Consider the following 274,568-nt stretch of genomic DNA (forward strand, 5'->3'; position numbering starts at 1 on the left):
TTGATTTGATTTGAAAACAATATGTCATCATGGGCCCACCAAATCACCACACCACAATTCAAACATTTATGAACAACTGAGCTCACCTGCAAATGGCTGGAGCGTTTGAAGGCCTTGCCACACTGCAGGCAGACATGGGGTTTGCTCTGAGAGTGGGTGATGGAGTGACGCTCCAGGTCAGACAGGTAGTAGAAGATCCTGGGGCAGAGAGGGCAGTAGAGGACCCTTCGTGGCCCAGAAGAGGGAGAGGAGGCTGGGGACAGGGGGTCCAGAGGGTCCAGGGGGTTCAGGTTCCTGGGTCCGCTGGAGGGGAAGATGGGGGCAAGGGGAGGGGAGGGAGGAGCGGTGGCAGAGGAGAAGTAGAGATGGTCGTCCCATGGGAGGGAGGTGTGCTTTGACTCTGGGGCTTTTGATTGGTCAGATGCCTCCAAACTGAAGTCAAAGGACAGAGAAGGGGATTGCGGTTGTGTAAGGGGAGGGACTTTAGTAGGAGATGACCCATTTTGGACAGACTCCATTTGGGTTTCTTCAGTAGATAGTGACTGATGATCGGTGTTGGGGTCATAACAGTTTGGTTCAGTGTGTTTGTGAGGAGGTGAGCTGAGTAGAACTGCTTTAGAACTGCCACCAGCACTGGGCTGCTTGGAGGGAGGGGAGGAGACCACAGAGGGGGAGGTCAGGGGGGCGGGAGGGTTAACGATGGGACTCTCTCTTGATTGGATGGTAGGGGAGTTGTTGGGTGTCGTTCTAATAACTGGGTGGGAGGGATTGGCCGGGAGGGATGACACTGATGTGGCGAGCTGACCAGAAGAGAGAGAGAGAGAAAGAGGGGATGAAGAGGAGGCAGTGATTTGGGAGAGCTGACCGGTGGAGGGGTCAATGAGAGCAATGGGGGTGGAGGTAGAGAAAGACTGCCCGGAGGAAGATGTGGTGGAGGAGGAGAGGAGAAGGAACATAGAGGTAGAGGCATTGGGAGTGTTCTGGGTGAGGGAGAGGGGGAGAGAGAAGGTCAGTCTTGGGTTGGTATCAGTCTTGGTTAAGGGAATGGAGGAGAGCTGGGGGGAGGAGGGGAAGAGGAGGATGGGGGTATTGGAGGAGGGGTTAGTAAGGATCTGGATGGGCTGAGGGGGTTGGAGTTGTACAGCAGAACCAGAGAGTTGGGAAACAGCAGCACTAGCCTCACTAACAGATTTCACATCCGAATCTAGAACCTTAGGGGGTTCCGCATTCTGTGAGAGTTCTGGGTTCTTTGAGTGTTCTGTATTTTTTAGAAGTTCTGACTTCTGTGAGGGTTTCATAGACGTAACAGGAGTGGGACATGTGTTTTCCTTGTGTGTGTGTGGAGTTTTTACTAAACCTCGGCTGAGGTAAGTGACCCCTGCTGTGGTTATATGAGACGACCTGTCATCCTCTACCTCCAATGAGCTGGACTGCACCTTTGGCTGGCTTGAGGGGGGGTTGTCTGGCCTGGAAGGTTCCATTTGGGGCACTTTGTGCCCCTCAGGGGTGAGTGTGTATGGAATACCCTGGTCATCTATCAGGAGAAGACCTTCACTTTCAGAGCCTATGGAAGAGAGGGAGGTGAAAACAGAGGTAGAGAAGAACAAGGGAGACAAGAGAGGTCCCCCCAAAATGTCAGCTCCATCCATTCTCAATATAGAATCCTCTTCGTCATCACCATCATCTTCCTCTACTATGTCCCTATCTCCATCCCCCTCTACCTCATCTACCTCCATAAGCAGTGAGCTCTCATGCCAAAGGCTCCTCTCCTTAATCTCTCTCTTTTTAGGGAAGCTCAGATCCAATACTTCTCCCTCCTCTTCCTCTCTTCTCCCCCAAACTCCTTTCCCTGCCTCTGCTCTCTCTCCTCTATCCTCTCCTGGTCTCTCTTTTCTACCATGGCATCGACTAGGGGGTAGGAAAAGAGGGATCACTCTCTCATCCTCTCTATCTTTCCTTTCTTTCTCTCCCCTTATCCCTTCATCCCTCTCTGCCTTGGCTGTGTCGGAGATGAGAGGCGTTTCATGGACAATGGGACTACCATTCCTGTGTTGTGTAACATCACTCTCTCCATCTCTCCTCTCATCCCTCTCTTCTGTCTCCATCCTATAGAGAGGCTCCTCCGTGTGTTTTATCTCTTCAACACACACATCCTCCATCTGACCCGTACCAGTCACAGTAGTGGAGGTCAGGGCATTTCAACTGGTCCCAGACCAAACAACTCTGGCTTCTAACCTACTCCCTTTAGAATCAGAGGGAGGCACGTAGAGCTGAGAGCTGCAGAGTCTGTGATTGGCCTGTTGCATAATCCAGGAAAGTCTGATTTGACTCTGATTGGTTGATCGCACACACCAGGAAGTCCAGTCTTGACTGTGATTGGTTGTTTGAGCCCGTAGGGCGCTCTCCCAGCCCCTCCTCGTTTGGCCTAAAAATGTTTTGATTGGAAACCTGTACTGGAGTACACCTGTATAAGGGAGAATTATAGGAGGTTATCTGGTGGGCAGGATAAGATCAAGGAGTCCACTGGCTCCTCATGGATCTCTGGCACAGTCCCCGATCTCTTCAAGGATTGGCAGACACTCCTGTTATCTGAGCCACCATTGGTCAGAATCCCTCTCTGTTGAGAATCCATTTTGGAACATGCCTGAATCTGTAAAATGGGGATTCAATATTTTATCATCTTAACAAGAGATGAATTAATACATTAAAATAATAAGAGGACTTGTCAATCAAATGACTATAGGCTTTATAGATAAGGAAGATGTTCTGAGGTGGCTAGGTGTCTTTATGCTGTTTCACAGGATATCAGAGCAGCAAAATGAGGAAGTTGATTAAATTAGTATCATGCTGTTAGAATATCTTACTTGTTCTTTCATTGTGCATAATGAAATATGCCTAGACTCAAACTATTCACATAGACTAAATAGGCTATTATGAATTTCTTAAACTCCTATTCTTGTTTTACTTCAAAAACAGGGCCTTCGGGAAGTATTCACACCCTTTGACTTTTTCCATATTTTGTTGTGTTAAAACCTGAATTGAAAATGGGTTAAATGTAGATATTTTGTCACCGGCCTACCACACAATACCCCATAATGTCCAGGTGGAATTGTGTTTTTCAACATTTTTACAAATTCATTAAAAATGAAAAGCTGAAATGTCTTGAGTCAATAAGTATTCAATCCCTTTGTTATGGCAAGCCTAAATAAGTCCAGGAGTAAAACTTTGCTTAACAGGTCACATAATAAATTGCATGGACTCACTCTCTGTGCAATAATAGTTTTTAACATGAATGGTTACCTCATCTCTGTACCCCAATTATCTCTAAGGTCCCTCAGTCGAGCAGTGCATTTCAAACACAGATTCAACCACAAATACCAGGGAAGTTTTCCAATGCCTCGCAAAGAAAGGCATCTATTGGTAAATAGGTTGAAAAAATCCATTTGAGCGTGAAGTTATTAATTACACTTTGGATGGTAATATCACTACACCCAGTCACTACAAAGATACAGGCGTCCTTCCTAACTCAGTTGCCGGAGATTTCACCATGAGGCCAATAGTGACTTTACAGTTACAGGGTTGAATGGCTGTGATAGGAGAAAACTGAGGATGGATCAACAACATTGTAGCTACTCGACAATCCTAACCTAATTGACAGAGTGAAAAGAAGGAAGCCTGTGCAGAATACAAATATTCCAAAACATGAATCCTGTTTGCAACAAGGCACTCAGGTAATACTGCAAAAAATGTGAAATTCACTTTTTGTCTTGGATACCAAGTGTTTTGTTTGGGGCAAATCCAATACAACACACATTACTGAGTACCACTCTCCATATCTTCAAGCATAGTGGTGGTTGCATAATGTTATGGGTATGCTTGTAATCGTTAAGGACTGCTGAGTTTTTCAGGATAAAAAAGCTACGGAATGGAACTAAGACAAAATACTAGAGGAAAACCTGGTTCAGTCTGCTTTCCACCAGACACTGGGAATTGAATTCACCTTTCAACAGGACAATAACCTAAAACACAAGGCCAAATCTACACTGGAGTTGCTTACCAAGAAGACAGTGAATGTTCCTGAGTGTCCGAGTTACAGTGTTGACTTAAATATGCTTGAAAATCTATGGCAAGACCTGAAAATGGTTCTCTAGCAATGATCAACAACCAATTTGACAGAGTTAAAAGAATTTTGAAAAGAATAATGGGGAAATGTTGCACAATCCAGGTGTGAGAAGCTCTTAGAGACTTACCCAGAAAGACTCACAGCTGTAATCCCTGCCAAAGGTGATTTTGACTCAGGGGGTTGAATACTTTTTAATCAAGATATTTTAGTGTTTTATTTTTCATTCATTTGTTTAAAAATATATTTTAAAACATGTTTGAATTTTTCTTCCACTTTGACATTACAGAGTATTTTGTGTAGATTGTTGGGGGGGAAACTGACAATTAAAACCATCTTAATCCCACTTTGTAACAACAAAATGTGTAAAAAGTCCAGGGATATGAATACTTTCTGAAGGCACTTTAGGTTAAATCATCCCCATCACCTAGATAACATCCCCACCACATCATCATTGTCATCACCATTACATTGTCATCATCATCAATGATCTTCATCATCATCATCAATAACATTATCATCATTCAAACCGGTTCCAATTCCTGCTATTATCTCAATAACTTGAGGCGAGATTTGTTTTAAAGGCTACAGTGTGGTCTCATGTTCTACAATCATTGATTACCTGATATGCTTAATTGCTATGATTGTCAATCTTAAAAATATAACGCAACATGCGTAAATTGCGCACATGTTTGCATTACATTTGCTTTTATTATGGACTTCACTGGTTTTATATCATTTGCTTACCGGGCTCTAAACAAAGTCGCCAATATACCACAAAGCATGAACGCGACAGTCTGCAGTGGAGGGTTCAAGAGAGCATGATGTCAGCGAAATCATACTATCCGGGGGTAAAGCCCATTTTTTCTTTCGATTTCAGAATTTCATTTGTCTGCCATAGTCTAATACAAAATAAGACATTCGTTAAATATTTGGCAACGGGTTTGGGTCGACATCATATTTGTTTTCCTCCATTTGAACCCTTATCCATCCTTGTACTGTATTTATGTTGGAATAATAAAAAGTGTCGCTGTTCATGGGAGACGCCATTGCGCGCAGTCCGAGGTCCGAATAGCCAAACCCTGTTTCATATCTGTGGATGTACTGCGCATCAATGGACACGACACTCGAACCTGGGACAATGTTTGCTAACTGCATTTAATGTAATATATTCTGATCACTTATTTTAAATGACGCCGCGGTATTTGTCTAAATTATGTTGATATTTTTGCCGTAATAACTGCCCTTGCTGTCTATGGACCCACAACCAGCCATTTTACAAGTCGAGGGTTCGAGCCCTGTAGGGAGCGCAGCCCGACAGCTGGCAGAAAAAGCGATGTAGGAAACTTTACCGGCATATTGTAATTTATTTCACGAACTTAATTGTCTGGACATACACTTGTCAATATAACAGGTGTGGGATGCGCCCGGTATACTGTCCATACATTTAAAACTGGATAATAAACTACATACTCCACCCATAAGTCACTCTCTGCATAGACACTGGCTTACCCGAGCTGTGGATACTTCCGGAAGACCAAATATGAATGAGAGGCGGACTAGTTAGGAGTGGAGATTCTGCGCGCTGCCTGCTCCGCGAGCAGAGAGAGATGGGAGCTCATGGCGTCGCAGCATTCGGCTTCGGTTAATGCTATCTGGGATCCTTGGGCCGTCATAACTTTAACTCCTACCCATACCTTAATTAACCCTTAACCAAATGTAAACTTTAATGGGGGTAGCAAAGACTATTCTGGGTCCGACTAGACTCAATCCATGTTGAGTAAACAGTGGGCAGCTACTGTATATGGTATGAGATCAGATCATATCACCATTTAATCCAAGGGCATGTAACCTTAGAAAATGCAAAAGATGGATCTCTGTGTGTGTGTGTGTGTGTGTGTGTGTGTGTGTGTGTGTGTGTGTGTGTGTGTGTGTGTGTGTGTGTGTGTGTGTGTGTGTGTGTGTGTGTGTGTGTGTGTGTGTGCGTGCGTGCATGCTCGTGTGGGAGCGAGAGAGAGAGTTATCAGGGTGTCCTAATTGTTGTGAGAATCAAGTGTTCATCTCTATACAAATAAAGAAGAAAGGTCAATATTCTACCTACACTCTCTCTGTCCCCCCCCCCCACACACTGTGACACACACAGTGGGCCCTGGGTATATCAGTTAGGACTCCCCTCTTCAGTAGGGCACTGCACTCCACACCCCTGGAACAGGAGAGAGAGGGTCACTGTCTATGAATTGGCAAGATATGTTATTCTCTGTTTAGGCCAAAAGGTGGCAGTAAAGCACTATGAAACATAACAACCGACATTACAGTCTCTCTCACACACATAAAAAGACAAACACACACAAAGTAGAACGATTTCAAGTGCAGAGTACAATAACCTCCTCCGCAAAATACACAAACACACACTCACACTCAAAAGGCCCAATCCATCCACCCACACGCCAACCATCAAATTCCATGGCTCTGATGCTCTCCCTCTGCTTGCTTTCTCTCTCTATCAAACACTATATATTATAAAACACACACACATACTTTGACAGATGGGCTGAGGGTACTGCCAGGTCTGATCAATATTACAGAGTTTTTCACTGTTTCCCACCCGCTCCCTGGAGAGAGAATGGGGGGAGGGGGAGCAGGAGAGAGACAGAGTGAGAGGGGGTGGTTATTATTTGCCAGCAGCATACCACCCTGCATACCACTGCTGGCTTGCTTCTGAAGCTAAGCAGGTTTGGTCCTGGTCAGTTCCTGGATGGGAGACTAGATGCTGCTGGAAGTGGTGTTGGAGGGCCAGTAGGAGGCACTCTTTCCTCTGGTCTAAAAAAATATCCCAATACCCCAGGGCAGTGATACTGCCCTGTGTAGGGTGCTGTCTTTTGGATGGGAAGTTAAACTGGTGTCCTGACTCTCTGAGGTCATTAAAGATCCCATGGCACTTATTTTAAGAGTAGGGGTATTAACCCCAGTGTCCTGGCTAAATTCCCAATCTGGCCTTCAAACCATCACGGTCACCTAATAATCCCCAGTTTACAATTTCCTCATTCATCTCCCTCCTCTCCCCTGTAACTATTCCCCAGGTTGTTGCTGCAAATGAGAACGTGGTCTCAGTCAACTTAAATGGTAAAATAACGGATAAAAAAATAAATATGACTAATACACTAAGCGGTGAAGCAGGGGTTAAATGTTTCAGAAAGTGTGTATTTTGCATACAATACATCATTCCAACTGACATATGCATTGGGATGTGATACATTATTAGATGTGAGTCAGTAAAAAGCATATTAATGGCCTAGTTAACAACAGTAATGCAGACAGCCCAGTCTCTACATAATGAAGTTCTTCCACTTCAACCCCTTACCATCCATCTCTCTCTGTCCTTTGTCTGCCATCCTGTCTCTCGCTCTCCCACCCTGCCTCTTCTAACCTCTCTAGCTCCCTAACTTCTCCCTCTCTCACCCTCCCTCCCTCCGTCTCTCTCTCTCCCCCTCCCTCTCTCACCCTCTCTCTCTCCCTCCCTCTCTCTCTCTCTCTCCCTCCCTCTCTCCCCTCCCTCTCTCTCCCTCTCTCTCTCTCTCTATCTACACCCATAATGACAAAATGAAAACAGGTTTTTAGACATTTTAGATATTTTATTAAAAGTAAAAAACAGAAATACCTTATTTACATAAGTATTCAAACCCTTTGCTATGAGACTCAAACTTTAGCTCAGGTGCATCCTGTTTCCATTAATCATCCTTGTGATGTTTCTACAACTTCACTGGAGGCCACTTGTGGTAAATTCAATTGATTGGACATGATTTGGAAAGGCACACACCTGTCTATATAAGGTCCCACAGTTGACAGTGCATGTCAGAGCATAAACCAAACCATGAGGTCAAAGGAATTGTCCATAGAACTCAGAGACAGGAATGTGTCGAGGCACAGATCTGCGGAAGGGTACCAAAACGTTTATTTAGCATTGAAGGTCCTCAAGAACCCAGTGGTGTAAGAAGCTTGGAACCACCAAGACTCTTCCTAGAGCTGGCCGCCTAGCCAAACTGAACAATGGGGGGGCATGGTCAGGGAGGTGACCAAGAACCCAAGCGTCACACTGACAGAGCTCCAGAGTTCCTCTGTGGAGATGGGAGGACCTTCCAGAAGGACAACCATCTCTGCAACACTCCACCAATCATGCATTTATGATAGAGTGGCCAGACAGGAGTCACTCCTCAGTAAAAGGTACATGACAGCCGACTTGGAGTTTGACAAAAGGCATCTAAAGACTCTCAGACCATGAGAAACAAGATTCTCTGGTCTGATGAAACCAAGATTTGGCCTGAATGCCAGGAGTCACATCTGGAGGAAACCTGGCACCAACCCTACGGTGAAGCATGGTGGTGGCAGCATCATGCTATGGAGATGTTTTTCAGAGGCAGGGACTGAGAGACTAGTCAGGATCGAGGCAAAGATGAACGGAGCAAAGTACAGTGAGATCCTTGTTGAAAACCTGCTCTAGAGCACTCAGGACCTCAGACTGAGGCGAAGGTTCACCTTCTAACAGGACAACAACCGTAAGCACACAGCCAAGACAGCGCAGGAGTGGCTTCGGGACAAGTGACGGAATGTCCTTGAGTGGCCCGGCCAGAGCCCGGAATTTAACCCAATCGAACATCTCTGGAGACCTGAAAATAGCTGTGCAGCAACACTCCACATCCAACCTGACAGAGTTTGAGGGTCTGCAGAGAAGAATGGGAGAAGGGGGGGGGGTATAAATTTGCCTAAACGTCTAAAAAAAACTTTGCTTTGTCATTATGGGTTATTGTGTGTAGACTGATGAAGGGAAAAAAACAATGTAATCCATTGTGGAATAAGCCTGTAACCGAACAAAATGTGTAAAACGTCAAGGGGTCTAAATACTTTCTGAATGCACTGTAGGTGTGAGATGACACAGCAGACAGGGAGAAGTGGAATGGGGGGGACTCCTCTTCAGGATACATAGCGGTCAACACCTCACATGTCCCTTTAACTGGCCAGGTGACTCATATAACAATAACCTTTGTAGGTTATAGGTGTTGCAGGTAGTCATAGCTATGAGTCAGGAAAATGAATATCCTCTGTGAAAACAGGAATCTGAAAATAGATTATGGTAACTAGCTGATAAGCATGCATACTGCTGCAGAGAGAGAGAGAGTGACAGAGTGACAGAGAGAGAGAGTGACAGAGAAAGAGAGTGACAGAGTGACAGAGAGAGAGAGACAGTGGCAGAGAGAGAGAGAGATTGACAGAGTGAGAGAGAGACTGAGAAAGAGAGAAAGAGATGCGGCATTAGTTGTGTAACCACATGGATGGCTCATTCCTGGAAGTATGAGAGCCTCTCGTTCGTGGAAATATAAATATCAAGAGAGGCTCTTTGTAGGGGAGTTGAAGTGACCTCAGATTTATAGAGAGGGATGTTCGATGGGTATTGTGATATGCAGAGTAACGACAGCAGGTAGAGAGAGGCTCTCTTCTGTGTAAAACTCTCCCATAGACACACATGAGCAACATCAAAGGGGTCAGTTCACTGAGTGTTTTTGAAATATATGAGTGAGTTGAGTGTGTGGCTGTATGGGGAGTGAGTGTGAGTGCCTGGAGCTAGGTTGGTTCAGTGTTCTAACTGTGGCCCTCCTCTCTCTGTGTGCTCTCCAGCCTCCCTCCCTCCCTGCCTGCCTCCCACACAGCCAGGGCCCAGTGTGAAACTACTGTTGGCTGACAGGTAGCTCTGTCTTAAAGGAGTGATAGTGAAAGCAGAGCGATGTCCATAGATGATCAGGTGGTCAAAGCTGTGCACCTCTTTCCCAGTCAAGTCCAGCCCATGCACACACACACACACACACACACACACACACACACACACACACACACACACACACACACACACACACACACACACACACACACACACACACACACACACACACACACACACACACACACACACACACACACACACACACACACACACACACAGCCCAGTTCTGCTTCAACAAACAAACACACTAAATAGCCCAGAGCTGCTTGCTTGTCCTTGGCTCTCTCTGAGGGGAGAGACCTTATCAGGGGCCTCTCAGATGGAAAGGGAAGAGCGGAGAAGAGGATTAGAGTAAGAGAGGATGATAGAGGAGAGGAGAAGAGGGAACAGCATGGCCCAAAGCTGCATGAGCAAGAGAGCTCTCTGACTGTGATCCGTCGCCCACACACACACACACACACACACACACACACACACACACACACACACACACACACACACACACACACACACACACACACACACACACACACACACACACACACACACACACACACACACACACACACACACAAACACACACAGCTCTTTGACACTTTATCTGTGATCCACCTCCCACACACATTCAATATATACACAAAATCTCTTCCTTTCTCTCACCCCCTCTCTCTTCCCCCTCTCTCGCTCTCTCTCTCTCTCTCTCTCTCTCTCTCTCTCTCTCTCTCTCTCTCTCTCTCTCTCTCTCTCTCTCTCTCTCTCTCCCCCTCTCTATCTCCTCACCCTTTCTTTCTCTCTCTCTCTCTCTCTCTCTCTCTCTCTCTCTCTCTCTCTCTCTCTCTCTCTCTCTCCTCTCTCTCTCTCTCTCTCTCTCTCTCTCTCTCTCTCTCTCTCTCTCTCTCTCTCTCTCTCTCTCTCTCTCTCTCTCCCCCCACTCTCTGTCTCTCTCCCTTTCTTAAACTCACACACATACACACATCTATTTGACACCCTGACAGTGATCTACCGCCCACTGCCTTTCAATGAGCACGATGTAGCACAGCTCGAATACACACAGGAAGACACCCAGCCAACCTACTGCCTGTCTCTGTGAAGGAGCTCTGTGAGACTGGGACATGGACACACACACACACACACACACACACATACACAAACATATCACACTATAAGTACACACACACACACACAAACACAAACATATAACACTATAAGTACACACACACACACGCAAAAGTGCACAGGACACAAATGTTTGCAGACCTTCACACTCTTAAAATACACACTTTACTCACACACTGAAACACACAACAGTTAAATAAAGGTTAAAAGAACCCCGCCAGGAGGAGATGAAGACTAGAACATGCTCGTTCACCCTATCTGGCGCAGACACTGTGAACTAATCAAGCCCTGCCTCTCTCTGGACTGCAGTCCTAGTATCAACAGCTGATAGTCCCGTTGCTAAGGCAATTTAGAGAATGGGCCCTGGTTACACAATGTCTCAGTCTATGCAAACAGACAAACTGCCAACAAAATAACACCATCACAGAGGGCCTCATTCCTGAGGTACACACACACACACACACACACACACACACACACACACACACACACACACACAGAGAGAGAGAGAGAGAGAGACACCTAGAACCTAAAAGGGTTCTCCTATGGGGGCAGCTGAAGAACCCTGGAGAAAATAACAATTTATGAAAAACTACTTCTGGGAAAAAAGATAAACAGAATAGAATATGATGTAACACATAGAAATGGACTGAATAGACCAGAGGGAGTGAATTATGTTTTATTCCATTCACTGTGCAGTATGTGCTTTCCATTCCATTCTTTGGGGGCGGCAGGTAGCCTAGCGGTTAAGAGTGTTGAGCCAGTAACTCCCTTGAGCAAGGCAGATAATCCCCCAACAACACCTGCTCCCCGGGTGCCAATGACATGGACGTCAAGTAAGGGAGTCCCCCGCACCTCTCTGATTCAGAGGGGTTGGGTTAAATGAGGAAGACACATTTCAGTTGAATTAATTCAGTCATGTAACTAACTAGGTACCCCCTTCCCTTCACCTTCCCTATTTCCAGAGTCCTTCTAATGAGCAGAGATAATGTTCTAAATTGTATCCAGAACATTCTGCCTCTCTGCTCTGTTCTTGTACCCACCTGTGCAGTTGGGATCATCACCGCTCCATTGTCGGTCGCCTTGGCAACGACGGATGGCTGCATCCAAGCCATTGGGCAACATGTAGCCTGTGTCACAACGCACCTCGAGGAGGGCAGAGAAGGAGGGAGTGGGAGAGAGGAGGGAAGCAACAAACTGAAAAGTCATTTCCAGATGGGGCATCACTGGTGATGATGTAAGCCATGTCGAGTGCCCTCATTTCCTCATTTGGAACACACATGAATATGTACAATGATTAAAATAATTATCCCTCGCAGCTAAGGTCCAACTGACAAACCAGAACACACACACGTACCTGGAGCCACACAGCTGAGGTCCAACTGACAAACCAGAACACACACACGTACCTGGAGCCACACAGCTGAGGTCCAACTGACAAACCAGAACACACACACGTACCTGGAGCCACGCAGCTGAGGTCCAACTGACAAACCAGAACACACACACGTACCTGGAGCCACACAGCTGAGGTCCAACTGACAAACCAGAACACACACACGTACCTGGAGCCACACAGCTGAGGTCCAACTGACAAACCAGAACACACACACGTACCTGGAGCCACACAGCTGAGGTCCAACTGACAAACCAGAACACACACACGTACCTGGAGCCACACAGCTAAGGACACACTGACAAACCAGAACACACACACGTACCTGGAGCCACACAGCTGAGGACACACTGACAAACCAGAACACACACACGTACCTGGAGCCACACAGCTGAGGTCCAACTGACAAACCAGAACACACACACGTACCTGAAGCCACACAGCTGAGGCCACACTGACAAACCAGAACACACACACGTACCTGGAGCCACACAGCTGAGGACACACTGACAAACCAGAACACACACACGTACCTGGAGCCACACAGCTGAGGACACACTGACAAACCAGAACACACACACGTACCTGGAGCCACACAGCTGAGGACACACTGACAAACCAGAACACACACACGTACCTGGAGCCACACAGCTGAGGACACACTGACAAACCAGAACACACACACGTACCTGGAGCCACACAGCTGAGGACACACTGACAAACCAGAACACACACACGTACCTGGAGCCACACAGCTGAGGTCCAACTGACAAACCAGAACACACACACGTACCTGGAGCCACACAGCTGAGGACACACTGACAAACCAGAACACACACACGTACCTGGAGCCACACAGCTGAGGTCCAACTGACAAACCAGAACACACACACGTACCTGGAGCCACACAGCTGAGGTCCAACTGACAAACCAGAACACACACACGTACCTGGAGCCACACAGCTGAGGACACACTGACAAACCAGAACACACACATGTACCTGGAGCCACACAGCTGAGGACACACTGACAAACCAGAACACACACATGTACCTGGAGCCACACAGCTGAGGACACACTGACAAACCAGAACACACACATGTACCTGGAGCCACAAAGCTGAGGACACACTGACAAATCAGAACACACACATGTACCTGGAGCCACACAGCTGAGGCCACACTGACAAACAAAGAACACACACACACATGTACCTGGAGCCACACAGCTGAGGCCACACTGACAAACCAGAACACACACACGTACCTGGAGCCACACAGCTGAGGCCACACTGACAAACAAAGAACACACACACACATGTACCTGGAGCCACACAGCTGAGGACACACTGACAAATCAGAACACACACATGTACCTGGAGCCACACAGCTGAGGACACACTGACAAACCAGAACACACACATGTACCTGGAGCCACACAGCTGAGGACACACTGGCCATCACACAGACACTGGCGCTTGTTGCCACAGTCCTTGTCCTGTGTACAGGGTTTTGGACACATCCTTCTCCGGTCGTTACCCAGCAGCCTCTCTGAACACGCATCAGATGCATGGACTAGGAGAGAGACAGAGGTGGAGAGATGTGGCCCTCTAGCTCAGTTGGTAAAGCATGGTGATTGCGTGGTGGGTTTGATATCCGGGACCACCCAAATGAGAACTTTTTTTTATGTCTGCATGGCTGTAAGTCACTTTGGATAAAAGTGTCTACTAAATGGCATATATTATTATAATATGTCAGGGGTCTTCAACCTTTACTTGCCCAGGGACCCCTCCCAGGTAAACTGGTCACACAGGACCCCCTCCCAGGTAAACTGGCCACACAGGACCCCCTCCCAGGTAAACTGGCCACACAGGACCCCCTCCCAGGTAAACTGGCCACACAGGACCCCCTCCCAGGTAAACTGGTCACACAGGACCCCCTCCCAGGTAAACTGGCCACACAGGACCCCCTCCCAGGTAAACTGGTCACACAGGACCCCCTCCCAGGTAAACTGGTCACACAGTACCCCCTCCCAGGTAAACTGGTCACACAGTACCCCCTCCCAGGTAAACTGGTCACACAGGACCCCCTCCCAAGTAAACTGGTCACACAGGACCCCCTCCCAGGTAAACTGGTCACACAGGACCCCCTCCCAGGTAAACTGGTCACACAGGACCCCCTCCCAGGTAAACTGGTCACACAGGACCCCCTCCCAGGCAAACTGGTCACACAGGACCCCCTCCCAGGTAAACTGGTCACACAGGACCCCCTCCCAGGTAAACTGGTCACACAGGACCCCCTCCCAGGTAAACTGGTCACACAGGACCCCCTCCCAGGTAAACTGGTCACACAGGACCCCCTCCCAGGTAAACGGGTCACACAGGACCCCCTCCCAGGTAAACTGGTCACACAGGACCCCCTCCCAGGTAAACTGGTCACACAGGACCCCCTCCCAGGTAAACTGGTCACACAGTACCCCCTCCCAGGTAAACTGGTCACAAAGGACCCCCTCCCAGGTAAACTGGTCACACAGGACCCCCTCCCAGGTAAACTGGTCACACAGGAACCCTCCCAGGCAAACTGGCCACACAGGACCCCCTCCCAGGCAAACTGGCCACACAGGGAACCCCTCCCAGGCAAACCGGCCACCGAGGGAACCCCTCCCAGGCAAACCGGCCACCCAGGGACCCCCTCCCAGGCAAACCGGCCAACCTGGGACCCCCTCCCAGGCAAACCGGCCACACAGGACCCCCTCTCAGGCAAACTGGCCACACAGGACCCCCTCCCAGGTAAACCGGCCACACAGGACCCCCTCCCAGGTAAACCGTCCACCCAGGGACCCCCTCCCAGGCAAACCGGCCACCGAGGGAACCCCTCCCAGGCAAACTGGCCACACAGGACCCCCTCCCAGGCAAACCGGCCACCGAGGGAACCCCTCCCAGGCAAACTGGCCACACAGGACCCCCTCCCAGGTAAACCGTCCACCCAGGGACCCCCTCCCAGGTAAACCGTCCACCCAGGGACCATAGCCGCAAGTAGGGGTGCTGCTACCATAGCCGCAAGTAGGGGTGCTGAGGGTGCTGCAGTACACTGCCCAACCATAGCCGCAAGTAGGGGTGCTGAGGGTGCTGCAGTACACTGCCCTACCATAGCCGCAAGTAGGGGTGCTGAGGGTGCTGCAGTACACTGCCCTACCATAGCCGCAAGTAGGGGTGCTGAGGGTGCTGCAGTACACTGCCCTACCATAGCCGCAAGTAGGGGTGCTGAGGGTGCTGCAGTACACTGCCCAACCATAGCCGCAAGTAGGAGTGCTGAGGGTGCTGCAGCACACTGCCCTACCATAGCCGCAAGTAGGGGTGCTGAGGGTGCTGCAGTACACTGCCCAACCATAGCCGCAAGTAGGGGTGCTGAGGGTGCTGCAGTACACTGCCCTACCATAGCCGCAAGTAGGGGTGCTGAGGGTGCTGCAGTACACTGCCCAACCATAGCCGCAAGTAGGGGTGCTGAGGGTGCTGCAGCACACTGCCCTACCATAGCCGCAAGTAGGGGTGCTGAGGGTGCTGCAGTACACTGCCCTACCATAGCCGCAAGTAGGGGTGCTGAGGGTGCTGCAGTACACTGCCCTACCATAGCCGCAAGTAGGGGTGCTGAGGGTGCTGCAGTACACTGCCCAACCATAGCCGCAAGTAGGGGTGCTGAGGGTGCTGCAGCACACTGCCCTACCATAGCCGCAAGTAGGGGTGCTGAGGGTGCTGCAGCACACTGCCCTACCATAGCCGCAAGTAGGGGTGCTGAGGGTGCTGCAGTACACTGCCCTACCATAGCCGCAAGTAGGGGTGCTGAGGGTGCTGCAGTACACTGCCCTACCATAGCCGCAAGTAGGGGTGCTGAGGGTGCTGCAGTACACTGCCGTACCATAGCCGCAAGTAGGGGTGCTGAGGGTGCTGCAGTACACTGCCCTACCATAGCCGCAAGTAGGGGTGCTGAGGGTGCTGCAGCACCCCCTGAAAAATATACATTTTAAAAAGAAATACAAAATTGGTGAACTGGGCCTTTATTACTCCTGTATAAGTGGGGAAATTCACTAACAAATGCATTCAATACATTTGCAGTCAGGAGTGTATCAGCATGCCCCAACCATAACACACAACCAAAACCACAGCCTATGTCAATACAACAAAGACAGGAACAAATATTCAATATACTTGTCTCCAGCAGGTATATCTCTCTGGTCACTCCCAAAACCAATTCTTCCTTTGGCCGCCTCTACTTCCAGTTCTCTGCTGCCACTGACTGGAACGAACTACAAAAATGTCTGAAACTGGAAACACTTATCTCCCTCACTAGCTTTAAGCACCAGCTGTCAGAGCAGCTCACATATTACTGCACCTGTACATAGCCCATCTATAATTTAGCCCAAACAACTGCCTCTTTCCCTACTGTATTTATTTATTTTACTCCTTTGCACCCCATTATTTCTATCTCTACTTTGCACATTATTCCACTGCAAATCTACCATTCCAGTGTTTTACTTGCTATATTGTATTTACTTCACCACCATGGCCTTTTTTGTCTTTACCTCCCTTATCTCACCTCATTTGCTCACATTGTATATAGTCTTATTTTTCTACTGTATTATTGACTGTGTTTGTTTTACTCCATGTGTAACTCTGTGTTGTTGTATGTGTCGAACTGCTTTGCTTTATCTTGGCCAGGTCGCAATTGTAAATGAGAACTTGTTCTAAACTTGCCTACCTGGTTAAATAATGGTGAAATAAAAAAATCGCAGTGCTAGCAGAGGGAACACCCCCCTATCCACATCCACACCCTATCCACATCGATGGAACAGTAGTGGAGAGGGTAGTAAGTTTTAAGTTCCTCGGCGTACACATCGCAGACAAACTGAATTGGTCCACCCACACAGACAGCATCGTGAAGAACCTCAGGAGGCTGAAGAAATTCGGCTTGTCACCAAAAGCACTCACAAACTTCTACAGATGCACAATCGAGAGCATCCTGTCGGGCTGTATCACCGCCTGGTACGAAACAGCTCCGCCCACAACCGTAAGGCTCTCCAGAGGGTAGTGAGGTCTGCACAACGCATCACCGGGGGAAAACTACCTGCCCTCCAGGACACCTACACCACCCGATGTCACAGGAGGGCCATAAAAATCATCAAGGACAACAACCACCCGAGCCACTGCCTGTTCACCCCGCTATCATCCAGAAGGCGAGGTCAGTACAGGTGCATCAAAGCTGGGACCGAGAGACTGAAAAACAGCTTCTATCTCAAGGCCATCAGACTGTTAAACAGCCACCACTAACATTGAGTGGCTGCTGCCAACACACTGACTCAACTCCAGCCACTTTAATAATGGGAATTGATGGGAAATTATGTAAAATATATCACTAGCCACTTTAAACAATGCTACCTAATATAATGTTTACATACCCTACATTATTCATCTCATATGTATACGTATATACTGTACTCTATATCATCTACTGCATCCTTATGTAATACATGTATCACTAGCCACTTTAACTGCCACATTGTTTACATACTCATCTCATATGTATATACTGTACTCAATACCATCTAGTGTATCTTGCCTATGCCGCTCTGTACCATCACTCATTCATATATCTTATGTACATATTCTTTATCCCCTTACACTTGTGTCTATAAGGTAGTAGTTTTGGAATTGTTAGCTAGATTACTTGTTGGTTATTACTGCATTGTCGGAACTAGAAGCACAAGCATTTCGCTACACTCGCACTAACATCTGCTAACCATGTGTATGTGACAAATAAAATTGGATTTGATTTGATTAGCTGTGACACCAGAGATTCTGGGTTCGAGCCCAAGCTCATTCGTAGCCGGCTGCGACCGGAGGTCCATGGGGCGTCACACAAAAAAAAAAGTAAAATGTAAACAGGGCTGAAAGTGACTGGTAACAGGATATACATGTATACAGGGCTGAAAAGTGACTGGTAGCAGGATATACATGTAAACAGGGCTGAAAAGTGACTGGTAGCAGGATATACATGTAAACAGGGCTGAAAGTGACTGGTAAGAAAGTATTTCCCAACAGTGCAGTAATATCTTTAATAATAATATTCTAAAAAAACACAAGAAGTAAGTTGAAACAGAAGAATGCAAATATACATATATACACAGTCAGTGCAGGCACCTTATTCAGTGTGCAGAGGTACTGTTGAGGTGGGTTTAAACTTAAAAAGTGACTGGTAGCAGGATATACATGTAAACAGGCCTGTAAAGTGACTGGTAGCAGGATATACATGTAAACAGGGCTGAAAAGTGACTGGTAGCAGGATATACATGTAAACAGGGCTGAAAAGTGATTGGTAGCAGGATATACATGTAAACAGGCCTGTAAAGTGACTGGTAGCAGGATATACATGTAAACAGGCCTGTAAAGTGACTGGTAGCAGGATATACATGTAAACAGGCCTGTAAAGTGACTGGTAGCAGGATATACATGTAAACAGGCCTGTAAAGTGACTGGTAGCAGGATATACATGTAAACAGGGCTGAAAAGTGACTGGTAGCAGGATATACATGTAAACAGGGCTGAAAAGTGACTGGTAGAAGAATATACATGTAAACAGGCCTGTAAAGTGACTGGTAGCAGGATATACATGTAAACAGGGCTGAAAAGTGACTGGTAGCAGGATATACATGTAAACAGGGCTGAAAAGTGACTGGTAGAAGAATATACATGTAAACAGGCCTGTAAAGTGACTGGTAGCAGGATATACATCTAAACAGGGCTGAAAAGTGACTGGTAGCAGGATATACATGTAAACAGGGCTGAAAAGTGACTGGTACCAGGATATACATGTAAACAGGGCTGTAAAGTGACTGGTAGCAGGATATACATGTAAACAGGGCTGAAAAGTGACTGGTAGCAGGATATACATGTAAACAGGGCTGAAAAGTGACTGGTAGCAGGATATACATGTAAACAGGGCTGAAAAGTGACTGGTAACAGGATATACATGTAAACAGGGCTGTAAAGTGACTGGTAGCAGGATATACATGTTAACAGGGCTGAAAAGTGACTGGTAGCAGGATATACATGTAAACAGGCCTGTAAAGTGACTGGTAGCAGGATATACATGTAAACAGGGCTGAAAAGTGACTGGTAGCAGGATATACATGTAAACAGGGCTGTAAAGTGACTGGTAGAAGAATATACATGTAAACAGGCCTGTAAAGTGACTGGTAGCAGGATATACATGTAAACAGGGCTGAAAAGTGACTGGTAGCAGGATATACATGTAAACAGGGCTGAAAAGTGACTGGTAGCAGGATATACATGTAAACAGGGCTGAAAAGTGACTGGTAGAAGAATATACATGTAAACAGGCCTGTAAAGTGACTGGTAGCAGGATATACATGTAAACAGGGCTGAAAAGTGACTGGTAGCAGGATATACATGTAAACAGGCCTGTAAAGTGACTGGTAGCGGGATATACATGTAAACAGGGCTGAAAAGTGACTGGTAGAAGAATATACATGTAAACAGGCCTGTAAAGTGACTGGTAGCAGGATATACATGTAAACAGGGCTGAAAAGTGACTGGTAGCAGGATATACATGTAAACAGGGCTGAAAAGTGACTGGTAGCAGGATATACATCTAAACAGGGCTGAAAAGTGACTGGTAGCAGGATATACATGTAAACAGGGCTGAAAAGTGACTGGTAGAAGAATATACATGTAAACAGGGCTGAAAAGTGACTGGTAGCAGGATATACATGTAAACAGGCCTGTAAAGTGATTGGTAGCAGGATATACATGTAAACAGGGCTGAAAAGTGACTGGTAGCAGGATATACATGTAAACAGGCCTGTAAAGTGACTGGTAGCAGGATATACATGTAAACAGGGCTGAAAAGTGATTGGTAGCAGGATATACATGTAAACAGGGCTGAAAAGTGACTGGTAGCAGGATATACATGTAAACAGGGCTGAAAAGTGATTGGTAGCAGGATATACATGTAAACAGGGCTGAAAAGTGATTGGTAGCAGGATATACATGTAAACAGGGCTGAAAAGTGACTGGTAGCAGGATATACATGTAAACAGGGCTGAAAAGTGACTGGTAGCAGGATATACATGTAAACAGGGCTGTAAAGTGACTGGTAGCAGGATATACATGTAAACAGGGCTGAAAAGTGACTGGTAGCAGGATATACATGTAAACAGGGCTGAAAAGTGACTGGTAGCAGGATATACATGTAAACAGGGCTGAAAAGTGACTGGTAACAGGATATACATGTAAACAGGCTGTAAAGTGACTGGTAACAGGATATACATGTTAACAGGGCTGAAAAGTGACTGGTAGCAGGATATACATGTAAACAGGGCTGAAAAGTGACTGGTAGCAGGATATACATGTAAACAGGGCTGAAAAGTGACTGGTAGCAGGATATACATGTAAACAGGGCTGTAAAGTGACTGGTAGCAGGATATACATGTAAACAGGGCTGAAAAGTGACTGGTAGCAGGATATACATGTAAACAGGGCTGAAAAGTGACTGGTAGCAGGATATACATGTAAACAGGGCTGAAAAGTGACTGGTAACAGGATATACATGTAAACAGGGCTGTAAAGTGACTGGTAGCAGGATATACATGTTAACAGGGCTGAAAAGTGACTGGTAGCAGGATATACATGTAAACAGGGCTGAAAAGTGACTGGTAGCAGGATATACATGTAAACAGGGCTGAAAAGTGACTGGTAGCGGGATATACATCTAAACAGGGCTGAAAAGTGACTGGTAGCAGGATATACATGTAAACAGGGCTGAAAAGTGACTGGTACCAGGATATACATGTAAACAGGGCTGTAAAGTGACTGGTAGCAGGATATACATGTAAACAGGGCTGAAAAGTGACTGGTAGCAGGATATACATGTAAACAGGGCTGAAAAGTGACTGGTAGCAGGATATACATGTAAACAGGGCTGAAAAGTGACTGGTAGCAGGATATACATGTAAACAGGGCTGAAAAGTGACTGGTAGCAGGATATACATGTAAACAGGCCTGTAAAGTGACTGGTAGCAGGATATACATGTAAACAGGGCTGAAAAGTGACTGGTAGCAGGATATACATGTAAACAGGGCTGAAAAGTGACTGGTAGCAGGATATACATGTAAACAGGGCTGAAAAGTGACTGGTAGCAGGATATACATGTAAACAGGGCTGAAAAGTGACTGGTAGCAGGATATACATGTAAACAGGGCTGAAAGTGACTGGTAACAGGATAGACATGAATACAGGGCTGAAAAGTGACTGGTAGCAGGATATACATGTAAACAGGGCTGAAAAGTGACTGGTAGCAGGATATACATGTAAACAGGGCTGAAAGTGACTGGTAGCAGGATATACATGTAAACAGGGCTGAAAAGTGACTGGTAGCAGGATATACATGTAAACAGGCCTGTAAAGTGACTGGTAGCAGGATATACATGTATACAGGGCTGAAAAGTGACTGGTAACAGGATATACATGTATACAGGGCTGAAAAGTGACTGGTAGCAGGATATACATGTAAACAGGGCTGAAAAGTGACTGGTAGCAGGATATACATGTAAACAGGGCTGAAAAGTGACTGGTAGCGGGATATACATCTAAACAGGGCTGAAAAGTGACTGGTAGCAGGATATACATGTAAACAGGCCTGTAAAGTGACTGGTAGCAGGATATACATGTATACAGGGCTGAAAAGTGACTGGTAACAGGATATACATGTATACAGGGCTGAAAAGTGACTGGTAGCAGGATATACATGTAAACAGGGCTGAAAAGTGACTGGTAGCAGGATATACATGTAAACAGGGCTGAAAAGTGACTGGTAGCGGGATATACATCTAAACAGGGCTGAAAAGTGACTGGTAGCAGGATATACATGTAAACAGGGCTGAAAAGTGACTGGTACCAGGATATACATGTAAACAGGGCTGTAAAGTGACTGGTAGCAGGATATACATGTAAACAGGGCTGAAAAGTGACTGGTAGCAGGATATACATGTAAACAGGGCTGAAAAGTGACTGGTAGCAGGATATACATGTAAACAGGGCTGAAAAGTGACTGGTAGCAGGATATACATGTAAACAGGGCTGAAAAGTGACTGGTAGCAGGATATACATGTAAACAGGCCTGTAAAGTGACTGGTAGCAGGATATACATGTAAACAGGGCTGAAAAGTGACTGGTAGCAGGATATACATGTAAACAGGGCTGAAAAGTGACTGGTAGCAGGATATACATGTAAACAGGGCTGAAAAGTGACTGGTAGCAGGATATACATGTAAACAGGGCTGAAAAGTGACTGGTAGCAGGATATACATGTAAACAGGGCTGAAAGTGACTGGTAACAGGATATACATGTATACAGGGCTGAAAAGTGACTGGTAGCAGGATATACATGTAAACAGGGCTGAAAAGTGACTGGTAACAGGATATACATGTATACAGGGCTGAAAAGTGACTGGTAGCAGGATATACATGTAAACAGGGCTGAAAAGTGACTGGTAGCGGGATATACATCTAAACAGGGCTGAAAAGTGACTGGTAGCAGGATATACATGTAAACAGGGCTGAAAAGTGACTGGTACCAGGATATACATGTAAACAGGGCTGTAAAGTGACTGGTAGCAGGATATACATGTAAACAGGGCTGAAAAGTGACTGGTAGCAGGATATACATGTAAACAGGGCTGAAAAGTGACTGGTAGCAGGATATACATGTAAACAGGGCTGAAAAGTGACTGGTAGCAGGATATACATGTAAACAGGGCTGAAAAGTGACTGGTAGCAGGATATACATGTAAACAGGGCTGAAAGTGACTGGTAACAGGATATACATGTATACAGGGCTGAAAAGTGACTGGTAGCAGGATATACATGTAAACAGGGCTGAAAAGTGACTGGTAACAGGATATACATGTATACAGGGCTGAAAAGTGACTGGTAGCAGGATATACATGTAAACAGGGCTGAAAAGTGACTGGTAGCAGGATATACATGTAAACAGGGCTGAAAAGTGACTGGTAGCGGGATATACATCTAAACAGGGCTGAAAAGTGACTGGTAGCAGGATATACATGTAAACAGGGCTGAAAAGTGACTGGTACCAGGATATACATGTAAACAGGGCTGTAAAGTGACTGGTAGCAGGATATACATGTAAACAGGGCTGAAAAGTGACTGGTAGCAGGATATACATGTAAACAGGGCTGAAAAGTGACTGGTAGCAGGATATACATGTAAACAGGGCTGAAAAGTGACTGGTAGCAGGATATACATGTAAACAGGGCTGAAAAGTGACTGGTAGCAGGATATACATGTAAACAGGCCTGTAAAGTGACTGGTAGCAGGATATACATGTAAACAGGGCTGAAAAGTGACTGGTAGCAGGATATACATGTAAACAGGGCTGAAAAGTGACTGGTAGCAGGATATACATGTAAACAGGGCTGAAAAGTGACTGGTAGCAGGATATACATGTAAACAGGGCTGAAAAGTGACTGGTAGCAGGATATACATGTAAACAGGGCTGAAAGTGACTGGTAACAGGATATACATGTATACAGGGCTGAAAAGTGACTGGTAGCAGGATATACATGTAAACAGGGCTGAAAAGTGACTGGTAGCAGGATATACATGTAAACAGGGCTGAAAGTGACTGGTAGCAGGATATACATGTAAACAGGGCTGAAAAGTGACTGGTAGCAGGATATACATGTAAACAGGGCTGAAAAGTTACTGGTAACAGGATATACATGTAAACAGGGCTGAAAAGTGACTGGTAGCAGGATATACATGTAAACAGGGCTGAAAAGTGACTGGTAGCAGGATATACATGTAAACAGGGCTGAAAAGTGACTGGTAGCAGGATATACATGTAAACAGGGCTGAAAAGTGACTGGTAGCAGGATATACATGTAAACAGGGCTGAAAAGTGACTGGTAGCAGGATATACATGTAAACAGGGCTGAAAAGTGACTGGTAGCAGGATATACATGTAAACAGGGCTGAAAGTGACTGGTAACAGGATATACATGTATACAGGGCTGAAAAGTGACTGGTAGCAGGATATACATGTAAACAGGGCTGAAAAGTGACTGGTAACAGGATATACATGTATACAGGGCTGAAAGTGACTGGTAACAGGATATACATGTAAACAGGCCTGTAAAGTGACTGGTAGCAGGATATACATGTAAACAGGGCTGTAAAGTGACTGGTAGCAGGATATACATGTAAACAGGGCTGTAAAGTGACTGGTAGCAGGATATACATGTAAACAGGGCTGAAAAGTGACTGGTAGAAGAATATACATGTAAACAGGGCTGAAAAGTGACTGGTAGAAGAATATACATGTAAACAGGCCTGTAAAGTGACTGGTAGCAGGATATACATGTAAACAGGGCTGAAAAGTGACTGGTAGCAGGATATACATGTAAACAGGGCTGAAAAGTGACTGGTAGAAGAATATACATGTAAACAGGCCTGTAAAGTCACTGGTAGCAGGATATACATGTAAACAGGGCTGAAAAGTGACTGGTAGCAGGATATACATGTAAACAGGCCTGTAAAGTGACTGGTAGCAGGATATACATGTAAACAGGCCTGTAAAGTGACTGGTAGAAGAATATACATGTAAACAGGCCTGTAAAGTGACTGGTAGCAGGATATACATGTAAACAGGGCTGAAAAGTGACTGGTAGCAGGATATACATGTAAACAGGGCTGTAAAGTGACTGGTAGCAGGATATACATGTAAACAGGGCTGAAACGTGACTGGTAACAGGATATACATGTAAACAGGGCTGAAAAGTGACTGGTAGCAGGATATACATGTAAACAGGGCTGAAAAGTGACTGGTAGCAGGATATACATGTAAACAGGGCTGAAAAGTGACTGGTAGCAGGATATACATGTAAACAGGGCTGAAAAGTGACTGGTAGCAGGATATACATGTAAACAGGGCTGAAAAGTGACTGGTAGCAGGATATACATGTAAACAGGGCTGAAAAGTGACTGGTAGCAGGATATACATGTAAACAGGGCTGAAAGTGACTGGTAACAGGATATACATGTATACAGGGCTGAAAAGTGACTGGTAGCAGGATATACATGTAAACAGGGCTGAAAAGTGACTGGTAACAGGATATACATGTATACAGGGCTGAAAGTGACTGGTAACAGGATATACATGTAAACAGGCCTGTAAAGTGACTGGTAGCAGGATATACATGTAAACAGGGCTGTAAAGTGACTGGTAGCAGGATATACATGTAAACAGGGCTGTAAAGTGACTGGTAGCAGGATATACATGTAAACAGGGCTGAAAAGTGACTGGTAGAAGAATATACATGTAAACAGGGCTGAAAAGTGACTGGTAGAAGAATATACATGTAAACAGGCCTGTAAAGTGACTGGTAGCAGGATATACATGTAAACAGGGCTGAAAAGTGACTGGTAGCAGGATATACATGTAAACAGGGCTGAAAAGTGACTGGTAGAAGAATATACATGTAAACAGGCCTGTAAAGTCACTGGTAGCAGGATATACATGTAAACAGGGCTGAAAAGTGACTGGTAGCAGGATATACATGTAAACAGGCCTGTAAAGTGACTGGTAGCAGGATATACATGTAAACGGGCCTGTAAAGTGACTGGTAGAAGAATATACATGTAAACAGGCCTGTAAAGTGACTGGTAGCAGGATATACATGTAAACAGGGCTGAAAAGTGACTGGTAGCAGGATATACATGTAAACAGGGCTGTAAAGTGACTGGTAGCAGGATATACATGTAAACAGGGCTGAAAAGTGACTGGTAGCAGGATATAAATGTAAACAGGGCTGAAAAGTGACTGGTAGCAGGATATAAATGTAAACAGGGCTGAAAAGTGACTGGTAGAAGAATATACATGTAAACAGGGCTGAAAAGTGACTGGTAGCAGGATATACATGTAAACAGGGCTGAAAAGTGACTGGTAGAAGAATATACATGTAAACAGGGCTGAAAAGTGACTGGTAGCAGGATATACATGTAAACAGGCCTGTAAAGTGACTGGTAGCAGGATATACATGTAAACAGGGCTGAAAAGTGACTGGTAGCAGGATATACATGTAAACAGGCCTGTAAAGTGACTGGTAGCAGGATATACATGTAAACAGGGCTGAAAAGTGACTGGTAGCAGGATATACATCTAAACAGGGCTGAAAAGTGACTGGTAGCAGGATATACATGTAAACAGGGCTGAAAAGTGACTGGTAGCAGGATATACATGTAAACAGGGCTGAAAAGTGACTGGTAGCAGGATATACGTGTAAACAGGGCTGAAAAGTGACTGGTAGCAGGATATACATGTAAACAGGCCTGTAAAGTGATTGGTAGCAGGATATACATGTAAACAGGGCTGAAAAGTGACTGGTAGCAGGATATACATGTAAACAGGCCTGTAAAGTGACTGGTAGCAGGATATACATGTAAACAGGGCTGAAAAGTGACTGGTAGCAGGATATACATGTAAACAGGCCTGTAAAGTGACTGGTAGCAGGATATACATGTAAACAGGGCTGAAAAGTGACTGGTAGCAGGATATACATGTAAACAGGGCTGAAAAGTGATTGGTAGCAGGATATACATGTAAACAGGGCTGAAAAGTGATTGGTAGCAGGATATACATGTAAACAGGGCTGAAAAGTGACTGGTAGCAGGATATACATGTAAACAGGGCTGAAAAGTGACTGGTAGCAGGATATACATGTAAACAGGGCTGTAAAGTGACTGGTAGCAGGATATACATGTAAACAGGGCTGAAAAGTGACTGGTAGCAGGATATACATGTAAACAGGGCTGAAAAGTGACTGGTAGCAGGATATACGTGTAAACAGGGCTGAAAAGTGACTGGTAGCAGGATATACATGTAAACAGGCCTGTAAAGTGACTGGTAGCAGGATATACATGTAAACAGGGCTGAAAAGTGACTGGTAGCAGGATATACATGTAAACAGGCCTGTAAAGTGACTGGTAGCAGGATATACATGTAAACAGGGCTGAAAAGTGACTGGTAGCAGGATATACATCTAAACAGGGCTGAAAAGTGACTGGTAGCAGGATATACATGTAAACAGGGCTGAAAAGTGACTGGTAGCAGGATATACATGTAAACAGGGCTGAAAAGTGACTGGTAGCAGGATATACGTGTAAACAGGGCTGAAAAGTGACTGGTAGCAGGATATACATGTAAACAGGCCTGTAAAGTGATTGGTAGCAGGATATACATGTAAACAGGGCTGAAAAGTGACTGGTAGCAGGATATACATGTAAACAGGCCTGTAAAGTGACTGGTAGCAGGATATACATGTAAACAGGGCTGAAAAGTGACTGGTAGCAGGATATACATGTAAACAGGCCTGTAAAGTGACTGGTAGCAGGATATACATGTAAACAGGGCTGAAAAGTGACTGGTAGCAGGATATACATGTAAACAGGGCTGAAAAGTGATTGGTAGCAGGATATACATGTAAACAGGGCTGAAAAGTGATTGGTAGCAGGATATACATGTAAACAGGGCTGAAAAGTGACTGGTAGCAGGATATACATGTAAACAGGGCTGAAAAGTGACTGGTAGCAGGATATACATGTAAACAGGGCTGTAAAGTGACTGGTAGCAGGATATACATGTAAACAGGGCTGAAAAGTGACTGGTAGCAGGATATACATGTAAACAGGGCTGAAAAGTGACTGGTAGCAGGATATACATGTAAACAGGGCTGAAAAGTGACTGGTAACAGGATATACATGTAAACAGGGCTGTAAAGTGACTGGTAGCAGGATATACATGTTAACAGGGCTGAAAAGTGACTGGTAGCAGGATATACATGTAAACAGGGCTGAAAAGTGACTGGTAGCAGGATATACATGTAAACAGGGCTGTAAAGTGACTGGTAGCAGGATATACATGTAAACAGGGCTGAAAAGTGACTGGTAGAAGAATATACATGTAAACAGGCCTGTAAAGTGACTGGTAGCAGGATATACATGTAAACAGGGCTGAAAAGTGACTGGTAGCAGGATATACATGTAAACAGGGCTGAAAAGTGACTGGTAACAGGATATACATGTAAACAGGGCTGTAAAGTGACTGGTAGCAGGATATACATGTTAACAGGGCTGAAAAGTGACTGGTAGCAGGATATACATGTAAACAGGGCTGAAAAGTGACTGGTAGCAGGATATACATGTAAACAGGGCTGTAAAGTGACTGGTAGCAGGATATACATGTAAACAGGGCTGAAAAGTGACTGGTAGAAGAATATACATGTAAACAGGCCTGTAAAGTGACTGGTAGCAGGATATACATCTAAACAGGGCTGAAAAGTGACTGGTAGCAGGATATACATGTAAACAGGGCTGAAAAGTGACTGGTAGCAGGATATACATGTAAACAGGGCTGTAAAGTGACTGGTAGCAGGATATACATGTAAACAGGGCTGAAACGTGACTGGTAACAGGATATACATGTAAACAGGGCTGAAAAGTGACTGGTAGCAGGATATACATGTAAACAGGGCTGAAAAGTGACTGGTAGCAGGATATACATGTAAACAGGGCTGAAAAGTGACTGGTAGCAGGATATACATGTAAACAGGGCTGAAAAGTGACTGGTAGCAGGATATACATATAAACAGGGCTGAAAAGTGACTGGTAGCAGGATATACATGTAAACAGGGCTGAAAAGTGACTGGTAGCAGGATATACATGTAAACAGGGCTGAAAGTGACTGGTAACAGGATATACATGTATACAGGGCTGAAAAGTGACTGGTAGCAGGATATACATGTAAACAGGGCTGAAAAGTGACTGGTAACAGGATATACATGTATACAGGGCTGAAAGTGACTGGTAACAGGATATACATGTAAACAGGGCTGAAAGTGACTGGTAACAGGATATACATGTAAACAGGGCTGTAAAGTGACTGGTAGCAGGATATACATGTAAACAGGGCTGTAAAGTGACTGGTAGCAGGATATACATGTAAACAGGGCTGAAAAGTGACTGGTAGAAGAATATACATGTAAACAGGGCTGAAAAGTGACTGGTAGAAGAATATACATGTAAACAGGCCTGTAAAGTGACTGGTAGCAGGATATACATGTAAACAGGGCTGAAAAGTGACTGGTAGCAGGATATACATGTAAACAGGGCTGAAAAGTGACTGGTAGAAGAATATACATGTAAACAGGCCTGTAAAGTCACTGGTAGCAGGATATACATGTAAACAGGGCTGAAAAGTGACTGGTAGCAGGATATACATGTAAACAGGCCTGTAAAGTGACTGGTAGCAGGATATACATGTAAACAGGCCTGTAAAGTGACTGGTAGAAGAATATACATGTAAACAGGCCTGTAAAGTGACTGGTAGCAGGATATACATGTAAACAGGGCTGAAAAGTGACTGGTAGCAGGATATACATGTAAACAGGGCTGTAAAGTGACTGGTAGCAGGATATACATGTAAACAGGGCTGAAAAGTGACTGGTAGCAGGATATAAATGTAAACAGGGCTGAAAAGTGACTGGTAGCAGGATATAAATGTAAACAGGGCTGAAAAGTGACTGGTAGAAGAATATACATGTAAACAGGGCTGAAAAGTGACTGGTAGCAGGATATACATGTAAACAGGGCTGAAAAGTGACTGGTAGAAGAATATACATGTAAACAGGGCTGAAAAGTGACTGGTAGCAGGATATACATGTAAACAGGCCTGTAAAGTGACTGGTAGCAGGATATACATGTAAACAGGGCTGAAAAGTGACTGGTAGCAGGATATACATGTAAACAGGCCTGTAAAGTGACTGGTAGCAGGATATACATGTAAACAGGGCTGAAAAGTGACTGGTAGCAGGATATACATCTAAACAGGGCTGAAAAGTGACTGGTAGCAGGATATACATGTAAACAGGGCTGAAAAGTGACTGGTAGCAGGATATACATGTAAACAGGGCTGAAAAGTGACTGGTAGCAGGATATACGTGTAAACAGGGCTGAAAAGTGACTGGTAGCAGGATATACATGTAAACAGGCCTGTAAAGTGATTGGTAGCAGGATATACATGTAAACAGGGCTGAAAAGTGACTGGTAGCAGGATATACATGTAAACAGGCCTGTAAAGTGACTGGTAGCAGGATATACATGTAAACAGGGCTGAAAAGTGACTGGTAGCAGGATATACATGTAAACAGGCCTGTAAAGTGACTGGTAGCAGGATATACATGTAAACAGGGCTGAAAAGTGACTGGTAGCAGGATATACATGTAAACAGGGCTGAAAAGTGATTGGTAGCAGGATATACATGTAAACAGGGCTGAAAAGTGATTGGTAGCAGGATATACATGTAAACAGGGCTGAAAAGTGACTGGTAGCAGGATATACATGTAAACAGGGCTGAAAAGTGACTGGTAGCAGGATATACATGTAAACAGGGCTGTAAAGTGACTGGTAGCAGGATATACATGTAAACAGGGCTGAAAAGTGACTGGTAGCAGGATATACATGTAAACAGGGCTGAAAAGTGACTGGTAGCAGGATATACATGTAAACAGGCCTGTAAAGTGACTGGTAGCAGGATATACATGTAAACAGGGCTGAAAAGTGACTGGTAGCAGGATATACATGTAAACAGGCCTGTAAAGTGACTGGTAGCAGGATATACATGTAAACAGGGCTGAAAAGTGACTGGTAGCAGGATATACATGTAAACAGGCCTGTAAAGTGATTGGTAGCAGGATATACATGTAAACAGGGCTGAAAAGTGACTGGTAGCAGGATATACATGTAAACAGGCCTGTAAAGTGACTGGTAGCAGGATATACATGTAAACAGGGCTGAAAAGTGACTGGTAGCAGGATATACATGTAAACAGGCCTGTAAAGTGACTGGTAGCAGGATATACATGTAAACAGGCCTGTAAAGTGACTGGTAGAAGAATATACATGTAAACAGGCCTGTAAAGTGACTGGTAGCAGGATATACATGTAAACAGGGCTGAAAAGTGACTGGTAGCAGGATATACATGTAAACAGGGCTGTAAAGTGACTGGTAGCAGGATATACATGTAAACAGGGCTGAAAAGTGACTGGTAGCAGGATATAAATGTAAACAGGGCTGAAAAGTGACTGGTAGCAGGATATAAATGTAAACAGGGCTGAAAAGTGACTGGTAGAAGAATATACATGTAAACAGGGCTGAAAAGTGACTGGTAGCAGGATATACATGTAAACAGGGCTGAAAAGTGACTGGTAGAAGAATATACATGTAAACAGGGCTGAAAAGTGACTGGTAGCAGGATATACATGTAAACAGGCCTGTAAAGTGACTGGTAGCAGGATATACATGTAAACAGGGCTGAAAAGTGACTGGTAGCAGGATATACATGTAAACAGGCCTGTAAAGTGACTGGTAGCAGGATATACATGTAAACAGGGCTGAAAAGTGACTGGTAGCAGGATATACATCTAAACAGGGCTGAAAAGTGACTGGTAGCAGGATATACATGTAAACAGGGCTGAAAAGTGACTGGTAGCAGGATATACATGTAAACAGGGCTGAAAAGTGACTGGTAGCAGGATATACGTGTAAACAGGGCTGAAAAGTGACTGGTAGCAGGATATACATGTAAACAGGCCTGTAAAGTGATTGGTAGCAGGATATACATGTAAACAGGGCTGAAAAGTGACTGGTAGCAGGATATACATGTAAACAGGCCTGTAAAGTGACTGGTAGCAGGATATACATGTAAACAGGGCTGAAAAGTGACTGGTAGCAGGATATACATGTAAACAGGCCTGTAAAGTGACTGGTAGCAGGATATACATGTAAACAGGGCTGAAAAGTGACTGGTAGCAGGATATACATGTAAACAGGGCTGAAAAGTGATTGGTAGCAGGATATACATGTAAACAGGGCTGAAAAGTGATTGGTAGCAGGATATACATGTAAACAGGGCTGAAAAGTGACTGGTAGCAGGATATACATGTAAACAGGGCTGAAAAGTGACTGGTAGCAGGATATACATGTAAACAGGGCTGTAAAGTGACTGGTAGCAGGATATACATGTAAACAGGGCTGAAAAGTGACTGGTAGCAGGATATACATGTAAACAGGGCTGAAAAGTGACTGGTAGCAGGATATACATGTAAACAGGGCTGAAAAGTGACTGGTAACAGGATATACATGTAAACAGGGCTGTAAAGTGACTGGTAGCAGGATATACATGTTAACAGGGCTGAAAAGTGACTGGTAGCAGGATATACATGTAAACAGGGCTGAAAAGTGACTGGTAGCAGGATATACATGTAAACAGGGCTGTAAAGTGACTGGTAGCAGGATATACATGTAAACAGGGCTGAAAAGTGACTGGTAGCAGGATATACATGTAAACAGGGCTGAAAAGTGACTGGTAGCAGGATATACATGTAAACAGGGCTGAAAAGTGACTGGTAACAGGATATACATGTAAACAGGGCTGTAAAGTGACTGGTAGCAGGATATACATGTTAACAGGGCTGAAAAGTGACTGGTAGCAGGATATACATGTAAACAGGGCTGAAAAGTGACTGGTAGCAGGATATACATGTAAACAGGGCTGAAAAGTGACTGGTAGCAGGATATACATGTAAACAGGGCTGAAAAGTGACTGGTAGCAGGATATACATGTATACAGGGCTGGAAAGTGACTGGTAGCAGGATATACATGTAAACAGGGCTGAAAAGTGACTGGTAACAGGATATACATGTAAACAGGGCTGAAAAGTGACTGGTAACAGGATATACATGTAAACAGGGCTGTAAAGTGACTGGTAGCAGGATATACATGTAAACAGGGCTGAAAAGTGACTGGTAGCAGGATATACATGTAAACAGGGCTGAAAAGTGACTGGTAGCAGGATATACATGTAAACAGGGCTGAAAAGTGACTGGTAACAGGATATACATGTAAACAGGGCTGAAAAGTGACTGGTAGCAGGATATACATGTAAACAGGGCTGAAAAGTGACTGGTAGCAGTATATACATGTTAACAGGGCTGAAAAGTGACTGGTAGCAGGATATACATGTAAACAGGGCTGAAAAGTGACTGGTAACAGGATATACATGTAAACAGGGCTGTAAAATGACTGGTAGCAGGATATACATGTTAACAGGGCTGAAAAGTGACTGGTAGCAGGATATACATGTAAACAGGGCTGAAAAGTGACTGGTAGCAGGATATACATGTTAACAGGGCTGAAAAGTGACTGGTAGCAGGATATACATGTAAACAGGGCTGAAAAGTGACTGGTAACAGGATATACATGTAAACAGGGCTGTAAAGTGACTGGTAGCAGGATATACATGTTAACAGGGCTGAAAAGTGACTGGTAGCAGGATATACATGTAAACAGGGCTGAAAAGTGACTGGTAGCAGGATATACATGTAAACAGGGCTGAAAAGTGACTGGTAGCAGGATATACATGTATACAGGGCTGGAAAGTGACTGGTAGCAGGATATACATGTAAACAGGGCTGAAAAGTGACTGGTAACAGGATATACATGTAAACAGGGCTGAAAAGTGACTGGTAGCAGGATATACATGTAAACAGGGCTGAAAAGTGACTGGTAGCAGGATATACATGTAAACAGGGCTGAAAAGTGACTGGTAGCAGGATATACATGTAAACAGGGCTGAAAAGTGACTGGTAGCAGGATATACATGTAAACAGGGCTGAAAAGTGACTGGTAGCAGGATATACATGTAAACAGGGCTGTAAAGTGACTGGTAGCAGGATATACATGTAAACAGGGCTGAAAAGTGACTGGTAGCAGGATATACATGTAAACAGGGCTGAAAAGTGACTGGTAGCAGGATATACATGTAAACAGGGCTGAAAAGTGACTGGTAGCAGGATATACATGTAAACAGGGCTGTAAAGTGACTGGTAGCAGGATATACATGTAAACAGGGCTGAAAAGTGACTGGTAGCAGGATATACATGTAAACAGGGCTGAAAAGTGATTGGTAGCAGGATTTACATGTAAACAGGGCTGAAAAGTGACTGGTAACAGGATATACATGTAAACAGGGCTGAAAAGTGACTGGTAGCAGGATATACATGTAAACAGGGCTGAAAAGTGACTGGTAACAGGATATACATGTAAACAGGGCTGAAAAGTGACTGGTAGCAGGATATACATGTAAACAGGGCTGTAAAGTGACTGGTAGCAGGATATACATGTAAACAGGGCTGAAAAGTGACTGGTAGCAGGATATACATGTAAACAGGGCTGAAAAGTGACTGGTAACAGGATATACATGTAAACAGGGCTGTAAAGTGACTGGTAGCAGGATATACATGTTAACAGGGCTGAAAAGTGACTGGTAGCAGGATATACATGTAAACAGGGCTGAAAAGTGACTGGTAGCAGGATATACATGTAAACAGGGCTGAAAAGTGACTGGTAGCAGGATATACATGTATACAGGGCTGGAAAGTGACTGGTAGCAGGATATACATGTAAACAGGGCTGAAAAGTGACTGGTAACAGGATATACATGTAAACAGGGCTGAAAAGTGACTGGTAACAGGATATACATGTAAACAGGGCTGAAAAGTGACTGGTAGCAGGATATACATGTAAACAGGGCTGAAAAGTGACTGGTAGCAGGATATACATGTAAACAGGGCTGAAAAGTGACTGGTAGCAGGATATACATGTAAACAGGGCTGAAAAGTGACTGGTAGCAGGATATACATGTAAACAGGGCTGTAAAGTGACTGGTAGCAGGATATACATGTAAACAGGGCTGAAAAGTGACTGGTAGCAGGATATACATGTAAACAGGGCTGAAAAGTGACTGGTAGCAGGATATACATGTAAACAGGGCTGAAAAGTGACTGGTAGCAGGATATACATGTAAACAGGCCTGTAAAGTGACTGGTAGCAGGATATACATGTAAACAGGGCTGAAAAGTGACTGGTAGCAGGATATACATGTAAACAGGGCTGAAAAGTGACTGGTAGCAGGATATACATGTAAACAGGGCTGAAAAGTGACTGGTAGCAGGATATACATGTAAACAGGGCTGAAAAGTGACTGGTAGCAGGATATACATGTAAACAGGGCTGAAAGTGACTGGTAACAGGATATACATGTATACAGGGCTGAAAAGTGACTGGTAGCAGGATATACATGTAAACAGGGCTGAAAAGTGACTGGTAGCAGGATATACATGTAAACAGGGCTGAAAGTGACTGGTAGCAGGATATACATGTAAACAGGGCTGAAAAGTGACTGGTAGCAGGATATACATGTAAACAGGGCTGAAAAGTGACTGGTAACAGGATATACATGTAAACAGGGCTGAAAAGTGACTGGTAGCAGGATATACATGTAAAAAGGGCTGAAAAGTGACTGGTAGCAGGATATACATGTAAACAGGGCTGAAAAGTGACTGGTAGCAGGATATACATGTAAACAGGGCTGAAAAGTGACTGGTAGCAGGATATACATGTAAACAGGGCTGAAAAGTGACTGGTAGCAGGATATACATGTAAACAGGGCTGAAAAGTGACTGGTAGCAGGATATACATGTAAACAGGGCTGAAAGTGACTGGTAACAGGATATACATGTATACAGGGCTGAAAAGTGACTGGTAGCAGGATATACATGTAAACAGGGCTGAAAAGTGACTGGTAACAGGATATACATGTATACAGGGCTGAAAGTGACTGGTAACAGGATATACATGTAAACAGGCCTGTAAAGTGACTGGTAGCAGGATATACATGTAAACAGGGCTGTAAAGTGACTGGTAGCAGGATATACATGTAAACAGGGCTGTAAAGTGACTGGTAGCAGGATATACATGTAAACAGGGCTGAAAAGTGACTGGTAGAAGAATATACATGTAAACAGGGCTGAAAAGTGACTGGTAGAAGAATATACATGTAAACAGGCCTGTAAAGTGACTGGTAGCAGGATATACATGTAAACAGGGCTGAAAAGTGACTGGTAGCAGGATATACATGTAAACAGGGCTGAAAAGTGACTGGTAGAAGAATATACATGTAAACAGGCCTGTAAAGTCACTGGTAGCAGGATATACATGTAAACAGGGCTGAAAAGTGACTGGTAGCAGGATATACATGTAAACAGGCCTGTAAAGTGACTGGTAGCAGGATATACATGTAAACAGGCCTGTAAAGTGACTGGTAGAAGAATATACATGTAAACAGGCCTGTAAAGTGACTGGTAGCAGGATATACATGTAAACAGGGCTGAAAAGTGACTGGTAGCAGGATATACATGTAAACAGGGCTGTAAAGTGACTGGTAGCAGGATATACATGTAAACAGGGCTGAAAAGTGACTGGTAGCAGGATATACATGTAAACAGGGCTGAAAAGTGACTGGTAGCAGGATATACATGTAAACAGGGCTGAAAAGTGACTGGTAGCAGGATATACATGTAAACAGGGCTGAAAAGTGACTGGTAGCAGGATATACATGTAAACAGGGCTGAAAAGTGACTGGTAGCAGGATATACATGTAAACAGGGCTGAAAAGTGACTGGTAGAAGAATATACATGTAAACAGGCCTGTAAAGTGACTGGTAGCAGGATATACATGTAAACAGGGCTGAAAAGTGACTGGTAGCAGGATATACATGTAAACAGGGCTGAAAAGTGACTGGTAGCAGGATATACATGTAAACAGGGCTGAAAAGTGACTGGTAGCAGGATATACATGTAAACAGGGCTGAAAAGTGACTGGTAGCAGGATATACATGTAAACAGGGCTGAAAAGTGACTGGTAGCAGGATATACATGTAAACAGGGCTGAAAAGTGACTGGTAGCAGGATATACATGTAAACAGGGCTGAAAGTGACTGGTAACAGGATATACATGTATACAGGGCTGAAAAGTGACTGGTAGCAGGATATACATGTAAACAGGGCTGAAAAGTGACTGGTAACAGGATATACATGTATACAGGGCTGAAAGTGACTGGTAACAGGATATACATGTAAACAGGCCTGTAAAGTGACTGGTAGCAGGATATACATGTAAACAGGGCTGTAAAGTGACTGGTAGCAGGATATACATGTAAACAGGGCTGTAAAGTGACTGGTAGCAGGATATACATGTAAACAGGGCTGAAAAGTGACTGGTAGAAGAATATACATGTAAACAGGGCTGAAAAGTGACTGGTAGAAGAATATACATGTAAACAGGCCTGTAAAGTGACTGGTAGCAGGATATACATGTAAACAGGGCTGAAAAGTGACTGGTAGCAGGATATACATGTAAACAGGGCTGAAAAGTGACTGGTAGAAGAATATACATGTAAACAGGCCTGTAAAGTCACTGGTAGCAGGATATACATGTAAACAGGGCTGAAAAGTGACTGGTAGCAGGATATACATGTAAACAGGCCTGTAAAGTGACTGGTAGCAGGATATACATGTAAACAGGCCTGTAAAGTGACTGGTAGAAGAATATACATGTAAACAGGCCTGTAAAGTGACTGGTAGCAGGATATACATGTAAACAGGGCTGAAAAGTGACTGGTAGCAGGATATACATGTAAACAGGGCTGTAAAGTGACTGGTAGCAGGATATACATGTAAACAGGGCTGAAAAGTGACTGGTAGCAGGATATAAATGTAAACAGGGCTGAAAAGTGACTGGTAGCAGGATATAAATGTAAACAGGGCTGAAAAGTGACTGGTAGAAGAATATACATGTAAACAGGGCTGAAAAGTGACTGGTAGCAGGATATACATGTAAACAGGGCTGAAAAGTGACTGGTAGAAGAATATACATGTAAACAGGGCTGAAAAGTGACTGGTAGCAGGATATACATGTAAACAGGCCTGTAAAGTGACTGGTAGCAGGATATACATGTAAACAGGGCTGAAAAGTGACTGGTAGCAGGATATACATGTAAACAGGCCTGTAAAGTGACTGGTAGCAGGATATACATGTAAACAGGGCTGAAAAGTGACTGGTAGCAGGATATACATCTAAACAGGGCTGAAAAGTGACTGGTAGCAGGATATACATGTAAACAGGGCTGAAAAGTGACTGGTAGCAGGATATACATGTAAACAGGGCTGAAAAGTGACTGGTAGCAGGATATACGTGTAAACAGGGCTGAAAAGTGACTGGTAGCAGGATATACATGTAAACAGGCCTGTAAAGTGATTGGTAGCAGGATATACATGTAAACAGGGCTGAAAAGTGACTGGTAGCAGGATATACATGTAAACAGGCCTGTAAAGTGACTGGTAGCAGGATATACATGTAAACAGGGCTGAAAAGTGACTGGTAGCAGGATATACATGTAAACAGGCCTGTAAAGTGACTGGTAGCAGGATATACATGTAAACAGGGCTGAAAAGTGACTGGTAGCAGGATATACATGTAAACAGGGCTGAAAAGTGATTGGTAGCAGGATATACATGTAAACAGGGCTGAAAAGTGATTGGTAGCAGGATATACATGTAAACAGGGCTGAAAAGTGACTGGTAGCAGGATATACATGTAAACAGGGCTGAAAAGTGACTGGTAGCAGGATATACATGTAAACAGGGCTGTAAAGTGACTGGTAGCAGGATATACATGTAAACAGGGCTGAAAAGTGACTGGTAGCAGGATATACATGTAAACAGGGCTGAAAAGTGACTGGTAGCAGGATATACATGTAAACAGGGCTGAAAAGTGACTGGTAACAGGATATACATGTAAACAGGGCTGTAAAGTGACTGGTAGCAGGATATACATGTTAACAGGGCTGAAAAGTGACTGGTAGCAGGATATACATGTAAACAGGGCTGAAAAGTGACTGGTAGCAGGATATACATGTAAACAGGGCTGTAAAGTGACTGGTAGCAGGATATACATGTAAACAGGGCTGAAAAGTGACTGGTAGCAGGATATACATGTAAACAGGGCTGAAAAGTGACTGGTAGCAGGATATACATGTAAACAGGGCTGAAAAGTGACTGGTAGAAGAATATACATGTAAACAGGCCTGTAAAGTGACTGGTAGCAGGATATACATGTAAACAGGGCTGAAAAGTGACTGGTAGCAGGATATACATGTAAACAGGGCTGAAAAGTGACTGGTAACAGGATATACATGTAAACAGGGCTGTAAAGTGACTGGTAGCAGGATATACATGTTAACAGGGCTGAAAAGTGACTGGTAGCAGGATATACATGTAAACAGGGCTGAAAAGTGACTGGTAGCAGGATATACATGTAAACAGGGCTGTAAAGTGACTGGTAGCAGGATATACATGTAAACAGGGCTGAAAAGTGACTGGTAGCAGGATATACATGTAAACAGGGCTGAAAAGTGACTGGTAGCAGGATATACATGTAAACAGGGCTGAAAAGTGACTGGTAGAAGAATATACATGTAAACAGGCCTGTAAAGTGACTGGTAGCAGGATATACATGTTAACAGGGCTGAAAAGTGACTGGTAGCAGGATATACATGTAAACAGGGCTGAAAAGTGACTGGTAGCAGGATATACATGTAAACAGGCCTGTAAAGTGACTGGTAGCAGGATATACATGTAAACAGGGCTGAAAAGTGACTGGTAGCAGGATATACATCTAAACAGGGCTGAAAAGTGACTGGTAGCAGGATATACATGTAAACAGGGCTGAAAAGTGACTGGTAGCAGGATATACATGTAAACAGGGCTGAAAAGTGACTGGTAGCAGGATATACGTGTAAACAGGGCTGAAAAGTGACTGGTAGCAGGATATACATGTAAACAGGCCTGTAAAGTGATTGGTAGCAGGATATACATGTAAACAGGGCTGAAAAGTGACTGGTAGCAGGATATACATGTAAACAGGCCTGTAAAGTGACTGGTAGCAGGATATACATGTAAACAGGGCTGAAAAGTGACTGGTAGCAGGATATACATGTAAACAGGCCTGTAAAGTGACTGGTAGCAGGATATACATGTAAACAGGGCTGAAAAGTGACTGGTAGCAGGATATACATGTAAACAGGGCTGAAAAGTGATTGGTAGCAGGATATACATGTAAACAGGGCTGAAAAGTGATTGGTAGCAGGATATACATGTAAACAGGGCTGAAAAGTGACTGGTAGCAGGATATACATGTAAACAGGGCTGAAAAGTGACTGGTAGCAGGATATACATGTAAACAGGGCTGTAAAGTGACTGGTAGCAGGATATACATGTAAACAGGGCTGAAAAGTGACTGGTAGCAGGATATACATGTAAACAGGGCTGAAAAGTGACTGGTAGCAGGATATACATGTAAACAGGGCTGAAAAGTGACTGGTAACAGGATATACATGTAAACAGGGCTGTAAAGTGACTGGTAGCAGGATATACATGTTAACAGGGCTGAAAAGTGACTGGTAGCAGGATATACATGTAAACAGGGCTGAAAAGTGACTGGTAGCAGGATATACATGTAAACAGGGCTGTAAAGTGACTGGTAGCAGGATATACATGTAAACAGGGCTGAAAAGTGACTGGTAGCAGGATATACATGTAAACAGGGCTGAAAAGTGACTGGTAGCAGGATATACATGTAAACAGGGCTGAAAAGTGACTGGTAACAGGATATACATGTAAACAGGGCTGTAAAGTGACTGGTAGCAGGATATACATGTTAACAGGGCTGAAAAGTGACTGGTAGCAGGATATACATGTAAACAGGGCTGAAAAGTGACTGGTAGCAGGATATACATGTAAACAGGGCTGAAAAGTGACTGGTAGCAGGATATACATGTAAACAGGGCTGAAAAGTGACTGGTAGCAGGATATACATGTATACAGGGCTGGAAAGTGACTGGTAGCAGGATATACATGTAAACAGGGCTGAAAAGTGACTGGTAACAGGATATACATGTAAACAGGGCTGAAAAGTGACTGGTAACAGGATATACATGTAAACAGGGCTGTAAAGTGACTGGTAGCAGGATATACATGTAAACAGGGCTGAAAAGTGACTGGTAGCAGGATATACATGTAAACAGGGCTGAAAAGTGACTGGTAGCAGGATATACATGTAAACAGGGCTGAAAAGTGACTGGTAACAGGATATACATGTAAACAGGGCTGAAAAGTGACTGGTAGCAGGATATACATGTAAACAGGGCTGAAAAGTGACTGGTAGCAGGATATACATGTTAACAGGGCTGAAAAGTGACTGGTAGCAGGATATACATGTAAACAGGGCTGAAAAGTGACTGGTAACAGGATATACATGTAAACAGGGCTGTAAAGTGACTGGTAGCAGGATATACATGTTAACAGGGCTGAAAAGTGACTGGTAGCAGGATATACATGTAAACAGGGCTGAAAAGTGACTGGTAGCAGGATATACATGTTAACAGGGCTGAAAAGTGACTGGTAGCAGGATATACATGTAAACAGGGCTGAAAAGTGACTGGTAACAGGATATACATGTAAACAGGGCTGTAAAGTGACTGGTAGCAGGATATACATGTTAACAGGGCTGAAAAGTGACTGGTAGCAGGATATACATGTAAACAGGGCTGAAAAGTGACTGGTAGCAGGATATACATGTAAACAGGGCTGAAAAGTGACTGGTAGCAGGATATACATGTATACAGGGCTGGAACGTGACTGGTAGCAGGATATACATGTAAACAGGGCTGAAAAGTGACTGGTAACAGGATATACATGTAAACAGGGCTGAAAAGTGACTGGTAGCAGGATATACATGTAAACAGGGCTGAAAAGTGACTGGTTGCAGGATATACATGTAAACAGGGCTGAAAAGTGACTGGTAGCAGGATATACATGTAAACAGGGCTGAAAAGTGACTGGTAGCAGGATATACATGTAAACAGGGCTGTAAAGTGACTGGTAGCAGGATATACATGTAAACAGGGCTGAAAAGTGACTGGTAGCAGGATATACATGTAAACAGGGCTGAAAAGTGACTGGTAGCAGGATATACATGTAAACAGGGCTGAAAAGTGACTGGTAGCAGGATATACATGTAAACAGGGCTGAAAAGTGACTGGTAGCAGGATATACATGTAAACAGGGCTGAAAAGTGACTGGTAGCAGGATATACATGTAAACAGGGCTGAAAAGTGACTGGTAGCAGGATATACATGTAAACAGGGCTGAAAAGTGACTGGTAGCAGGATATACATGTAAACAGGGCTGAAAAGTGACTGGTAGCAGGATATACATCTAAACAGGGCTGAAAAGTGACTGGTAGCAGGATATACATGTAAACAGGGCTGAAAAGTGACTGGTAGCAGGATATACATGTAAACAGGGCTGTAAAGTGACTGGTAGCAGGATATACATGTAAACAGGGCTGAAAAGTGACTGGTAGCAGGATATACATGTAAACAGGGCTGAAAAGTGATTGGTAGCAGGATTTACATGTAAACAGGGCTGAAAAGTGACTGGTAACAGGATATACATGTAAACAGGGCTGAAAAGTGACTGGTAGCAGGATATACATGTAAACAGGGCTGAAAAGTGACTGGTAACAGGATATACATGTAAACAGGGCTGAAAAGTGACTGGTAGCAGGATATACATGTAAACAGGGCTGAAAAGTGACTGGTAGCAGGATATACATGTAAACAGGACTGAAAAGTGACTGGTAGCAGGATATACATGTAAACAGGGCTGAAAAGTGACTGGTAGCAGGATATACATGTAAACAGGGCTGAAAAGTGACTGGTAGCAGGATATACATGTAAACAGGGCTGTAAAGTGACTGGTAGCAGGATATACATGTAAACAGGGCTGAAAAGTGACTGGTAGCAGGATATACATGTAAACAGGGCTGAAAAGTGACTGGTAGCAGGATATACATGTAAACAGGGCTGAAAAGTGACTGGTAGCAGGATATACATGTAAACAGGGCTGAAAAGTGACTGGTAGCAGGATATACATGTAAACAGGGCTGAAAAGTGACTGGTAGCAGGATATACATGTAAACAGGGCTGAAAAGTGACTGGTAGCAGGATATACATGTAAACAGGGCTGAAAAGTGACTGGTAGCAGGATATACATGTAAACAGGGCTGAAAAGTGACTGGTAGCAGGATATACATCTAAACAGGGCTGAAAAGTGACTGGTAGCAGGATATACATGTAAACAGGGCTGAAAAGTGACTGGTAGCAGGATATACATGTAAACAGGGCTGTAAAGTGACTGGTAGCAGGATATACATGTAAACAGGGCTGAAAAGTGACTGGTAGCAGGATATACACGTAAACAGGGCTGAAAAGTGATTGGTAGCAGGATTTACATGTAAACAGGGCTGAAAAGTGACTGGTAGCAGGATATACATGTAAACAGGCCTGTAAAGTGACTGGTAGCAGGATATACATGTAAACAGGCCTGTAAAGTGACTGGTAGCAGGATATACATGTAAACAGGGCTGAAAAGTGACTGGTAGCAGGATATACATGTAAACAGGGCTGAAAAGTGACTGGTACCAGGATATACATGTAAACAGGGCTGTAAAGTGACTGGTAGCAGGATATACATGTAAACAGGGCTGTAAAGTGACTGGTAGCAGGATATACATGTAAACAGGGCTGAAAAGTGACTGGTAGCAGGATATACATGTAAACAGGGCTGAAAAGTGACTGGTAGCAGGATATACATGTAAACAGGGCTGAAAAGTGACTGGTAGCAGGATATACATGTAAACAGGGCTGTAAAGTGACTGGTAGCAGGATATACATGTAAACAGGGCTGAAAAGTGACTGGTAGCAGGATATACATGTAAACAGGGCTGTAAAGTGACTGGTAGCAGGATATACATGTAAACAGGGCTGAAAAGTGACTGGTGGCAGGATAAATAGATAAATACTAATGTTAATGGCAATCAATAACCAATGAACAGCAGTGTAAGGGTAGTAATACATCAATAATCATTTTAGCAGCAGTGTAGGTGTGTAGTTGTTAGCCATTTAACAGTCTTATGACCAGGGGGTAGAAGCTGTTTAGGAGTCTGTTGGTCTGGGCCTTGATGCACTGGTACTGTCTGCCAGACATGAGCATGGAGAACAGCCCATGTCTCGGGGGGCTGGAGTCTTATACCATTTCATTTACCATCTCAGACAGATAGTGTACTTCCTGGATGGCTGGGAGTTCGCCCCCAGTGACGCGTTGGGCCGTCTGCACCACCCTCTGTAGGGCCTTCCGGTTGAGGGCGGTGCAGTTGGCATACCAGACGGTTCTACAACCAGTTAGAATGCTCTCGATGGTGCAGCTGTAAAAGTTCCTTGTGGTCTGAGGGGCCATGCCAAATCCTTCTTCACAACTGTGCTGGTGTGAAGGGAGCATGTTAAGTCCTCAGTGATGTGGACAAAGGAACGTGAAGCTCTTGACCCTGTCCACTACAGCCCTGTTGATGTGGATGGCCCCCCTGTTTCCTATAGTCCACGAACAATTCCTTGGTCTTGCTGATGTTGAGGGAGAGGTTGTGTCTTGCCTAGTGTAATGGCCGTTGTTGGTGGAAGAAGGTGAGGACCAAGGTGCAGCGTGGTATGTGTCCATATTTATTAAAATGAACACGGAAATAACTAAAAATACCAAAGAGAACCGAGCGAAAACAGTTCTGGCTTGTGTAGACACACAACAGAAAACAGTCACCCACGAAACACAATAGAAAACAGGCTCCCTAAATATGGTTCTCAATCAGGGACAACGATCAGCTGCCTCTGATTGAGAACCATACCAGGCCAAACACAGAAATAGCAAATCATAGAAAAACTTACAAAGACAACCCACCCAACTCACGCCCTGACCATAATAAAACAAAGACATAACAAAAGAACTAAGGTCAGAACGTGACGCCTAGTTAAAAAAAAGTTCAATAAATAAATACAAAAATAGTGCACAGGGGCAGTGTCATGCTGAAACAGGAAAGGGCCTTCCCCAAACTGTTGCCACAAAGTTGGAAGTCTAGAATGTCATTGTATGCTGTAGCGTTAAGATTTCCCTTCAATGGAACTAAGGGGTCTAGCCCGAACCATGAAAAACAGCCCTCCAAACCCAGATTTGTCCGTCGGACTGACAGATGGTGAAGCGCGATTCATCACTCCAGAAAACGCGTTTCCACTGGTCCAGAGTCCAAAGGCGGTGAGCTTTACACCACTCCAGCCGATGCTTGGCATTTCAAATTGTTATCTTAGGTTTGTGTGCGGCTGCTTGGCCATGGAAACCCATTTCATGAAGCTCCTGGCGAAGTTGTTGTGCTGAAATAGCTTCCAGAGGCAGTTTGGAAGTCGGTGTTGCAAATGAGGACAGACCATTTTTACGTGTTACATGCTTCAGCAGTTGGCGGTCCCGTTCTGTGAGCTTGTGCAGCCTCGGCCTACCACTTCATGGCTGAGCTGTTGTTGCTCCTAGACGTTTCCACTGCACAGCAACAGCACTTACAGTTGACCTGGGCAGCTCTAGCAGGACAGACATTTGATGAACTGACTTGTTGGACAGTGCCACGTTGAAAGTCACTGAGCTCTTCAGTAACGCCATTCTACTGCCAATGTTTGTCTATGGAGATTTCATGGCTGTGTGCTTAATTTTATACACCTGTCAGCAACGGTGTGGCTGAAATAGCCAAATCCACTCATTTGAATGGATTTCCACATACTTTTGTATATATAGTTTATCTTAAGATGAATAAGAGCGTATGCTAAATAACAAAAATGTAAATGTAAAACGTGAGTAAATATAAAGAAAACAGAGAAGCAGTAAGTAAGAACAATCTTTTATTTGTGTTTTCGGGAAAGTTTGACGACATCCCCATTGCCAGCACTGAGTGGGCTGGAACAGTGGACACCACCGGTGCAGATGGGTCGTTGTAGCTCAATAAAAGTCACTATAAGAGTTATCATCATCCACGTCAGGGAGATCAGGAACAACATCCAGTTGGGAGAGCATACATACAGTCACTGAGGTGAAAATAGGCTGCAGAAAACCAAGAGGAAAACTGTGGCTAGCGTGCATAGTCCATACACAACTAGAGAACTGAACAGACGTGTACAGTCAGAAGTGCATGGGATTCTACCGCTGTCGTTCTCCAGGTATGAGATGAGCCAGCGAGATTGTGGAATCCATGATCAACAGAGAAACCAAGATGGCCGCCATCCTCTGGGAACTGTATTTCAGAGAAGTCCGGATAGAAACTGTCCATAGGGGTTATGAACAAACCAGCGGCCCTCGAGGGACCAAAACAGGATGTATATGGTGCAGGGCAGGAAGTGACATAAAAACCGGGATGCATTTCTGAATAGTCTCTCTGTGAGGATAGTTTGAGATCAAAGATGCTTCAACACGAAACAAATCATGTTCATCCAAAGAAATAAAATCATTCAATTATATATAACAGCAACAATAAAGGGGGGTAACAATCATCATAATAGTAATGGTAGTTATTTATAACATGGTCGTTGAGGAAAAGAAGCACTATCACTGGGTTGACTGGGCCCTTTCTCTCCCCTGGGTTTAGTGAGTCGGTAGTGAAACACGACACTATGTGGATACTAAGACGATGCTCAACAACACAGAAATGCCGGAAAACTGACAGAAAGTATCAACAACCTTAATAAATCAACATTTTAAATTTTGGCTTTTTTATTAGTCCCAGAAATCTGAGAATTTAACACCATTCCGATCAATGGGGAGAGTAATAATAGCATAATCTCGAATGATAACCTATTCCCTGGGTATATGGGAGAATAGGGTCACATTTGATATGACACCCTACCACAAACCCCATCTCCTGGAATATAATTTGCATATACGCAATCATACACGCATCTCATCTCTGCAACATTCACACTTAGCATATACCTATGTAAAATACACAAACTGGTATATTCAATATAGACAATATTTATCTTCTACCAATAATAAGAATGCTATCTAAAATCATTAATATAGTACAATAACACAAGTGTGCTTTTTCCTGGGTAGTTGGTGGACTATTTAGGAGGGTGTGAAGACATTGTGGTATTATGTATACAATCTAGAACCACAGAGACCGGTTGTTAGGATTGGTTAAAGGTAAAAGTAGCCTTTTCGTGATTGGTTGTAAGCGACATTAACCGTGTTGGGATTGGATCAATTCGATATAAAAAACATAGGAAGGAAGAAAACATCACAATGCAGAGAGAAGATCAAAACGGTCCACTGTAACCAGAACAACTAAAAGATCCTACCAACCCAGCTTGGGCAAGATATTCTACATCAGTTAGAACTGACAGCAATCTAAAAGAACAAAAAGTGACAGAAAGAGAGCGAGAGAGAGAGATGGCCAAGGGCTCAGCAATATGAGTTCATAGTATACATAATAAAAACTAACAGTCACCCCATCCATTAGCTGTAGTGTGATTGAATGCCCTGCTAGTCTTGGGGTCACATAATACAATTCTCTATATGACAGAGGAGATAGTGCAGCTATAATCAAATGTAAGAGCTGTTGCACCAAAGCCCAGACATCTAGACAACTACTAAACAGTCCAAACTGTTAAAGGTTGCAAAGGTTGTAACAATATGAAGGACTTGTTATTTACAAACACTGGACAAGTGCTGAAGATTGTGCTGGGTTAATAGTGTTTCTCCCATTTCTCTCTCTCTCTCTTTCACTTTCCTACCATTTCTGCCCAAACCCCATCAGTTAGAAACACAACAAAGAAAACAAATTAAGTGCTTGAGTAAAATCCACAAAGAAATGTTGAACTGTACAATTTTAAAATCATTTTGCTCGCTATTTTACAGTTTAAAATGGCTGCCTTGCCTCCTAGTCCCGGACTCTGAATCCTGTCTAAAAATCCCTGTCTAACACCTCTAAAATAGCATCTCCTTTATCAATCTACTGTAAAAAGATATTTTGTCATAGCCCTCCATCTCTCTATATCTTACATCTTTCCCATTCATATAGAAAATATACAAAAATTATTTCCAAAATTTGCTCCCCCTCTAGTCTTAATATAAAAATATACAATTCTCCGATATCAAAATCCTCAAAGTCACGTTTTATTCTTTCATCTAAAGGGGCAACAGTCCTCCAGGTTATGTAATCTCTCTGTCCCTAACCTTTAACCCTGTCCACTCTTACATCATCAAAACGTGACACCTGAGCTTCTTTATATCACCCTTCTCATCGTCTCATACATTCATCATCATCATCATCGTTATCATCATCATGTCACCCCATTCCACCCATCAGTTCCTTCTCTTTCTCCTCCTCTTCTTCACTGGTCTCCATGGCGATTCTCATATTTGTTGAGAATGTTGCGGCAGCGACCAAGCTCCTTCCTCATGTCAGCCACTTCCTGTCTGAGTGCCTGGTTCTCTCTCTCCAGGAAAGCGGCGCGGACCGAGATCTGGTTTTCCTTCAAGCGCCGCGCGTCACGGGAACGCTTGGCTGCCTCGTTGTTCTTACACCGCCGGGACCAGTACTTATCATCCTGAAAGAGGGAGACACCGTTAGATACAGACCTACTGACATTACCTTGTGGAGAATGATCTGACTCAGGACCAGAGGTAGTGACAACTTCTACCAACTCTTAATACTTCTACCTACTCTCTGACTACCAACCTTGAGGTCTGCTGGCACCAGCATCTTGCGGGCCTTCTTGATCATGGGCTGTGGTTTGAGTTCGTCCTCGCTGAAGCGGTGTCTGCGGGGGTCGAAGGCGTCCTGGCCGGGCACACTGGACAGAGCCACGTCGGCCGCGTCGGGTTCAAAGCTACCCATCACGTCTGGACCGTTGGATGTGGGCGTCATGAGAGGAGTGCAGGATGAAGAGGAGACAGAGGAACCAGGCGAGCCGCAGTCGTCGTTCATGCTCGATTGACTGCCTCCTGAAAGAGAGAGAATCGGTTGTTATTTTCTTATTAAACCTTTATATGAACCAAGAGATTCCATGTAGATACATTATGACTCACTGACCTCTAAGGTCCATCAGAGAGCAATAACACACAGCATGTATCTATCTACAAGTCAAAATCTGTCAAATAAAAGAGCTGTAGAGCTGATAGGCTGCAGTTACAGACCATGTCCACCAGGTGGTGGAAGGGAGCTACTTTCTGCTCTGAGAAACTAATAAACAGGAACGTTTTTCTCCCTGCTTTCAAGTGTGATTTCTACAGACCAACCTCTTTCCAAGTATCGTGAACGTGCATTTCACTTCAATATGAATCAATTATCATGGAGAAATTGAACTCAAATGGGAGCTTTACATGTGCAAGAGCACTTTTCTCACCTTATCTTGTGTATAAAAATTCAATATCACCCTTTTAGTATATATTTCAATCCTGGTTTAATATTATTATCAACATGCCCAGACTCCTATAAGGCTAGTTTTAACAGTTTTCTTGAAATGTTTCTAAAACTGTTATACAACTGTCATCCCACCCCTTGAAATCAGTTCCCTATGTTCTATAAAGCTCACTCACCCCCTTTAGGGCCTAATGCACATAAATAACACCTTGACATTCCTATCGTAAAGACTCCAAACAGCCTTTTCCTCTTCCTATACATCCTTTACGAGAACACAATCAGAACACAGCCTACACTACACCACCTCGAGTTAAGTCAATGGTCAGGTGTCTGAATAAAAACTCAAATCAGATCATTACAAATACGTTCGTTCTCCTGTCTTGCCTCATAATTTGTGTTACACTGTAACGACTATGTAGCAAACACATCATCCAACCCGCAATATCAAATTTGGCTTCATCAATGCTTCTTTTACATGAATATCTGATTTGTCTTGTAAATGTGAAAGTGTCGTATTTAACTCATGTCTAAACTGTCTACAGTGTATTATTGTGACATGTGACATTGGAATACAACTGAAATGCAGCTAAAAAAACAACCAGTTTATGAAGGGTTAAATACAATGGCTACTGACATTCCCCATCTACTGTACAGCACCACATCTTAATCATTACTATCTCTGTAAATCTCTCTCTTCTGCATTCAAACATTCCATTTGAACTTCAGTATCAGCAGGCAATGGGAACCTCTTCCTCCCCCCTCGCTCCCTCGCTCTCCCTCCCACCCTCGTGCCTCTCCGCTCCTCCCAGTCCTCCGGTTGGCCCTGCCTCTCGTTCTCTTGCTCCAGTGCTCACAGCCTCGGCACGTGAAGGGACACTGCACGTGCACATTGCTGTAGCGTGTGAGGTGAGGAGAGATTTAAAGACACGCGATCACAAACACTCACTACACACACCTACTTCCTTTCCCTCCCCTCCTTATCTCTGTCTCGATCTCCCTATGTACAGTAAGACCGTAGTGTTCAGTAAATGGCTGGTTGGACCTGAATTGAACATAAACCAACCAAACCAAACCCCTTTGTCAGTGCTGTGAGATGCATTTGTTAAATGTCTCCTCTGTTTCTTTCTCTCAGGCAGCCTAAATGTTAAACCTAGCTCAGTGTGAAGGGTAGTTTGTAGCCTACAGGAAATTCCTGTCGTTGCTTTCTCAACCGCTCCTTGTTGTTCCCTCTCTGTCAAGTTAACTCAACGTTAAGGGATTCCATTTGGCTTCACAGAAAATGATGCTTGGTCACCATAGGAGAGGAGTTCAATATGAGTACTGAGGACAACTTAAAGAGCTGAATCACATGAAGACTTTGTGCAGACTTTACTACAGCCTTCTCTCTAAGGACATAACCATCCTGTATTGATACAGGGTCACCATGGTAACTGCCATGTCACTGATCCTCCATTTTAGTCCTTCATCTAGTTGCCACTTCACGAGGCCAAAACAACATGGCACCATAATCATTGCTTCATTTGGCCAAACTGGACCACTGAATACATTGTCGATACCATGTAAACTACGATACATTCACCCACCACCCCTACAATCCCTTTCCATAGAATCACCATAAACCATCTCAGTCTCCACCCCTCTCCCCATGTTCCTACTGAAGATGTGTACAATAAACAGATGTACACTGTTCCGTATTGTATCCATGGGATAAAATCATCATAGAAATCCCTGTATGTTGCCCTCCCCTCCTCCGACACCCGGTTCGGGTTACTCACCGTAGTCAAGTCCTCCCTGCATGTTGGACTGGGCCACCTCCAGGCCGATGAGCGACGGGGAAGATGAGGATGACGAGGAGGAGGCTGAAGAGCAGGGTGGGGGCGATGAGGGGGGGCACTGGGAACTCTGATTGGGCACCGCCGACTGGGAACTCTGGGATGGGATCTGGGCTGTACTGGAACTGTTCTGGCCGTGGACTCCGCCCATGCCGTTCTCTGTGAGGAATTCCTCCAGGTCCATGTACTGCAGCTGGAAGAGGCCTCCTTCCACTGGCAGGGTCCTCTCCCACAGGAGGGGTCCCAGGAACGCAGACTGGTTAAATCCTCCAGCTCCTCCTCCGCTGACGTTACTGTTGCTGCTCACCCCGCTGCTGCCGCTACGCATGTTGCAGCCGCCGTTCCCGCCACCCAAGGAGTCCTCATCCATGTCTGTGATGGTTCTGTCTTTGTCTGGGATGGTGGGAGAGAGACAAAATGGAGGTTATTGGTTAGTAAACGATGGACAGGGGTCAGAACTCTCAAGAGTTGTAGTTGTCACATCAAATGTTTGACCCTTGGTGCTGTCAGAGGTGATTTTGGGATTATAAAAAAATAAATAAAAAGTGTCATGGTGTCCCACTATATACACTCCCTCAAGTCTGGTTCCTCACAAGGTTTCTTCCATATACACTCTTTGCTTTTCAGTTTTGGTGGGGGGGAACTACTTAGGGTCATATGACAGGATATAATTATCTTATGTCCAGAGCTGTAGGCATTCTTGTAAACCTATTTAATTTAATTCAATGAGACAAGGGGGTGCTATGGCCCAAGCCTCATAGCTGTTGAGGTCCAGGGGCACAATGATCCTATAGATGTGTCAACTCTACAGATACTGAGAGATAGATGATATCTGTGGAATGGTGTGACCGTTGGATGCATCAGCTGCACTGCTATGTGTACAAACACCACTGAATGCTTCAGTCAGACCGTAACAGATGGTCATACAAGAAACTGCACAAGAATCCAATTCAGAATGCTGGATGAAAAGCAATATGGTTTTTACTACATGAAGGCATGTCTACGTCTATATGTGGTGAGACAAATGAATTTGGTAATATAGGCATCCATCCATACCACAGGCCTCGCTGGTACTGTTTAGCATGTCAGATATTATACCAAAAGATGTCGTCTTAATCTGCATGCTCATCTAAAACTATGCCAGGGGATTGGAGGGGCGGAGATTATAATCCATATGAGAACATCATGCTCAGCTCACAGCAGAGTGCAACATGGGATGGCACCATCATCCTATTGGACATTTGGGGGTCCTAATTGGTCAGTGAGTGACCTTTGTGTTTGGATAAAAGTGTTTGTTATGCTTAATGACCATGTAATAACGTAATGGCATATTGGTTTCCTTACCCTGTAAACTGTCTATGGATAAGGTATGACAGTAGTTTCCCTGGCACTGTTTCCACATGCTAACCTTTTAGCATTTGTGGCACAAATCCTATTCAAGTCATGGGACCGATATTAGCATGTCCGAATCATCCAAAAGTATCTCAAGTTACTATCCCATAATTTGCTTTCTGGTTTACTGCTCTATACTATAGGAGTGGATGGATTCGATTAACATTTTCCAACGAGTATTTGATCCTACGCTCTTAGAAACAAGGGTTACAAAAAGGTTATTTGGCTGTCCCCGTAGGAGAACCCATTTTGGTTCCAGGTAGATCCCTTGTTGGTTGCAGGTAGAACCCTCTACATTGAACCCAAAAGGGTTCTACCTGGAACCAAAAATAGTTATTCAAAGGGTTATCCTATGGGGACAGCCGAAGTACCCTTTTAGGGTCTAGATAGCACCTTTTTTTCAAGAGTGTAAGTTCTATTCTGATACAAAGTTTCCCTATTCTGGTCCTGACCTGTATTATCAGTAGTAAATACAAACTGACCATGAATCAGTTCTAAAGGACAACTTCCACCACCATGTATATCCTATGGTGTGTGTTGGTTGCAGAATGTCAATCATGAATCATCCTTCAGAGCTGAGCTCTGTACTGAAGAACCACACCAGTATACCTTATCTGTTTTGTTTCCAAACAACAAGTCCGACAGTGGTGCATGTGTCATGCCATGTGCGTGTGACAATGGCAGGGCCAGATATTAAGTTATGCTGGTGAGCACAGCTGTCTTCACTGTACTGTACTCAATTGAGTCAGGCAGACAATAGAGACTGGTAGATATGATTTCATTGAATGTCAGTTACAAAATATGCTAAATAACAGAAAAACAACATAGGCATGCAGTGTCTGTTAGCTTAAGTGCAGAAAACTCCATCAGCAACATTGTTGCACTGTAGAGCCTTCAGTGGTAACTGCATGATAACAATGTAACAATCAAATTAAATCAAAGTTATCGTCTCACCTTTAACGTCGCAGCACTCTTTGAGAATTGCACGGTCTCCCTTCATCGGATGCTGCAGGAGGGATTTCAAACTAGCCATGGAGTTGAGATGTCCACCGCTGATGGAGCCACCAGACTGGTTGCAATTCCCGAACTGCGGGCTAGCGCCGGCTGGGAGGTCCGGGGTCAGGAGCTGGGTGAGCTGCCTGGACATAGTTGGCCGGACCTGGTTGTTGATTAGGATCCTGGGGCGCAGGCGGAGTCGAAATGACTGGCAGATTGATCGCCGCTATTCAATTAACGAGAATATTGAATTAACATTTATTATAGTTAGAATTGGGTGCAATGAACCAGGTGCAATGAATAGTCTATTTAAAATGACATTACAAACTTGTTGAAATAATATAAAACGCATATGTGAGTGCATATCTCGACAAGATATGAGAACATTAAAGTTTGACTCCCAGGCTCAGTATACCAGAGTGTAGCCTAATAATAACAAGCAAAAGTTGCAAAACGTGTCTCTTTGATTTGTTTAGAACGTCAATAAACATGTTCTTACCTTTCCCTCTATTTAGGCTATGGAGTGTTCTTATATCCACTGTTGTATCATTATAATAGACAGTATTCCAGTAGATATGGTCAACACTATATTATTTTAAATCCCCGGTGCAGATCAAGATGTTATTCTCCAATAGAGACCAGTTGTAAACGTCAAACTAATGACTGGTGCCCATGGTCAATTCAAAGGTGGACAAAATAAAATCCGAGCTGGAAAACAATAAGTTGTTGTCGAAAAATATCCTGAGTTGATCAACACCCCAAACAAATGACGATTCAAAAATTATCAAAATGAAACTCGAAGCAAGGAAAAATAATGTCCTACTCCACAATGCCAAATGAACAAATAATGAAGAGCGAAAAGCGGAGAAGGCTCTGGGTACGCGCGCTATTTGTCGGGTGACAAGCCGTATTACTTTTTTCTTGAAGCTTTCCTGTCGCTCTATCGTTCTTTCGGGAGGGGGGGTCTTCTTTTCCCCCGCGTACTTTGTGTAGCCAATGTACTGAAGCACGGGCTTGGATTTGGGCTGCGCGACGGCTGTCCTCTCAACTGGAACGAACACGGGCAGTTCACGTGACGTCACAACTCATAGGGCAAGGCGCGAGAGAAGGCATGATTGGCTTATTTGTTCAATATGCATGACAAACACACAACCCCCCTCGTGCCACACCTCGAGGGGGCACGCCAAGCACTTGTTGTTTGTTTGTATGCTCATGGACAGACGGACGAAAACAAATGGACAGTTAGCAATCACCCGCCACCGTTATCATTATGACTTTGAATTAACGTCTTTAAATGACACTAGCAACTGAGGGGACCTTGATACATATCCTCTATAGAACGTCCATCTAGGCATACAGATCATTGCCCAAATAGATTGCCAATATGATTATTTAATTATACTGGCAATGGGCCCTGCACCATTCTATGAGCAAGCAACTGAGTGTAGACTACAGTTTTCCCAGTCCGCTTGTAATCCAGAGAAAACGTGAGTGGCTGCCGGGTTTTCAGGCGAAAAGAACACAGCAGCACGTTGCTTCCTAAAAGCAGAATAGCTGTTATAGCGCACATGGCCCAGTCACGAGGAGGTGCAACCCTTATGCATGTTGCTCTAGTTTCGATTGGTTGGAGAAAATAATGTCTCCTCCCCGAGTGAGCGCTTATTGGAAAGAACTAGGCCACCCGCCCCGCCCTACGGATTCCCCCCATGCTACGGCCGCGTGAGACCGATTCAAAGCAGAACAGCGCGAGGTGTCTGCAGTACTGTATTTTAACCCACAAAGAGCCACAGGAAATGGTTTCCTTTTTTTGACTGCTAGTCGGACATCGTGAAAACAATATTTAGACAGATTCCAGGAACAATATACATCCTTCTGAGGATATTACTGTGTGTACCAGTCACTTGTTTTCTTTACAAACAGGCATATGCCAACAACATGAGTATAATTAATGGGGAAACAATTGATACATTGATTGATGATAAACTATCATACATGTGTGTTTACTGCAGAAGTTTACTGCAAAACGAACCTTGCATGCCTTTATGCCTGACCTATTCATGATCATTCATCTGTTAGAACAATTTGAGAAGGTTTGAGAGAGTATAGAACAGGACTACAGAGGTAGTTAGAATATAGAAAAGACTGACAATGACCTTAAATTACATTCACATTGTCTAAAAATGGTTTTCTATTTTAAATCATAATCAATTTTGCTTTAAGCTATAGTAGGCTATATATTTTGTCTGTATACTCTTGTTATTGTGGCAGCACCATCTCACCAGGTCAAATTCCTGTTACATGTAAATGTACTTAGCGAACAAATGTGACTCTGATTTGATAGGTAGGCTATAATATGCTTCTTCAGCTGTAGTCCTACATGACATGTGGAGAATGCACGAACACATGAACAGACCATGGTATCTAGAAATTAAAATGATAGTTAGCATTTCATGTTTCTTTTTGTATTTAGACATGAATTATTGATGTTTAGTAGTATTTGGTGTTGAAAGAGAGGGAATAAGCATAATGAAGCTAAATGTGCATATCCCTCTATAGCAGTTAGTGTGACAGTGCTGCTGCCACCTAAAAAAATACTTAAGTCAAACCAGAACAACAGACCACAGCTGTCATACTTCATTAAGGTGAACTCTAATACTGTAGTCTACATTACAATAGCCTATATTCACACAAACTAACAGAACTAGGTCAGTAGGGCAGCCATAACTGCCTTGCAATTCTGTATGTAGAATATGTATGTATGCATTTATGTTGATGTTTTATCTGTGTTGTACACAAATAGATTTATCTCACACTCGCATGCAAGCATGAGTCTGCAAACACACACACACATTTGTACACACTCGGTCACTCACATGCACGCACGGCTCAGACGTGCGCACTCACTGACACACACAGCTCAGACATGGACACTGCACGTTCCGACTCTTGAATCCACCCCCTATTGGTATAAAATCCATGTGACTGCCACACTCTAAAACACAGGGGCCAGAGTACAGTGAGCAGAAATGAGTTGCCTAATGCCATCTAGCGGATTTAACATAATACTGTAGGCTGTAGATGTCCATTATTTATTTATTTTGGGTGGTTGTGAGTTGTGGCCATTTCAAATTGGGGTCATAGAAAGAAAGCAAAGCACAAAGAAAAAAGCATTTCTGGTTGAGTATACAACATTAATTGAATTGACCTGCCAATAAGTTGGATAACCATAGTGGTGTTGGATAACCATAGTGGTGCTGGATAACCATAGTGGTGTTGGATAACCATAGTTGTGCTGGATAACCATAGTTGTGCTGGATAACCATAGTTGTGCTGGATAACCATAGTGGTGTTGGATAACCATAGTTGTGTTGGATAACCATAGTTGTGCTGGATAACCATAGTGGTGTTGGATAACCATAGTTGTGTTGGATAACCATAGTGGTGTTGGATAACCATAGTTGTGTTGGATAACCATAGTGGTGTTGGATAACCATAGTTGTGTTGGATAACCATAGTGGTGTTGGATAACCATAGTGGTGTTGGATAACCATAGTTGTGTTGGATAACCATAGTTGTGCTGGATAACCATAGTTGTGTTGGATAACCATAGTGGTGTTGGATAACCATAGTTGTGTTGGATAACCATAGTGGTGTTGGATAACCATAGTTGTGCTGGATAACCATAGTGGTGTTGGATAACCATAGTTGTGTTGGATAACCATAGTGGTGTTGGATAACCATAGTTGTGCTGGACAACCATAGTGGTGTTGGATAACCATAGTGGTGTTGGATAACCATAGTGGTGTTGGATAACCATAGTGGTGTTGAATAACCATAGTGGTGTTGGATAACCATAGTGGTGTTGGATAACCATAGTGGTGCTGGATAACCATAGTGGTGTTGGATAACCATAGTTGTGTTGGATAACCATAGTGGTGTTGGATAACCATAGTGGTGTTGGATAACCATAGTGGTGTTGGATAACCATAGTTGTGCTGGATAACCATAGTGGTGTTGGATAACCATAGTGGTGTTGGATAACCATAGTTGTGCTGGATAACCATAGTTGTGCTGGATAACCATAGTGGTGTTGGATAACCATAGTTGTGTTGGATAACCATAGTGGTGTTGGATAACCATAGTTGTGCTGGACAACCATAGTGGTGTTGGATAACCATAGTGGTGTTGGATAACCATAGTGGTGTTGGATAACCATAGTGGTGTTGAATAACCATAGTGGTGTTGGATAACCATAGTGGTGTTGGATAACCATAGTGGTGCTGGATAACCATAGTGGTGTTGGATAACCATAGTTGTGTTGGATAACCATAGTTGTGCTGGATAACCATAGTTGTGTTGGATAACCATAGTGGTGTTGGATAACCATAGTTGTGTTGGATAACCATAGTGGTGTTGGATAACCATAGTGGTGTTGGATAACCATAGTGGTGTTGGATAACCATAGTGGTGTTGAATAACCATAGTTGTGCTGGATAACCATAGTGGTGTTGGATAACCATAGTGGTGTTGAATAACCATAGTTGTGCTGGATAACCATAGTGGTGTTGGATAACCATAGTGGTGTTGAATAACCATAGTTGTGCTGGATAACCATAGTGGTGTTGGATAACCATCGTTGTGCTAAGTTGAAATGTATTTGTATATCCATGATGACATCCTGAAATCCATCAGACCCACACAGCTATTTAACTATATCTGGGACAAAACTATTATACTGATTTTGGTATTCGTAACATTGTTCTCATTATAGAGTCAATACCCTTGTAAGTCGCTCTGGATAAGAGCGTCTGCTAAATGACTTAAATGTAATGTAAATGTAAATGATTAGTTATCAGTAACTATGCCGTTCTTCATCATTAGCCTTACATGATACATGGAGAAAAAGCACAGCAGAGAACACTTATGTTTTATTCAATGCTGAAGTATAATCAACAACTATCTTTGTTTTAAGTAAATAAAGTGATAGAAATGTACTTAGAACTATTCTTTTTCTTTAGAAGATAAAACAAGGCCCGACAGGGTTATGAACATGATTGCAACTCAGCAAAAAAATAAGAGAAGAGGACAGGATAGAATCCAGGTTTGGCAGGTCGACAGATGGAGTTAAACACACATTAATACATGTAATCATAACTGGTTTTGCTACTATGAAGGAACAGTAAAAGCTAAATAAAGTACTTTGTGAAAACAAACACAGCAGTGATAAGATAAGAGCGTCTGCTAAATGACTTAAATGTAAATGTAAATGATAAGATATTAACACAATATACGTTACAGTGAGCTTTGTTCATCCTGTCTTGATCTCAATATCTTGGTATAAAAGCTACAATTGTTTCCACAGGCATGAAAATGAAATAAAGTCATGATTAGCAAGGCTTTTTGTAAGATACACTTTGTTGTCTGGAAGTGGTATTCACTTCAATCTATTAAGATTCTCAAATGTATTTTTAAAGACGTGATTAAATCACTGGGGACATTTGTCAGGACTTTATTAACTTACGCTTAAAACACGTCCTTTTCGGATGTACTGAATTAATCATCACATAGTGAGTTCACAACCTCCGCAACAAACTGACCAAAAAACACACATGCACCGACAAACAGACTGCCTCTCTACCAACCAGAAGTCTGTGTCCCACCCTCTCCCTACTCCTACTAAATGCACTTTTTACATAAAAAAATCCCCAAAGGGGCTCTAGGTGAACATCAACAAGACATAGTACACAGCAGAGACAGAGTTATCATACAGCTAGGGGTATAGAAGGGATGCTAGTAAGGCTGAGGGGGTAGAGTTAAATTAGCAGGTCAAATCACCTAAACATGTCTAATAACTGCACAGTGTCAGCCAAGCATAGTGTCAATGCACTTAAGGGTTAATGATCATATGAAAACAGTAATGTCTTTCAACATCCTCCCATACAGTTGGATGGAAGAATTCCGGGTGATCCTTGGTTGATCTACAGTAGTTCATGTTGTTAAAACAGTCATTCTAACAGTCAGTGAGTTGAGTTGATGAGGTCCAGACAGACACCAGACCAATTCAATCGCCCCCCCAAAGGCTTTTGTTTTTTTAAAGTCCATCTTCTTCTATGTATAGTCCAAAACTGATAACCTCTCCCTTTCCTATCAATGAAAATCTAAATGCCACTACCTTAGAATTCAGCAAGCTCAGTATCTGTACTCTGTAAGCAGGGAGTGCGACATCTCCCCCTGCTCCTCTCTGCTCTTCCTCTCCCCCGCCCTCTTGGACAACTTCAGGCGGATAGCGCCACCTCGTGGAAGTCCCTTGGCCCGATGTCGGCAGGTCACCTTGTGCCTGCGGAGGAGGGGGGCGTTCCAGAAGCGAGCAGAGCAGCGTCTGCAGGAGAAGGACCCTCGGGCGCGATGAGTCGCCCGGTGGATGAAGGCTTCCAGGAGCCTGTGAGACTGCTTCCCACACACACCGCAGCACAGACGCTCCTGGGGGGACAGGACTCTCTGGGTGTGTTTAGCTGCCCTGTGGGCTAGCAGGCCGGCCTGGCGGGCGAACATGGCGTGGGGACAGATGGAGCAGGCAAAACGTTTCACTGGGACTTTGAGAGATGACAGGATTTGTATCTTCATCCCTCTTGTTGTGACCAGCTCATATCCTCCCCCTCCCCCCCCTCGTCTAATCTTCAACAGAAGCTTTTTCTTCCTCAGCTGTTTTTGCAAAACAGACCTCCTCTTCCTCTGGTCTTTCCTCTCCTCGTCTCTGACGAAGCCTGAGGACTCCCCCCACATGTCCCCCCTTCCCTCCCTCCTGTCGGACTTTCTCTTCTTCTTGTGCCTCCTCATGTCATCGTGTGATTGGATGTTCCTGTGGTGTGGTTGCTGGGACTGTGGCTCTGAACGGTGGTGGTGATGTGAAGAATGGTGGTGGTGGTGGTGGTGATGGTGGTCGGATGGCAGCTCCGTGAGGGGCTGGAATGGAGCTGTAGTGTGAAGGGTGTGACTACTGGACCCAGCTGGGTAAATGTGCTCCCCTTTCACCCTTGCTGGGGAATGCTGGTGCTGAGGGGGCATGATTGTGGAGTTGGGTGGCAGGGGCTGAGAGTAGGGAGGGATGCTGGAGGCTGAGGAGTGGGCCGTACCAGCATCATAGAAAAGGGGGAGTAGCCAGCTGGGGGCTGAGGTGGCTGTTGTTGATGACTGTGGGTGACAACACTGTGACTCTGCTGCCCCCCGTGGCCCTCAGTGGAAGGTGCCATCTGAAGGAGGGCGTTGGTGGCTGCCTCGCTCTCTGACGCAGTCCCACTCACTCCACCACCAGCTGCACTGTTTACCCCTGACCCACTGCCGTCCCCTTGTGCGTTGTCAGGGCCGGTGCGGGCCAGGCCGTGCTGCGACAGTCTGTGTCGAGTGAGGCTGTTGGAGTAGGCAAAGGCCTTCCCACAAACCTCGCAGCTGAACAGCTTCTCACCTCCGTTCTCATGGACCGTCTGGTGATGAGCCGTCAGGTGGAAGTGATGACGGAAAGACTTCCAGCATATGGCACAGGTGTAGAGCCTGGGGGGGGGCTGGCTGTTAGAGCCTTGAGGCTTGACATCTTGGGGGTATGAATAATAGGAGGAGGAGCTGTTTCCTTGGTTCTGTTCCCTGTCTTGGCCCATCCCACATGACGGGTTTGTGTTGAAGTTGTTGAGGTTCTCCCCTCCTGGTGTTGTGGGGACCTCTTCCAGCTCCCCTTTCTGATGGAGCTTCCCGTGCCTCTTGAGGCTCTGGGAGTAGCCAAACTCTTTCCCACACAGGCTGCACTTGTAGTTCTTCTCCCCAGAGTGAACGGTGTGGTGCTTGGTGAGGTGGAAGGCCTCTCTGAAGTACTTCCCACATGTACTGCAGCGGTGGGGCTTCTCCCCAGTATGGACACGGTCGTGCCTACGCAGGGTCTCGCGGCGTGCAAACCCCCTGCCGCAAACACTGCACAGATATGGCCGCGGAATGTTGCTCGACTCCCTGGGAGCTCTGGGGGTGTACTGCCTGCGTTTAGGGGGAGCGTTGGGGTCTTTGGGCTTCCTGGGTTTCCGGGGACGTTTTGGTTTGGCAGCAGGGTTCTGTGGATCATTCCCCTGCTGTTGGTTATGGTTCATATTACCACTCATACCATCCTGGTTCCCTGATCCTCTATAGGTCTTATCCATCCCAGATGTTGATGAAGGGGACCCCAAGGGACCTAAGTCCAGCCCCCCCAACAGCCCTCCGATGATATCCCTCCTATCGTCGCCTCTGTTCCCACTGTTCATATCACAGTTGGCGGCAGCTGCGGCGGCGATGGCTGAGATGGCGTTGTTGACAGAGCTGGTGACGTCGTCTTCAGAGTCATCCAGGAGAGAGGACAGGGGGAGGTGCTGTTGGTGGTGATGTTGGGTTTGACTCTGAGGGTGGGGGTGCAGCGTCGGGGCCAATGGTGCCTTCCTCAGCGCCGGGCCCACCATCCCACTGCCACAGGGGGAGGCTCCAGAGTAACACGGAGACGGGTTACCTTGAGAACGGTGGTCGTCATGGTAGCCTGTGTAACGATTCCGAGAGTAATCAGTGGGGTATTTACCATCTGGCCTGTCCCTGCTGTTAGCATTCCCTCCCCTCTCTGACTGAAACAGACCACCATCACACCCTAGCCTTGACTTCTGACCTCCCTCACCTCCCATGATCACACCCTCTTCATCTTCCTCAGTTTTCCCATAAATCACCCCTCTACTACCCTGGTAATCCCCACCTCCTCTACCTTCTCCTCCGCCCCCTCCTCCCATTCTGCCCTCCCCTACAGCTCCTTCCTTGCTGCTGCCCTGTGGTTTTGATGCCCTACCTGGCTTGCCGCATGTGCCAGAGGCAGCATGGTTGAGTAGAGAGGTACTCTCACGGAAGCATCGACCGCAGGCTGGACAGCGGAAGGGCTTGTCCTGGTGAATCTTCTCGTGTCGCGTCAGCGACTCACGGCGGTTGAAAGCCCGGGAGCAGATGCTGCAGCCATACGGGCGAGCCTCTGAGTGGATGACGCCATGCTGGAGGAGGTGCCCTTTTTTCTTGAAGTGCTTGCCACAATCTGAGCAATTGAAGGTCTTGTCAGGGCTGGGGCAGGAAGATGAGGCCTGGACTGAGTTGGACGATTGTTGGGAGGACAGCGAGTTAGATTGAGAGTTCAGATCCTGGGTGGAGTGTTCCTGGGTGGAGTGTGGGAGAGTGGGGTCAGTTAGTGGTTGGATATGAGTCGGGTTTGGGTTAATGCTGACATTATTGCTAGTACCTGCTGCCGTAGACTCATGCATACGCAGGTGCCTGCGAAGACTGGAGAGGTGAGTGAAGGTTTTGCCACACTCACCACAGTTATAGAGGGGCTCAGTGTCAGCCTGTGTAGATGCAGATGGCATGGAGCCCATGTTATCAGGTTTGGATAGGTGAGAACCATTAGTAACCAGAACTGATGCTGCAGTGGAGGAGGGGCCAGAGGAAGAGGAGGATGAGACAACTGATGATGATGATGATGATGAAGAGGCAAGGAGGGATGGATCTCCTCCCAAACCTGACATGCCAACCCCTCCGCCCCCACCCCCAACCAGCCCTGGGGAGGGGTCGTGGCCCAGCCCCCCTGCACTGCTGCTAGCATTGGGGTTCCCACTGCTGTGGCCGCTGCTGCTGTTACTGCCGCCATCTGACTTCCTCTGTGGCAGGTAGCCAGCCATCGCTTTCTTCCTTCTACTGCTGCTGCTTCCGCCCCCACTGCTGTCCCCCTTGCCGTCATCCTTGGAGAGGGACAGATGAAGAGGCAGGGGGAGCGGCAGGCCTGCTTCCTGCTGCATCAGAGATGCCAGCTGGTTGGAGGAGAGCACTGGGATGCCCTGGAAGTCAAAACCACCCAGGGAAGAGGGCTGGGAGCCTGGGTGTAGGGGGTGGTGAGGGTGGGAGTGTGAGTGGGGGTGGGACAGGGTATGGGGAGGCAGCTGCTGCTGCTGTGGAGGCTGCTGCTGTGGCTGAGCGGAAGAGAGGCCATGCGAATGAGAGGAATGCAGAGCTGGAGGCGGAGCAAGGCCTGAGCTGGATCCCTCACTCTGACCTAAACCTATCCCCAGGTGGTTGTGGGTTCCCTGTTGAACCAGAAACTGCTCTAAGCTCGCGTTAGCAGGCACCCCAGAGAGAAAGTACTGATTAGCAGCTAGCATGCAACTGAACTGCTGATGAAGACTCCGTGCATCAGACTGGGCCCCAACCAGCTGGTGTCCCAGAGAGGTGACTGTACTGCTACTGGGGGATTGTTAGTTACCACTGAACTGGAGGGGGAGGGGGAAGAGGATGAAGGGCCAGGTGATGCTTGGGGGACAGAGAGGCCTGGATGCAGAGGGGGTGGTGGAGGGGGGGCAAGTCCCAACCCCCCAGCACCCCCACTACTGCTACCCCCAGAAAAGTGCTCGAAGCGGCCGACACCAGAATGCAGTTGCTCCTGTGCCAGAGCTGCCTCTGTCGGGTGGAAGGAACGCAGGAACTGTGGGTAGCCTGACACATGGCTTGAGCTGCTGCTACTCATCTTGCTTGACTTGGATCTTGAGCTATGTGAGGACGAAGAAGGTTGTTGTTGTAGAGGGGGAGGAGGAGGGGCGCTCATTTTTGCGAAAATAGAGGCAGAATCGGAAAAGGCGTTGCTTCTGGCCCCTTGGAGGGACCCAAGGCCTAGCCCAGACAGGAGAGCGCCTGAGGTCTCGGCCTGCTGTTGTTGTTGCTGCTGGAGCTGGTGCTGGTGAAGCTGCACCTGCTGCTGATGCTGTAGCTGTCGTTCTAACCCAAGGCCTTTGAACTGATGGGCCTGGTGTCCGCTTAACATCTCTATTATGTCCAAATTGTATTTTCCAAATTGGAACATCTCCCACTCACTGGCACATGGGGGTGCAGGAGCCACACCTCCAGCACCAGGAGCAGCGACAATGATCCCACCACTGCCGCCAATGGACGAGCTTCGGCCGAGGGATCCTGCAGTGACACTATTTGACCTGGAACTGCCTGAGTCGCTTCGGCTCGATCCCGAACTCCGCCCAATAACACTGCCGGTCCCCCCTGTTCGCGCACTTCGGCTGCTGCTACTTCCGCCCGATCGCCCACTGCCCCCACTCTCCATCCAACAAGAGAGGGAGCAAGTGTGTGGGGAATGGGGTTATTTAGTGTAAAGTGACCAGTTCTTACAGTTCTTTTCAACGTGGATACCGTATTCTCTTTTTATCTTGATGGATTGGTGCCATTTTATTTAGTCTTAAACACTTTGTACAGTTTCATGGGGAGAAAAGGCCTTGTCCTTGTGTGGAAATGTTGTTGGTCTGTTTGTTGTTGGTTGTTGGTCTCTTGGTGTTTTATGGCCCAGAACAATCTTTATTAGAGAGCAGTTCAGTCAACAGCTGTTGGTTGGCTGTTTCAGTTAGTGTTTTCATCCATATCATCGTTTCCCTTCATCAACATCAGTTTATTCACTCATTCTCTGGGAAGAGATGATGTTTTCTTCTCCTCACTGAAAAACAGAGACTACATTAGTCAAAATTCATATTTCTGTTTGATAAAAACTGTTAAATTGAACAGCTGACATTTGTAAATACACCGACATTTGTACAATTATGATACACCACAGTATGTATGATAAAATAACATTTTCTTTAGCTTAAAATAAATCACACACAACAACAAAAAGGTATATAATATATACACACGTATATATATTTTTTAAATCATGTAATTTTAAAATTATTGAAAAGGGATAAAGTAGGTGATGAAAATGCAATCACAAACTTCGAACATCACATTCATAGATGCCACAAAACAAATTAGACATGGTTTTGATAACAATGTGTATATTTATGTTGTATTATCCAGGGTGCAATTGAAAAAGAGACCTAGGTCTCAATATGTCGTCCCTGTTAAAATAAAGGTTAGATAAAACAAAACTTAGTAATGATATATTTTTTAAATGTCAGTCTTACTCAAATTAATAGTTTTCCAAATGTAAGTATAGTATGCCGAATGACTATTTTATTACTACTGTTATTAGAATGTATTTATTGTTTATTACTAGGGTATTACTACTGCATATAGTTTCGTATGAACTGAGCACTGTGTCACACTTTTTTAAGTCCCCCTGACTGGAAATAAAACAATAATTATTATGAATTATTATTGCATGTTTATAAGACGTCGGCGAAATATTGATCACGTTATGGAAAATCTTACCTTTGTATTTTGACAGATGTCAATGAGTCAAAATATGAGTTTCCCCGACAGCGGAGGGAGATGGATTTTATTTCACAATCGAATCTTTTTGATTGCCTTTCACATTAGTAGTGTAGATGACCAATCCTGTGTGCAGGACAGAAATTCAGAATCAGCAACTGTTATTCAGCCACTGCAAAAATTGCATAATTGCACAATACTAGCTGCGGGAACTACTAACTTTGGCTTGCACATTGCTTTGACAAACATTGGGGGTTTTGCAAAGAAGCGCTTACATGCAAATCTGACAGCTTTTGGTATAACATTCTGCTATTTAGCTAGCAGATATCGCATGCAACCCATTCAAATACACAACACACACGGATAGCATAACAAAATATGCATTCAAAAGTCAATGAATGCCTCTTGGCAGGATGAAATACGAACTTGCTTATTTACCTACACATCCAAGTACAAGTTCAGGATGCGGCCTGTCACGCCTTCCTACCATCTAGCTATCATTCGCTTAGCTCTCCATTTCTGCGTACTGTTTTCGACTCGTTAGCCATAGCCATGTTCACTGATGCTGAGCTAGGTGAATGCTCGGCTCCCTTTCGCTTTTAAATACTCAGTATTTGAGTCTGCAACCTTTTCCTCGCCATTTGACAGCATCAATCCCCATTGGTAATGATGAGTTGGTGATGTTTTTATCGGCTTAAATGTTTTGGACGGTCGGTTATAAAAAAAAAAAAATTGTGGGGGGAGGGGGGCGGGGGGGTAAAAGGGAATGACGTGTGCTCACTTAACATTGGTCCTTTCCTGGCCCGTGAAATATTTCCGGGTAGCATAACCTGTGGTTCAGTAGTTGTTTTGGATAGCAAGCATGCTATCTATAGCTGATATTTTGCATTGGATTATTCTTATTTCCATTTGATAAAGATTTTTATGGTATATTATGTCAAGTCGTCACCCGTGTAGGTATCCGAATGACAAATAATGTGATAAAGATACGTCAGAAATAGATTCAGACTCTGCGGGAGGTTGAAGCCATTTTAACTGGCTTCATGCTGCAGCTGGGCATAGCATTCACCAACCAGACTTGTTAAAATGGCTGCCGTGTATTTGCTAACTTGCATTTCATTATCATTCATATAAAACTTTTAAAATGCCTAGATGTTTGGACAAAAAAAAGTAAAGCTTGTCATTCTAGCACGTGCGGGGTGACATGCTTTGTCATGCAAATGTGGCGTTTCATTGAAATGGTAATGTAACCTGGATCAGGGGTAACTCCTGAAGGCTATTGGTGCAGGCTTTTGCTCCAAACCCGTGGTAACATACCTGATTCAGTTAATTAAGGTTCTGGAGAACAGTTATAATTTCGTTGAAATTAAAGCTTGCAGGACAGTCGCTCTCCAGGGGGTGGTTGCCCTGTTAGCTAGTGATTTAGTTGTAGCCTACTGTAGATTTAGGAACAACTTCCCACAGAATGTCTAACATTTATTCGATCTTACCTGTCAGTAAAGTCACTTCATATGAGAATAGTTGAGTAGGATGGCTAGTTTATCACTCCTAATATCATACAATTTCATCAGTACTTGAGTAAGACCCTGATGAAAGAAACAAGTCTGACAACCTTTTCCACCAACTTTATTTTACAAATGTAGTGTTTGATCACTGCTGTATCCAAGGGGATCAAAATGCATTGGAGAAATTAAAAGTAGGCCTTTATATATTAAAATGAATAATAGTCATGAAAACATTCATGAAGTTCACTTGTAAATATCATCCCATACAAATCTATATAATCTCATACAAATCTAGATTTAGATTTATCCTTCGTCGTTCTACATGTTTAAATGAATTAATGATGGTGTCGAAACATACACCTATTCATTAATCTCTTTGTGTCTTATTTTATTCACCATCTATTACATGTGTTATCTGTCATTACTCATCAAAAATATCCCTGTTGCCACATAATAGGCTATATAGAAATATGTTAAATGTTAAGCATTTGGGTGGTCACTGTACATTCCACTAAATACTCACATATAATTTGTTGAAGCCTCAAATTAATATGTTATAGAAGAGAGCCACAACCCATTAGAATATTCTGATTGTACTAGCTATACAAAATACAATATACTTACACAAAAAAAGGTTTACCATGTACAAAATAATGGCAGAAATGTATGTAATGACTGTTTCAATGGTTGTGGCGATAGTACAGACATTGCTACAGACTTTCTGTGACTTAAATACAAATCTAAAACTAGGTTAGCTGTCCTAATTCCCTGAAAAAAGACACTGTTACTGAACATTCAGGTTGTTACTGTTATACCCTTTTTACCTACCTGTGTTTAAGACATTAATGTAAACACATACATTGTGACATCATGTGTTAACCCTTTGGGTTTTATTGGGTTAGGCTGTGGTATTAGCAAGTGTTTCAATTTGGTCCCAGACCCAGAACTTTTCCCTCCCTAGTCCCTATCAATATTGTCTGACCTTGTGAACGGTGAGTGTAATGATTCCACCCCAACACGTGGAACCAACACAACTTTTACTAATACCTATGCAATATTTTCAAATAGTCTAGATAGAAGGCTCCATCTAGGGAAAGGGACTAGGGAGAGGTTTGTAATTGGGCCATTGTCTCAAAACATACTGTAATAAAGCCCTGTATTCAGGCATTGTTGTCAATGCATTACCAAGCCATGGAGTTTACATGCATCAAGATTAGACAGTGTTAGTTTGAAAACCCATTTTGTGTTCAGATGTAACAAAAACAAACAAAATGTCATGAGAAAGATAGGTATCTAAAAACATGTAAACACTTACAATCTCACTAAGAAAAATAACACCAACATCATTACTATAAGATAACCATTAATTATAACAACAATTATAATAATCATTAATAATAACACTTGTTGTAATCATGACAATAACTGACATGGACTACCCAGTGAACACCGTCTGACGCCGACGTCCATGGACATCTAAAAGATGCCATTTTGCTCACTGGGTAAGTTACCATTGTGTCTAGGAAGATTGTCAAAAGAAAATCTGTATCAACATGTCAGTCATTTTATCTCCTGAATTATGTCAGATTTTGTAAGATTTGTAAGCTATATGAGAGACTTTGTATACTGTAGATGATATATATATATATATATATATATATATACAGTTATACTTCTCTCTTAGTCGAATACAAGTCTGTTCATTTTCTTAAGTCCCTTAAGTTTATCAAACACAGCCCCGCGCATCACCAGTGACTGAGTGTCCTTTTTTGCTGAATGTAAACCACTAAGACGTGATACAAAATATGTCTGTCTTTATCTGGTGCAAATATCAGGGGATTGTGCAAAAACATTTCTGTCTTAGTGTTTCCCTCTTTGAGCTGCTCATGTTCTTTTTTACAAGTTTGACTCCAGGCATCTATCTACAGGACATTAGTACTCACACGTCAGTGACAATATCAACACCACAAATGAAGTGAAAGCATTAATATGCTGTATTATATGGTCCAAAGCCACACATGTAGGATAGGATAGCCCTTAATATTAAGCATTATTATTGATATTATGACATTTCTACCTAATAGAGAACGGTTGGAGTGTGTTACTACGAACAAGCAAGGTCCTCTTCTGATGAAGGGCATCCTAGCCAACCAAGTCTCTTCTGAGTCTCACCCTCATATCTGACTGCTTCATCATTGGAGTCATCCTACAGTATGCATTATAGTCCACTGCCTTGTTACAGTCAATTCCCTAGACACATACACTTTGGCTTGCTCTGAAGCCAATCATTTGTATTGTCCTGTAGAAATGTTGGCTTGTGTCAGTTCTCCTCTGGTGAGATTAATAAAATGGTGATTGTCAGACGTGCTTTCTCTGTGGTATTTTATTTGTATCCCAATGCATGGCTTTGAAGGTCAGTCGTATTATGATGTGCAACACCTGCATCATAGTGTACTTTTTGTGCTCTATGAAAGAAAATACCCTGTAGTTGCAGTAGCTAATCGTCCTATTGGTAGGCTGATCAACTCAGAAGTTCCTCGTCAAACATAGTGACTCATGGCTCAATCAGATTTGGTTGTCCTGATGAAGACAGGTGGGTCACAGGGGAGCTCCAGGTAGAAGTTGCACTTAGGCACAGATTTAGGATCAGCTCAACCCCCTCAAATGCTGAGCATAACTATTAGGCGGTGGTGGGATGCAAAACTGACTTCAGATCAGTTACTGGGGGCAACTAGAGAATGTATGGAAGCAATTTTCTCAAGGTCACTCATTCTTTCACACAAGAAGCAACTATCGACAGCTCTGTTTTCCTGCGTCACAATGAGGCGGGCTCACTCGTATACCACTCCCTGGATTCAATACCCTACATCATCCGACATTCCACATCATAGGTCACGAAGATCATCAGTTCAATGCTCCATGAGGAAAATAGCATCCTTTGATACAAGTGTAACCTGTTTTTCTATGTAACACTGAAGTACACAGTCTGGCCGTACACCACTCTTCTCTCTCTCATACTTAGATGTATTATCTTGGTCCCTCCTTTCTAATATGGCTCAAAAGTTTCTTTATTCTGTTAAACATTTGATATAAAACACAAGGTTATGCATGAACAAACCAGTTTCTTAACTAAGTCCTAGCTATCTAATTTCTCCCACGTTTTTTTTTTCAGTTATTCATGGAATCAGTGTATGGCAATATGGCACATTAGATATGAAATATGGCTGATGTATCACATATATAAAAATGGCAGGATAATTCCGTTCCTCTACCATTTTGACCTCTAAGCAAGTCCTTCATCTCCCTATATGTACAGATTGATATATTTCCTTCTCTACCCTTCCTATTCTCACATGTCTACTCTCTTCATGAAGACCACACACACAGTAGGTAGAATTTGCCCTAACCACTGATACAGAGTCAGATATTTGTTCATCCCCCTAATGGTTAAGGGTGGGTTTAGGGGTGAGATTATCTGATCCGAGATTTGCAGTTGATGGCAATTTCTACCTGGTGCCCCTCACACTGTCACCTCATTCTTACTGCCTGTCCTGATGCCCTGACTGCCTCCCCCTCCTCCTCCTCCACTTCCTCCTCCTCTACTTCCTCCTCCCGCTCCTGTGTCGCCCCCTCCTGGTATAAAGTGTAACTGCTCAATAGTGTTCTGCCTCTTGGCAGCGAAAGCCATCCTCTTGGCGCTGTGGCCCCCTAGCGTTCCTGTTCCCATGACAACCCCCGTCCCGGGCATCTCGCTACCACCCCAGCCCCCCATGCCTCCCCCCATGCCTCCACTCATATGCCCCGTCATGCCCTGGCTTCTCTCCTGCTCCCTCCCCGAGGTGGGGTGAGAGTTCATCTTGATCATGTGGTGGCGGTCCAGGGAGGGAGTGGCACATACATTCTGCTGGGACTGGGCTTTCTGCTGAGGGGTGAGACCACCCCGGGGGAGAGTGGGGACCATGCCTCCCCCGCCTCCATGGGCATATGGATCCTGCACACCCACTCCCATCCCTCCAACCCCTCTACCCATGCTCTCCTCCAGGTGATCTGGGGACATGAGTAGGCGATCCTGGGGACGCTCCTGCACCCAATCCTTGGGCTTCCTCGTCAGGGTCTGGTTGTTGGACTGAGGCCGCTCCTGGGGTCGATCCTTGGGCTTCCGTGTCAGGGTCTGCGTGTTGGACTGAGGCCGCTCCTGGGGGCGATCCTGGGGCTTCCTTGTCAGGGTCTGGGTGTTGGACTGAGGCCGCTCCTGGGGTCGATCCTGGGGCTTCCTTGTCAGGGTCTGGGTGTTGGACTGAGGCCGCTCCTGGGGTCGATCCTGCGGCTTCCTTGTCAGGGTCTGGGTGTTGGAGTTCTTAGTAGCAGCAGCCATGGCTTTGTAGTACTGGTGCTGCTGGTTCTTGGACATCCTGGAGAGGGTCCCAGTGTTCCCGGGGACGTCCCCCATGTTGAGCAGCTGGTCCTGCGACATGACCTTCCTGGCAGGCTTGGACAGGGTGTCGTAGTTGGGATTGTAGTGCTGCTCGATTGGGTCCAAGGGGTAGGGGTTGACCGTGGGGGAGACGGGGGGTAGGCCAGTGGGTTGAATCCAGGGGCGGGGGGCGTGGCGGGGGAGGGTGCCCCTCCCACCCATGGTGTTGTAGTCTCCGCCACAGGGGATGTGGTGACTGGAGGACTGGAGAGCGGGCTGGGCCGTGTGGGGACGCCTCTTGGTGGTGCAGTAGCCCGATGAATATTCATCAAGACCACTCTTTTCTGGAATCAAAAGAGGAATAGTGAAACACATAAGTCATAGAGCTATTGTTTTCTGTGTAACGGGGTCTATCTCCATGTTGCTACGTGGTACACTACTCACCCAGGCGTTTGAGCGAGGAGTATCTGTTGAGCTCTGGCTTGGTGGCGTTCTCGTAGGATGGGGGAAGCTGTGCCAGGTTGTGGAGGGAGTGGTGGAAGGAGGGCTGCTCTTTAGTATTGTTGTGTTTGCTGGACAGAAGAGTGCCTCCTGCCGCCAGCTGGGTGTTGTTCATACGGGGGGCGTGTTCTGAGGGGTCAAAAGACAGCTATGTTATGGTGTGTTTGTTTCTTAATTGTTGTTTTTTGGACAACCTTTATCTAACCAGGTTGGTATCATTGACATTTAGAAATTATTGTGAAAAACTGTAAAACATGGAAGACATTACAGTATGTCACTGGAACCAACGATTTACACCACCAGTTGACTTACCGATGGTAGCAGTGTGATTGGGACTGGTTCCTGAATGGATAAAATTGTGTTGAATATTCCCCACTGCAAAACAAACAGCAACAGTGTATACATAATGTAGATGTGTGTGTACGTGAGTGAGACAGCAGAGTGCTCAACACTGTGCTCAATTGTGGATGTTATCAGGCGATTTCTAGCTTCATGGTTTATTAAGATCAAGGCATCCATCCTCTTTTACATTACCTGGGCCAATTCCTCTTTACACGCTCACCCACTCACACACAATCATTTATTGAGCCTGTGGGAATCGACCAGGATATTGCATGCACTTTGTTTCACATAACTGTCCAAGTTCCTCGACATACACATCTCTGATAAGATGAAATGGTCAAACCACAGGGTAGACACCAAATGGTCAAACCACCACGTAGACACCAGCGACTCTTCTACCTCAGGAGGTCTCTCTGTCTCCGAGGGCCCTCAGTGTTTTACTGCACCATCGAGACTACATCCTGGTACAGCAACTCCACCGCCGCTGACTGCAAGGCTCTACAGAGGCTCAGCCAAACGAGCCATTAGGTGCTCACTGCCTGCCCTTTTACCTTTATTTAACCAGGCAAGTCAGTTAAGAACATATTCTTATTTTCAATGACGGCCTGGGAACAGTGGGTTAACTGCCTGTTCAGGGGCAGAACGACAGCTCGGGGGTTTGAACTCGCAACCTTCCGGTTACTAGTCCAACGCTCTAACCACTAGGCTACGCTGCCGCCCCTACAACACCAGGCGCCGCAGGAATGCCAAGAAAATCATCAGGGACCTTGTGGCACCCAAGCCTGTTCTCCCTGCTTCCATCGCCCAGACACTGGCAGTATAGGAGTATCATGGCAAAAACTGTCACACCGGCCAATAGGTTCTACCACCAACCATCAGGCTGCTGAATAGCCACTAGGGAGTTACCTACTCCCTCCCCCTTGCGTTTCCCCCTATGGATATTCTACCCCCTCCCAATAACACGTACCCTGCCCCTCCCCCCAATAGACATTATCATTGCTACATTGCTACTGTCTCATTCACTTGTCTTTTTTTGACCTGCGTTGTTGGAGCTCGGATCATAAGTATTTTACTGAGCCCTGCGATTACATCTGCAACACTGTGCATGTGACTAATAACCTCCTCTAATCTAATCCATTTTACTCCTTCCCCTTTCTTACAAGACAGTTTGAAATAAGCCTAAAGCCCAACAACAGCACAAAACAGGAGAAACAACTTTGAAACAGAAGTGTACTATTAGAGCTTGTCCTCATTTCCCTTTTTCATTTCAGAAACATGTTTCCTGTTTGTTCCAACTGAATGCTCCCCTGGCCACTCACGTCTGTTGTCCTTGCTGGGCAGGCCAGGAGCATAGAGGTTTTTGGGAGGTCTGCCCAGCGTACCCTGTCCCTCCCCTGAACCACACAGAGCCACGCTGTTGTTCCTCTCATCCTGCTGCACTGGACTGGACTGGTGACGCAACATGTCCACCAGCGCTCTGAGAGGAGAAACCAAAAAGAGAATGTCAAAAATGTAAACGTACAAGTAATTAGGTGATGTAAAATGTGTTTTATTGCCTGGAGTAATAACAGTCCCCCCCCGGCATTAACGATATCATATCTTGTCTGATCTTATGAATGAAACATGCTATAAACATTTTATAACAACATTATGAAATGATTAAAGAATCTGTGTTTGTCTGTCTGACTGTCCATCCGTCTATCTGTCTGTGTGACTGTCTGTCTGTCTTGCGCTCTGTCTGTTCATCTGTCTGGTCTGTGACTGATTGACCCTTCCCCTCACCTTGGCATGTTGATCTCTCCGTTGTTGGCCTGCTGCGACACCTTGTTGAACATTATCTTAATCCCCACGGCAACCGCTACCATAAACACAATGACACCTCCAATCACAAAGCCTGTGTTGTGGCTCAGAGGCTGCAGAGGGTCCAGTTCCGGCTCATCATCATCCAGGAGTATGGCATTTGGTGGCGGGGTCTTGGCCCAATCCGGGGAGTCGTAGTTGGTACAGCTGCTCTGCTCCAAACGACGGGTGGGGTCGGGGCAGCAGAAGCGGTAGTGGCAGCTGCCACAGCAGTAGATGAAGCTGTCCTTGGAGCAGTTGAAGGTGTTGTCCAACTGGCCCATGACGTCATAGTAACCATGGCACACGTCCACGTCCACCAGTCTGTGGGGAGGAGGAGCTACCTGGGCCGCGCGCAACGGCGGAGCCAGGGCTCCCGCTGCCGCAGACGTCACGTTCTTGGGGAACATGATCTGGGCCAGGGGTCGGGGAGGGGTCTCCAGAACCCCAGGGGATTCTGGAAGTTTCTCTGGAGCTTTGGGCCTGCCCCGGAGGGCAGAGGGGCGGTTGGCATGGATGGTCAGGAGGAGGAGAGGGGGGCTGGGGGCGGACTGAGGGGGGTCGGTGGAGCCCCCCTGGCGAGGCCGGGGGTCGGTACGTAGGGGAGAGGGAGTGGGAGAGGGGGAGCTGTCCTCAGCTGTGGTAAGTGGGGCAGCAAGGAGAGAGAGGAGGGAGACGGCGAAGACTTGGAGATTGGTGGTGGGCGTCATCTTTACATGACTAAGAGCTCTATTTTCTGTTGTCGACTCAACGCTGTTACAATGCTGTCCTTTTTTCAGAATTAAACCACTAAAACACTATTTGAAACATTTAGGTAGCAGGTATGAGTTGTTTGGTACTCATAGTTTCAAAATATCTTAATTTAATAATGAATATGTCTGATGAACTTTGTGAATTAATTCTAGATATGCTTTAAGAGATGGAAGTCATGAGTGTCAACCAGTTGTAAGTGTCAACCATTGGTGACAGAGGTATTTACATGGCTTTCATTCTGTTACTCTTATCTTCAACATCTTCTGCGATAATATTCTGCATCCCATTACAGTAAAATCAGACCTGTATAAGCCTCACAGAGTAAACGAGGGTAAATTGATCAAACCCAGATCGTCTATTTCTTCTCCTAGTTCTAGAATCTATCTACCATACAAAACCTTGCTATGAATCATGTGAAGTTAGTTTGAGGTTATAACATTCACATGAAAAAATACAAAAATAGATGCAATCTCCTTGGATGAAAGGTCAAACAGAGGGTTTTTACCTTCACCATGACGTATTCCTGAACACGTTGTGCTTTGTTTAGCTGAAGACAAGAAGTAAGCTTCCTCAATGAGTTATGGCAATTTTATACATTTCCTTTCGGTTATGGCACTTGTAAAATAATATGTCACAAAATGACACATAGGCCTGTGTTTTAAGGGCAACAGTCCTCTGTAAACATTGTTCCTAAAATGTAAACAGTTAATGATTCAATCATGTCGTTTTGGCGCTGGATACATTCCCAGTTTGCACTTAGACTCAACCTGTAAACTAATATTCTCTGAAAAAGTAGAAAAATCTCTACATATAAATGTCTAAATGTTTCAATATTATACTAAATAAAAGATGTGTACTAAATAAATCTCATGCTAAATAAATCTAAATAATTTGTGTTCCTGTGCTTTTAGATGTTGCAGACCATTTGAATGGCAGTTGGAGAGGTTGTGGTTCTTGACGGGTCAGGGCACTGAATGGCTGTGGCTGAGTGTAAACATACTGTGTGACTGTAAAGCAGGACATTGCGCTTCCAGGCATATAAACATCACAGGTCACTAACTACATAATGCATTGGCCACTTATTTACTTAAATGTTTTATGGTCTTATCTAAAATGCATAGGCACTTACTGTTCCTCTGATTGGGCTGAAGGCTACAGAGCCAGCGCCCTACATTAAGGACAGAGGATAGTGAATACCACAAATGAGGAGAAAGTATAAAACGGTACGACAAATCGTATTATATCAAATAGACAGCTGGAAAAGCAGTTTTCATTTTAGCTAGTGGCTGGATGTGTACCTCTGTTTTTAGATGTACAAACTTAGTATGTATGGTCTAGTATAGAATATACAAGGAAAAGAGCTTGAGCTTTAGATGTAACTCTACAGATTGAATTCAGTTGTGTCTCATTATGATGGTTGAGGACTGAATAGCACATTGTAGTTCACATGTGCCATTCCTTCAATAACTCTGATTATTCCTGATTTGGTCCTAAAACTGAAAGAAAAGCATTTTTGGAGAGAAATATGTAAATGTGTGGAGTTATTGTGTCTGAGGTTACAGGTGATAATAGACAGAGACAGCTACGTCTCCCACACAAATTATAATTACATACAATTATCAAAACAGTTCTTATCTGTTGCTGAGCATGTAGGCATGGATAGGGGAGGCAGGGGGGCTGCTGAAATCACTGATGGCTCTACTTGTTTCAATACATGTGAATTAAAACAATGGAGAATACAACCAGCAGTTCTCACTGTTGTTCCAAGTTTTTATAAAGAACTCTTCTATTCCCTGAAAGTTCTGCTTGATTTCCTGTATCGTCTTCAGATTTGGATAATGGGGATCAGGCCTGGAATGTCTTCACAGATTTGTGGATCCTGTATGGAACACAGAAATAATCGATTAGGAGAGGGGACATCAAGCCCCCCCACACACACACACACACAAACTCCCTCCCTCGTATTCTAACACACACACCACAGCAACACACAGACAACACACTCTGTAAGACACTCATGAAGTGCTATGAATTTCTAGCTATAAATTGGAATAGAACTTGTCAAGAAGTGTGCACCATGCATACTGTATGCACCTGAATTTGATTTGTGTGCTGTTGTGTGTGTGTGTGTGTGTGTGTGTGTGTGTGTGTGTGTGTGTGTGTGTGTGTGTGTGTGTGTGTGTGTGTGTGTGTGTGTGTGTGTGTGTGTGTGTGTGTGTGTGTGTGTGTGTGTAGGGCAGCCAGCCATATGCACCTGAATTTGTGTGCTGTTATGTGTGTGTGAGACAGCTGGCCCTCACATTGATGAGACAGAGATAGTGATATCGTAATAAATAGCGTAGTTTTATTAAAAAACTTGCAGACATCCCAGCAGTCCCACTCACACACAGAACACCATCCTCCATTTAAACAAACTGAAGTGCTTCAGGCAGCAGGCCACAGGTGTGTGCAAGTGCAATCAGCTAATTAACAAAGCTTGAACGCAGTCAGCTCACACAATTAAAGGGGCATGTCACTCATTCTAACGTTCAAACAACAGGTAAAGGTTGAGCTGATGAATAAAGATCAATTAACTGGAAGGATGTGATAATTCATTGACAGTTTAGGATACTATATAAATAAATACACAATAAATCCATGCATACAAAGCTACTCCTTCACGGTGTGAGTGCATGTAGGTATGCTAGGTGTGTCTGTGTGTTAGTGTGTCTGCCTTTTGCAGGAGCATCAGCTCCTGAAAAGCAGATGAGAGAGGGAGAGAAAGTGAAACAGAGAGAGAGAGCAGGGGGATAAATGTAGGGTCGGGATTTAAATGAGCAGAGAGAGTTGGTGGGGAGCGGGAAGAGCCAGAGGTATAGACGCAGAGACGGTCGTGAGTGGGAGGGCGGTGTGTGGGTGGCACAGAATCAAGTACATTTCTCCCAACACTTACCAATATAACACCGCACAGCACAGCACATCACAGTTAGACAGACCGACAAATGCACAAACCAAACAACATTACAAGATAGGGTGACACAACAAGCATGAAATATGACGGAGGAGAGTGGTTTGGATGTCCTTTCACTTGCATCTGCAAGATCTGATATCTGCACAATGAACACTGTTAATGCTGTTGTTGAAGTGGCAGCATGTATGTCAGTAAGATAGTGTGTGTGTGTGTGTGTGTGTGTGTGTGTGTGTGTGTGTGTGTGTGTGTGTGTGTGTGTGTGTGTGTGTGTGTGTGTGTGTGTGTGTGTGTGTGTGTGTGTGTGTGTGTGTGTGACTGCAGTATACTCTACAGGCATTCTGAACCTTTCTGTAGTCTCTCCCTCTCTCCTTTCATTCCTCTCGCTCTCTCCTGTCTCCCATCTCCCTCGTTCTCCCTTTCTCCCTCTTTCTCAGATTTGGTGCGTGGGTTGAGGCAGCTAACTCTCTTAGAATAGCACTGCAGCTCTGTCTGTGTGTAAGAGAGAGAGATGGAGAGAGAGAGAGAAATAGGTATTGTCCAATCTACACCTATTAGCCAATTCTGAAACTTCTACCTCCATCATCACTGGTTGTCCATGATACCATAATATCTTCCATTTCATCCTCTATCTATACATTGTTCTCCATCACCACATTCCTTATCACTTCCACTAACAACATCTATTCTCATGAAAAGGCATCCCAACCTGCAATTTCCAGCAGGAAAAACGAATCCAAAAGACTTGTCACGACTAAAGACGCAAATTAGAGTGAAACATCATGCAGTTATAATTCCTGTAATGTATCACCAGTATCCTAACACACATATATGTAAAAATGACATATGCTGTAACATAAGAAATTAGATATCTCTATAGTTCTATCTCTATAGTTACCACTATATACTGTAAGTTAGTCTCTATAGTTATATCTCTATAGTTACCACTATATGCTGTAACATAGTAAATTAGACATCTCTATATTCATATCTCTATAGTTATATCTCTATAGTTAAATCTCTATAGTTCCCACTATATAATGTAACATCGTAAGTTAGACGTCTGCATAGGTTTATCTCTATAGATAACACTATATACTGTAAGTTAGTCTCTATAGTTTTATCTCTATAGTTACAACGATATACTGAAAGTTAGTCTCTATAGTTATATCTCTATAGATACCACTATATGCTGTAACATAGTAAATTAGACATCTCTATATTCATATCTCTATAGTCATATCTCTTTAGTTACCACTATATACTGTAAGTTAGTCTCTATGGGCATATCTCTATAGTTATATCTCTATAGTTACCACTATATACTGTAAGATAGTCTCTATAGTATTTGATACGCTGCCGATTTTGCAGGTTTTCCTACTTACAAAGCATGTAGAATTCTGTAATTTTTTTATCATAGGTACACTTCAACTGTGAGAGACTGAATCTAAAACAAAAAATCCAGAAAATCACATTGTATGATTTTTAAGTAATTAATTAGCATTTTATTGCATGACATAAGTATTTGATCACCTACCAACCAGTAAGAATTCCGGCTCTCAGACTGTTCATTTTTCTTTAAGAAGCCCTCCTGTTCTCCACTCATTATGTATTAACTGCACCTGTTTGAACTCGTTGCCTGTATAAAAGACACCTGTCCACACACTCAATCAAACAGACTCCAACCTCTCCACAATGACCAAGGCCAGAGAGCTGTGTAAGGACATCAGGGATACAATTGTAGACCTGCACAAGGCTGGGATGGGCTACAGGACAATAGGCAAGCAGCTTGGTGAGAAGGCAACAACTGTTGGCGCAATTATTAGAAAATGGAAGAAGTTGGTGGTCCTTCTGTAGCTCAGTTGGTAGAGCATGGCGCTTGTAACGCCAGGGTAGTGGGTTCGATTCCCGGGACCACCCATACGTAGAATGTATGCACACATGACTGTAAGTCGCTTTGGATAAAAGCGTCTGCTAAATGGCATATATTATTATTATTATATTAAGTTCAAGATGACGGTCAAACACCCTCGGTCTGGGGCTCCATGCAAGATCTCACCTCGTGGGGCATCAATGATCATGAGGAAGGTGAGGGATCAGCCCAGAACTACACGGCAGGACCTGGTAAATGACCTGAAGAGAGCTGGGACCACAGTCTCAAAGAAAACCAATAATAACACACTACGCCGTCATGGACTAAAATCCTGCAGCGCACGCAAGGTCCCCCTGCTCAAGCCAGCGCATGTCCAGGCCCATCTGAAGTTTGCCAACGATCATCTGGATGATCCAGAGGAGGAATGAGAGAAGGTTATGTGGTCTGATGAGACAAAAATAGAGCTTTCTGGTCTAAACTCCACTCGCCGTGTTTGGAGGAAGAAGAAGGATGAATACAACCTCAAGAACACCATCCCGACCATGAAGCATGGAGGTGGAAGCATCATTCTTCGGGGATGCTTTTCTGCAAAGGGGACAGGACGACTGCACTATATTGAGGGGAGGATGGATGGGGCCATGTATTGCGAGATCTTGGCCAACAACCTACTTCCCTCAGTAAGAGCATTGAAGATGGGTCGTGGCTGGGTCTTCCAGCATGACAACGACCCGAAACACACAGCCAGGGCAACTAAGGAGTGGCTCCATAAGAAGCATCTCAAGGTCCTGGAGTGACCTAGCCAGTCTCCAGTCCGGAACCCAATAGAAAATCTTTGGAGGGAGCTGAAAGTCCATATTGCCCAGCGACAGCCCCGAAACCTGAAGGATGTGGAGAAGGTCTGTATGGAGGAGTGGGCCAAAATCCCTGCTGCAGTGTGTTCAAACCTGGTCAAGAACTACAGGAAACGTATGATCTCTGCAATTGCAAAAAAAGGTTTCTGTACCAAATATTAAGTTATGCTTTTCTGATGTATCAAATACGTATGTCATGCAATAAAACGCAAGTTCATCACTTACAAATCATACAATGTGATTTTCTAGATTTTTGTTTTAGATTCCATCTCTCACAGTTGAAGTGTACCTATGATAAAAATGACAGACCTCTACATGCTTTGTAAGTAGGAACATTTGCAAAATCGGCGGTGTATCAAATACTTGTTCTCCACATCAGAAGTTAGATATCTCTATAGGTATATCTCTATAGTTACCACTATATACTGTAACATCAGAAGTTAGATATCTCTATAGGTATATCTCTATAGTTACCACTATATACTGTAACATCAGAAGTTAGATGTCTCTATAGGTATATCTCTATAGTTACCACTATATACTGTAACATCAGAAGTTAGATGTCTCTATAGGTATATCTCTATAGTTACCACTATATACTGTAACATCAGAAGTTAGATGTCTCTATAGGTATATCTCTATAGTTACCACTATATACTGTAACATCAGAAGTTAGATATCTCTATAGGTATATCTCTATAGTTACCACTATATACTGTAACATCAGAAGTTAGATATCTCTATAGGTATATCTCTATAGTTACCACTATATACTGTAACATCAGAAGTTAGATATCTCTATAGGTATATCTCTATAGTTACCACTATATACTGTAACATCAGAAGTTAGATATCTCTATAGGTATATCTCTATAGTTACCACTATATACTGTAACATCAGAAGTTAGATATCTCTATAGGTATATCTCTATAGTTACCACTATATACTGTAACATCAGAAGTTAGATATCTCTATAGGTATATCTCTATAGTTACCACTATATACTGTAACATCAGAAGTTAGATATCTCTATAGGTATATCTCTATAGTTACCACTATATACTGTAACATCAGAAGTTAGATATCTCTATAGGTATATCTCTATAGTTACCACTATATACTGTAACATCAGAAGTTAGATATCTCTATAGGTATATCTCTATAGTTACCACTATATACTGTAACATCAGAAGTTAGATATCTCTATAGGTATATCTCTATAGTTACCACTATATACTGTAACATCAGAAGTTAGATATCTCTATAGGTATATCTCTATAGTTACCACTATATACTGTAACATCAGAAGTTAGATATCTCTATAGGTATATCTCTATAGTTACCACTATATACTGTAACATCAGAAGTTAGATATCTCTATAGGTATATCTCTATAGTTACCACTATATACTGTAACATCAGAAGTTAGATATCTCTATAGGTATATCTCTATAGTTACCACTATATACTGTAACATCAGAAGTTAGATGTCTCTATAGGTATATCTCTATAGTTACCACTATATACTGTAACATCAGAAGTTAGATGTCTCTATAGGTATATCTCTATAGTTACCACTATATACTGTAACATCAGAAGTTAGATATCTCTATAGGTATATCTCTATAGTTACCACTATATACTGTAACATCAGAAGTTAGATATCTCTATAGGTATATCTCTATAGTTACCACTATATACTGTAACATCAGAAGTTAGATATCTCTATAGGTATATCTCTATAGTTACCACTATATACTGTAACATCAGAAGTTAGATATCTCTATAGGTATATCTCTATAGTTACCACTATATACTGTAACATCAGAAGTTAGATATCTCTATAGGTATATCTCTATAGTTACCACTATATACTGTAACATCAGAAGTTAGATATCTCTATAGGTATATCTCTATAGTTACCACTATATACTGTAACATCAGAAGTTAGATATCTCTATAGGTATATCTCTATAGTTACCACTATATACTGTAACATCAGAAGTTAGATATCTCTATAGGTATATCTCTATAGTTACCACTATATACTGTAACATCAGAAGTTAGATATCTCTATAGGTATATCTCTATAGTTACCACTATATACTGTAACATCAGAAGTTAGATATCTCTATAGGTATATCTCTATAGTTACCACTATATACTGTAACATCAGAAGTTAGATATCTCTATAGGTATATCTCTATAGTTACCACTATATACTGTAACATCAGAAGTTAGATATATCTATAGGTATATCTCTATAGTTACCACTATATACTGTAACATCAGAAGTTAGATATCTCTATAGGTATATCTCTATAGTTACCACTATATACTGTAACATCAGAAGTTAGATATCTCTATAGGTATATCTCTATAGTTACCACTATATACTGTAACATCAGAAGTTAGATATCTCTATAGGTATATCTCTATAGTTACCACTATATACTGTAACATCAGAAGTTAGATATCTCTATAGGTATATCTCTATAGTTACCACTATATACTGTAACATCAGAAGTTAGATATCTCTATAGGTATATCTCTATAGTTACCACTATATACTGTAACATCAGAAGTTAGATATCTCTATAGGTATATCTCTATAGTTACCACTATATACTGTAACATCAGAAGTTAGATATCTCTATAGGTATATCTCTATAGTTACCACTATATACTGTAACATCAGAAGTTAGATATCTCTATAGGTATATCTCTATAGTTACCACTATATACTGTAACATCAGAAGTTAGATATCTCTATAGGTATATCTCTATAGTTACCACTATATACTGTAACATCAGAAGTTAGATATCTCTATAGGTATATCTCTATAGTTACCACTATATACTGTAACATCAGAAGTTAGATATCTCTATAGGTATATCTCTATAGTTACCACTATATACTGTAACATCAGAAGTTAGATGTCTCTATAGGTATATCTCTATAGTTACCACTATATACTGTAACATCAGAAGTTAGATGTCTCTATAGGTATATCTCTATAGATACCACTATATACTGTAACATCAGAAGTTAGATATCTCTATAGGTATATCTCTATAGTTACCACTATATACTGTAACATCAGAAGTTAAATGTCTCTATTTTATTTTTATTTTTATTTCACCTTTATTTAACCAGGTAGGCTAGTTGAGAAAAAGTTATCATTTGCAACTGCGACCTGGCCAAGATAAAGCATAGCACTGTGAACAGACAACAACACAGAGTTACACATGGAGTAAACAATAAACAAGTCAATAACACAGTAGAAAAAAAAAGAATCTATATACATTGTGTGCAAAAGGCATGAGGAGGTAAGCAATAAATAGGCCATAGGAGTGAATCATTACAATTTAGCAGATTAACACTGGAGTGATAAATGATCAGATGGTCATGTGCAGGTAGAGATACTGGTGTGCAAAAGAGCAGAAAAGTAAATAAATAAAAACAGTATGGGGATGAGGTAGGTAAATTGGGTGGGCTAAATACCGATGGACTATGTACAGCTGCAGCGATCGGTTAGCTGCTCGGATAGCAGATGTTTAAAGTTGGTGAGGGAGATAAAAGTCTAAAACTTCAGGGATTTTTGCAATTCGTTCCAGTCGCAGGCAGCAGAGAACTGGAAGGAAAGGCGACCAAATGAGGTTTTGGCTTTAGGGATGATCAGTGAGATACACCTGCTGGAGCGCGTGCTACGGGTGGGTGTTGCCATTGTGACCAGTGAACTGAGATAAGGCGGAGCTTTACCTAGCATAGACTTGTAGATGACCTGGAGCCAGTGGGTCTGGCGACGAACATGTAGCGAGGGCCAGCCGACTAGAGCATACAGGTCGCAGTGGTGGGTGGTATAAGGTGCTTTAGTAACAAAACGGATGGCACTGTGATAAACTGCATCCAGTTTGCTGAGTAGAGTATTGGAAGCTATTTTGTAGATGACATCGCCGAAGTCGAGGATTGGTAGGATAGTCAGTTTTACTAGGGTAAGTTTTGCGGCGTGAGTGAAGGAGGCTTTGTTGCGAAATAGAAAGCCGACTCTAGATTTGATTTTGGATTGGAGATGTTTGATATGAGTCTGGAAGGAGAGTTTGCAGTCTAGCCAGACACCTAGGTACTTATAGATGTCCACACATTCTAGGTCGGAACCATCCAGGGTGGTAATGCTAGTCGGGCGATCGGGTGCAGGCAGCGAACGGTTGAAAAGCATGCATTTGGTTTTACTAGTGTTTAAGAGCAGTTGGAGGCCACGGAAGGAGTGTTGTATGGCATTGAAGCTCGTTTGGAGGTTAGATAGCACAGTGTCCAAGGAAGGGCCAGAAGTATACAGAATGGTGTCGTCTGCGTAGAGGTGGATCAGGGAATCGCCCGCAGCAAGAGCAACATAATTGATATATACAGAGAAAAGAGTCGGCCCGAGAATTGAACCCTGTGGTACCCCCATAGAGACTGCCAGAGGACAGGACAACATGCCCTCCGATTTGACACACTGAACTCTGTCTGCAAAGTAGTTGGTGATCCAGGCTAGGCAGTCATTAGAAAAACCGAGGCTACTGATAAGAATATATATTTATTTTTTTAACCTTTATTTAACTAGGCAAGTCAGTTAAGAACAAATTCTTATTTTCAATGACGGCCTAGGAACAGTGGGTTAACTGCCTGTTCAGGGGCAGAATGACAGATTTGTACCTTGTCAACTGGGGGATTTGAACTTGCAACCTTTTGGTTACTAGTCCAATGCTCTAACCACTAGACTACCCTGCCGGCCCGTGATTGACAGAGTCGAAAGCCATGGCCGGGTGGATGAAGACGGCTGCACAGTACTGTCTTTTATCGATGGAGGTTTTGATATCGTTTAGTACCTTGAGCGTGGCTGAGGTGCACCCGTGACCGGCTCGGAAACCGGATTGCACAGTCTCTATAGTCATATCTCTATAGATGTCTCTAAAGTTATATCTCTATAGTTACCACTATATACTGTAACATCGTAACTTAGATATCTCTATAGTCATATCTCTATAGTTACCACTATATACTGTAATATCAGAAGTTAGATGTCTCTATAGTTATATCTCTATACTTACCACTATACACTGTAACATTGTAAGTTAGATGTCTCTATAGTTATATCTCTATAGTTACCACTATATACTGTAAGTTAGTCTCTATAGTTATATCTGTATAATTACTACTATACAATCAGTGGCCATTTTACAAAAATAATTTGCCACTACAGATTGAATCACATGGTAGTGGCGTGCTATATAAAGCAAGCATCGAGGCATTCAGATACTGTTTGATTGAATGGGCAAAATGAGCGACTTAAGCATGGTATGATCGTCAGTGCCAGGCGTGCAGTTTCGAGTGTCTCAGAAACAGCCGGCCTCCTGGGCTATTCACTCACGACAGTCTAGGGTTTACCGAGAATGTTGCGACAAACAAAAAGCATCAAGTAAGTGACAATCCTGTGGGCGAAAACAGCTTGCTGATGAGAGGTCGAAGAAGAATGGCAAGAATTGTGCAACAGGCAGGCCACAAACAGGCAAATAATGACGCAGTACAACAATGTTGTGCAGAATGGCATCTTGGAACGCACAACTCGTTGTTCCTTGTCACAGATTGGCTATTGCAGCAGATGACCACACCGGGTTCCACTCCTATCAGCAAAAAACAAGAAGAAGAAATGCGGCTCCAGTGGGCACATGATCAACAGCACTGGACAAAACTTTGGCTGGTCCAAGGAATCCCAGTTCCTGTTGCGTCATGCTGGTGGCAGAGTCAAGATTTGGCGTAAGCAGCAAATGGCCCCATGCTGCATGGACAGGCTGGTAGCGGTGGTGTAATGGTGTGGGGAGTGATTTCCTGGTACACGTTAGGTCCCTTGATACCAATTGAGCAACGTGTCCATGCCCCAAAGAATTCAGGTTGTTCTGGTGGCAAAGGAGGTCTGACACGGTACTAGATGGGTGTACCTTAAACTGGCCACTGAGTTTATACTGTAACATTGTAAGTTAGATTCCTCTCTATAGATGTCTCTCTATAGTTATGTCTCTTCCTGACTAGAAGCACTGCAGTTGGATGAGGAGTGGGGGCAGAGGCAAGGCTGTCTCACATACATTGTTGCATCCTAAAGGACGGGAGGAAAGGAGGGAGGGAGTGAGAGAATACATGGGAACAAAAAGTGAAGGACAAAACACTCAGTGCTGTGCAGATCAGAATGATGTATCCATGAGTTCCATGTCCACTGAAGGAAGGACATCATGACATGACACTAAACTTATTCAGAACAAACACACAGGACTAATCCTGCATGCCATTGTATCACAGCAACAGCATCTTGCTTATTGATTTACGATACTATAGTGTGAAGAAGATGTAACAAAACGTGTCCATCATGACTCATTGGTTTCAGATTGCTTTGATCCAATCTGGGTGTGGAGAGGGAAATAATCTCCACACCCTGTGAAGAGCAAAATGTTAAATGCTCACATTTGAACAACATTCCTTTCATATTCCATATTGAAAAACAATAGAGTCTAATATGCACACTGCACAAAAAAATGGCTTTAGTTCTGATAAAAGGCCAGCAGAGAAGAAGTAGCCTTGTGCAAACAGACGTAAATCTGAAATGTCCATAGTGAGTTTAACTGCGCAATGAACCTGCCGCTGCTTGTGTACCCATATCTGGCTGTAACCGGTCTGTGTATGAATGGATTCCGGCACATCTATATCTTTTACAGGTTAACAACTTGTAGCTCAGCCACTGCACGCATACATTATTGCATGTAGGTTACGGAGGTATGACTTGCATGTATCATTAAGCGTGCGTGGGTGTATAAGAACCCGAGTGTGTATACACTGACTGGCTGCGTGTGTGTAGTCTAATCACATATGAAGTATGAATGTATAAAAACTGTGGCAATGTGTATCAGCTGCGTCTTACAAGCGGTGTGTATGTGATAAGTCGATTTCTGTGGCGCAGCTTTCAAATCAATATGTTTTATTACTGTATCCTATATTTATCCACATTGATAGCAAATCACTTTGTGCCATATGTGGAACCCGAGGTAACGAGAAACACGAAGACAATTTAAATTATTACTGAGCATTTGATTCATGATGTTCCTGTATCAAAAAAGGTTAATATATTGCCATGTCTTACCTGCGCGTTCTGCCGGATAACAGCCGGGGAGACCGTGCGCACTGGATTGCTGCGATAAATTCTCTCTGGTTAGGCAATAACGACTGTCTTATAAACTGTTGAAGGAAGACTATTGTGACAAATCATCCTCATTTTGTAGTCGATAAACTGCTGCCCAATGTTGTGTACCAGCATATCCGTAGACAATATGACATATCTGCACTATTTATTTTTACTAGCCTTAGCTAAACTCTTTTAGTTGACTCTATCGATGGAATAAACTATTATTAGAAGAGCCTACAAGCTGTGCAATGGCAAGTTTATGGAAAAATTGTCTAACTTTTCCTGTTGAAATACATTTTGTAACTAAACGATGTGCATTAATTCCATGTGTTGCACATATAATTGTCAGGTAAAAAAAAAAATCCGTAGAAGAAAACGCCAATCTAGCTATCCTACGAAACTCACTATAGCAAGCAAGTGCAGCACAATAGGCATATCACACGGTCAAAAGGGAGGTCGCCAGATTTTTGTCTTCCTGATTTAAACTACACATTTTCCTCTGCAAATTTACGATGCATTTATTCCAAGCTGATATAAAGAGTTCCGTCAGAAATTCCAACCGACCCCGATCATACAATGCCTATGGGATTGTGCGACTGGTCTCACTAAGGTCCGCAAAGCTAAAGTGCGCTCCCATTGGTCGCTCGAACTGCTGTTGATGAGAGTTCTCTCCAGGGCTTTCGGATGCTGAGTTCCAACCCATCAATGATGGTCTGTAATTGGCTTAAGGAAGTGATTATGGTTCCAATACCAGAAAGACTGTATACAGAAGACATGAGCTATCCTTCTCAATAATGCACTGCAAATGCTATGCAGAGCCGGATTGTGGACCATTATGGACCGCAAACGTGCCACGGCCCCCGAACACGTCATAAGCAATGGCAAAGCGTGTAGAATTGCAGGAAATCAGCTTTAAAACTGCAGTTTACTCTCGGCCTCATGGTCAAATGTGAAGAATAACATGAGATAAACTATAAACAGCACATTTTTTACTTTGCCCCGTGGCAAAATGTGTATAATTGCATGAAATTAGCTTTAAAACTGTAACATTTTCTCTCAGCCTCATGACAAAACCCCCTGGAGGTAGGGGCCCCAGGGCCCAAAATGAGGAAGTCCAGCCCTGCTGCTCTACAGTGTCACAGGTGTTAGAAGAAAAACATGAAGATGGAAATTGACAGTCATCATAATGCTGCTGGTCATCAGATGATAAATGTGCAAAAATACATCAAAATGGGTGCCTTTGATATTTTTCTGCCTTGATACAGTCTCTCACTATCTTTTTGTGTATGTCGGTATTAAAAGAGAGAGAGAGAGAGAGAGAGAGGGGTGCACCAATGGTTGCCACAGCAACTGTGTGATTATGTTGGTGGCAATTATGAAAGGGATGAAAACGGGGTGGGGGAAGAGGACAGGAGCAATCCAAAGTCAGAACACTGATGATGCGCGTGAGTGAATCTGTCAACCATGACGGATAGGCCTAAAATTTAAAATGTGATAAGACGCTGATGTCTTCAAAGAAGTGAGAGAAGTTTGAATCCCTAATTCCATGTAGTGTGCATAAAACATAAACATATTTTTTTGTATGTGTTTCATTAGATTTCATAGAATAATGACTATGTTCATTTATTTTTGACAAAGCACATCATACTCCCAGATTACAATACTAGCTCTTGTAGCCTCTCAGCCAACAGTAAAGCATGGGGCTTATTCATGGTGTTAAACCTCACAGATAATAAGAGAAAGCAACAATAGCCCTGTAGGACATATGTATGTTCTATACCTCTATGAACAGTCTGAAATGTTTTCCCAAATGAATAAACCCATGCTGTGCAAATCCCAGAAAGAGAGAACAGTATTAGGTTGTGTGTAAAAAGGGCTGGCAGAAGCCAGCAAAGGGGAGAGAATACAGACATTGTCCCCAAACACTGAAACAGCAGGGTCAGATATTGGGCTCGTTTGAGTGGTAAGGCGAAAGCAACCGACTGTAGACGAAGGTTGAGGAGTGAAGTTGGGAGGTGCATCTGCGACAGCCAAAAGTCAGACACTGATGTGATTTTCCTACAGCAAGGCTCAGTATAACATGGCAGTGTTGCCATTGCTTAGAAAAGTTGTTCTTTATAATGTCGAAATAAACATGTCTCCAGCCCCCATATCACACACTCACAAACTGAAGATATACAGTGGCACGAAGAAGTATGTGAACCCTTTGGAATTACTTGGATTTCTGCATAAATTAGTCATAACATTTGATCTGATTTTCATCTTAGTCACAATAGACAAAACACAGTCTACTTAAAATAATAAACACAAATTATTGTATTTTTCTTGTCTATATTGAATACATAATTTAAACATTCAGTGTAAGTTGGGGGAGGTGCATCTGCGACAGCCAAAAGTCAGACACTGATGTGATTTTCCTACAGCAAGGCTCAGTATAACATGGCAGTGTTGCCATTGCTTAGAAAAGTTGTTCTTTATAATGTCGAAATAAACATGTCTCCAGCCCCCATATCACACACTCACAAACTGAAGATATACAGTGGCACGAAGAAGTATGTGAACCCTTTGGAATTACTTGGATTTCTGCATAAATTAGTCATAACATTTGATCTGATTTTCATCTTAGTCACAATAGACAAAACACAGTCTACTTAAAATAATAAACACAAATTATTGTATTTTTCTTGTCTATATTGAATACATAATTTAAACATTCAGTGTAGGTTGGAAAAAGTATGTGAACCCCGAGGCTAATGACTTCTCCAAAAGCTAATTGGAGTCAGGAATCAGCTAACCTGGAGTCCAATCAACGACACAAGATTGGAGATGTTGGTTAGAGCTGTCCTGCCCTATAAAAAACAACTCACAAAATGTGAGTTTGCTATTCACAAGAAGCATTGCCTGGTGTGAACCATGCCTCAAACCAAAGAGATCTCAGAATTGTTGACTTGCATAAAGCTCGAAAGGGTTACAAAAGTATCTCTAAAAGCCTTGATCTTCATCTGTCCACAGTAAGATAAAATTGTCTATAAATGGAGAAAGTTCAGCACTGAAGAATCCTAGAGTGTCAGCTAAAGACTTACAGAAATCTCTGAAACATGCTAACATCTCTGTTGACGAGTCCACGATACGTAAAACACTAAACAAGAATGGTGTTCATGGGAGACCACGGAAGAAGCCGCTGCTGTCAAAAAAAAACATTGTTGCACGTCTGAAGTTCGCAAAAGAGCATCTGGATGTTCCACAGCACTTCTGGCAAAATATTCTGTGGAGAGATGAAACTGAAGTTGAGTTGTTTGGAAGGAAGGAACACACAACACTGTGTGTGGAGAAAAAAAGGCACAGCACACCAACAGTATGGTGGAGGGAGCATCATGTTTTGGAGCTGCTTTACTGCCTCAGGGCCTGGACAGCTTGCTATCATCAACGGAAAAATGAATTCCCAAGTTTATCAAGACATTTTGCAGGTGAATGTAAAGCTATCTGTCCTCCAATTGAAGCTCAACAGATGCAACAGGACAACAACACAAAAAACAGAAGTAAATCAACAACAGAATGGCTTCAACAGAAGACAATATGCCTTCTGGAGTGGCCCAGTCAGAGTCCTGACCTCAACCCAATTGAAAATGCTGTGGCATGACCTTGAGAGCGGTTCACACCAAACATCATATTGCTAAAATGAAACAGTTTTGTAAAGAGGAATGGTCCAAAATTCTTCCTGACCGTTGTGCAGGTCTGATACACAACTACAGAAAATGTTTAAGTTTATTACTACCAAAGGAGGGTCAACCAGTTATTAAATGCAAGGGTTCACATACTTTTTCCACCCTGCACTGTGAACGTTTACACAGTGTGTTCAATAAAGACATGAAAACGTATAATTGTGTGTTATTAGTTTAAGCAGACTGTGTTTGTTTATTGTTGTGACTTAGATGAAGATTAGATAAAATTTTATGACCAATTTATGTAGAAATCCAGGTAATTCCAAAGGGTTCACATACTTTTTCTTGCCACTATGTGTGTACATTTTACTATCAATTGACAGAGAGCCTCAAATATCACATTCATTTGTACATATCCGCTGTATACATGAATTGAGGCAAAGTTGGTTCCTGTTTCAGTCATGTCTTTGGTCACATCGGTGTGGGTCATATAAAATAACCTAATGATTGGTTGACGATAGAGCCTCCCACAATGCAGGTGATGGCTGCAGGATGGAGTTGGTGAAGAGCACCTGCAGAAACGTTCTGTCGACTGCAGTCAAACCTTCATGACCTGTGATCACATGATTTATGTAAAGTTGGGCACGTTCAAGTGGATCACTTTTGCCAAATCGTGACCATCGTTAATCACTACCATATAAAATATATTGCATTATAGTTATAAAAATTGACCACCTTGCGCCTTACATGTCGACTGCAGGAACCTTACAAAAATCATGTGATCAAAGGTCATGCAGTTTCTGAAGTCGCCGCCACAGTTGCTTCTCAACACTTGCGATATGAGACGTTCTAATCATTTAAATGTACACACATTCAGTTTTCAGCTTGTGAATGTGTGATAAACTTTTACATTTATTCTGAAAAACTTTCGCAAACAGCAGCTATGTTGACACTGCCATGTGATCTGAGCCTTGCTGTTGGAAAACCACTAGTGTCCAACTTTCGGCTGTTGCAGATGCACCTCCCCAGGCTTCACCCGAAGACTTTTGTCTAGTCGGCTTCGTTACGCTTACCCCCCGAACACACACATTTTCTAGGCAGTGGCTGTCGATAAGACTTTTCTGGACTTCTCTTCCCGACAGTTAAAGGTCCCGAAGCTTTTGTGCATGTGCAAGAATCTGTACTTAACAGTCTCTGATCTATTCCTAGAGAACCTCCCTTCACATTTCTATCAATTGTGAATGATAACTTAAGTATTACCGGTGAAACATCCATGCAGCATCTGCATACCAAACATATGGTCTGTTTCAGGGGGATATGCATATTTACATCTTAATGAGTTAGTGTAGTCACAAAGTACCCTACAGTGTTGTTATGAAGTATCCTACAGTGTTATGAAGTATCCTACAGTGTTATGAAGTATCCTACAGTGTTATGAAGTATCCTACAGTGTTGTTTTATTATGTAGTGAGCGAACGTGTTACCAAGCAGACGGAGTTAACAAACTGTAGCATAGCCTAGCTGTGCTTAGTTCAAAATAAAACATTTTGCCTAATGGAGCATGATGTTGTGTTGGAGAAAAATGTGACCATTTGTACAATTATCCTAAAATCCCAGAAGAAATTACACATTAACATAGTATGATAGTCTTTTTGGTTCTGTTATGTAGACCAGTATCAGTGTTTTTGCAGACATTGTTTCAGCTTTGATCTAACTAAATGAGCACCAATCACAACAGTAGCCTGTTCTTCATGAGTAAAGCCACGGCTGTGTGTAAAGTAGAGAATTTCACACAAGCAAAAGCTTCGGGACCTTTAGCTGTTGGGAAGATGGGGCCAGAAAAGTTGGATCCGCAGCCACTCCATTCTATCCCCATAATCGTCAAGGTGGTAGGGTACTCCGATAGATGGGGACTAGGTGAAAAACCTTTCTATAGGGGGGTTTCCTGGCATCACCTCCAGCCCAACACCCAGGTATCTGGGGACACCTACCAGGATCAGGCAGATATTTCCACCCAGATGGGTAGCTGGTTGCTCTGCATGCTGCTCACTGCAGCCAAGCCAGAGGAAGGAGCCCTTCATTACGTACGTCAACTGACAGCCTGCTTGCTGGGGGCACGTTCCACTAGACTAAACATGTGTGTATGGAATTCATGACAATAGGTGGAGCTCAAGAGTGTAGTGGCTCCCTCCTTCGACTCATCTCCCCTGTTGCTTTTTCACCCATCCCGTGTACTCAGACCTTTACAGATGAAGAGGAAATTAATCCTGTATTTTACTATGAAATATGCCACAACCTACATTCAGGGCTCTCGAAAAATCTGATATCTCCCTTCCGTCAATATACTACTGTACCACAGAAAGCAATTCACACCATAATATGTTCAATATTTACATTTACATTTAAGTCATTTAGCAGACGCTCTTATCCAGAGCGACTTACAAATTGGTGCATTCACCTTATGACATCCAGTGGAACAGCCACTTTACAATAGTGCATCTAAATCTTTTAAGGGGGGAGGATTACTTTATCCTATCCTAGGTATTCCTTAAAGAGGTGGGGTTTCAGGTGTCTCCGGAAGGTGGTGATTGACTCCGCTGTCCTGGCGTCGTGAGGGAGTTTGTTCCAACATTGGGTGGCCAGAGCAGCGAACAGTTTTGACTGGGCTGAGCGGGAACTGTACTTCCTCAGTGGTAGGGAGGCGAGCAGGCCAGAGGTGGATGAACACAGTGCCCTTGTTTGGGTGTAGGGCCTGATCAGAGCCTGGAGGTACTGAGGTGCCGTTCCCCTCACAGCTCCGTAGGCAAGCACCATGGTCTTGTAGCGGATGCGAGCTTCAACTGGAAGCCAGTGGAGAGAGCGGAGGAGCGGGGTGACGTGAGAGAACTTGGGAAGGTTGAACACCAGACGGGCTGCGGCGTTCTGGATGAGTTGTAGGGGTTTAATGGCACAGGCAGGGAGCCCAGCCAACAGCGAGTTGCAGTAATCCAGACGGGAGATGACAAGTGCCTGGATTATATATATCTTATCAATATCTTACCAACACTGAAGAAAGAACTAAATCACACATTTTCCCCCAAATTTTTCTAATTTATTTATTTAAATAACTTAAAACGGACACAAAAATACCCACCCATTAAGTTTCGCTCAATGACTGTTTCCCAGACACCTTTTCCCACCGAAGTAAAAGACAACTATTGATTGTTTCCTTGGGAAATGTAGGCGCCAACATGCATTTAGATCGGAGGGAGAAAACATGCCCAGGAAACCCAGCCAGAGGAGATCATCGACTGGGGAGTTCCTTTCTATCAAATCTGTTGAGGCTTCCCTATTGACAAATACATCGTTTTTTTCCAAATCTGGCCCATATGGGAACAGGATAGGAGCTGGATAGTGCATACGACCAGAGCAGGTTTTTTATCCATACAAATCAAATAAATTTTTTAACAATAAAAAGGTTCACAAGTACACTATTGGCAAATTAGTACTAAAGACCAGATGTGCAGCTTTGACCATATAAATAAATATCCATAATTATACATGGGATATAATTAATAATCAATGATATGCACAATCCTGCACCCTAACCTAATCCTGTATGGACAATAACCTACTTCATACACATACCAAGACATCTGAATATAGGCATGTCACTTTAAAACCACTCTTCAAATACTGGACAATGAATAAACAATGACAATTTTGTAAAAATTCAAAAACAGAATAGTCATACATGGGGATAAACATTTACAAAATCAATAAGGGCGAAATCCTTTTTTAAAGTAATAATCAGACCAAATGTTGCTCCCTTCGTGTCCATCTCATTTCGACCACGACTAGACAAACATTTTCTAGGAAAACTGCTCATTGCTGCTTCCTCATTTGACTACCCAATGAATGACCATCTCATCATGTTTTGTTTCACTCTATGAATCAAAAAAATATTGCATAAATGACTAAGTCCTCCACCCTTAGTCCCTTCCAACAACCTGATCTCGTATAAGGTAACTCAACTCAGACGTGACAAAACAGCTCACCAGTTTCCCAACACGAGGCTAGCTGGGCAGTACACAGTACCATTTCAGCAACAGGAGCCATGTCAAGAAGGGGGTGGGGGAAGAAAGAGGCATTTTCTGTTTTTGCAAAATATTCAAGACATTTTGTTTAGTGAACACTGAACAGAAAGAAGCCTAATTTCAGATGGGGGAGATGAGTCAGACTGAAGCTCTAACAGTCTAGCTACTGTATGACACACACAATCACTAGTGCCGTGTATGAAACACAATAAAAACCTCTGATCATGACAGTGAGGAACCATGGAGAGAACTAACACACATCGGTGAACCCATTTCAATTCAGTCACTTTTTCACAACATCCCTTTTGTTTTAAACAAAACTTTCCAGACATGTTTTACCATGGAAGAAGTGGTCAGAAAGAGAAAAAACATTCAGGAGATAAAGGTTCTCAAAGTTTACCTATTTTGCATACCCAACCCTACCAAGAAATCACTAAATAGTCTGACAACCCGGTTTGCAAGCTTTTAAAATATATAAAATCTCAACTGTTTATATTTTCCAGTGATGTAGACATGGATGCCTCATTGTGTGGTTCGCAAAAGGGGTCAAATTTGAGCACCTTCATCTTTTGTGTTTTGACATTGAGGTCCAAAAACTCACTTTCTGAGCACTTCTACAACAGACAAATATGTATGGAAGGTTTCATTCAAATCAAAAAGGGGTGCTGTCAAAAAGTAATTGAATGTATATGGATTTATCCACAGGGGATTGGGAGAATATATGGCAACAAGGAATGAACAGGAATACAAGATGCAATGAGTACAAAAGGGACAGTAGAGTCAGGGGGATAGAAAGAATCTGGGAGAGGGGGACAATATTCAGTACACACACACACACACACACACACACACACACACACACACACACACACACACACACACAGAGAGAGAGAAAACTCCAAGCAGCATTAGAGTCGTCTCAACGCTCGCTTTTTATCAGTTTTCTTCTTCCCTACAACATTACTATTGCTACTACTACTGCTGGAGGTAGTACTGCTTCCATTGGCTCCGTTACCCAGAGCAGCAGAGGGGGCAACCCCTGGCCCCATCGCCCTCTTGGTAGGGTCCCCTGCGTGTTTTTTGGGCTGGGGGCCATCGGCAGGGTCCTGGGGCACCCCCGACGCCCCCCCGTGCCCCCCCATGGCATGGATCTCAGTTAGAAGACGAGCACGGGACGCATACTCTGTATAGTCCTCCAGGAGCAGACGCCCCGCCTCCTCGTTGAGAGCCGACTCAGGGTTGGGATGGATCATAAGGCACTTGATAGTCTGAGGGGAGAGAGAGAATGAACACCAGTGAGTCATCATGGTATATTTCAAGGTTTTCCTTGAACCAAGCAGAGATGACTATACAAAATGTTAAGAATATAAAATGAACCAGATACAATATTTTCTTTCAACCTTTGCTATTTTGGATTATTAAGAAGCATCCATAGAGATGCTTGCTTAACTGTTTCTTACCAGTAATACATGTCTGAGTCCCAGCTCTGCCCTCCAGTCCCTCTTCAGGACGTTGACACAGATCTCTCCCTTGTGGCCCACATTAGGGTGGAAGATCTTGGTTAGGAAGTAGCCTTTCGGTGGTGCAGCAGGGAAGTCCTTCCCCAGGACCAGGCGCATCCGGAAAACACCCCCGGCAAACGGAGTTCCTTCTATTGAAGCACAATAAATAAACCACGTCAAGCAGGGGTTGACATTACTGGTTGTCCAGGGCAGGTAAACTGAACAGTCGGTTAGGTGGAATCTGCCTTTTGTTCTGAAGACTAGCGTTCATTCACGTCGACTCGTGTTTTGTTCACGTGCATAAGCGACTCAGCAAAAAAAAAAAAATCAAGCCAAGTGATCACACAGTTCTCCCTACATTCTCTTTCACCTCCGTTACTCGTCTCACTCCACTCAGATCCGACCGCTCACTCTACACAAACGAGTTGCGCACCCAAGATCCCATTAAGACTATAGAAATTACTGCCTAGAAAAATTCATCTAACAGATGGGATACACAAACAAAACTGTAGACAAGAAATTAATGCATCTGGTCCATTTAGCGAACTGCTAGTCTGTCATTTACAATAGGTTACGGATGGACATATGTAACAAAAACATTGTTTTGATGAAGTCAAATAGCCAATAATAAGTTCATTCAACCCTGTTAAAACAGGAGGAGGCTAAACGTGCAGTAATATTGATGAGAAAGACACACCTGTTTCAGTAGCAAATGTCAGTGCTCAAATGGCGGTAGGAGTCCATAATTTAACAAATGACCTTGCAACTCAAGTAGGCCTAAGTGTTTTCCAGTTCAGACAGTGAAGATTGGACAACTAAATCAAATGTTTAGGCCTTTGTGCCAACTGCCTCTAGTAGTGTGTTAGCTAGCCAGTGTGTAATCTGAGCATAGTTGAGGTCTAACCCGAATTAGCCACGAAAACTAAAGTTTGAGAACAACTTTTCTGGAAGCTGTGCTGCAACTTTTACCCCACATGGACCAGCCCCTAGCAATTAGTTTCAGCCAATGGGCTTCAACTCCTAGCCATTTGAGTAACAGTCAACAAGATACACACAGCAGTACCACTTTGCTGCTGAGCTCTACTTTCAGAACCTTTGTCTAAAAAGTACACAAAAGTACCGGAGACTTAAATTTCATGCCTCTATGGAGTATTTTACATGTGTGATCATTACTTCATACTTTAACACAAACTTTAACCCTTTTCATCAGAAGTCTGTCAGAGTAAAGGCGTCTGCATGCTTCCCAGCCGAAACAGTTCAGAAGAGTGTGTGCATACATTAAGACAATATTTTGTGCCGTTTTTGTTAGTTTTGGACTTTGGTCCGTTTTTTGTTGTTGTTTGGGCGTACACTTTTTCTTGCGGCAAGCCAACGTTGGTAGCCAGAGTCAGTAGCCGAAGTCTACACCCCTTTGTCAGTGATTGGCCAACAGTAGGGATTCTTCAGTGAAGTCGGTTGTCATTCAACGAGAGACGACTCATTTTCATGAAAATGTTTCATTGCGAAATACTGCATACATACTTGTCAGAAACATCAAAACTATTGACAGATTTCTTGAGTTATCTTAGATTAATTCTGACTATGTTGAGGAAGGAAATACTGGCTAAGGCATTTAACAATGGACAAACAATACTATTTCTGCTTTTTACTTGTTTTTCCAAGCGAAGGTCTTTTAAGGGAGTATGCGAGCACACTCGCTTGGTTCGCCTAGCTGACTTCGGCTAACCGCCAGCTGAACTGAAGCATGCTGACACCTTAAGGGAACTTCTTTACAGATTTAGCATGAAACTTATGAAAAAGGGGTTTGAATAGTGTCATAAGTGTGCTGACTCATTCAAACAAAGTTCAAATGAAAGGTACTTAATTTTTTTATTTGTACATGTAGAAGACCGTTTTCGTTTTTTGCCTGTACATGCCCAATGGACAAGTACCTTTGAGAGCTTAATGTCAACCCCAGCATTAAGCATGTTGTACATTACAGCTTCCATAGGCAGACAAAACATTTCCCATGACACAGAGGTATGCGTTACCTGGTCCCTCGATGGCTGTATGGAGTTCTGTGATGTCTTCTTCGCTGGGGTAGATCTTGATGCCCTCAGGGGGATCTGCAGCTAGTGCAGACACCTCTTTGTACACCAGGCGCAGAACCTGGGGCGGCAAGTTCTCTACATTGGAGTTCTATAAATGGGGCACACACATACATTACTATTCTGTCCCACTACCAACAGAAAGGTGCAAATATGGTCAATACTATAGATATGGAAACCACACATCCCATGATCACAAACACATCAATAACAGGAAAATCTCAGCCAGGGACAATTTCAGTAAAGCTGTCACCAAAATGGTTGCTCAGAATCAATGTAGCCATCTACTGTCTGATAAGCCTTAGGGCTGTAGCCGATTAAACTCAACTCCACGATTTATGATGGAGATGAGCTGCGATTAGTGTGAACAGACTGGAGCTCCTTAGTCACAAAATCTATTTGAATAAAAAACTACTGATTTCAACACCCAAAGAATGACCCATACACATTTCTGTGTAATTGCGGGGGATTCTTTGGATGCTGTAATCAGTAGTTTTTGATAAAAACGATATTGTATGGGACTAAGGAATTCCAGTTTGCCCACACTAGTCGTAAATCGTGGAGTTGAGTCGAATACAGTACAGGCCAGGTGGTGATTCACGTTAATATCATCATGAGAGTGCAGTGGATAAACTGTGTGTCACAACTGACAACTGCGATTTCAGCCAATGTCTGGCAGTTTACTTCATTGATAAATGTATAAACCGGTCAAAGTTAAGATATTGTATATGCATTTTCTAGCCATACAAAACGGACATCAAGTAAGCCATTCTGTCTTTGTCAAATAAAGCTAGGTTGTAGCTAGCTAGCGAATTAACAGTTAGCCGAAAGCTAACTAATGGTAGCATTGCTGCCTACAATTACTGACTAGTTCACATCATTGTCAAATCAAATAGCTACATCGCCAAACCGTTTAACATATTGATGTAGTTCTTATTACAACTCATCAATTGAAATAAGAGAGGAAATAAGATCTAACTAGCAAGCTAACATTAGGTAGCTAGCCAGCCAAATCATCATCATTAGGTAGCTAGCTAACTTGCATAGGTAGCTACATACGCAAACTTTGGGGTGTGCTAACGTTATGATAGTTAATTTGCTGACAATCGTGTAGAAGTTAGTTAGTGATTAATCTTTATGTTGGACAGTAAAATGTGTTCGGGAGAAGTGTCAACACTGAACTAGCCTGCAAAAGGAAATCGTAGCCAACGTTATATCAGCTAAAGCCAGTTAGTTAACTATAGCAAGCAAATAACCAACTAACGTCAGCTACCCAACTTAACTAGTTAGCTAAGTTAGGTCTCGGCTAAGTAACGTTACTGTAGTTAGCTAGTTAACGTTAGCTAAACAGCTGGCAAACTATTTGACTTGCTTTGTTAGCTAGCTAAATAACCAATAATTGCATCCATTTATGAAAGTGTTTGTAGAACATTTTAACTTACCATGTCTTCCGAAGAATATTAGTATTCAGGTGACTGGGGCTAGCTAACTCTGTGATCCTCGTCTAAATAGCAACGGTAGCTAGCAACTAATAAACGCTTGTAAGCTTGATCGATGAGAAAGTGGTCCACGACACCTCAAATAAATTAATAAATGCAGTTATCGCCGACTATTTAGATCTCAAATGGCCAAGCAAGCGATCAAGTTATGCTAACGCCTTAGCCAGCTGCAGCTTGCTAGCTGAAATTCTTCTCCTCAAAAGTTCAGTCACACTGATAGCACGTAAACTCCAATTCGTTATTCTGCTAAAAACAGCATGCTTTGGGGGGTAAATAACGTATACAGTAAAGGGAAGCGATTTACTGGAAGAAAGTTTTTTTTAGCCAAAGTTATGTGGTGGCCAAGTGCTAGAGTAGCTAGCCAGCTACTATTTTCGTTGACACGGAACACGACTACGTCTCCCAAATGAAATTGTGTTGTCTTGACCAATCGGCATTTTAGCCATACAACACGTGTACAAACAACGTAACCAACAAGACCAATCACATATCGTAGGTGCTCTGTCGTCATCATACTTGACATTTCCACCAGCCATCCAAAGTCGAGAATGTCAAAAATGATTCCAAGCCATAGGTGCGTTTGAAAAACTCATACCCACCCAGAGGGTAGGCCTTCATCTTGACAGACAGCCGCACACAATATAAACTTTTTTTCTAAACTTCAATATAACCTAACCCCAGTGAACCTAACTCTACCATAGAATATACCAAGAGACGGCAGTGTCGGAGAAAGGCATAATAACTGGCCGTGATTGATAGTCCCATAGGGCGGTGCACAATTGGCCCAGCGTCGTTAGGGTATGGCTGGGTAGGCCGTCATTGTAAATAAGAATTTGTTCTTAACTGACTTGCCTAGTTAAACTAAATAAGACTTCTAAACAATATTGAGAAATAGCTAATCAAATGGCAACCCTGACTACCTGCATTGGCCCATTTTTTGCACTGACTCTATGCACACTCGCATATACTTACACTGACACCCCAACACACATGCATACGGACAGCACACACTCACCACATACACTGCTGCTACTGTCTATTATCTATCCTGTTGCCTATTCTCTTTAACCCTGCCTATATGTACAATACATAGCTACCTCAATTACGTTGTACCCCTTCACATTGATTCTGTGCTCGTACTCCCCTCGTTATTCACTGCATATTTATTCCTTGTGTTACTATTTCTATTTTATTTTTATTTGATCTTTAACTATGCATTGTTGGAAAAGGACCCATAAGTAATCATTTCACTGTGAGTCTACACCTGTTGTCTACGAAGCATGTAACAAATACAATTTGATTTGATTTTAATTGAATACTAGTCATTTTAGCTAACATTCAAATCCTTGCCACTCTTGTCATTGGCTTTGGCAAGGAGTGGAATGTAATAGCTGAGCAGAGACACAGAGATGGCAACCAGGCTAGAATGCAACAAATCAGAGAGAATTTAGAACGTTTGATGCTATCAGAAGCTTGAACTATTAGTCAAAATGTTAGATATGCTTGGGAATTACTACAATAGCAACTTTGTCTAACAATATGGTCATCATTCTATTGTTCACACATAACGCCATCCATTCCAAAGCATTACAACAAATGTAGCTATTTCTCAAACCTGTCCACATAATTCTTTAGGATCTTCCACAAATCAACTTTTCACTCTTCATGACTTTTGGTGAGCAGCACAATAAAACCTGGGTACGTAACCCCTTGTTGCATGAGGTAAAACATTAATTTTCTCATGGTTAAGGTACCAAACCATCAAGCACTGGCATCCAACATTATAATAAGGGGTTAAATATCTGTACCTGTAAGACTCTTATCACATGTATTACTTGCATGGAGGAAACTTTTATAGCTCACAGCAAATCTAATGTAAGTGTTGCTTCTGTACAAATAAAAAACAGAAAACATCACAGCCTGCCAACCCCTGTCTACTGACATCAATGTGTGACTGTGGGGACATAAGCTCAGATTGAATTTGAAAGCTCCTGGCCCTGACCAACCGTCCTGAGAACTATGGTCACAAAGGTCAGAGTGGGAAAGTGCCTACCATGTGCCAGACACAGAATATTGCCTGTTATTTAAAAGTAAATGAATGTAGATGAGTGATTATTAATGCCATCCTCAAGATACATTGATACACCCGAGATTTGAAAGGGTACATTCCAAGTAACATTACATTTAAATTATTCCTAGTATCCATAATTTTGGAAGGGAAGGTTTTGGCCTTCAACCCCCACTGAGATTTTTTTCCTGCAGTATTTCTATTGAACACTAGAGTGCGCCTCATCACTACATTGTCTACGTGTTTTTATTTTTGGATTCTGGTTCTGGTTATTTTCTTCGAATTATTTTGTCGGAAAACAGTGCACAGAGATTTCCCTTGTGGTCCTCTCTGCAATCAGAAAATGTTTTTCGATTAATGACATGATTGTTTGCGTCATATGCAAATACATTTAGTCAAATGTGATTTTTATGGCTGTTAATTGCAATGTAAAAAATACAATAAAATACAATAAAGTCATTCAATCATTTTTATTTACATTAAACCCCATAACCAGTTTATACTAAGGCACTAACTTGTAATGCTCATTTGGACAGGATGTTTGTGGCTTTTCCCATAGAGATAGATAGAGGACTCTAGTGCCCAAATGTCTATTTTAGAATGGGCAGCGCCATTGAGCACTTTCACTATTTTGAAGTAGTCACTGGGTGGGACTTCCTATGGGTTAAGGAAGGATCACATAATTCCAACCAGGTCACCAGGAGGGATCAGCCAACGCATTATACTTGTGAACAAACATTCCATAATTGCAGGTGGCAGTAAATCGGCAAGCTTTATACCTGTTCAAACAACGCACTCCAGGTGGCAGTATGCACCAAGTGGCCAGGGTTCCGGCCTAGCAGAATGGTTTTGACTGCTCCCACAGTTTTGCTTCTGTACCGCAGTTTAATCTTCAGGACCGGACCCTTTTTTTCAATTTTCGACTAAAATTACATACCCAAATCTAACTGCCTGTAGCTCAGGATTTGAAGCAACGATATGCATATTCTTGATACCATTTGAAAGGAAACACGGAAGTTTGTGGAAATGTTTAATTAATGTAGGAGAATATAACACATTAGATCTGGTAAAAGATAATACAAAGAAAAGAAACATGCTTTTCTTTTTTTTGTACCATCATCTTTGAAATGCAAGAGAAAGGCCATAATGTATTATTCCAGCCCAGGCGCAATTTAGATTTTAGCCACTAGATGGCAGCAGTATATGTGCAAAGCTGCTCTCACAAACGCCATAATGGTACATATACAATGATGCGATGTCTATCTAAGTCTATGGGCTTTTCCAGGCGCGCCATCTTTGCTGGCAACACGCATTGTTCCTGGCTTTCAGCGCGCACTAATCTCTGATTGGATAGCCTGATGCGCGTTGCAGAGAAATTCAGCGAGGACAAAAACAACGCTCAATTTACGGGGCGTGACAGTTGAACAACAACAATCAAGCTTCCGGTTTTTTCCCATTCTTACTAGAGAGTTCACTAGCATGTTCTTGTGAGCGTAAAATCGCACAATCAGCAAGTTTATGTGTAATAGATTTACGTGTACACTAGGTACATTTTATTATTTTGTTTGTCGTGGAATAAGAGCACCGAAAGAGCTATTACTGACTTTGATACACCGCTTTATTTGGCCATTACACTGCGGACAACTTCCAATACGGTAAAGACTGATCTAGTTAGTTAGCTAATAATTGAATGAAATTAAGCATTCTATTGGACTTCGAATGCTCGTGTTTTTTTTCTGGAGTATTACAGAGCAGATAGCTATTGTTTTGTTCCCTTGGAAAGTGTTTAATTAATTCTCTTTTCACTGTTTTGTTGAAAGTTCATATATTCAACAATGTATTGGACAGCTGCAGTCAACATGTTGTGTATTTTGTCTATCAACAGGGTTATTATGAGCGAAGGAGAGGTATTCCATGAGAAGCAGCGACTGGAGTTGTGCGCCATTCATGCTCTGAACAACGTTCTGCAAGAACAAGTGTTCACCAAGGAGACGGCAGATGACATCTGCAAGCGGTGAGGTCACTTAGGTCAGGCGATGTGTGTGTAATGTCAACTTTAGGGGGCGGTGTTTTGGCTAAACAGAGTTCTTTGTGTCAATGATAAAACAGACTCTTCAATATGCAATCTTTGCATGTAAAATCATCAAGTACTGCTATAAGCCTGTGATCCAAAGAGCACCCACCACACACTTTCTCCATGAGTTCCAAGAGCAGGTGAATCTGTTTTTACCATGTTCCCCTCTTTCCCCTTCCTCCCCAGGCTAGCTCCACAGTGTGTGGTGAACCCTCACCGCTCGATGCTGGGCACAGGCAACTATGACGTCAACGTCATCATGGCTGCCCTACAGAGCAGAGAGTTGGCTGCAGTATGGTGGGACAAACGCAGGTCAGACATCAATACCTCAGGGCCAGACAGATTCGGAAGAGACAATTGGCAATGAAATACACCTGTGTTATAAATCCAACCAAGTACTGTACAGGTCACAAAGAGCTACAGTTTTATTGACCAAAGAAAATATACTGATAAGGAAACTTCGCCACAGATTGTGTCTACTGCTACTGTTCATCCCCTTCACCACCACTGTGGCTCTGTTGATTTCAAACCAAAATCTCCTTCCCTTTACCTATTTCTCCCTCAGAACAGTACAGAGTCTCTGTGTTGACAAGGTCCAGGGGTTCATCCTGAACGTTCCGTCACGTGTCTCTCTTGGAATTGTGTCCCTCCCCGTCAAGCGGCGCCACTGGCTTGCAGTGCGCCAGGTTAATGGACACTACTACAACCTCGACTCCAAACTAAAGAGTCCTGTCTGCATCGGGAACGAAGAAGATCTCCGGTGAGTGAAGGGAGAGACGACGACTATGCAGACATGTATTGTACAACTCCTAATCAAAGGCACAGTATCTCAAACTTTACGCTCAACTTCTCATGCTTGTTGTTTACAAACAGAAATGTATATCTGTAAAAAAAATGTTTACATAATAATCCTGTCAGGAACTCTTGAATGCAGCCCACAATTTGACTGTGGTAGACTACTCGTCAGTTAGAGTTCGATCTGATCCTGTTAGAGGAGTGGTCACATGGGGCTTACCACAGTGTCTGCTTGTTACAGTTTGTACTTTGCACTCTTGTAAACCAGTGTCTATCGCTCTCTCTCCCTCACCACACTCCGCTTCTCTCTCTCTCAGTACATTTCTCAGTGAACAGCTGTCTCCGGACGTGGCAGAGATGCTCCTGGTTGTGAGGAGGGATGTGGAGGAGTACGGAACCTGGCTGAACTCTGATGACCTCAGGAAGTGATTCCTCTGGCCTGGGCATTCCATTCATTCAACATGGGACTCAAACTCCTGCTCTACTCTGGAAAAACAAATAACATTTTAGAAAACAAGAGACTCTTAACAAAAAGTACATATTTCAGGAAATGCATTACCGGTTGCTGAGGAGTGTGGGCACTGTTACACACACACACACACGAAGTTCCAAAGAGAATTTAAGATGACGAGGGATTTCTGTCCCAAATGGCTTGTTTGTAAGTTTACTGGCCTTTGTTTGGATTTCTACACTACAGCAGCATCTATATCCTCTTTCCTTCTCTCTCTTCCTTCCTTCCTTCTCTTCTCTTCCTATGCACTGCACTGTCAAGGTAGACCAGTTAGAACTGGTTTGTCTTTTAGTTATTCTATGCACTGAGAAGGTACAGAGGAGGCACTGGATGTCATGTTGACAACTGACTGTGTGAAAATAACGCTTCTATGTTTGTGTTCTGTCTGCGTTTACATCTAACTGCATATCGAAGTGAATGGGAGCTCTGTCTTTCTGTTACACGAGCTCAAACTACACACACACTCAGAGGATATAAAGAAAATGTTATTTATATGTAACAATGTGTCTCATTGTCTTTGTGTGCATACAATCAATGAGGTTCAGCAGTACAGTTGAGTGATTTAAATAAGGCCAAACTTTATTAATTGTTATTATTTTATTTATATTAGACTCTGGAGTGAAAAAGGATGCCATTCAAAAGGAGCATTGATTATACCATACAAACGCAATTCAAGGGTTAACAAGGTCAGTAGGCAAGGAGGGTGTTCAATGAAATCTGACATCACATATGTACATAACATCCTATAGAGACCCCAGAAACCCACTGCTATATAGTTAATATTGCTATTTATGGTAGGGCTACTGCTGCACCAGTGGCAGGAGTTTTATTGCTTTGTGCCTGCTGTCATTGCATGGGATTTGTAGTTCTCTAACGGTCCCGAGGTTGGATGGGAGTTGTAGTTCTCCATTCAGCCTACAGAGAGGTTTGTACTATAGCCCTCTCTTGAATGTTCTTTTTAAGAGCAAAGTTTCATGAGGGGATGGGCAACTCCAGTCCTTGGGGACTTGGTGTCCCTTCTGCAGCTGACTCCAATAATCACCGAATCATGATCTTCTGTTTAGAATGCAATTAGTTTATTCACCACTCCGGCCCCAAGGACAGGAGTTGCCCATCCCTGATTTAGATAATGTCATCAACAGTGAAATGTATAGTATCAGAAGGTAATACAAAGGAGATACAGAATTTTCACCTATAAAAAGTAAATAAAATAAAAATTGCACGTTGAATACCAACCAAGTGAGGAGACTGCATATTCATTCACTCAAAAACGTGTCTTGTTTCTATGTGTCAGTGTTTCTCTACAACAAGATATAGATATAAAAACGTGAAAATAAATTGGTGCTACATTTAAAAAACAGAACTACAATGTCATAACGTCAATACCATTATGGCTCACCTCGCAACTGTTGACACTGGACAGACAAGGGGGATTGAAAAAGGGTGACTTTGACCGAGTGAACCTGGTTCAGACCTCTTCATAATCATGCTACCTACTGTATCTATCTGACATTAGTTTACTGTGAGGTTCTACAGCAGGCCATTCAACCTTGGTACTGATGTTACGCACCTTTAATTTACATCTAAAGATCAATTTTGGGGGATTAGTTATTTTTTCTTCATCTCAGTAAAGTGTCCATTCATAAAAAAACAGAAAAAAAATTGTAATTTTTTTAAACATAAAATAATTAGCGTGAATACAGGTTCCTTGAATGGGCGGAGTTGGGGTGTGTTTGACTACCCCCGTAACCAGTCAGCATGCTGGGAGAGTACTGTACTTTCAGAAACAGCGTTTTGATTCGATATGGGGGAGCCGCCATTGAAGATCCACAGCGGAGGGTGTGCAGAGAGAAGGGAGACAAAAAAACAAGAAATCTCCATTATTCAAATTTGTTTCAAAATCATCTAATTTATGAAGATGAGCACTCACATGGTCACATTATTCCCCTAACAACAGGGGTAGAGGAGGTAGAAGTTATCCACAACCACTGATCCAGGGTCTTTACCTCCAAATGGTTAAGGTTAGGAATGGGTGTCAGGTAATCTGATCCCAGATCAGAGGTGGATGGTGGCAACTTCTACCACAAGCACCAGGGACTGTTGTAAAAGTTAGGACTGGGATGGTAATGCTAGAAAGGACAAAGGTAGGGTAATGGTTAGGGTTAGGTCTCACACTGTATTTACATCCTTTCTAGCATGTCCAAAGTCAGAGAGGTGACAACCGACGGAGTTAGTTGTTAGGGGCAGAAAGTGAGCTTTCCCATTCAAGCGATAGTACACATACTTTAGGTTATTTGAATAAACAAAAGAATGCCAGTTTACAGCAGGTGCGTAGACAGAATTTAGTTGGTAGATGGGCCTGCAGAAATTTGGATGGGCCAACACTACCCAGGCCCACCCATGTCTACACTCCTGGCCTACACTCCTGGTCTACACTCCTGGCCTACACTCCTGGTCTACACTCCTGGCCTACACTCCTGGCCTACACTCCTGGCCTACACTCCTGGCCTACACTCCTGGCCTACACTCCTGGTCTACACTCCTGGCCTACACTCCTGGCCTACACTCCTGGTCTACACTCCTGGCCTACACTCCTGGCCTACACTCCTGGTCTACACTCCTGGTCTACACTCCTGGTCTACAGGGCCCTGTGAGGTTGGAGCCACACCACCATCCCCACCACCATCACCACCATCCCCACTACCATCACAACCATCATCACCACTACCATCACCACCATCCCCAATACCATCACAACCATTATCACCACTACCATCACCACCATCATCACCACTACCATCACAACCATTATCACCACTACCATCACCACCATCATCCCCACTACCATCACAACCATCATCACCACTACCATCACCCCCATCCCCAATACCATCACAACCATCATCACCACTACCATCACAACCATTATCACCACCACCATCACAACCATCACCTCCATCCCCACTACCATCACAACCATCATCCCCACCATCACCACTACCATCACAACTATCATCGCCACCATCACAACTATTATCACCACTACCATCACAACCATTATCACCACCATCTCCACTACCATCACCACCACCACCATCCCCACTACCATCACCATCACTATCATCACCACCATCCCCACTACCATCACAACCATCATCACCACAACTACCATCACCACCATCCCCACTACCATCACAACCATCATCACCACTACCATCACCATCACCACCATCATGACTACGACCATCACAACCATCACCACATTGACCATCCCCACTATGACCACCATCACCACCTTGACCATCACCACCACCAGTTAGTTAGATCCGGAATGTTTATTATCGACTAACAACAAACGTACAGGCAAATAACACCTCAAGGGACGATTTGCATGCATAGTGATGATAAATGGCACAGATTAGGATGTCACGAATACAAAGGAACTCACAGAGGGGGGTGGGGACTGCCTGTCAGTCAGGGGTAGGCTCTCATAGCCAGGGTTGCCATTGGAGGAAACGTTTGGAGTCCTGTGTAGAGACAGAAAGAGAGAGGAAACGAAAGGAAAAGCAGGAAGGCAGAAGAGGAGGAATAGGAGCAGGAGTGGAGAATGAGTGAGAGAGAGAGGGGAAAAAGGGATGAGACACATTGAGAAAAACAAAAAGAGGGAGGTGGACCAAAGGAGGGAACCGAGGTGGGGTAAGAAGAGAAAGGGAGGAAGAGCGATTAGCGAAATGGTGATGTAGAAACCTCCTTATAACTGGTGGCATTAGTGTTATTAGGGCACTATATCTACGTAGGCAGGGGGATAGCTGGAGGTTTCAGCATGGGGGACATAGATATTATACACACAGTCCACTCCTGAGATGTGCACTTTGGGAAATGCAAACTCATGTACAATGATGAAATGCACATTTGTGTACAACGTGTACGTGCATGGCAACTTAAAACTTCAGACTTCACCAGTCCCAATTCAAAATACATTCATTTTTAATTGCTCTGGATATCCACATGCTCCACTTTAGTGTGTGCTTTCCAGACGGCCCCAAACCAGAGCATTTATCAGGAGTCCACTGCATTCTTATTGTTTATTGGGTACCTGGAATCTGAGTTACTTTACTCTGGGCAGTTTGGTCATGATACTGTTACTATTATATCTAGGCTAGGGCCACTGACAATCACAGTGTTTACAGCGCCTGAATACACCAACTGGACTTGGCATTTAGTTATGTTCTACATGCTAAGACATAAGGTAGGAAAGTACACTTCTTAGGGCATTAACTGGACTTGGCATTTAGTTATGTTCTACATGCTAAGACATAAGGTAGGAAAGTACACTTCTTAGGGCATTAACTGGACTTGGCATTTAGTTATGTTCTACATGCTAAGACATAAGGTAGGAAAGTACACTTCTTAGGGCATTAACTGGATTTGGCATTTAGTTATGTTCTACATGCTAAGACATAAGGTAGGAAAGTACACTTCTTAGGGCATTAACTGGACTTGGCATTTAGTTATGTTCTACATGCTAAGACATAAGGTAGGAAAGTACACTTCTTAGGGCATTAACTGGACTTGGCATTTAGTTATGTTCTACATGCTAAGACATAAGGTAGGAAAGTACACTTCTTAGGGCATTAAGGACTTGGCATTTAGTTATGTTCTACATGCTAAGACATAAGGTAGGAAAGTACACTTCTTAGGGCATTAACTGGACTTGCAAAGTATAGAAAGAGAGTGAAAGAGAGGAAGTGAGAGAGAGTGAGAGAGAGAAAGTGACAGTGAGAGGGAGTGAAAGACAGAGAGAGAGTGAGAGAGAGGAAGTGACAGTGAGAGGGAGTGAAAGACCGAGAGAGAGTGAGAGAGTGAGAGAGAGGAAGTGACAGTGAGGGGTAGTGAAAGACAGAGAGAGAGTGAGAGAGAGGAAGTGACAGTGAGAGGGAGTGAGAGTGAGAGAGAGAAAGTGACAGTGAGAGGGAGTGAAAGACCGATAGTGAGAGAGGAAGTGATAGTGAGAGGGAGTGAAAGAGAGTGAGAGAGTGAAAGAGAGGAAGTGACAGTGAGAGGGAGTGAAAGACCGAGAGAGAGTGAGAGAGTGAAAGAGAAGAAGTGACAGTGAGGGAGTGAAAGACCGAGAGAGAGTGAGAGAGTGAGAGAGAGGAAGTGATAGTGAGAGGGAGTGAAAGACCGAGAGAGAGTGAGAGAGTGAAAGACCGAGAGAGAGTGAGAGAGTGAAAGACCGAGAGAGAGTGAGAGAGTGAAAGAGAGGAAGTGACAGTGAGAGGGAGTGAAAGATCGAGAGAGAGTGAGAGAGTGAAAGACCGAGAGAGAGTGAGAGAGTGAAAGACAGAGAGAGAGTGAGAGAGTGAAAGAGAGGAAGTGACAGTGAGAGGGAGTGAAAGACCGAGAGAGTGAAAGAGAGGAAGTGACAGTGAGAGGGAGTGAAAGACCGAGAGAGAGTGAGAGAGTGAAAGACCGAGAGAGAGTGAGAGAGTGAAAGAGAGGAAGTGACAGTGAGAGGGAGTGAAAGACCGAGAGAGAGTGAGAGAGTGAAAGAGAAGAAGTGACAGTGAGGGAGTGAAAGACCGAGAGAGAGTGAGAGAGTGAAAGACCGAGAGAGAGTGAGAGAGTGAAAGACCGAGAGAGAGTGAGAGAGTGAAAGAGAGGAAGTGACAGTGAGAGGGAGTGAAAGATCGAGAGAGAGTGAGAGAGTGAAAGACCGAGAGAGAGTGAGAGAGTGAAAGACCGAGAGAGAGTGAGAGAGTGAAAGAGAGGAAGTGACAGTGAGAGGGAGTGAAAGATCGAGAGAGAGTGAGAGAGTGAAAGACCGAGTCAGAGTGAGAGAGTGAAAGACCGAGAGAGAGTGAGAGAGTGAAAGAGAGGAAGTGACAGTGAGAGGGAGTGAAAGACCGAGAGAGTGAAAGAGAGGAAGTGACAGTGAGAGGGAGTGAAAGACCGAGAGAGAGTGAGAGAGTGAAAGACCGAGAGAGAGTGAGAGAGTGAAAGAGAGGAAGTGACAGTGAGAGGGAGTGAAAGACCGAGAGAGTGAAAGAGAGGAAGTGACAGTGAGAGGGAGTGAAAGACCGAGAGAGAGTGAGAGAGTGAAAGAGAGGAAGAGACAGTGAGAGGGAGTGAAAGACAGAGAGAGGGTGAGAGAGTGAGAGAGAGGAAGTGACAGTGAGAGGGAGTGAGAGAGAGAAAGTGACAGTGAGAGGGAGTGAAAGACAGAGAGAGTGATAAAGAAATAATAAAGGACAGAGACAGAAAGAGAGAGAGGTGAGAGTAATTTGAGAGACTTGATAACATGAGACTTGGACACCACAGTGTGGATGGTGGGTGGGAGTGATGGGGTTTTACCTAGGTCAACCTGAGCCTCATATCTCCGCAGTATTAAGGCCTGTGTCTCAAATGACACCCTATTCCCCATATAGTGCACTACTTTTGGACACTTGGCCCCAAGTAGTGCACTATATGGTGAATAGGGTGTCATTTGAAACACACTCAAGATCTGTGAGTGATCGATCGGACCGGTCTATGTCTGTCTTGGAAGGTGCGACAGACCGATAGACAGACACACAGAAAGACAGACTTCTGGAGTTGTGTCTGTTTCTCTGCCTACCCTGCAGTCCACAGTAGATCTGTCTGTGTTTCTGTTTCTCTGCCTACCCTGCAGTCCACAGTAGATCTGTCTGTGTGTCTGTTTCTCTGCCTACCCTGCAGTCCACAGTAGATCTGTCTGTGTGTCTGTTTCTCTGCCTACTCTGCAGTCCACAGTAGCCCTGTCTGTGTGTATGTTTCTCTGCCGACCCTGCGGTCCACAATAGATCTGTCTGTGTGTCTGTTTCTCTGCCGACCCTGCAGTCCACAGTAGCCCTGTCTGTGTGTCTGTTTCTCTGCCTACCCCGCGGTCCACAGTAGCCTTGCCTGTGTCCGTTTCTCTGCCTACCCTGCAGTCCACAGCAGACCTGTCTGTGTCCATTTCTCTGCCTACCCTGCAGTCCACAGTAGCCCTGTCTGTGTGTCTGTTTCTCTGCCTACCCCACGGTCCACAGTAGCCTTGCCTGTGTCCGTTTCTCTGCCTACCCTGCAGTCCACAGCAGACCTGTCTGTGTCCATTTCTCTGCCTACCCTGCAGTCCACAGTAGATCTGTCTGTGTTTCTGTTTCTCTGCCTACCCTGCAGTCCACAGTAGACCTGTCTGTGTGTATGTTTCTCTGCCTACCCTGCAGTCCACAGTAGCCCTATCTGTGTGTCTGTTTCTCTGCCTACCCTGCAGTCCACAGTAGATCTGTCTGTGTGTCTGTTTCTCTGCCTACCCTGCAGTCCACAGTAGATCTGTCTGTGTTTCTGTTTCTCTGCCTACCCTGCAGTCCACAGTAGACCTGTCTGTGTGTATGTTTCTCTGCCTACCCTGCAGTCCACAGTAGCCCTGTCTGTGTGTCTGTTTCTCTGCCTACCCTGCGGTCCACAGTAGCCCTGTCTGTGTGTCTGTTTCTCTGCCTACCCTGCAGTCCACAGCAGACCTGTCTGTGTCCATTTCTCTGCCTACCCTGCAGTCCACAGTAGATCTGTCTGTGTGTATGTTTCTCTGCCTACCCTGCGGTCCACAGTAGACCTGTCTGTGTGTCTGTTTCTCTGCCTACCCTGCAGTCCACAGCAGACCTGTCTGTGTGTCTGTTTCTCTGCCTACCCTGCAGTCAGTCCACAGTAGCACTGTCTGTGTGTCTGTTTCTCTGCCTACCCTGCAGTCCACAGTAGATCTGTCTGTGTGTCTGTTTCTCTGCCTACCCTGCAGTCCACAGTAGCCCTATCTGTGTGTCTGTTTCTCTGCCTACCCCGCAGTCCACAGTAGACCTGTCTGTGTGTCTGTTTCTCTGCCTACCCTGCAGTCCACAGTAGATCTGTCTGTGTGTCTGTTTCTCTGCTTACCCTGCAGTCCACAGTAGACCTGTCTGTGTGTCTGTTTCTCTGCCTACCCTGCAGTCCACAGTAGATCTGTCTGTGTGTCTGTTTCTCTGCCTACCCTGCAGTCCACAGTAGACCTATCTGTGGGTCTGTTTCTGTATCTGTGTGTCTGTTTCTCTGCCTACGCTGCAGTCCACAGTAGACCTATCTGTGGGTCTGTTTCTCTATCTGTGTGTCTGTTTCTCTGCCTACCCTGCAGTCCACAGTAGCCCTGTCTGTGTGTCTGTCTGCGTTGCGTGTGTTTGCTTCCCCTGACAAAGTGATCCGTATGTGTCTATATGGAGGAGGGGTTCTGACTACTCCATCACTGTACATGTCTGGGTGGGTGTGAGATAGAACTATATCCAATGTATTCACAATGTCAAACGTTTGCCATGTGTTCATGTATGCTAACATTACAGGGTGTGGTGAAGTAAAGATGTGTGTCTTTTCAAGCTGTGCATCTAAAACCTCTGTGTGTCTCTGTTTTGTACCTATCCTTCACTTATGCTCATTAACATAACAGACTTAGTCAGTAGGTCTGTGTGTGTTCATGCACGCTCCACTACTCTATACTGGGCCTATATGAGTGTCCTGATCTTGTTGGCTTCAGGTGGGAGCTTCGAGTTGAAGTTACACCAAGGCACAGATCTAGGATCAGCTTAATCCCCCCCGAGTCTTCATCCTCAACCACTATTGTAAAAAAAAAAACTGACCTTGGATCAGTGACTGGGGGGGAAACGCCATCTTATTCCCGGGGGCTCTTTCTGTGGCAACTCTGTCTGTCTGTCTGTCTGTGTGTCTGTGTGTCTGCGTTACTCACGGGAGGGGTGGCGCACTAGAAAAGGGAGGAGTCCACCCGGCTCCCTGGTAATTATAGAAGGGGGGCAAGGCCCCTCGCTGAGACCCCGCGGCCGGCTGTCTACGTGCCTGATGGGAAGTGAAGGGGTCCTCGCTCTCGCTGTCCGAATCTTCATACTCCTCGGAATCACTGTCGCCCGTCAGAGAGAGGGGAGAGGAGAACTCGTGAGAACAACAATTAGGGTTTTTAGTAACACTTTGTATGAACCTTTAAATCCAATGGAACAGATAAGGAACACACTCTTCATGTGTGGAAGACAGCCACAACATCTGTGTACTTTTACCCTACTGTACAAGAAAACAAAACAAAACAAATGGTAAAATAGTCATATATAGTCCTGTGTAAAAGTTTTAGGCAGGTGTGAGAAAATGTTGCAAAGTAAGAATGCTTTCAAAAATAGACATGTTAATAGATTATATTTATCAATAAACAAAATGCAAAGTGAGTGAACAGAAGAAACATCTAAACCAATCCATATTTGGTGTGCTTTGCCTTCAAAACAGCATCAATTCTTGTAGGTACACTTGCACAAGTCAAGGATTTTTGTAGGCATATAGTCAGGTGTATGATTAAACAATTATACCAAACAGGTGCTAATTATCATCAATTCATTTCTGCAAATGTTGGGGATTTGGTCAGAATTAATGGTCTCCTCAATACTGAGAAGTACAGGCAGATATTTATCCATCATGCAATACCATCTGGGAAGCGTCTGATTGGCCCCAAATTTAATCTGCAGCATGACAACAACCCCAAACATACAGCGAAAGTCATTAAGAACTATCTTCAGCGTTAAGAAGAACAGGGAGTCCTAGAAGTGATGGTACGGCCCCCACCGAGCCCTGATCTCAACATCATCGAGTCTGGCTGGGATTACATGAAGAGAGAGAAGCACCTGAGGCTGCCTAAATCCACAGAAGAACTGTGGTTAGTTCTCCAAGACGTTTGGGCCACCCTACCTGCCGAGTTCCTTCAAAATCTGTAAGTGTACAGTTTAGAAGAATTGATGCTGTTTTGAAGGCAAAGGGGGATCTCACCAAATAGTGATTTGATGTAGATTTTTCTTCTGTTCGCTCACTTTGCATTTTGTTAATTGATAAATATAAACTATTAACATGTCTATTTATTTGAAAGCATTCTTACTTTACAGCATTTTTTCACACCTGCCTAAAACTTTTGCACAGTACTATATATATATGTTTTTATCTGTTAAATGAATGGGTTTGTGATGGTGCATTCAGCAATGTCCTCTGGAATACAGACCTCCTGTTAATTTTACATCGATATTCGCAAATAGAAAAAAATAATCCCCTTGTTGATCCCTGAATCTGTTTTTCCCTTCATGTTTCTGGCTGTGACACAGTTGGAAGCTGTTTACTACAGACAGACACACAGACAGAAGCTCTGACAGACGTGGAGGTACAGTAGTGAATTACATACCCATACAGAAAATATTTGACCTCTGTCATTGCCAACAAAGGGTATATCAAAGTATTAAAAAACTTTTGTTATTGACCAAATACTTATTTTCCACCATAATTTGCAAATAAATTCATAAAAAATCCTACAATGTGATTTTCTGGATTTTTTTTCTCATTTTGTCTGTCATAGTTGAAGTGTACCTATGATGAAAATTACAGGCCTCTCTCATCTTTTTAAGTGGGAGAACTTGCACAATTGGTGGCTGACTAAATACTTTTTTGCCCCACTGTAGTACAACCATACCTTATTGCTGAGCATGTTCAGAGGAAATGTTAAACTATGATGTAGAAGATTTCAGCAACAACATTATGACATCAATAACATATCTTGTTCTCTATCTCTCTCACACACACACACACACACACAGACACACACACCTGGGGAAGCTTCTCCAGGCGCCGGGCAGGGAACAGAGGATGGCAGTGAAGGCCAGAGCCGAAAGGAAAGAGTAGAGGGAGAGGTAGAGCAATCCCTCCATCCCGTCAGAGCACAGGCCTTTCAAAGAGTCAATATAATCCTAAGAAACAGAGACAGAAAGAGCAAAAAGACTTGAGAAAAAAGCAAGAACACACCAGAGACCATTACACCCCATGTTAAACACCAGGCCTACCTTGTTGAGACCTCGACAGTGGAGTAGCGCCACCAGCTGGTGAAAGTTGCCCTCTGTGGCATTGTGAATCTGCTGAACCTCCCTGAGTGACTTCTATAACAACAATAGGTAAAGATAATATCACACTCAGTTTCATAAACTGTGTTTTATGTATTTGGCAGCCATTTTGTGTCATGGGTTGCACCCTGGCCCAGTGTGATGTACCTCTGCCTTGGGGACCTGTGGGAGAGCATTCCGGTCCAGGCTGGATAGGTGTGTGTGGATGCTGGAAAGGGCCCTCTGTGACTGGGTCAGCAGCTGCAGACAACAGGTCATTGAAAATATTGCTTAGCGTCATCATCATCATCATGCTAACACTGTATAATCTACAAACATCCTGATCAGTACCTATCAGATAATACAAGTTTACTTACTGTCCTATATCAGTGCCACCAGGTTTGGAATTACAGAGCTGCCCAGAAATAATACAAACCCCCATATATTTACATTGGTCCAGCCCACTCATTTCAGGGCACTCAGAAGAGTCCATGTGTTATTGAAACCCTGATCCCCTAACACCACTACGTGAGACACACCATCTACAGAGAACAGTTACTACCTGCTGGAAAGGGCTGTTCATACGTCTGCTGCAGGTCAGGTAATAATCCAACACGTCTGGATAGGACAGAGGACAGCAGCAGACCATCAATCAGCAATGAATAAAGTGTGTCAGGGCATTTCAGCATCAAAATGAATGGCTATATGAATGAAGTGATCAGAGACTCTTTGTTAGTGTGCAGCGATGCACTACTGTACCTGAGCTGGTCCCAGAGTTGAAGTGGGTGGAGTTGAGCACAAAGGTGTTAGGATCTGTACAGAAGTCACTGACAGCCTGGAGATGCAGAGAGGGGGAGAGGGGGTAGAGGGGGACGAGAGGTAGAGAGGGATATAGAAAGAAAGACATAGAAAGAGAGAGAGAGTTAGAGAGGTGAAGGGGGAGAGAAATTGAGGGAGAGATCACAAGGGAAAAGTTAACAGAGACACACTGACTGACTGACACACTTCCCTCCTCAGATATCTGACTGCAGCACTTGACCCACTGCCTGTTCTATTGATTTACTGAGTGAATCACATGCTGCAAAGATCTACTGTACCTTTACATGGTGAATAGATCTACTGTCCCTCTCCATGTTGTATAGACCTACTGTCCCTCTCCATGTTGTATAGATCTACTGTCCCTCTCCATACTGTATAGACCTACTGTCCCTCTCCATGTTGTATAGACCTACTGTCCCTCTCCATGTTGTATAGATCTACTGTCCCTCTCCATACTGTATAGACCTACTGTCCCTCTCCATGTTGTATAGACCTACTGTCCCTCTCCATGTTGTATAGACCTACTGTCCCTCTCCATGTTGTACAGACCTACTGTCCCTCTCCATGTTGTATAGACCTACTGTCCCTCTCCATGTTGTATAGACCTACTGTCCCTCTCCATGTTGTATAGACCTACTGTCCCTCTCCATGTTGTATAGATCTACTGTCCCTCTCCATACTGTATAGACCTACTGTCCCTCTCCATGTTGTATAGACCTACTGTCCCTCTCCATGTTGTATAGATCTACTGTCCCTCTCCATACTGTATAGACCTACTGTCCCTCTCCATGTTGTATAGACCTACCTCCATGTTGTATAGACCTACTGTCCCCTCTCCATGTTGTATAGACCTACTGTCCCTCTCCATGTTGTATAGACCTACTGTCCCTCTCCATGTTGTATAGACCTACTGTCCCTCTCCATGTTGTATAGACCTACTGTCCCTCTCCATGTTGTATAGACCTACTGTCCCTCTCCATACTGTATAGACCTACTGTCCCTCTCCATGTTGTATAGACCTACTGTCCCTCTCCATGTTGTATAGACTGTATAGACCCTGTCCCTCTCCATGTTGTATAGTCCCTCTCCATGTTGTATAGACCTACTGTCCCTCTCCATGTTGTATAGACCTACTGTCCCTCTCCATGTTGTATAGATCTACTGTCCCTCTCCATGTTGTATAGACCTACTGTCCCTCTCCATGTTGTATAGACCTACTGTCCCTCTCCATGTTGTATAGACCTACTGTCCCTCTCCATGTTGTATAGACCTACTGTCCCTCTCCATGTTGTATAGACTGTCCCTCTCCATGTTGTATAGACCTACTGTCCCTCTCCATGTTGTATAGACCTACTGTCCCTCTCCATGTTGTATAGACCTACTGTCCCTCTCCATGTTGTATAGACCTACTGTCCCTCTCCATACTGTATAGACCTACTGTCCCTCTCCATGTTGTATAGACCTACTGTCCTCTCCTCCACACTGTATAGACCTACTGTATAGTCCCTCTCCATGTTGTATAGACCTACTGTCCCTCTCCATGTTGTATAGACCTACTGTCCCTCTCCATGTTGTATAGACCTACTGTCCCTCTCCATGTTGTATAGACCTACTGTCCCTCTCCATGTTGTATAGACCTACTGTCCCTCTCCATGTTGTATAGACCTACTGTCCCTCTCCATGTTGTATAGACCTACTGTCCCTCTCCATACTGTATAGACCTACTGTCCCTCTCCATGTTGTATAGATCTACTGTCCCTCTCCATGTTGTATAGACCTACTGTCCCTCTCCATACTGTATAGACCTACTGTCCCTCTCCATGTTGTATAGACCTACTGTCCCTCTCCATGTTGTATAGACCTACTGTCCCTCTCCATGATGTATAGACCTACTGTCCCTCTCCATACTGTATAGATCTACTGCCCCTCTCCATGTTGTATAGACCTACTGTCCCTCTTCATGTTGTATAGATCTACTGTCCTCTCCATGTTGTATAGACCTACTGTCCCTCTCCATGTTGTATAGACCTACTGTCCCTCTCCATGTTGTATAGACCTACTGTCCTCTCCATGTTGTATAGACCTACTGTCCCTCTCCATGTTGTATAGACCTACTGTCCCTCTCCATACTGTATAGACCTACTGTCCCTCTCCACACTGTAAGACCTACTGTCCCTCTTCATACCGTATAGATCTACTGTCCCTCTCCATACTGTATAGACCTACTGTCCCTCTCCATGTTGTATAGACCTACTGTCCCTCTCCATGTTGTATAGACCTACTGTCCCTCTCCATACTGTATAGACATACTGTCCCTCTCCATGTTGTATAGACCTACTGTCCCTCTCCATGTTGTATAGACCTACTGTCCCTCTCCATGTTGTATAGACCTACTGTCCCTCTCCATACTGTATAGACCTACTGTCCCTCTCCACACTGTATAGATCTACTGTCCCTCTCCATGTTGTATAGATCTACTGTCCCTCTCCATAATGTATAGACCTACTGTCCCTCTCCATGTTGTATAGACCTACTGTCCCTCTCCATACTGTATAGACCTACTGTCCCTCTCCACACTGTATAGATCTACTGTCCCTCTCCATGTTGTATAGATCTACTGTCCCTCTCCATGTTGTATAGACCTACTGTCCCTCTCCATACTGTATAGACATACTGTCCCTCTCCATGTTGTATAGACCTACTGTCCCTCTCCATACTGTATAGATCTACTGTCCCTCTCCATGATGTATAGATCTACTGTCCCTCTCCATGATGTATAGACCTACTGTCCCTCTCCATACTGTATAGACATACTGTCCCTCTCCATACTGTATAGATCTACTGTCCCTCTCCATGATGTATAGACCTACTGTCCCTCTCCATACTGTATAGATCTACTGTCCCTCTCCATGATGTATAGACCTACTGTCCCTCTCCATACTGTATAGACCTACTGTCCCTCTCCATGTTGTATAGACCTACTGTCCCTCTCCATGTTGTATAGACCTACTGTCCCTCTCCATACTGTATAGACCTACTGTCCCTCTCCATGTTGTATAGACCTACTGTCCCTCTCCATGTTGTATAGACCTACTGTCCCTCTCCATGTTGTATAGACCTACTGTCCCTCTCCATACTGTATAGACCTACTGTCCCTCTCCATGTTGTATAGACCTACTGTCCCTCTCCATGTTGTATAGACCTACTGTCCCTCTCCATACTGTATAGACCTACTGTCCCTCTCCATGTTGTATAGACCTACTGTCCCTCTCCATGTTGTATAGACCTACTGTCCCTCTCCATGTTGTATAGACCTACTGTCCCTCTCCATACTGTATAGATCTACTGTCCCTCTCCATAATGTATAGACCTACTGTCCCTCTCCATGTTGTATAGACCTACTGCCCCTCTCCATGTTGTATAGACCTACTGTCCCTCTTCATACCGTATAGATCTACTGTCCCTCTCCATACTGTATAGACCTACTGTCCCTCTCCATGTTGTATAGACCTACTGTCCCTCTCCATGTTGTATAGACCTACTGTCCCTCTCCATGTTGTATAGACCTACTGTCCCTCTCCATGTTGTATAGACCTACTGTCCCTCTCCATACTGTATAGACCTACTGTCCCTCTCCACACTGTATAGATCTACTGTCCCTCTTCATACCGTATAGATCTACTGTCCCTCTCCATACTGTATAGACCTACTGTCCCTCTCCATGTTGTATAGACCTACTGTCCCTCTCCATGTTGTATAGACCTACTGTCCCTCTCCATACTGTATAGACCTACTGTCCCTCTCCATGTTGTATAGACCTACTGTCCCTCTCCATGTTGTATAGACCTACTGTCCCTCTCCATGTTGTATAGACCTACTGTCCCTCTCCATACTGTATAGACCTACTGTCCCTCTCCACACTGTATAGATCTACTGTCCCTCTCCATGTTGTATAGATCTACTGTCCCTCTCCATAATGTATAGACCTACTGTCCCTCTCCATGTTGTATAGACCTACTGTCCCTCTCCATACTGTATAGATCTACTGTCCCTCTCCATACTGTATAGACATACTGTCCCTCTCCATGTTGTATAGACCTACTGTCCCTCTCCATACTGTATAGATCTACTGTCCCTCTCCATGATGTATAGATCTACTGTCCCTCTCCATGATGTATAGACCTACTGTCCCTCTCCATACTGTATAGACATACTGTCCCTCTCCATACTGTATAGATCTACTGTCCCTCTCCATGATGTATAGTCCATACTGTATAGACCTACTGTCCCTCTCCATGATGTATAGACCTACTGTCCCTCTCCATGTTGTATAGACCTACTGTCCCTCTCCATGTTGTATAGACCTACTGTCCCTCTCCATGTTGTATAGACCTACTGTCCCTCTCCATGTTGTATAGATCTACTGTCCCTCTCCATACCGTATAGACCTACTGTCCCTCTCCATGTTGTATAGACCTACTGTCCCTCTTCATACCGTATAGATCTACTGTCCTTCTCCATGTTGTATAGACCTACTGTCCCCTCCATGTTGTATAGACCACTGTCCCTCTCCATGTTGTATAGACCTACTGTCCCTCTCCATACTGTATAACCTACTGTCCCTCTCCATGTTGTATAGACCTACTGTCCCTCTCCATGTTGTATAGACCTACTGTCCCTCTCCATGTTGTATAGACCTACTGTCCCTCTCCATGTTGTATAGACCTACTGTCCCTCTCCATGTTGTATAGACCTACTGTCCCTCTCCATGTTGTATAGACCTACTGTCCCTCTCCATGTTGTATAGACCTACTGTCCCTCTCCACACTGTATAGATCTACTGTCCCTCTCCATGTTGTATAGATCTACTGTCCCTCTCCATAGACCTACTGTATGTTGATAGACCTACTGTCCTCTCCATGTTGTATAGACCTACTGTCCCTCTCCATGTATGTACTGTCCTCTCCATACTGTCCCTACTGTCCCTCTCCATGTTGTATAGACCTACTGTCCCTCTCCATGTTGTATAGACCTACTGTCCCTCTCCATGTTGTATAGACCTACTGTCCCTCTCCATACTGTATAGACCTACTGTCCCTCTCCACACTGTATAGATCTACTGTCCCTCTCCATGTTGTATAGATCTACTGCCCTCTCCATAATGTATAGACCTACTGTCCCTCTCCATGTTGTATAGACCTACTGTCCCTCTCCATACTGTATATAGACCTACTGTCCCTCTCCATGTTGTATAGACCTACTGTCCCTCTCCATACTGTATAGATCTACTGTCCCTCTCCATGTTGTATAGACCTACTGTCCCTCTCCATGATGTATAGACCTACTGTCCCTCTCCATGTTGTATAGACCTACTGTCCCTCTCCATGTTGTATAGACCTACTGTCCCTCTCCATGATGTATAGACCTACTGTCCCTCTCCATGTTGTATAGACCTACTGTCCCTCTCCATGTTGTATAGACCTACTGTCCCTCTCCATACTGTATAGACTACTGTCCTCTCCATGTTGTATAGACCTACTGTCCTCTCCATGTTGTATAGACCTACTGTCCCCATTGTATAGATCCACTGTCCCACTCCATACCGTATAGACCTACTGTCCCTCTCCATGTTGTATAGACCTACTGTCCCTCTTCATACCGTATAGATCTACTGTCCTTCTCCATGTTGTATAGACCTACTGTCCCTCTCCATGTTGTATAGACCTACTGCCCCTCTCCATGTTGTATAGACCTACTGTCCCTCTCCATACTGTATAGACCTACTGTCCCTCTCCATGTTGTATAGACCTACTGTCCCTCTCCATGTTGTATAGACCTACTGTCCCTCTCCATGTTGTATAGACCTACTGTCCCTCTCCATGTTGTATAGACCTACTGTCCCTCTCCATGTTGTATAGACCTACTGTCCCTCTCCATGTTGTATAGACCTACTGTCCCTCTCCATGTTGTATAGACATACTGTCCCTCTCCATGTTGTATAGACCTACTGTCCCTCTCCATGTTGTATAGACCTACTGTCCTCTCCATGTTGTATAGACCTACTGTCCCTCTCCATGTTGTATAGACCTACTGTCCCTCTCCATGTTGTTGTATAGATAGACCTACTGTCCCTCTCCATGTTGTATAGACCTACTGTCCCTCTCCATGTTGTATAGATCTACTGTCCCTCTCCATGTTGTATAGACCTACTGCCCCTCTCCATGTTGTATAGACCTACTGTCCCTCTTCATACCGTATAGATCTACTGTCCCTCTCCATACCGTATAGACCTACTGTCCCTCTCCATGTTGTATAGACCTACTGTCCCTCTCCATGTTGTATAGACCTACTGTCCCTCTCCATACCGTATAGACCTACTGTCCCTCTCCATGTTGTATAGACCTACTGTCCCTCTTCATACCGTATAGATCTACTGTCCTTCTCCATGTTGTATAGACCTACTGTCCCTCTCCATGTTGTATAGACCTACTGTCCCTCTCCATGTTGTATAGACCTACTGTCCCTCTCCATGTTGTATAGACCTACTGTCCCTCTCCATGTTGTATAGACCTACTGTCCCTCTCCATACCGTATAGACCTACTGTCCCTCTCCATGTTGTATAGACCTACTGTCCCTCTCCATGTTGTATAGACCTACTGTCCCTCTCCATGTTGTATAGACCTACTGTCCCTCTCCATGTTGTATAGACCTACTGTCCCTCTTCATACCGTATAGATCTACTGTCCTTCTCCATGTTGTATAGACCTACTGTCCCTCTCCATGTTGTATAGACCTACTGTCCCTCTCCATGTTGTATAGACCTACTGTCCCTCTCCATACCGTATAGACCTACTGTCCCTCTCCATGTTGTATAGACCTACTGTCCCTCTCCATGTTGTATAGACCTACTGTCCCTCTTCATACCGTATAGATCTACTGTCCTTCTCCATGTTGTATAGACCTACTGTCCCTCTTCATACGTATAGATCTACTGTCCTCTCCATGTTGTATAGACCTACTGTCCTCTCCATGTTGTATAGACCTACTGTCCTCTCCATGTTGTATAGACCTACTGTCCCTCTCCATACTGTATAGACCTACTGTCCCTCTCCATGTTGTATAGACCTACTGTCCCTCTCCATACTGTATAGACCTACTGTCCCTCTCCATGTTGTATAGACCTACTGTCCATACCGTATAGACCTACTGTCCCTCTCCATGTTGTATAGACCTACTGTCCCTCTTCATACCGTATAGATCTACTGTCCTTCTCCATGTTGTATAGACCTACTGTCCCTCTCCATGTTGTATAGACCTACTGTCCCTCTCCATGTTGTATAGACCTACTGTCCCTCTCCATACCGTATAGACCTACTGTCCCTCTCCATGTTGTATAGACCTACTGTCCCTCTCCATGTTGTATAGACCTACTGTCCCTCTCCATACCGTATAGACCTACTGTCCCTCTCCATGTTGTATAGACCTACTGTCCCTCTCCATGTTGTATAGACCTACTGTCCCTCTTCATACCGTATAGATCTACTGTCCCACTCCATACCGTATAGACCTACTGTCCTTCTCCATGTTGTATAGACCTACTGTCCCTCTCCATGTTGTATAGACCTACTGTCCCTCTCCATGTTGTATAGACCTACTGTCCCTCTCCATGTTGTATAGACCTACTGTCCCTCTCCATACTGTATAGACCTACTGTCCCTCTCCATATTGTATAGACCTACTGTCCCTCTCCATGTTGTATAGACCTACTGTCCCTCTCCATGTTGTATAGACCTACTGTCCCTCTCCATGTTGTATAGACCTACTGTCCCTCTCCATGTTGTATAGACCTCTCCATGTTGTATAGACCTACTGTCCCTCTCCATACTGTATAGACCTACTGTCCCTCTCCATGTTGTATAGACCTACTGTCCCTCTCCATACTGTATAGACCTACTGTCCCTCTCCATGTTGTATAGACCTACTGTCCCTCTCCATGTTGTATAGACCTACTGTCCCTCTCCATGTTGTATAGACCTACTGTCCCTCTCCATACTGTATAGATCTACTGTCCCTCTCCATAATGTATAGACCTACTGTCCCTCTCCATGTTGTATAGACCTACTGTCCCTCTTCATACCGTATAGATCTACTGTCCCACTCCATACCGTATAGACCTACTGTCCCTCTCCATGTTGTATAGACCTACTGTCCCTCTCCATGTTGTATAGACCTACTGTCCCTCTTCATACCGTATAGATCTACTGTCCCACTCCATACCGTATAGACCTACTGTCCCTCTCCATGTTGTATAGACCTACTGTCCCTCTTCATACCGTATAGATCTACTGTCCTTCTCCATGTTGTATAGACCTACTGTCCCTCTCCATGTTGTATAGACCTACTGCCCCTCTCCATGTTGTATAGACCTACTGTCCCTCTCCATGTTGTATAGACCTACTGTCCCTCTCCATGTTGTATAGACCTACTGTCCCTCTCCATGTTGTATAGACCTACTGTCCCTCTCCATGTTGTATAGACCTACTGTCCCTCTCCATGTTGTATAGACCTACTGTCCCTCTCCATGTTGTATAGACCTACTGTCCCTCTCCATGTTGTATAGACCTACTGTCCCTCTCCATGTTGTATAGACCTACTGTCCTCTTCATGTTGTATAGATCTACTGTCCTCTCCATGTTGTATAGACCTACTGTCCCTCTCCATGTTGTATAGACCTACTGTCCCTCTCCATGTTGTATAGACCTACTGTCCCTCTCCATGTTGTATAGACCTACTGTCCCTCTCCATGTTGTATAGACCTACTGTCCCTCTCCATGTTGTATAGACCTACTGTCCCTCTCCATGTTGTATAGACCTACTGTCCCTCTCCATATTGTATAGACCTACTGTCCCTCTCCATGTTGTATAGACCTACTGTCCCTCTCCATGTTGTATAGACCTACTGTCCCTCTCCATGTTGTATAGACCTACTGTCCCTCTCCATGTTGTATAGACCTACTGTCCCTCTCCATGATGTATAGACCTACTGTCCCTCTCCATACTGTATAGATCTACTGTCCCTCTCCATAATGTATAGACCTACTGTCCCTCTCCATGTTGTATAGACCTACTGTCCCTCTTCATACCGTATAGATCTACTGTCCCACTCCATACCGTATAGACCTACTGTCCCTCTCCATGTTGTATAGACCTACTGTCCCTCTCCATGTTGTATAGACCTACTGTCCCTCTTCATACCGTATAGATCTACTGTCCCACTCCATACCGTATAGACCTACTGTCCCTCTCCATGTTGTATAGACCTACTGTCCCTCTTCATACCGTATAGATCTACTGTCCCTCTCCATGTTGTATAGACCTACTGTCCCTCTCCATGTTGTATAGACCTACTGCCCCTCTCCATGTTGTATAGACCTACTGTCCCTCTCCATGTTGTATAGACCTACTGTCCCTCTCCATGTTGTATAGACCTACTGTCCCTCTCCATGTTGTATAGACCTACTGTCCCTCTCCATGTTGTATAGACCTACTGTCCCTCTCCATGTTGTATAGACCTACTGTCCCTCTCCATGTTGTATAGATCTACTGTCCCTCTCCATGTTGTATAGACCTACTGCCCCTCTCCATGTTGTATAGACCTACTGTCCCTCTTCATACCGTATAGATCTACTGTCCCACTCCATACCGTATAGACCTACTGTCCCTCTCCATGTTGTATAGACCTACTGTCCCTCTCCATGTTGTATAGACCTACTGTCCCTCTCCATGTTGTATAGACCTACTGTCCCTCTCCATGTTGTATAGACCTACTGTCCCTATCCATACCGTATAGACCTACTGTCCCTCTCCATGTTGTATAGACCTACTGTGCCTCTTCATACCGTATAGATCTACTGTCCTTCTCCATGTTGTATAGACCTACTGTCCCTCTCCATGTTGTATAGACCTACTGTCCCTCTCCATGTTGTATAGACCTACTGTCCCTCTCCATGTTGTATAGACCTACTGTCCCTCTCCATGTTGTATAGACCTACTGTCCCTCTCCATGTTGTATAGACCTACTGTCCTCTCCATGTTGTATAGACCTACTGTCCCTCTCCATGTTGTATAGACCTACTGTCCCTCTCCATGTTGTATAGACCTACTGTCCCTCTCCATACTGTATAGACCTACTGTCCTCTCCATGTTGTATAGACCTACTGTCCCTCTCCATGTTGTATAGACCTACTGTCCCTCTCCATGTTGTATAGACCTACTGTCCCTCTCCATGTTGTATAGACCTACTGCCCCTCTCCATGTTGTATAGACCTACTGTCCCTCTCCATGTTGTATAGATCTACTGTCCCTCTCCATGTTGTATAGACCTACTGTCCCTCTCCATGTTGTATAGACCTACTGTCCCTCTCCATGTTGTATAGACCTACTGTCCCTCTCCATGTTGTATAGACCTACTGTCCCTCTCCATGTTGTATAGATCTACTGTCCCTCTCCATGTTGTATAGACCTACTGTCCCTCTCCATGTTGTATAGACCTACTGTCCCTCTCCATGTTGTATAGACCTACTGTCCCTCTCCATGTTGTATAGACCTACTGTCCCTCTCCATGTTGTATAGACCTACTGTCCCTCTTCATACCGTATAGATCTACTGTCCCACTATACCGTATAGACCTACTGTCCCTCTCCATGTTGTATAGACCTACTGTCCCTCTCCATGTTGTATAGTCTACTGTCCTCTCCATGTTGTATAGACCTACTGTCCCTCTCCATGTTGTATAGACCTACTGTCCTCTCCATGTTGTATAGACCTACTGTCCCTATCCATTGTATAGACCTACTGTCCCTCTCCATGTTGTATAGACCTACTGTCCTCTCCATGTTGTATAGACCTACTGTCCCTCTCCATGTTGTATAGACCTACTGTCCCCTCCATGTTGTATCCTGTCCCTCTCCATACCGTATAGACCTACTGTCCCTCTCCATGTTGTATAGACCTACTGTCCCTCTTCATACTGTACTGTCCTCTCCATGTTGTATAGACCTACTGTCCTCTCCATGTTGTATAGACCTACTGTCCCTCTCCATGTTGTATAGACCTACTGTCCCTCTCCATGTTGTATAGACCTACTGTCCTCTCCATGTTGTATAGACCTACTGTCCCTCTCCATGTTGTATAGACCTACTGTCCCTCTCCATGTTGTATAGACCTACTGTCCCCTCCATGTTGTATAGACCATGTCCCTCTCCATTGTATAGACCTACTGTCCCTCTCCATGTTGTATAGACCTACTGTCCCTCTCCATTGTATAGACCTACTGTCCTCTCCATGTTGTATAGACCTACTGTCCTCTCCATGTTGTATAGACCTACTGTCCCTCTCCATGTTGTATAGACCTACTGTCCCTCTCCATGTTGTATAGACCTACTGTCCCTCTCCATGTTGTATAGACCTACTGTCCCTCTCCATGTTGTATAGACCTACTGTCCCTCTCCATGTTGTATAGACCTACTGTCCCTCTCCATACTGTATAGACCTACTGTCCCTCTCCATGTTGTATAGACCTACTGTCCCTCTCCATGTTGTATAGACCTACTGTCCCTCTCCATGTTGTATAGACCTACTGTCCCTCTCCATACTGTATAGATCTACTGTCCCTCTCCATGTTGTATAGACCTACTGTCCCTCTCCATGTTGTATAGACCTACTGTCCCTCTCCATACTGTATAGATCTACTGTCCCCTCTCCATGATGTATAGACCTACTGTCCCTCTCCATGTTGTATAGACCTACTGTCCCTCTCCATGTTGTATAGACCTACTGTCCCTCTCCATACCTACTGTCCTCTCCATTGTATAGACCTACTGTCCTCTCCATACTGTATAGACCTACTGTCCCTCTCCATGTTGTATAGACCTACTGTCCCTCTCCATGTTGTATAGACCTACTGTCCCTCTCCATGTTGTATAGACCTACTGTCCCTCTCCATGTTGTATAGACCTACTGTCCTCTCCATACCGTATAGATCTACTGTCCCACTCCATGTATAGACCTACTGTCCTCTCCATGTTGTATAGACCTACTGTCCTCTTCATACCGTATAGATCTACTGTCCTTCTCCATGTTGTATAGACCTACTGTCCCTCTCCATGTTGTAGACCTACTGTCCCTCTCCATGTTGTATAGACCTACTGTCCCTCTCCATGTTGTATAGACCTACTGTCCCTCTCCATGTTGTATAGACCTACTGTCCCTCTCCATGTTGTATAGACCTACTGTCCCTCTCCATGTTGTATAGACCTACTGTCCCTCTCCATGTTGTATAGACCTACTGTCCCTCTCCATGTTGTATAGACCTACTGTCCCTCTCCATGTTGTATAGACCTACTGTCCCTCTCCATGTTGTATAGACCTACTGCCCCTCTCCATGTTGTATAGACCTACTGTCCCTCTCCATGTTGTATAGACCTACTGTCCCTCTCCATGTTGTATAGACCTACTGTCCCTCTCCATGTTGTATAGACCTACTGTCCCTCTCCATGTTGTATAGACCTACTGTCCCTCTCCATGTTGTATAGACCTACTGTCCCTCTCCATGTTGTATAGACCTACTGTCCCTCTCCATGTTGTATAGACCTACTGTCCCTCTCCATGTTGTATAGACCTACTGTCCCTCTTCATACCGTATAGATCTACTGTCCCACTCCATACCGTATAGACCTACTGTCCCTCTCCATGTTGTATAGACCTACTGTCCCTCTCCATGTTGTATAGACCTACTGTCCCTCTCCATGTTGTATAGACCTACTGTCCCTCTCCATGTTGTATAGACCTACTGTCCCTCTCCATGTTGTATAGACCTACTGTCCTCTCCATGTATAGACCTACTGTCCATGTTGTATAGACCTACTGTCCCTCTCCATGTTGTATAGACCTATGTATAGACCTACTGTCCTCTCCATGTTGTATAGACCTACTGTCCCTCCATCCATGTTGTCCATGTTGTATAGACCTACTGTCCTCTCCATGTTGTATAGACCTACTGTCCCTCTCCATGTTGTATAGACTGTCCCTCTCCATGTTGTATAGACCTACTGTCCCTCTCCATGTTGTATAGACCTACTGTCCTCTCCATGTTGTATAGACCTACTGTCCCTCTCCATGTTGTATAGACCTACTGTCCCTCTCCATGTTGTATAGACCTACTGTCCCTCTCCATGTTGTATAGACTGTCCTCTCCATGTTGTATAGACCTACTGTCCCTCTCCATGTTGTATAGACCTACTGTCCCTCTCCATGTTGTATAGACCTACTGTCCCTCTCCATGTTGTATAGACCTACTGTCCCTCTTCATGTTGTATAGTCCTGTCCTCTCCATGTTGTATAGACCTACTGTCCCTCTCCATGTTGTATAGACCTACTGTCCCTCTCCATGTTGTATAGACCTACTGTCCCTCTCCATGTTGTATAGACCTACTGTCCCTCTCCATGTTGTATAGACCTACTGTCCCTCTCCATACCGTATAGACCTACTGTCCCTCTCCATGTTGTATAGACCTACTGTCCCTCTCCATGTTGTATAGACCTACTGTCCCTCTCCATGTTGTATAGACCTACTGTCCCTCTTCATACCGTATAGATCTACTGTCCTTCTCCATGTTGTATAGACCTACTGTCCCTCTCCATGTTGTATAGACCTACTGTCCCTCTCCATGTTGTATAGACCTACTGTCCCTCTCCATGTTGTATAGACCTACTGTCCCTCTCCATGTTGTATAGACCTACTGTCCCTCTCCATGTTGTATAGACCTACTGTCCCTCTCCATGTTGTATAGACCTACTGTCCCTCTCCATGTTGTATAGACCTACTGTCCCTCTCCATGTTGTATAGACCTACTGTCCTCTCCATACCTGTATAGACCTACTGTCCCTCTCCATGTTGTATAGACCTACTGTCCTCTCCATGTTGTATAGACCTACTGTCCCTCTCCATGTTGTATAGACCTACTGTCCTCTCCATGTTGTATAGACCTACTGTCCCTCTCCATGTTGTATAGACCTACTGTCCCTCTCCATGTTGTATAGACCTACTGTCCCTCTCCATGTTGTATAGACCTACTGTCCCTCTTCCATGTTGTATAGATCTACTGTCCTTCTCCATGTTGTATAGACCTACTGTCCCTCTCCATGTTGTATAGACCTACTGTCCCTCTCCATGTTGTATAGACCTACTGTCCCTCTCCATGTTGTATAGACCTACTGTCCCTCTCCATACTGTATAGACCTACTGTCCCTCTCCATGTTGTATAGACCTACTGTCCCTCTCCATGTTGTATAGACCTACTGTCCCTCTCCATGTTGTATAGACCTACTGTCCCTCTCCATGTTGTATAGACCTACTGTCCCTCTCCATGTTGTATAGACCTACTGTCCCTCTCCATACTGTATAGACCTACTGTCCCTCTCCATGTTGTATAGACCTACTGTCCCTCTCCATGTTGTATAGACCTACTGTCCCTCTTCATACCGTATAGATCTACTGTCCCTCTCCATACCGTATAGACCTACTGTCCCTCTCCATGTTGTATAGACCTACTGTCCCTCTCCATGTTGTATAGACCTACTGTCCCTCTCCATGTTGTATAGACCTACTGTCCCTCTCCATACCGTATAGACCTACTGTCCCTCTCCATGTTGTATAGACCTACTGTCCCTCTTCATGTTGTATAGATCTACTGTCCCTCTCCATGTTGTATAGACCTACTGTCCCTCTCCATGTTGTATAGACCTACTGTCCCTCTCCATGTTGTATAGACCTACTGTCCTCTCCATGTTGTATAGATCTACTGTCCCTCTCCATGTTGTATAGACCTACTGTCCCTCTCCATGTTGTATAGACCTACTGTCCCTCTCCATGTTGTATAGACCTACTGTCCCTCTCCATGTTGTATAGACCTACTGTCCCTCTCCATGTTGTATAGACCTACTGTCCCTCTCCATGTTGTATAGACCTACTGTCCCTCTCCATGTTGTATAGACCTACTGTCCCTCTCCATGTTGTATAGATCTACTGTCCCTCTCCATGTTGTATAGACCTACTGTCCTCTCCATGTTGTATAGACCTACTGTCCCTCTCCATGTTGTATAGACCTACTGTCCCTCTCCATGTTGTATAGACCTACTGTCCCTCTCCATGTTGTATAGACCTACTGTCCCTCTCCATGTTGTATAGACCTACTGTCCTCTCCATGTTGTATAGACCTACTGTCCTCTCCATGTTGTATAGACCTACTGTCCCTCTCCATGTTGTATAGACCTACTGTCCTCTCCATGTTGTATAGACCTACTGTCCTCTCCATGTTGTATAGACCTACTGTCCCTCTCCATGTTGTATAGACCTACTGTCCCTCTCCATGTTGTATAGACCTACTGTCCCTCTCCATACTGTATAGACCTACTGTCCCTCTCCATGTTGTATAGACCTACTGTCCCTCTCCATGTTGTATAGACCTACTGTCCCTCTTCATACCGTATAGATCTACTGTCCCTCTCCATGTTGTATAGACCTACTGTCCCTCTCCATGTTGTATAGACCTACTGTCCCTCTCCATGTTGTATAGACCTACTGTCCCTCTCCATGTTGTATAGACCTACTGTCCCTCTCCATACCGTATAGACCTACTGTCCCTCTCCATGTTGTATAGACCTACTGTCCCTCTTCATACCGTATAGATCTACTGTCCTTCTCCATGTTGTATAGACCTACTGTCCCTCTCCATGTTGTATAGACCTACTGTCCCTCTCCATGTTGTATAGACCTACTGTCCCTCTCCATGTTGTATAGACCTACTGTCCCTCTCCATGTTGTATAGACCTACTGTCCCTCTCCATGTTGTATAGACCTACTGTCCCTCTCCATGTTGTATAGACCTACTGTCCCTCTCCATGTTGTATAGACCTACTGTCCCTCTCCATGTTGTATAGATCTACTGTCCCTCTCCATGTTGTATAGACCTACTGCCCCTCTCCATGTTGTATAGACCTACTGTCCCTCTTCATACCGTATAGATCTACTGTCCCACTCCATACCGTATAGACCTACTGTCCCTCTCCATGTTGTATAGACCTACTGTCCCTCTCCATGTTGTATAGACCTACTGTCCCTCTCCATGTTGTATAGACCTACTGTCCCTCTCCATGTTGTATAGACCTACTGTCCCTCTCCATACCGTATAGACCTACTGTCCCTCTCCATGTTGTATAGACCTACTGTCCCTCTTCATGCTGTATAGATCTACTGTCCTTCTCCATGTTGTATAGACCTACTGTCCCTCTCCATGTTGTATAGACCTACTGTCCCTCTCCATGTTGTATAGACCTACTGTCCCTCTCCATACTGTATAGACCTACTGTCCCTCTCCATGTTGTATAGACCTACTGTCCCTCTCCATGTTGTATAGACCTACTGTCCCTCTCCATGTTGTATAGACCTACTGTCCCTCTCCATGTTGTATAGACCTACTGTCCCTCTCCATGTTGTATAGACCTACTGTCCCTCTCCATACTGTATAGACCTACTGTCCCTCTCCATGTTGTATAGACCTACTGTCCCTCTCCATGTTGTATAGACCTACTGTCCCTCTCCATGTTGTATAGACCTACTGTCCCTCTCCATGTTGTATAGACCTACTGTCCCTCTCCATGTTGTATAGACCTACTGTCCCTCTCCATGTTGTATAGATCTACTGTCCCTCTCCATGTTGTATAGACATACTGTCCCTCTCCATGCTGTATAGACCTACTGTCCCTCTCCATGTTGTATAGACCTACTGTCCCTCTCCATGTTGTATAGACCTACTGTCCCGCTCCATGTTGTATAGATCTACTGTCCCTCTCCATGTTGTATAGACCTACTGTCCCTCTCCATGTTGTATAGACCTACTGTCCCTCTCCATGTTGTATAGACCTACTGTCCCTCTCCATGTTGTATAGACCTACTGCCCCTCTCCATGTTGTATAGACCTACTGTCCCTCTTCATACCGTATAGATCTACTGTCCCACTCCATACCGTATAGACCTACTGTCCCTCTCCATGTTGTATAGACCTACTGTCCCTCTTCATACCGTATAGATCTACTGTCCTTCTCCATGTTGTATAGACCTACTGTCCCTCTCCATGTTGTATAGACCTACTGTCCCTCTCCATGTTGTATAGACCTACTGTCCCTCTCCATGTTGTATAGACCTACTGTCCCTCTCCATGTTGTATAGACCTACTGTCCCTCTCCATGTTGTATAGACCTACTGTCCCTCTCCATGTTGTATAGACCTACTGTCCCTCTCCATGTTGTATAGACCTACTGTCCCTCTCCATACCGTATAGACCTACTGTCCCTCTCCATGTTGTATAGACCTACTGTCCCTCTTCATACCGTATAGATCTACTGTCCTTCTCCATGTTGTATAGACCTACTGTCCCTCTCCATGTTGTATAGACCTACTGTCCCTCTCCATGTTGTATAGACCTACTGTCCCTCTCCATACCGTATAGACCTACTGTCCCTCTCCATGTTGTATAGACCTACTGTCCCTCTCCATGTTGTATAGACCTACTGTCCCTCTCCATGTTGTATAGACCTACTGTCCCTCTTCATACCGTATAGATCTACTGTCCCACTCCATACCGTATAGACCTACTGTCCCTCTCCATGTTGTATAGACCTACTGTCCCTCTTCATACCGTATAGATCTACTGTCCTTCTCCATGTTGTATAGACCTACTGTCCCTCTCCATGTTGTATAGACCTACTGCCCCTCTCCATGTTGTATAGACCTACTGTCCCTCTCCATGTTGTATAGACCTACTGTCCCTCTCCATACTGTATAGACCTACTGTCCCTCTCCATGTTGTATAGACCTACTGTCCCTCTCCATACTGTATAGACCTACTGTCCCTCTCCATGTTGTATAGACCTACTGTCCCTCTCCATGTTGTATAGACCTACTGTCCCTCTCCATGATGTATAGACCTACTGTCCCTCTCCATACTGTATAGATCTACTGTCCCTCTCCATAATGTATAGACCTACTGTCCCTCTCCATGATGTATAGACATACTGTCCCTCTCCACACTGTATAGACCTACTGTCCCTCTCCATGTTGTATAGACCTACTGTCCCTCTTCATACCGTATAGACCTACTGTCCCTCTCCATGTTGTATAGACCTACTGTCCCTCTCCATACCGTATAGACCTACTGTCCCTCTCCATGTTGTATAGACCTACTGTCCCTCTCCATGTTGTATAGACCTACTGTCCCTCTTCATACCGTATAGATCTACTGTCCTTCTCCATGTTGTATAGACCTACTGTCCCTCTCCATGTTGTATAGACCTACTGTCCCTCTCCATGTTGTATAGACCTACTGTCCCTCTCCATGTTGTATAGACCTACTGTCCCTCTCCATGTTGTATAGACCTACTGTCCCTCTCCATGTTGTATAGACCTACTGTCCCTCTCCATGTTGTATAGACCTACTGTCCCTCTCCATGTTGTATAGACCTACTGTCCCTCTCCATACCGTATAGACCTACTGTCCCTCTCCATGTTGTATAGACCTACTGTCCCTCTTCATGTTGTATAGATCTACTGTCCTTCTCCATGTTGTATAGACCTACTGTCCCTCTCCATGTTGTATAGACCTACTGTCCCTCTCCATGTTGTATAGACCTACTGTCCCTCTCCATGTTGTATAGACCTACTGTCCCTCTCCATGTTGTATAGACCTACTGTCCCTCTCCATGTTGTATAGACCTACTGTCCCTCTCCATGTTGTATAGACCTACTGTCCCTCTTCATACCGTATAGATCTACTGTCCCACTCCATACCGTATAGACCTACTGTCCCTCTCCATGTTGTATAGACCTACTGTCCCTCTCCATGTTGTATAGATCTACTGTCCTTCTCCATGTTGTATAGACCTACTGTCCCTCTCCATGTTGTATAGACCTACTGCCCCTCTCCATGTTGTATAGACCTACTGTCCCTCTCCATGTTGTATAGACCTACTGTCCCTCTCCATACTGTATAGACCTACTGTCCCTCTCCATGTTGTATAGACCTACTGTCCCTCTCCATACTGTATAGACCTACTGTCCCTCTCCATGTTGTATAGACCTACTGTCCCTCTCCATGTTGTATAGACCTACTGTCCCTCTCCATGTTGTATAGACCTACTGTCCCTCTCCATACTGTATAGATCTACTGTCCCTCTCCATAATGTATAGACCTACTGTCCCTCTCCATGATGTATAGACATACTGTCCCTCTCCACACTGTATAGATCTACTGTCCCTCTCCATGTTGTATAGACCTACTGTCCCTCTCCATGTTGTATAGACCTACTGTCCCTCTCCATGTTGTATAGACCTACTGTCCCTCTCCATACCGTATAGACCTACTGTCCCTCTCCATGTTGTATAGACCTACTGTCCCTCTCCATGTTGTATAGACCTACTGTCCCTCTTCATACCGTATAGATCTACTGTCCCTCTCCATGTTGTATAGACCTACTGTCCCTCTTCATACCGTATAGATCTACTGTCCTTCTCCATGTTGTATAGACCTACTGTCCCTCTCCATACCGTATAGACCTACTGTCCTTCTCCATGTTGTATAGACCTACTGTCCCTCTCCATGTTGTATAGACCTACTGTCCCTCTCCATGTTGTATAGACCTACTGTCCCTCTCCATGTTGTATAGACCTACTGTCCCTCTCCATGTTGTATAGACCTACTGTCCCTCTCCATGTTGTATAGACCTACTGTCCCTCTCCATGTTGTATAGACCTACTGTCCCTCTCCATGTTGTATAGACCTACTGTCCCTCTCCATGTTGTATAGACCTACTGTCCCTCTCCATGTTGTATAGACCTACTGTCCCTCTCCATGTTGTATAGACCTACTGTCCCTCTCCATGTTGTATAGACCTACTGTCCCTCTCCACACTGTATAGACCTACTGTCCCTCTCCATGTTGTATAGACCTACTGTCCCTTCATACCGTATAGATCTACTGTCCTTCTCCATGTTGTATAGACCTACTGTCCCTCTCCATGTTGTATAGACCTACTGTCCCTCCTCCTATGCTGTATAGACCTACTGTCCCTCTCCATGTTGTATAGACCTACTGTCCCTCTCCATGTTGTATAGACCTACTGTCCCTCTCCATGTTGTATAGACCTACTGTCCCTCTCCATGTTGTATAGACCTACTGTCCCTCTCCATGTTGTATAGACCTACTGTCCCTCTCCATGTTGTATAGACCTACTGTCCCTCTCCATGTTGTATAGACCTACTGTCCCTCTCCATGTTGTATAGACCTACTGTCCCTCTCCATGTTGTATAGACCTACTGTCCCTCTCCATGTTGTATAGACCTACTGTCCCTCTCCATGTTGTATAGACCTACTGTCCCTCTCCATGTTGTATAGACCTACTGTCCCTCTCCATGTTGTATAGACCTACTGTCCTCTCCATGTTGTATAGACCTACTGTCCTCTCCCTACTCCATGTTGTATAGACCTACTGTCCCTCTCCATGTTGTATAGACCTACTGTCCCTCTCCATGTTGTATAGACCTACTGTCCCTCTCCATGTTTGTATAGACCTACTGTCCCTCTCCATGTTGTATAGACCTACTGTCCCTCTCCATGTTGTATAGACCTACTGTCCCTCTCCATGTTGTATAGACCTACTGTCCCTCTCCATGTTGTATAGACCTACTGTCCCTCTCCATGTTGTATAGACCTACTGTCCCTCTCCATGTTGTATAGACCTACTGTCCCTCTCCATGTTGTATAGACCTACTGTCCCTCTCCATGTTGTATAGACCTACTGTCCCTCTCCATGTTGTATAGACCTACTGTCCCTCTCCATGTTGTATAGACCTACTGTCCCTCTCCATGTTGTATAGACCTACTGTCCCTCTCCATGTTGTATAGACCTACTGTCCCTCTCCATGTTGTATAGACCTACTGTCCCTCTCCATACTGTATAGACCTACTGTCCCTCTCCATGTTGTATAGACCTACTGTCCCTCTCCATGTTGTATAGATCTACTGTCCTCTCCATGTTGTATAGACCTACTGTCCCTCTCCATGTTGTATAGACCTACTGTCCCTCTCCATGTTGTATAGACCTACTGTCCCTCTCCATGTTGTATAGACCTACTGTCCTCTCCATGTTGTATAGACCTACTGTCCCTCTCCATGTTGTATAGACCTACTGTCCCTCTCCATGTTGTATAGACCTACTGTCCCTCTCCATGTTGTATAGACCTACTGTCCCTCTCCATGTTGTATAGACCTACTGTCCCTCTCCATGTTGTATAGACCTACTGTCCCTCTCATACCGTATAGATCTACTGTCCCTCTCCATGTTGTATAGACCTACTGTCCCTCTCCATGTTGTATAGACCTACTGTCCCTCTCCATGTTGTATAGACCTACTGTCCTCTCCATGTTGTATAGACCTACTGTCCCTCTCCATGTTGTATAGACCTACTGTCCTCTCCATGTTGTATAGACCTACTGTCCCTCTCCATGTTGTATAGACCTACTGTCCCTCTTCATACCGTATAGACCTACTGTCCTCTCCATGTTGTATAGACCTACTGTCCCTCTCCATGTTGTATAGACCTACTGTCCCTCTCCATGTTGTATAGACCTACTGTCCCTCTCCATGTTGTATAGACCTACTGTCCCTCTCCATGTTGTATAGACCTACTGTCCCTCTCCATGTTGTATAGACCTACTGTCCCTCTCCATGTTGTATAGACCTACTGTCCCTCTCCATGTTGTATAGACCTACTGTCCCTCTCCATGTTGTATAGACCTACTGTCCCTCTCCATGTTGTATAGACCTACTGTCCCTCTCCATGTTGTATAGATCTACTGTCCCTCTCCATGTTGTATAGACCTACTGTCCCTCTCCATGTTGTATAGACCTACTGTCCCTCTTCATACTGTATAGATCTACTGTCCTCTCCATGTTGTATAGACCTACTGTCCCTCTCCATGTTGTATAGACCTACTGTCCCTCTCCATGTTGTATAGACCTACTGTCCCTCTCCATGTTGTATAGACCTACTGTCCCTCTCCATGTTGTATAGACCTACTGTCCCTCTCCATGTTGTATAGACCTACTGTCCCTCTCCATGTTGTATAGACCTACTGTCCCTCTCCATGTTGTATAGACCTACTGTCCCTCTCCATGTTGTATAGACCTACTGTCCCTCTCCATGTTGTATAGACCTACTGTCCCTCTCCATGTTGTATAGACCTACTGTCCCTCTCCATGTTGTATAGACCTACTGTCCCTCTCCATGTTGTATAGACCTACTGTCCCTCTCCATGTTGTATAGACCTACTGTCCCTCTCCATGTTGTATAGACCTACTGTCCCTCTCCATGTTGTATAGACCTACTGTCCCTCTCCATGTTGTATAGACCTACTGTCCCTCTCCATGTTGTATAGACCTACTGTCCCTCTTCATACCGTATAGATCTACTGTCCTTCTCCATGTTGTATAGACCTACTGTCCCTCTCCATGTTGTATAGACCTACTGTCCTCTCCATGTTGTATAGACCTACTGTCCCTCCATGTTGTATAGACCCTGTCCCTCTCCATGTTGTATAGACCTACTGTCCCTCTCCATGTTGTATAGACCTACTGTCCCTCTCCATGTTGTATAGACCACTGTCCCTCTCCATGTTGTATAGACCTACTGTCCCTCTCCATGTTGTATAGACCTACTGTCCCTCTCCATGTTGTATAGACCTACTGTCCCTCTCCATGTTGTATAGACCTACTGTCCCTCTCCATGTTGTATAGACCTACTGTCCCTCTCCATGTTGTATAGACCTACTGTCCCTCTCCATACTGTATAGACCTACTGTCCTTCTCCTACTGTCCCTCTCCATGTTGTATAGACCTACTGTCCCTCTCCATGTTGTATAGACCTACTGTCCCTCTTCATACCGTATAGATCTACTGTCCCACTCCATACCGACCTACTGTCCTCTCCATGTTGTATAGACCTACTGTCCCTCTCCATGTTGTATAGACCTACTGTCCCTCTCCATGTTGTATAGACCTACTGTCCTCTCCATGTTGTATAGATCTACTGTCCCTCTCCATGTTGTATAGACCTACTGTCCCTCTCCATGTTGTATAGACCTACTGTCCCTCTTCATGTTGTATAGACCTACTGTCCTTCTCCATGTTGTATAGACCTACTGTCCCTCTCCATGTTGTATAGACCTACTGTCCCTCTCCATGCAGTATAGACCTACTGTCCCTCTCCATGTTGTATAGACCTACTGTCCCTCTCCATGTTGTATAGACCTACTGTCCCTCTCCATGTTGTATAGACCTACTGTCCCTCTCCATGTTGTATAGACCTACTGTCCCTCTCCATGTTGTATAGACCTACTGTCCCTCTCCATGTTGTATAGATCTACTGTCCCTCTCCATGTTGTATAGACCTACTGTCCCTCTCCATGTTGTATAGACCTACTGTCCCTCTCCATGTTGTATAGATCTACTGTCCCTCTCCATACCGTATAGACCTACTGTCCCTCTCCATGTTGTATAGACCTACTGTCCCTCTCCATGTTGTATAGACCTACTGTCCCTCTCCATGTTGTATAGACCTACTGTCCCTCTCCATGTTGTATAGACCTACTGTCCCTCTCCATGTTGTATAGACCTACTGTCCCTCTCCATGTTGTATAGACCTACTGTCCCTCTCCATACCGTATAGATCTACTGTCCTTCTCCATGTTGTATAGACCTACTGTCCCTCTCCATGTTGTATAGACCTACTGTCCCTCTCCATGTTGTATAGACCTACTGTCCCTCTCCATACCGTATAGACCTACTGTCCCTCTCCATGTTGTATAGACCTACTGTCCCTCTCCATACCGTATAGACCTACTGTCCCTCTCCATGTTGTATAGACCTACTGTCCCTCTCCATGTTGTATAGACCTACTGTCCCTCTCCATGTTGTATAGACCTACTGTCCCTCTCCATACTGTATAGACCTACTGTCCCTCTCCATGTTGTATAGACCTACTGTCCCTCTCCATGTTGTATAGACCTACTGTCCCTCTCCATGTTGTATAGACCTACTGTCCCTCTCCATGTTGTATAGACCTACTGCCCCTCTCCATGTTGTATAGACCTACTGTCCCTCTCCATGTTGTATAGATCTACTGTCCCTCTCCATGTTGTATAGACATACTGTCCCTCTCCATGCAGTATAGACCTACTGTCCCTCTCCATGTTGTATAGACCTACTGTCCCTCTCCATGTTGTATAGACCTACTGTCCCTCTCCATGTTGTATAGATCTACTGTCCCTCTCCATGTTGTATAGACCTACTGCCCCTCTCCATGTTGTATAGACCTACTGTCCCTCTCCATGTTGTATAGACCTACTGTCCCTCTCCATGTTGTATAGACCTACTGTCCCTCTCCATGTTGTATAGACCTACTGTCCCTCTTCATACCGTATAGATCTACTGTCCCACTCCATACCGTATAGACCTACTGTCCCTCTCCATGTTGTATAGACCTACTGTCCCTCTTCATACCGTATAGATCTACTGTCCTTCTCCATGTTGTATAGACCTACTGTCCCTCTCCATGTTGTATAGACCTACTGTCCCTCTCCATGTTGTATAGACCTACTGTCCCTCTCCATACCGTATAGACCTACTGTCCCTCTCCATGTTGTATAGACCTACTGTCCCTCTCCATACCGTATAGACCTACTGTCCCTCTCCATGTTGTATAGACCTACTGTCCCTCTCCATGTTGTATAGACCTACTGTCCCTCTCCATACCGTATAGACCTACTGTCCCTCTCCATGTTGTATAGACCTACTGTCCCTCTTCATACCGTATAGATCTACTGTCCTTCTCCATGTTGTATAGACCTACTGTCCCTCTCCATGTTGTATAGACCTACTGTCCCTCTCCATGTTGTATAGACCTACTGTCCCTCTCCATACCGTATAGACCTACTGTCCCTCTCCATGTTGTATAGACCTACTGTCCCTCTCCATGTTGTATAGACCTACTGTCCCTCTCCATGTTGTATAGACCTACTGTCCCTCTTCATACCGTATAGATCTACTGTCCCACTCCATACCGTATAGACCTACTGTCCCTCTCCATGTTGTATAGACCTACTGTCCCTCTTCATACCGTATAGATCTACTGTCCTTCTCCATGTTGTATAGACCTACTGTCCCTCTCCATGTTGTATAGACCTACTGCCCCTCTCCATGTTGTATAGACCTACTGTCCCTCTCCATGTTGTATAGACCTACTGTCCCTCTCCATACTGTATAGACCTACTGTCCCTCTCCATGTTGTATAGACCTACTGTCCCTCTCCATACTGTATAGACCTACTGTCCCTCTCCATGTTGTATAGACCTACTGTCCCTCTCCATGTTGTATAGACCTACTGTCCCTCTCCATGATGTATAGACCTACTGTCCCTCTCCATACTGTATAGATCTACTGTCCCTCTCCATAATGTATAGACCTACTGTCCCTCTCCATGATGTATAGACATACTGTCCCTCTCCACACTGTATAGATCTACTGTCCCTCTCCATGTTGTATAGACCTACTGTCCCTCTTCATACCGTATAGACCTACTGTCCCTCTCCATGTTGTATAGACCTACTGTCCCTCTCCATACCGTATAGACCTACTGTCCCTCTCCATGTTGTATAGACCTACTGTCCCTCTCCATGTTGTATAGACCTACTGTCCCTCTTCATACCGTATAGATCTACTGTCCTTCTCCATGTTGTATAGACCTACTGTCCCTCTCCATGTTGTATAGACCTACTGTCCCTCTCCATGTTGTATAGACCTACTGTCCCTCTCCATACCGTATAGACCTACTGTCCCTCTCCATGTTGTATAGACCTACTGTCCCTCTCCATACCGTATAGACCTACTGTCCCTCTCCATGTTGTATAGACCTACTGTCCCTCTCCATGTTGTATAGACCTACTGTCCCTCTCCATACCGTATAGACCTACTGTCCCTCTCCATGTTGTATAGACCTACTGTCCCTCTTCATACAGTATAGATCTACTGTCCTTCTCCATGTTGTATAGACCTACTGTCCCTCTCCATGTTGTATAGACCTACTGTCCCTCTCCATGTTGTATAGACCTACTGTCCCTCTCCATGTTGTATAGACCTACTGTCCCTCTCCATGTTGTATAGACCTACTGTCCCTCTCCATGTTGTATAGACCTACTGTCCCTCTCCATGTTGTATAGACCTACTGTCCCTCTCCATACCGTATAGACCTACTGTCCCTCTCCATGTTGTATAGACCTACTGTCCCTCTCCATGTTGTATAGACCTACTGTCCCTCTTCATACCGTATAGATCTACTGTCCTTCTCCATGTTGTATAGACCTACTGTCCCTCTCCATGTTGTATAGACCTACTGTCCCTCTCCATGTTGTATAGACCTACTGTCCCTCTCCATGTTGTATAGACCTACTGTCCCTCTCCATACTGTATAGACCTACTGTCCCTCTCCATGTTGTATAGACCTACTGTCCCTCTCCATACTGTATAGACCTACTGTCCCTCTCCATGTTGTATAGACCTACTGTCCCTCTCCATGTTGTATAGACCTACTGTCCCTCTCCATGATGTATAGACCTACTGTCCCTCTCCATAATGTATAGATCTACTGTCCCTCTCCATAATGTATAGACCTACTGTCCCTCTCCATGATGTATAGACATACTGTCCCTCTCCACACTGTATAGATCTACTGTCCCTCTCCATGTTGTATAGACCTACTGTCCCTCTTCATGTTGTATAGACCTACTGTCCTCTCCATGTTGTATAGACCTACTGTCCCTCTCCATACCGTATAGACCTACTGTCCCTCTCCATGTTGTATAGACCTACTGTCCCTCTCCATGTTGTATAGACCTACTGTCCCTCTTCATACCGTATAGATCTACTGTCCCACTCCATGTTGTATAGACCTACTGTCCCTCTTCATACCGTATAGATCTACTGTCCTTCTCCATGTTGTATAGACCTACTGTCCCTCTCCATACCGTATAGACCTACTGTCCCTCTCCATGTTGTATAGACCTACTGTCCCTCTTCATACCGTATAGATCTACTGTCCTTCTCCATGTTGTATAGACCTACTGTCCCTCTCCATGTTGTATAGACCTACTGCCCCTCTCCATGTTGTATAGACCTACTGTCCCTCTCCATGTTGTATAGACCTACTGTCCCTCTCCATACTGTATAGACCTACTGTCCCTCTCCATGTTGTATAGACCTACTGTCCCTCTCCATACTGTATAGACCTACTGTCCCTCTCCATGTTGTATAGACCTACTGTCCCTCTCCATGTTGTATAGACCTACTGTCCCTCTCCATGATGTATAGACCTACTGTCCCTCTCCACACTGTATAGATCTACTGTCCCTCTCCATGTTGTATAGACCTACTGTCCCTCTTCATACCGTATAGATCTACTGTCCTTCTCCATGTTGTATAGACCTACTGTCCCTCTCCATGCTGTATAGACCTACTGTCCCTCTCCATGCTGTATAGACCTACTGTCCCTCTCCATGCTGTATAGACCTACTGTCCCTCTCCATGTTGTATAGACCTACTGTCCCTCTTCATACCGTATAGATCTACTGTCCCTCTCCATGTTGTATAGACCTACTGTCCCTCTCCATGTTGTATAGACCTACTGTCCCTCTCCATGTTGTATAGACCTACTGTCCCTCTCCATACTGTATAGACCTACTGTCCCTCTCCATGTTGTATAGACCTACTGTCCCTCTCCATGTTGTATAGACCTACTGTCCCTCTCCATGTTGTATAGACCTACTGTCCCTCTCCATGTTGTATAGACCTACTGTCCCTCTCCATGTTGTATAGACCTACTGTCCCTCTCCATGTTGTATAGACCTACTGTCCCTCTCCATACTGTATAGACCTACTGTCCCTCTCCACACTGTATAGATCTACTGTCCCTCTCCATGTTGTATAGATCTACTGTCCCTCTCCATAATGTATAGACCTACTGTCCCTCTCCATGTTGTATAGACCTACTGTCCCTCTCCATACTGTATAGATCTACTGTCCCTCTCCATACTGTATAGACCTACTGTCCCTCTCCATGTTGTATAGACCTACTGTCCCTCTCCATACTGTATAGATCTACTGTCCCTCTCCATGATGTATAGATCTACTGTCCCTCTCCATGATGTATAGACCTACTGTCCCTCTCCATACTGTATAGACCTACTGTCCCTCTCCATACTGTATAGATCTACTGTCCCTCTCCATGATGTATAGACCTACTGTCCCTCTCCATACTGTATAGATCTACTGTCCCTCTCCATGATGTATAGACCTACTGTCCCTCTCCATACTGTATAGACCTACTGTCCCTCTCCATGTTGTATAGACCTACTGTCCCTCTCCATGTTGTATAGACCTACTGTCCCTCTCCATGTTGTATAGACCTACTGTCCCCTCTCCATGTTGTATAGACCTACTGTCCCTCTCCATGTTGTATAGACCTACTGTCCCTCTCCATGTTGTATAGACCTACTGTCCCTCTCCATGATGTATAGACATACTGTCCCTCTCCATGTTGTATAGATCTACTGTCCCCTAGACCATACCATACCGTATAGACCTACTGTCCCTCTCCATGTTGTATAGACCTACTGTCCCTCTTCATAGACCCTGTATAGATCTACTGTCCTTCTCCATGTTGTATAGACCTACTGTCCCTCTCCATGTTGTATAGACCTACTGTCCCTCTCCATGTTGTATAGACCTACTGTCCCTCTCCATGTTGTATAGACCTACTGTCCCTCTCCATGTTGTATAGACCTACTGTCCCTCTCCATGTTGTATAGACCTACTGTCCCTCTCCATGTTGTATAGACCTACTGTCCCTCTCCATGTTGTATAGACCTACTGTCCCTCTCCATGTTGTATAGACCTACTGTCCCTCTCCATGTTGTATAGACCTACTGTCCCTCTCCATGACCTATAGTCCCTCTCCATGTTGTATAGAACCTACTGTCCCTCTCCATGTCCCTCTCCATGTTGTATAGACCTACTGTCCCTCTCCATGTTGTATAGACCTACTGTAGACCCTCCCTCTCCATGTTGTATAGACCTACTGTCCCTCTCCATACCGTATAGACCTACTGTCCCTCTCCATGTTGTATAGACCTACTGTCCCTCTCCATGTTGTATAGACCTACTGTCCCTCTCCATGTTGTATAGACCTACTGTCCCTCTCCATGTTGTATAGACCTACTGTCCCTCTCCATGTTGTATAGACCTACTGTCCCTCTCCATGTTGTATAGACCTACTGTCCCTCTCCATGTTGTATAGACCTACTGTCCCTCTCCATGTTGTATAGACCTACTGTCCCTCTCCATGTTGTATAGACCTACTGTCCCTCTCCATGTTGTATAGACCTACTGTCCCTCTCCATGTTGTATAGACCTACTGTCCCTCTCCATGTTGTATAGACCTACTGTCCCTCCATGTTGTATAGACCTACTGTCCCTCTCCATGTTGTATAGACCATACTGTAGACCCTCTCCATGTTGTATAGACCTACTGTCCCTCTCCATGTTGTATAGACCTACTGTCCCTCTCCATGTTGTATAGACCTACTGTCCCTCTCCATGTTGTATAGACCTACTGTCCCTCTCCATACTGTATAGACCTACTGTCCCTCTCCATGTTGTATAGACCTACTGTCCCTCTCCATGTTGTATAGACCTACTGTCCCTCTCCATGTTGTATAGACCTACTGTCCCTCTCCATGTTGTATAGACCTACTGCCCCTCTCCATGTTGTATAGACCTACTGTCCCTCTCCATGTTGTATAGACCTACTGTCCCTCTCCATGTTGTATAGACCTACTGTCCCTCTCCATGTTGTATAGACCTACTGTCCCTCTCCATGTTGTATAGACCTACTGTCCCTCTCCATGTAGACCTACTGTCCCTCTCCATGTTGTATAGACCTACTGTCCCTCTCCATGTTATATAGACCTACTGTCCATCTCCATGTTGTATAGACCTACTGTCCCTCTCCATACTGTATAGACCTACTCCATGTTGTATAGACCTACTGTCCCTCTCCATACTGTATAGACCTACTGTCCATCTCCATGTTGTATAGACCTACTGTCCCTCTCCATACTGTATAGATCTACTGTCCCTCTCCATGTTGTATATATCTGTCCCTCTCCATACTGTATAGACCTACTGTCCCTCTCCATGTTGTATAGATCTACTGTCCCTCTCCATGTTGTATATATCTGTCCCTCTCCATACTGTATAGACCTACTGCCCCTCTCCATACTGTATAGACCTACTGCCCCTCTCCATACTGTATAGACCTCTGTCCCTCTCCATTTGTATAGACCTACGTTTCTCCCTCTCCATACTGTATAGACCTACTGCCCCTCTCCATATGTATAGACCTACTGTCCCTCTCCATACTGTATAGACTCCCCTCTCCATACTGTCCCTCTCCATGTTGTATAGACCTACTGTCCCTCTCCGTACTGTATAGACCTACTGTCACTCTCCATACTGTATAGACCTACTGTCCCTCTCCATACTGTATAGACCTACTGTCCTTCTCCATACTGTATAGACCTACTCTGCGTTTCTCTTTCCATCTCGCTCTCTCCCTCTCTCATCCTGCTTTTCTCCTCTCTCAACTGTTCCCTCCCGTTCTCTATCACTATCATCCTCTCTCTCTTTTCATTTACATTGATCCCTTCCTTTTTCCTCCCTCCTAACTGCCACATTATAAAAATAGCTGCAGGCACACAGACACAGAACCCTTGTAGTCTGGCCAGGAGAGGGAGTGAGAGACCCAGACACAGAGAGAGAGACACAGAGAGAGAGCGAGAGAGAGAGACCCAGACACAGAGAGAGAGAGAGAGAGAGAGAGAGAGAGAGAGAGAGAGAGAGAGAGAGAGACCCAGACACAGAGAGAGAGAGAGAGAGAGAGAGAGAGAGAGAGAGAGAGACCCAGACACAGAGAGAGAGAGAGAGAGACCCAGACACAGACACAGAGAGAGAGACCCAGACACAGAGAGAGAGAGAGACACAGAGAGAGAGACACATAGAGAGAGACACAGAGAGAGAGACACAGAGAGAGAGAGAGAGAGAGAGAGAGAGACCCAGACACAGAGAGAACTAACACCATTGTAAATACAACCCATATCTATGCTTATTTATTTTATCTTGTGTCCTTTACCATTTGTACATTGTTAAAACACTGTATATATATAATATATAATAATATGACATTTGTAATGTCTTTATTGTTTTGAAACTTCTGTATGTGTAATGTTTACTGTTCATTTTTATATTTTATTTCACTTTATATATTCACTTTATATATTATCTACCTCACTTGCTTTGGCAATGTTAACACGTTTCCCATGCCAATAAAGCCCTTGAATTGAATTGAGACACACAGAGAGAGAGACAGAGAGAGAGAGAGAGACAGAGAGAGAGAGAGAGACAGAGACAGAGACAGAGACAGAGAGAGAGAGAGAGAGAGAGAGAGAGAGACAGAGAGACAGAGACAGAGACAGAGAGAGAGAGACAGAGAGACAGACAGAGAGACAGAGAGACAGACAGAGAGACAGAGAGAGAGAGAGAGAGAGAGAGAGACAGAGAGAGAGAGAGAGAGAGAGAGAGAGAGAGAGAGAGAGAGAGAGAGAGAGAGAGAGAGAGAGACAGAGAGAGAGAGAGAGAGAGAGAGAGAGAGAGAGAGAGAGAGAGAGAGAGAGAGAGAGAGAGAGAGAGAGAGAGAGAGAGAGAGAGAGAGAGACAGAGAGAGAGAGTCGGTCCAGGGCAGTTTAGACCCACAGCTGGGTCTTGTTTTGTCTGTCAGTGGCCAGGGACAGAAGGGCTCTGTGTGGACCGCTGGACGGGCTCTGAGACATCTCCAGCCAGCTCCACATGACACTGGTCTGCTTGAACCACTCTCCCTCCGGGCCTTTCAACCTTCTTTCATAGACAAAGGGGCGCGCACAGGGGCGCGCACACACACACACACACACACAAATGTCTCCCCCCCACTGCCCCTCTCTCCTGACAAACTTCCAATACATGGATTTGGAATGGGACAGTTGCAAGAAAGAACACTCCTTGGCAGTTCCCAGCAAATGTCATCAACAGTTCTATATTCTTGGCTCGCTGCCAATTCTTTCTTTTTTTATTTTATTTTCTTTTTTTTTACCCCCTTTTTCTCCCCAATTTCCTGGTGTCCAATTGCTTTTAGTAGCTACTATCTTGTCTCATCGCTACAACTCCTGTACGGGCTTGCTTTATCGAAGCAATATTGAATAAAGATCTCTATGTTCTCTATTCCCTCCAAATGTTTATATTATTTTTTATTTAACCTTAATTGAAATGCCATAATAATTTGTTGCTTTGCTGTAATGATGTGTTGTGGTCTGTGGTGTTGTGGTGTTGTGGTCTGTGGTGTTGTGGTCTGTGGTGTTGTGGTCTGTGGTGTTGTGTGGTCTGTGGTGTTGTGTGGTCTGTGGTGTTGTGTGGTCTGTGGTGTTGTGTGGTCTGTGGTGTTGTGGTCTGTGGTGTTGTGGTCTGTGGTGTTGTGGTCTGTGGTGTTGTGATCTGTGGTGTTGTGGTCTGTGGTGTTGTGTGGTGTTGTGTGGTCTGTGGTGTTGTGGTCTGTGGTGTTGTGGTCTGTGGTGTTGTGGTCTGTGGTGTTGTGGTCTGTGGTGTTGTGGTCTGTGGTGTTGTGGTCTGTGGTGTTGTGGTAGGCATCAATCAATAGAATGGCCAAGATGTGTCATAGTATAGAATCGAATGGTGCTTTTACTGTCACTGGCTGTCCCACTAGTCCCATTTCTACACCACCCTAAACAAACACCTTCTCCAACCCCCTCTCTTTCTCTCTGTGGGTTCTGGTGAGTCTTTGGAGAAGTTTGGAGAAGTTCTCCCTACCTCCCTCCCTCCCTCCCGACTCTCCCTCTCTCTCTGGGACTCACTCTCTCCATGGATTAACATGTACTACTTACATACACACACGCCCCACACACACACACACACACACACACACACACACACACACACACACACACACACACACACACACACACACACACACACACACACACACACACGCGCTCCCACACACACACACACGCGCGTGCGCCCACACACATACGGGCGCGCCCACACACACACACACACACACACACACACACACACACACACACACACACACACACACACACACACGCGCGCGCGCCCGCGCCCACACCCACACACACACACACACACACACACACACACACACACACACACACACACACACACAAAAACACACACACACACACACACACACACACACACGCGCGCACCCACACGCGCACACACACTGCTCACAAACATACACAGAACACACCTACACACTAATTTCTGCCCTATTTTCCCTCCTTCTTGATCCCCTGCCATGACTGCAGTGTTCCCTAGGAGGCCAGTCTTTTCACAGTTTAGCACAAGGGGCACAGAGACACACTGAATGCAATACAGAAACACATACACACACATGCAGACAGACACCAACAGAAGTACACAGCCATTCTGTTCTGCTCTGGCCGGGACTTCTTTAAGACATTCCTGAGATACTCTCTAGCCAGCCATGAACGATCAACTCCCTCCCTTCCCCTCAACAACACACACCAACCCTCCACCTCTCCTCCCTTTATCCGTCAGTACTCACCACCACAGTGGCAGTCTCCAGGCCCAGGGATCCCCAGCTCAGGAACAGAGCCAGCCAGGCCAGCACCGTCATCCTGGGAGGAGAAAAACCACACACACATAGGGGTCAGCGAAGCACCAAACACACCTCCTAGGAACCATCATATATTACACAGCCTATATAACACAGAGTCACAGAGCATTACAAACTCAGTGTTGTTCGATGCAATACAACACACAGGGTTTAACTGTCGGTGTGTGTGTGTGTGTGTGTGTGTGTGCTTACAGGATGAGGAGCCAGCGGGCCTGTTTGGCTAGCCCCAGCAGGATGAACAGACACACTAGGAGGTCCAACAGCAACAGCAGCATGTAGGACAGCCACCTACAGCCCAGGAGATAACAGCCATCTCAGCAATAGGACACCATAGAACCACACAATGCAGGGAGTACACTTCCAAATACATTTCTATGGTGCTGAACGCAAAACTCAATCTTTCAGCAAACCACAAGGGAGTGATATACTGGCTCACGCTATGTGTGTTCTTAACACCCAATTAAAAACATTGGAGAAGAAGACACTCCCACTCCCTTCCCTCACCTGTAGTCCTCGTTGACCATCAGTGTGTTGGCTGCCCAGCCAGGGGAGAAGGGGCTTGGCATGACCCCTCCGACTGGTGCCACTGTGGGGGCCATGGAGGGGGGCACAGGGGTGAGGGCTGCTATGGGAGGATCTCCGCTATTGTTACTGCTGTTCCAGGCACCCCCATCAGAGGAGCGAGCCATTGTCAGAGAGGTGAGCAGGGACACCACGTTCTCTGACAGTCTCCTACAGTTCCGGGTGGACACCAAATAAGGCTTACTGCCTGTAAACAGCTCCTCCATAGTGGTCAGGGGCCCAGCGATGGACTGCTGTAGCCCAGAGATTGTGTCTGAAACCTGGGGAGGCGGAGAGGGAAGGGGTGGGGCAGGACAGAGAGGTGGACGTTATAAGTCATACAATCAATCTCATGGTTGATTGTATGACTTATAACCTCCATCTCTCTGTGGAAAAAAACATGTACAAAGAGGGCATCCATCACCCAGACAGATAAACCACTGAGTGACCGCATGGGGACAGACAGATAAACCACTGAGTGACCGCATGGGGACAGACAGATAAACCACTGAGTGACCGCATGGGGACAGACATATTAACCACTGAGTGACCGCGTGGGGACAGACATATTAACCACTGAGTGACCGCATGGGGACAGACAGATAAACCACTGAGTGACCGCATGGGGACAGACATATTAACCACTGAGTGACCGCGTGGGGACAAACATATTAACCACTGAGTGACCGCGTGGGGACAGACATATTAACCACTGAGTGACCGCGTGGGGACAGACATATTAACCACTGAGTGACCACATGGGGACAGACATATTAACCACTAAGTGACCGCGTGGGGACAGACATATTAACCACTGAGTGACCGCATGGGGACAGACATATTAACCACTGAGTGACCGCGTGGGGACAGACAGATAAACCACTGAGTGACAGCGTGGGGACAGACATATTAACCACTGAGTGACCGCGTGGGGACAGACATATCAACCACTGAGTGACCGCGTGGGGACAGACATATTAACCACTGAGTGACCGCGTGGGGACAGACAGATAAACCACTGAGTGACCGCGTGGGGACAGACAGATAAACCACTGAGTGACCGCGTGAGGACAGACATATTAACCACTGAGTGACCGCGTGGGGACAGACATATTAACCACTGAGTGACCGCATGGGGACAGACATATTAACCACTGAGTGACCGCGTGGGGACAGACAGATAAACCACTGAGTGACCGCGTGGGGACAGACAGATAAACCACTGAGTGACCGCGTGGAGACAGACATATTAACCACTGAGTGACCGCATGGGGACAGACATATTAACCACTGAGTGACCGCGTGGGGACAGACAGATAAACCACTGAGTGACAGCGTGGGGACAGACATATTAACCACTGAGTGACCGCATGGGGACAGACATATTAACCACTGAGTGACCGCGTGGGGACAGACATATTAACCACTGAGTGACCGCGTGGGGACAGACAGATAAACCACTGAGTGACAGCGTGGGGACAGACATATTAACCACTGAGTGACCGCGTGGGGACAGACAGATAAACCACTGAGTGACCGCGTGGGGACAGACAGATAAACCACTGAGTGACCGCGTGGGGACAGACAGATAAACCACTGAGTGACCGCGTGGGGACAGACAGATAAACCACTGAGTGACCGCGTGGGGACAGACATATTAACCACTGAGTGACCGCGTGGGGACAGACAGATAAACCACTGAGTGACCGCGTGAGGACAGACATATTAACCACTGAGTGACCGCATGGGGACAGACAGATAAACCACTGAGTGACCGCGTGGGGACAGACAGATAAACCACTGAATGACCGCGTGGGGAAAGAGAGGACCGCGTGGGGACAGACATATAAACCACTGAGTGACCGCATGGGGACAGACATATAAACCACTGAGTGACCGTGTGGGGAAGACATATAAACCCCTGAGTGACCGCATGGGGACAGACATATAAACCACTGAGTGACCACGTGGGGACAGACATATAAACCACTGAGTGACAGCGTGGGGACAGACAGATAAACCACTGAGTGACCGTGTGGGGACAGACATATAAACCCCTGAGTGACCGTGTGGGGACAGACAGATAAACCACTGAGTGACTGCATGGGGACAGACAGATAAACCACTGAGTGACCGCGTGGGGACAGACATATAAACCACTGAGTGACCGTGTGGGGACAGACATATAAACCCCTGAGTGACGTGTGGGGACAGCAGATAAACCACTGGGGACAGACAGATAAACCACTGAGTGACCGTGGGTGGGGACAGACATATAAACCACTGAGTGACCGCGTGGGGACAGACATATTAACCACTGAGTGACCGCATGGGGACAGACATATAAACCCCCAGCTGACAGACATATTAACCACTGAGTGACCGCATGGGGACAGACATATAAACCACTGAGTGACCGTGTGGGGACAGACATATTAACCACTGAGTGACCGTGTGGGGACAGACATATAAACCACTGAGTGACCGTGTGGGGACAGACATATAAACCACTGAGTGACCGCGTGGGGACAGACATATTAACCACTGAGTGACCGTGTGGGGACAGACATATAAACCACTGAGTGACCGTGTGGGGACAGACATATAAACCACTGAGAGACCGTGTGGGGACAGACATATTAACCACTGAGTGACCGTGTGGGGACAGACAGATAAACCACTGAGTGACCGTGTGGGGACAGACATATAAACCACTGAGTGACTGCATGGGGACAGACAGATAAACCACTGAGTGACTGCATGGGGACAGACATAAATAAACCACTGAGTGACCGTGTGGGGACAGACATATTAACCACTGAGTGACCGTGTGGGGACAGACATATAAACCACTGAGTGACCGTGTGGGGACAGACATATAAACCACTGACCGTGACAGACATATAAACCACTGAGTGACCGTGTGGGGACAGACATATAAACCACTGAGTGACCGTGTGGGGACAGACATATAAACCACTGAGAGACCGTGTGGGGACAGACATATTAACCACTGAGTGACCGTGTGGGGACAGACATATTAACCACTGAGTGACCGTGTGGGGACAGACATATAAACCACTGAGTGACCGCGTGGGGACAGACATATTAACCACTGAGTGACAGCATGGGGACAGACAGATAAACCACTGAGTGACCGCATGAGGACAGACAGATCCATATTACACCTGACAAGTTTACACTGAGTGACCCATTTCTCTAAACCCTCTCAGACAGATCCATATTACACCACACACACACACACACACACACACACACACACACACACACACACACACACACACACACACACACACACACACACACACACACACACACACACACACACACACACACACACACACACACACACACACACACACAGTGCATGTCTGAAATTTGCTGGGAGGGAGGAGCTGGAGTACTCACCAGCAGATCGATGGAAGCCAGTGTGTAATTGGCTGTGAGAAGAGATGAGGTCAACTGATATATCCCATCATTAGCCTCACTGTTGCCATAGAAACCAACGCCTATGGCAACACTGCGAAAAGGGGAACAGGGATTGAGGGAGAGAGATTCATATTTCATTCAGTTTGTACATTAATTTTACACAACAAGATGGAACTGGTGAGAGTGATGTGAAATGTGAGAAATGGATGAATGAACGAACGACCGACCACAGGAAAACATACAGATCTATCTAGCTTTGAAGAGTCTTAGCAGTGTCTGCATCTGCAGTCTTCAGTTGGCGTGATATTAGAAATATAAAAAATAATCACATATTTATCTCTCTGTTATTCAAATATTCAGATTAAAGCTTAGGCCAGATGTTCACCAAATCCCCTCGCACCCGAGAGCAATGGTATGACCCAATCTTCCACAAAGTATGTGACCCAGATTAGAAAGCGGGAAAAAGAGGAGTGTTGTGTTTCATACAGTCCAACGTGTATGTTTTCTATGACAGCATCATGTGTGTCTCATATGTGCTCTGATGCACAACTTGAAGAATAGAGTGTAATTTGAGATTTTCCCACAATGCATTTCTAAAACTAAGATGTCTACTACCATGTCTCCCCTTTTTCATCTAAACAGCAAGGTCGTGTATCAGAGAGAGAGATGACATCATCACGGCCGCAGGGGGGAACAGGACCACCATAACACAAACACCTGCATAATGATGACATCATTGAAGCGGAAATCAGATCTGGAGCACATTGTGCTGTTTGATAAAGCAGTGACATCAACTCAGGCTGACAATGCAATCCGATAACATGTGACATATGACAACGCTATGCTGCTGAGACGGGAGGGGACATCCAACATCATGCGGAGTCAGAGCTGAAGGTGTTTAACTGTGGGTTTTCTATACGAGAACCCAATCTGGCTCAGTAAACCCCGCAAATTCTAATCTGGACCGCTAAACCAGTTCTACTTCATTCTTCTCCTCTAATCAGGGACTGATTAAGACCTGGGACACCAGGTGGGTGCAATTAATAATCAGGTAGAACAGACAACCAGCAGTACTCTGGACCTCGTAGGGTCAGATTTGAATACCTGCTGCAATATCCTCATGCAAACTTAAAATTAACATCCTGTCACAATGTGACAAAACGCCCTCATGACAGTGGATGACAGCATAGTCACCAGAGAGGGAACAGAAGGAGAGAGGATTCAATACACTGAGTTGGAACTTCTGACATCATCGTCACGGTGATAGGAGACCACGAATCAATTTCCAAACCACAAACATGCTGTCACAAGCCCAAACACCTAACCTCAGTGGCCTGGTCCATTTGGTCAAACGACAACTTGACCACGGTCAGTTAGGTCAACTGTCTGTGTCAGATATTGCCGCGAGCAAAATACTAACCCATTGTAAAGCAAGGACTGGACACTACTTTCTACAGTGCTCTGAAAATAACATACATCAAAACTCACACATGGTTATTGGACCATTGGGAAATAATGAAAGTTAGACGATGGTACCTTTGTGTTATAAAAAGGATTCCCTTTCCTCTATCCTTGTGACAAATGGTCATATGGTTTGGTCACAGTTCATGAATACAACACTCATGACACTGATGTCACACAGACGACAGGACATCACAATGACCCTCATGACATCACAACATCCCAATGGCCTGCATAAAGAGGTCACAATGACCCTCATAATGACATCACATTGACCCTGGCAGTGACGTCACAATAACCTCTCTTACTCACCAGCACAGTGTGACAGCCGCCACCGACACCCAGGTGACGCAGCAGATACCCCGCCCTTTCTTGCCTCCGTATCCATGGCCAGTGCTGCCCTCTTCATCCTCCTCCTCTTCCTCAGATCCCTCGCTCCGGTCACCACGGCGACAGCAGCAGTAGTGTATAAGGAATGAGATAATGACGAGGAGGGAGAGAACGAGAGCAATGGCCGAGAGACTAGAGAGGACCAGTAGAGTCTGAGAGAGTAAATCAAATTAAACACAGCACTTTACAGACGGATGCTTATGGTAACACTGTCATTGTACTTGATTGCATAATGGAAAATGCATTTCTAAGTAACATTATGCCTCTGGGCAAAAACCTGACAGAACGTAAAATCAATGTCCATATTCGGTTTATATTTAATTGCATTGTCAACATGTGAATAAATCAACGCTTGAAATTCTGTTGTTGATTTACGGTGGAAACCTGGTTCAAATTTGTATACATTTCATTTCTTCATTTTCAAAAAACAAACAATTAACCTAAAATTGTTGACAGATGACATTGATAAAATGTTGGTTCAACATATTTTTGCAGGCGGGATAAAATTGTATTTCAGAAACTCCCATGAGCCTCCTCCACACCATTTGAGAGTCAAATATTGAGGCCAGACTGTAGCAACTAGGGATGGGTAAATGTATCAATATACTGTGTTATGGATAACAACAGGGATTCAGAGCAGCTGGGAGGTGCACGTGTCAGTCATGAGGACATTAGCCTTCAATATTCTGCAAGAATCCCTACAGTGTATTTATGCAAAATAGCTAAATAACAGGTTGATATTGTGATACCTAAAATCACAACTTTTATTCAAAGCAACTTAACGTCATGCATGAATACATTTTACGTATGGGTGGTCCCGGGAATCAAACCCACTACCCTGGCATTACAAGCACAATGCTCTACCAACTGAGCTACAAAGGACCACAATATTCTTTGGTCCTATAATTCCACCGTGACAAATGGCGTACAGTCCTACCTACCCAAGCAGTGGAAGTGAAAGGTGATTAGAACACACACACACACACACACACACACACACACACACACACACACACACACACTAATCTGTATGACTCCATTCAGAAGAGCATACCTACTGCATTCATTAACCAGTGATTGAGTGTAATAATATCATTCCTGACTGTTTAACATACATACTGAACATGATTAAGGGTTAAAAGCTGCCTTGTATCGTCACACTACTACCTCAGCTGCAAGCTGTAGTGAACATTAACGTTACTAACCCCTGTCACATCTCTCCTGCATCTCATCTTCAGCCTGCACTCTGACATACTAACATCTATCATACTCAACTTTACTGGAGAGTGCATTTAGCCAGAACACTTATCTACAGCATTATCCCTCTCCATCTGCCTGTCTCCCTCCCTTTCCTCTCCTCCACCTTATCTCGTATCCCTTTCTTATCCCTCTCTCCTGCTCTCTATAGCCCCCCCCACCCATCCATGTTCCCCCTCCTCCCTTGCTTACTTTCTTTCTCCTCCACTCCCTCCCTCTCCCCCCTCTCCCCCTCCCTCTCTCTCTCCCCCTCCCTCTCTGCCTTTCCTCTTTCTCTTTCTCTCCCCCTCCCTCTCCCCCCCTCTCTCCCCCTTTCCTCTTTCTCTCCCCCTCACCCTACCCTCTCCCCCTCTCTCTTTCTTTCTATCCACGCCACTGCAACTCTATTAATAATCTGTGACCTACTTAAATACATTCACTGGCACCCTCACTTTCTCTATCCCTTTTTACTCTCTCTTTCTGTCCTGTCTTCTGTTGCCCACGACCTCCTCACGTTACTCATCCTCTCCTTTTTACTCTCTCTTTCTGTCCTGTCTTCTGTTCCCCACGACCTCCTCACGTTACTCATCCTCTCCTTTTTACTCTCTCTTTCTGTCCTGTCTTCTGTTCCCCACGACCTCCTCACGTTACTCATCCTCTCCTTTTTACTCTCTCTTTCTGTCCTGTCTTCTGTTCCCCACGACCTCCTCACGTTACTCATCCTCTCCTTTTTACTCTCTCTTTCTGTCCTGTCTTCTGTTCCCCACGACCTCCTCACGTTACTCATCCTCTCCTTTTTACTCTCTCTTTCTGTCCTGTCTTCTGTTCCCCACGACCTCCTCACGTTACTCATCCTCTCCTTTTTAATCTCTCTTTCTGTCCTGTCTTCTGTTCCCCACGACCTCCTCACGTTACTCATCCTCTCCTTTTTACTCTCTCTTTCTGTCCTGTCTTCTGTTCCCCACGACCTCCTCACGTTACTCACCCTCTCCTTTTTACTCTCTCTTTCTGTCCTGTCTTCTGTTCCCCACGACCTCCTCACGTTACTCATCCTCTCCTTTTTACTCTCTCTTTCTGTCCTGTCTTCTGTTCCCCACGACCTCCTCACGTTACTCATCCTCTCCTTTTTAATCTCTCTTTCTGTCCTGTTACTCATCCTCTCCTTTTTTAATCTCTCTTTCTGTCTTCTGTCCCCCACGACCTCCTCACGTTACTCATCCTCTCCTTTTTACTCTCTCTTTCTGTCCTGTCTTCTGTCCCCCACGACCTCCTCACGTTACTCATCCTCTCCTTTTTACTCTCTCTTTCTGTCCTGTCTTCTGTTCCCCACGACCTCCTCACGTTACTCACCCTCTCCTTCTTACTCTCTCTTTCTGTCCTGTCTTCTGTTCCCCACAACCTCCTCACGTTACTCATCCTCTCCTTTTTAATCTCTCTTTCTGTCCTGTCTTCTGTTCCCCACGACATCCTCACGTTACTCACCCTCTCCTTTTTACTCTCTCTTTCTGTCCTGTCTGCTGTTCCCCACGACCTCCTCACGTTACTCATCCTCTCCTTTTTACTCTCTCATTCTGTCCTGTCTTCTGTCCCCCACGACCTCCTCACGTTACTCATCCTCTCCTTTTTACTCTCTCTCTTTCTGTCCTGTCTTCTGTTCCCCACGACCTCCTCACGTTACTCATCCTCTCCTTTTTAATTTCTCTTTCTGTCCTGTCTTCTGTTCCCCACGACCTCCTCACGTTACTCATCCTCTCCTTTTTAATCTCTCTTTCTGTCCTGTCTGCTGTTCCCCACGACCTCCTCACGTTACTCATCCTCTCCTTTTTACTCTCTCATTCTGTCCTGTCTTCTGTTCCCCACGACCTCCTCACGTTACTCATCCTCTCCTTTTTACTCTCTCTTTCTGTCCTGTCTTCTGTTCCCCACGACCTCCTCACGTTACTCATCCTCTCCTTTTTACTCTCTCTTTCTGTCCTGTCTTCTGTTCCCCACGACCTCCTCACGTTACTCATCCTCTCCTTTTTAATCTCTCTTTCTGTCCTGTCTTCTGTTCCCCACGACCTCCTCACGTTACTCATCCTCTCCTTTTTACTCTCTCTTTCTGTCCTGTCTTCTGTCCCCCACGACCTCCTCACGTTACTCATCCTCTCCTTTTTACTCTCTCTTTCTGTCCTGTCTTCTGTTCCCCACGACCTCCTCACGTTACTCATCCTCTCCTTTTTACTCTCTCTTTCTGTCCTGTCTTCTGTTCCCCACGACCTCCTCACGTTACTCATCCTCTCCTTTTTAATCTCGCTTTCTGTCCTGTCTTCTGTTCCCCACGACCTCCTCACGTTACTCATCCTCTCCTTTTTAATCTCTCTTTCTGTCCTGTCTTCTGTTCCCCACGACCTCCTCACGTTACTCATCCTCTCCTTTTTAATCTCTCTTTCTGTCCTGTCTTCTGTTCCCCACGACCTCCTCACGTTACTCATCCTCTCCTTTTTACTCTCTCTTTCTGTCCTGTCTTCTGTTCCCCACGACCTCCTCACGTTACTCATCCTCTCCTTTTTAATCTCTCTTTCTGTCCTGTCTTCTGTTCCCCACGACCTCCTCACGTTACTCATCCTCTCCTTTTTACTCTCTCTTTCTGTCCTGTCTTCTGTCCCCCACGACCTCCTCACGTTACTCATCCTCTCCTTTTTACTCTCTCTTTCTGTCCTGTCTTCTGTTCCCCACGACCTCCTCACGTTACTCATCCTCTCCTTTTTACTCTCTCTTTCTGTCCTGTCTTCTGTTCCCCACGACCTCCTCACGTTACTCATCCTCTCCTTTTTAATCTCTCTTTCTGTCCTGTCTTCTGTTCCCCACGACCTCCTCACGTTACTCATCCTCTCCTTTTTAATCTCTCTTTCTGTCCTGTCTTCTGTTCCCCACGACCTCCTCACGTTACTCATCCTCTCCTTTTTAATCTCTCTTTCTGTCCTGTCTTCTGTTCCCCACGACCTCCTCACGTTACTCATCCTCTCCTTTTTACTCTCTCTTTCTGTCCTGTCTTCTGTTCCCCACGACCTCCTCACGTTACTCATCCTCTCCTTTTTAATCTCTCTTTCTGTCCTGTCTTCTGTTCCCCACGACCTCCTCACGTTACTCATCCTCTCCTTTTTAATCTCTCTTTCTGTCCTGTCTTCTGTTCCCCACGACCTCCTCACGTTACTCATCCTCTCCTTTTTAATCTCTCTTTCTGTCCTGTCTTCTGTTCCCCACGACCTCCTCACGTTACTCATCCTCTCCTTTTTACTCTCTCTTTCTGTCCTGTCTTCTGTTCCCCACGACCTCCTCACGTTACTCATCCTCTCCTTTTTAATCTCTCTTTCTGTCCTGTCTTCTGTTCCCCACGACCTCCTCACGTTACTCATCCTCTCCTTTTAATCTCTCTTTCTGTCCTGTCTTCTGTCCCCCACGACCTCCTCACGTTACTCATCCTCTCCTTTTTAATCTCTCTTTCTGTCCTGTCTTCTGTTCCCCACGACCTCCTCACGTTACTCATCCTCTCCTTTTTAATCTCTCTTTCTGTCCTGTCTTCTGTTCCCCACGACCTCCTCACGTTACTCATCCTCTCCTTTTTAATCTCTCTTTCTGTCCTGTCTTCTGTTCCCCACGACCTCCTCACGTTACTCATCCTCTCCTTTTTAATCTCTCTTTCTGTCCTGTCTTCTGTTCCCCACGACCTCCTCACGTTACTCATCCTCTCCTTTTTAATCTCTCTTTCTGTCCTGTCTTCTGTTCCCCACGACCTCCTCACGTTACTCATCCTCTCCTTTTTAATCTCTCTTTCTGTCCTGTCTTCTGTCCCCCACGACCTCCTCACGTTACTCAACCTCTCCTTTTTATTCTCTCTTTCTGTCCTGTCTTCTGTTCCCCACGACCTCCTCACGTTACTCACCCTCTCCTTTTTAATCTCTCTTTCTGTCCTGTCTTCTGTTCCCCACGACCTCCTCACGTTACTCATCCTCTCCTTTTTAATCTCTCTTTCTGTCCTGTCTTCTGTTCCCCACGACCTCCTCACGTTACTCACCCTCTCCTTTTTAATCTCTCTTTCTGTCCTGTCTGCTGTTCCCCACGACCTCCTCACGTTACTCATCCTCTCCTTTTTAATCTCTCTTTCTGTCCTGTCTGCTGTTCCCCACGACCTCCTCACGTTACTCATCCTCTCCTTTTTACTCTCTCATTCTGTCCTGTCTTCTGTCCCCCACGACCTCCTCACGTTACTCATCCTCTCCTTTTTACTCTCTCTCTCTTTCTGTCCTGTCTTCTGTTCCCCACGACCTCCTCACGTTACTCATCCTCTCCTTTTTAATCTCTCTTTCTGTCCTGTCTTCTGTTCCCCACGACCTCCTCACGTTACTCATCCTCTCCTTTTTAATCTCTCTTTCTGTCCTGTCTGCTGTTCCCCACGACCTCCTCACGTTACTCATCCTCTCCTTTTTACTCTCTCATTCTGTCCTGTCTTCTGTTCCCCACGACCTCCTCACGTTACTCATCCTCTCCTTTTTACTCTCTCTTTCTGTCCTGTCTTCTGTTCCCCACGACCTCCTCACGTTACTCATCCTCTCCTTTTTACTCTCTCTTTCTGTCCTGTCTTCTGTCCCCACGACCTCCTCACGTTACTCATCCTCTCCTTTTTACTCTCTCTTTCTGTCCTGTCTTCTTTTTACTCTCTCTTTCTGTCCTGTCTTCTGTTCCCCACGACCTCCTCACGTTACTCATCCTCTCCTTTTTACTCTCTCTTTCTGTCCTGTCTTCTGTTCCCCACGACCTCCTCACGTTACTCATCCTCTCCTTTTTAATCTCTCTTTCTGTCCTGTCTTCTGTTCCCCACGACCTCCTCACGTTACTCATCCTCTCCTTTTTAATCTCTCTTTCTGTCCTGTCTTCTGTTCCCCACGACCTCCTCACGTTACTCATCCTCTCCTTTTTACTCTCTTTCTGTCCTGTCTTGTGTTCCCCACGACCTCCTTACGTTACTCATCCTCTCCTTTTTAATCTCTCTTTCTGTCCTGTCTTCTGTTCCCCACGACCTCCTCACGTTACTCATCCTCTCCTTTTTACTCTCTCTTTCTGTCCTGTCTTCTGTTCCCCACGACCTCCTCACGTTACTCATCCTCTCCTTTTTACTCTCTCTTTCTGTCCTGTCTTCTGTTCCCCACGACCTCCTCACGTTACTCATCCTCTCCTTTTTAATCTCTCTTTCTGTCCTGTCTTCTGTTCCCCACGACCTCCTCACGTTACTCATTCCCTTCCTTTTTACTCTCTCTTTCTGTCCTGTCTTCTGTTCCCCACGACCTCCTCACGGTACTCATCCTCTCCTTTTTACTCTCTCTTTCTGTCCTGTCTTCTGTTCCCCACGACCTCCTCACGTTACTCATCCTCTCCTTTTTAATCTCTCTTTCTGTCCTGTCTTCTGTTCCCCACGACCTCCTCACGTTACTCATCCTCTCCCTCTCATTCTCTCTCCAAGTGCTTCCCATTTCTTTTGTCTTTCTCTACTGGCGGATCATTTGAGAATCCCCCTCTCGGTACCATAGACATGTTGTAAACATGCAATGTGTGTGACGTAGGGAGTAGGGACGTAGAGCCACTGGAAGGGAATGGTGAAACCTAGAAATGAACAACACAACAAACATTTTGACAATACAACATTTTGCTGCTACTACTACAGTGTCTCCAGATTAAAACACTCAAACCAAATCCTACTCAAACCGTACTGTGGAACTTTTACACTTGCATGCCGATGATGAGAATGAATGTGAAATAAGATGGAGTCTGTAGTGGAGCTGAGGGATGTAAACTGAACTGTGGTGGAGATGGGAACAGAACAGTGTAATTAAGTGCTAACAGTTTTGAGGAGAGACAGCCAGGTGGTGTAATATTTCTGATGAGTTGAAATCCAGGTCAAGATTCTTCTGAGTGGTCTGGGCTCGTTTCCCTGTCAATAACTAGGCCACTTGCACCACTAGCATGAATAAGCTGTTTAAATGCTCTAATAATACCAGTAGGATTCTGCAGATGCTGCTGTGCAAAATAGAGAGGGATCTTTATGGGGCAGTATTTAACATGAGGGGTGGGATTCTGTATCATGGCGGTATCAGACTTGGTTCTCATTCTTACCAAGTGCAATACATATTTTTCATTGAATCTTAGCTGTCTTTTATTGTCGATCTTGTTGTTTGAACCAAGAGAAAACTTGAGATAAATATGAATCAATCAGTCGTGCTGTGTGATTGGCCAGTTGTAGTTTGCGATGGATGTGATTGGCTGTGGGCGTTTTCTGTTACCTGTTGGTACTCCCAGCTGTCGGGGATGAAGAGGTTGTCTCTCATCGTCATGGTGAGGTCCAGCCGGGGGAGGGCGTGGCACATCCTCACCCATAGCGAAGGGCTGTAGTTGGGCACGGTCGCCATGGCAGCCATAGTCTATCTCCTAACCCCCCCTCCTCCACCCTGTTGAAAGGAACTAAGAGAAGAGAAGGGTTAGAATATCAAAGGTGTGTAAGTGATAGACATATTCCACATTTCCACACCAGTGGCAGACCAATGATAAATACTATGAGTAAACAAAGCCTTATGCTGTATGTGGTGCCGGGTGATGGCTATTGCAACTGAAATGTTGTCCATCTACCACTCCTTCTTACACACTGGAAGCCAGCGAAGAAAGATAAGATGTTTCAGAACAACCCTGCTGAGGAGGCAGGGAGGGAGGGAGCAAGGGAGGGAGGGAGTGAGGGAACATCACCTCACCAACCACCCCCCCTCCAGTCTGTGGGAGAGCCAGCCAATGGTTGAACAGTTGTCAGACATGCTCATGTTCACTGAAACTTCCTATTTCATCAATCAGTGTACTTACTGTAGGTGGTTCAGGACAATGTGAAGTTTCTCCTAGACTCTGATCTAAGGTGATGTTTACATTGTCTTCTCCTAAATTCTGATCTAAGGTGATGTTTACATTGTCTTCTCCTAGACTCTGATCTAAGGTGATGTTTACATTGTCTTCTCCTAGACTCTGATCTAAGGTGATGTTTACATTGTCTTCTCCTAGACTCTGATCTAAGGTGATGTTTACATTGTCTTCTCCTAGACTCTGATCTAAGGTGATGTTTACATTGTCTTCTCCTAGACCACATCAAACTCATTCCACAGATTTCTCAGTGTCTGTGGGTTTTCGCTCCTCCCTTGTACTTGATTGATGAATTAAGGTCACTAATTAGTAAGGAACTCCCCCCACCCTGTTGTCTAGGTCTTAATTGAAAGGAAATAACAAAAACCTTCAGAAACTAGGCTGTCTGTGGAATGAGTTTGACACCCCTGTCCTAGACTCTGATCTAAAGGTGAGGTTTTGTGTAAGGAATTGTGAAAGTCAAGGTAATCTAATCCTAGATCAGAGCTATGCCTAAGGGCTTGTACCTGGAGCGAGGAGGTATGCAGGGTGAAACCCTGTGTAGCAGAAACCACAGAGCAAGAGCAGACATTGCTAGTTATTTTGCTCAGTTTCTAAACTACATTTGGATCACGGTTGTGGTCAATTCCATTCCAATTAAACTAAACTATAGCCAAACTCCATCACCACACCCTGCTGAGAGACACTGTTTCCCCTCCCTTCCTCAAGCACAGCCAATAGGGATAAAGTAGGGTAAATACAAAGGGAAGGAGAGAGGGGAAACAAGGGAGAACAGGTCAGTCTGTAGCCAAACTGCACCACCACACCCTGCTGAGAGACACTGTTTCCCCTCCCTTCCTCAAGCCTAGCCAATAGGGAGAAAGTAGGGTAAATACAAAGGGAAATCCGGTTATCCCAGATAGACACCGCAATCTACATTACAATCACAGAGCTATGAAGAGGGGATGAGGGGGAATGGTAAGGGGGCCACAGCACTGATTGTGCAGATTAAGAGAATACCAGGGTTTTACAGTTGAAGACAAGAGGGTTTCAAGAGAGCCTATGAGATGAGATCAGCACAGACTAGACCACTGACAGGAGTTGTACTGAGGAGTAGAGACATGGGGTTGTACAGTACTGCTCTACATACAGTGAGACACAGAGGAACCTTGAGGAAAAACAATAGTGTATTTGATAGCGTCTATCAGGGAGGGATTCTTAGGTTTGGATTCTGCACCAGGCTCCTATCTTGGTTTTGCTGTCTTTGAATGTTTAGAACATTCAGCATTGTATCACATGAATTCTCAGCCTTTTTAATGCTCCATCTGTATGAGCACACAACACTACATTTGAATAGAAGCACTGCACAATATTAAATACATGATCAAGAATGTATGATCAAGAATCACATTTGACCTATAACTATAACTATTTTAGAAATATCAACCCAGTCTTTTTAATGTAGCAGCCATTTCAAATCAATTACGTCTCAATGGACATAATAAGTCCAGGTGTTGGGGTCATTGTTTGGGATGTGTGTGTGTGTGTGTGGTGTGTGTGCATGTGGATTTGGGGCATCCCAGGCCCAGAGAGGGTTAAACAGACAACCCAGACAGTCAATCCCAAGCTCATTAGAATAAGTCTGTTCCCCTTAATGGCTCCAAACCCCCAACTGTCACTAACAAAATCAATGCCAACACTCTGTTTCACTTGTGAACAGTGGGAGCAGAATGGTTGCACACACTGCTGTCCACCCCCTCACACTGAGGCTGTCAACAGACTGGTGTTATTGTTGTAGTCTCACATTGTTATGGCCAGACTCTGATGGTATATCAACAAACAGGATTTTTCTTGTTATAGTCTTGAATTATTCAGCTGTGAGGGTGGTAGAGGATGTTGTCACATTAGGTGAATTATAGGAATGTTGTTGTGTGGTTAGACTGTAGTGTGAATTGAAATTCAATTCATGTTACTTGGAAAAGTCTACATTAACAATTTTTGGCAATTATCATTGTTACGGCTACAGGTATCATGTGTGTATCCTGTGTGTATTTTCTTTCCTTCTCCCTTATTCACAGGTGTCACCAATCAGTCACCAATCAGTTGGCAATCAGGAGACACCTGCTCCTTTTCCCTTACCCAATCACATCCCCTTTCCCTTGGTTTAAAAGTATCCCAATCAGTTATCTCTTTTGTTTTTGCAACTACATGTCACTTTGTCCATTATCCTGTGAGTATTGTTTTGTTATGGTGTTTGATGGTGGGAAAAGGGGGTACCAAGACAAGTCACCCATGGACATACACTACCCGTAGGTAAATATTGTCTAAAGAACACTAGTTAGAACTGGGTGGACCACCCACTGTATTTTATTGGTTAGTGAGCTAGCTGTTGTTGAAGCAGGTAGTCTAGCTTAGGGGTGTTTTTGGATAATGTTATTTCTTTCCTTGGGTCCAGCTCAGCCCCTTTTCCCACCCCCCTTTACCGTGTGTTTAAAAATAAACCATGAGTGTTTGACGGTAGACTTAAGTTGTCTGTGGTTGTTCTCACTGTTCCTTTTCACTGTTATAATTTGCAAGGGTTAAGTTGCGGGTCTCGTTTCCATCCCCCCTAGACTGCAGGGCCAAAGGGATTCGTAACATAAGTGGGGGCTCATCTGGGACACCCATGCCGCTCGTGCAAATTGTTGTAGTGGTCTAGTTCAGTGTTGAGCTGATGTAGCATTGGTGTTTGCTATTTGTTGGCTCTTGTGTTTTCGTGGTAGTTCAAAATGGCTACATTTGATTTGAAATCCTTTTTGGATAACCCTACATGGGAGGTTTTTGACAAATGTTGTAGAGTTGATTTACTGACCTTGGCTGACCATTACACTGTATCGATTCCGCAGTTTACTTAAAGCGGAGGTTAAACAACTGGTGTTGTGTTTTGTTGGAATAGCAGGTGCTTGTGTTACCGCTGCCTGAGTCTACTACCCCTGTAGGGGGATGTTGCTGCTCCTGTAAGCCCGTCGGTGTCTGAGGGTGAGGCTAAAGCTCCAGCCACATTGCCCCATTTTGATCCACTGTCCCCACAGTCAAACGGTGATGCCAGGAGGGATGTCCGTTCGACACAGCTCCAACTGGAGGCGGAAGAGAGCCCAAATTAGGCGAGAAAATCTCCAGTTGGAAATGTGTCAAATTGAGGCAGGAAAAGAGCAGCGGCAGCTGGAGTTAAAAATGCGCCAGATGGAACTGGAGGCAGAGACAGCGAGGCTAGCCTCCGTTCCTGCTGTGCCTGAGCCGTCCTCACCAACTGGAGCTTCCAGCACTTTTGACATTAGTAGGCAGATCGACTCTCTGACCAAAGGCACTAAGGCAGAGATTGACTCCTATTTGTGTGTCTTTTAACGTATAGCTGTAGCATTGAAATGGCCTGAAGAGGTATGGTGCCTTCAGTGTAAATTAACTGGTAAAGCCCAAGAGGTTTTGTCAGCGCTACCTCTTGAAGACGGTTTGAATTATGAAGTGGTCAAAGCTACTGTTCTATGCGCCTATGAGTTTGTGCCTGAGGCATACCGACAGAGATTTAGGTCTCATAGAAAGTCTTCTAGTAAGACTTATGTAGAATTTGCTAGAGACAAGGGAAATCTGATAAATGGCATGCGGCTAGCAAGGTAACTGATTTCAACTCTCTCGGGAGCTAATCTTGTTGGAAGAGTTTAAAAATTGCTTACCAGAAGGCATTGTAGTTTACCTAAATGAACAAAGTATCCTCCTTGTCAGAAGCGTCTGTGTTGGCAGACGAGTTTGTGTTGACGCACAAGAGCGTGTTTTCAGCTCATACAGAGAGTAGAGCCACTGAATTGCCTACTTTTAGTCCTAGCCGGCCAGCAGTACATCACGCACGCCCGAAAAATGAGTGTCCCTGTTTCTATTGTCATAAGGTCAATGTGATTAATGATTGCTTCCTGCTAAAACGCAAACAAGGGATGCCTCTTCGTGCCAAGCCGCCAACAGGTGTTGGTCTAATTGGTATGGTTGTGAGGCCTGAAACTAAACAAGTGCCTCAGGGTAACTGTAGTTTGAAAGTCCCAGTCCCCGACCGCAATAATGAACCGTTCATTTGAGGGGTTTGTGTCCCTAACGAATGATGAAGCGTCTCAGCGACCGGTTAAAATCCTTAGAGATACTGTTGCAGCACAGTCGTTTATATTGTCTGATGTGTTGCCCTTATCTGACAATACATACTGTGGTTCCAGTGTGTTAGTTCAGGGTATTGAAATGGGTTTTGTCCCAGTGCCATTGCACTTTGAGTGTACACTGAGTTAATCAGTGGAATATTCAGAGTGGGGGCACGTCCTGTTGCCAGTAAAGGGCGTGACCTTTATAATGGGTAACGATATTGCCAGAGGAAAGGTAGTACCTGTATGGAGGCGGCAGGGTAGCCTAGTGGTTAGAGCGTTGGACTAGTAACCGGAAGGTTGCAAGTTCAAACCCCCGAGCTGACAAGGTACAAATCTGTTGTTCTGCCCCTGTTCCTAGGCCGTCATTGAAAATAAGAATTTGCTCTTAACTGAATTGCCTAGTTAAATAAAGGTAAAAATAAACTTTTTTAATTTGGGATAAGTGACCACTCTCTCTCCAATGAGCTGGCACAGAGTTATCCACATGTATTCCCCACTTGTGCTGTCACTAGTGCTCAGGCACGACAAGTGGGTGACGTGATAGATTTGTCGAACACTGTTCTGTTCAAAGAAGTTGATCCAGAGGATCAGAGGATGCTACCTCTGAGGAGCCCAGGGAAGTATGTTGAACTTATTGCTGATGCAATACAGTCACTCGTGAGCAGCTGATTGCTAACCAAAAGGTTGACAACAAGCTTGCTAAATGTTTTTCTAGGGTTGTCTCACTGGAAGAGGTAAAGAAGAAGAACGTGGCTTTCTTCATTGATGGTAATCTCCTCCTGCATAAATGGAAATGTTGACGTGGGCGGAGATTGGAATGCTGTTTACCAAATAGTGATTCCTACAGCCTTTCGACAAAATGTGTTATCCCTTGCTCATGATCACCAGTGGTCAGGTCATTTAGGAATCACCAAGACTTATGATCGGGTTCTTCAACATTTCTTTTGGCCAGGTTTAAAACCATATGTGGCTCAGTTCTGTCGGACATGCCACACATGTCAGATAACAGGAAAATCAGGTTATTCCTCCCGCTCCACTTTGTCCAATACCTGTCATAAGTGAACCATTCGAACATGTGGTGGTTGATTGTGTTGGACCATTACCGAAGACAAAATCGGGTAACCAGTTTCTGTTAACGATTATGTGTATGGCAACAAGATCCCCCGAGGCCATTCCCCTGCAAAGGATTACAACTCCGGTGGTGACTAAAGACTTAATAAAATTATTCACAACATTCGGGTTACCTAAGGTGGTACAAAATGATCAAGGTACCAATTTCCTATCAAAGCTCTTCAAGCAGGTGTTAAAATCCCTGTCAATTATGCCCCGTGTGTCAAACGCATATCACCCAGAGTCTCAGGGTGCGCTTGAACGTTGGCATCAGACACTGAAGTCTATGCAACGTAAATATTGTTTGGAATCTGAGAAAGATTGGGATGAGGGAGTTCCTCTAGTTTTGTTTGCTGCTCGTGAAACTGTACACAAGTCCCTAGGGTTCAGCCCGGCTGAACTAGTGATTGGTCACACAGTGAGAGGACCAATGAAAGTCCTTAAAGAACAGTTTGTCCCAAGAGTTGTGTGTGGGAGATGAGGATGTGTTGGACTACGTTAGTCGCTTTCGTGAGCACCTACACCAAGCCTGTGCATACCTTAAGGGAACATTTTGACATTCGCCATATGGTTAGTGAGAAAGTCCATATTGCAAATGTATGGTCCCTTACCAGACGTCCGAAAACGTTTGTAAAATTCGCAGACGGCGTCAGGCCGTGCGGCAGGGCCGGATCTACCGGGAAGTCATCAAACGAATTCTCTCGGACATTCGGTTTCCCTTTTATAAAATAATCAATCAAATTTTTGTCATTTTTCTGCTGTCCCGATAAATCCCACAAGAGGGCGAAGGGAATCATATTGCAAATGTACAAAACATCACGAATCACGACGTGGCCTTATCTCCAAAATGGAAGACGAAACTTGATGAGCATAGGTTTGGCATAATGGGCAGTTGGCCCTGAACAAGATGGCGTCTAGGCCTCAATGGTTTTTGAGTTACGGCCATTTTTCTGGGATTAAAGGTCCAAAATGAAAATAGAGCAATAATTTTTCCGCTTCACGTCAAAGTCAAGGAGCCTCCGGTGTCAATAAAAAAAAAAAAAGAACCAGCCATTTATCTATCGTCATTTAAGAGAAATCGTACAATGTCAAATTGGTGATGTTCAAAAATAGGTGTTTGTTTTAAACGGTTACAGATCCAGTTGCATGGTGTTCATACAAATCTTTGTGTGCTGCGGAGCTCTGCGAGATTTCTGTGATTTTCTGAAATAACACACACACTAAACCCTCCGTAAATAACTCTGTTCTTAACGTAAAGACTTAAAACTCAGGATTCTGTAAAGGCATGCCCCAATCAGGATGAGTTTACTTATAGCTTCCTGTGCCAATCGGAAGTGCCATAATTGGTGTCACAGGGGCTGTTTCGAAGGGTTAAAAAAGTCTGATCTTTCCAAAACTTTGTGTGATTAGGCAACCCCCATGAACTGTTAAGTAATTTTTCCCATAAAATTTAAAGAAAAACTAAATCACACACACACAGCTTGGAAGGAGGGACACATTGGGGTGCATAGAGACATACTGCCTGCATTAGTTAACCTTGTTGGAACTTTTAAAGAACCGTCAGACCTAGAGTTCCGAAACTTTAGAAACCTGTTCTAGACCTCAGGTCGATAGTGCGTGGTGAGTTACGTGGCTCTAGACGGTTCTCGGACCGAGAAACAGCCTTGTACATTTGCAATAACTTCAATTAATTTTTGCATCACGAAAATGATGACATTTAGAAATGTCCCAGAGTCACAAGACTAGGTGCATTGCGACCGCCTCGGCCCATATAGACGGACCCCAATGTTTCTGTCCGATAGCTCATTCAAGGACCCCGTAGCAAGGCATGGAAAAAAGTGGATTTTCAGCACCAATTAGGGTCTTGCTCGGGCACCAAATGACCTATCGAGCCGAAACTTGGGATTCGGGGTCGCCTCAGCTAGGCCTACACCTAATATCAGAACTGGACCCGCAGCTAGAACGTAACTATTTGTTTTACGTTTTTGTGGTTTGAACAGAAGGCGTTGTGAATTTTGGGCCAGCTCTGAAGTATGTGATAGTTGGCTACTAAACAAGTAGGAAAAAGTGGGTTTGGTGTCAGTTTGTATCAGTTTGGTGTCAGAATGATATCTAATTGACTGATGGACGGTGACTTGCTGGTGACTCTTGTCCATTTGCAATATGTTTAAACAGTGAGGTACCATCACCAAAGTGACATTCTGAAATCAACCCTAACGAGCGATTGAGAGGAACCAGAATCACTGCCCAGCCATCCCGAGTTCATCGGGCCAGTCAATTTTGCATTCCTGCAGGATTTTTGAGCATGACAAATTTGATGGTAAATGCCCATTGAAACATATTGCAAATGCACGTGCATTTGCAATATGATTCTATAGTGAAAAAAACATCACCAATTGGACATGAAATCAACACAATGAGCGATGGAAAGGAGCAACTATCACTGCCCGGCCATCCTGTGTTCATCAGGCCAGTCAATTTTGCATTCCTGCAGGATTTTTGAGCACGTCAAATTTCTTATGGCATTTGGCCAAAGAAAAAGTGACTTGACTTCCTATGAAATCATATTGCAAATTGACAAAACATATGCCTTATGCACAAGTAAAAAAACAAAAAAAAATGATAAAAGTTGACAAAAGTATAGTTTGACTTTTGAGCATGCCAAATTCGTGATGGTAAATGCCCATTGAAACATATTGCAAATGCACGTGTATTTGCAATATGATTCTATAGTGAAAAAAACATCACCAAATGGACATGATGAAATCAACGCAACGAATGATGGAAAGGAACAACTATCACTGCCCGGCCATCCCGAGTTCATCAGGCCAGTCAATTTTGCATTTCTGCAGGATTTTTGACCATGTCAAATTTCTTATGGCATTTGGCCCCAAAAAAAGTTACTTTTGACTCCCTATGAAATCATATTGCAAATGGACAAAACATATGCCTTATGCACTGTTACGCACACCTCTATGAAGAGGGAACGCAACACCCTGCTACAACTAAACTCTCCGTGAAGTGAAAAAGGTATGGACTGTAGGTGCAAGTAAGAATGACAACAAGCAGAATGTGGTACCGTTTACAAGGACTTTACTCCTTTACACGGTAATATGGGGAAAAGGGGCTGGACGGAACCAAAGCAAAGAAAGTCAATCTCAAAGCCCCCCCCTCTCATATCTTACCTGCCTACCCACTACTTACCTAATTTAGCACCACCTAGTGCCCTAACCAAAATACAGGGGGTGGTCTGCCCAGGTCTTACCTAGTGTGCCTAGACAGTGAATATGCTACGGGTATATGTATGCCCGCGGGCCTCTTGCCTAAGCACTCCCTAGGTGCCTTCCCCTTCCCCCCTGGCAACAAATGAAACAGAATATTAAACAATTTCACAAACAAACTAAGGAACAAAGGACATCAAATAAGCTCTGAGCAACAAACACACAAAACATACCAACTCTCAGCAATGAACTCCCAGCAAAATCTCTAGCAAAATCTCTGCAATGACCTCCCAGCAAATCTCTCTAGCAAAACTCTCCAGCAAAATCTCTGCAATGACCTCCCAGAAAATCTCTCCCTCCTGAACAGAACACTGGCATTTATATAGCTTCAGAATGAATGGGTAATTGGAGACAGCTGTGTCTTGATGAGGGGGCGGGGTCAGCTCTCCAATTAGCCCTGGAGTCGACCAATCAGCTGCTTGAGGAATTTCAGGAAGCCATTTCCTGAAATAAACACATGCAAATACACAAACTACAACAAACTGGGGAACGTAACATGCACAAGTTAAAAATATGTAAAAAATTATGATCATAAAATTGGACAAAAGTATATTCACAGTTCTTACATGTGTAATTGACAAAAAAATAAAAAAAATAAATAAAAATAAATAAAAAAAATAAAAATCGAAAGAATTTCAAAAAATGGTCCAGAAAGCACTTTTAAGGGGTTGCTAGGTTATTTTTTTCTCACTTTTTCAAAATGTTGCTTTTGGATGTTGACTTGTGTTGCATTTGCAATATGAAAAACCACGGTGGAGCGCGCTCGCCATCTGTTGGATTTTCAAAGTGTTACACCTAGCATTTGCCATATGGCATTTGCAAACAACTTTGAACGAAACGACGCCGAATTGAGTGGTATTGGACACCGTGTATATGGTTTGTCCAGTGCCAATGACTTCCCATTAATTTTTGTCCATTTCAGGGGGGTGTTCCCTTACTGTGCTCTCGTAAAGGAAGCTCTGTCTTCCTCACGGAGGAGTATGAAAAGACAATGATAAACAGGCTGTTTCTCGTCCACAACAGCCGGGTGACCAAGTTCTGGTGTTATTGCGTGTTACAGGATCTTCACTGTCAGCTTGTTTCTCTGGTCCTTATTTAATTGAACAGAAATTAAGTGAAACGGATTATGTGCTTTAAACTCCTTATAGAAAACGACCCATACCCCAGTTAGATAGTTCAAAAACAGCAGCAGGTACTACTGTCTCCTCTGCTTCTGCTGTTATGATAGTGGGCTGTCATATTGATGACTGATGGAGATGGATTAGATTTGCGCAATATACAGCAGCAGTGCGTGAGATTGCCCAACTCAGAAATGCTGCTGTCTCTCCAGTCAGTCTGGTACATTTAATGGACGAACAGGCCGACGATATTGTGAGGTTACTATACAGTTGTCCACGTCTCTTTTATGACGTTCCTACTCGCACAAACGTGTTGGAACATGACATTAATGTTGGAAATGCTACCCCTATCAAGCAACACCCATATCATGTAAATGCTTATAAGGGGAAGATAATGAGGGATGAAGTGAGATATTTGTTGGAGAATGACCTGGCTATGCCAAGTTCAAGCCCTTGAAGTTCAGGTTCAGGTTATGTACAAATTATCGAAAGATAAATTCTGTTACAATGCCAGATTCGTTCCCGTTACCCAGACTGGACTGTATCTGTTGGTGCTGCTACTTATGTAACTAAGTTAGACCTCTTAAAAGGTTACTGGCAGGTTCCGTTAACCTCACGTACTTCTGTTATTTCTGCCTTTGTGACCCCAGACAACTTCCTACAGTACTGTCATGCTTTTGGGATACCTAGCATGGACTTGTAGATGACCTGGAGCCAGTGGGTCTGGCGACGAATATGTAGCGAGGGCCAGCCGACTAGAGCATATGCTTTAGTAACAAAACGGATGGCACTGTGATAAACTGCATCCAGTTTGCTGAGTAGAGTATTGAAAGCTATTTTGTAGATGACATCGTCGAGGATCGGTAGGATAGTCAGGTTTAAAAGTATCCCAATCAGTTCTTTTGTTTTTGCAACTACATGTCACTTTGTCCATTATCCTGTGAGTATTGTTTTGTTATGGTGTTTGATGGTGGGAAAAGGGGGTACCAAGACAAGTCACCCATGGACATACACTACCCGTAGGTAAATATTGTCTAAAGAACACTAGTTAGAACTGGGTGGACCACCCACTGTATTTTATTGGTTAGTGAGCTAGCTGTTGTTGAAGCAGGTAGTCTAGCTTAGGGGTGTTTTTGGATAATGTTATTTCTTTCCTTGGGTCCAGCTAAGCCCCTTTTCCCACCCCCCTTTACCGTGTGTTTAAAAATAAACCATGAGTGTTTGACGGTAGACTTAAGTTGTCTGTGGTTGTTCTCACTGTTCCTTTTCACTGTTATAATTTGCAAGGGTTAAGTTGCGGGTCTCGTTTCCATCCCCCCTAGACTGCAGGGCCAAAGGGATTTGTAACAATCATAAATCTGTCTGTCCTCAACCAGATGTGGTGTCAACAATGGCAACTAGTACTAACATGAACCCAGAAAGGGATTGAGGGGGTCCCAGGGAGGGAGCAGCGTGAGTTGAGCAGTGGTCCAGCAGTAGTTGTCGTCAGAGGGAGGTAGGCTCAAGTTGACGTGATGCTTCCTGCCAGCTTGTTACCATTGCATAACTGAAGGAAAATAATGGGGAGTTCGCACTCACTTGATAGGGGGAGCAAGGAGAGAAGAGGAGAGGGAGACGGAAGAAGGAAACTCACACCACAGCCTTCTGTGCTGTGCACTCGCTGCTTCAAAACCAACAAGAGACTCTCAGGAACAACAAAGCCGAGGAGAAATGGATAGAATACAGTAGAATAGATGTCAACTATCTGTCACTGCACTGAACCAAGCTGACTGACTCAACCCTGGGAATGGCTCTGTTATGAAACAGTCACTCAGCTATTTGTATTGAGGGAGCCTCCAGAATATGTTTCTCCACGAGGCCATTTTGTAAGGCGGTTAATGAGGAAGACTGAGGATGTGCAGCTGGGAAGAAAATCCTCTTTGGACAGTAAAGCCACCTTCTCCTTTATCCTGTATTGCATCACATTCTCATTACTACACATCACAAACAACAGCTTTCCTCTGGGCCACTGGGTATGAATAATGACATGCAACAGAAATCATGCCACACATTAAGACCCAATGGTCTCCCTAACGACCACTTAAGGACACTCTTAATGATTGCCGTTTATGAGACAGTTATATGGCCCTGTGATACACACCACAGCCCAGTTATCATCAGTCAGTGGGGACATGAACGGCCCATTCAGTGTGAAGACTGTAATGTATCTACACTACCGTTTAAAACTTTGGGGTCACTTAGAAATGTCCTTGTTTTGAAAGAAAAGCACTTTTTTTTGGGCCATTAAAATAACAATTGTCAGAAATACACTGTAGAGATTGTTAATGTTGTAAATGACTATTGTAGCTGGAAACGGCAGATTTGATGGAATATCTACAGAGTACAGAGGCCCATTATCAGCAACCATCACTCCTGTGTTCCAATGGCACATTGTGTTATCTAATCCAAGTTTATTTTAAAAGGCTAATTGATCATTAGAAAACCCTATTGCAATTATGTTAGCATAGCTGAAAACTGTTCTGATTAAATAAGCAATAAAACTGGCCTTTAGACTCGTTGAGTATCTGGAGGATCAGCATTTGTGGGTTCGATTACATGCTCAAAATGGCCAGAAACAAATAACATTTCTTCTGAAGCTCATGTCTATTTTTGTTCTGAGAAATTAAGGCTATTCCATGCGAGAAATTGCCAAGAAACTGAAGATCTCGTACAATGCTGTGTACTACTCTCTTCACAGAACAGCGCAAACTGGCTTTAACCAGAATAGAAAGAGGAGTGAGAGGCCCTGGTGCACAACTGAGCAAGAGGACAAGTACATTCGTGTCTAGTTTGAGATACAGACACCTCACAAGTCCTCAACTGGCAGCTTCATTAAATAGTACCCGCAAAACACCAGTCTCCACATCAACAGTGAAGAGGCGACTCCGGAATGTTGGCCTTCTTGGCAGAGTTGCAAAGAAAAAGCCATATCTCAGAATAGCCAATAAAAATAAAAGATAAAGATGGGCAAAATAACACAGAACCTGGACAGAGGAACTCTGCCTAGACGGCCAGCATCCTGGAGTCGCCTCTTCACTGTTGACGTTGAGACTGGTACTTGGCGGGTACTATTTAATGACAGTCATTTACAACATTAACAGTGTCTACACTGTATTTCTGATCAATTTGATGTTATTTTAATGGACAAAAAACAAGTTTTTTTCAAAAACAAAGACATTTTTAAGTGACCCCAACTTTTTGAACGGTAGTGTATAAATACACATTTCCTTTTCATAACCACAGATAATAAATAGAGGTTGAATTGTTTCTTATTAAATTAATATTTAAGTTTCAGTTGAAATTCATGTTTGTGTAAAAATAAAAAAATGTCCCACCAGGATCACACACACGTTTCTTTTACTATCCTTGTGGGTAACAAAACAATACATTTAAAATGCTATTTTCCCTAACCCTAAACCTTATCCTAATTGTAAGCCTAAAATAGCCTTTTTACTTGTGGGGACCAGCAAAATGTACACATTTGTCCAAATTTTGGATACAAGGATAGTTAAACCAAACCATACCATACACACACACACATTTCCCCAAATCAATGAAAGACTGAGTGCATTCAGCTGCAGGCTACTCGGTGCTTGTAGAATCAATAAATCCAACATGGAGCTTTAGAGTGTACAAGAGTATAACATACAGTACCAAGAGGATGGACAAATGCTCCCACACTAGCAATCTCATTTAGAAGCTTGCACAAAGTCAAATGTAGCATTTGAGAGAGGTTGCTGAAGATGAAGCTAAGCAAACTATTCAGTGAGATACAATGTGATATTTTATTAATATAAATAAAATCTCTTATCAACTATGATAAAGTAGAGATTGACAAAACAATCCAAAACAGAATGAATCAAACTAACATGGTTCAACCTCAATGTTTTATAACTCATTTCCTAATTTCAACATCAGCCAATGCACAGACATTGCGTAAAAATCCAAACATTTGATGTAAAACCCAGGCTTCTCTCCACTTTCCATCATTGAACATAAACTGCAATGGTCTAACAGTGCATGATGAATCTATTTCACTTGACTGCCCATTCATCTTGTAGAATACACAGACAATTCACCCATGATGAATGAGTGATTGGAGAGTGATCTGTTTCTTACCTTTGACTGTAGCGTTGGGAGGGTGTTCTGCTATCTCTTGCTCTTCTCTGGTGTTCTGTCAAATATCTACACACTCACTGAGGTATACCGTTGCCAACCATCAGCGCTGGATCCTCTTGGAAAAATAACTCATCCTGAAATATATAGGGACATGAACCCCCAAAATACGTAAAATGTAAATAAATAACAAGGTCTGTTTTTGAAATATTAAACAGCCTGTGATTGGATGGTTGTCTGGTAACAGTGGAGAGGTGCTTGTGTTGATGGATAAGAGAGGAGCCCTCAGCGCAAGAGAGAGAGGAGAGAGAGGGAGGAGAGAGAGGGATTAGGATTGAGAAGACACCCCAGAGGGACCCTTATCGTCATGTCAGAACCCCATTCAGGCAGCAGATCGCTCAGCCAGGCGACTTCACAACAAGGCAGCGACACGATTGTGCCCAGCGATAATGAATCTGTTAACGGGGATTAGGACTCCATCCACTCTCAGCTCACACAAATGATGATGCTGCTGGGCGATACAGACACAGCTCTTACTGAAACCTCCAACACTCAGTCACACACACAACATACCAATCTCTACACTCTCAGATTAGGAGGCAAAAATCTGACCAAAAATCAACAAATCATCACAAAAAAAAATCTACGATTGTCTAAATGCAAAAATACAAAATGAGAAAAGGTCCAATTATTCGAGTTTGTGTCACATTTCAGATTTCCGCACAAAAAATCCACAAAATATTTGTTGAAGAAATCTCCTGTGTGGTTAGGCAGGGCAGTGTTTGGCTGTGTTGTGCAGAGAGGAAGAGAGAGGGAGAGGTAGAGATGCACATATATTTAGGCAGAAGCAAATAAGCACACCACTCTTGCTCTCAGATGGATACTGATAGCAAGAGAGAAGGGGAGGGAGGGAGGGCAGGATGGAGGGTGCAACAAAGATATTGTGAATAGGAAAAAAGATGAGTTGTCAACTGGACAGTGAGTGAGCGTGAGAGAAAGAGGGAGGGATGGATGGAGGGAGGGAGGGATGGAGGGAGGGAGGGAGGGAGGGAGAGCGATGAATAGAGGGAGAGGGGAGTTGCAAAACCAGTTTCGAGTGGAGACTGCAAAATAGTGTCAACACCATGATTCAACAACAAAGAGAAAAAGCAGAGATGGAGAGAATGAGAGATGATCTTCCATGACCGTGGGTGATTTGACTGAAAAAGAGGGGGATTACAAAAACAATAAAAACAAAGTGAGAGCAGGTGGAATGAGAGACCAGGGTGTTTGTGCCATTGGAGGACGGGGGAGAACGAGAGAGCGAGAGGTGGCGTTCGTTTTTCTGTGTCACCGAAAGGGAGTGGGGGAAGGGAGTCAGAGAGATAATGCGAGCAAGGGAGCGTACGGGAGTGAGTGAGAGAACACACTAGTGTGCGTGTATCTAGGAGGAAAAGGGGGAGAGGGAGAAAATTGTATTACGTATGCAAGAGTTACTCAGAGTTAACCGTGCCTCCATGGCTCTCATTTAGACCCAGCACTATACTATAAGAGCCATCCACTCTCCTATCTCCTCATCTTATCCTCCCTTTATCCCTCTTCACTCGCCATCCCTCTCTCCTTTTTCATCCCTCCCTCTACCCCATCCCTCTCTCTCTCCTTTGTCCATCCCTCTCTCCATCCAGCTCTCTATCCCTCTCTCTTCTCTCTCTCTATCCTTCCTCCATCCATCCATCCCTCTGCTGTTACACAGAAATATCACCACTCAGACATTCACAAAAATTACAAGTTCAATATTTAATGTCCTTGGCAATTCAAATCCAAAGGTCATAATTCTTTGTAAAAGCAGGCATTTTACATGATCAACGTAGCAGCGATCAGTGGGTTGCTGTTGGATTATATTAAAATATTCATATTAAATTCATCTTATTACAATTATAAAATCTATGTAGACGCAAAGTAAGAAAAGATTGGTTGAGATGCAGTTACCCTGATGGAAGTAAGACACAACAAATCATTGTGTCTTTTACTTCCGGTTTTGTACACCAGCTTCAAAAAGCTGAAAATACAATATTTTGGTTATTGAAAATATATTTTACAGCGGTTTAGATGGTACAATTATTCTCTACACAAAACCAGGAATGATTGCTTGTTTGTTCACAAACTGAAATTAGGCAAACTATTTGAATGAGTGATTTCTGCATATTGCACCTTTAAATGTAAAATGATTGAGACTGAGGTGTGGAAATGTGGGTTCTGTGCTTTGTAAAATAGCACCTTCATACCTAAACAAACACACACCTACATCTCACCGGAGATTGACCACACAGTGTCTCATAAAACCCATCCCCAGTCATCCCCATGCTACACAGGTGTAGCCTATTTATAGGCAGTCGCCCAAAATTCACCCCCTTACCCACCTTCAGCTCCCCCACCCCCTCAAACACCCTCGCCCCCTCCCGGTCCTTCACCTTGGCCAGGGTGAGATGGTAGCGTGGGTTAAAGGAGTCCCTGTGCAGCCAGCCCTGCTCTCTGAAGGCCTCCTGTAGGCCAGCATTTAGCTGCTGGAGGTGGGGCTGAGGCTGGGGGCTCAGGTAGAGAACTTTCCCACCAAAGTGCTTCAGTTTCAGGGGGAAGGAGACTGCCACAGGGGGGTTGCGGTCCAGGTAGGCGAAGCGTTGGAGCATCTCCCCAGCGGCAGTGACCCCCCCCAGCTGGGCCCGGGGAGGACCAGGTGACAGAGGGTGACGTGGAGGGAGGAGGAAGGCAACCAATGAGGGGCGGATGAGGGGAGGAGGGAGGTGAGCTCCTCCTGAAGGTGCTGGAAGGAGAAGATGGAGGGAGTGTTGGCCCGGAAGGTGATGAAGTGGGTGGGCTTACGTTTGGAAGGCCGGCCTCCACCCCTCTCTGTTCTCTGCTCCACAGGCACAGATGGACACTGGGCTAGGTCTGGGCCTTTCTCTCCATCCCAGTAATCTTTCCATTCTTCCTTCTTCTCACCTTCCTCCCCCCTGCTCTCGCTTTCACTCTGGGATAGAGACATCTGGTCTGCTATGACGACTAAAACGGAATCCTTCCCAACTTCCTCTTCCAAGGGTTCTGATTCTCTTCTTGCTTCCTTTTGGTTCAGTGGAGTACTTCCTGTGCCTGGTCTGGTCGACTCAGGCACCTGAATACTTGTCTTGCTCTGATTTCTTTCCTCCATGTGTTCGTTTTCAACATCCTGTTTTATCAGGGACTCTTCACCCTCTGTAGTGATGATGCCACCTTGTTCTTCTCTTGATTCACGGTGGTCGTTTTTTTTGGTCTTGTTGTTCTTGTGTCCCTGTCCCTGCCAACAAACAAATTTTGAAGGTTAACCAAACATTATGACAAAAACATGTTATAGACTAACAAAGTGAAGTAGAACAATATGTTAATCCAGGTTCTAGAGCTGTGGAAATTCCTACCTCCCTCCCTACCTTCCTCCCCCTCTCTCTCTCTCTCCCTACCTCCCTTCCTTCCTCCTCTCCCTACCTCCCTCCCTCTCCCTACCTTCCTCTCCCTACCTTCCTAGCTCTCCCTCCCTCACATTCTCTCCTTCCTTCCCTCACACTCTCCCTACCTCCCTCGCCCTTTCTCCCTACCTTTCTCCCCTCCCTCTCCCTCTCTCCCTACCTTCCTTCCTTCCTCCCTCACCCTCTCTCCCTACCTTCATCCCTCGCCCTCTCTCCCTACCTTCCACCCTCCCTTGCCCTTGCTTCCTCCTCGCCCTCTCTTATCCTGCTCCTCCTCCTGCCCAAAGGGGGCTGCCAGACACTGTCCAGTGGATCCCTGTCAGTCCTGTTGTTGCGGTCCCAGACTCTACGCCCTCTATGGGTGAAGTACTGAATCCTGTGTCTGGGCAGGGCTAGCTCAGAGGAGTTGTCACAATCGCAGGGGTCGGTGTCCCAGTTGAACTCAGAGAAGGGCCGCTCCAGCACCCCAAGGAAGCGGTCCACATACCCCACCACAAAGTCCGCCGGCTCCACCGACGGGTCCCACAGGATCCGAGAGATGACGTCATCAGCATGCGGGGCTTCTTGGTTGATCCTGAGGGGAGAAACTATTTGTTAGTTAGTTATACTTAGTTTGCAGTAAATTGGTGTTTTAGTGGGTTCTCATATGTTCAGTTAGATTTAATGGAGGGAAATTGTACCTTTTCCCTCTGTGTCTTTTGGCTGGTTTGTTTTATTCCCTATTGCTTTCTTCTCGAGTTTTCCCTCTTTTTCTCCCTCCTTCCTGGTCTATAACAGCCTCTGGGTCGTCTAATGTTGGAGTGCTGAGAAAGAGGGAAGGAGAAAGAGGGATTGTATTCATCACTCTGGTCAATGTAAGAGCTAACCTGTTAGGTCTTCCTCATACTGATAGGACAGTGACCTTCAGATATGTATTTTAAGAAGTTTATCTAGATGTCTAAACAGATACATTCATTTAACTCTGCTATTCTACCTCTTCACTTCCTTATCCTATGGAATTAACTACCTATCTATTATATTTCTACTGTGCTACATGACTTGATTACCACTTGGTTCAGAGGCTCTGTTTGCTGTGAGGGCAGACAGAGCCAATACCACAGATGCTGCTTCTCACAGGAGGAAAAACAATATCTTCCTCTGAAGATTCCACTGTCGCCAGGCAGAAGGATTAGTGATGAGAGGGAGGACTCTAATTCTGAGGGCCATCTGTTTAGGGCTGGCAGCTATATGCTTTGAAGATTTCTGTCTTTCAGTCTTATTTAGTTGTTCAAGTGGTTAGAAGTCTGAAATATACTGAACATTGAGTAAATATTAGCCCCTAACCCCTGGGCATTTTCAGTTGTTCGAGGGCTGAATAAACATTATGCATCAGACAATTTAATTCATTTTTGTTAATAAATTGCATGAATGTTAAAGGCATGTTTAGACATCAGTTTTATTTTATTTTACCTTTAGTTAACCAGGTAAGCTAGTTGAGAACAAGTTCTCATTTACAACTGTGACCTGGCCAAGATAAAGCAAAGCAAACAACAACACAGAGTTACACATGGAGTAAACAAGTGTACAGTCAATAACACAATAGAAAAAAATAAAGTCTATATGCGGTGTGCAAATGGCGTGAGGTAGGCAATAAATAGGCCATAGTAGCGAAGTAATTACAATTTAGCAGAGTAACACTGGAGTGATAAATGAGCAGATGATGTGAAAGTAGAGATACCGGTGTGCAAAAGAGCAGAAAAGTAAATAAAAACAGTATGGGGATGAGGTAGGTAAATTGGGTGGGCTATTTACAGATGGACTATGTACAGCTGCAGCGATCGGTTAGCTGCTCAGATAGCTGATGTTTAACGTTAGTGAGGGAAATAAGTCTCCAACATGGCACCATCAAAAGTCGAAATGCAATGTTACTTAGCCATTGCCCTGTCATAGTTTCTGGTATATAACCATTTTTTTTTTACAGGTCGGTGGTAATCGTGTTAGCTACAGACCTGTGAGATCGACGACACCTGTTTCCAAAATGACACTTTCCCAACAGGAAGAACTGACAGACACCTGCTCCCTCTTCCTGGCCTGGAACATCAGAGAGAGAGGAGAGACGAGGGGGCAGTTATTTAGCAGCCCGTCTCACCCAAAGTCAGTACAAAACAACATATCTGTATGGCCTTATATAATATCTGTATGGTAGTTTGTCCTTCCCAGTGTTCTGTGTTATCAGTGTCCTTGGATTTACCTAGTTTTACATTGAGAACACATTTTAAATTCCCATGTATTGGTCAACCAAGACCAGTGTGTATATACTGTAAAGTAGGGGACTGAGCCCAGTAGACTAGATTAGTTAATGAGCTCATGGAGAGATTGGAGCAGTCAGGGAGAATGACTTCACTCAACAAGGTCATGATGACCCCGAAATGAGCCCCAGACACGCAACCTTCCAGACCAGCCAACCTGACCAAGTCTGTACTGAACTGAAGGAGGTGAGAGAGATGGTGGTGGAACAGAGAGTGGAGCTGAGGAACATGGTGGTGGAACAGAGAGTGGAGCTGAGGAACATGGTGGTGGAACAGAGAGTGGAGCTGAGGAACATGGTGGTGGAACAGAGAGTGGAGCTGCGGAAAATGGTGGTGGAACAGAGAGTGGAGCTGAGGAAAATGGTGGTGGAACAGAGAGTGGAGCTGAGGATCACTAAGACTGAACTGCAGTTCTACAAGAACAAGGTGGAGCCAATGCAGGTTAAAAAAAGGAGGCCAGACTGAGTGCCAGTGAGAGAGGTGGAGGAGCTGAAGAAGGAGAATGCAGGTTAGAAAACACACAAATGTAGTCACTGCGCGACATTGACATTTTCTTCACAGGTGTAGGATTACTGTGTATACTAGATCATATAATGTGAAATAACATACAGTGGGGAGAACAAGTATTTGATACACTGCCGATTTTGCAGGTTTTCCTACTTACAAAGCATGTAGAGGTCTGTCATTTTTACCATAGGTACACTTCAAATGTGAAAGACTGAATCTAAAACAAAAATCCAGAAAATCACATTGTATGATTTTTAAATAATTAATTTGCATTTTATTTCATGACTTAAGTATTTGATACATCAGAAAAGCAGAACTTAATATTTGGTACAGAAACCTTTGTTTGCAATTACACGTTTCCTGTAGTTCTTGACCAGGTTTGCAGCAGGGATTTTGGCCCACTCCTCCATACAGACCTTCTCCAGATCCTTCAGGTTTCGGGGCTGTCGCTGGGCAATATGGACTTTCAGCTCCCTCCAAAGATTTTCTATTGGGTTTAGGTCTGGAGACTGGCTAGGCCACTCCGAGACCTTGAGATGCTTCTTATGGAGCCACTCCTTAGTTGCCCTAGCTGTGTGTTTTGGGTCATTGTCATGCTGGAAGACCCAGCCACGACCCATCTTCAATGCTCTTACTGAGGGGAGGTTGTTGGCCAAGATCTCACAATACATGGCCCCATCCATCCTCCCCTCAATACGGTCCTGTCCCCTTCGCAGAAAAGCATCCCCAAAGAATGATGTTTCTACCTACATGCTTCCCGGTTGGGATGGTGTTCTTGGGGTTGTACTCATCCTTCTTCTTCCTCCAAACACGGCGAGTGTAGTTTAGACCAAAAAAATATATTTTTGTCTCATCAGACCACATAACCTTCTCTCATTCCTCCTCTGGATCATCCAGATGGTCATTGGCAAACTTCAGATGGGCCTGGACATGCGCTGGCTTGAGCAAGGGGACCTTGCGTGCGCTGCAGGATTTTAATCCATGACAGCGTAGTGTGTTACTAATGGTTTTCTTTGAGACTGTGGTCCCAGCTCTCTTCAGGTCATTGACCAGGTCCTGCCATGTAGTTCTGGGCTGATCCCTCACCTTCCTCATGATCATTGATGCCCCACGAGGTGAATCTGTGATAGTGCATAAAACATTGCACGTGTAATTCCATCCGTTCTTGGCACTGACAACATTTGGACTGGACTGACTTGGCTTGCAACCTAATGACACTAGAGGGGGTACACAGACAGTTTGGTTGGTTTCTCCCTTTCCCAAAAGTAGGAAGAACTCAGCCCGAGACACTGACCTAGGTTAGTTCTGTGTTTTCCTTAGATGTTAGAGACAGTGAGCTGATACTCGATCTGTGCTTCAGAACAAATTCTACCAGGAGCTTTCAGAGAGAGTGGGGGAGTAACAAGTGGGAAAAACACTGCTTTCTCCCAAATATCAAATCAAATGTTATTAGTCCCGTGCTTGGTAAACAACACGTGTAGACTAACAGTGAAATGTTTACTTATGGGCCCTTCCCAACAATGCAGAGAGAAAGAAAATATAGCGATAATAGAAAAGTAATAACAGGTCATACTGTCTGATGAATACACTGTTAGATTCTGGGTTAAACTTGGAACACTGTTATACTCAGAAGTATAGTATCTGAGGAGTGATGGAGACTGGTTTTTACATCAGAAGTTAATGGTTATCTGTAGGAGCCAGATGGCTTTGGAATGTGTTGGGTGGACAGGAGGAAGTCACAGGATTGCTATAGCGGATACGGGTGGAGATCTTTGGATTAGGCATCAAGGGGGCTGAGGTCAGGTCAGGTCTTCCTGTCGAACCATAAAAGATGTAACGATTAGAGAGAAGGAGGAGTGCCTAAATTGGAGTATATATACTTGTGTTGGTGGAATCATGTTTTGTCTAATGCAGCTGTATTGATCCTCTGGGAAGAAATAAACTTGGTTAAGCTTTCATGGTGTCCGATGAGTTATTTACTCTGAGAATTAGAACCTAACAACACAAATCAAATCAAATGTTATTGGTCACATGCAGATGTTATTGCGAGTGTAGCTTAAGATACAAACAGTGTGGAATTTCTGTGGAACATATCGTTACTCAGGCAAACCCAGACTTCCTTTAGAGAAGATGAGGATGGGGTGAACAACAGTGGAGGCAGTGGAGCTATAGGAGGCTGGTCACATTGAAAAGGCTGGAACGATATCAAGCACATCGCACATATGAAAACCACGTTTGACTCCGTTCCATGTATTCCATTGAAGCCATTACAATGAGCCCGTCCTCATATAGTTCCTCCCACCAGCCTCGACTGGTGAACACCCAACTTCCTCAGTACCTCGATATTAACAAACGGTCCTTCATAATTTGATCATACCTAGATAAACTTCAGTGTTGTGTAATATGAACATTCTCTTTCACTGTAATTTCTGCTCTGCCTCTAAAGAAGCGTATATGCCCTAGTTAGGCCGACATCTCATGTCTACACGTACCAGCAGTTCACACAGAATCCAACTGAATGACAAAACATTACCTGCAGTCACCTGAGGTCCATCTTGGCTGGGACTGGCTGGGACCTCTGTCTTTGGCCCCTCTGTAGCTCTATGCTCCTGTGCTGTCCTCCAGGTTCTCAGCTGAGTCCAAAGGCACACCTGTCTCCTCTGACGCCATTGTCAATCAACCTGTGGGTGTAAACGATTATTATACAAAAGTGTTAACTTTGTTTCTCACTGTTAACATAGCAATACAAGGACAACCAGTTAATAAATCAATCAATTAAGCAATAATAATAATTATAATAATAATTTTGTAAATATAGTAGCTATATATTTAGAAGTTGTGCTAAAGTAGCTATAGTAGATACCTGAGCGAAGGAAAACGGAGAGGTAGACTTCCCTAACGAGGATATAGCTACAACACACCCAAGAGTCAAGATAACAAGTTATACAATGCCACCAAAATGTTAAACATTAATAAAACGATAATGTAGTACTGTATAAAATATGCATTATTGTTGTTAGTTACCTGAATGTACACCCTCTGACTTATAAACAGATATACAAAAGATTCTGTCTGAAACTACCGTAAATGTGCACTTTGACCTTTGGTATGTTTGTACTGAGGGGGCTTGTGGGAAATGTAGGTCTATGTACCGCAGTGATGAGAACAGGCTTTCTTCTCTTCGTTTAAATAATCATTTAAATCCTCAAAATAATTGATACTATAATATTTTCTATACTAGGCCATTTATAAATTGACGATAGTTTGTTATAATTTCTTCCCGAAGAGAGTATACCAAAACTGTGAGTCATCTGTGCGGTCCTCCTGGATCCAAAGCGCGTGACTCCCCTCATCACATGACGACGACTACCACTAACCTAGAGAGCGAGCGTACCAGAGCAGTGAAAAAGTATAAACAAAGGCTAATACAGCAACAAGACTACTTTTGTGAATTAATTAGAAATTAGAACCTGCGTGTGCATTGGCGACTTATTTCCCATGCTTTTAAGAAAAATGATAATGATCTATTTTCGAGACATTTGTTCGTGCTGTGCTAGGGGTTAGCTTGTCATTACATTAATGTCTTTTGTGATGTTTTGATGCAATCTGAATACCTGTAATTTGTTGCAGTGATTGTTCACGCTGCTTAAATCAAGGTAAGTGTGCTTGACTTATAGGTTTCCATTTAGAAAGGTTGTAGGAAACTTTCAATTTAATTTGAGATGCATCATCAATGTTTACACTGAATCCAAAGACAAAGCATTGGCAATAACACACCTCTGATCACCAGTCATCTCTTCCCGGGTCAGGTGTTGTCCGTTCTCTCCCGGGGCAGGTGCTGGCCGTTCTGCAGCTATAGCCCAGGCGAAGCAAATTGTCGACGTCCTATACCCCCGCCAAACTAGAATGGTCCCAGTAAACAAAATTACGTTAAAAAGCCCTCTAACATATTTATTTTCCTGTCGTTGAAGTTAGGTTTATTTTAGGTTAGGAATGAAAAGTGAAAAGACGTCTTCGGTGGAGTACATACTGTACTGTGCTGAACTATACTTTCCTATACTGTGCTCTGCTGTATTGTACTGTACTGTACTGAACTATACTTTCCTATACTGTGCTCTGCTGTATTGTACTGTACTGTACTGAACTATACTTTCCTATACTGTGCTCTGCTGTACTGTACTGTACTGAACTATACTTTCCTATACTGTGCTCTGCTGTATTGTACTGTACTGAACTATACTTTCCTATACTGTGCTCTGCTGTATTGTACTGTACTGTACTGTACTGAACTATACTTTCCTATACTGTGCTCTGCTGTATTGTACTGTACTGTACTGAACTATACTTTCCTATACTGTGCTCTGCTGTATTGTACTGTACTGTACTGAACTATACTTTCCTATATTGTGCTCTGCTGTATTGTACTGTACTGTACTGAACTATACTTTCCTATACTGTGCTCTGCTGTATTGTACTGTACTGAACTATACTTTCCTATACTGTGCTCTGCTGTATTGTACTGTACTGTACTTTTTTTTATTGACCAAACTTGTGAAACATATGTCTATGATTGGTACAGATTTGGTCTGGTAAAATGTTTGGGTCCGGACCGGATCTAATCTAAACCAATTGTAGATGTTTATGTTCGGGCCAAATATAGGCTGGTCTGGACCATATGTCTGTGGAGGTTGAAATCAAGCCTGGACCGGACCAAATATAGATGTCTGTTTGGTTCAGATTTGTTTTGGTCCATGGATGTTGAAATCAAGGCTGGTCCTAAAAAAATATTTTTTTAAAGATGCCGGTATGAACAGCACCCAAAGAAGACATTCAAAAGACATTGGCCCGTGCTTACTGAGGTCTACAGTTTAGGCCCCCATTACATTTTAAGAATGCCCATCCATGTGGTAGGCCTACCTTTTGTAAAACAGGCAATTGCATTGGCTTTATTAATTCTGATTCCTGTGACTTATAATTTTGTTTCTTTAAGCTCTGAATATCAACTACCCAACTTTATCAGAAGTCCTGAGCCTATATGAAATGAGAATCAATATGTTTACACAGCGGGAAATGCAGAAGTATTTTATTTTTCGCTATGATCATCTCGTCAAAAATGTATGGGTACAAACATGAAGCCACTGATTATCATGACAATTTAGCTCAATGGGTGAAACTCCTAGACAGTAAGTAGGCTTGGGCGGTATCCAGATTGTCACAACTTCGTATGATCCCGTTTGGCTCAGTTGGTAGAGCATGGTACTTGCAACGCCAGGGTTGTGATTTTGATTCCCACGGGGGACCAGTATGAACAAATATGTAAATATATGCACTCACTACTGCAAGTTGCTCTAGACTTATTTTATTATTTAACTAGGCAAGTCGGTTAAGAACAAATTCTTATTTACAATGTTTTTTTAAATACCAACCTTGTGCCATTCCAGGAAATTCAGTAATAGCGGCAAGGGACACGGGGTGTTTTTTTCAAACCCCACTAATACACTGAAATCTGAAGGTTAGCGTGTTGTTGGTACTTCTTGGTCAGTTTAGCTTGGAAAATGCCGCCCTCGTCAATCTGCAACTGAAGGCTGCCGCCTGATCCTGCCTAACGGGTGGGCCGGCCCTGTTCTCTCCCCCTTCAGATGAATGCTCTGGTAGCTCTCTGTCATTTCTGTGAGCTCCATGGCCCCCGTACCTTGTTCTGCACCGAGGCTCTGCACCCCCCGTCCCCCACACCCTCCCAGGCTGGCGCCCCCATACCCGGGGACAGAGAGTCGGACAGAGAGGGAGAGGGACTCACCATGAGGGCAAACAGCTCAGCTACACAGAGAGGAGACATGTGCGAGGTGAGTGGGAGATGTGTGTGATATGAGTGAAGGGCTGAATGGACAGAATAGAAAGGACATTGACTCATTTGTTTTGTCTAATAACTATTCTTTCTGGCCATCTCGTTTTCTCTCCCTCTTTCTCACTCACTCACTCTCTCTCACTGTCTCTTACTCACTCACTCTCTCTCTCATTCACTCCCTGTCTCTCTCCATCTCTTTGTCAGGGCTGCCGGTCTCTCCCAGCGTCTCATCCTGGCTTCGTCAGTGTGGACAGTGAGACAGGCATCCGGTTCCTCAGCCACCAACACCCCAGACAACCCCAGCTCTTCAGTGTGGTCCGCCAGGCCTGTGTACGGAGCCTCAGCTGTGAGGTAACCACCTGTGTGTTCGTGTATGTGTGAGCGTGCGTGCGTGTTGCCATTTGTCTTGCATTAAGACTGTTTGTCAATACACAAGCCTTTAGTTAAGGGCGGCAGGTAACCTAGCGGTTAGAGCATTAGGGCTGTAACGAAAAGGTTGCTGGTTCCAATACCCAAGCCGACAAGGTAAAAAATCTGTCAATGTGCCCTTTAGCAAGGCATTTAACCCTAATTTTCTCCAGGGGTGCTGTACTATGGTTGACCCTATAAAACAAGACATTTCACTGCAGCAATCCGGTGTATGTGACAATATATATCAGGGGTCTCCAACCTTTTCTAGCGTGAGAGCTACTTTAAAAAAAAATGTAAATGTTTTTTTCAAGCTTTCAAATAGGCTCATTCTTCTTCTCTCCCCTGCAACTCTTCCCCGGGTCCTTAGTGCGCTACTTTCTATTGTACACTATGTTTTCTGTCAGTATACCTGGTAAAATAATGGTTAAACAACTCTAAGGGGGGCCCTATAAAATATTTTATATACAGTTGAAGTCGGAAGTTTACATACACTTATGTTGGAGTCATTAAAACTAGTTTTTCAACGGCTCCACAAATTTCTTGTTTAGAAACTATAGTTTTGGCATGTCAGTTAGGACATCTACTTTGCATGACACAAGTAATTTTTACAACAATTGTTTACAGACAGATTATTTCACTTATAATTCACTATATCACAATTCCAGTGGGTCAGAAGTTTACATACACTAAGTTGACTGTGCCTTTAAACAGCTTGGAAAATTTCAGAAAATTATGTCATGGCTTTAGAAGCTTCTGATAGGCTAAATGACATCATTTGTGTCAATTGGAGGTGTACCTGTGGATGAATTTCAAGGCCTACCTTCAAACTCAGTGCCTCTGCTTGACATCATGGGAAAATCAAAAGCAATCAGCTAAGACCTCAGAAAAAAAATTGTAGACCTCCACAAGTCTGGTTCATCCTTGGGAGCAATTTCAAACACCTTAAGGTACCACGTTCATCTGTACAAACAATAGTAGGCAAGTATAAACACCATGGGACCATGCAGTAGTCATACCTCTCAGGAAGGAGATGCGTTCTGTCCCTAGAGATTAACATACTTTGGGGCAAAAAGTGCAAATCAATCCCAGAACAACAGCAAAGGACCTTGTGAAGATGCTGGAGGAAACAGGTACAAAAGTATTAATGTCCACAGTAAAACGAGTCCTATATCGACATAATCTGAAAGGCCGCTCAGCAAGGAAGAAGCCACTGCTCCAAAACTGTTTGGCCATAATATCCATTGTTATGTTTGGAGGAAAAAGGGGGAGACTTGCAAGCCAAAGAACACCATCCTAACTGTGAAGCACGGGGGTGGCAGCATCATGTTGTGGGGGTGCTTTGCTGCAGGAGGGACTGGTGCACTTCACATAATTGATGGCATCATGAGGTAGGAAAATGATGTGGCTATATTAAGGCAACATCTCAAGACTTCAGTCAGGAAGTTGAAAGCTTGGTTGCAGATGGGTGTTCCAAATGAACAATGACCCCAAGCATACTTCCAAAGTTGTAGCAAAATGGCTTAAGGACAGCGAAGTCAAGGTATTGGAGTGGCCATCACAAAGCCCTGACCTCAATCCCATAGAAAATTTGCGGGCAGAACTGAAAAAGCGTATGCGAACAAGGAGGCCTACAAACCTGACTCAGTTACACCAGCTCTGTCAGGAGGAATGGGACAAAATTCACCAAACTTATTGTGGGACGCTTGGAAGGCTACCTGAAACATTTGACCCAAGTTAATCTATTTAAAGGCAATGCTACCAAATATTAATTGTATGTAAATTTCTGACCCACTGGGAATGTGATGAAAGAAATCAAATCTGAAATAAATAATTCTCTCTACTATTATTGTGACATTTCACCTTCTTAAAATAAAGTGGTGATCCTAACTGACCTACAACACAATTTTTTTACTACAATTAAATGCCAGGAATTGTGAAAAACTGAGTTTAAATGTATTTGGCTAAGGTGTATGTTAACTTCTGACCTTCAACTGTATATTCCCAAATTATGTTCTCAGTTTGAATTTTCACTCTGAAAATTACAATTGTTCATAGAGAAACAATGAAATTGGATGTGCTGAGTCCATGTCAATGCTTAAATCACAGCAGAAGACACTTTTTGGGGGGGGTCTGGAAGAAAACAAAAAAACGAATTATTTTGGAGTGTAGTTCCACCTTGCGCCTCTGGCCCTTTTAATCGTGCATCTAGGGAGTGCGGAATGTGCCGGTCTAGCGATGGTTCTGCGCTGCTGCTGCTCATTTCATGGCAAAGTTTGCAAATAACCAAATAATAGATACAAATGAAAAACTTACTCATGATATACTTCTGCCAGGTAAGCCTACTTTTCAGTTAACATTTAATTGAGAAGGTTTTGGGGGAAGTGTCTATCAACCCAGGAGATGGTTATCACATCAACTGGCTACACACGGAGTGATTAACAAATGTGTGCACCACACAGACAGACAGGTGCAATATTGCTGGAAATTAATTGGCAGCTATTGGGTGTGGCTTTTTAAACCAACAGGGCATAACATTTACTTTTTAAACCAACAGGGCATAACATTTACTTGTTAAACCAACAGGGCATAACATTTACTTGTTAAACCAACAGGGCATAACATTTACTTTTTAAACCAACAGGGCATAACATTGACTTTTTAAACCAACAGGGTATAACATTGGGTTTTTAAACCAACAGGGCATAGCATTGACTTTTTAAACCAACAGGGCATAGCATTGACTTTTTAAACCAACAGGGCATAGCATTGACTTTTTAAACCAACGGGGCATAGCATTGACTTTTTAAACCAACGGGGCATAGCATTGACTTTTTAAACCAACAGGGCATAGCATTGACTTTTTAAACCAACGGGGCATAGCATTGACTTTTTAAACCAACGGGGCATAGCATTGACTTTTTAAACCAACGGGGCATAACATTGACTTTTTAAACCAACAGGGCATAACATTGACTTTTTAAACCAACAGGGCATAACATTGACTTTTTAAACCAACAGCTCATAGCATTGACTTTTTAAACCAACAGGGCATAACATTTACTTTTTAACAGGGCATACATAGCATTGACTTTTTAAACCAACAGGGCATAACATTTACTTTTTAAACCAACAGGGCATAGCATTGACTTTTTAAACCAACAGGGCATAACATTGACTTTTTAAACCAACAGGGCATAACATTGACTTTTTAAACCAACAGGGCATAACATTGACTTTTTAAACCAACAGGGCATAGCATTGACTTTTTAAACCAACAGGGCATAACATTTACTTTTTAACAGGGCATAGCATTGACTTTTTAAACCAACAGGGCATAACATTTACTTTTTAAACCAACAGGGCATAGCATTGACTTTTTAAACCAACAGGGTATAACATTTACTTTTTAAACCAACAGGGTATAACATTGGGTTTTTAAACCAACAGGGCATAGCATTTACTTTTTAAACCAACAGGGCATAGCATTTACTTTTTAAGCCAACAGGGCATAGCATTGACTTTTTAAACCAACGGGGCATAGCATTGACTTTTTAAACCAACGGGGCATAGCATTGACTTTTTAAACCAACGGGGCATAGCATTGACTTTTTAAACCAACGGGGCATAGCATTGACTTTTTAAACCAACGGGGCATAGCATTGACTTTTTAAACCAACGGGGCATAGCATTGACTTTTTAAACCAACGGGGCATAGCATTGACTTTTTAAACCAACGGGGCATAGCATTGACTTTTTAAACCAACGGGGCATAGCATTGACTTTTTAAACCAACGGGGCATAACATTGACTTTTTAAACCAACAGGGCATAGCATTTACTTTTTAAACCAACAGGGCATAGCATTTACTTTTTAAGCCAACAGGGCATAGCATTGACTTTTTAAACCAACGGGGCATAGCATTGACTTTTTAAACCAACGGGGCATAGCATTGACTTTTTAAACCAACGGGGCATAGCATTGACTTTTTAAACCAACGGGGCATAGCATTGACTTTTTAAACCAACAGGGCATAACATTTACTTTTTAAACCAACAGGGCATAGCATTGACTTTTTAAACCAACGGGGCATAGCATTGACTTTTTAAACCAACGGGGCATAGCATTGACTTTTTAAACCAACGGGGCATAGCATTTACTTTTTAAACCAACAGGGCATAACATTGACTTTTTAAACCAACAGGGCATAACATTGACTTTTTAAACCAACAGGGCATAACATTGACTTTTTAAACCAACAGGGCATAGCATTTACTTTTTAAACCAACAGGGCATAACATTTACTTTTTAACAGGGCATACATAGCATTGACTTTTTAAACCAACAGGGCATAACATTTACTTTTTAAACCAACAGGGCATAGCATTGACTTTTTAAACCAACAGGGCATAGCATTGACTTTTTAAACCAACAGGGCATAGCATTGACTTTTTAAACCAACAGGGCATAGCATTGACTTTTTAAACCAACGGGGCATAGCATTGACTTTTTAAACCAACGGGGCATAGCATTGACTTTTTAAACCAACAGGGCATAACATTGACTTTTTAAACCAACAGGGCATAACATTGGGTTTTTAAACCAACAGGGCATAACATTGACTTTTTAAACCAACGGGGCATAACATTGACTTTTTAAACCAACGGGGCATAACATTGACTTTTTAAACCAACGGGGCATAACATTGACTTTTTAAACCAACAGGGCATAACATTGACTTTTTAAACCAACAGGGCATAACATTGACTTTTTAAACCAACAGGGCATAGCATTGACTTTTTAAACCAACAGGGCATAACATTTACTTTTTAACAGGGCATAGCATTGACTTTTTAAACCAACAGGGCATAGCATTGACTTTTTAAACCAACAGGGCATAGCATTGACTTTTTAAACCAACAGGGCATAGCATTGACTTTTTAAACCAACGGGGCATAGCATTGACTTTTTAAACCAACGGGGCATAGCATTGACTTTTTAAACCAACAGGGCATAACATTGACTTTTTAAACCAACAGGGTATAACATTGGGTTTTTAAACCAACAGGGCATAACATTTACTTTTTAAACCAACAGGGCATAACATTTACTTTTTAAACCAACAGGGCATAGCATTTACTTTTTAAGCCAACAGGGCATAGCATTGACTTTTTAAACCAACGGGGCATAGCATTGACTTTTTAAACCAACGGGGCATAGCATTGACTTTTTAAACCAACGGGGCATAACATTTACTTTTTAAACCAACAGGGCATAACATTGACTTTTTAAACCAACAGGGCATAGCATTGACTTTTTAAACCAACAGGGCATAACATTTACTTTTTAACAGGGCATAGCATTGACTTTTTAAACCAACAGGGCATAACATTTACTTTTTAAACCAACGGGGCATAGCATTGACTTTTTAAACCAACGGGGCATAACATTTACTTTTTAAACCAACAGGGCATAACATTGGGTTTTTAAACCAACAGGGCATAACATTTACTTTTTAAACCAACAGGGCATAACATTTACATTGACTTTTTAAACCAACAGGGCATAGCATTTACTTTTTAACATTGGGTTTTTAAATCAACAGGGCATAGCATTGACTTTTTAAACCAACGGGGCATAGCATTGACTTTTTAAACCAACGGGGCATAGCATTGACTTTTTAAACCAACGGGGCATAACATTTACTTTTTAAACCAACAGGGCATAACATTGACTTTTTAAACCAACAGGGCATAGCATTGACTTTTTAAGCCAACAGGGCATAGCATTGACTTTTTAAACCAACGGGGCATAGCATTGACTTTTTAAACCAACGGGGCATAGCATTGACTTTTTAAACCAACTGGGCATAACATTGACTTTTTAAACCAACAGGGCATAACATTGACTTTTTAAACCAACAGGGCATAACATTGACTTTTTAAACCAACAGGGCATAACATTGACTTTTTAAACCAACAGGGCATAACATTGACTTTTTAAACCAACAGGGCATAACATTGGGTTTTTAAACCAACAGGGCATAACATTTACTTTTTAAACCAACAGGGCATAGCATTGACTTTTTAAGCCAACAGGGCATAGCATTGACTTTTTAAACCAACGGGGCATAGCATTGACTTTTTAAACCAACGGGGCATAGCATTGACTTTTTAAACCAACTGGGCATAACATTGACTTTTTAAACCAACAGGGCATAACATTGACTTTTTAAACCAACAGGGCATAACATTGACTTTTTAAACCAACAGGGCATAACATTGGGTTTTTAAACCAACAGGGCATAGCATTGACTTTTTAAACCAACGGGGCATAGCATTGACTTTTTAAACCAACGGGGCATAACATTGGGTTTTTAAACCAACAGGGCATAACATTTACTTTTTAAACCAACAGGGTATAACATTGGGTTTTTAAACCAACAGGGCATAACATTTACTTTTTAAACCAACAGGGCATAACATTTACTTTTTAAACCAACAGGGCATAACATTTACTTTTTAAACCAACAGGGCATAACATTTACTTTTTAAGCCAACAGGGCATAGCATTGACTTTTTAAACCAACAGGGCATAGCATTTACTTTTTAAGCCAACAGGGCATAGCATTGACTTTTTAAACCAACGGGGCATAGCATTGACTTTTTAAACCAACGGGGCATAGCATTGACTTTTTAAACCAACGGGGCATAGCATTGACTTTTTAAACCAACTGGGCATAACATTGACTTTTTAAACCAACAGGGCATAACATTGACTTTTTAAACCAACAGGGCATAACATTGACTTTTTAAACCAACAGGGCATAACATTGGGTTTTTAAACCAACAGGGCATAGCATTGACTTTTTAAACCAACGGGGCATAGCATTGACTTTTTAAACCAACGGGGCATGGCATTGACTTTTTAAACCAACGGGGCATAACATTGACTTTTTAAACCAACGGGGCATAACATTGACTTTTTAAACCAACTGGGCATAACATTGACTTTTTAAACCAACAGGGCATAACATTGACTTTTTAAACCAACAGGGCATAACATTTACTTTTTAAACCAACGGGGCATAGCATTGACTTTTTAAACCAACGGGGCATAACATTGACTTTTTAAACCAACAGGGCATAACATTTACTTTTTAAACCAACAGGGCATAGCATTGACTTTTTAAACCAACGGGGCATAGCATTGACTTTTTAAACCAACGGGGCATAACATTGACTTTTTAAACCAACGGGGCATAACATTTACTTTTTAAGCCAACAGGGCATAGCATTTACTTTTTGGGCCACCAGCCACTGTGGCAGGTAGATAAAAAAAATCTACCAGCCACACAGAATTTTTACCAGACAAAATATTTTCACCCCACTAAAATTACACTCAAAAAGAGAGCGTGCGACAGGACACTGTACTGTCTACACTCGGTTTGTTGTTTCATTAAATGGATTTTAATCTGACCTAAAGTTTTGTTACTAAGGATTCCACAACGTGGTTAGCCTTTACGGCTGGGACTGCAAGTTTGTGTTCCTTTTTTTGTTGCGGGGATTCCGCGAGTGCTAACTGGCTGTATTACAGACACCTGTCGTCGTCGTGGGAAAGACTCATTATCTTTTCGTAAAAAACAACTGTTTGCAGTATAGAGCCAATCTGGATACCAAGCAGATCCTGAGGGAAATCGACGAGTACCAACAGCTTTACGCTATGGAGGAACAACATACCCCTTCGTGGAAAGATCCGACCACCTCACAAATAACTTTAACCCGACAAAAAATAAAAACAGATTCATCTACAGACATGGACGATTTACTTACCATTGAGGTAGAGGCTAAATGCTCTGGCTGGAATCCATGCAACACTGGACAAGTTGTGTGAGGAGGTAGCAGGGCTGGAATCCATGCAACACTGGACAAGTTGTGTGAGGAGGGGGGTTGGAGTTCAGCCAGAGTGAAATTCTCAAGCTCCAAAGAGCAAACAAGACACTCACAGCCAAAAATACACGATTCCAACATTGATTGTCTACTCAGGAAAAACAGGGTGATGGAGACGCTATTAGCCATACAAAGTCGTAGCATGTGTGAAAATCATTTTTTTTCTGGGATTCCTGAGGACGCATCTAATAATCCAGAGGGCCCGATCAGAGAATGTAATCCGCATTGAAACTTCCTATAGAGACTGTAAACAAGGTGGCTTTCCACCGAGTACACAGGCTTGGAGCTCGGAGCGACAAGACCAAGGGTCCCCGACCGATCATCGCAAAATGTGAATACTACCAACAAAAGGAGCTGATCAAAAGCAGAGGAAGGGAGATAAAGGGACCAAATTCGGTCTCAATGACCAATTTCCAAAGGAGATAAACGAACATCGTAAGATACTGTATCTGGTACAAAGACAATAAAGGATGGATGGTAGGCATGTCTTTATCATTGTGGACAAACTCTTTATAAATGGACAGCTATTCCGAGACAGCTCCATAACACCGTGTCTGTACTAAATTCTACAGGGACTTCAGGTTCCGAAAAACAAGAAGGCTTGAATAGATTGAAATTGTACGTTAAACATCATAGCACAGTTGAAAGATATGTGTTGCATAGAAACACGAAGTGGGTGGCCAGCAGAGATTGATGGGATGGGCTGAGGGTTGGTATGTGGAATTGGAGACAAGTGGCAGTGGAGTTGCTGTGTGAGAGAGAGAAAGATGGTCAAAAGATAAAGGGGAAAAAAAGTCTAAATAAAACATAATGAAAGTACATTTGAATGACACTAAGTGGCAGTGTTTTTACAACTAATGCCGGATTGCCTGAGGGGTCTCGAATGGTTGAGGGACAGCTATTGGGGAACTGTGGGGGGGGATCTTGGAAGGATCGGGTTTCACAAGATTGTGATCATGAAAAAGGAAACTATGACCTATTTTATATCACTATCATGCACACGCACCCTCACACATAAGGATGGCTCTGTTGCAGAAAGACTGAAACATGTTTGATAGTGTCTTGATGCTGTATTGTTTGTCCTTCATGTTCTGATACTTTAATGTTACCCCTTCCTTGTGTTTTTTGTAATCAATAATTATATTAATTTAAAAAACACTCAAACAGATTACATGCTTTTTAATGTTTGTAAAACAATAAATGTATTACTAGTAAATTGTTTAATTTCATTATTTTAACCAAAATATCACAGATGAGACAAATGTTCACCTGCACCTTTAGGGTATAACATGACTTTAGGCCCTAGTGACTAACCAGTGGTGGGATAATGTCAGTGTTGCGTTGATTAGATGGTAGCTGGGAGCTTGCTGTGTCTGAGTCTACTTGTGAGATTTGTTTGCGGTGGAACACGTGAAAATTGCATGTACTTTCAGAATTGTTTGGGGTGCTACTCATTGGGGGGCTGCGAGCTACTGTGTGATCTACCCCTGATAGATAGATAGATAGATAGATAGATAGACATCACAGGAGGTTGGTGGCACCTTAATTGGGGAGAACGAGCTTGTGGTAATGACTGGAGCGGAATCAGTGGAATGGTATCAAATACATCAAACATGATTTCCAGGTGTTTGATGCCATTCCATTTGCTCTGTTCCTAATATCTGTTCTCCCCTCAGTACCCCCCCTTTCTCATCTGCCTCTCTCCCTCCCTGCCTCTAGGTGTGTCCAGGTCGTGAGGGTCCTATCTTCTTTGGGGATGAGCAGCATGGTTTTGTGTTCTCTCACACGTTCTTCATCAAGGACAGCCTGGCCCGGGGCTTTCAGCGGTGGTACAGTATCGTCATGGTAGCCATGGACAGGATCTACCTCATCAACTCCTGGCCCTTCCTGCTGCGCCACCTCAGACTCACGATACAGAGTCTACAGAGCACAGCACTGAAGGTAAGGACACACACACAAACTAACACACCATGTGAAATTAATGGGACATAGATATATACACACATTAAAACACAACTACTATTCATAACGTGAACATAAAACATAAGACAAATAAACATGAACACTAACTCTTACTACCAGACAGAATGTTTGACTTCTCTCCCTCTTATTTCTCCCCCTATCCTCTACAGGTGTTTGACAGTGAGCAGTGTGTGTGTCCTCAGAGGGCGGTGAGGATGAACAGCGTGTTCTCTCCTGCTGTCTTCCCCCACCAGAGGAGTGGTAACGCAGCCCGCTCCCTGCCCTCCCTCACCCAGCACACCAACCTCTGGGCCAGCCTACACTCCTCCTTCAGCTGGTGAGACGGCTATCTGTCGCTAACGATCACTAAGGTTACTAATCTAAACAATAGCAGACATACAGTCAACATCAGGGGTGGTCGGGCAGTGTTCTGTCTATCCCAGTTGTTTGATACACTCTATTGTGTTTTCTCTTCTACTGCAGGTTACTGAAGGCCTGTGGTAGTCGTCTGACAGAGAAGCTGCTGGAGGGAGCTCCCACAGAGGACACACTGGTTCTTATAGAGAGACAGACAGGTACGCACTGGTGCGCATAGAGCGAGGGGAGAACAGACAGACCGGTACGCACTGGTGCTCATAGAGAGACAGACAGGTATGCACTGGTATTCATAGAGAGACAGACAGGTACGCACTGGTGCTCATAGAGAGACAGACAGGTACGCACTGGTGCTCATAGAGAGACAGACAGGTACGCACTGGTGCTCATAGTGAGACAGACAGGTACGCACTGGTGCTCATAGAGAGATAGACAGGTACGCACTGGTGCTCATAGAGGGACAGACAGGTACGCACTGGTATTCATAGAGAGACAGACTGGTACGCACTGGTGCTCATAGAAAGACAGACAGGTACGCGCTGGTGCTCATAGAGAGACAGACAGGTACGCACTGGTGCTCATAGTGAGAAAGACAGGTACGCGCTGGTGCTCATAGAGAGACAGACAGGTACGCACTGGTGCTCATAAAGAGACAGACTGGTGCTCATAGAGAGACAGACAGGTACGCACTGGTGCTCCTAGAGAGACAGACAGGTACGCACTGGTGCTCCTAGAGAGACAGACAGGTACGCACTGGTATTCATAGAGAGACAGACTGGTACGCACTGGTGCTCATAGAGAGACAGACAGGTACGCGCTGGTGCTCATAGAGAGACAGACAGGTACGCACTGGTGCTCATAGTGAGAAAGACAGGTACGCGCTGGTGCTCATAGAGAGACAGACAGGTACGCACTGGTGCTCATAAAGAGACAGACTGGTGCTCATAGAGAGACAGACAGGTACGCACTGGTGCTCCTAGAGAGACAGACAGGTACGCACTGGTGCTCCTAGAGAGACAGACAGGTACGCACTGGTGCTCCTAGAGAGACAGACAGGTATGCACTGGTGCTCATAGAGAGACAGACAGGTACGCACTGGTGCTCATAGAGAGACAGACATGATAACTCTAGAGGTGGAAGACACCGTGAGACCAGTTTAACACTAGTCAGAGAGACATATTATCCCATATGGCTCAAGTTAAAAGAAGTGAATAAAAAGGGTGTGATCTGATATCAGGGTAAAGCATTCCTGACAGCATTATCATGAGAAGTCATGTGTTTGCCCAGAGTGGAACAGGAGTCTGTGTCTACAGTAAACGTGTGTTTAACACGGTTAGACCACGAGGACAGAGAGCTACGATGTGACTCACTCAACCATATCAAACAAATTCCATTCCGATTACCATTCTTGGGCCAAAAATGTTTCCATTGCTCCCCCGTGTTCAGCTTTGATATTGCAAGTCACTATGACACTTGAATACTTCCAATCAGGAAAATAGTTGCAATTGTTACTTTGTTCACTATCCTGACTCTAAATCAATTTAAATAAAATAACAGTATATATATCTTGGAATAAGTCCCGATATTAGGTGTTTTGTATGTCTTTTTAACAATGTCCTGTTGTCTTCTCAGAGCAAGAGGAGGAAATGAGTTGCTGGGAAGGAGCAGAAGGGGGCGGGTCTAGACCCCAGTGCCACCATTCGGAGAGCGAGCTGTACAGAGACTTCTTGTTTGACGAGGGGAAAGCAGAGGGGTATCCTGGTCCAAAGTTCAGGTCCTTGAGACATTTAAGACAGGTAAACATTGGTGTGCCTTTCTCCATACCACATTATGAACACTTTCATTTCTAGCACATCATACGCCATACTTAATTCTGTTAACCACTTGGTTTCAAAATAAACAACTTTGTGAGCCAATTGGTTATAGAGGGAAACCAATATCCTCTTATTTTGTGAATGCATGTCTTGTCTGTTTCCTTGTGGTGATATCTGTTATCTGATTGGTACACAGGTGCTCGGGACCACTGATTTCCGCCAGCTAGCATGGCACGTGCTCATGGGAAATCAGGTCATATTGAGAGGAGCTGACCCTGGGCTCATCCATTCAGCATTCACCATGTTGAAGGTCATCCAATCAAAAGTTTACTCATTGTATCCCCCTTTAAAGAATATTCCTCCTAACATTCTTTGCTAATCACATGGTTTGGTATATATCCCATCAGGCCTTGCTCCCGGTGGGCTGTGTCCGCTCTGTGACGTACAGCGCCCAGTATGAGGAAGCATACCGATGTAACTTCCTGGGCCTCAGCCCTGACGTGCCCATCCCCACACACGTCAGCTCCTCAGGTACACAAACCCAGAATGCATCACTGTGGTTACTGCTTTATTTGGAGGTCTGCTTATAATCGCTATTACATATGATTAGTTATAAGTGCGAACAGAACCAATAACAAATAAAAGGTTTTGAATCCTAAAATACCCATAAAATATGTCCATCTTGCTGTGTCCCTTCCCAGAGTTCTCAGTGTTGGTGGATGTGGTCAGTCTGGAGAGGGGTTCTCTGTACTCTGCTGCTTGTGGTGAAGACATCCTTTCACTCTATCATTTCAACATCAGCAGTACCAACTCACAGCCTACAGATAAAGGTGAGGATAGACCCCATCTGGACAATATACTATATACATCATCAACATGAAGGTATACATTATACATGTCTTCTTCAAGGCACCTCTAGTTGCTAACAATCATGGCAAAGGTCAAAGAGATGCAATTAGTCATGTGAAATTTCCCCCCATTAACTTTACAGTTTCAATCTATTGACCTGCATCTCTCGTGCTCTCTCCCTGTCTCTCTTCACCCCTATCACTCCCCCTCCCTTGCGCTCTATCCTTCTCTCTCTTCCCCCCACCCCTCTCAGGTCCCACGTTGTTGAATAAGATCGAGGTGGCGTTGTCCAATGAGAACCTGTCAGTGGACGTGGTCTCTCACTGTCTGCTGTGTCTGAAGGAGGAGTGGATGAAGTGAGTAACAACAACCCCTCTGATGAGCAGGGAATTTCCCTCAACTTTGAAGTTTCATTTCTTTGGCTTTTTCTAAACAGACGTATGTAGGTATGCAACTGTAGATAGTGGGGCATTAAAGAGTCAAACAAGTCCCCCTATGAAACCCCCCAAAGCCCCAGCCTGGTTACATTGGCTGTGCAGTACAGGATGATGTGGAATGCTTAATGTAGTCCAGAATCATTGGGAAATTCCAATAACTCCTCTCCTTCCCACTTCTATCCATACCCCTCCTCCCCTTAACCCCCCTACCCTTTCAATTCCTTAGTAAAGTGAAGGTGCTGTTTAAGTTCTCCAAGGTAGATGGGCGTGGGAGGGAGGACACCCAGAAGGTGTTGGCCCTGCTGGGTGCCACGGGGCCTGGGGAGGAGGACAACGTCAGGCTGCTCAAGTTCTGGATGACGGGACTCAGCAAGACCTACAAGAGCCATCTGATGACCGCTGTCAGAGGAGGGGAGAGGCCCCTTAGCCAGTGAGAGAGCAGTGGAGGAGAAGATGGGAGGTAGTGGGAGAGACCATACAGCTGTAGTGAAATATACTGTATCTCAGTATAGGAGGCTGGTGGGAGGAGGTATAGGAGGGTGGGCTCATTGTAATGGCTGGAATGGATTAAATGGAACGGAGTCAAACATGATTTCCATATGTTTGACACTGTTCCATTAATACCTTTCCAGCCATTACAATGAGCCCTTGCTATAGCTCCTCCTATACCAGCCTCCTCTGCATGCACCTACTACTGTATTTGGACAGACAGAGAGAAAGGGAAAGAAAACAAGTGTGAATGAGTGAGTAGTGACAGAGACTGACTGAGGGATATGTTTGTGTCCAGGTGCTGACTTGATTGAAATCCATCCTTCACAATAAAGAACAAAAAGCCACTTCATGGGTCAGTTTTAAATTAATAATTTATTCAGATACATTATGTAAAACATAATAAGTAATTAGTATCTGTTTTTTTATATTAATCAAAGGGAATTATGATAAGAACACTATCCACAATTTTATGTCTAACTTATTATAACAGTTTCAATAGTTTGTTAACACATTGTACAGAGATATTCAAATAAAATAACTGCTTGAGCTGAAACTGAAATATTGGTGTGGCATTCATCCTTTTTCCCAACTGGCACCATCTTGTGGAGAATCATTAAATCAAAGAAAGATGGGAGAAGAAAAAGAGTAGAGAGAAAAAAACTTGTGTCCTTTGCCAGTTCCCTCTCACATGCTTTTTTTACAATGAGTGGCTGTCAGCCAAGAGACTTCAATTGGTGTAAAACAACAGTTCTAGGTCTTCGGGTGACACGCAACGTAAAAACCCTTGCATAATGAGATCTCAGTCCCTCAACATATCATTGTGTTGTACACTACCACATCAGCAGGGGGCTTCTTCACTAACAAGCTAGTAACTCATTATTAAAACAAAATTGTTGTTTTTGCAGTTATTTGATCCCTTTCAGAAGACTTTTGGTGAATTCTGCAGACTTGTAAAATCCACTGGCACGAGGCTTTGTTTTTATGATTTTTACCTCGTATGTGCACTACCACTCAAACGTTTGGACACACCTACTCATTCAAGGGTTTTTCTTTATTATGACAAATGATGAAATATAGATTTTAGATTCTTCAAAGTGGCCACCCTTTGCCTTGATAACAGATATGCACACTCTTGGCATTCTCTCAACCAGCTTCACCTGGAATGCTTTTCCAACAGTCTTGAAGGAGTTCCCACATATGGTGAGCACTTGTTAGCTGCTTTTCCTTCACTCTGTAGTCCAACTCATCGCAAACCATGTCAATTGGGTTGAGGTTGGGTGATTGTGTTTTGACCAGGTCATCTGATGCAGCACTCCATCACTCTCCTTCTTGGTCAAATAACTTACACAGCCTGGAGGTGTGTTGGGTCATTTTCCTGTTGAAAAACAAATGATAGTCCCACTAAGCGCAAACCAGATGGGATGGTGTATCGCTGCTGAATGCTGTGGTAGCCATGCTGGTTAAGTTTGCCTTAAATTCTTACAAAGACACGGTGGTTGGAAACAAAAATCTAAAATCTGGACTCATCAGACCAAAGGACAGATTTCCACCAGTCTAATGTCCATTGCTTGGGTTTCTTGGTCCAAGCAAGTCTCTTCTTATTGGTGTCCTTTAGTAGTGGTTTCGTTACAGTAATTTGAGCCTGAAGGCCTGATTCACGCAGTCTCTTCTGAACAGTTGATGTTGAGATGTATCTGTTACTTGAACTGTGAGGTGCAATCTGAGGTGAAGTTAGTTGCCAATGAGAGCCATAGCGCTTGATGGTTTTTGCGACTGCACTTGAAGAAACTTTCAAAGTTATTGACATTTTCCCGGATTGACTGACCTTCATGTTTTAAAGTAATGATGGACTGTCATTTCTCTTTGTTTATTTGAGTTGTTCTTGCCATAATATGGACTTAGTATTTTACCAAGTACCACCCCTAACTTGTCACACCACAACTGATTGGCTCAAACGCATTAAGAAGGAAAGAAATTCCATAAATTAACTTTTAACAAGGTACACCTGTTAATTGAAATGCATTCCAGGTGACAACCTCAAGAAGCCAGTTGAGAGAATGCCAAGAGTGTGCAAAGCTGCCATTAAAGCAAAGGGTGGCTACTTTGAAGAATCTCAAATATAAAATATATTTAGATTTGTTTAACACTTTTTTGGTTACTACATGATTCCATACGTGTTATTTCATAGTTTTGATGTCTTCAGTGTTATTTGACAATGTAGAAAATAGTAAAAATAAAGAAAAACACTGAAATTAGTAGGTGTCCAAACTTTTGACAGGTACTGTATATAATGATTGTGCAAATTACTGCATATTAAAACATACATTTTTGTGTGTATTTCTACTTATATTATAGTTCTTAAAAATAGTGGGAGAAATTTGAGAGCTTGTTTTTTATTTATTTTTTATAAATGGTATGTACCAGTGAATCATACTTACTTAAAGGGTGTTTCCAACACAGAACAAAGGAATACACTTTAAAGAATCTACACATGGCCATTGATTTGATATTGTAAACTGTAGGACAGCCCGCTGGTGGAACGTTAGGTCTTATAATATAGTAGGGTAGACAGTAAAACAAAGTTACAGACGCAGAAATATCATACCCCCAAGAGATGCTAACCTCTCACCGTTACAATAACATGGGAGGTTAGCATTTTATATCATACCCCCAAGAGATGCTAACCTCTCACCGTTACAATAACATGGGAGGTTAGCATTTTATATCATACCCCCAAGAGATGCTAACCTCTCACCACTACAATAACATGGGAGGTTAACATTTTATATCATACCCCCAAGACATGCTAACCTCTCACCGTTACAATAACATGGGAGGTTAGCATTTTATATCATACCCCCAAGACATGCTAACCTCTCACCATTACAATAACATGGGAGGTTAGCATTTTATATCATACCCCCAAGAGATGCTAACCTCTCACCATTACAATAACATGGGAGGTTAGTATTTTATATCATACCCCCAAGACATGCTAACCTCTCACCATTACAATAACATGGGAGGTTAGCATTTTATATCATACCCCCAAGACATGCTAACCTCTCACCATTACAATAACATGGGAGGTTAGTATTTTTGGGGTGTATGATATTTTTGAGTCTAACTTTGTCCATCATTATTTACGATTAATTCAGGACTATCCGTAATCATGGTAGCATCCACATTAATGTAGAAGTGTTTAGAAACATGTTATATTCTTATTTACAATAAAAGTGACTCCAGGTCACAAGCTTGATGTAATCATTGCGTGCTAGGAATATGGGGCCAAATACTACACTTTTGACTACTTTAATACACATATAAGTGAATTTGTCCCAATGCTTTTGGTCCCCTAAAATGAAGGGACTATGTACAAAAAGTGCTGTAATTTCTGAACTGTTCACCCAATATGGAGGAAAATACCTTCAAATTAAAGCTGCCAGTCTGCAGTTTAACCTCATAGTCATTGTATAATTTCAAATACAAAGTGCTGGAGTACAGAACCAAAATAATTTTAAAAATGTTTCGCTGTCTCAATAATTACAGAGGGCACTGTATATACACTCTGGGTAGAAGCTCTTAGACACAGATCTCGGACCATCTTATCCTTCCCACTTCTGAACCATAAAGGAAGAATATGCTAAACTGACCTGAGATCATCCTACTGCCCTATGCAGAGGACCAAGGTGAAAAGAGTTAGGACTGATGGTGCCTCTGGGAGGCTGAAGAATGTTGGTCTGTTGGACTGCAGAACTCTGTCTTCCTTTTCCCTTTGGACCTCTAGAACATTCACTGTTTCTCTTGGCCCGTGTTCAAAATGGAAGTGACACATGAAGTAGTACTACAACAATGACTACGTAAAACCTGAACATGACAATGTACTAATTGATCTACTTCTGATCCCCACTCACTTTCTCAATAGTAGTTTGTCATAACAAAAATATCTGAGTAGCACTTGAAATAATAAACGAGTGTACCACAAACTAAAGTGCTATCAAAATGTGAGGAAGTATCTAAGCCTCCAAACTAGGATACTAAACTTTCCCACTTCAAATCAACTGTCATTTTTTGTTATTCATTTATTTTTTATTTTTGAGAAGGAACATCAGCTTCACTGTCATGATTATTATTGACTTTGCACACTTGAATGACTTGCAGCGTAAGTCAGTCAGTGTTGCAATCTTTTTAGCCTAAAAAAATACAAGATAATTGTTGATGTATGAGATTCCCTCTGTGTGGTGACTCAACAGGATGAGTATTACTAACTGGCTCACTGGAGACAAGGAGGCATGCACACAAGCTCATGGGTGTGGGAGGTGGATTGAAAACATATGGCATGACTTAAGCCTTCTGAGGCCTCGTTTGGATTGGGGGTGGGGGGGCAGAGAGAGGGAGAGAGAAAGTGAGAGAGAGGAACTTTTGTGAGTGTAATGTTTACTGTTTATTTTTTATTTTTTATTTCACTTTTGTTTATCTATTTCACTTGCTTTGACAATGTAAACATTTGTTTCCCATGCCAATAAAGCCCATTGAATTTAATTTCATTGAATTAAAAGGGAGAGGGGGCTTGGTCAGTCAATAGGGACGTGAAATGACTGGTGGTGGGAGGGGCTGAGAGATTTACAGGGAGCAGATATCAAGCACTTTCACTTTCAGGCTAGCCTCTGTCTGAGCTCACACAGACAGACTGCCCTGAGGGCGAGAGAGAGAGAGATAGCGGGTCTGTTTCCCCCACTCTGTCCATTAGCCAATTTAAAGGGTGAGCAGAGAGTGAGGTCTGTAATGTACTGGGTCAACAGGGAAAGAGAAGGAAAGGGAAAGGCTGCAGTTTGACAGGCTGAGAGGTCGGAAAATCCAAAGTGAGAGCGCAGTGCAGATTGCGTGAGAGAGAGAAGGGGGTGAAAAGATCTGGAAAGTGCCCGGGAGACAAAAGGAGGAATTCTAAAAGACAGGTCAACTAAGCTGGAGTCTCAACAGTAGAGGAAAAAGAAAAGACTGAGAGCTCGCTCTCTCTCTCTCTCTCTCTCTGTGTCACACACTTGAAGGAACCGCTGAGGAAACGTTGCCTAGTCAGACCAAAGGACTTATTTGATCTGCGTATTGCATGCTTTCAACCACAGACATGGAGAAGTGGCCTTTCTCATGAAGATAAAAGGATGTCACGATCAGGTAAGAGGAATTCAGTGATTACATCTATTCAGAATATGCTAAAGTTAATTGATTGATTTGTGGATTTGTATTTGTTTGATTAATTTGACCACATTACCATTGTACTGTAATTCATATAGTGGTTCTGTAATTTAGGTTTGTTGTTCATTTTCGCAAGTTAACATGAAGTCATGATGTTTCTCATTAACCACATGGGCAGGACACAGAAATGTTCCATCCATTAACCTGCTGCATCTCTCTCTCTCTCTCTTTCTCTCTCTCTCTCTCTATTTCGATCTCTCTCACACAGTTTTACTGTTGCTATCAATATTGACAGTCCAAGGTAGTGGATGTGATGACTTTTTGAGGGAGGTTGTCAAGAATCTTCAAACCACACTTAATTCAGACCACGCTGGATTTGTGAGTTGAACGTTGTGGCTATCCTTTTGTACCTGCATGCACCCTGAGTAACAAATATGCGTTCACTTCCTAGTGGTTACATGTTTTATCAATTTGATGTTTTGTCTATTGCCATAGATACTCTTGTGAATACTGTGATTCCTGAACCAGTTTTTTCCTCCAAGCATAAGGTGTTCCCTAAAGACTATTGGATTTCCCACCACTACAATGTCAACCTGCTGTGCAACACTGATCCGGTGAGGCACCATCTATTGATTAAATGACACCATTTTAATAAATGATTTATTCTCGTGTTTTTATACACACTTAGTGTATTTGCTATGTCTATCATTAAATCCTTCATTCTGATTCTCTGTTGAGCAATGCGGGAGGACCGGGATGGTATCAAATATACAGTAAACACTGGTTTTCCATGTGTTTGACGCAATGCCATTCGCTCCCTTCCAAACATTATTATTATTATGAGCTATCCTCCCCTCGGCTGCCTCCACTGGTTCCAGTACTCTAAAGTCTAAATTTGTGTTGTTGTCAGCGTTACTGGGCAGGATAATCAATAACCTCTGATTAGCACAATGATGATCAGCTTTGTGTGGTGCTCCGTCTATTCAAATTATCAGCGTAACCTCTGTGTCTAAAATCCTGCTTCTGCCTTGCTGCCCCTCCAGTGTTGTGTGTTCCGAGCTGCGACTGTTCTCTCTGACTCCTGGCTCCAGCTCCGCAGCCAGCTGTGGCCAGAGCACCATAGCTTTGAATTCATCTCCAACCTTATACAAGCCCTGGGTGGCAGGGGTATGACAAAAGGGGTAGGTATAACTTTACAATGTCGTGGACATACTCTAGTCATTGTCGCGGGAAGTATGGGTGCTGCAGCATATAGCTGTCTGTATTGCCGGCAAAACTGTCTTCCCCAAACTACTTTCCGAGGCTATGACTCTAGTAGTCTATATGAACTGTTTTGGATAAGAGAGTGTACTGTACGTTGCCAGTGGGGGTGAACAAGTAGCAGCATGTACTCAAAAGAGACGGACACAGCAGCCTTAAACATGTTGGACTAAGTACTGTAAAAATAAAACATAACTGTGCCCCTGCAAATGCAACAAAACACTATAAAGATGCCTTGTTGTTATAGTAAATAAATGACAGAAAAGGGCTAAAACAGAGGAGAATAACATTTGTTTTCCTGACCATGTGGCTTGACTATGCTATAACCAGTGCATAGTTTTCCTGTTCAGGTCACCTATAATGTACGCAATGTATATCACAGGTTAACTCCCCAGAGAACTGGCTATCAATCAATGACAGTGCTTGCACTGTATGTTTGTTTAATAACAACTCCTCTCCTTATCCTTATCCCCCTTTCCTCTCCTCCCTTATCACATCCCTCTCTCACAGAGATTTGAGGATCCTGACCCTTCAGTTCTTCCCTCTGTCTCCTCCTCTCCAGAGAAACTTCTCAACTTCACTTCATCTGTTTTCTCCAAATGGCTGGAGCTGGGGTGCTCGACCCCGGTGGACACTTGTCCCTTCCCCACTCTGGCCTCTCCGGCTGGGGAGGATGAAAGGGCAGCTCTGGAAAGGAAAAAAGTGAGGTCATTAACCACACGAGCAGTTCACATGCAACACAGGGAGAATGAAGGGGAAACAGAGATGAGGTTAAACACACCTCCACCAACCAATAGGAGCCCAACATCCAAAGGTGGGCTCCTATTAGTTCTTTCTGGGTCTTTGTTTTTTTTAATGTTTATTTAACTAGGCAAGTCAATTAAGAACAAATTCTTATTTACAATGACAGCTTACATTGGAGCCTCCTGTTATGTGGACTGCCCTGGATGCTACTGTAGAGCGGTTGCTATAGTTACTGAAGTGGATCTCTTCAATGGCGCACACAAAATGCAAGAAATAAAATAAATAAGATTCCCTGTTTTTGAAAGAATACATCCTTTTCTTTTTGCAATGTGTTTTGGAGCACTGGTTGGCTTTTTCTTCTCAATCTGTCCATTCTAGCAGTTCTAATACAGTAAGCTTTGTCAATCAAGTGACTGTCATGCACATGTAATTGTTGCACTGAAAGTACAACTGCAGTCAAGATTATGTATAGAATAATAACCTTTTAATTTACTGTCTGCACACCAGAGTTCTATTATTATAATTATAAGAAACTGTTACAACATAGCCATATGTATAAAAAGCCATATTCTATGCAAGCTAACTAAACACTAACAAGTGTTTTATATTGAGCAAGCTACAGCACATAAATTATTGTTCAATATTTCTGATCAAATTCATATGATGTTTACAATGCAGTGGAATGTGAATATTTGTTTGTTTGTCTGTTGGTCTTCAATTAATGTTTTTTTTTCTTCTATGAACTTTTGTACATACTGCATCTTGTAAATAAAAACCATGCAGCCGTTATGGGTTTCTCTGATGTAGTCTTGTGTAGAGATCCCCGAGTGCTGACTGTTACCATCCCCAGTGTGGGGAGTATTGTGCAATTGCTGCGGAGCTGCACTGCTGTCTGATTCTCAACAGCTATCCTTTTTCTTTCTGTCTCCTACAGGAAGACTTCTGTTAAAAGTAAGTTGTAGTTCAATATAATTTTTATGTCTGGAGTTACTGGGTAGGCCTACAACTGAACCAAATCACACACATCAGGTATATGTACAGTTGAAGTCGGAGGTTTACATACATTTAGATTGCAGTCATTAAAACTAGTTTTTCAACCCCTTCTCAAATTTCTTGTGAACAAACTATAGTTTTGGCAAGTAAGTTAGGACATCTACTTTGTGCATGACACAAGTAATTTTCCAACAATTGTTTACAGACAGATTATTTCACTTATAATTCACTGTATCACAATTCCAGTGGGTCAGAAGTTTACATAAACTAAGTTGACTGTGCCTTTAAACATCTTGGAAAATTCCAGAAAATGATGTCATGGCTTTAGAAGCTTCTGATAGGCTAATTGACATCATTTGAATCAATTGGAGGTGTACCTGTGGATGTATTTCAAGGCCTACCTTCAAACTCAGTGCCTCTTTGCTTGACATCATGGGAAAATCAAAAGAAATCAGCCAAAACATTGTAGACCTCCACAAGTCTGGTTCATCCTTAGGAGTAATTTCCAAATGCCTGAAGGTACCACATTCATCTGTACACACAATAGTACGCAAGTATAAACACCATGGGACCACACAGCCGTCATACTGCTCAGGAAGGAGACGCGTTCTGTCTCCTAAAAATCAATCCCAGAACAACAGCAAAGGACCTTGTGAAGACGCTGGAGGATACAAGTAGAAAGTATCTATATCCACAGTAAAACGAGTCCTATGTCAACATAACCTGAAAGGCCGCTCAGCAAGGAAGAAGCCACTGCTCCAAAACCGCCATAAAAAAAACAGACTACGGTTTGCAACTGCACATGGGGACAAAGATCGTACTTTTTGGAGAAATGTCCTCTGGTGTGATTAAACAAAAATAGAACTGTTTGGCCAGAATGACCATTATGTTTGGAGGAAAAAGGGGGAGGTGTCACGACTCCTACCGAAGGTGGCTCCCCTTCCTGTTCGGGTGGTGGTCGTCGTCAGGCCTACTAGCTGCCACTGATCCTTTTTCCTCCCCCTTGTCTGTTTATAAGTTACACCTGTGTTAAGTTAGGTTAATTGGTTGGGCTTTATTATCCAGCCGGCCTGCCTGCTGGGTGTGCGGGATTGTTTTATGTGTTCTCTTGTGCCTGTAAGTCACAGTGTTGCGTGTACGTGTTGTTCAGGACTGTTTAGTTCAGTGTTTTGGGGCATTTGTTTGAGTGGTGTCGTTTTCACCTGTGTGGTGAATAAAGAAGTATCGCTACTCTGAACTCTCTGTTTGTGGGTCTGGTGCACTTCACAAAATAGATGGCATCATGAGGGTGGAAAATTATGTGGAAATATTGAAGCAAAATCTCAAGACATCCATCAGGAAGTTAAAGCTTGGCCGCAAATGGGTCTTTCAAATGGACAATGAGCCCGAGCATACTTCCGAAGTTGTGGCAAAATGGCTTAAGGACAACAAAGTCAAGGTATTGGAGTGGCCATCAAAGCCCTGACCTCAATCCAATATAACATTTGTGGGCAGAACTGAGAAAGTGTGCGTGAGCAATGAGGCCTACAAATGAGGCCTGTGACTCAGTTACACCAGCTCTGTCAGGTGGAATGGGTCAAAATTCACTCAACTTATTGTGGGAAGCTTGTGGAATGCTACCTGAAACATTTGACCCAAGTTATACAATTTAAATGGAATGCTACCAAATACTAATTGAGTGTATGTAAACTTCTGACCCACTGGGGAATGTGATGAAAGAAATAAAATCTGAATTCTCTCTACTATTATTCTGACATTTCACATTCTTAAAATAAAAGTGGTGATCCTAACTGACCTAAGACAGGGAATTTTTACTAGGATTAAATGTCAGGAATTGTAAAAAGAAACTTAAACTTTAAATGTATATGGTTAAGGTGTATGTAAACTTCTGACTTCAACTGTATGTATGCCAATACCCTGACACATCCATGCATGCACGCACCCTGACCCACCCAAGCATGCACATGCACATGCACACTTTAGACAGAACACTTGCAAAGTCTTTGATACAAAAAGAAGGGGACCCTTTTTTTCCTTCTGTTTAAGACAGAACTTCCATTAAACTCAGCCAGGTGCTTTCTTTAATGCACACAAACTTTAAAAAGCAAGGCTCAGAGACCGACAACAATACCCCCAAGGCATGTCTCACTTCCTTTTGTAAATGTAGAGGCAGCAAAATGAGCATCAGCCTTTCTGAGAAACTATGATAAACCTCTGCAGACACAGTTGAGAGGGAGACACAGTTGAGAGAGAGAGACAGTTGAGAGACAGTTGAGAGACAGAGACACAGTTGAGAGAGCGAGAAAGAGAGAAAGAGAGAGAGAGAATGTTGCATAACATCAAATCAGACAGTGAGATTCAAACAAACAGATGCACACAGATAATGTTTGCTGTTCTATTATGAGGAGAGGACAGAGAGGCCAGAGAGAGAGCTTTCAGTTATTTGTTCTGTTTTAATTAACTGCTTCATAGCCCCGGGTGTTGGGAAATAACATAAGACAGCAAAAATACACATTTCCTATGCAAATTTGACAATAAAGTTGTGTAGGGCCAAGGAACTTCAAGGGGACTGCAGTAAATAACATAGAGATAGATAGAGGACTCGTCTTTGTATCTGTGCAGTTATAGCGTCTCTGACAGCATGGGCAGCACCATTGAGGCAATCTCCATTTTGAAATAGTGAATTTTTTCTTCATGGTTGACTTATCCCTCCTGATGATCTGGTTGAACATGACTTCAACAGGGTCACCAGGTGGGATCAGCAAGTGAAGTTGGAAGACCCACCCAGTTAACTACATTAGAGAGAGATAGGGGGTGGCAGGTAGCCTAGTGGTTAGAGCATAAGGCCAGTAACCGAAAGGTTGCCAGATCGAATCACCGAGCTGACATAGTAAAAATCTGTCTATCTACCCTTGAACAAGGAAGCTAACCCCTAGGCTGTCCTTGTAAATAAGAATTTGTTCTTAACTGACTTGCCTAGTTAAATAATAGTAATGTGTCTTCTTGTAGGCATTAACTCCGCCATGGTTAGTTGGACAAAGCCTATGGGGAAATTAATGGAGTTTTGGAGGATTTTTGTATAAATGCCGAAAATAACGTCTGTGGTTTTGTTCTATGAGGTAATCTTCATCAGCTAACGGCACTTTTTGTGAATTTTGAAGCATTTATGTAATCAAAAACACACTTAAAGCACATAAAAGGCTTCATAATTCATAAAGGTCATGTTAACTGACTGATATTATTTCATAGAACAAAAAGTATAAGATCTCTGATCTTCAAAGCTTGTGTTAACCTTATTTGCGGCATTTATTACAAAACCTTATCCTTTCCCCATTCATTTTTCCCAATAGAAATGGCTCAAGGAATCTGGGGCAACTAATTTCTGTTTTTGAGGACTACAAGCTGCCGAGCTCCATAGCGCTGCCTATGTTAATAATATGACCTTTTGGCCACTAGAAGCCTCAATCATTCACCATGGTAAATACCCATCACCATTACACCAGAAGTAAACATGATGATATGTAGTATAGTATTGATATTGCATGACTGAAATTGCAATGATAATGCTCAGGATCAGCAATGCAAGTGGCTGGAGTTTGGACAGTAGGCTCAGTGGTGATTTTAGCATGTAAATCTTGGTGTGGCAAACTCCACAAAAATGTTTTTGATGCATGCCAGCAAAGCCACTACACAACACAAGACAACATAAACAATACATTACTTCCACTATAATGGTTAACAAACGGTGCCACAAAAACTGTTAGGGCCTACATGAAGCTGTTCCAATAGCAGAGCCTTCCTTTCAGGAACATGGAGTGAATCTTTACCACCGCTACACCTGGCTATCAGCTATGCCTTGTCTGGCAGCGAAACAGTTAATTCAGCCTAATTTACTGCCTTTTTAAAAAGCATAGCTGATATGGCTGACTTGTTTAAACAAATGTGGTTTCTACTGACAATTGATATGTACAAACTATGGCATAAGGGAACGATAAGCGGATAAGAGGCCATCCTTAATATCGATTAAGACATTAATGAGTGAGCTAAGACAGATGTAATCAACATAACTATTTGTTCAGCACTTTTGAAATGTAGAGCCAAAGAATTCAGAACTTGGGCCGTTCTTACAGTATTCTCCCTGTACACCAAGTCAGAACCGTAAGATAATAAAAAATTGAACAATTATTTCACCTTTATTTAATCAGGTAAGCTAGTTGAGAACATGTTCTCATTTACAACTGCGACCTGGCCAAGATAAAGCAAAGCAGTGCGACAGAAACAACAACACAGAGTTACATGGAATAAACAAGTGCACAGTCAGTGTGTACAAATGGCATGATGAGGTATGGCAATAAGTGGCCATATTAGCAAAGTAATTACAATTTAGCAGATTAACACTGGAGTGATAGATGAGCAGATGATGATGAGCAGATGATGGTGTGTAAGTAGTGATATTGGTCTGCAAAAGAGCAGAAAAGTAAATAAAAAACAATATGGGGATGAGGTAAGTAGATTGGGTGGGCTATTTAAAGATTAGATATGTACAGCTGCAGCGATCGGTTAGCTGCTCAGATAGCTGATGTTTAAAGTTAGTGAGGGAAATGTAAGTCTCCAGCTTCAGCGATTTTTACAATTCGTTCCAGTCACTGGCAGCAGAGAACTGGAAGGAAAGGCGGCCAATGGAGGTGTTGGCTTTGGGGATGACCAGTGAGCTATACCTGCTGGAGCGCGTGCTACAGGTGGGTGTTGTTATCATGACCAGTGAACTGAGATAAGGCGGAGCTTTACCTAGCATAGACTTGTAGATGACATGGAGCCAGTGGGTCTGGCGACGAACATGTAGCGAGGGCCAGCCGACTAGAGCATACAGGTCGCTGTGGTGGGTGGTATAAGGCGCTTTGGTAACAAAACGGATGGCACTGTGATAGACTGTATCCAGTTTGCTGAGTAGAGTATTTGAAGCTATTTTGTAGATGACATCGCCAAAGTCGAGGATCGGTATGATAGTCAGTTTTACTAGGGTAAGTTTGGCGGCGTGAGTGAAGGAGGCTTTGTTGCGAAATAGAAAGCCGATTCTAGATTTCATTTTAGATTGGAGATGTTTGATATAAGTCTGGAAGGAGAGTTTACAGTCTAGCCAGACACCTAGGTATTTGTAGTTGTCCACGTATTGTAGGTCAGAACTCTCCAGAGTAGTGACGCTAGTCGGGCAGGCGGGTGCGGGCAGCGAATGGTTGAAAAGCATGCATTTGGTTTTGCTTGCGTTTAAGAGCAGTTGGAGGCCACGGGAGGAGTGTTGTATGGCATTGAAGCTCTTTTGGATGTTAGTTAACACAGTGTCCAAAAAAGGGTCAGATGTATACAGAATGGTGTCGTCTGCGTAGAGGTGGATCAGGGAATCACCCGCAGCAAGAGCGATATCGTTGATATATACAGAGAAAAGAGTCGGCCCGAGAATTTAACCCCATAGAGACTGCCAGAGGACCGGACAACAGGCCCTACGATTTTCCACACTGAACTCTATCTGCGAAGTAGTTGGTGAACCAGGTGAGGCAGTCATTTGAGAAACCAAGGCGATTGAGTCTGCCAATAAGAATACAGTGATTGACAGAGTCGATAGCCTTGGCCAGGTCGAGGAAGACGGCTGCACAGTACTGTCTTTTATCGATGGCGGTTATGATATTGTTTAGTACCTTGAGTGTGGCTGAGGTGCACCCGTGACCAGTTCGGAAACCGGATTGCACAGCAAAGAAGTTACGGTGGGATTCAAAATGGTCAGTGATCTGTTTATTAACTTGGCTTTCAAAGACTTTAGAAAGGCAGGGCAGGATAGATATAGGTCTGTAACAGTTTGGGTCTAGAGTGTCACCCCCTTTGAAGAGGGGGATGACCGCGGCAGCTTTCTAATCTTTAGGGATCTCGGACGAAATGAAAGAGAGGTTGAACAGACTGGTAATAGGGGTTGCAACAATGGCGGCGGATAATTTTAGAATGAGGGTCCAGGTTGTCTAGCCCAGCTGTACATAGTTCATCTGTAAATAGATACAGTATACATATCTCCCTGGCATATTACATAATTTATGCAGCAGCATTCAAGACATTTTTTGACATTTTTGGACCTGTTCAAGGTCTGTGCTCACTTGAACAAGAAGGTGGCACGGGGATCCTTCTTGTGGGCAATTTTGTCTGGCATTCTCTGGATTTATGGTGCTTTCAAGACAACTGGGAACTCAGAAAAAAACATGGTTGAATCATGACGTCAGTGATCTTCAGGTCGGAGCTTCCGACTTGGAATTCCGAGATGGATGATCATTCAAAACATATTTTCCCAGTCTGAGCTTGTTTTTTTTCAGAGTTCCCATTTGCCTTGAACTCACTAAAGTCTGAGATTTCCCTGTTCCGAGTTTCCAGTTGTTTTGAACTCGTCAGAAGTCATTCTGGATCGACAGCATGGACAATGTATTCAACCTTTTCTTGCATATTGTGTTGCGTGTGAATGTTTATCCGTTTAAGCTTGAAAAAAAGACTATAAACCCAGACTTGGACCACACAACCTCTCCACCGAATAGAAAGCTAGTGATTGCTTTGCAACACTTGCAGTTAACCACTGATTCCTTCCAAACCACTCATTGTTGAATTTGCAATTTCCAACTTTCTGTGTAATGTTTATGTCCAATGGCCGATTAGCACCGATATGTTTTTTCTATAATTTCTCTTCATATGAAAATAATTTAAAAGGATTTGTCAGTAGATTGTTGACTTGATTCAAGATGATGACTGCTTGTCTAGCTTGCTAGCTCAGATTTTTAAAGTATGATGTTGACTTTTATCAGTCCAATCAAAGCTACGGTTGATATAACGTGATTTTACGTCATTTTATCTGTGGCCAATGACCTTGAGTCTTCTTGGATGTGCACTTTTAATGTAAATTTATGGCAGCACCCAAGGGGCTTGAACTTTCTAGCTCTACCTGTAGATTTTGCGGTGACGTAGTGTCCCCATGAGTGACAGAACACTGAGCAAATCATGGCACAACTAGAGAAGATCACCAACTCCTACGCTCTGTATTTTTCGCTGGCTGCCCCTCCACCACACAAAGCACTGAGTTACGCTGAAACACCTGCATTTCTGATCTGCCTTACTCAAGAAAGCAAAAAAGAGACCATGTTTGTATTCGGCTTTATTAACCCAATATATTTTTTTACATTGTTTGCAAACTGATATGTGACACGTTTAATGCCAAAATAACATGCGAAACAGGGGAAAAAAATATTTTAGCTAAACAGGTGGGGCTCAAAACCCCACTTGCCTTGAATTGGTGGCCACAATCAGCTATTTTCAAATCTTGTTCACTTTACATTTTGTAATACTTTTTGTTTATCCATAAGATTACAGTAATTCCTTCCTTGGTTAGATGTTTATAGAATTAGTGGACTTTACTGGCAGTAGCAAGGGTCAGGCAAAATTCCAGACTGTCTGCCAAAGAGGCCAGTCAGGAACAGAAGAAGCACATCAGCTGAATTATCGTAAATGAGCGAGACAGAGCGAGCGAGACACAAACCACGTGATCAATCCACCGGAAGTAAGCAAAGCCTGGCCCCTCTCAAAATGTCGGCGCCCAGAAAAGACATGCTTCCGAACGAAGATGGAGAGATGGAGGAAATGGAAGGGGGTGGCAGCGACGAAGACGAAATGGAAGAAGAGGGAAAGGATGGAGAACAGGAAACTCAAGTTTATGTCCCCGGAAAACAGCCTCTCCAACCCGGAGAGGAGCTCGAGATGGACCGGTCGGCTTACCGCATGTACCACGAGTGTCAGACAGGTTGGCCCAACCGTTAACTAGCTAATAGAGTGATTTTATTGCCCATCAAACAAATTCATTTGAATGTTTTAAACTGACAGGTGCTCCTTGCCTGAGCTTCGACGTGTTGAGAGATGCGAATGGAGACGGCAGGGAACAGTATCCCCTCTCTATGTTGCTCTGTGCAGGCACACAGGCTGACGCTGCCCTCAGCAACAGGTAGCTGTCACACCCACCGATCCATTACAATGACACTCAGCATACCCTCAGACTGCCTTCCTATTGTGAGGCTGATGTGAAGGGATCCCCAAATACTCACATTGAATACTTTTTTGCACACCCCGCTATTGGTAGTCCTTTATTGCTCAGGCCTCATTGACTTATCCTACCATACCTTTTCTCCTCCTTCCTCTAAGACTGCTTCTCATTCGCATGCACAACCTCCACGGTACTACAGAGAAAGTGAAGGAGGGGGAGGAGAGCAGTGATGGAGAGAGTGATGAAGATGATGATGATGAAGATAAGAAGCCACAGATGGAATTGGCCATGATGCCTCACTACGGAGGGATCAATAGAGTCCGAGTGAGTTTAACTGTTCTCATTTTCTGAGAGTATCTGAATATCTCTTGCACCCTCAGTTTGTTCTTCTGTACATGCACCCTGATTGGACTGTGTGTGTTGTGAGCAGTATATTGTGGTTTGAAAGGCTCAACATTAACGTTGTCTATTTCCCCACCAGGTGACCCATCATGGAGATCAGTCATTGGCTGCTGTCTGGTCAGAGAAAGGTCAGGTAGAGATATTTGACCTCCGATCCCAGATGGAAGCCGTCTACAGTTCAGCTGCCATGTCAACCTTCGTCAAACAGCAGAAGGAAGCCACGCCCCTCTTCAGTTTCTCGGGTCACATGACTGAGGGCTTTGCCATTGATTGGTCGCCCAAAGTACCCGGTGAGTCGGTCCATTGCCACGTCTGATGTTTTGGTACGTCTAAAGCAGAGTGCATATTCCTCACCATCCGCTGTGTAGTTACTGTTCTAGGTATAAGGGGACGTCTACTATGTTGGCTTCCATCCCAAATTAATGAGAATGACTGGCTCAATCTAATTACCTTGACGATAAATTAGATTTTTTTTGTACAGGACTAGTCTTAATGTGGTTCTGGAAAACTGTCCCTAAATAAATGTGAATACATGAGTAGAATAATAAGCTCATTTATTAGTATGTTTTGTCTAAAAGGTCGGCTGGTCAGTGGCGACTGCAAAAAGAACATCCACGTGTGGGAACCACAGGAGGGAGGGACTTCCTGGCAGATCGACCAACGGCCTTTCAGTTCTCACACCAAGTCCGTGGAGGACCTACAGTGGTCCCCCACAGAAGCCACGGTATGATGGGAGAAGCAGTAGGATGTTAGGCTGAGTGACAATATCTGTAGATGTAAAGAAACTTTACTTTTTTTAATGTCAGAAGAAGCAGACATGAAATGTCAGTTGTAGAATTATAGCTAAAACTGCAACTTTCTGTCTCATTGTCCTCTCTCTTCCTCCTCCCTCTTTCATCATACCCCCAAGGTTTTTGCGTCCTGCTCTGTGGATCAGTCCATCCGGGTCTGGGACACCAGAGCCCCGCCCAACTCCATGCTCTGTGCCAAGGAGGCACACTCCTCAGATGTCAACGTCATCAGTTGGAACAGGACTGAACCATTCCTCCTGTCTGGCGGGGACGACGGACTTCTGAAAGTTTGGGACTTGAGGCAGTTCCAGGTAAGAACTGCAGTAAGGTTAATTTGGCCCTAGACTAGACATTAGTCTAAGGTTGGGATTTAGGGAGGGTCATCTGATCCTATGGTACGAACTAGGGCAAGTTTATTTTGGGAAACTGAGGGCTAAGTTAATCGTTAGAACCTTCGTAGGAGCATCATTTAATCTCAGAGCTGTTTCCCAAAACCATCATTGCTCAAGTTGCACTTGAAAACATTTATTATTTAGCATTTAAAGGCAGAGACCATACAGGTGCATTAAAGCTGGGACTGAGATACTGAAAAATAGCTGCTCCCCCTCTAGGCCATCAGACTGTTTAAATAGTCACCACTAGGGTTGCACATTTTAGGGAATATTCAGAGGTGGAAACTTTCCGTGGGAATATATTAATATTACTGTTAATTCCATTATAATTTAAATGTACATGTTTTTGCATTGGATATACACTACTGTTCAAAAGTTTGGGGTCACTTAGAAATGTCCTTGTTGATGCTGGCCTTCAAGGCAGAGTTGCAAATAAAAATCAATTTCTTAGACTGGCTAATAAAAAGATTAAGATGGGCGAAAGAACAGACACTGAACAGAGGAACTCCGCCTAGAAGGCCAGCATCCCAGAGTCACCTTTTCATTGAAGCTGATAATTGGCCTCAGTACGCCTATGTAGATATTCCATTAAAAATCAGGTTTCCAGCTACAATAGTCATTTACAACATTAACAATGTGTACACTGTATTTCTGATCAATTTAATGTTATTTTAATGGACAAACAAATGGCTTTTCTTTAAAAAACGAGGACATTTCTAAGTGACACAACTTTTGAACAGTAGTGTATTTTCCATATCATATGGAGACATGTACCTTTTACCTTATCATAAGTAGACACAATTGCAAATTATTAAATACTTCCAATATACATTTTTAAAATGATTTAGTTATGAATTGAACTTTTAATTTAATGAGTTGACTCTTCACATGGGATGATTTCACTGAACAACAAAAGAAAGGGAATATTGAATGGTCCCCAATGATCCATTGCAACCAAAAATGTTTTCAACATACATCTGTAAAAGGATATTCTAGAAACAAAATCTTTGGTTGTCTTCCTCTCAGACTTCCATGTCTTCTCCCTGGACCTCATCAATGTTTACCTCTTCAAGATCAGACTCTGAGGCCTCATCTTCACTCACTTTCCAACCTTGTTGAGGATGGCTCGCTGTCAGGCTCAAAAAGCCTAAAGTTTGCCCGGGTGGCACCAATTTTTCAACCCTTGTATTGGTCAGCCTGTTGTGTGCTTTGGTGTGTGTTCCCAAACAAGGACCAGTTGCACTCTGAGGAGGCTGATGATGGTGGGATATGGAGCATGATGGAGGCAACAGGGGAAAGCGCCTCAGATCCACTAAGTCCCTTCCACCAGGTGGCTGATGAGATATGGTGGCACGACTGCCATATTGCATCTCCATCCCAAAGCTTGGAAGTGTACTTCGCCAGACTGCCAAGAACCTTGCCCTCATCCAGGCCAATGTGGCGAGACACGGTAGTGATGATACCGTAGGCCTTGTTGATCTCTGCACCGGACAGAATGCTCTTGCCAACACACTTGGGGTCCAACATGTACGCTGAGGCAAGTATGGGCTTTAGGCAGAAGTCTTCACGCTTTTTGATGTATTTCAGAACTGCAGTTTCCTCTGCTTGGAGCAACAATGATGGGGGCAGGGCAGTACGGATTTCTTCTCTTACATCTGCTAGTATAATGAAACAGCAGGAAGCAGGTCTCGAACCCTCGACCGTTGAGCCCGAGGTCCGGCGCGCTATCGACTGTGCCACAAAAGCATGCTCGTGCGGCAGAGTCGATTTGAGCGCTTATAAACCCAGGGTCGTTACACTAGCAGAGTCTGAACATCAGACAGGATGGCATTATCTCCCTCAATCCGTGCAATGGCTTCTGCTATAGGTTTCAGGAGTTTCAAGCTGTTACCAACCTCTCCCAAAATACATAATCCAGAAGGATCCTCTTGATGGGGCTGTCCATATCGGCAGGCAGTGATGTGGCCATTTCTTGGAGTGACTCCTTCCCCTCCAGGAGACTGTCAAACATGATGACAACACCAACCCAACGGGTGTTGCTGGGCAGCTTCAATGTCGTACTCTTATTCTTATCACTTTGCTTGGTGAGGTAGATTTCTGCTATAACTTGACCCTTCACATACCTAACCATTTCCTTGGCTCTCTTGTAGAGCGTATCTATTGTTTTCAGTGCCATGATGTCATTGCGGAGCAGATTCAATGCATGAGCAGCACAGCCAATGGGTGTGATGTGAGGTTAGGACTCCTCCACTTTAGACCAAGCAGCCGTCGTGTTCACAGCATTGTCTGTCACCAGTGCAAATACATTCTGTGGTCCAAGGTCATTGACTGCCTTCAGCTCATCTGCAATGTAGAGACCGGTGTGTCTATTGTCCCGTGTCTGTGCTCTTTTAGAATACTGATTGAGGGGTGGAGATGATGTAGTTAATTGTTCCTTGCCCACGAACATTCAACCACCCATCAGAGATGATTGCAATACAGTCTGCTTTCTCGATGATTTGCTTGACCTTCACTTGAACTCTGTGGAGCTCTGCTTCCAGCAAATTAATAGATAAAGCATGTCTGGTTGGAGGGGTGTATGCTGGGTGAAGAACATTCAGAAATCTCTTCCAAGACACATTGCCTGTGAGCATCAGAGGGGAACCAGTTGCATACACAGATCGATCAAGACATTCATCAGCATTTCTCTGACTACGTTCCTCCATTGAGTCAAAAAAACCTGATTCCAGGAGGACCATGAGCTGTTGCTATTGAGAAGGTGTCTGATTCATCATTTACACCTCGAATAGAAGTAGAGGGACTTTTGTCAAAGGTTGCTTGTTGTGAGCGCTGAGGGAACTTTATGCAATTGACCAGATGATTCTGCATCTTTGTTGCATTCTTCACATATGATTTTGCACAGTATTTGCAAATGTACACAGCTTTTTCTTCTACATTAGCTGCAACTTTAAATCGCATTTCCGGGTTAAACAGGAATACCAGGATGGTTGCAATTTTCTCAAAGGTATTTTTAAAAAGATTTTCTGTCAAATATTAAACCCATAAAAAGGAATGGAAGCAATGCAAATACTGTAAATGCCATCTCTGCATCATTATTGCACCATCTGGGTTGGTTTGTTTGGGTTTAAATGGCTGCAGTCCCAACACATCAATCTCTACCTGTGTTTTCTGTGCATCGGACAATCACATTTTATTGGTCACATACACATGGTTAGCAGACGTTAATGCGAGTGTAGCGAAATGCTTGTGCTTCTAGTTCTGAACTTGCAGTAATATCTAACAATTTCCCAACTACCTTATACACACACACAAGTGTAAAGGAATGAATAAGAATATGTACATATAAATATATGGATGAGCGATGGCCGAGCGGCATAGGCAAGATGCAGTAGATGGTATACAGTACAGTATATACATATGAGATGAGTAATGTAGGGTATGTAAACATTATATAAGGTGGCATTTTAAGTGACTAGTGATACATTTATTACATCCAATTTTTTATTATAAAAGTGGCTAGAGATTTGAGTCAGTATGTTGGCAGCAGCCATGCAATGTTAGTGATGGCTGTTTAACAGTCTGATGGCCATGAGATAGAAGCTGTTTTTCAGTCTCTCGGTCCCAGCTTTGATGCACCTGTACTGACCTCGACTTCTGGATGATAGCGGGGTGAACAGGCAGTGGCTCGGGTTGTCTTTGATCGTTTTGGCCTTCCTGTGACATCAGGTGCTGTAGGTGTCCTGGAGGGCAGGTAGTTTGCCCCCGGTGATGCGTTGTGCGATAAATCCTCTGGTCTCCCCCACCCCTTCTCCTCTACATCCACAGTAATCATGTCCTATCCTGTATGATAGCATTTCAAGATTTAGGTGGAATGTAGAGGAAAAGTTGTGGTTACATGGTCTGACTCGTATTGCGCTTTAGAACCCTTGGGAGGTCGCCCATGGGACTGGTCTGGGGTCAGTGTGTGTTTGACTAGGCAGATCTTAAACATGGTTATGCAGTTATTCTAAACCAGAATGCTCACAACAGAAGTGAGGAGAGATGATGTTAAACCGTAATATTATTTACCTGTGCTTTCAGTCGGGCCGGCCGGTGGCTAACTTCAAGCAGCACAGCGCGCCAGTGACATCAGTAGAATGGAACCCTGTGGACTCCAGCGTGTTCGCCGCCTCTGGAGCGGACGACGTGGTCAGCCAATGGGACCTATCGGTAGAGTCATGTGATGTGGGTGCGAGGGAGGAGGGGGTGAAGGACCTGCCCCCCCAGCTGCTGTTCCTGCACCAGGGTCAGACAGAGGTCAAGGAAATCCATTGGCACCCGCAGATACCCGGGGTGATGGTCTCTACTGCTCTGTCAGGCTTCAATGTGTTCAGGACCGTCTCTGTATAGTTGTGTGTGTGTGAGCCTGGTTTTTTACTTCTCAGTCCCCTCACTGCTCTGTTGGCATGCATTTACCATGTACTGTGCATGTATGTTATTCCTTCTGGCCTTCACAAGTAGCATGTGTACCAACATTTTCAAAGTAAGACACTTTACCAAATTACTGTTTTGGTGTATATTTTTTTCTCAACCCAACAAAATGCCTGTTGGTTGACATGAAGGAATGAGATCATGAGTTAGTCATTTCGATTGATGTACACCCCCCTATGTCTGTATTTCTAGAGTGATGCTAATATTACATTTTGCTTTTAGATCAAAGGGTTTAGTACAGTGTCACCTTTTATTTGAGGGTATTTTTATATACAGCTGTGGAAAAAATGAAGAGACCACTGCAAAATGATCCATTTCTCTGGTTTTACTATTTATGGGTATGTATTTGGGTTTTGTTCTATAGTCTACTAACAATTCTCCCAAATTAAAAATATTGTCATTTATAACAAAAGATAACAAAAGATGCAGTGTTGTCAGACCTCGAATAATGCAAAGAAAACAAGTTCATTGATATTAGGTGACTTTATGCCATTTCTGGCGCAAAGATTCAAGCAGCTTGGCTTTATTTGTTTGCTTGTGAACATCCATCTAACTCTTGATCTGTTGGTCCTCCATCCACACCTTGATTGACCTGGCTGTGTGGCATGGAGCATTATCCTGCTGGAAAACCAATCCTCGCATCAACGATCCTCCACCTAATTTCACAGTGGGTGCGAGACACTGGCTTGTAGGCCTCTCCAGGTCTCACACCCACTGTGAAATATGGTGGAGGATCGGTGATGATCTGGGGGTGCTTCAGCAAGGCTGGAATCGGGCAGATTTGTCTTTGTGAAGGACGGATGAATCAAGCCACGTACAAAGTTGTCCTGGAAGAACTTGCTTCCTTCTGCTCTGACAATGTTCCCCAACTCTGAGGATTGGTTTTTCCAGCAGGATAATGCTCCATGCCACACAGCCAGGTCAATCAAGGTGTGGATGGAGGACCAATTTGGGAGAAATGTTGTCAGAAGTTTATAGAATTAAACAAAAAATGTTAATTTTACCCAAAAACATGGCTATAAATAGTGAAACTGATAATTTTGCAGTGGTCTCTTAATTTTTTTCCAGAGCTGTAATATGCACAGTGGTCTTCTCTAAATACCCATACCAGCGTACTACATACTTAAACTCCATGCTATTCCCTCACCGTCGCATTCTTTTTTGCATGTACCATTTAGTAAAAAGTGCAGTATGCCACATTTGCAACTCAGTAGCGGCTCCTGATTGGCTGAGTAGGTGGGGCGGGGCAGAGTGTGGGTGGATTTTTTCCAAATTCAACAGACATGCATTACGTTAACCAGCCTGATAATTGTTCATTTCCAATTCGATTCATTTCTCTAAACTCTGAATAAAATAGGAATGGAGTTATAGGCCTACTCAGGCTGGTTAGAGGAAGACTATCACATTAGACCTACACCGTAGTAGACCATATAGCTCATCTCTCCTATTTAAGGACTGAAGACAAACTAATTTGGTTTCATTTCAACAAAGTGCTGTAACATATAGTAATGAAATCAAACAGCCTAGTAGTACACACAAACGTTAGAAATGTTCAAATCAAAGGACTATTGCACATAAAACGTGGACAGTTGGGTGCATGCAAATTCAGAACTGCTGGACAGCACCATAATAAACTAAAGTACTGATCATTGGGAACGAGATCAGAATGAATGTTGAGGCTTGATCCATTAATTAAATAGATAGCCACGCCTACAACACTAAAACAATCCATATGTTCAAATCAAAAGGCCTGATTAATATGACATCAATAACACAGCCACATCACAAATCAAAGGATGGTTTAGTATTTAGTTTAAAAGCGTTGACTAAGGCCAAGAGAACAAGAAACACTTTCAATGAGAAAACAGAAATCCGCATAGTTTTTAAGGAGAAAAAAAGACTATTCTATGATGCGATACTCGTGATCATTGTAAGAACAAAAACGACATTTGAACACCGCAAACAACCTGGTCTCAGAGCATTTTGTAGTATTCTGTATTCAAAGCAGAGACACTCAATTTAGAACGATGTTACGTTTCGTATTGTATGTATTAATTTTTGGATGTCCATTACCCATTACATAATTTACGAATTTGCCAAACGTATGATATGTTACAAATTCTAGCTTGGTGGCTAACATTAGCTAGTCTGGGCATTCGGGTTAGGGTTAACGGAAGGGTTAACTAACATGCTAAGTAGTTGCAGTGTAGTTGAACATTTGCTTTGGGTTGCTAGACGTTCACGTTATACGCCAACCCATCCTATCCACACGACCAACCACCCTCCTTTTGTTTTTGACTTAAGTAACCATCTGTCTCCTGTAACCATACCAGACGTAACATATACTAAATGGAGTGTCCTGGATTTACATACAGAGTCATATGAAATGTTCTAAGACCAGGTTGCCGCAGAAGCTTGCTATTAGCTATCTTCCCAATTAATGATAGCCTAGTTTTGTTGGAAGAGAACTTGGGGCTTATCATTTGCAGCCCACCTCTTCCAATGCATTGTGGAAAAGTGTGCATCGAATTCTACAAATATGAAGAGCCAGAATTAGCATAACATCCTGGCATTTAAACCATACATGATTTAAGAAAATTCACAAAATATAAAAGGTTCTATTTTCGCATACTGAGAATGCGTCATGCTGGACTGCATGGTTTCACATTATTGAATCATTTCGGTAGCACATCCCTATTGATTATCAGCTGTTGTCAAATCCGAAATGAGTATGACATCTGCACATTTAAAGTATAGTCGATTTTTGAAACGTAACATACTATAAAATTGTATATTTTTTTGGCATACTCAAACGGCCTATTAGCAGTTGTGGAAAAAGTACCCAATAGTCATACTTGAGTAAAAGTAAAGATACCCTAATAGAAAATGCCTCAAGTGAAAGTGAAAGTCACCCAGTAAAATACTACTTGAGTAAAAGTCTAAAAGTATTTGGTTTTAAATATACTTAAGTATCAAAAGTACATGTAATTGCTCAAATATACTTCAAAAGTAAAAGTATAAATCATTTATTATATTAAGAAAACCAGATGGCACCATTGAATTTTCTTATTTACTGATAGCCAAGGGCACACTCCAACACTCAACAGACATAATTTACAAACTAAGCATTTGCATTTAGTGAGTATGCCAGATCAGAGGTACCAGGATGACCAGGGATGTTCTCTTGATAAGTGTTTGAATTGGATCATTTTCTTGTCCTGCCAAGCATTCAAAATGTAACTTTTGGGTGTCAGGGAAAATGTATGGAGTAAAAAGTTAATTATTTGCATTAGGAATGTAATACAGTAAAAGTTGTCAAAAATATAAATAGTAAAGTAAAGTACAGATACCCCCAAAAACTACTTTAGTACTTTAGACCACTGCCTATTAGGACACAAGTATGGGTATTCTGACATGACCACTAACTACATCAAGCTTGTGACGACAAACCTCTTGGATGCATAGACCCTTTTCCAGTACACGACACACTGACGTCATGCACAGATGCGCGCTACTCTTGGCGGCAATAAGAAAGCCATTGCCATCTGCCCATTCGACATACTCAAGATTTACGTTTTTATTACTTATAAACAAAATAACTTTTTGGGGTTCTCATACGCTTACAATTACGTTTTGATTCTTGCTTGAACAGTCGCTAAGGTTATATTTGGGTTGGGATCATTGCAAAATAACAAATTTTGGATGCAGCAGTTGTTAGCTAGATTGTTTTGCTGGTGTTCTATGAGAACTCCCCCTTGTTCTGCCACCAATTTGCACAGCGCCCTCGTGCGGCAATATTTGTAAGCACAGAAAGGGGTCTATTTACAGCTTGTTTAGGTTGTGTTTCGGATGATGTTTGTCCAATAGGAAGTGAATGGTGAATAATGTTCTGTCATTTGAGACACTTTTATCGTAAGAATAGGTGTTTGTGAACACCTACATGAATATGAATGCTACCATGATTAGAGATAATCATAAATGATTTGTTAATGATGAGTGAGAAAGTTAGAGGGATAAAGATCACCCCCCCCAAAAAAAAAAAAAGAAATGCTCATCTCCCCCATTATTGGTAATGGTGACAGGTTTGCATGCTTTGTTGGAGCCTAACTTTCTCACTCATTATTCATGAATGATTTTTCTTAATCATGGTATTATCAGGATTGATTTAGAAGTGTTCAGAAACATTGTATCTACTCACTTAAAAAAATTACTCAAGTCATCATTCAGTTTCTATTAGGCAAAACATAAACAAAACAAACTGCAAACGCATCCGATGCGTTTGTAGTCACAATTTTGATGTAGTCAATATGTGCTAGGAATTTGGAACCAAATATTAAACTTTTGACTACTTTGGTAGACTAGAAGCTAAATTTGTCCAAATGCTTGACATCGTCAAATGGGGGGGGACGGGGGACTAGATCTCTAAAGTGCTTTAATTTCTAAACAGTAAAATACCCTCAAATAAAAAGGGGACATTCTGTCCTGTCATCTCATATGAAACATTATCTCATATCCAAAATGCTGGAGAATATAGCCACATTTTAAAGGTTGGCATCCCTGTCCAAATACAGGTGTAGTAGAGTGTATTCTTGCATTAATATTCCTGCCATCTTTCCACATAAGTTAAAGACACACTGACACAAGGAAACACTTTGCTGAAACATTACGCTGTGAGGAAATATGTTTATTGAAGTAACCAGCATTTCCAAGAGGATCCATCACGAGATAAAGAACATGTCCAGAGACAATTCTTTCCAGACCCCCTCCTCGTCTCCCTACAGCATTACTTGTAAGGGGAAAGGGGGATAGTCAGTTGTGCACCTGAATGCATATAACTGAAATGTGTCTTCTGCATTCAACCCAACCCCCTTGTACGATGTTGGTCCAAAAGAAGCATTAAATATAAGGTCATATATGCTTTGCAACTGAAATTCAAAACATGAGATTTCAGAGATTGTCAGTGATTGTTAAAATCAATACCAATAACTGTTGTTATTGACTACACAGGCTAAATGCATTCAAATAAAAATAGGCCTACATTGGATGTAATTTAGGTCAGAAAAATTCTGACTTGAGAAATTAAATATTGGAATGTGAACAGTTCACCGTTTAAAAAAAATAGGAATGACAGATTTACGTCATGAAAACACCATAGATATTAAAGCTCTAAATAAGAGGAAATTCTTAAAATGAGGTATCCAAACAGAGTAGGGTTGTTCCATGAAATTAGTTGCTTTTGTATCCTTTGATATTTTAAGTAGAAATGGTGCACCAATATTGGATTTTTAAAGCCTGTTATATTAAACAAAGTAGACCACATGGAAAATTCTATAAATCAGATTTTTTTTTATATGAATAAAATCAGCATTGACATGTCCCTCTTTGCACTGACTTCTCAGAAGATTTTTAGTGCAAACGCAGGTGAGCTGGTTCTACTCTTTTTGGACATTTTCTGGTGTTGTGGAAAACTGAGTGGGTTGAGCTTTAACTCGTCAACCCTGCTACCCCATTGCTACAGGCTAATAATGTTTAATGTAATAAAATGTTGTGAACCTGGCATTCAATTGCCCCTCCCTGTTGCACGCAACAAGCTTCCATTCCCCCTGTCACAAGGGGATTTATGGCTGATTTAAGATGAAATCATTAACCCTGTTACAGTCAACCCTGTTACTTTATTTGGCAGTTATATTATTTTTATTTATTTAACCTCGAAATGGGAAAACATGTTTTATTAAGTTGAAAATGTGCTAAAATATATATATTTTTAACCAAGTTACACTACCTAAAAAGGACTCATTTTGTGGAATAACCCAGTGGCATTTAACAATAAAATCGCTCAGAAAAAAAACTTTCCATTAATTATGTGGAGAAACAGGTGGCAAATAATTATATATTTGTCATAAAAGGCTGGTTCATTTAGTTTGTTTGTAAAGAGCATTAAGATGCAATGCAAAACGGACGACAAAGCAATTTGCTCTGAGCAATACATGATATGAAAATACAACATCAAGAAGGAAGACATGGCTATGGTGAGTTAAAGCACAGGGATATGAACAATAACTCCCTTTAAGGCATCTTCAGCATAAGATAAGTCTTTCTGTATCATATGCACTTTCTCTTAAGAAACACCTTTGACCTGGTAAAAACTAAAACATGTTAGTTAAAACATTTCAATTTGCCTTAATCATTGTCATTTAAAAACTGTCATTATCTTTTACTGAGCACTGATTTAACAGTAAAGCTTCCAGTTTCTTGAAATGAATTAAAGTGCTGCAAACTAGGCTATTTATTCACTTAAAACCTGCTTGGCCTAAAACAATACTAGGCTATTCTTTGTATTTTCAATTGAGACATAATAAATTGAAGTACAGTGTCTGTTAAAAATGTAGCATTTCAAATCTGATGTCAATACATAGGTGGCTATTTCAAAAGGTCAATTTTTTTCTGTCCATTAATTGGAGCTTATAAGATTGATTCAATGAAACGGATTCCTGTAGTAACTGTTTACTAACTGCATGTCTATGACTGAGGATCCAAAGGAGCAATTTGGTCCCAAAAACATTTCAACAGAGACTCTTCAAATATCCAGTTGTTGTTCTGAAATACTAAGCTTTGCTTAAACCTCCGTTTTGAATGATAATTTGCAGAATGCATAGAGGAAGTAAACTGTACATAGTTCACAACCAACGAGGAACCATTTTATCCTCTCATTGATTGACGTAAGGTGCCCTGTAGCACTCTTAAAGGCCGATTTCATCATCAAACTCATCTTCAAATGTGTAGCCCCGTCCATTGTCTCCCCCTTCCTCGGAATCAGTCTCTGAGTGACAGTTGTCAACCCTCCTCCTGTCCAATGGGGTGACACCCTCATACTCTGAGCTGTGTGAGGAGGCGGAACTGGAAGGTGAATCCACCGTGTGATTGGTGGGCTGTACCTCTATTCCCGCGATTGACACGCTGATGATGTTGTTCCCTCTCTCTCGATCTTCCTCGGTGGGACTCACACACTCTTCCTCAACATCTAACCCCTGACCTTCCTCCTCTGACGCTTGGCGAATGATCTCCTCTCGTTTGTCGCTGAATCTCACCTTCGGCCTCTGGCCTTTGGTCTTGATCCCTCCAGTCCCCTCTATTATCCTTCCATCTCCCACCTCATCTCCCTCGATCCCTAAAAGCTTCTTCTCATTCAGCTCATTCCTTATGCTGACAGACTGATCCTCCGCCACCATTTTAAAATTCTCCACTTCAACGACAAGACTTTTGCTTGGACTGAAGACATCTTCCTCATTAGCGCGAGTCCTAGTCCAGTCTGAGTCCAGCCCCAGTCCATCCATCACCCCCAGCACGTCACCCATAATGGATGGGCCCAGGTCAAAATCCATATCGAGTGTGAAAGACGACACCGACTCGGAATGCTGAAGCTCACTGTTCAGTGTGCTTCCGAAGCCATCTGTGACGTCATCAGTGTGGTTAAGTGGCGTCTCGGAATCAACGGGTGCCATTGAGTCGTTTGTTGCCGTGGCACCCGGAGACCCAGGGTCAGAGCTGGGGCCAACAGTAGCCAGGAAGGAGGTGTCACCAAAAGCATCTCCTCCCCTCCCGATGTGCATGGTGTGGCGGAAGTCCCCCAGCGGAGCTGAGATCATGGTGGGATCCAGGCGAGGCGCCTTGTGGGACGTCTTGTGGAGTGGCATGACAGCTGAGAGAGGGAGAAAGAATTATGGAGAAAGGAGGCAAGAGGGAAAGAGAAGATGGGGTACAGAGGGAGAGAAAAAGTGGTGTAGAGAAGAGAGCATGGGGGAAAATGAAAGAGTGACAGATATAAAGAAAGAGGCCAGAGATGGGGAGAAAAGAAAACCAGTTGGGTGAGACAACACATCAAGCAGAAACACTTCTATGCATCAGAAAACACACTGGCAGACTAAATGAAACTAACAAACTACCTTGATGTTCTTACTTTGATGTAATCTATTTATGCGGACACTGAGCCAAGTTCAGTCAGTGTGAGACAAATATCAACTCAAATCTATTTAAAACACACATAACATACATAAAATACCTTCACAAAAAGGTATTTTGCCAGTATATAAACCTACAGTGAACAGATAAGTCCATTCTAGACTGTCAACATAGATAACAGAGAGAAAGTGAATATGAGGGGCCCAGAGCCAAGCTGTCACTGAGGGGACATTTCCCTTGATTAGTGTCACTGTACAGGGCAGACTTCTATGGTCTTATATACAGTGACCTGTCATGACAGGCCTACATGAAAACATCACTGTTGTGCAAGAGTGTGAGAAACCAGAGTCGTTTGGCATTGATATTTATGCCAAGGCCATGCTGGGACTTGCAAGTGAAACATACTTCTGCCTGGATTCCTTCCCTCGGGGTAGGGGACCTTAAAGCCACAGACAAACACTATATTAATACTAAAAGCAATTACAATGATTCCCTATTCCATTCAATTGAAAACTATATTTAAAATGGGCACAAACCGGTGCTACTGAGCTTTTAAAGACAATGAGGTAGCCTACATTTAAAAAGCAGTCTGACATTACTGTCATTTGTTTACTATTTACCAATAACTTCCATCAGAGGATGAAACAGTAAGCGGTTGAAAGTTAGTTAGTCCCTATGTGCGTCCCCTTGTTCTTGCAAGTGATATTGCCTCATCAAAGCAAAAATCAACAACTCCTCATAAAACTGATCGCTTTTATGCGGCAAGGCAGACTACATTATGTCAAACTTACTGCCAGTCATAGCTCAGGAACCAATTTCAACAAATAGCAAATGTCTGCGAATTGAACTCTAAAACGTATCATATTGATTGCCTAGCAGTAGTAGTCTATGGAAGGCCATAATGAGTGATGTCAATGGGGAGGGAAAAGGGCAAAACTTGCTCTCCGCCGGTCAAGTTTCTGAGTGGAGTGTTTCCAAAGGAGAAAAAATATGGGAAACTTACTTTGATTACGCTCGTGTTTCGCTTCCTCCCGCCTCACTATCCCTCTTTTCATCGGGCTTTACTTCTTTATCTTCTCTTCTGGCTTCTTCTCGCTCTTTCCCAGCGTCGTTCGGCCCTTTCTAATATTTCTTTTTCTAAGGGATTGGCAAGGAAGTGACGCGATATTTTATTAGGGAGTGTTTTACGGAGGGAGAATGACGGGGTCTCGAGTCCACATCAAGTGCACACATAATCAAACAATCAATAACTAAATGTTTTTGATACAAGGTTTTTGTTACAAGTGTGTAGAATAAGGGGCTCCCGAGTGGCGCAGCGTCTAAGGTACTGCATCTCACTGCATCTCAGAGGCAGTAACCTGGTTCACTACAGTGATCTGGTTCGAATCCAGGCTGTATCACAGCTGGCCGTGATTGAGTGGCGCACAATTGACCAAACCGTCGTCCAGTGCAGGCCATCCAGTGTAAATAACAATTTGTTCTTAACTGACTTGCCTAGTTAAATAAATAAAATACAAATAATTAGGCTACATTAATGAGAAATCTTCTCTCTCCCTCAGCCAGTCAGGTTGGTGATATTCCTGTACATTACTATGGGTGTAGGAAATTGGCTATAATTCCTCCCTTTTCGGGAATGCTGTCAGGCAAGTCAGTCGCTCTCTTGGACATGCTTTCCAAATACAACCCCTGGATGAACCAGTAGACTAACAGGAACCAGTGGAGGTGCTTGTGGTCACACTGATGAGTGCCTATGGGAATGTTTAAAACATTTATATTGAACATTTATTTAACTTTATTCAAATATTGATAAAGGATATTGCATCTGAGTCCTTGCTATCTATCTCTATCTCTCTGTGTCACACACACATTATACAATAATAAGATATCCTTCTTTGCCGACCATTTATGTGTGTGTATGTGTGTTTTGCAAAGACGCTGTGCCTAGGGTTGTGAGTATGAAAAGACCTACATCCTGCAGCAGTCGAGGTGCAGGGCAGGAAATAGAGGGAACAGCAGGGGGGGGACATTAGGTACAAATGTATGTGTGTTTATTACGCCATGTTACTCACCTCTCCTGTGCTCTATTCTGTTTGCCAAACATCACCTCATAAATAGAATAGAGCCCGTTGGGAAATCAGAATTTGCTCAGTAATAAAAAATATATAATTATTTGCTCTTATCTGGCAGAAGTTGGACTTCTGTCTCGGGTGACATGACCTAGCCATTAACCCCATAATGTTTCAAATGAAAGCCATGGGATTAGTGGCCTTATAGACTTTTTTTTTTAATCGTGTCTGCTGTTCAGTTCAATGCCACATTAATCTTTAATAGTGCTTGATTCCACCCGATTGTATTTTCTACTATCACTGTATATCAACTATTAAGGTTCATGAGTCAATGCATTTAAGACACTACAACATAGTATCAATGTGTCTGATAAAACAGTGTCAGTTACGTATCAGTCATAATTTTCTGTCTGTCATTACATTGTTCATGTGTGGCTCCGTAGACGGGCTCATTGCTATTAAGACACCGACGTCTCGCTCCCAGGCAAATTAAACAACTTCTTTGCTCGATTTGAGGACAGTACAGTGCCACTGAAACGGCCCGCTACCAAAACAGCCAACGTGAGTAAAATATTTAAACGTGTTAAACCTCGCAAGGCTGCTGGCCCAGATGGCATCCCTAGCCGCGTCCTCAGAGCATGTGCAGACCAGCTGGCTGGTGTGTTTACAGACATATTCAATCAATCCCTATCCCAGTCTGCTGTTCCCACATGCTTCAATAGGGCCACCATTGTTCCTGTTTCCAAGAAAGCTAAGGTAACTGAGCTAAATGACCATCGCCCAATTTTTCAGTATTTGATTTGTTAAAAAGTTTGAAATAATCAATAAATGTCGTTCCACTTCATGATTGTGTCCCACTTGTTGTTGAGTCTTCACAAAAAAATACAGTTTTATATCTTTATGTTTGAAGCCTGAAATGTGGCAAAAGGTCGCAAAGTTCAAGGGGGCCGAATACTTTCGCAAGGCACTGTATATATATATACAGTATATAGTATATATATACAGTATATATATATAAACATTGATAGATCTAACTTAATTAGATTATATACAGTATATATAACTTTTTGTAAATGATGAAATATTAGATAAACTTTCCTCAGAATCGTTATGTTAGATTTACTTAATTTTACTTAAAAAATGAGTTAGTTACCCGACGTTACACTACCTCAAGTTTTTGAAGTACACAGTGTTTCAAATCAAATCAAATCTAATTTATTTATATAGCCCTTCGTACATCAGCTGATATCTCAAAGTGCTGTACAGAAACCCAGCCTAAAACCCCAAACAGCAAGCAATGCAGGTGTAGAAGCACGGTGGCTAGGAAAAACTCCCTAGAAAGGCCAAAACCTAGGAAGAAACCTAGAGAGGAACCAGGCTATGTGGGGTGGCCAGTCCTCTTCTGGCTGTGCCGGGTGGAGATTATAACAGAACATGGCCAAGATGTTCAAATGTTCATAAATGACCAGCATGGTCGAATAATAGTAAGGCAGAACAGTTGAAACTGGAGCAGCAGCATGGCCAGGTGGACTGGGGACAGCAAGGAGTCATCATGTCAGGTAGTCCTGGGGCATGGTCCTAGGGCTCAGGTCAGTTGAAACTGGAGCAGCAGCATGGCCAGGTGGACTGGGGACAGCAAGGAGTCATCATGTCAGGTAGTCCTGGGGCATGGTCCTAGGGCTCAGGTCCTCCGAGAGAGAGAAAGAAAGAAGGAGAGAATTAGAGAACGCACACTTAGATTCACACAGGACACCAAATTAGGACAGGAGAAGTACTCCAGATATAACAAACTGACCCTAGCCCCCCGACACAAACTACTGCAGCATAAATACTGGAGGCTGAGACAGGATGGGACAGGAGACACTGTGGCCCCATCCGAGGACACCCCCGGACAGGGCCAAACAGGAAGGATATAACCCCACCCACTTTGCCAAAGCACAGCCTCCACACCACTAGAGGGATATCTTCAACCACCAACTTACCATCCTGAGACAAGGCTGAGTATAGCCCACAAAGATCTCCGCCACGGCACAGCCCAAGTGGGGGGCGCCAACCCAGACAGGATGATCACAACAGTGAATCAACCCACTCAGGTGACGCACCCCCTGCAGGGACGGCATGAGAGAGCCCCAGTAAGCCAGTGACTCAGCCCCTGTAATAGGGTTAGAGGCAGAGAATCCCAGTGGAAAGAGGGGAACCGGCCAGGCAGAGACAGCAAGGGCGGTTCGTTGCTCCAGAGCCTTTCCGTTCACCCTCCCACTCCTGGGCCAGACTACACTCAATCATATGACCCACTGAGGAGATGAGTCTTCAGTAAAGACTTAAAGGTTGAGACCGAGTTTGCTTCTCTGACATGGGTAGGCAGACCGTTCCATAAAAATTGAGCTCTATAGGAGAAAGCCCTGCCTCCAGCTGTTTGCTTAGAAATTCTAGGGACAATTAGGAGGCCTGCGTCTTGTGACCGTAGCGTACGTGTAGGTATGTACGGCAGGACCAAATCAGAGAGATAGGTAGGAGCAAGCCCATGTAATGCTTTGTAGGTTAGCAGTAAAACCTTAAAATCAGCCCTTGCTTTGACAGGAAGCCAGTGTAGAGAGGCTAGCACTGGAGTAATATGATCAAATTTTTTGGTTCTAGTCAGGATTCTAGCAGCCGTATTTAGCACTAACTGAAGTTTATTTAGTGCTTTATCCGGGTAGCCGGAAAGTAGAGCATTGCAGTAGTCTAACCTAGAAGTGACAAAAGCATGGATACATTTTTCTGCATCATTTTTGGACAGAAAGTTTCTGATTTTTGCAATATTACGTAGATGGAAAAAAGCTGTTCTCGAAATGGTCTTGATATGTTCTTCAAAAGAGAGATCAGGGTCCAGAGTAACGCCGAGGTCCTTCACAGTTTTATTTGAGACGACTGTACAACCATTAAGATTAATTGTCAGATTCAACAGAAGATCTCTTTGTTTCTTGGGACCTAGAACAAGCATCTCTGTTTTGTCCGAGTTTAATAGTAGAAAGTTTGCAGCCATCCACTTCCTTATGTCTGAAACACATGCTTCTAGCGAGGGCAATTTTGGGGCTTCACCATGTTTCATTGAAATGTACAGCTGTGTGTCATCCGCATAGCAGTGAAAGTTAACATTATGTTTTCGAATAACATCCCCAAGAGGTAAAATGTATAGTGAAAACAATAGTGGTCCTAAAACGGAACCTTGAGGAACACCGAAATTTACAGTTGATTTGTCAGAGGACAAACCATTCACAGAGACAAACTGATATCTTTCCGACAGATAAGATCTGAACCAGGCCAGAACATGTCCGTGTAGACCAATTTGGGTTTCCAATCTCTCCAAAAGAATGTGGTGATCGATGGTATCAAAAGCAGCACTAAGGTCTAGGAGCACGAGGACAGATGCAGAGCCTCGGTCCGATGCCATTAAAATGTCATTTACCACCTTCACAAGTGCCGTCTCAGTGCTATGATGGGGTCTAAAACCAGACTGAAGCATTTCGTATACATTGTTTGTCGTCAGGAAGGCAGTGAGTTGCTGCGCAACAGCCTTCTCTAAAATTTTTGAGAGGAATGGAAGATTCGATATAGGCCGATATTTTCTGGGTCAAGGTTTGGCTTTTTCAAGAGAGGCTTTATTACTGCCACTTTTAGTGAGTTTGGTACACATCCAGTGGATAGAGAGCCATTTATTATGTTCAACATAGGAGGGCCAAGCACAGGAAGCAGCTCTTTCAGTAGTTTAGTTGGAATAGGGTCCAGTATGCAGCTTGAAGGTTTAGAGGCCATGATTATTTTCATCATTGTGTCAAGAGATATAGTACTAAAACACTTGAGCGTCTCTCTTGATCCTAGGTCCTGGCAGAGTTGTGCAGACTCAGGACAACTGAGGTTTGGAGGAATACGCAGGTTTAAAGAGGAGTCCGTAATTTGCTTTCTAATAATCATAATCTTTTCCTCAAAGAAGTTCATGAATTTATCACTGCTAAAGTGAAAGTCATCTTCTCTTGGGGAGTGCTGCTTTTTAGTTAGCTTTGCGACATGGGATCGATTTCAGCAACAATGTTGGGAAGACAAACAATCAGAGTGCTAATTATGGGAGGCCCAGGGTGGTCTCCCGAATGAAACATAACCCAGCTAGCACATACTATATGTTTCTTAGAGCTTGGCGAGAGTATGGTTGTCCTACGGTTATTTTGCATACAACCTTCCTACAACCTTCTAGCAATGGTGCATGATTATTATAATTTTTTATTTAACTAGGCAAGTCAGTTAAGAACAAATTCTTATTTACAAGGATGGCCTACCCCAGCCAAACGACGCTGGGCCAATTGTGCGCCTCCCTATGGGACTCCCAAACATGGCCAGATGTGATACAGTCTGGATTTAAACCAGGGACTGTAGTGATGCCTCTTGCACTGAGATGTAGTGCCTTAGACCACCTTAGACCACTGCGCCACTCAGGAAACCCAACTAGCACACAATGTTCTGAGAACCATATGTTGCTTAGGTGGGAATTTCAGTATCAGTATAACGTTTCCCACAGGTTTCCTCATGCTCTTATTTAAAGTAATGTTCTCAGAACGCTCAGCGAACATTAAGAAACAACGTTCTTCTGTGGGAATTTCAGTACTTCAGTATAACGTTTTCTGCAGGTTTCCTTATATTTCTATTTGAAATCCAATTAAATCAAATTGTATTGGTCACATACACATATTTCGCAGATGTTATTGCGGGTGTAGCGAAATGCTTGTGTTCCAAGCTCCAATAGTGCAGTAGTGTCTAACAATTCCCAACAATACACACAAATCTAAAAGTAAAATAATGGAATTAAGAAATACATAATTCCATTCCATTCTAAAACCTTTTAGAAGTAGGGTCCCTTGTTTAGGGGATCTGCATGGTTCTGGTACCGGTTTGGACCGACATTTTCGCTTATAAATCTGTGGACACCTTAGATCGATATGGAATGCATTGAGTGGCAAATAGCCCTCGTTCCCACAGACACAGTAGTGTTTTTTCTGAGTCTGTGTGACGTAGATGTGAAATCTGAAACCACTTGAAGCTGGGATGTCCCTCCTACCATTGCATTCGCTCTTCTGACACTTCATTCGCTCTTCCGACTGTCCATCAACTTTTGTCTGAACCCCACATCATAGCCACTGACAAAGCAAATGCCTGCAATCATTACATCGTAGCGCAGCAGGAGATCGTGGTTTATTCATGGTAGCACATTCAGAGATCGATTAATAGCTATTAATCTAAAATAATTTAGAGATTTTAAACAAAACACACTCTCTGTGTGTCAATGACGGACAAGATTAATATGAAATGAAAGGCGAGTTCCTAACGAGTTCAGGAAGCAAAGCTAGAGCTCTGTGATACATTCACAGCGATGGGGGAAGACGTTTTGATCAAGAGAGACCTTTAGAAAATATGCACATTTTCTCTAACACTAAACATACAAATATGCATTTCACAGTTACAAGGAAGGTGGAATCTTATAGTTAGTAGTTTTATTTTAAGCCTTCTTCGTACAGTTTTGTTGAATAGGAAATACATCACATAAAATATGTAATATTTTTTATCATATTTGTACTGTGTACTTGAGCTTGTGTCCTCAAAAGTGACTACATCTCAGCAATTTACAGCTATTTTAACCAGAAAGGTGAGATTGAAATCTTTCTTCTAGTTATTGTTTATGGCCCTCTCATGATAAATAATTACTTTTGGGGCTTACATAACTTTTTCTGATTGATTTAGTTACATTTTACTGGTTAAAGTCATGTTCTCAAAACGTTTGGAGAACATTAAGAAACAACGATCTTCTGTGGGAATTTCTGTACTTCAGCATAAGGTTTTGTGCAGGTTTCCTCATGTTTTTAGAACATTAAGAAAACTGTTAGACTGTTATTTAAAAAGAACAGAAGTGAACATTTAGCCTGTTCTGGGAACTTACATTTTGCAGGGAGGCTCTGAGAGCATTTTACTATGGTTCCCTTGAAGTTTTCGTAGGAGGTTTTATTAATGTTCTGAGAATGTAAATTATAGGCTATTTGGAGGTTTTTGAACAAAGTCCTTAAAACTTTCATAGATTTGTTTTTTATTGCATAGGGCAACCAACCCATCATCAGCATCTGGCTCCGAGGCACATTTCTCTGAGACAAGGCCATACCTCAAACTATTCAATAAAACTGACATCTATGCCCAGTACGGGTTGTCATCTCCGGACAGTCCCATATCTCAGACCCTTTTCAGGTGTCCCAACTTTTCTTTTTATAAAAAATGTATTAATTCAGGCTACAAGAGCATAGACCCAAAGACAATCGCTGAATGTCATTACACTTTTTGGTGTTTTGTAACAGATTCATCAAATTGCGTGAGTGCACAGTGCATTGTTTCGATGCTTGAGTGGATGAACATGCGCAGGTAGCCTACTTTTTTAAGTGATTTGTTTGACAATAAGATGAAAACATCATGACTGGTTGTGTTCATGCTAAATAAAAAGCAGACAGTTAAATATCATGTCTTTACTATTAGGCCCATGCATTTGTGTGTGTGTGCACACTTAGGAGGTCCCATGAAATGAATAGAGACCCCCGAATGTCACAGTATAATATAATTTGCACACTGCAAACAATGCTGCTATGACCCAAGTCAAATATTCAAATTGAACTGGCTGTATGTAGACCAGAGTTTAGACTAGGGATGGGAAACTGGCAGCCCCCTTTTGTAGGCCCATGTATCCAGAACTAGGAAAGGCCCAGTGGGCTAAAGGCCCAGTGCACTTCTATTAGACTCCAACCACCCAAGCCATAGACTATTTTGTCTGCTGCCGCACGGTACCGGTGCATCAAGTCTGACTCCAACAGGCTCTTGAACAGCTTCTATCCCCAAGCAATATGATGGATAAATAGCTAACAAACTTGCTTCATGGACTATCTGAGTTAACCTTATTGACTTTATTGTCTCTATGCACATTCACAGGACCTTACACACTAACACACTCGATCCATCATTTGCTTGCTCACACATTTTTTAAACCTTTATTTAACTAGGCAAGTAAGTTAAGAACAAATTATTTTTTTCAATTATGTCCTAGGAACAGTGGGTTAACTGCCTGTTCAGGGGCAGAACAACAAATTTGTACCTTGTCAGCTTGGGGATTTGAACTTACAACCTTTCGGTTACTCGTCCAACGCTCTAGCCACTAGGCTACCCTGCCGCATTCATAATATGCACAGACATTTATACAGACTCCACACACTTGCACACCCACTCACATACAAGCTGCTGCTACTCTGTTTATCTTATATCCTGTTGCCTAGTCACCTTAACCTTTACACATCTACCTCCATCACTCCAGTAACCCTGCACATTGTAAATATGTTATTGGAACTGACTTTTAAAAAAAATCCCTGTATATACTATGCTTACTTCCTTATTTTATTTATTTATTATTTATTTATTTATCTATTTCATATTTCTCATTCTTATTTCTTGTGTGTTTAAAAAAAATACTAATACATTGTTATTGATTATTGCATTGTTGGGTTTTGAGTTTGCAAGAAAGGCATTTGACCATACTTGTGGATGTGACATTAAAACGTATAACTTTTGTGAGAATTTTTTTATATTAATATTTTTTACTTTCAGATTTTTCAGGGGGCACCCTCAGCATACCTACTTCCCACGGCTATACGAGGATCAATTTCCTAAAGTAATAATTATTATTTATTTTTAATTCAGGAACTCTGTCAGGGTCTCGAATTACTGTTTAGAGTTAGAATAGTAGAATACACAAGGTGCAATTTTTGGTTGTGGATCAGCAGTTTTTCTACACAGTCACTCAATTAGCTCATGTCAGATAACATTTTTTAGATTGGTAAATTAGTCGAGCCAGCTATCTAAACTTGTAGTAATCATGGTCGAATTACCGGCTGGGGGATCAGCCACTCTCACTTAGGGCCCCCAAAAGGCTATGGCCGGCTCTGACTGCACGTGTGGGTATGGATTTGGGTACAAGCGACCAGCGAGCTACTGCGGCCCCTCATGATGAGTTCAGATTTTTTTGTGGCCCCCACCCCCATCAAAGTTGCCCATCCCTGGTTGAGACTATCTTATCACATTCACCTTGCTTGACAGTTGTGTGGTGGAGGATGAAGAGTCTTATATATATATATATATATATATTTGATTTATAACAGCTTTTCACCAGTATAGTAAAAAAACGTTTTATTCAATATTATTCTGCAACATCAAGGGTTACGGTGTTTAACAACAATAATTGTATTACGCAAGTAGTGGCAGTAGTGATAATGAGAAGGCAAAACTTTGAAATCTAGGAACAAAGTAGGTAAGTACTTTCCTCCAATGAGAGGAAACGGAAGACGAGGCATACGTTCCATATCTAATGCAACTGCCATTTTGTTTTTCAGTTGAAGATCCACTGCAGCTATGGTTGTTCTTGTGAAAATGGCATTATTCGACGTTTAGATATTGCCTTATAGTGTGTTTTTCCCTAAATTTAAAGACGGTCTTGTTGAGAAGTAGTGGAAGGTAGTGTGAAAGACCAACTTTCCTTGTATATTGTGATTTAATTGTTCTTGTTTACGTTAGGGTCTTCTGGCCGACGACGTTCTATTAGATTGGTGCTGTAGCTAGCTAGTTATCTCGGTGGCAAAATGGCGGCGAATACGACCCAGACAGCTCCAGCTGCTAACTGGTAAGATCTAAAATTATCAAGTGAATCATATAGAGCTTTCGAATATGTTCTCACTTTATTTTTTACCTGTATTATAGCTAGACATTGACATTTAATAACGTCCGAAGATTCGCAGAGTTCTTCTCGTTCCGTTAGTTAATGTAACTAACGTTACCTAGCTAACGCTAATTACCAATTAACGTTAGCTAACTCCTACTTTCCTGCAGCTTCGTATCGGCTAGGCTTCTGTACTAGCACATACCACCAACTATGTAGTACGTAGTTATGATTGACAAGGTAATTAGCTATCGGGGTCACAGTCCAGTAACCTAGTAACATCAATCCAAGACTCTCACCAAGTTATCTTCCAGGCCGGGTCACAACAACTTCTAGTATCAACACGATTTTCATGTCTACGATGGTTAATCAAGAACTGGTGTAATAGGGCTAATGGGTTGATTCCGGACCGGGCAGTTGAGCTACTCTCTCAAGGCTTGGGCAGTATTGTCTAACTTGTCATTGAATCACATAAATAAGATTTGGAAATGGTCTAGATAATAGTCAGAAAAGTTACTGCCTCTTAAATATAGGCAGGGCAAGGCAATGACTGTTTTATTCTGTACTAGCAGGGGTTCTTGCTATTCTTCATGTGGAGTCAAAGCACTCTTATTTTGAGCTTCGCTCAACATACCTTCTGTTAACAGAGAGACATTTATTTCCCATCAATGAGAATGTCCCATTTTTATTTAGGGGCCACAGAAATAGCATGCTTTGAATTGTGTGTGTGTGGCAGGGCCATGCTCAAGCAACTGAGATGCTCATTCAACAGGTTACCTTACTAAAGTGTATTCATATACACTGAGCAAAAATATGAACGCAACATGTAAAGTGTTGGTTTCATGAGCTAAAATAAAAGATTCCAGAAATGTTCCATGTGCGCATAAAGCTTATTTATCTAAAATCTTGTGCAAAAGTTACATTTGTCATCATTTTGCCTTTGCCAAGATAATCCATCCACCTGACAGGTGTGGCATATCGAGAATCTGATTAAACAGCATGATCATTCCACAGGTGCACCTTGTGCAATGCCACAGATGTCACGTTTTAAGGGAATGTCCACCAGAGCTGTTTCCTTGGAATTTAATATTTATTTCTTTACCAAAAGCCACCCCCAATGTCGTTTCAGAGAATTTGGCATTCAGTCCAACGGCCTCACAAACGCACACCACGTGTAACCACTAGAGGTTGATCGATTAGGATTTTTCAACGCCGATACCGATCATTGGAGGCCCCAAAAAAAAGCCAATGCCGATTTAATAAATACATTTTTTTTTAAATAAATAAAAACAAATATATTTGTAATGATGACAATTACAACAATACTGAATTAACACTTATTTTAACTTAATATAATACATCAATAAAAATCTATTTAGCCTCAAATAAATAATGGAAAATGTTCAATTTGGTTTAAATAATGCAAAAACAGTGTTGGAGAAGAAAGTAAAAGTGCAATAGGTCGTTCTCATACAAACAGACACTCACAATGACTAGCTAACGTGTACTTTACCCATTTCATTACATCTTCATATATTGCAAATAAAATGTATAAACAAACACAAATAATATTTATATTAATTTCAAACAGCATTAGCATGAGAGCAACTTGCCAGTCCAAAGCAATGTCCTCTCCGTTCAAAAATATGCCTCAGTTTCAGAGTCTTCAAAAAGCAGATCTGTCTCACTTTCACAATGAATTTCCTCTAACATTGTTTCTACATTCGTATATCTAGTCTTAGAATTAGCTTTCCTTGACTTAGTCGCCATGATGTTGGATAAATAAACAGCTGAAGATGCAAGTCACCGAAATACTGCTGTGCGTAATAAGCTTTGCTCCTTCACGGTTGAATTGGCAATGGCGAAAGAACGGTCCTTACGCCAGCGTTCAATGGAAAGGTTTGTCTTACAACAAAGAATCATGGGATATTGCCATTTATCATTTTACCACCTTCACAAGTGCAGTCTCGGTGCTATGATGGGTTCTAAAACCAGACTGGAGCATTTCGTATACAATGTTTGTCCTCCGGAAGGCAGTGAGTTGCTGCGCAACAGCCTTTTCTAAAAAAAAATGAGAGGAATGGAAGATTCCATATAGGCCGATTTTAGTTTTTAAAGTATTTTCTGGATCAAGGTTTGGCTTTTTCAAGAGAGGCTTTATTACTGCCACTTTTAGTGAGTTTGGTACACATCTGGTGGATAGAGAGCCGTTTATTATGTTCAACATAGGAGGGCCAAGCACAGGAAGCAGCTCTTTAAGTAGTTTAGTTGGAATATGGTCCAGTATGCAGCTTGAAGGTGTAGAGGCCATGATTATTTTCATCATTGTGTCAAGAGATCTAGTACTAAAACACTTGAGTGGCTCCCTTGATCCTAGGTCCTTGCAGAGTTGTGCAGATTCAGGACAACTGAGCTTTGAAGGAATACGCAGATTTAAAGAGGAGGTCTGTAATTTGCTTTCTAATAATCATGATCTTTTCCTCAAAGAAGTTCATGAATTTATTACTGCTGAAGTGAAAGCCATCCTCTCTTGGGGAATGCTGCTTTTTAGTTAGCTTTGCGACAGTATCAAAAAGGAATTTCGGATTGTTATTATTTTCCTCAATTAAGTTGGAAAAATAGGATGATTGAGCAGCAGTAAGGGCTCTTCGATACTGCATCTCTTTCAATAATGACAGGAATGGAGGAGGTCTTTATCCTAGTGAGATTGCTAAGGCGAACACGGCCATGTTTAGTTTTGCCCAACCTAGGTCGAGGCACAGACACGGTCTCAATGGGGATATCTATGAGGGTGCCCGTGTTTACGGCTTTGGGGAGGTACCTGGTAGGTTCATTGATCATTTGTGTGAGATTGAGGGCATCAAGCTTAGATTGTTGGATGGCTGGGGTGTTAATCATGTTCAGGTCGCCTAGCAGCACGAGCTCTGAAGATGGATGGGGGGCAAACAGTTCACATATGGTGTCCAGAGCACAGCTGGGTGCAGAGGATGGTCTATAGCAGGTGGCAACGGTGAGAGACTTGTTTTTAGAGAGGTGGATTTTTAAAAGTAGAAGTTAAAATTGTTTGGGTACAGACCTGGATAGTAGAACAGAACTCTGCAGGCTATCTTTGCAGTAGATTGCAACACCGCCCCCTTTGGTCGTTCTATCTTGTCTGAAAATGTTGTAGTTAGGAATTAACATTTCTGAATTTTTGGTGGTCTTCCTAAGCCAGGATTCAGACACAGCTAGAACATCCGGGTTGACAGTGTGCTAAAGCAGTGAATAAAACAAAATTAGGGAGGAGGCTTCTAATGTTAACATGCATGAAACCAAGGCTATTACAGTTTCAGAAGTCATCAAAAGAGAGCGTCTGGGGAATAGGAGTGGAGCTAGGCACTGCAGGACCAGAGGAAAGGAGGAGGAGTAGGATAAGGGTACGGCTAAAAGCAATGAGAATTGGTCATCTAGAATGCCTGGAACAGAGAGTAAAAGGAGGTTTCTGGGGGCGATGAAATAGCTTCAAGGTATAATGTACAGACGAAGGTGCGGTAGGATGTGAATACAGTGGTGGTAAACCTAGGTATTGAGTGATGATGAGAGAGATATTGTCTCTAGAAACATCATTGTAACCAGGAGATGTCATCGCATGTGTGGGTGGTGGAACTATTAGCTTGGATAAGATATAGTGAGCAGAACTAGAGGCTCTACAGTGAAATAAGCCAATAAACACTAACCAGAACAGCAATGGACAAGGCATATTGACATTAAGGAGAGGCATGCTTAGTCGAGTGATCAAAAGGGTCCAGTGAATAGTGAGGTTGGTTGGGCTCACGGTTCAGACAGCTAGCTAGCCGGGCCATCGGTAGCAAGCTAGCATTGGATTGAGGTCTGTTTTTAGCCACCTTGTGCGTTTCCATCGGTACGATTAGTGGGGTTCCATATGGTAGAGGGGATCAATCCAATTCGCAAAAAAAAATATATAGTTATAGAGGCCCAAGAAAAAAATTGTCAGATCTATTCAGATAGCAGGCGATAAGGCGGCTAACGATTAGCAGGTGGCTCCGCGTTGGCAGTAAAACGGGTCCGGATAAGTGATTGTAGCCCAGGAGTGGCTGATGGAACTCTTCAGCTGGCTAGCTCCGGAATAATTGATGTTTGCCCCGGGATCGACGTAAGCCGATAGTCACACGGATAGCAGCTAGCTAGCTGCGAGATCCAGGTATAAATGTCCAGAGCTTGCAGTTGAAATCCGGGGAAATGGAGAGAAAAATAGGTCCGGTATGTTCCGGTCCGAGCCGCGACGTACAAAACTGGCGATAGATTTTCGAGCTAAAGGATAGCTGATGACCACAAACTGTGGTTAGCTGAATACTAACGATTAGCCAGTAAAGAAGCTAACTAGCTTCAGGCTAGCCTCTGGTTAGCTTCTATGGAGGATTACAGATTTGAGGTAAATAATACATTCTTTTTTTTAAATAAATTGGTGAGGCGGGTTGCAGGAGAGTTTTGAAGTTTAGTTTATGGAAAAGAAAAAAATACATATAAAAGGTATGAGAAGAAAGTTGTAAATATATATATATATGTATGTGTATATATATAGATGTGTGTGTGTGTGTGTGTGTGTGTGTGTGTGTGTGTGTGTGTGTGTGTATATATATATGTGTGTGTGTGTGTGTGTGTGTGTGTGTGTGTGTGTGTATATATATATGTGTGTGTGTGTGTATATATATACGTGTGTGTGTGTGTGTGTGTGTGTATATATATACGTGTGTGTGTATATATATACGTGTGTGTGTGTGTGTATATATATATATATATGTGTGTGTGTGTGTATATATATATATATAAGGTGTATAGAAAAATTTAAAGTCCAAAAACACAGATTTCCGATTCTTATGAAAACTTGAAATCGGCCCTAATTAATCGGCCATTCCAATTTTTTAATTTTTTATTTAACCTTTATTGAACCAGGTAGGCTAGTTGAGAACACGTTCTCATTTACAACTGCGACCTGGCCAAGATAAAGCATAGGAGTGTGAACAGACAACACAGAGTTACACATGGAGTAAACAATTAATAAGTCAATAACTCAGTAGGAAAAAAAAGAGTCTATATACATTGTGTGCAAAAGGCATGGGGAGGTAGGCGAATAATTACAATTTTGCAGATTAACACTGGAGTGATAAATAATCAGATGGTCGTGTACAGGTAGAGATACTGGTGTGTAAAAGAGCAGAAAAGTAAATAAATAAAAACAGTATGGGGATGAGGTAGGTAAATTGGGTGGGCTATTTTCCGATAGACTATGTCATTGCGCTGCATGAGGCAAATACTGTGCACATCAGATACTTACTGGCCATGCCTTTTTTAAAGGTGTCTGTGACCCAATAGATGCATATCTGTATTCCCAGTCATTTGAAATCCATAGATTAGGACCTAATACATTTATTTCATTTTAGCTGCTGGGTTCCGTTTTAGCTCGTGGTGTTCTCAATTTTTATTTGATCATCTGGGAAATGGGATGCAACCAGAAAGGTTGTATATGCAGATAGTCATGCAGTTCCAGTCAAAAGTTTGGACACACCTACACATTCAAGGGTTTTTCTTTATTTTACTATTTTCTACAGTGATGAATAATAGTGAAGACATCAACTGTAAAATAACACATGAAATCATGTAGTAATCAAAAATGTGTTAAATCAAAATATATTTTATATTAGTTTCTTCGAAGTTGCCACCCTTTGCCTTGATGACGGCTTTGCACACTCTTGACATTCTCTTAACCAGCGGTTACCATACCCGGCCTGCTAGGTGGTTGCTACTTAAAGTCCCCAGGACATTTACACTATTTGGCAAGACTGCCTTCTCGTCTTGTGCACCAGAGGCATGAAATAGTCTACAATCCATGCTTCATCTAGATAAGTTAGTGCTACTGAATGAATTTTACATTTTGATGGGAGACTGTTCCAGAGGAGTGTAAATGCATTTTAAGGCTGGATCATGTTGTATTGTTTTCTGTTTTAATTCTGTAATGTATTGATTGCTGCTGCCTTCTTGGCCAGGTCTCCCTTGAAAAAGAGACTCTGGGTCTCAATGGGCTTTTCCTGGTTAAATAAAAAATGTTTCCTTTATGAACTGTAACTCAGTAAAAGCTTTGAAATTGTTGAGTTTATATTTTTGTTCAGTGTAGTTACACATTTCCAAAAATAATCAATCTTATCTCTTGATTAAAGAATTGATGTAATGTAAATTTTGCTGGTTTGGTGGTAGTATCTTCCAAGTTAACAAACCTAAAACTTGGTCATGTTATTAAACATTTGTTTGGTTTCCATACTGAATGACAGACAGTCACATGTCTCCTGTCTGTTGTAGGTCGTATGACGCATCAGCAGGTCCAGAGGGCCAGACAGTCTCGGAAAACCCAGAGTGGGAGAAGGCCAGACAGGCACTGGCCTCCATTAGCAAGACCCAGAGCGCCACCAAGACCGCTCAGGCCAACCGGACCACAGCACAGGTGTGTGTTTGCATATGTGTCTGTGTTTTGCTTCTTGGATGCGTTTGTTCACTTACTGTAAGGCACGTTACCTACGATAATGAAGTGAAATTCTGCTTAGGAAGGGGTTTCGTATCTGGCAGATGGCAGCTCTATTTGTCGAATTCAGGGGTTTCTGAACTGTTTTGGCCCGCGACCCATTTTGATATATATAAAAATGCCACCCAACCATGTAAGAAACGTTATGTCATCAACGGCAAATGTTCATTTTTTAATTGGAGCTATGACCGTTTATTACAAATCAGTCCGACAGTACTTTTGACTAGGGATGCACGATATATTGGTGAACATATCGGAATCGGATGTTATTAGCTAAAAATGGCAACATCGGTATCGGCCCAATGTCTAGTTTAACTACGACGTGCAAAACCGATGTCAAAGCTGATGCGCATACCTATATAACGTAGGTACAGGACGTAATGACGCCACGTAAAAATGTTGTGCTACACGTTCAACACAGCATTCCTAACCTAGCCAACAATGTCTGCTGGTGTGGATCGAGCAGTCAACAAGTCCATCAGTCATTTGAAAGAGTAAGAACATTTCAGAGAGAGAACTCAAAGGTGAAATCCATTTATGCCAAGATAATGTCATTCATTGCCCTTGACAATCAACTGTTCTCTGTCGTGCAAGATGTTGACTTTTGCCGACACAGTAATAGCGTCACTGCTATTATCTTCACAAACTACTATTGGAACATCGTTTGGGTCTTTGCGTGTCAATAAAGATGCGTGTCAAATAATACTATTTGACGAGTCAAATGACACTATTTGACGAGTCAAATAAGCTTTTAATTGGTGATGCACCGATATGACATTTTTGGCTGATACTGATATCTGATATTTTTCTTGCCAAAACAAACGATACTGATAACCGATGTTTAACATTTTTGCTGCCTTTTAACAACACTGTCATCTCGGATTTTCAAAATATGCTTTTCAACCATAGCAAAACAAGCATTTGTGTAAGAGTATTGATAGCTAGCATAGCATTAAGCCTAACATTCAGCAGGCAACATTTTCATAAAAACAAGAAAAGCATTCAAATAAAACCATTTACCTTTGAAGAACTTCAAATGTTTTCAATGTGGAGACTCTCAGTTAGATAGCAAATGTTCAGTTTTTCCAAAAAGATTATTTGTATAGGAGAAATCGCTCCGTTTTGTTCATTACGTTTGGCTAAGAAAAAAAACAATTTCAGTCATCAAAACGCCAAACTTTTTTCCAAATTAACTCTATAATATCAACAGAAACATTGCAAACGTTGTTTAGAATCAATCCTCAAGGTGTTTTTCACATATCTATTCGATGATATATCATTCGTGGAAGTTTGGTTTCTCCTCTGAATCACATGGAAAAATACATGCAGCTGGAGATTACGCACCAATTTCGATGGAGGACACCAGGCGGACACCTGGTAAATGTAGTCTCTTATGGTCAATCTTCCAATGATATGCCTACAAATACGTCACAATGCTGCAGACACCTTGGGGAAACGACAGAAAGTAGGCTCGTTCCTGGCGCAGTCACAGCCATATAAGGAGACATTGGAACACAGCGCCTCAAAAATCTGTCTCACTTCCTGTTTGAAGTTTCATCTTGGTTTCGCCTGTAGCATTAGTTCTGTGGCACTCACAGACAATATCTTTGCAGTTTGTGACAAAATGTGACAAAATATCTTGTTTAAAACGGGAACGTTTTCCAAAAATGAAATACTGCCCCCAGAGGTTCAAGAGGTTAAGCATTCTAGTACAGTTAACTATTTAACACACACACATGGACGCAGCGGTCTAAGGCACTGCATCTCAGTGCAAGAGGCGTCACTACAGTTCCTGGTTCGAATCCAGGCTGTATCACATCCGGCCGTAATTGGGAGTCCCATAGGGCGGCGCACAATTGGCCCAGTGTCGTCCGGGGTAGGCTGTCATTGTAAATAAGAATTTGTTCTTAGCTGACTTGCCTAGTTAAATAAAGGTTACACACACACACACACACACACACACACACACACACACACACACACACACACACACACATATATATATATATATATATATATATATATATATATATATATATTTTCTTGGCATTTACCTACCTATGTCCCCGTTACCAGTAAAACAAAATCAAAACCTATTTCTTTCACTTGCTGTGCTCCTTCGTTGTTCAGTCGTTTCGTTTGGGTCTTTGAGTGTCAAACAACACTTTGATGTGTCAAATAAGCTTGTTGGCCAATCATAGGTTGACAACTTGGAGTCACGCAATGATATGGTGTGTGGTCCGCCCACTACAACTTGGGAAACCATGCAGTTTATTAGGCTACAGATTAAGCAAATTATGAAAGTGCATGCTATGAGCTTGATGCTCCTTTACAGTAAATATCGAGGGTCTTATTCTGGTGACATGATCGATGCTTGACTGCTGTTTGACAAATACAAATATCCATAATAATGTGGACTATCCTACCTGCACAGCCTACCTGCACTGTATCTGCAAAATGTTGGCTAGAGTGCATGCAAGACCAGAATAGGAAAATGTGCTATTCAACAAAACAGTTTGTGACAATACTATCGGTAGAGTTGAAGATGAAAAGAAAACACACTGAAAGTTTCATTTTTTATTAGATATATGAAAACTTATGTGAAAAATAACATTTTGTGTGCACTGTCATAAAGCACAGATTTCTCAAACAAGTCAGTTTGGTGGAAACACACCACTGGAGGGAAAATTAGCATATGTTCTTTGTGGATTTTAGAATATTCACATTAAAATCTGTTGCCAATTGGATGGAAATCTAACTAGTGATGTTCTTTTCCCCCCAGTCTGATTTAGTGCCTGTTCGTCCATTTTGTTCTAATGAGTTCTGCGCGACTTGTGGGCATTGTAGAGTGAAACAGAATACACATATGTTCCTGAGGTTTCTGTTTCAGTGATGGGGCCATACTATTTTGCAGCTTAAACCATTCCAAAAGAGAGACATATTTATAGTCAAAAAACCGAAGCCGCTCGGTTTATTACAACCCCATCTAGCAGCTACTGAATGTTGCTGACATAACCCCGGTTCTATGAACCAAGCACTTTTTTTTTTTCTTGAGAGAGTTTCTCCCGTGACCCCATTTTTAAATTAAATGCTGGTCTAATTGTTGCAATTATTGGCATAGTAACAGTGCCTTTAAATTTAAAAAAGAAGCCGGGTGGACACTGCACGACTTTCAAAATCCTAACATCGCCGAGCCTCTAACATTAAATGACTGTCTTTCCTGTAGTTTTTTTTGTCTTGCCAACGTAGTGGTGCGCACACTAAACGATGTGGCACAGACAGGGTCACACACTACAAGATTGTTGACCTGGTCATGAGGATTCTCCTTACCATGCTGTCTTGCCAAAATAGCAATGATGTGATTACATTTAACATAGCTATGAACTGAGGCTCAAAGCAGCCTGAAAAACGTTTTGACATTCACGCTTCCCATACAAATTTGAAATATCTAGCTTACTTTTTTAATTAAATAACATTGCTTGTGAGCTTCAGAGCTTTAACAATTTGACGCTTTGGTTAAAGGCAAGTACAAACACATACTAGTAGTAGTCATCGCTTCTGCTCGAGACTCATCTGACTGGCTTCTCTGTCGAGCTCTCATTGGCTATTGCTGATCATCGTTCTCAACTTGTCGTTGCATATCTCACACTACATTGCAGATTTGGTTCCGATAAAATCAAACATGTTGGAAAATACCGTGACGTCTGGGATTTCTCAAAGACGAGATCAGTAGGCTACTGATCTCATCTTTGAGTAATCCCAGACGTCCCGATATTTTCCAGATTGAGTCTCTGACCCACTCACATTAAACGACTGCGACGGCCACGGGCCCCGTGTAGGCAATGACATGGAGATTTTATCTCCAATCTCAACCTGTTTGGGACAGCTAAATCGGAGCCAAAATAGTATAGTGTAGACCTGGCTTTAATCTCACAGGCGCTTGTTATTGGGTATAATACACTGCTCAAAAAAATAAAGGGAACAGTTAAACAACACAATGTAACTCCAAGTCAATCACACTTCTGTGAAATCAAACTATCCACTTAGGAAGCAACACTGATTGACAATAAATTTCACATGCTGTTGTGCAAATGGAATAGACAACAGGTGGAAATTATAGGCAATTGGCAAGACATCCCCAATAAAGGAGTGGTTCTGCAGGTGGTTACCACAGACCACTTCTCAGTTCCTATGCTTCCTGGCTGATGTTTTGGTCACTTTTGAATGCTGCCGGTGCTTTCACTCTAGTGGTAGCATGAGACGGAGTCTACAACCCACACAAGTGGCTCAGGTAGTCCAGCTCATCCAGGATGGTACATTAATGCGAGCTGTGGCAAGAAGGTTTGCTGTGTCTGTCAGCGTAGTGTCCAGAGCATGGAGGCGCTACCAGGAGACAGGCTAGTACATTAGGAGACGTGGAGGAGGCCGTAGAAGGGCAACAACCCAGCAGCAGGACCGCTACCCCCGCCTTTGTGCAAGGAGGAGCAGGAGAAGCACTGCCAGAGCCCTGCAAAATGACCTCCAGCAGGCCACAAATGTGCATGTGTCTGCTAAAAACGGTCAGAAACAGACTCCATGAGGGTGGTATGAGGGCCCGGCGTCCACAGGTGGGGGTTGTGCTTACAGCCCAACACCGTGCAGGACGTTTGGCATTTGCCAGAGAACACCAAGATTGGCAAATTCGCCACTGGCGCCCTGTGCTCTTCACAGATGAAAGCAGGTTCACACTGAGCACGTGACAGAGTCTGGAGACGCCATGGAGAACATTCTGCTGCCTGCAACATCCTCCAGCATGACCGGTTTGGTGGTGGGTCAGTCATGGTATGGGGTGGCATTTCTTTGGGGGGCCGCACAGCCCTCCATGTGCTCGCCAGAGGTAGCCTGACTGCCATTAGGTACCGAGATGAGATCCTCAGACCCCTTGTGAGACCATATGCTGGTGCGGTTGGCCCTGGGTTCCTCCTAATGCAAGACGATGCTCATGTGGCTGGAGTGTGTCAGCAGTTAGAAGAGGAAGGCATTGATGCTATGGACTGGCCCACCCGTTCCCCAGACCTGAATCCAATTGAGCACATGTGGGACATCATGTCTTGTTCTATCCACCAACGCCACGTTGCACCACAGACTGTCCAGGAGTTGGCGGATGCTTTAGTCCAGGTCTGGGAGGAGATCCCTCAGGAGACCATCCGCCACCTCATCAGGAGCATGCCCAGGTGTTGTAGGGAGGTCATACAGGCACGTGGAGGCCACACACACTACTGAGCCTCATTTTGACTTGTTTTAAAGGACATTACATCAACGTTGGATCAGCCTGTAGTGTGGTTTTCCACTTTAATTTTGTGTGTGACTCCAAATCCAGACCTCCATGGGTTGATAAATTTGATTTCCATTGATCATTTTTGTGTGATTTTGTTGTTAGCACATTCAACCATGTAAAGAAAAAAGTATTTAATAAGAATATTTAATTCATTCAGATCTAGGATGTGTTATTTTAGTGTTCCCTTTATTTTTTTGAGCGGTGTATATTACCTCAACAGTTATCTTAACTTGGCGAGCTGAACAGCATGGACCATTTTGTTTCTTTCTGACACACACACAACCGTCTGATCTGGGCTCGTATCCACAGTGTCTCAAAGTAAGTGTGCTGATCTAGGATCAGGTCTCAACCTCTGTATTTAGTCTTATTGATTAGGATTCTAAAAGGCTAAACTGATCCTAGATCAGCACTCCTACTTTGAGGCTTTGTGGAAACTGTCCAAGGTCTTCCTGGCTTTTTACCCGAATATGATTCAAATGGACAAGTCGGCTTTCATTTTGATTTAATCTCTCATCACTTAGTAGTTGTCTGTTTGTGTTTCCAGGCTGGTCAGTTTCAGCCTGTAGTAACTGAGTCAACAGCCATACAGCAGCAGCAACAGCAGCAGTACTACCAACAGTGGTACCAACAGAACCAGCAGCAGCCGTATCCTGGGTACACCTACCCCTACAATTACTACTATCCCATGGCGCCGGGCCCCGTACGTGTACATATCCTCCGCACCCTCCACATTTCAGATGAACTGTTATGATAATAGTCCTTGGTAATGATTTCCCCGACACTGATGCTGGCTTTATGCACTATAGCGTTTAGATAAGGAATTGGAATTGTTAGATTTAGCCTACACATTACAAAACCTGCACTTTGTGACTAAAAAACAATGAACTGTTAACACGTGATACACCGATAGAACAAGCCAAGCAAGTACCATATTTGAAGTGCGTTTTCCTCTGATTCTCCAGTATGGTGGCGGCGGCTATCCTCCTCAGGGCCAGTATGGTGTACCTCCAGGACCTTACCCTTCTCCCACCACTCCAACTGGACAGGTAACCATCAGAAAACTGCTACTGTTGCTACTTAAATCAATCAAATGTTCAGTTTACTTCACTCTTCCTCTGTTGCAATTTATGAATCATTAATTAAATGATTCTCCAATGCCAGGCATTTGTGTAAAAATGACTTTCTATTTCCGGACAGAAGTGCAACCAGGAATCAAACGTATGAATTAAGATGTTATTGATGACTGGCATTTGAATAATGTTCTATTTCTACCCTGACAGGCATCCCTAATTATCTCACATTGTCAGGTACAACCCTACACTGTTGATTGGTCAATGTGTCATGCTGCCTTGTTGACAAAATTACTGAGTGGCACAGATTACTGTTCGGTTTGAGAAGGGGCACAGATTACTGTTCAGGTTGAGAAGGGGCACAGATTACTGTTCGGGTTGAGAAGGGGCCCAGATTACTGTTCGGTTTGAGAAGGGGCCCAGATTACTGTTCGGTTTGAGAAGGGGCCCAGATTACTGTTCGGTTTGAGAAGGGGCCCAGATTACTGTTCGGTTTGAGAAGGGGCACAGATTACTGTTCGGGTTGAGAAGGGGCACAGATTACTGTTCGGGTTGAGAAGGGGCACAGATTACTGTTCGGGTTGAGAAGGGGCACAGATTACTGTTCGGTTTGAGAAGGGGCACAGATTACTGTTCGGGTTGAGAAGGGGCACAGATTACTGTTCGGTTTGAGAAGGGGCACAGATTACTGTTCGGTTTGAGAAGGAGCACAGATTACTGTTCGGTTTGAGAAGGGGCACAGATTACTGTTCGGTTTGAGAAGGGGCACAGATTACTGTTCGGGTTGAGAAGGGGCACAGATTACTGTTCGGTTTGAGAAGGGGCACAGATTACTGTTCAGTTTGAGAAGGGGCGCAGATTACTGTTCGGTTTGAGAAGGGGCGCAGATTACTGTTCAGTTTGAGAAGGGGCGCAGATTACTGTTCGGTTTGAGAAGGACGCTCCTCCCTCCCCGCTTTCGCGGCTCAGCATAATGTAATCCTCCCACTAAGAATCTGTCTGGAGCTGAAGTCTGTTGCAGTTAGAATGTTTTGCTCTGCAGTTCTCCTTTCATATTGGGATATTCTCAATTAGACGTTTTGGAATCTCTGCAGTTTATTACCTTTCTTTCACAAGTTTATTTTCCCCCATCTATTATTTGTCCCTACCTTCCCAGCCTCCATCCCTGCCCGTGATGGATGACCAGTCCTCCAGCTACCCCTCTCAGCCCCAACCCCTCCTCCTGCTGCCCCTCAACCACCCCCCCAGAGCCCCACCAGCTCTGAGAAGCCCCCACCCCCTCCTCCCCCAGCCATCCCTCCCCCTCCCAACTCCCAGTACCCCCTTCCTCCAGGGCAGAACTCTTACAACCCCAACAACCCCATGCCCTACCCCAACAACGATCCCAATCAGATGAGAGGTTACAACCACAACCAGGGCAGGCCCAGCTATGGGCAGAGCTACCAGACTCAGAACTCGTACCAGCAGCAGCAGAATAACAACCAACACCAGCAACAAGGACAGGGTCAGTATGGACCAGGAGCTGGGAGAGGAGAGGCCAACAAAAACAAGAACCATCAACAACAACAGCCACAACAACAAGGACCGCAGCTCTGGCACCGCATGAAACGTAAGTGTGTGAGGGTATTGAGTTGTGTGTGTGTTCAGGTGTCTAGAGCATGTTTTTTTCGGTCAGCTTATCATTGTATTTGTTTCCCATCACTTGGTGTTATTTTCTTTGTTTCAATGCCTTCTTTATTGTCTTCCACAGAGGCACCTGGATCAGGTGCGATGAAGTTCAACATTCCCAAGCGACCCTACGTCATGACCAATCAGAGTTTCCCTCCTGGGGAACAACCCACTGGATTGGCTGCTACTCCTTCCTCCCCAGCTGCTGCTCCTGCTGCACCTGGCGGTGCCCAGACACGGTGAGGAGACAGCTACTAATGACACCAATATATCTGTCTTTACTATCCTTAATACCTACTGGGGAAGAATGAAGTATCTCTACTCATGATCAGAAGATGACAGGGGTTTAAAATCTGCATCCAATAGATTTCAGAAGTACCATGTCCCGCTTTCTCAAACTAATAATTAGTCACTTCAAATTGTTGACCTAGTACTCCCAAACCAGTTTCCTTTCCCCCTGATTTACTGTTGCAGTGCTGATTATAAAAATGATTCCCTCAGGCCCCAGGACTGGCCCCAGGCGATGAAGGAGTATGTTCAGCGCTGCTTCACAGCCTGTGAGAATGAGGAGGACAAGGACCGCACCGAAAAGGGGCTGAAGGAGGTCCTACAGAAAAGACTACAGGATGGGTCTGCCTACACCATCGACTGGGACCGCGAGCCTCTGCCTGAGTGAGTGGAGCAGTTCTTGAAAAAGCCTGACGTTTCACTGTCTAGGAACTTAGCCTGATGTTTCACTGTCTAGGAACTTAGCCTGATGTTTCACCGTCTAGCCGAACTTGGCCCGACTTTTGACCGTCTGCCGAACTTGGCCCGACGTTTGACCGTCTGCCGAACTTGGCCCGACGTTTGACCGTCTGCCGAACTTGGCCCGACGTTTGACCGTCTGCCGAACTTGGCCCGACGTTTGACCGTCTGCCGAACTTGGCCCGACGTTTGACCGTCTGCCGAACTTGGCCCGACGTTTGACCGTCTGCCGAACTTGGCCCGACGTTTGACCGTCTGCCGAACTTGGCCCGACGTTTGACCGTCTGCCGAACTTGGCCCGACGTTTGACCGTCTGCCGAACTTGGCCCGACGTTTGACCGTCTGCCGAACTTGGAAAGCCCAAATCCCCTTTTGGAGACCAAATGCCTAATTTCTGCCTAAGCTCTATCAAGAGGTGCTAGTCATCTTAATCCCTTCTCTCCTCTCTCTCTGTCCAGACTGAAGGCCAAGCAGTCTCGCTGGGAGGCTGTGCCCACCCAGAGGACTCTGGAGAGTTCTGTGGGTCGTGGTGGGGCTACGCGTGGCAGGGGTGGTGGGGCCAGGCTGGGGCACTACAGGAACGTCTTCTCCCAGAGAAGCCCCTCATCCAGCTCATCAGGCTCCTCCTCTCGCTCCCCCTCTCCCTCCCACAGCCGACACAGGGACCGCAATGGCCAGAGACATAGACGCAGGTGAGAGACTGTGTGTGTGTGTTTTGAGTTAGTCCAGTGATTTTTTTTATTTTTTATTTTTTTCCTTCATAATTGGCTACGTGTATTATTTGTCCCAACCTGCTTTGTTATAGGGCAAATATTCCCCTTAATATAGTATAATGATAGCCGCTCTAAAAAGAGAAAGTATGCTGTGTAGTTTTATGTTGTAATATCCACCTCTTCCAGTGACTCTGAGTCCCAGTCGGACAGCAGCATGTCCAGTGACCTCCGAACCCAGCTTCCCCGGCGCAACCAGAAAGGAGGGCGTGGCCGTGGGGGTGACAGGGACCGAGGCAGAGGAGGTGGAGAGAGGGGACGAGGAAGGGGCGGAAGAGGCAACAGAGGACGGAGGTAAATAAGCATGTTTTGGCCTAAAGAAAAATTCCTGCCGAAGTGTTTTGCATGTCAGCAATCAAGTTTTCAAGATATACAACTTTCAAAATACAGAAATAAAGCTGGAATTGTGCATTTTGCATCAAATTATGCCAAACTGCAAAATGCGGGCAAAATGCGTCATACCGGCTGTATTTTGAAAGTGGTACATCTTGAAAACTTGATTGCCAACATGCAAAACTTTCTGGGACTATATCAACAATGGACTAATGAAACAAATACCAACAGCTAGTTTTGGGTGAGATCTTCTTTCAAGTCATTGGCCTTGACCCACCCACAAACTAATATTCACCTTTCCCTGATTCTCATTGTGCTGATCACATTTCGGCTTCTCTTCTCAGAAACATGGATGACGCTAACTCCACCGTCCTGGGCAAGAAGAGGAAAGGTGGGAACGCCGGCCTGGACTTCCACGACCCCCACCGGGAGGCCAAGAAACAAAGCCGAGCGGCACGCTTCCACAACACCAAGATGCGCTCAGAGCCCCTGGTGCTGTCCATCAACAACCTGGAGCTGCCCAAGGAGGACCTGAGCTGGGACGACTGCCCCATCGTAGGCACCTGCCAAGAGATCACCAAGATCTACCTGAGACTCACCTGTGCCCCTGACCCTGCCACCGTGCGTCCCGTATCTGTGAGTATCACCTGTCACGTGGAATGAGAGGATCCTTATTTGAGGCCTCCCTTCAGATTGTGTGATGTTTGTCTCCTAATCCCATCTCTGGCCAGGTGCTGAGGAAGTCTCTGTTGGCTGTGAAGGCCCACTGGAAGACCCGTCAGGACTACCCCTACGCCTGTGAACAGATGAAGTCCATACGTCAGGACCTCACGGTATGTTTACATGTCCTTTTTAGTTTTGTTGAACAGGCACTTCGTCCTATCACGGTATTTGAGTCCTATTGTATGAGGATATGAAAACAGGAGGTGTCTCTTCTCATTTCAGGTTCAAGGAGTTCGTACAGAGTTCACAGTGGAAGTATACGAGTGCCATGCACGCATTGCTCTGGAAAAGGTGAGAGGGCCTCCATACACTGTCCCCCTTCGCTACCTCGTATTTGACGTCGGGCGCCGTTTTTGAGTTTAAAGGTGCGGTGTCTTTCTAGATGTGCATTCTTCTCTAAATGTTTGCGTTGTTACCAGGGTGACCACGCAGAGTTCAACCAGTGCCAGATGCAGCTGAAGGCCCTGTACAAGGACAACCCGTCAGAGAACATAGGGGAGTTCACTGCTTACAGACTACTCTACTATATCTTCACTAAAAACTCTGGAGGTAACTTACCACCTGCCTGATATTCCTCATCAATCATTATATTTCTGCATTGGATTTTGGCTCGCATAGAATTGAGCTTAATGTCCTGATTTTCTTGGTTGCGTGTTTGCCCCCCACACAGACATCACGACTGAGCTGGTGTACCTGACTGCGGCGCTGCGGGCGGATGAGTGTGTGTCCCACGCGCTCTCCCTCCGCGCTGCCTGGGCTCTGGGAAACTTCCACCGGTTTTTCCAGCTCTACCGGAGAGCCCCACGCATGGCATCCTACCTCATAGACAAGTTTGTAGAGAGGGAGAGGATGATCGCTCTCAGGGCTTTATTCAAAACGTACGCCAGAGGCCTTTCCTACAAACTCCATGGTTCCTAACAATTCATAATTTTATGTAATTGTATGTAGGATAGAAATGGTCCAACTTTAAATTGCCTCTCCCCCTCTGTTTTCCCAGATTCAGACCAGACTTGCCGGTGGAGTATGTGCAGTCCAGTCTGGGCTTCCTTTGTTTAGACTCTTGCATGGCCTTCCTCACAGGCCTGGGGGTCACCTTCTTCCCCTCTGATCCCAGCAAGATAGACTGCAAGACCAGCTCAGCCAGTCTGGCAGCCTCCTGAGGGGGTGGGGGGTTTACCGGGGAGGGGGGAAAGCACACTAAAGGGAGATACTGAGAGCTAGACAGGGTCAGGAATGTACCCTCCAGTTATACTGCACTACACTTCAGGAGGGAGACTAGTGGTTAGACTGAAACTACAATTTGGTCCTGTAGAAAGAGGGAGATATGCACTAGGACCCACTAAATCACTTAAGGCTGAAATTCAGTGAGGATCCCACCCACAGATGCACTGTGCTCACAGATATGGACTGAATAACAAGAGTGGGGGAGATTATCTGCATACATGCTGCACATCAAATACATTTAGAATAGCTTAGTCCCACACATCTCTGATCAGCTCAAGATATTAATTATACTTTCGACTTAGAACATTTTAATGACGAACAGATGTTAGGCATTAGTTCAATGTAAGACCCGAAGATCAAGCGCCAACTCACACAGATCAGGGAAGAGTGTCGCCTCAAGGTCTCCCATCCACTATCACTCTCAGAAGTTTTAAGCTAACAGTGTTCTGTTATGTTTTTCCTTCCCTCAAGTCAACAGCCTCAAACTCATGTGAAGACGAGCCTTGAGAACCCAAGAGGGAGATGAAAACGAAATGAGCTAAAGTCATCCCTCAAGCCCTCATCCAACAGGCTGCTCATCCACTCCAAAACCAAACCGTCAACCAGAGAAGAGGTTTGTCTGTTCAGGTGTTCAGCTCTAGAGACTGTGCTAGCCCTATGCTGCTTTCAGGAAGCTTTCGTGATCCAGCGTCTAATTCGGGAGAGGAGGAGATGGTGGTTTGTATGTCCTGTCCCCCCTTCCCTCAAGCTGTCTATGATTGGCGATCTGGTGGGGAAAGTTACCCCCGCTTCCTGTTCCTGCGTAGCCCTGCACACTTGTCACCCCTGAAATGTATTGACTGAGAAATCTGAAGGTTCTGATTGGCTCCTTGCCCAGGTTGGCCACATCCATCCTTACCCCACAGTTGTCCGCTACCCACAGTCCCCTGCTTCACCCTTCAACAGTCGTCACCCAGAGTTCACCAAAGTTTGACCACAAAGTTTACATCCCAGTTATATCTGCTCTCTAATATAATAGAGCTCCAAGCCTGGTGTCTAGTCCTTTCTGGTAGGCATTGACTTATAAAGTGTGATGGTGGATACAGTCCCCTAATATTTACCAAGAATGGCCTCTGCAATCCCTCTGTATGTGTCCAGGAGGCAGGATATCTACCTATAGTCCATCTATCCCCTGAGAGCAGACAAGGAGGCAGTCTCCCACCCCTTAAGAGTACCAAATAACCAAGTTGAGGCTCTGAGCGAGCCTGTGGTGTTTCCTGAGTTAGCCGATCAACAGCCCCCTCAGCGGTATGGAATAGCAGTCGTCAAGCACTCCCATCACACAGGAAGAAGTCAGCTCCATCAAGATGGTGGCAACGTCTTCGCCTTCAAATATGGTGGCTGGATCAGTCCCGCCACACAACAGATGGAGATGAGATCGCTGTCTGTGCAGATGGCAGCAACGTCTGGGTTTGTATGCTCCACACTCCGTTCAGTAAGGCTGAGTATGTATGTATGGCTGGTAAGAAAAATGACTGTTGGTGTGCTGGAAGGAGGTGGAGGACAGCACGGCAAAGATCACCTGGTATTCACTATTGGCTCATTCACAAACGCTAACCATTGGTTTGGGTTAAGGTGTATGATATCAAGTCTGGTAATTGCTTAAATTCCAACCACGTGATGATAGTGTGTCTGAAATTGTGATATAAAATGAAGGGTGCCAGTATTAACCCTTGGAGAACACCCCTCATTTGCAAGACAATGATGAAGCCAAACTGTCAAATTATGCAGGTGCAGATTCCTTTTAAACCTGAATTTGTGTAACTGTCCTTAATTGAAAATTCACATTCTGCCACAAAACATTAATTTAGGACATTAATGTTGGCGGCTAAAGCATAAGACTCTGCTTATCAAATGTTTGTCAGTAATCAAATAATCTGCTTATATATTTAAAGCTAAGAAATCACCATGTGATATTTTTAAAACCCCATTGCAGACATTTTGGTTTTCAGTAAAGGCAGGTGAGAGTGAAGGATTGTCGAGTAGTTATTTATGGGTCCTATGCAGCAGTTATACATTAGGCTACATCCCTGTGTATACTCTTGATAAGATCTGAAGCGAGGAGACTAGTGTGGAGAGTTAATTGTAAATCAACATAATTGTCAATACATAAATAGAACCTAGAAATGGAACATGAGTTGGTGATATCAGTTGATCTAATATCAGCATATATACCCCTTGTTTTCAGGCATGACCTTGAAGAGTATTAACTTGATTCACATCAAAGCTCGAGGTATTTTAGTGAGTTCGGTGCCATTGTGGAGATATCAAATGTATTTGTCACATGCACTGAATACAACCGGTTCAGACTGAAATGCTTACCTACGAGCCCTTTCCCAACAATGCAGAGTTACAAAGTAAGAAAAATGATATAAATACAGAAGGAATTTGGTAACACAATAAAATAACTAACAAGGCTATACACAAGATAGGACTCAACTTTCAGGATGAACAGAAGTCTGTGCTGTAACAAATGTCCTGTGTGCTCATCTATAGAGTAGATGTGTCAGTATCTAATGTACATTGTTATGGATTCAGTTGGCCTTTTTTCTTCTCAGTAGCTGTATTCATTGGTCATTTTGACATGTTTTATGTTTACCAGGGCAAGTGTAATTTTGACAAACATATGGTGAATGAGAAGCTGAAGCATTTTAGATATGGGTAATAAACAATTAATTATTTAAGACAATTGATGTGAATATGTAAATTGTCATTACAAATCTATGAAGTTGGATGATTTGGAATACATTTCCTGTTTTTGATATTGCTGTGGATTTAAATGGGGAATTGATAGTAACTGCCTTTTGTAGTGCAAACACTTGCGTGATTTCTACCCTATATTTTTGACTGCTTATTCAATAAGTGTGCAGGACAGAAGGTGTATATTTTGGGCTTTTACCGGGATTGAAAATGGGATATTTGCTGTATAAACCAAATATTTTTCTTGCCAGATATGCACACTTGGTTGACCACTTTCATTTCTTACTCATTTTTTAAATGCTCATCTTCTGTAAACCCATTTTTCGTTTTAGATTTTATTTAATGCATTTCTGTCATCTCAACCTTTCTGGCTCTCTGTACTCATGAACCCCTTAGATCAGTGGTATTCAAAGTCAGCATCTCAACCCATGAGGGAACTGCAGTGGGGTCGCTAAAATGCGAAAACATTAATTCGTCATTGTATGGGACAATATAGAAACGTTTTTGAGAAAGATCATTTGAAAAATCTATTTTTGAGTAAATGTATTTATTGGTTTATTTTCATTTCGATGAGATGAACATGAATTTAATTGATTTTTTTTTAAGGGTGTCAGTAGGTTTGGAAATTCTTCTGGCCAGAAAAAAAATTTCCCCAGAAATTCTGGTGAAAAAATTGGTGTCCTCACTGAAAAAGTTTGAATATCACTGCCTTAGAGATGAGTAATGTACTAAAACCACCACACAACATCCTGATGGCAAGAGAAAGGTTTGGTTGAAGGCACTGCACTCCCATCAGCCAAGAAACAAACTGTTACTGTTTGTGTTGCTCAAGTCTCCCATTTGTCAATTTCTTTGGAAGTAGTTTGTCAAAGAGCAAACCCAGACCTGTTTCAGATTAAGTGGTTTGGCTGGTGTGAGTCAGTGTTTTGATATGGGAACATATCAATATGGTACCGTCATTATGTTATTAATATTCTTAATGATTGGATTGAGAGCCTGTGAGAGATATATATCTGACATGACTGCAGGATCAGTTTCAATATGAATGTCTGGATGAGTGATCAGTCTTCTCAGCAACCCTTCTACCCATTTCTAGATCCCTTTGTGTCATTTGACTTGCACTATTTTGTGTGATATGTGCTCTTGTTTCGGTCACTTCGGTCATTATTGAGAAGTTGTACTCATGACAATTTGTAAGTCGCTCTGGATAAGAGCGTCTGCTAAATGACTTAAATGTAAATGTAAATGTAATGACTCAACTTGTCCCTTCTCTCTTCATCTTCCTATCCTCTGTCCAACTTTCCTTTTCCCCACTCCCTTCACCAGTTCCTTTCTCTTATTTTTCTTCTTGCAGTACTGCATTACAGGAGCAAAAGGAATGTGAAAAGAGAGCACCTCCTCCCAGCCTCCAGAAGCAAGCTGGAGAGAGGGGAAAGTGTGAGAAATGCAAGACTTGATACTGCCAACTCAAGTTCAAGCCAATTTGTCAATATGACCTGATGTTGCTGTGTCTTATACATGGGAGCCTGACTTCAATTGTTTTAGTCAAGTCTTTTGAATGTATTTTATTTGACTATTCTTAACTTGAATCAAGAAAACATTCAATGTCAGATTTTTTTCCCACTCTAGTTTGCCTGAAACAATCTATAGTTAGTAAAGGTTTGCCAGAAATCGATGTCTATAGTTATGATGGTTTAGAGGTATCGGCCTTCCTATGTGTTAATGTATACTGTTTGTCCAGAAACATTTGCATGCGTTCTTGTTTTTCATAACCAGGGTGTTCTCTGGAAATTGATTTGTCATTGTCAACATGTCAAGTACAGATCAATATTTAGTAAGGCAACCTTTTTTGGTCAGTTAATATTTGGCATCTCTGTAACCTCAATGTATTTTGTCAGATGCCTCATTGTCTACCTGTAAATTAATTTGCCTGCATTTGGTATTTGTCGTAATACATTGGGAGTTATTTTAACTTGGAAACACATTAAGTATCTAGCATTTTTGGGATTTGAAATGGATCTGGACATACAGCATACATTTTTCAAATATCTAGAATGAATTGTATCTGCTTATATTTGGTCACATTCCTGTCAGTTTTGAGTAGTCTGGTAGTAGTTGGCTCCCATATCAGAATGTTGCTCTGTCTTGCTCTGTACCTTTCCTAAACAGGATGCTTCTCTGTCTTGTCTCTGTTGATTTCAGACACCTCTTCAACAGTGAAGTCAAGTTCATGTAGCGTGCTATCTCCTGGTCAGATGTTTAACATTGTTGAACCTCTCATATCTCACATTGATGCTTTAGTTCTGATACATTCATATGTTTTGTTCAATGACAGTTTATAACTGTACATTTCCATTTAACTAACAATGCTTCTCCTTTTAAAAATGTGCTGCTCCTCTTACTCTCGCAACTGTTACTTCTGACACTTGTGGGTTTGTTTTTTCCTCTTGAACTTCTTGAAGCCCATCACTGTGTAACTCCTGCCTCCATTTGTCCTATTAGACTGCACTTGAACAATTCCCTTTTCTTACTTCAGCCTGATGCATCGGTTCATTTTTAATTCTTCACTGTCTTTAGTGGATTTGTTCTGTTGCTCCTTTTCTCTCCTCACTCTTCTTACCTGCATGTGTCCCCTCCCCTCCCTCTTCCCTTCAATCAGAATATCTCCTTTCTCCACCCTCTTCATGTTGAGTATCTGTTTGCTAGTGACTATTGTTGCTGAGTAACTCTCCATTCTCGGTAGTAAGTATTGCTTCTATGCTGCTCAGGTGGTTTCTGTTGCAGCCAGCTGAAACTAAAGGATATACTTGCAAAATATCCCTCCCCAGTCTCAACCCTCCCTGGATTGTATTTGAAATGAAATACTCCCATTTTGTAAATACTGTGTACATATGTATTTTTTTCTTGAACCTAATAAAATAAGTTTAGAAATAAGTATTGTTTGTCTTGAGTTATAGAAATGACATGTTGCACTTCTACTTAATCAATGTACAAATTGCATCAAACCCAGAAGACTACTCAAACTGAACATTGTTAAAGGCATTTATTATTTTAATAAAAATCTGAACTGAGAGACAGCAATGGACAATCAATCATATTACAGGGACAGTTCAGTGAGTTGATAGATTGACGTCAAAGTCCTGAAATTCTGGCTATCATGTCACTGATCAACATGATTGCACTGTTTCTAGGGATTGGCACAATATTCAATGTCAAAAGAATGGCTCACAGTATGACCAGAGAGCAGTTGGGAAAAGGCATTAAAAATAATGAGGAAATTGAGTAGGCTGAAGAAGCAACAAGCACTAAAGCTACAAGCCACAGAATAGAAATCCTCATTACCATGTCGTGGAGAGAAAATTCTACAAGATTAATCTCTTCTGTGTAAATTCATAATGAAGGAAAATAAGTTCTAGTAAGAGAAAAGCACACAGGAATAAGAGGTGACAGACAGCAGGTACAAGAGAAAAATTAAAGCAAGGGGCATAGAACATGAGGGAATATTCTGACTCGACTACTGAAAGATGAAATCAAGGGACATAGAACATGAGGGAATATTCTGACTAGACTACTGAAAGATGAAAGCAAGGGACATAGAACATGAGGAGAGGGAATATTCTGACTAGACTACTGAAAGATGAAAGCAAGGGGCATAGAACATGAGGAGAGGGAATATTCTGACTAGACTACTGAAAGATGAAAGCAAGGGACATAGAACATGAGGAGAGGGAATATTCTGACTAGACTACTGAAAGATGAAAGCAAGGGACATAGAACATGAGGAGAGGGAATATTCTGACTAGACTACTGAAAGATGAAAGCAAGGGACATAGAACATGAGAGGGAATATTCTGACTAGACTACTGAAAGATGAAAGCAAGGGACATAGAACATGAGGAGAGGGAATATTCTGACTAGACTACCGAAAGATGAAAGCAAGGGACATAGAACATGAGGAGAGGGAATATTCTGACTAGACTACTGAAAGATGAAAGCAAGGGACATAGAACATGAGGAGAGGGAATATTCTGACTAGACTACTGAAAGATGAAAGCAAGGGACATAGAACATGAGAGGGAATATTCTGACTAGACTACTGAAAGATGAAAGCAAGGGACATAGAACATGAGGAGAGGGAATATTCTGACTAGACTACCGAAAGATGAAAGCAAGGGACATAGAACATGAGAAGAGGGAATATTCTGACTAGACTACTGAAAGATGAAAGCAAGGGACATAGAACATGAGGAGAGGGAATATTCTGACTAGACTACTGAAAGATGAAAGCAAGGGACATAGAACATGAGAGGGAATATTCTGACTAGACTACTGAAATATGAAAGCAGTTTTTCACAGGAGCTCAGAAGACAGGAACGCATTCAGAACAGGTGAATGGAGAAGAAAAACAGCATAACATAAAGAACTAAATACAAAGCTGAAAGAGGAGGACCTGAAGAGGAGCAGAGGGAAAGAGGAGGACCTGAAGAGGAGCAGAGGGAAAGAGGAGGACCTGAAGAGGGTCAGAGGAGCAGAGGGAAAGAGGAGGACCTGAAGAGGGTCAGAGGAGCAGAGGGAAAGAGGATGACCTGAAGAGGAGCAGAGGGAAAGAGGAGGACCTGAAGAGGAGCAGAGGGAAAGAGGAGGACCTGAAGAGGGTCAGAGGAGCAGAGGGAAAGAGGAGGACCTGAAGAGGAGCAGAGGGAAAGAGGAGGACCTGAAGAGGGTCAGAGGAGCAGAGGGAAAGAGGATGACCTGAAGAGGAGCAGAGGGAAAGAGGAGGACCTGAAGAGGGTCAGAGGAGCAGAGGGAAAGAGGATGACCTGAAGAGGAGCAGAGGGAAAGAGGAGGACCTGAAGAGGGTCAGAGGAGCAGAGGGAAAGAGGATGACCTGAAGAGGGACAGAGGAGCAGAGGGAAAGAGGATGACCTGAAGAGGAGCAGAGGGAAAGAGGAAGACCTGAAGAGGGTCAGAGGAGCAGAGGGAAAGAGGAGGACCTGAAGAGGGTCAGAGGAGCAGAGGGAAAGAGGATGACCTGAAGAGGAGCAGAGGGAAAGAGGAGGACCTGAAGAGGAGCAGAGGGAAAGAGGAAGACCTGAAGAGGGTCAGAGGAGCAGAGGGAAAGAGGATGACCTGAAGAGGAGCAGAGGGAAAGAGGATGACCTGAAGAGGAGCAGAGGGAAAGAGGATGACCTGAAGAGGAGCAGAGGGAAAGAGGAGGACCTGAAGAGGGTCAGAGGAGCAGAGGGAAAGAGGAAGACCTGAAGAGGAGCAGAGGGAAAGAGGAGGACCTGAAGAGGGTCAGAGGAGCAGAGGGAAAGAGGAGGACCTGAAGAGGGTCAGAGGAGCAGAGGGAAAGATGATGACCTGAAGAGAAGCAGAGGGAAAGAGGATGACCTGAAGAGGAGCAGAGGGAAAGAGGAGGACCTGAAGAGGGTCAGAGGAGCAGAGGGAAAGAGGATGACCTGAAGAGGAGCAGAGGGAAAGAGGATGACCTGAAGAGGAGCAGAGGGAAAGAGGAGGACCTGAAGAGGGTCAGAGGAGCAGAGGGAAAGAG

The 274,568-nt window shown here is 43.6% G+C and overlaps 15 protein-coding genes, 4 long non-coding RNA genes and 1 pseudogene across 90 annotated transcripts in view; 6 read left to right on the top strand and 14 right to left on the bottom strand.

The window, feature by feature from the left end:
- LOC118380066 (early growth response protein 1-like) overlaps nucleotides 1-5,745 on the bottom strand; it is a 9,212-nt gene extending 3,467 nt beyond the window's left edge. Inside the window, exons 1-3 of one of the 3 annotated variants that reach the window (XM_052495028.1) lie at nucleotides 4,868-5,358; nucleotides 2,042-2,650; nucleotides 87-1,564 (exon numbers count right to left, since the gene is read on the bottom strand). In XM_052495028.1, coding sequence (XP_052350988.1) covers nucleotides 87-1,564; nucleotides 2,042-2,159 — 1,596 coding nt within the window. In that variant the 5' untranslated portion in view covers nucleotides 2,160-2,650; nucleotides 4,868-5,358. Of the gene's footprint in view, nucleotides 1-86; nucleotides 2,651-4,867; nucleotides 5,359-5,632 lie in introns of those variants that run through there. The other 2 variants (XM_052495027.1, XM_052495026.1) reach the window with 2 other exon arrangements.
- A 7,084-nt stretch (nucleotides 5,746-12,829) lies between these two features.
- Nucleotides 12,830-13,846, bottom strand: LOC127914880 (uncharacterized). The gene is made up of 4 exons (XR_008089387.1): nucleotides 13,620-13,846; nucleotides 13,355-13,510; nucleotides 13,199-13,250; nucleotides 12,830-13,146 (listed from the first exon to the last, which is right to left on the bottom strand). It is a non-coding gene; the product is annotated as an uncharacterized LOC127914880 (long non-coding RNA).
- Nucleotides 13,847-46,270: 32,424 nt separating this feature from the next.
- On the bottom strand, nucleotides 46,271-55,520 carry LOC118374976 (hepatic leukemia factor-like). Of its 2 annotated transcripts, none has more exons than XM_035761470.2 (5): nucleotides 54,521-55,520; nucleotides 53,980-54,247; nucleotides 51,577-52,026; nucleotides 49,103-49,383; nucleotides 46,271-48,986 (listed from the first exon to the last, which is right to left on the bottom strand). In XM_035761470.2, the coding sequence occupies exons 2-5, from the start codon at nucleotides 54,170-54,172 to the stop codon at nucleotides 48,771-48,773; spliced, it is 1,140 nt and encodes a 379-aa protein (XP_035617363.1). In that variant the 5' UTR covers nucleotides 54,173-54,247; nucleotides 54,521-55,520; the 3' UTR covers nucleotides 46,271-48,770. The 2 variants fall into 2 exon arrangements, with proteins under 2 accessions (XP_035617363.1, XP_035617364.1); XM_035761471.2 differs by having other exon boundaries at nucleotides 49,118-49,383; nucleotides 54,521-55,506.
- Nucleotides 55,521-58,936: 3,416 nt separating this feature from the next.
- On the bottom strand, nucleotides 58,937-60,858 carry LOC127915271 (protein odd-skipped-like). Its single transcript, XM_052495030.1, has one exon. It carries the CDS (start codon nucleotides 60,856-60,858, stop codon nucleotides 60,211-60,213), a length of 648 nt encoding a protein of 215 aa, XP_052350990.1. The 3' UTR covers nucleotides 58,937-60,210.
- On the bottom strand, nucleotides 58,937-67,003 carry LOC118374978 (zinc finger protein 316-like). The gene is given in 5 exon segments (XM_052495029.1): nucleotides 58,937-62,569; nucleotides 62,867-64,298; nucleotides 64,301-65,548; nucleotides 66,262-66,387; nucleotides 66,700-67,003. Coding segments are annotated over 3 exon segments (3,816 nt in total). The 5' UTR covers nucleotides 65,165-65,548; nucleotides 66,262-66,387; nucleotides 66,700-67,003; the 3' UTR covers nucleotides 58,937-61,049.
- Nucleotides 67,004-67,091: 88 nt separating this feature from the next.
- LOC127915273 (uncharacterized) lies at nucleotides 67,092-70,129 on the top strand. The gene is made up of 2 exons (XR_008090836.1): nucleotides 67,092-67,214; nucleotides 69,851-70,129. It is a non-coding gene; the product is annotated as an uncharacterized LOC127915273 (long non-coding RNA).
- On the bottom strand, nucleotides 67,871-89,160 carry LOC127915272 (uncharacterized). 2 transcript variants are annotated; one of them, XM_052495031.1, is made up of 6 exons: nucleotides 88,460-89,160; nucleotides 74,806-77,494; nucleotides 74,343-74,500; nucleotides 72,994-73,056; nucleotides 72,625-72,810; nucleotides 67,871-72,524 (listed from the first exon to the last, which is right to left on the bottom strand). In XM_052495031.1, the coding sequence occupies exons 2-6, from the start codon at nucleotides 75,570-75,572 to the stop codon at nucleotides 71,287-71,289; spliced, it is 2,412 nt and encodes an 803-aa protein (XP_052350991.1). In that variant the 5' UTR covers nucleotides 75,573-77,494; nucleotides 88,460-89,160; the 3' UTR covers nucleotides 67,871-71,286. The 2 variants fall into 2 exon arrangements, with proteins under 2 accessions (XP_052350991.1, XP_052350992.1); XM_052495032.1 differs by lacking the exon at nucleotides 88,460-89,160 and adding an exon at nucleotides 78,910-79,303.
- A 6,082-nt stretch (nucleotides 89,161-95,242) lies between these two features.
- LOC127915274 (ubiquitin-conjugating enzyme E2 S-like) lies at nucleotides 95,243-101,756 on the bottom strand. Its single transcript, XM_052495033.1, has 4 exons — nucleotides 101,271-101,756; nucleotides 99,772-99,919; nucleotides 97,700-97,890; nucleotides 95,243-97,507 (listed from the first exon to the last, which is right to left on the bottom strand). Exons 1-4 carry the CDS (start codon nucleotides 101,271-101,273, stop codon nucleotides 97,148-97,150), a joined length of 702 nt encoding a protein of 233 aa, XP_052350993.1. The 5' UTR covers nucleotides 101,274-101,756; the 3' UTR covers nucleotides 95,243-97,147.
- A 3,037-nt stretch (nucleotides 101,757-104,793) lies between these two features.
- On the top strand, nucleotides 104,794-108,010 carry LOC127915275 (josephin-2-like). The gene is made up of 5 exons (XM_052495041.1): nucleotides 104,794-105,050; nucleotides 105,281-105,409; nucleotides 105,656-105,781; nucleotides 106,035-106,229; nucleotides 106,582-108,010. The coding sequence occupies exons 1-5, from the start codon at nucleotides 104,914-104,916 to the stop codon at nucleotides 106,691-106,693; spliced, it is 699 nt and encodes a 232-aa protein (XP_052351001.1). The 5' UTR covers nucleotides 104,794-104,913; the 3' UTR covers nucleotides 106,694-108,010.
- Nucleotides 107,334-159,740, bottom strand: LOC118379514 (protein tweety homolog 1-like). 9 transcript variants are annotated; one of them, XR_008090838.1, is made up of 14 exons: nucleotides 158,299-159,740; nucleotides 156,505-156,616; nucleotides 153,019-153,356; nucleotides 152,707-152,802; nucleotides 152,443-152,515; nucleotides 118,466-118,541; nucleotides 118,269-118,324; nucleotides 117,875-117,967; nucleotides 117,671-117,763; nucleotides 117,438-117,577; nucleotides 115,540-115,707; nucleotides 110,224-110,302; nucleotides 108,706-108,904; nucleotides 107,334-108,547 (listed from the first exon to the last, which is right to left on the bottom strand). XR_008090838.1 is itself a non-coding variant. In XM_052495035.1 (13 exons), exons 3-13 carry the CDS (start codon nucleotides 153,300-153,302, stop codon nucleotides 108,464-108,466), a joined length of 1,242 nt encoding a protein of 413 aa, XP_052350995.1. In that variant the 5' UTR covers nucleotides 153,303-153,356; nucleotides 156,505-156,616; nucleotides 158,299-159,739; the 3' UTR covers nucleotides 107,334-108,463. The 9 variants fall into 9 exon arrangements, 6 of the variants coding, with proteins under 6 accessions (XP_052350995.1, XP_052350996.1, XP_052351000.1 ...); XR_008090840.1 differs by having other exon boundaries at nucleotides 115,647-115,707; nucleotides 158,299-159,736; XR_008090839.1 differs by having other exon boundaries at nucleotides 108,467-108,552; nucleotides 108,782-108,904.
- Nucleotides 120,396-131,076, bottom strand: LOC127915276 (uncharacterized). Of its 8 annotated transcripts, none has more exons than XR_008090844.1 (3): nucleotides 130,926-131,076; nucleotides 126,561-126,672; nucleotides 120,396-120,414 (listed from the first exon to the last, which is right to left on the bottom strand). It is a non-coding gene; the product is annotated as an uncharacterized LOC127915276 (long non-coding RNA). The 8 variants fall into 8 exon arrangements; XR_008090847.1 differs by lacking the exon at nucleotides 130,926-131,076 and adding an exon at nucleotides 128,797-128,832; XR_008090841.1 differs by lacking the exon at nucleotides 130,926-131,076 and adding an exon at nucleotides 127,903-128,501.
- Nucleotides 159,741-159,984: 244 nt separating the features above from the next.
- On the bottom strand, nucleotides 159,985-181,967 carry LOC127915277 (uncharacterized protein PF3D7_1120000-like). Of its 50 annotated transcripts, none has more exons than XM_052495092.1 (12): nucleotides 180,355-181,967; nucleotides 165,930-166,107; nucleotides 165,004-165,252; nucleotides 164,673-164,870; nucleotides 164,345-164,542; nucleotides 164,119-164,184; nucleotides 163,921-163,986; nucleotides 163,389-163,652; nucleotides 162,070-162,135; nucleotides 161,476-161,607; nucleotides 160,814-160,945; nucleotides 159,985-160,712 (listed from the first exon to the last, which is right to left on the bottom strand). In XM_052495092.1, the coding sequence occupies exons 3-12, from the start codon at nucleotides 165,120-165,122 to the stop codon at nucleotides 160,070-160,072; spliced, it is 1,884 nt and encodes a 627-aa protein (XP_052351052.1). In that variant the 5' UTR covers nucleotides 165,123-165,252; nucleotides 165,930-166,107; nucleotides 180,355-181,967; the 3' UTR covers nucleotides 159,985-160,069. The 50 variants fall into 50 exon arrangements, with proteins under 50 accessions (XP_052351052.1, XP_052351051.1, XP_052351050.1 ...); XM_052495091.1 differs by having other exon boundaries at nucleotides 161,476-161,871; XM_052495090.1 differs by lacking the exon at nucleotides 162,070-162,135 and adding an exon at nucleotides 162,598-162,663 and having other exon boundaries at nucleotides 161,476-161,871.
- A 141-nt stretch (nucleotides 181,968-182,108) lies between these two features.
- LOC118375177 (leukocyte receptor cluster member 9-like) lies at nucleotides 182,109-185,160 on the bottom strand (annotated as a pseudogene).
- Nucleotides 185,161-185,903: 743 nt separating this feature from the next.
- On the bottom strand, nucleotides 185,904-189,851 carry LOC118375181 (uncharacterized). Of its 2 annotated transcripts, none has more exons than XR_008090857.1 (5): nucleotides 189,647-189,851; nucleotides 189,486-189,532; nucleotides 189,166-189,303; nucleotides 188,383-188,436; nucleotides 185,904-186,433 (listed from the first exon to the last, which is right to left on the bottom strand). It is a non-coding gene; the product is annotated as an uncharacterized LOC118375181 (long non-coding RNA). The 2 variants fall into 2 exon arrangements; XR_004823744.2 differs by having other exon boundaries at nucleotides 189,156-189,303.
- Nucleotides 189,852-189,902: 51 nt separating this feature from the next.
- flcn (folliculin) lies at nucleotides 189,903-207,312 on the top strand. Its single transcript, XM_035761679.2, has 13 exons — nucleotides 189,903-190,031; nucleotides 190,253-190,278; nucleotides 192,262-192,465; nucleotides 192,672-192,818; nucleotides 202,544-202,765; nucleotides 202,957-203,123; nucleotides 203,270-203,361; nucleotides 204,794-204,957; nucleotides 205,172-205,285; nucleotides 205,383-205,506; nucleotides 205,677-205,805; nucleotides 206,078-206,180; nucleotides 206,488-207,312. The coding sequence occupies exons 3-13, from the start codon at nucleotides 192,262-192,264 to the stop codon at nucleotides 206,693-206,695; spliced, it is 1,674 nt and encodes a 557-aa protein (XP_035617572.2). The 5' UTR covers nucleotides 189,903-190,031; nucleotides 190,253-190,278; the 3' UTR covers nucleotides 206,696-207,312.
- A 4,055-nt stretch (nucleotides 207,313-211,367) lies between these two features.
- Nucleotides 211,368-214,739, top strand: LOC118375175 (uncharacterized). Of its 2 annotated transcripts, none has more exons than XM_035761675.2 (5): nucleotides 211,368-211,925; nucleotides 212,215-212,324; nucleotides 212,495-212,560; nucleotides 212,990-213,127; nucleotides 213,717-214,739. In XM_035761675.2, exons 1-5 carry the CDS (start codon nucleotides 211,913-211,915, stop codon nucleotides 214,071-214,073), a joined length of 684 nt encoding a protein of 227 aa, XP_035617568.1. In that variant the 5' UTR covers nucleotides 211,368-211,912; the 3' UTR covers nucleotides 214,074-214,739. The 2 variants fall into 2 exon arrangements, with proteins under 2 accessions (XP_035617568.1, XP_035617567.1); XM_035761674.2 differs by having other exon boundaries at nucleotides 211,378-211,925; nucleotides 212,489-212,560.
- Nucleotides 214,740-222,501: 7,762 nt separating this feature from the next.
- LOC118375176 (glutamate-rich WD repeat-containing protein 1-like) lies at nucleotides 222,502-229,285 on the top strand. Its single transcript, XM_035761676.2, has 7 exons — nucleotides 222,502-222,765; nucleotides 222,846-222,963; nucleotides 223,161-223,326; nucleotides 223,484-223,694; nucleotides 223,983-224,128; nucleotides 224,315-224,506; nucleotides 228,668-229,285. Exons 1-7 carry the CDS (start codon nucleotides 222,552-222,554, stop codon nucleotides 228,974-228,976), a joined length of 1,356 nt encoding a protein of 451 aa, XP_035617569.1. The 5' UTR covers nucleotides 222,502-222,551; the 3' UTR covers nucleotides 228,977-229,285.
- Nucleotides 229,286-233,725: 4,440 nt separating this feature from the next.
- On the bottom strand, nucleotides 233,726-238,182 carry LOC118375183 (uncharacterized). 2 transcript variants are annotated; one of them, XM_035761682.2, is made up of 3 exons: nucleotides 238,020-238,159; nucleotides 237,422-237,455; nucleotides 233,726-236,756 (listed from the first exon to the last, which is right to left on the bottom strand). In XM_035761682.2, the coding sequence occupies exon 3, from the start codon at nucleotides 236,749-236,751 to the stop codon at nucleotides 235,798-235,800; it is 954 nt and encodes a 317-aa protein (XP_035617575.1). In that variant the 5' UTR covers nucleotides 236,752-236,756; nucleotides 237,422-237,455; nucleotides 238,020-238,159; the 3' UTR covers nucleotides 233,726-235,797. The 2 variants fall into 2 exon arrangements, with proteins under 2 accessions (XP_035617575.1, XP_035617573.1); XM_035761680.2 differs by lacking the exon at nucleotides 237,422-237,455 and having other exon boundaries at nucleotides 238,020-238,182.
- A 9,307-nt stretch (nucleotides 238,183-247,489) lies between these two features.
- On the top strand, nucleotides 247,490-271,948 carry LOC118375171 (leukocyte receptor cluster member 8 homolog). The gene is given in 16 exon segments (XM_052495093.1): nucleotides 247,490-247,813; nucleotides 254,204-254,345; nucleotides 260,285-260,440; nucleotides 260,703-260,786; nucleotides 261,967-262,020; nucleotides 262,023-262,419; nucleotides 262,561-262,717; nucleotides 262,980-263,150; nucleotides 263,684-263,917; nucleotides 264,125-264,289; nucleotides 264,673-264,964; nucleotides 265,060-265,161; nucleotides 265,274-265,342; nucleotides 265,471-265,600; nucleotides 265,722-265,929; nucleotides 266,049-271,948. Coding segments are annotated over 16 exon segments (2,565 nt in total). The 5' UTR covers nucleotides 247,490-247,772; the 3' UTR covers nucleotides 266,212-271,948.
- Nucleotides 271,949-272,042: 94 nt separating this feature from the next.
- The window catches only part of LOC118375170 (uncharacterized), a 6,846-nt gene continuing 4,320 nt past the window's right edge, over nucleotides 272,043-274,568 (bottom strand). The window contains exons 3-9 of the mRNA XM_052492673.1: nucleotides 274,507-274,568; nucleotides 274,409-274,476; nucleotides 274,145-274,234; nucleotides 273,767-273,940; nucleotides 273,699-273,728; nucleotides 273,601-273,660; nucleotides 272,043-273,524 (exon numbers count right to left, since the gene is read on the bottom strand). The exon at nucleotides 274,507-274,568 is cut by the window's right edge and continues 6 nt beyond it. Coding sequence (XP_052348633.1) covers nucleotides 273,365-273,524; nucleotides 273,601-273,660; nucleotides 273,699-273,728; nucleotides 273,767-273,940; nucleotides 274,145-274,234; nucleotides 274,409-274,476; nucleotides 274,507-274,568 — 644 coding nt within the window. The 3' untranslated portion in view covers nucleotides 272,043-273,364. The remainder of the gene's footprint in view (nucleotides 273,525-273,600; nucleotides 273,661-273,698; nucleotides 273,729-273,766; nucleotides 273,941-274,144; nucleotides 274,235-274,408; nucleotides 274,477-274,506) is intronic.

This window comes from Oncorhynchus keta, chromosome 34 (assembly GCF_023373465.1).
Source record: "Oncorhynchus keta strain PuntledgeMale-10-30-2019 chromosome 34, Oket_V2, whole genome shotgun sequence".
Taxonomy (NCBI): domain Eukaryota; kingdom Metazoa; phylum Chordata; class Actinopteri; order Salmoniformes; family Salmonidae; genus Oncorhynchus; species Oncorhynchus keta.

Excerpts from the sequence above, each read along its gene's own strand:
- LOC118374976 (XM_035761470.2), bottom strand. The coding sequence starts at position 54,172 with ATGTCCAGGCAGCTCACCCAGCTCCTGACCCCGGACCTCCCAGCCGGC. Across the intron at positions 52,027-53,979 it reads AGAGTGCTGCGACGTTAAAG|ACAAAGACAGAACCATCACA; the intron begins GTGAGACGATAA and ends CCACCATCCCAG. Across the intron at positions 48,987-49,102 it reads TCAAGGTTGGTAGTCAGAGA|GATGATAAGTACTGGTCCCG; the intron begins GTAGGTAGAAGT and ends TCCCTCTTTCAG.
- LOC127915271 (XM_052495030.1), bottom strand. The coding sequence starts at position 60,858 with ATGAGGAGGCACAAGAAGAAGAGAAAGTCCGACAGGAGGGAGGGAAGG.
- LOC127915272 (XM_052495031.1), bottom strand. The coding sequence starts at position 75,572 with ATGACGCCCACCACCAATCTCCAAGTCTTCGCCGTCTCCCTCCTCTCT. Across the intron at positions 74,501-74,805 it reads GGAGAGATCAACATGCCAAG|AGCGCTGGTGGACATGTTGC; the intron begins GTGAGGGGAAGG and ends TTCTCCTCTCAG. Across the intron at positions 73,057-74,342 it reads GCCCAGCAAGGACAACAGAC|TGGGGAATATTCAACACAAT; the intron begins GTGAGTGGCCAG and ends TTTGTTTTGCAG.
- LOC127915274 (XM_052495033.1), bottom strand. Across the intron at positions 97,891-99,771 it reads TACAGCCATCGAGGGACCAG|AAGGAACTCCGTTTGCCGGG; the intron begins GTAACGCATACC and ends GTGCTTCAATAG. Across the intron at positions 97,508-97,699 it reads GACTCAGACATGTATTACTG|ACTATCAAGTGCCTTATGAT; the intron begins GTAAGAAACAGT and ends CTCTCCCCTCAG.
- LOC127915275 (XM_052495041.1), top strand. The coding sequence starts at position 104,914 with ATGTGTAATAGATTTACGTGTACACTAGGTACATTTTATTATTTTGTT. Across the intron at positions 105,410-105,655 it reads GCAGATGACATCTGCAAGCG|GCTAGCTCCACAGTGTGTGG; the intron begins GTGAGGTCACTT and ends CTTCCTCCCCAG. Across the intron at positions 106,230-106,581 it reads GGGAACGAAGAAGATCTCCG|TACATTTCTCAGTGAACAGC; the intron begins GTGAGTGAAGGG and ends TCTCTCTCTCAG.
- LOC118379514 (XM_052495035.1), bottom strand. The coding sequence starts at position 153,302 with ATGGAGGAGCTGTTTACAGGCAGTAAGCCTTATTTGGTGTCCACCCGG. Across the intron at positions 117,764-117,874 it reads CACAGGTCCCCAAGGCAGAG|AAGTCACTCAGGGAGGTTCA; the intron begins GTACATCACACT and ends TTGTTGTTATAG. Across the intron at positions 117,578-117,670 it reads ACTGTCGAGGTCTCAACAAG|GATTATATTGACTCTTTGAA; the intron begins GTAGGCCTGGTG and ends TCTGTTTCTTAG.
- LOC127915277 (XM_052495043.1), bottom strand. The coding sequence starts at position 165,122 with ATGGGAAGCACTTGGAGAGAGAATGAGAGGGAGAGGATGAGTAACGTG. Across the intron at positions 163,653-163,920 it reads AGGATGAGTAACGTGAGGAG|GTCGTGGGGAACAGAAGACA; the intron begins GTCGTGGGGAAC and ends TAACGTGAGGAG. Across the intron at positions 160,713-160,813 it reads AGGATGAGTAACGTGAGGAG|GTCGTGGGGAACAGAAGACA; the intron begins GTCGTGGGGGAC and ends TAACGTGAGGAG.
- flcn (XM_035761679.2), top strand. The coding sequence starts at position 192,262 with ATGAATGCTCTGGTAGCTCTCTGTCATTTCTGTGAGCTCCATGGCCCC. Across the intron at positions 204,958-205,171 it reads CCTTGAGACATTTAAGACAG|GTGCTCGGGACCACTGATTT; the intron begins GTAAACATTGGT and ends ATTGGTACACAG. Across the intron at positions 205,286-205,382 it reads CAGCATTCACCATGTTGAAG|GCCTTGCTCCCGGTGGGCTG; the intron begins GTCATCCAATCA and ends ATATCCCATCAG.
- LOC118375175 (XM_035761674.2), top strand. Across the intron at positions 212,325-212,488 it reads ATTCAGACCACGCTGGATTT|CATAAGGTGTTCCCTAAAGA; the intron begins GTGAGTTGAACG and ends TTTTCCTCCAAG. Across the intron at positions 213,128-213,716 it reads GCAGGGGTATGACAAAAGGG|AGATTTGAGGATCCTGACCC; the intron begins GTAGGTATAACT and ends CCTCTCTCACAG.
- LOC118375176 (XM_035761676.2), top strand. The coding sequence starts at position 222,552 with ATGTCGGCGCCCAGAAAAGACATGCTTCCGAACGAAGATGGAGAGATG. Across the intron at positions 223,327-223,483 it reads GAGGGATCAATAGAGTCCGA|GTGACCCATCATGGAGATCA; the intron begins GTGAGTTTAACT and ends TTTCCCCACCAG. Across the intron at positions 224,507-228,667 it reads GGGACTTGAGGCAGTTCCAG|TCGGGCCGGCCGGTGGCTAA; the intron begins GTAAGAACTGCA and ends CTGTGCTTTCAG.
- LOC118375183 (XM_035761680.2), bottom strand. The coding sequence starts at position 238,071 with ATGAAAAGAGGGATAGTGAGGCGGGAGGAAGCGAAACACGAGCGTAAT. Across the intron at positions 236,757-238,019 it reads GAAACACGAGCGTAATCAAA|CTGTCATGCCACTCCACAAG; the intron begins GTAAGTTTCCCA and ends TCCCTCTCTCAG.